At 52.1% G+C, this 242,977-nt stretch overlaps 9 protein-coding genes and 1 long non-coding RNA gene across 24 annotated transcripts; 8 read left to right on the forward strand and 2 right to left on the reverse strand.

The window, feature by feature from the left end:
• The first annotated feature begins 21,500 nt into the window (after positions 1 to 21,500).
• NOTCH1 (notch receptor 1) lies at positions 21,501 to 61,220 on the forward strand. Of its 2 annotated transcripts, none has more exons than XM_064523860.1 (34): positions 21,501 to 21,780; positions 23,278 to 23,359; positions 35,748 to 36,010; positions 36,316 to 36,654; positions 39,980 to 40,102; positions 40,300 to 40,533; positions 40,718 to 40,873; positions 41,026 to 41,211; positions 41,602 to 41,715; positions 42,430 to 42,543; positions 43,019 to 43,252; positions 43,425 to 43,535; positions 44,288 to 44,480; positions 44,743 to 44,888; positions 45,234 to 45,347; positions 46,543 to 46,662; positions 47,137 to 47,289; positions 47,781 to 48,009; positions 48,266 to 48,467; positions 48,583 to 48,736; positions 49,043 to 49,227; positions 49,678 to 49,810; positions 50,124 to 50,381; positions 50,486 to 50,598; positions 51,233 to 51,804; positions 52,604 to 53,032; positions 53,837 to 53,985; positions 54,594 to 54,810; positions 55,171 to 55,261; positions 55,539 to 55,704; positions 56,472 to 56,767; positions 57,192 to 57,339; positions 57,449 to 57,546; positions 58,006 to 61,220. In XM_064523860.1, the coding sequence occupies exons 1-34, from the start codon at positions 21,723 to 21,725 to the stop codon at positions 59,473 to 59,475; spliced, it is 7,650 nt and encodes a 2,549-aa protein (XP_064379930.1). In that variant the 5' UTR covers positions 21,501 to 21,722; the 3' UTR covers positions 59,476 to 61,220. The 2 variants fall into 2 exon arrangements, with proteins under 2 accessions (XP_064379930.1, XP_064379931.1); XM_064523861.1 differs by having other exon boundaries at positions 50,262 to 50,381.
• A 3,495-nt stretch (positions 61,221 to 64,715) lies between these two features.
• SEC16A (SEC16 homolog A, endoplasmic reticulum export factor) lies at positions 64,716 to 97,073 on the forward strand. Of its 6 annotated transcripts, XM_064523868.1 has the most exons (33): positions 64,716 to 64,878; positions 67,977 to 68,100; positions 68,873 to 71,455; positions 72,224 to 72,751; positions 73,528 to 73,673; positions 76,745 to 76,830; positions 77,746 to 77,881; positions 78,673 to 78,871; positions 80,056 to 80,233; positions 80,973 to 81,115; positions 81,924 to 81,985; positions 82,218 to 82,356; positions 82,638 to 82,880; positions 83,207 to 83,304; positions 84,007 to 84,088; positions 84,282 to 84,399; positions 84,637 to 84,748; positions 85,031 to 85,136; positions 85,623 to 85,763; positions 85,887 to 86,000; positions 86,612 to 86,816; positions 87,025 to 87,273; positions 87,909 to 87,997; positions 89,286 to 89,444; positions 90,130 to 90,207; positions 90,436 to 90,492; positions 91,196 to 91,307; positions 91,629 to 91,766; positions 92,400 to 92,500; positions 92,857 to 92,931; positions 93,554 to 93,613; positions 94,507 to 94,581; positions 95,429 to 97,073. In XM_064523868.1, exons 3-33 carry the CDS (start codon positions 68,948 to 68,950, stop codon positions 95,495 to 95,497), a joined length of 6,606 nt encoding a protein of 2,201 aa, XP_064379938.1. In that variant the 5' UTR covers positions 64,716 to 64,878; positions 67,977 to 68,100; positions 68,873 to 68,947; the 3' UTR covers positions 95,498 to 97,073. The 6 variants fall into 6 exon arrangements, with proteins under 6 accessions (XP_064379938.1, XP_064379932.1, XP_064379935.1 ...); XM_064523862.1 differs by having other exon boundaries at positions 68,873 to 72,751; XM_064523865.1 differs by having other exon boundaries at positions 68,873 to 72,751; positions 80,116 to 80,233.
• Positions 97,074 to 97,387: 314 nt separating this feature from the next.
• On the forward strand, positions 97,388 to 108,385 carry INPP5E (inositol polyphosphate-5-phosphatase E). The gene is made up of 11 exons (XM_064523869.1): positions 97,388 to 97,516; positions 97,640 to 98,822; positions 101,027 to 101,150; positions 101,977 to 102,074; positions 102,796 to 102,920; positions 103,076 to 103,195; positions 103,578 to 103,685; positions 104,643 to 104,804; positions 105,158 to 105,273; positions 105,710 to 105,846; positions 106,969 to 108,385. Exons 2-11 carry the CDS (start codon positions 97,966 to 97,968, stop codon positions 107,099 to 107,101), a joined length of 1,980 nt encoding a protein of 659 aa, XP_064379939.1. The 5' UTR covers positions 97,388 to 97,516; positions 97,640 to 97,965; the 3' UTR covers positions 107,102 to 108,385.
• Positions 108,386 to 108,588: 203 nt separating this feature from the next.
• PMPCA (peptidase, mitochondrial processing subunit alpha) lies at positions 108,589 to 115,599 on the reverse strand. Its single transcript, XM_026094464.2, has 13 exons — positions 115,486 to 115,599; positions 115,200 to 115,375; positions 115,032 to 115,111; positions 114,547 to 114,629; positions 114,131 to 114,225; positions 113,861 to 113,961; positions 113,197 to 113,460; positions 112,970 to 113,062; positions 112,482 to 112,600; positions 111,926 to 112,016; positions 111,439 to 111,501; positions 110,847 to 110,991; positions 108,589 to 110,490 (listed from the first exon to the last, which is right to left on the reverse strand). Exons 1-13 carry the CDS (start codon positions 115,536 to 115,538, stop codon positions 110,321 to 110,323), a joined length of 1,533 nt encoding a protein of 510 aa, XP_025950249.1. The 5' UTR covers positions 115,539 to 115,599; the 3' UTR covers positions 108,589 to 110,320.
• A 132-nt stretch (positions 115,600 to 115,731) lies between these two features.
• Positions 115,732 to 119,419, forward strand: ENTR1 (endosome associated trafficking regulator 1). The gene is made up of 7 exons (XM_064523879.1): positions 115,732 to 115,934; positions 116,029 to 116,181; positions 116,366 to 116,439; positions 117,216 to 117,327; positions 117,908 to 117,970; positions 118,690 to 118,829; positions 119,247 to 119,419. Exons 1-7 carry the CDS (start codon positions 115,812 to 115,814, stop codon positions 119,338 to 119,340), a joined length of 759 nt encoding a protein of 252 aa, XP_064379949.1. The 5' UTR covers positions 115,732 to 115,811; the 3' UTR covers positions 119,341 to 119,419.
• A 135-nt stretch (positions 119,420 to 119,554) lies between these two features.
• SNAPC4 (small nuclear RNA activating complex polypeptide 4) lies at positions 119,555 to 139,308 on the forward strand. Its single transcript, XM_064523870.1, has 23 exons — positions 119,555 to 120,079; positions 121,054 to 121,097; positions 122,064 to 122,222; positions 122,793 to 122,918; positions 123,891 to 123,969; positions 124,610 to 124,691; positions 125,651 to 125,755; positions 126,426 to 126,498; positions 126,797 to 126,961; positions 127,299 to 127,446; positions 128,578 to 128,684; positions 128,971 to 129,065; positions 129,543 to 129,637; positions 130,837 to 130,922; positions 131,731 to 132,126; positions 133,217 to 133,306; positions 133,543 to 133,786; positions 133,892 to 133,962; positions 134,284 to 134,382; positions 134,638 to 134,665; positions 135,356 to 137,475; positions 137,852 to 137,982; positions 138,769 to 139,308. Exons 1-22 carry the CDS (start codon positions 119,896 to 119,898, stop codon positions 137,969 to 137,971), a joined length of 4,716 nt encoding a protein of 1,571 aa, XP_064379940.1. The 5' UTR covers positions 119,555 to 119,895; the 3' UTR covers positions 137,972 to 137,982; positions 138,769 to 139,308.
• Positions 139,309 to 139,380: 72 nt separating this feature from the next.
• Positions 139,381 to 152,174, forward strand: CARD9 (caspase recruitment domain family member 9). 5 transcript variants are annotated; one of them, XM_026094509.2, is made up of 13 exons: positions 139,381 to 139,594; positions 142,820 to 143,043; positions 144,178 to 144,315; positions 144,801 to 145,126; positions 145,579 to 145,758; positions 145,957 to 146,109; positions 146,593 to 146,718; positions 146,833 to 147,024; positions 147,598 to 147,639; positions 148,269 to 148,317; positions 149,757 to 149,827; positions 150,563 to 150,645; positions 151,513 to 152,174. In XM_026094509.2, the coding sequence occupies exons 2-13, from the start codon at positions 142,860 to 142,862 to the stop codon at positions 151,607 to 151,609; spliced, it is 1,641 nt and encodes a 546-aa protein (XP_025950294.2). In that variant the 5' UTR covers positions 139,381 to 139,594; positions 142,820 to 142,859; the 3' UTR covers positions 151,610 to 152,174. The 5 variants fall into 5 exon arrangements, with proteins under 5 accessions (XP_025950294.2, XP_064379947.1, XP_064379948.1 ...); XM_064523877.1 differs by lacking the exon at positions 139,381 to 139,594 and adding an exon at positions 141,089 to 141,300 and having other exon boundaries at positions 149,760 to 149,827; XM_064523878.1 differs by lacking the exon at positions 139,381 to 139,594 and adding an exon at positions 141,089 to 141,300 and having other exon boundaries at positions 145,960 to 146,109; positions 149,760 to 149,827.
• Positions 152,175 to 152,248: 74 nt separating this feature from the next.
• Positions 152,249 to 154,483, forward strand: DNLZ (DNL-type zinc finger). The gene is made up of 3 exons (XM_026094399.2): positions 152,249 to 152,523; positions 153,378 to 153,517; positions 154,198 to 154,483. Exons 1-3 carry the CDS (start codon positions 152,326 to 152,328, stop codon positions 154,367 to 154,369), a joined length of 510 nt encoding a protein of 169 aa, XP_025950184.2. The 5' UTR covers positions 152,249 to 152,325; the 3' UTR covers positions 154,370 to 154,483.
• Positions 154,484 to 159,990: 5,507 nt separating this feature from the next.
• GPSM1 (G protein signaling modulator 1) lies at positions 159,991 to 230,324 on the reverse strand. Of its 5 annotated transcripts, XM_064523872.1 has the most exons (15): positions 230,174 to 230,324; positions 208,245 to 208,466; positions 207,587 to 207,722; positions 207,157 to 207,299; positions 205,067 to 205,190; positions 203,896 to 204,011; positions 203,419 to 203,574; positions 201,446 to 201,554; positions 198,590 to 198,716; positions 185,407 to 185,477; positions 181,940 to 182,119; positions 166,319 to 166,478; positions 162,734 to 162,942; positions 162,151 to 162,361; positions 159,991 to 161,933 (listed from the first exon to the last, which is right to left on the reverse strand). In XM_064523872.1, the coding sequence occupies exons 1-14, from the start codon at positions 230,227 to 230,229 to the stop codon at positions 162,173 to 162,175; spliced, it is 1,998 nt and encodes a 665-aa protein (XP_064379942.1). In that variant the 5' UTR covers positions 230,230 to 230,324; the 3' UTR covers positions 159,991 to 161,933; positions 162,151 to 162,172. The 5 variants fall into 5 exon arrangements, with proteins under 5 accessions (XP_064379942.1, XP_064379943.1, XP_064379941.1 ...); XM_064523873.1 differs by having other exon boundaries at positions 159,991 to 162,361; positions 181,952 to 182,119; XM_064523871.1 differs by having other exon boundaries at positions 159,991 to 162,361.
• On the forward strand, positions 230,319 to 231,344 carry LOC112979937 (uncharacterized). Its single transcript, XR_003258294.2, has 2 exons — positions 230,319 to 230,584; positions 230,941 to 231,344. It is a non-coding gene; the product is annotated as an uncharacterized LOC112979937 (long non-coding RNA).
• The last annotated feature ends 11,633 nt before the right edge of the window (positions 231,345 to 242,977 follow it).

Consider the following 242,977-nt stretch of genomic DNA (forward strand, 5'->3'; position numbering starts at 1 on the left):
AGCCTGACTTCTGTTTGAATTGCTTTATTGCAAAGACTTTTAAATCACCCTTTTTATTTGAGATGAGGTAAAAGCTAAACAGAAAAAAAAAAAAAAACCAGGGAAAGGAGGCCGGGATGGGCGGCTGCCAGGGCTCGGCCCTATCTCTGCCGTTCTCATAGGAAACCCCCGTAAACCTGCTGCACCCGCAGCATCGCCTGCTCCCTGCTCCTATCGCTAACCAAACATGGTGGAAGGTGGAGGTAAACAGTTCCTTCAGTCCGAGCAAATCGCCAGATGTCAAATTAGCAAACTCAGTTCAGCCTCGGCCCTAATTGCACCGTCGTCGGCAGTGCCGGAGCCCCAGCCCTCAGGGGAGCCGGGGTGCAGAGAGATGCCGGATTTCTTGCCATCGAAACCGCCCTTTCTGGGTTTTTCCTTTTCTTCTCTCCCCGCACCGGGGCGAGGAGGTGAGCGGGGAGGCCCGGGCTCCTCGGCCGCCACTGCTGCGCGGTGCAGCCCCGCGGTCCAACGCGCCGCGCGCCGCTTCCCGCCCCGGCCCGCCAGGAAATGACCCACACGGGAAAGCGACGGGGGAAATAAACACTTGCAGCTTTGCTATTTTTCGCCGCTCAACGTTTTTTTGGCACGGCTCCGGCGCTTTCCAAGGCGGCGAAGCCCGGCCCGGGAGCCGGCCCACGGGGAGACCTTGGCCCAGGAGAGCAGGAGGATCCTGGCGATGCCTTTTTGAACGAAACTATTTTTTTCTGTTAAAAAAGGAAGTACTCAGCTGGCCAAAGACAAATATTGCGAGTGTTGGCTTTTAACACTTTCCACACCAAGCACCTGCAGCTTCCTGCTCTACAAGGGCTTCTCGCTTTGAAACACCTTGTTTGTTTTTTAAATTAACTTGAAATCGAACAAAAAATGGCTTGATTGGGCCCCAAGAACGCATTCCCATGCCTGCCTTTGCAAAGAGACGCTTCATCCGGCAGTGGGGCTTTGCACGACCCAAGCGAGGGGCATTTTGCTCTCCCCGCCTCCCGGCACGGCCCCACTCGGACGCAGGCTCTCGGATGCAGGTTCCCGCGTCCGAGCGGCCCCCGCAGCCCGCGAGTGCCCCCGCCACGTGCCCGATGCAGCCGCAGCAGCTCCGTCTGCGTCCAGCCGCCGCCTGCAGCAGGAGCTCAGCCCTCTTATTAGACAGCAGAGCACCGCGCAGGAGAGCGCTTTGACTCAGAAGCACGGAGGAAACCAGCGTGGTTTCCTGCCCCGGCTCCGCTGCTGCTGCGGGCGGGCAGCTCACCGAGGCCGCCGTGCCACGGTGCCCATGGCTGCATAGTGCCGGTGGCAGCCGCTGCAGAGCGAGATCAGGGTTTGCTGAGCTCTCGCTTCCGCTGTTGATAAGAGCGTTCCCGGCCCGCGCCCGGGGAAACGGGCTCCTTCGCTGCGCGAGGCCCTGGGACGACGACGCAGGCTTTGCCGGGGCGAGGGCTGGGACATCGCCCTGCCCTGGGGCACGGCGAGAGGTGGGAAGGGTGAGGGAGACGGGGCTGCTGGTCCTGGTGGCACTGCCGTGCCGTGCGATGCCGTGCGATGCCATGCAACACCATGCCATGCAACGCCGTGCCATGCCGTGCAATGCCGTGCCGTGCAACGCCGTGCCGTGCCATGTCGTGCAGCCGGCCAAGCCTTGCTGTGCCGTGCAGCCGGCCAAGCCCTGGCACAAGCAGAGAGCTCGAGTCACAAGGAGGTGAAGGGCCCGGCTCGGGCTCTGCAGGCTGGCGCTCGCTGGGGCTGGGGCTTGGAGGGGGACTCCGGTCTGAAGGGGGGGGCCGGGAGCCGCCGTGGCAGGAGGTGCGGAGCAGGCTGGCCAGGTTTCCAAACCCATCCGTTCGTAGGGGAGCAGGTGAGGGAAGGGCGAGGGAGCAGCCTGCCTGTTAATTGCTTTAATTAACGAGGCTTGCTCTGGGCAGGATCCCACACTGAGCACGCCGCACTCGGGGTGTGCCATGCACACCGAGGGCAGGTGCCCCAGGCCCACCCCCTCCTGTCCCACCGCCCCATCCGGAGCAACCAGACAGGCCTGGGCATTGCTCTGCTCCGAAGGTGACTCCCAGGTGGTTCCCCCGCCCCCAGACACCAAGGGTCACATCCAGGAGACACCCTGGCTGTGCAGCACCTGGGCACGGTGGCTTTGGGGACAGCCCAGAGCGGTCACACCTCGGTTCCTTGCCAGCTCCGGGGAAGGGAGGGCTCCCCGCAGCGCCCGGGGTCACGGCAGAGCCCTGGTGTCCTGATAACCAGGGTGGCTGCACGGGGCTGCCAGGACGCTGCTGGGCCATGCAGGACCGGGCAAGGCGGTGTGTGTGGGATCTGGCCCTCGGGCGGTCGCTCAGCCCGTGCTCGAGTGACGCAATGGAAAGCGGCAAGCAGGAGCGCGCCTTGCCCCTACTTGCAGCTCTTCCAGCTCTAGGGCTCGATGGGGGAGATAAACGGCCTTGATGGGACGGCAGGACAAGTTCCAACACTGCTTCCCAGCGCCTGCTGCCAGCTCCGGAGCGTGAGAAAATACCAGGCAAGGAGGGAAGGATCAGCATCACACGGATGTTTAGAGATGATTGATATTTTTACAGCGAAGTTGGGTTTTTTGGGTTCCTCCATCCCTCCAAGTGGCAAGTTTTTAGGCTCGGGCTTGCAAGCACGTGTTCGGCACGGTGCCGCCCATGGGTGCTCAGGGACAGGCCAGGCTGCACCGGGACGTCTTAGCTGCGTGCTCCTGGCTCGGTGCAGATGCCTGCAGAGGCCGTGCAAGCTGCCGGCACAGCCCAGCAGCGCCGCTGGTTGAGCAGACTGTCCGGCTGAGATGGGTCCTCAAGACTAACGAGTTTAAAAGCAAATTGAACAAAGCACAAGTCGCCCTGACGGCTTCTACCCGTCTCCATGCCGGGGGTCCACGTGGTGTCCAAGACCCCCTGCCAGCTCGTGCAGGGAGCAGTCGCCTCTCCTGCCCGCGGTGCAGCCCCGGCTGAAGAGGGCTCTAACACACGCAGCAGTAGACACAACCTCATGCTCGATGCTTCTTAAACCGGCAATAAATGGTAATAAACTGCTCTTCTCGTGCCCAGGCAGCGGGGACCAGAGAGCGGCAGAGCAACCCCCGTGCTGCCCTCGGCTACCTGCCGCTGCTGCAGCTTAGCGGGCGCAGGGCTGAGCCCGGGGGAGCCGCGTCCCCGCCGGTCCAGGGAGCGGACCCTTCCCCGGGGCGGCATGTTCGGCCCCGTTCACCTGCGCCCAGCTCACGCCGCTGGGATGGGAGCACGCACGGGAGTGCAGCCCGGCACGCAGCCGGTCGCGGGACATGTCCGGGCAGAAGCCGGCTCCCCGCCGCGCCAAGGAACCACCGTGGGCCGGAGATGCCGGGCGGGAGCGCGGGTCCAGCCCACCCCTCGGTGCTCCCGGGAGAAGCAGGAGCGGCTCTGGGGAAGGCCCCGGCTGCCGTTCCCGGCTGCAGTGGCGGCTGGCTGCAGCGAGCGCTACTTGGCCCTGGGGTAGGTGCCTTCCCCAGTGCCGAGCAGAGCCGCAGCGGCACGAAGAGGAGGTTTCCCAGCTGAGCATGAGGCTGAGCCGGGCAGCAGGACCCAAAGCAAAAGGGCACGAGCGGCTTGGGAAGTGCAGGACAGCTGCTCGGGGCCTCTGGAGAGCCAGCCCCGGAGCGCCGCTGGCGCTTCTACCACGCCGCGCTCGTGCTCCAGGAGAGGGGCAGGTAAATCCCCCCGGGAACCGGTTGCTCTCCCAATTAACCGAGCGCCCACACATGTTTCCTGTCGGTATTTATGTCTGAGTGTGCAAAAGCAGCCGCCGCACATCTTGGAAGCAAAACACACGCTCTTCGCCTGCAGCGCTCCCGGCAGAGGCGAGCTTCCGCCCGGTCCCGGCGGCTCGCTCCCGCCTCTCCGCAGTGCTAGGACACGTGCTGTTTGGATTGGGAATGGTGCCCCCGGGCGCTCCACCTGCCGTCCCCCCCGCCGCGGAGGAGGCTCCGCACCGTGGGATTTCTCAGCCCTCGCCGCGGCGGCACGGGAAGCGGGTTGTGCCCAGGCATGTTCCGCGGCACGTGGGGCTGCAGCGGGGCCTTTGCAGCCTTTGCAGCCTTTGCAGCCCTTGAAGTCTTTGCAGCCCTTTGCAGCCCTTGTGGCTTCTCCCCTCCGGCAGCTGCTGCAGGGCTCACGCACCTCGCTGGGCCACGCAGAGCCACCCCTGCGCGTTCACTTGCCACCGAGCAGCCGCCCGCCCAGCCGTGCCAAGGAGAGCTGGATGCTGCCCGGGTGCAACGGGCATGGACAACTGCCGGCTCCGCAGGGCCGGGGCCCGGAGCGGCCCACGGCGCTGCTCGGCTCCCCATGGCACTGCTCGGCTCCCCGCGGCGCAGCTGGGCTGGGCGATGCCTTGGAGCAAAAGCCCCGCGCTGGGTAGCGCAGCCGGGGAAATCAGCTCGCTGGAAAGCTGCCACCATTCGTAAATAAACAGAGGACGAGCCCCGACAAGCCGGGCTCCCAGCTCCGGTGACACGGCCGTGGTCCTGTCCCCGCGCCCTCGGGAAGAGCCACCAGTGCTGCCGCTCTCCCGGGGCCGCGGGGAGGAAACCCGCTGGGGGACAGAGCAGCCTGGCCCCGGGGCGCGCTCGGCCCCGGCAGGCAGTGATTGACAGCTGTCAATCACCCAGCGATGCCGAGGCAATGGGGCACGCGGCACGGGTGCTGCCCCCCGGCCCCGGCCCGGCCGAGCGCCTGCCAGGCCGGCGGCGGGTGCAGAGCGGCGTTTGCACGGCAGCGTGACTGGGGGGCCCTGCCCGGCCGAGCTCCTCGCGCAGGAACAGCAATCATTTTTATCAGCTTCTGGCAGGCGACCAGATTTCAAACGGCCTTTCAGGGCCGAAACAGAGCTCCCGCTTGTTTCCTGGGCATCCACGTTCCCAGGCTGTGACAGAAAGGACGATTTCCCCCCGCCTCCTTTTCTTCCAAATGCCGACACAGGAGTCGAACACCACCTTTCGCTGCCGGCGCGGCACGGGGAGGAAGGTGCTGCTTTGCGGGAGGGGAGGCTGGGCCGTGCCCGCTCTGCCCGTCCCGTCCCGAAAGCAGGCGAGGGGGAGCTGCCCGCGGCCCCCCGGGTGGGCGCTCCTGCCCCGGGGAAGCAGCGGGAGAGCAGCATCCTCCGGCCGGGAGGCGCAGAGGGAGGCCGAGCCAGGGGCAACCTCCAGCTTCCCGGAGGCACGGAAGGGCCTGGAGCGGAGCAGTGCTCCACGCCCGAGCGAGTCAGCAGATGGCAATGTTTCTGTGCGCTGCTTATCTCCCGCATTGCCCTTTTTTTTTAGGCAGCGATCCGGTACCAAGCGCCGGCAGCACCGGCAGCACCCCCGGCCACGGGCCAGCCCAGGGCGCCGAGTCCCGGCACGGGAACCGGCTGCCAGCCCGGCCCCGGGGCCTCGCCTGCGCCCCTCCGCGGCATTCCCGTGGCATTCCCGCGGCATTCCCGCAGCATTCCCGCTCCCGGCCCAGGCAGAGAGAGGCAGCGCGATGTCAGCTGGCGCGCTCGTCGACGCCGGGGTGGCTTTTTCCACCTGATCACGAAAGTCAGGGAGAGAACGGAGCTGGCCGGAGCACCGCGCGCGGTGAAAGCGCCCTCGCAGCCGAGCCCGCCCGCGCAGCTCCCATCGCGGAGGCACCGGGAAGGCTCGTGCGGAGCCCGGCGCGGGCAGAGCAAAGGTGTCTGCTGAAGGCAGGCGGCCGCCGCGGGCTCGCGACGTGCCCTTCCTCCGCGCACGCTAAAAGCAGCTGGCAGCGCGCAAGGCGCTGGGCGCACCGCCGCGGGAACCGGGCCCGGCGGGGGGAAGAGCTCGCCGCGGCTCCTGGGCAGATGTTGCAAGAACAGCTTATTGCGATGCAGCGTGGGCGCCGCTTCGGGGACTCCTTTTGTTTTCGCAGGAGATTTGCACTTGAAAAGCCAGTGTCAAATTTGCATGTGCAAACATACATGTAGCCGGTCTAGAGACAGAAATGATGCCGCCGGTTTTCGGAGCAATCCCAGCTTCCGACTGCTCACCTAGCATGCAAATCCGCAGGGTGTTACCCGGCTGGTCTCCGACCGGCCCGGAGCACTCCGTGAAAGCCGCGTGGCAAATCCACCGTTATCCCCGGCGCTAAAGCCGTGCCCCACCGTGGAGCACATACCTCTGTCCCGCCTTGTGATTAATGATCCTCTGCTGAGATTTCCCAGGGAGAGAAAAGCGTCTTTCCAGGGGAAGGAGCTCGTTTCTGGCGGCCCGGCGCAAACAGCTCACGCCGCGCTTTGCAAAGGGGCTTTGACCGTGAACTCCCGCCGCGGGGCCGACTTTGCGGTCCCGGCGCAGGCGGAGCGGCGATGCCCGCGCGAGGAGCCCGGCCCTGCAGCTCCCACCGCTGCTGCCTGCGGAGGGGGCAGCGGGGCTCATACGGATGGACAGACCCCACTGAAGCGACGTGTCTTGGGGTTTTGCATCAACGTGCATCACCCAGAGCACGAGCAGAGGCTCTTTAGTGATTTTTTGACTTACCCTGGAGTGAAGTTATCTGCCCGGCTCTATCGCCCACCCCCACCCCTCCCTGTCCGGTAGCCGGGGGCTGCGGGGGCAGGAGGGGATGCTGCTGCCCGCTGCCTCCCGTTGCAGCCAGCCCCGGCACGGGCTGGGGATGGGGAGCACTGCTGGGTCCCGAGGGCACCGTCGGCACCACGGACGCCCCTCGAGCACCCCAGCTCGGCCCCTGCACCCACCGGGCGCTTCGCATCCGCCCCCCTGGCATCCCCCGGCTCTGCAAGGGCAGCAAGGTCGGGCGCGTGTTCAAAAGCCGCGAGCAGGTTTTCTGCTCTTGCAAAACTTCCCCTCCCTCCGCTGACGAAAGCCCCCGCGCCTTGCGAAAGCCCCGGGGTTTCGGCAGCACGCAAAGCCTAAATTGCGAGAAAGAGAGTCCCGCATGTCGTGTCGGGCTTGCAGCCGGGGCCGAGCGCCTGGCTCTGGTGTCACCTGCCTCAGTTTCCCCTCTGGGGACGCGGGGGCTCGCGGTGGGAGGGAGCCCGAGGGGCGCGTGGAGCCCTGGGCTCAGGGGAGCGGGCGTTTTTCCTCCCGTTCGCTCCTATCGCCCAGAGCCAGCTGCTCTGCACATGGGAAACTCTGAGCGCGAGGGGGAAGATAGCAGCAACGGGCAGCGCTATCTGCCCGGCTTCCTTGGGCGGCACGTGACCGCCAGCGCGGGGAAGTCCTCCTGCAGCCGCCGCCGTGCTTCGGCTCGAGCAGGAAAGCGGGGGCTTTCCAGGCAGCGCCCCACGGCTCCTCTGCCCACCCCGGGAAAGCTTCCCGGCTGCCCGGGCGCCTCCGAGTCCCGCAAACCTCCACTCCCGAGCCACCGCGACCAGCACTGATTGCTGCTTCCCCCCAGCAGCACCTGGGTGTCCTGCCCCGAGCTGCTCTTTTAGGGACCTGCTCAGGGCCCAGCCTCCTGCCCGGCAGCAATTAGCCTGATTAGCAGCATGTCTTTGCGTGGTGATTAGGCAGGAGAGCGTGAGGCTGCTGGAGCAAGGTGCCTCCCCCGTCCCTGTGCACCGGGATGCTCCTCCCGGGCTGACGTTAACCCAAAAAAAGTGGTGTGCATGTGGCTCCTTCTCTTTTTGGTGGCAACATCCCCCTCGCATCCTCCAAGGAGGCTTAACCGGGTGGCCAGGAGTGCGGGTCCGGGGAGCACGGGGCTGCGAGCGCGGGGGGGACACGCTTGCCATGCATGGGGCACGCTTCCCTGCCCCGTTTTTTTGGCTGGGTTTTGTCTCTGGAGCCAGCCAAGCTGCAAAGAGAAAAAAGCAGCGATGCAGACACGTGTGTGCATGCGTGTGCCTGTGTGTGCATGCATGTGCACGCGTGTGCACGTGTGTGCATGGGGCTCAGGGAGGGCCGACGCCGTTTGCAGCACCGGGCGGCTGGGGAGGGGGCCGGGGCTGGACGCTGGCGTCGTCCCCGGGGACGGAGCCGGGCCCTGGGAACAATCGGTGGCAGCTCCGCGCGGAGCCCATGAATTATGGACACCTCCTCGCCGCCCGTCCCGCTGGCAGAAGGCTTTGCGTGGGTCCAGCCCCCCCATCTGCCCCTCGCGGCCCCCCGGGACCCCAGGCATGGGAACGGCACCGGGGCTGCCGCGGGGAGAGGGGACCGTCCCGGATTGCCCGTGTGGCAGCGGCGGAGCTCAGGGACCGGCTGGGCACGGCGCTGCGCGGAGCTGGCCTTGGGGCCGCGGGGAGCCGCGCAGCTGGGAAAGGGCAGCCCGCGGCGTAAATCCGTCAGCCCTCGGCTTTCCGCAGCCCTCCGCGAGGAGCCTGGGGAGGGGATGGAGCTGCCGGAGTAATCCGAGCGCTCGGCACAGCTGGGGAGAGGCGAGGGGCTCTGGCGTGAGCGGGAAGCTAGGATTGCTCCCCAAAGTGCCAACAGCAGAGAAAAAATCTCCATTTCTGCATGCAGAATTGATCCCCGGAGGGTTTTTCCCACGGGGAAGCAGGGCCACGGCGTGGGCTCGCCCAGAGCTCGAGCTGGTGGTCATGGCCCTTTCCAGCCTGTCCGCTGCCCGGCCGTTTCCCGCGGTGGCCGGAGCAGGCGCCTCCGGCGTGGAGCCGTGTGGGCTCCCGCGGGATGCGACGGTGGATGCCTCGGAGAGCCCCGCTGCAGCCGGCCGGGGAGATGCACAGGGGCAGGAAAGCACGAGGCGGGGACACACGGCAGCGCTGGGAAAAAGTCTGCTCGAGCGCTTTTTTCCTTCTTTTATTGTTGGGTTTTTGTGTGCGTGTGTGGTGGCTTTTTTTTTTTTTTTTTTTTTTTTGGAAGGTGCCTGGGAAAGGAAGCGATTGTTTGGAGCAGATCTTGATGGCTCCAGGCCCCTCGCTGCGGAGATAACAGCCGCAGCCCCTCGCCGCGGCCGGCCCAGCTCCCGGTGGGAAACGCCGCGCGGAGGCCTGGCAGGGTGGGGGACGCCGGGGCCCCAGCTGTCCTGCCCCGGGCCGGCCCCGCGCGGGAAACTGAGGCAGCCCGGCCCCGGGGCGCGAGGGGCCGAACCCCCCCGAGATACCACCTCCGACCGCCGCCGCCCCCGGCGCGGCTCCCGGCCGCTTTCCCACTTAAGTCATGTCTGTTTGGAGCTATTTTGGGGGTAAGCGGGAATTGGGCGTATTTCGCTCCTTTCTGATGCCGTTGCCAAACGTCTCGGCTAAACGTACGTGATTAGGGACGCCGAGGTCTTTGGAGTCGTTATCCCTCCTAATCTGCGCTGATTTGCAGCGAGCTCGCCTGAACGACGGGGGTCCTGGGGCTCTGATCCACCTCCCGGCCACCGCTCACGCCGCGAGCTGCAGATTGGGGACGGCGGGGACCCCGGGGCCGCGCTGTCGGCCGGGAGATACGGCAGGGTTTGCTTTAAAGAGGGAATTATTCTGGGTGACGGATTATGTCATTTTCCTCTCCGGAAACAGCTCATGCTCCCAGCACGGCCGTGCTTCCAGCGCGGGTGTCGCGGCTGGAGGAGCGGAGGGAGGAGCTGTGCGTCAGCCTGGGCCTGTCCCAACTCCCCACCGCGTCCCAGGGCCGCGCCGTGACTCTGGGTCCAGGTCCCGAGTGCCTCTCAGGTCCCCTCCACGGCCAAGGTCTCTGCTGTGTCCCAGGTCTCTGCCCCAAATCAGGTCCTCAGCGTGTTCAGGTTCTCCCCCATCCCAGGCACCCCCATAGGCCAGGTCCCCCCCATGCCTCAAGTCCCATCATGTCCCAGGTCCCCACCATGGCCCAGGTCCCCCCCATGCCTTGGTCCCCACTGTGACCCAGGTTCTCCCCCATCTCAGGTACCTCCAGGTCCCAGGTCCCCATCATGTCCCAGATCCCCATCTCATCCCAGGTGCCCCCCAGCCTCAGGGACCCCCATGTGCCAGGGAAAGCCAAAAACAAGCCTTCTGGGGCTGCTCCATCCTTAAACCCTGGCCACGTGTCCCTGGGCACCCGGCTGTCCCCATTGCGGAGGTGCAAGGAGACCGATGAGCAGCCGCAGGAGAACACGGGGCCCGTTTTCCCCTCCCTTGCCAGGATGCCGGGGGGCCGGGATGCCGGGAGGCCGGGAGGCCGGGATGCCGGGGGGGCCGGGGGGCTGGGATGCCGGGGCCGCGTGCCGGCGGGAGCCGGGCGGCAGCTGCCGGGTGGCACAGCTGTGCGGGCGGGCGAGCCGGGGCCACGAGCTGGGCGAGCAACTGCGGGGCAGCGCAGGGCGGATCAAAGGCTCCTCCGGCCCCCGGGAACGCCGGGCCGCCCCGAGCATCCCAGGAATGGGAGCAAATGGCCCGGGGGGGCGCGGGATGCCGCATCCCCCTGCCCGTGGCAGGTTAAAGATAGCAACCGGGAGCGAAGCCCTGCCGCTGGCATCTCGCCGCAGCCCGGGCGCTCCGGGCCGGCTGCGCCGAGGCAGCGTGCCCGCGCGCCGTCAAAGGCAGCATCCCGGCCAGCTGCCGCCGCTGGCTCCGGAGCCGGCACGCGGGGCCGGCGGGGCAGGTGGAGGGCTGGCGCCGCGCGCCCGCACAAAGGCTCCCCTTTCTCTGGGCAGGACCGCACCAGGAGCCATCTGCCTGATTTATTTGCTGCCGCTTCCTCGAGCGGCTTTTCCGCCGGGGCGCCGGCTCCCGCCGCGGGCCGGGCGCCTGCGGAGCAGCTCTCGCTCCCTCCCGAAGCGTTTGCGGCAGCCGGCTCCGCTCCGGCCGCAGGACCTTCCTCTGTGGACACCGGAGGAAGGGGAGACCCACGGCGTTTTGGGGCCAGCGGCTGCCAGAGCCCGAGAACGATGCTCAGCACAGAGCGTCTGCAAGGACTGAGCAGGGCAGGCTGCTGCAACCTGCTCCGGAGGCTCAAGTTCACCCCAAAATAGCCTGAAGATGCAACGTGCACACCCACATCCTCCGCTCGTGCAGGGTCAGGCTCCGAGCAGGCGAAGTGCGGCGTTCCCGGGACCGCCAGCCTCCGCCAGCCCGGCCTCGGGGGCCCGGGAACGCCAGGCTGCCCCAGGACCTGGCGTCTGCAGGAGACCGAGGCCCAGACATGAAACGGCCTCTATGGTTTTCCCTCTTTGCATTATTCCAGCGCTATATCAATTTAAAAACTCTATTTAAAGATGCAAATGAGCTGCGGCGTGCCGGTGCAGACGGAGGGAGCCGGCCCCGTCTCTGCAGGCGGAGGCTCAGGTGTGCTCGTCTCGCTATCTCACTCCGTCGGAAATCTTAATTAAATTCCCTCTCTGCTCCGGGCGTGCTCCCGGCTCCTGCCCAGGCGTGCGGGCCTCGCCGAAGCCCGGCCCGGCAGCACGAGCGCCCAGACCCCAGCTGGGGCCCGGCCAAAACCAGCCCATTCGTTCTGCTCGGGATGGGGCTTCGCGGCCGCCCCGGGGCGGGGGGAGCCGTGGGCATCCCCCCCACCGAGGCACCCGGCGCTGCCGCCCGCTCTCGAAAGCCTCGCTGCAGCCCAGGAAGGATTTTTCTCCCCCCCCCCCCGGGGTCAACCTCCCTTTTTGGAGCGCGGGCTCACCCCCGCCTGCGGACCTGGACGCCCGCACGTTGGCATGCAGCGAGCCTCCACTTTCCCTACGGCACTCTCCGATAGTGTCCGCTGCAATAAAAAAAAAGCGAGGCCCCCCCCGAAAAAAAAAAGTTTTATTTCCTCCGCCCCCCCCGGCCGCTCGCGGCGCGCGAGCTGCATTTAATGATGCGGCCAGCCGGCGCGGGCTGCCTGCGCCGCTCGCAAGCTGATGGGGAGAGCGATTGAGGGCGAAACCGCGGCAAACAATCGTCCTTTTGTGCCGGTCCCCGGGGTCCGTCTGCCAAGGCCGCGCGCTGAATGCCGCTCGCTCGAGCTGCGGCGCGCACCACATACCAACGCGTCGCCGCCCGGGGCCGACGGCGGGGGGGGGGGGACGGGGCGCCGGGACCCCCCGCAGCCCCCCGAAAGGCGGGACGCCCCGCGGAGCGCACGGCCAGCGATGCCCGCGCCGCGGCAAGAGCTGCGCGCTTGTTTGCTTTCCCGAGCGCGAGGATGTGGCCCGGGGACGGCGCGTCGCCGGAGAGCCCCCGGGACCCAGCTCCCCCAGCTGACTCGCGGCATTCTCCGAGTTATTCTTTGCATCCTTTTTTTAGCTCCTCTATGGGCGAAGGAAAAAGAAAAGCACTTTTTTTTTTTTTTCCATCAATCTGGCTTTGTTGCTGGAAGCCGATGCCTGAAAAGAACTTCTGTGTTTTCATGAGTAATGAGCACTTCTGTTCCCGCTGCCCGAACATGTATGTGTTTTCCCAGGGGGATCCCCCGCGCTTCCTCTCCCCCTTCTTTCCCAAAGGTTTGTCCTGGGCGATTTCTTCTCTGCGATACCTGTTCCAGCAAGGACGGAGCAACTGCTCCCTTCCTGCTATATTGCTTCTCGTTAAGCATCTCCTCGCCGGGCGCCGCTTCCCGTTTTCGCCATGCGGCTCGACGCCCGGGTGATGGGCTGGCGGTCCCCGGGGCCCGGCCAGGGGAGGCTTCGTGCCGCGTGCCCTGCTGCGGGCTCCCACTGCCCATCGCGGGCACAGGGCCGCCTCGGGAAGAGCCGCGGCGTGCGGGAGAAATGGCCGAGGATGCCAATGGGGTGCTGGCCGCTTCGCTCTTGCTGTTCGCGGATCCGTTTGCGAAGCCGCGCTGGGCAAAACCCCGGCCGGGTCAGGGCTCACCGGGGGCCAGATTCCTCACCCGCCCGGGAACGGCAGCCGGGCACGGCTTCCTCCCTCCTCCTCCTCCTCCTCCTCCTCTGCTGGCTTGCCCAGCTGCCTGAGCGCAGCTGCAGGACCCCCAGCCCCGGGGACCCCGCGGACCCCACGGGCAGGAGAAGGCGGCCGGGGCCGCATGTCCCGATCCCGCCGTGGCAGCCCGGGGCGACCCGAGGCCACGGTGAGCGCCAGCTTCCCGGGCCGGCTCAGTCCGGCTTTGCCGGCCCCGGGGCACCGGGCCACCACGGGAGCTCGCCAGCGGCACACGCCGGCCGGGGCGCTGATCTGACCCGGGGCAGTTTTAGTGATTTACAGTTGCCAAAGACCAAGGGGAAAAAGAAAAAAAAAAAGCTCGTGGTGTTTCAGCCCCGTTTTGGCAAGTTTTGCTCCGACAACCCCGCGAGTGTCGCGATATCGCTGCCCTTTTCCCAAGCCGGGGCTTCTCCGCGTGCCGGGCCGCGGCGCGGGGCAGCGGCGGGCTGCTTCCAGGTCGTGGTCCCGAGCTTTCCTCTGCAAGAGCGAGAGCCGGGAGCGTGTTTAAACCCCGGCACAAAAGCAGAACAAGCATCAGAAGGACCAGCCCAACAAAACCGCCGCTAACCCCCCGTCCCTGCATTCCTTTTTCCAGGGAGAGCAGATTGTTTTCTATTTAGGCGGTTAAATATAGCTGTTCCCCTGCAGCACGGCGAGCCCCGGCTTCCGACATCTGTGCGCGGCGTGAGAACGGGGCCGGGGCGGCGCGGCGGCGGGGGCCAGGGCGCGGGAAAGCGTGTCGCCCCGCGCCCACGGCTCTGCTCCAAGCGTCCCCGGTGAGCTGGTTTCTCATCCCCGCCACGATTTACGGTTGCGGTGACGGAGCCGGTGAGGGTGTATATAAACGGCAGCGCTGGAAACCCCCCGGGTACCCCGTCCCCGTCTTGCTGATGCCACCGGCTGTGCAAATACCGGCGGCCGGTAGAGCCGGGGACCCGTCTCCCAGTCGACAGCGCACGGCGGCTTTCTCCCGTCCCGGCCGGCCGCGGGACCCCATCGCCCCGTCCCGGAGGAAATCCTTTTATTTTTCGCTCGTGGAACGAAACAAACAGCGGCTCCTGTGTGTTTCCTGGCCGATTGTGCCGGGGAGGCCGCGGAGGCCCGTTAACCCCCGCCGCGCCGCACCGCGCCGGCCCGGCCGCCCCGCTTCCCGCGGGCCAGGAGCGCTTTTCCCGCGGCCTCCCCGCCGCGCGCGCCCGCTCCCACGGCTGCCGCTCGCAGGCGCTTGGCTCCCGGCCCCGCGGCCCGGTGCCGGGGTGGAAACGGCCTCCAGATGGATCTATTTGTCCCGTCTCCTCAGGGGGATGGGGAGGGAGCGCTGGAAAACCACCGGCGGGGCCGGGAGAGGCGAGGGAGGGGCAGGTCGCGGCTCCCCAGCTCCCGAGGGCCGGAGCGGGGCAGGACGAGCCCCCCCACGCCCTTCACCTTGCAACACGTATATACGAAGGCTGCAAAAAGCACCGTTGTGTCAGAGGAGAAGCATTTATTGAATATTTCCTGTTTGGCACAAATACGCTCCGGCTTCTCTACGCTCTGCTCCTCCGCGTGTTTTTAAAGCAGAATTATCCGAGCCGAAAGCAGAGGAGCAGCAGCCCAGGATGTGGTGGAGGGGGCCGGCGTGGGTGCCCTGCCCGCGCGCCCTCGGCTATTAACTCCCGTCTCCGAGATCTGCCACGAGCAAGGCGTCACGCCGGGGGCATGGGAATATTTCGGCCGCTGCATCCCGGGAGAGCTACGGCTTCGGCTGTGCTGGGTTTGGGGGGCTAAACGCCGCCGGGGTCCGGCAGACCCCCCCGGGGCACCCGGCTCGCCCCGCTGCCTCGGCCGCCGGCGTTTCTGAGAGCTAAATTTGGGAGAGAGGCGACGGGGCTTGGTCCGCAGGCGGTCTAATTCTGGAGCAGGCGTAATCCGAAGGGATTTATTTTTAGGCTCCAGGCTATCGCAGCTTTGAGGACCTCAATGGAAAATATATATTTAGCCTCCTTGAGTATCTTGGCGGTTTGCTTAGAAAAATAGAGGCCTGTCATCGCTGCGGGCAGGGATTTGGGCCGGGCCAGCCCCCGCCAGCACCGGCTCGGCCCCCGCGAGGCCGGCAGGGCCCGTCCCTCGCCCGGCGGCCGTTTGCGGCCACCAACGTGCCCCTGCGGAGCCCGGCTCCGGGACAGCATCCTTCCTCCGCGGGCCGGAGCCACGCGGTCCTTCCGTGGGGCCGCGGGAAGCGGGTGCGAAGCTGCTGCCTGTCGCACACCGGAGGGGAAGGGAAAGGGCAGAGCTGGGCGCGCGGGCAGGGCAGCAGCATCGCCGGGGCCGTCCTGCAACAGCGAGGCAGATCGGGCTGTTTGGCCCCAAAACGGATGCATCAGGCTTTTATTTCCTCTGCTGCTTTTTCTGAGTTGAAATCTCCTTGCTTTCCTCCCGCAGCCTAAACGCCGAGACCCTGAGCGCGGCCAGAGCCCCCCGGCCCTCGCCATGGATGTGACTTTTTCCATGCCTCCCACTCGCAGAGCCCTGAAGTGCTGGATAAGATAAAGCGATGCCGAAAGGAAAATCGCGGGGCTGCGCGCCGGGCCGGGGCGGCACTGCCCAGAGCCGCGCTGCCAAGGGGAAAACGCCCTGCCTCCTCCGGGACCGGCACCGGCCCGGCACCCTGCAGCCTGGGAACAGCATCGGCTTCCCCGGCGCAGGATCGGGCCCGCGAAGAGCGCGCGGCCCTCGTGCAAGGCGATAGCGAGCTACCAAGCGTCTTTCCTCGCCGTTGCTGGCTGCGCTTAAAACGGCCCCTGTTAAGGCAGAGTCCTCTCCCTGCCGGGGGCTTGCTCGGTGCCCGGGAGCACGGGCACGGGTGCTTGCACGCGCGTGCGTGTGTGCGTGCACACATCTGCAAAGAAAGCACATTTTGCAGCCAGCAAATGCAAATAAAATATTTCAGGAATGTCTCCTGAAGGAAGTAATCTTTGGGAATTCGGTGGCCAAGGTCACCGATAACTTCTGCTTCTCGTCCGCCCCGCGAGCGCAGCCCCGCAGAGGAGCTGGCGGCAGGGCCGGGCCCCGCGGGCAGGACCCGAAAGGCAAGAACCAGGCAGGAAAAAAGCCAGTTACTCACGACGCAGCCTCGTAATTACCTGTTATTCTCATATCGAGGTAATTAACAATTAGGCAGCTGTCTGAATCACATGCAGAGGAACAATTATTTCGTTATTAGTGGACTCTGTTTAACAGGTCCTATTTTCCCAGATGCTTTTTTTTTTTCCTAGCGCTCTCATGAACTATCCCAGCAATTAAACCTGCACCAGAACGAGGGAGGAGCAGTGCTGATATTTACTGAACCTTGCAGAGCACCGCGTTTCTCAGCTTATGAACCCGTCACAAGTCATCGGGGGGCTCCGGCTGTGACGGGGAGCCCGTAACCGAACACCCTCCGCCGTCACCTGCGCCGGTTCGCCTGTGCTGCCCCGCCGCCGCCGGCAGCTCGCTCCTTCCGCGGGCACCGCGGCAGATAAAAGCCATTATTTACAGTCGGTTACATATTTCCGTTGGCAAACCTCCTCCCTCGAGCGCAGGTTTGAAAAACATCCCGCTCAGCAAAGCTCCCGAGCCGAGCGCGCGCAGAGCAGCCCATCCTGCCGCGCTGCTCTGGCGAAAAAACCCTAAATTGGGGATTGCTGGGGGGGACGGGGCCAGCAGCGATGCCCCAGGGATGCGGGAGGCAGCAGCGATGCCCCAGGGATACAGGAGGCAGCAGGCACAGGGGAGCATCGCTCCCCGGGGAAAGTTTCCCTCTGATTTCCCCAGCTTTTGCATGTGGCTCGTGCTCTAAAGCAGGAGGTTTCGACCCCATTCCAATCCTTGATTTTTGCTTTTTTAGGGGGGATTTGGGGGAGTTTGGCTTGGCTGCCCTGGGGATATGGGCAATTCCCACTCGGGAGCTCTTGTTTGCAGCAGGAACGGCAGCGCGAGCAGGGCCGGGCCCCCGCAGCCGCCCCGCGCCAGGCCAGGCGCCCGCTCTGCCCTCCCTGGTTTTTCCCAACTTGGGGATTTCGCGGAAAAACAGCAACTTTGCAGGACAGCAGCTGCTCGGCAGCGGTGAATCTGTGCATCTGGCCGGCCCCGCTCCCGCAACGCCGTGCGAGCCAGGAGCCACTGCCGGGACCACCCGCACCGCCCCGCCGGGTCCACGGCGTCCTGTCCCGGCCCCCGGGGCCTTTGTCCCGGCCTGACTTTTCCCCTCCCGGCGGGATTAGGCCGGGATGAGCAGGCGACGAGGCCCCTAATCCTATTAGCAGACCCTGCCCCAGCGCGGCGCTGGGGAGGCGGCCGGCGGCGGGGACGAGCCGCGGGGCGCCGGCGCGGGAACCTCCTCGACGCGGCCGCTGCGAGCGGAGCACCGGCCCGGCCCGGGGGCATCGCGGCGGGACAGCGCCGGGGCCCCCCGAGCCCTTTTGGCCCTTTTGGCCCATTTGGCTCATTTGCCGCGTGAGTCCCCCGGGTCGCGGCCGAGAGGGCAGCAGACCCCCTCCGGCCCGGGGAGCGGGCTGCTTTGCTCCTCCGGCGGTTGCGAGGAGCCGTGTTTGTCTTTCCGTCCCTTCCTGTTTACTCGCTGCCGCCGCAGCGGCTTTGATGTATTTTCGCTCCCGGGAGCGGAGGCGCTTTCCCCGCGGGCCCCCGGCGCGGGGCCTCGGCGGCTGCGAGGCGACGCTCCGGTCTCGGTGCCTCCACGTCGGGAGGGGACGGGGACCCCCGGACCCCGCACGCCGGTGCAGGGGGGCAGCGCCGGGGGCTGCAGGGGAGGGAGGGGGGTGCCGACCGCAGCCCTCCGCTGCCGGACCGAACCCGGCGACGCCAGCGCCAGCCAGACGCGCTCGGCATCGCTCGGCAGTCCCGAAACACAGTATCGGCGTCGTGCCCGGGCTTGCACGCAGGCAGTCGCGCCCGGGCTTTCGCCGCTGCGAGCGATGGTTTGCAATCGTTCAACGCAAATAGCCCGGGCGGCCTGATCCTGCGCTCTCGGCACGCGCCGAAAGCAGTCGCCTTGCTGAGGAGGCGAGAAGTCCCCCGGGCCCGAGCAGGAAGGCGAAAGCGGGAGCGCAGGAAAAAGCAAAGATCTGGAAGCGTTTGATGGAAAACGCCCCGGCACGGGGGGCTTGGGCACGGGGTGTCCGGGGCTGGCCGGCGCCGAGGGTCCCGCTACGGAGGGGGACAAGAGCAGTGCACGGAGCAGGGTGGCCCGAGGGACGCCTGTGCGACGCCTGCTCCCCCGCCACGTCCCGCGAAGGCGCTTTATTTCGATTTTTATTTTCGCAGGTTTTATGGAGCGATAGCAGCACCTTGCACCCGGCTGCACGCAGCACGGGGAAACCGGCTCCCCTGCCAGCTCTCCAGCCTCCGGAGCCCCTTTTCCATTGGGAAAGTGTTTCGGAGCTCGTTTTGCACCGCGAGAAGCAAGGGCCAGGAGCGGCTGTGCTGTTCAAGCCAGTGCAGCCCCAGGCGCCCGGCACGCGCCCTCCCTCCTCTGCCTCCACCCAACCCGCCACTCGCCTCTTTGGGGGGAAAAAAGGAAAAAAGAAAGTCGGGGCTGAGACCGTTCTTGCAAATCCAGCCTCATTTCACCGCCGCCCCTGGGAATCGCAACCCAAGCCCATCCCGGGGCAGCAGTGCCTCGGGCAGCTTCACATCGCCGGCACCGCAGCCAGCTGCAGCTTTATCCGCTCGGGCTTTCCAGGGAGATCTGCCCACTTTGGTCCCATTTAATCGCAACCGCGCTCGCTTTTTCTGCAAGCGAGAGGCAGCGGGCGAAGCCGCGGCTCCCGCACCCGGCGCCCAGCGGTGCCCAGCCGCACGCCGCCTCATCGGCCCCGCTTTACTGCCCCGAACGCGCAGGAGCAAATATCGATCGCGATGATAAAGAGATGAAAGTGTCGTGAAGGAGCAGGCATATGAGTTACTCAGGCGATTGGAAGCTGGGGTGGTTGCGTTTAGCAGGCATTTGCCATTAAAAAAAAAAAAACGCCTGTTTTTATTTAAATAGCCTCGGGCAAATTTCTCACTAAACCAACTTTCCCACGCCAGCCCAGCGCTCTAACTCTGGTTTTTGGCAAATTTTTTCCTGAGCTGTCAAGGCAAAATATATATAAGAATGCTGGTCTCACTTAGGTTTTTTTCCAGCCCCTGGAGACATGAAAATAATTTACAGATGTGCGTTACCTGTTTATATTTGTATTAAGTTTTGCTTAACGGACATAATTTTCTTAGCTTGCAGTAACAAAAAAATATTCCCAGAGTTTCACTCTTTTAATTTCGACTTATTAAAACTTTCAAACATGTGTGGAGGTTTTATGTTTTTAAATCGCTAATCGCATGGACGGGTGCCAAGGTTTCTATTAGCAGCGTTTCATGAGCACTATTTTTAAAAGTACCTAAAATCCCATTATTTTTAACCCCTGAAGACCACTCAAAATGGAAAGTTTCTCTGGATTTATGTCGTTTTTACCGCTTATTGAAAAAAGATTTATGCCGTCCACTGACTTTCGCCTCCCTCCGTATTTTTTCCCCCCTTTGCGCTGGCGGTAGCAGCGTGCGCGGGAGCATCTGGGAGGAGAAGGCGGCGGATGCTCCTCGCGGAAAAGGGCCGTAACGGATTAACGGGAGGCGTTTCCACGCCGGCTCGCCGGAGGTGTCATCCTCGTGCCGAGACACTCGTGCCCCATCCAGCACCTGGAGAAACCGGGGAGGGTTTTTCTCCGGAGGCTCCCGCTGCACTGACACCCCCGCGAGCAGCCGGAGCGGGGAGCGGGACCAGCCGGCCTGGCGCGGGATCGGGAGCGGGAGTGGGAGCGGGAGCGGGAGCGCACGGGCAGGGGAGGGAAGCGCCCGAGCGCGGCTCGGCCGAGCACGCGGTGCTCTCGGCGCCCGGGAACAAGCCCGGGCAAAGCCAACGCACGTCGCCCCGGCAGGCCGGGCAGGGATGCTCCCTGCTCGCTGGGCTCGGCCGTGCACGGAGGAAGGGATAGGATGGAGGGAAGGGAGCGGACGCCTCCGTCTCCCAACCATCCAGAGCAGTGCGAACGCCAGGTTTTCTCCCCCGGGAGCCAGGGCCCCAGCCATGGCACCGCAACGCGAGCCCGAGGCCGGGCTGGTCCGGGGCAGAGCGAGTGCGACGCGGGGAAGGAGCAGAGCAGGGCAGCGCCTGCCCCGAGCGCTAAACCAGAACGCACGGGCTATTTTGCATGTTATCCGCTCTTGAAATGCTCTAGAGGGGCGAGGGCCCGGCCTCCCCCCCGGCTTGCAGGGAGGCAGCAAAGCCAGCGGCATCTCGCTGGGATGCTCCAAAGCCTCACAGCCTGGCTGGAAGCCCCGGCACGGCCCGGACACGGAGCGGCACCGCGGCCCGTGCAGAGCCCCGGGTCCGGGCGGCCGAGGGCCGAGCGGTGGTTTGGGAGCACGAGCAGCCGGGAGAGCGAGCGCCAGCGCTGCAGGGCTCGTCGCTTTGATCTAACGAGCAGACTCTGCCCCTCGGTTCGTTTAATTGCTTCACACTTGCTCTGGAAATGATTTACAGCAGGAAGCGGTGGGATAACACCAGGCCCGGCGTGGGACGGCGGGATGAGCCCCGGGGGAGCCGGGGGTGCCCTGTGATGAGAGACACAGATGACGGGTGTCACCTCCCTCCCCTTAACCCTTTGCTGGCCCCGGCGCCTCTTTTTCCCATGCTTTGCACCAAACGCAGGCCACCTGGTCCCCCCCCCCCGCCCCCCCGAGCTGTAAAAGAGCCGTTTGATGGCTCCGTCCCGGGGTCTGCGGCCGGGGGGGACACCACCGCCCCGAGCACCCGTCCTGGCGCCCCAGAGCGAGCAGGCGTGCAGAGCCCCCCGCACCCGCGTGCGCAGCCCCCCCGAGCCGGCTGTGCAGCCCCCGGCTCTGCGCCCCGGGGCTGTGTGGGGCCCAGACCCGGACCCTGCGTGGGGTGTGCGGGGGCTGCACTGGGGTCATACGGGGCTGGTGGGGGGTCCACTGGGGGGGTGCGGGGGCTGCCCCGGGACTGCGTGAGGAGTGCCTGGGGGGCTGCACTGGGGCTGGGGAGGGGGGCTGCACCGGAGGGGTGCAAGGGCTGTGCGGGGGCTGCACGGGGGGCTGCACTGGGGCTGTGCGGGGGCTGCATGGGGGGGCTGCACTGGTGCTGGGGGCTGCCCCAGAGCTCTGCAGGGGCTGCACGGGGGGCTGCCCCGGGGTGGGGGGCTGCCCGGGGGGCTGCACTGGGGCTGTGCAGGGGCTGCCCGGGGGGCTGCAGTGGTGCTGGGGGGCTGCACTGGGACGGCCCTGGTGCTGGGGGGCTGCCCCGGGGCTGTGCAGGGGCTTCACGGGGGGCTGCCCCGGGGCGGGGGGGCTGCAGCAGGGGTGTGCGGGGGCTGCCCGGGGGGCTGCAGTGGTGCTGGGGGGCTGCACTGGGACGGCCCTGGTGCTGGGGGGCTGCCCCGGAGCTGTGCGGGGGCTGCCCGGGGGGCTGCCCCGGGGCGGGGGGGCTGCGCGGGAGCGGCCGGGCCCCCGTCCCGGGCGGGCAGGTGCCGTCGGGGGTCCCGGCGCTGGCGGCGGGGCGGGGCGGGGCGGGGCGGCGGCGCCGAGCGGAGCGGAGCCGAGCGGAGCCGAGCGCCGCGTCCCGCCCCCGGCGTCGCCGCCCCCTCGCGCGGCGCGGCCCGGCCCGGCGGGGCAGAGCAGCGGCGGGAGGCGCCGGGCGCTGGAGTCGCTGCGCTCTCGGCGCTGGGGCGCGGTGTGTCCGGGGCTCCCGGAGCGGGGCGGCGCGCACCGGGCTCGGCTCGGCTCGGCCCGGCCGGTGCCGCGCGGATCTATGCGGCTGTGAGCGGGCGGGAGCCCCCAGAGCAGGGATGCGGCGGCTCCTGGTGCCCGGGCTCCTGCTGGCGCTGCTGCCCGCCCTGACGCGAGGTGAGGGCCGCCGGGACGCGCCGGGCCCTGCCGCCCCCCGGAGCGGGGCCGGCGGCGGCGGGGAGCGGGGCTCGGCCGGGAGGAAGTTTGCAGCGGGCGCGGGAGGAGGAGGAGGAGGAGGAGGAGCGGCGGCGGCGGCGGCGGCGGGAGAGCGGCTGCCGCCCCGCGGGGAGCCGCCGGCAGCCGCGGCGGGGCGGGACGGGACGGGACGGGCCGCGCTCGGCGGCCCCGCGGGGACCGGGGCTCGGCGCCGGGGGGACCGGGGCTCGGTGGCCCGGCGGGACCGGAGCTCGGAGCCGCGCGGGGCGGGGGGAGCCGGGCTCGGGGGCGCGGAGGGCTGCGCGGGACGCGCCGAGCCGCGCTCCCCGCTGTTGTTCCGCGAGAGCTTTTGAGCCTTTTGCAAGTTTTTTTTCTTTTCTTTTTTTTTTTTTTTTTTTTTTTTTGCTCGGTTTCCTGTTTCTTGAAAGTCCCCCGGGCGCCTCCCGGCCCCCCGAGGCCCCCCCAGCGGGTGGTGCGGGCAGAAGTGCGGGGGCGCCTTCGGGGGCGGCTCGTCGGGTCCGCGCGGAAGGGCCCGGAAAGGGGCGAGAGCCGCGGCCGGTGCCCCGCCGAGCCCCGCGGCCCCCTGCGCCGGGGCCGGGCGGTGCGGGCGCCTCCGGCAAGGGGGAGGCAGCGGGGCCGGTTCCGCTCCGCTCCGCTCGGCTCCGGGGCGGCCCGGCCGGGGGTCCCGTCCCGCAGCGCCGACGGCGGGGGAAGCTGCGGGGCCGGGGCAGCCGCGGGGGGACCCGGCGTTGCGGGGGGGGGGGTCCGGGGGGGCCGCGTGGCGCTCGCAGCCCGTCGGGGAGCGGGCCGGGGTCTCGGCCGTCGGGGCCGCAGTTGCTGCGGTCTGAAGCCGCGGCGGCGGCGCGCGGGGCCGGTGACCGGGAGGCGCCGGCGGGGCGAGGGGGGCAACCGCGAGCCCGGGGGAAATCGGAAGCGGTTCTGGTGCTCGCAGCGAGCTGCTGCGGTGGCTGCGCAGGATCGGGCTGGCGGGGCCAGACGGCGAAACCTTTACTCATAGCGAGTGGGGACAGCGACTCATTTTGTTACCGAGCTGATGGTAACTCACGGGCCCTCGGGCGGGTGGTTTTCCCCCAGCGGCATTTGTCACTCGAGGGCCTGACCCGGTGCTCTGCTCTGTGGGCGCCCCGCTCGGCCCTGGGGAGGCTGCTGGGGAGGCAGAGGCCGCTCTCAACCCCCCCACGAGGTTATTTTTAGGCGAGCCTTTCCCCGCCGGGAGCCGGGGCCCTACGGCTGCTGCCTGCTTTTTGCACCCTCCTCTGCCTAGAGAGCAGCCGCGGGGCCCCGCTTCTCGCCCCGGCGGCCACCAGCCTTCGTGGTGGCACCAGGCTTCGTGGGGGCCTCCAGCCGCGGCGGGTGCTGCCGGCGGCCCGGTGGGGCGAGGGGACCCCCGTGCCGCCCGGCGCTGCCCCGGTGCTGACGCTCTGCTCCTCTCTGCAGGTTTACGGTGCACGCAGCTTGCCGAGTCCTGCCTCAACGGGGGCAAGTGCGAAACTTTCCTCAACGGGACTGAGGTGTGCCAGTAAGTATGGAGGAGCCGGAGGGTTTCCATCTCCCTAGACCAGAGTATTGACATGCGTGTTGACTTTGCTTTGAAGGCTCCGGATTTAATAGGGCAAGATGCATTTTCTTTCCTTGAGTGGCAAGAATAACCTGCTTGTGTAGGAGTCGCCGCGACTTGGGCAGGATTGGGCTTTGTTCCTGGCTGGGTGGAAAAACATGGGCAAAGGGCCACGTTTTGCTGGTGTTGCCTCTCCAGACTGCCCTGCCGACGCCGATGGAGCAGGAGCGGGGCCCGGCCTGCGGTGCCGTGGGAGGGTGCCAGGGTGGTCTGTCCCCGCGTTGCTCCAGGCCCGGCTCCCTCCTACCCCGAAGCGTCGCCTCTCGGTCCCTTGCACCCCGGCAACTGGCAGCACGGCGCTCGGGACATCTCCGTACGCGTCTGAGACGTCGTCTCTGGCGCGGCTCGACCTGGGCCGCGCTCCGTGCGGGCCGTCGGAAGGGCAGGAAAGCAGGGCCACCTTCTCCCCGCAGCTCCGCCGACGCTGGCGCCAAGCTGGGGATCCAGCCCGGGGCTCCGTGCGGGATCTGGCACGCATGCAGCGGCTTTCTCCGAGCTGAGTGTGGGGAAACGGATGCGTAAAACGTTGGGACTCTTTGAAGGCCCAACCGACCCACCGCAGCGATGGCCGATTCACTGCAGGCTCCCAGGGAACAATAACCGAGAGAAATGAATAAGACTCCAGCTCCCTTTTTAAAACTATTCCATAAAAGAAATCTGAATGGGCAAGGCTCTGTTTTCCGGCCAGATTTCCCCTCCGCCTGTTAGACGTGCCCTAAGCCGAGAGCAGGCAGCGAGATGTTCCCACCCACCCCGCATTTCCAAATAGGAAGTTCTTCTCTGCGGAGAAACCTGAAGGCATTTCCAATCCCAACCTGTTGAATGGCCGTTTTCCTTGACAATGCGTGTTGCTTTTTGCAAATCTGCCTGGGCGCCGTTGCTCCGCGCAGCGGCTGGGCACCTCCCACCCCCTTCCTCCGAGCTGAGCCCCCCAACCCTTTGGTGAAAATAAATCAGCAAATCAATCAGGCACATGAGCAATTTAATGGACAAAGGCTGGGTCCCTTTGTGAGCTACTAATGAATGCACGCCACTTTTTTTTGCACAGAAGCCCTTACCAACGCTTGACGCTCTAAATCTTGTTTTCTTTCATTCAAAGAGCGACAGCTGGGATTCGGTCGAAATTCGGCAGCTATTGTTAAGGGAGGCAGATTAATGCTGTGTGACTAATCATGTATGGCTTCCCAGAATGCCCAACCCTCCATCCCCCTCCCCAACCTTACACCCCTCCTTTTCCTTGTGGTCATTCTTTCCTTTTTTTCTTAAGTCTCTGCAACTCCTGATTTACATTTCATGTGCAGATGGTGATGGAATCTAATTAGATGTGATGTGTGAGAGCTCTGTGCAGAGGAAAAGCTCCCAAAGTAGGGTTGGGGGGGGTTAAGAGAAAAAGTTAACTTTAAAGAACTTCATCGATAGCTGTAAATAAGTGACTCTCATGACTGCAGGCACCATCATGGCTTTGCAAGTAGGTGTGAGTCATTTTTGCAGGAAGCTAAGGTGCACGCTCGCGTTATGTCGAAACACTTGTCCCGTACGGCGTCCATGTCGCGGGCAACGAAGGCAGGTATTGGAGGTATCGACAGCCTAGATGAGATGCAACTTTCTGAGGTATCTGATAGCAGCTAGCAAAATCCTGGTTTTCACTTGTTTGAATATCTCCTTACGAGGAGTTTTGCTTCCAAGGTTCTTAAACAAAGCAGAGCCAAGAGCACAGATACCAGACGCAGAAAAGCTGGCACTGCCCTTTGGCGCCTGCGTGAAATGCACCATTTTGGCTGCTGGCCACATCTCCCTTCGGCCTGGCACTTAACAAAGTTTGCCCATAAAGCTCCATTGTGCTTCCCCGCAAATCCAATTAGAAAGTGGAGTGAAATAAATAGCGTACGAAGGAGAAGCTGCTCCGACGGACGAGCGTCCGGGCGTTTGTCGCGGGAGAGAGCTAGTTGGGTTACTCAAAGACGACTCCGATAACTCGGTTTTGGAGTTATCAGTCCTGTTACGGAAGGGAAATCACCGGTGTGAAATGAGGAGCTCTCTCTGCCTTTATTATTTTACGGTGCTGGTTTGCAGGACTGCAGGTCCCTTATCTTGTTTGTCCCCTTGCCAGGCAGGCCGGGGCGCACAGAGCTTTAACTGAACGGGGAGGACCGGGCATTTGATCGGCGAGAGGGCTTGCAACAGAGGCGGCCTAATTAAACAGCCTCTAGAGCTGCTTTCCGTCTTGGCAGGAGTAGCAGGCTCGCCGAGCGCTCCACGGGCGGCAGTGACGTTTCGTGCACCTTGTAAGACCCCAGCCGAAGGCGTGGGGTGTTTCTGTTCCACACACAGCACTTGAGCCAGACCTGCGGCTTTGAAAAGCCTGGTTTAGGGGTGGCTTGGCACGGCAGATGGTGGCTGGCTGCAGCGGAGGTTGGGAGCGTGGTTTCATGGTGCTGGTGAGCTGTGGCTTTCCAGAAAAGGCTCCTCTTTGACTGAGACATTTTCCCAGACAGAATGAGGTTTTCCGAAAGATCCTTTGGGCTTGTAGTGATAGCTCCTAGTTAGACTCTTGGATAACTATGATTTTGACTGGCATCGCTGCAAATGAGTGGGGCTGATTTTAGGTCGCTGTGCCACGTGACTCTTATTCCCAGGACCTCCCTTGTTCCACTAGTTAGAAGCAGATGGCATGAAAAAGGGCCGAGTTTTGAACCCTGCTCCACCAGCGTTTTGCTATTAAAGTCGGGAGGGCCGTGGCTCTGTTGTCGTAATCTCGCCCAGAGAAGCAAAATAGACCGCAGAGGAAAGGAGTAAGTTAAATTAATCACCAGGCTTGCGCTGAGAAGGGGGAAAAGTCAGTTTGCTAAAGTACTTCCTCTGTTTACGAATCAGTGCAGCGCTGCAGCTCGGTCGGGATGCGGCCCCGGAGCTCGCGTGCGTCACCGCTGCCAGCTGCCATGGGCCATGGCTGCGCTGGGAAGAGGCGTTCAAGGAGGGACCGCAGCAGCATGAGATGGTTATTTTAGCTTAAAACTCTTTCTGGAGACGGCCAGGAAGACGGAGGAGGGATCCGAATTTTGCAGCTCGCTGTACCCTTCGAGTTATTCAACTGCTCAGTCATTGTTATCTCATTGCAAAGGGCGGAAGTTTCCTTTTGGTCTGACTTTTCTCATGTGCTTTAACCCAATGTTATTTCCATGAAATAATAACAAAGAAAAAATGCAGCCTCGGTGCTGGAGAGGAAGAGGGTGGAGTGTTGAACAATCAACCAGAGGAAGCTCTTAAAGACCGAGCCGAGTGGTGATTCAGCCATGTTGAGAACTCTTGCTGGTCGTTTCAAGTCTGATCTCATTCTCGGAAAGAGCGAGGTGGAAATGGGGTAAGAGGGTAGATTAGGAGTACAAAAGCGTCACCTGTTGCCGATTCCAGTGGAGGAGAAACTTTGCTGAGAACTTCAGCTGGTGAAGCCACTGGAACAGCAGCGGGATTTTTAGCTCTTTTCTAGAAAAATCTCTAAGTCCCTCCTCTCTGCAAGGTGTCTTCATGGTTATTAGTTGTTTGAAGTGGTCCCGCTTACCCCTACTAACTCGCCTTTGGATTTGGTTGGTTGGTCTGTGGTTTTTTGCCTTCCCCCCCCATCGCCTGGATAACTGTGCTGGACTTCTCCCAGGCAGCCGCGTTGTGCTGTGGTTGGGTTGGGGCCAGCACTGGTTCTGCTCCAGAGAAGGTATCTCAGTAGGTTCTTTGGTGGCACCTGTGGCACCGAGATGAGCAGGAGAGGTGGGGTAATGGCTGCGGAGAGGAGCTCGCTCTGCAGATCCCAAGATCCGGAGGGGATGAGCTGCTTGTGCTGGCTGTAATCACCCGAGGCTGGGGGGTTCCTGGCCCGAGCAAAGCCTGGAGGACGGGTGCTGGGTCCTGCACGGATGGGTGCTCGGGAACCCCGGTGAGGCAGGAGCTCTGCTCCTCGCACGGCTGCTGCAGAGCACTGGTTTTGGCGCATGGCCTACGGTTTTATTTCACTTAACTCCATTCCCTCTTATGACCCCCCCGCGAAGGGCTGCGTCTCCACCGTGCAAGCCCTGGTAGGTCCATTCGTTCCAGCTGACGCTACACGTCCCGGTCTCCGCTCCGAGGCTGTTGCAGTTTATAGTGTGTTGCACGAGGGAAACACGGATAAGGCATTCCACGACCGAGCCGTTCGCCAATTAAGGAGCTGGATAACATAATCAGCAGCAGTTAGCAAGTTTTAAAATAACATTGTTTGGAAAGTGACTTGCTGTTTCCAGCCCTGGAGGTGTGGTGGCTCTTGCTTTGCTCGTGTTCGAGGTGTCCTGAGTGGTAACAGCCCGTGTGCATGAGCGGAATGTGCAATTTATGGAGCAGAAGTGTGTTTAACTAGGGAGTAGCCGCAGGGAGCGAGAGCTGGTACGCTCTGGATCTGGACGGAGCGTTCTCCGCGGTTAAAGTATCCCCAGGCTCCGGGTGACAACTTTGGACCGTGCGTTGGGACTCCACAGGCCATCCGTTTCCGCGCCGAAGTGCCGCTTTTATGGTCCTCTCCTTCGGTTCTTGCTGTGCAGCCAAGTTGTAACTGCGAAGCGGCGGCGGTGTTTGGTGCTGATGTCGGACGGTTGGTTTTGCAGCCCGTGGAAGCACGTGCGCGTGCAAGGGGCGAGCGAGCATCCCTGCCGGGATGCGGAGCGGCTGCATCCCACCGCGCGGCTCCCCAGGGATCACCCCCATGGGCCCGGATGGGAGATGTTTGGGGGCATCCGGGGGTTCAGAAGCCGACGCCAGCACCGCGTGCCTGAACCGGGCCGTTCGGAGCGCAACCCCCGGGAGACCCGAGCCGGGCTGCGCTCCCCTCGCGCGGTGCTTAGTGCCTAGTTTCGGCGTTCGCCCGGCACCTCCTGCCCTTCCCCCACGGCGCTCTGGGGTTAATATTGGAAAAGTCGGTTAAACGGTTAATGTTTAGGCCTCGGCCGTTTAGGTCCTTGCACGTTTCCAGCAAGGAGAGCGGAGTCGCATGTTAATGGGAAACTTTCACGCTCGGTCAAGTTGCAAAAATTTATTTGTGCGTAAATCATTTTCTTTTAACAAGTTTTCACCCTAATTCCCTTCCGAAAAACTGGATTTAATGGTATTTATAGGGAAATGGATTTATTAAGTTTTAATGATGCTGTAACATTGGCCTTATTTAATAGACGGGGCGCGCCGCAGGCGAACGGCCGCGGCAGTGGGCTGGGAGGGCTGAGCTGCCGGAGAGGAGCATCCGCGCCGGGGATCTGCATTGCTTTGGGCCTGATCTGAAGTCGGCGTAGCCAGGAGTTGCCCTTCTTGCAGTGCCAGGCTTTGCTTGGGCCTCCCAGGACTGTGCAGGATCCGTCCCAGGCTTGGAGACTTGCCTGGGTTGCAGAGCTGAGCTTTGCCTTGCTGGTCCCTCCTCCTCCTCCTCCTCCTCCTCCTGGGCTTTTATGGCACTGCCGGGTGGCCAAACCGCCCCGCCAGCCACTGCCTTGGGGCTTTGAGTTTTGGGGGAGCAACCGGCTGCTCCACCGCGTCCCCCGTGGGCTGTGATGTGGAGCTCCGGGTGTCCACCAAGGACGGTTCCCAGGAGGAATGAGAAGGAGCTTTGGGCGCTTGTGCCCGCTGCTCCATGCGTGCTGGCCCAGGAGCCGTGTCTCCGCAGGTCGCTGGCTCCAGGACCCCGCGGGGGCCTGAGGCACCCCGAGCATCCCGCTGCCGTCGGCGGCTGAGCGTTTCCGAACGTGCCGTGATTTATTTCCAGGCAGAAGCCACGTGCTGCCGCTGAGCAGAGGTGCGCGTGCATCCCGGGAGCGGGGGGAAGAGCCGCTCCTCACCCCCGCGCCGGGTGCGGCGCTGAGCATCCTTGTGCAGAAAGCTAGAAAAGACCCTCCAAAGGCGTCCGGAGGCAGTTACACCAGTAAATACCCTCTCCTGGGGCTCGCAGAGGCATGCAGCCGTCGGCGGTGGATCACTGCATCCCGCCGAGCGTACCGAGCTCGCCCGGCGCAGCCGCATCCCCTGGCTGGCGAGGGACCGGCGCGGGGGGCCCCTCGCTCCTATTAAAATGTTAGACGCGGCCCCAAAGTCAAAAGGCCGGGCGGCAGACGGCCCTCGGCGGGGTTTCCAAGGAGCGCGGCGGAAGAATGCGGCCTTTGTCCGCCCGGGCTGCGGGTCGGCGCGGGGAGCTGGGCCGGCGCGAGGTGCCGGAGGCGGCGTCTCCCCTCCGCTGCTTGCCGTTGCCTTGGTTAAACCCGGCGGCGGGAGAAGCATCAGCCCCGGGGACCTCGCCGTCCGCGCCGATGTCTTTCCAGGCGCTCGTTGCGTTGGCGGGGTTGCTCGCAGCTGGTTTTAGGGTTTTTTTCATTGCTTTGGAGGAAAAGGCAGCAATTTGCTGCATCCCTGGGGAGCTGGAGCTGCCTTGCCCGGTTGTCCTCTCCTGGCTGTCTTCTCCTGCCCGTCCGGCTCGTCCCACCAACACGTCCCCAGCGCCAGTTGCTCTGACCCGCGGTGGGGCTCTGTAAAATCCCCCTCCTCCTATTTCTAAATATCGGAGCTAAATATAGGTTGTTTAAACTCGTGGTAGCTGTTCAGATCTTAATCTCAGGTTTTATTTTCAGGATTAGGAGAGAAGGGTATAGGGGCCACACATGTTCCTGGTGGGAGTTTTCCTTATAAGGGGATCAGGCAGCTCAGTGTTTAGCCAAAACTCGGTTTGGGGGAAAAAAGGAGTTTGTCACGGCGTGGTGACATGGTGACACTGGTGCTGCAGCACATGCCGGCGCCCCGGGCGCTGTCGAGCCGAGCTCGGGAGACCGGCCCGAAAGCTGGGCAGAGCAGCCAGGTCTTTCCAAAATGAGCTTTCACTTCAGAGAGGGGTTCGTTTTCTCTGTTTTCCAGGGGTGTCACCAGCGTAGGCACCTCTGGAAGCGTTTCCTTCCAAATAGTGCTCAAAAATGAACCCTTCGTTTGAAGGGAGCTGGAGAACGGCATCAACGTGGGAGCGTGCGTGGGGAGACCAGCCCCGTCCCACAAACAATAGAGCCGTGCGGATTTACACCAGCAGAGGATATATTTAAAAAAAAAAACAACTGGGAAAAAAAAAATCCGTAGTACCCATTGTTGAGGGTGGGAATGAAGCAAGTTTTGTCTTGGTCTCTTCCTTAGACATCTTTCATGTTTATTGTGAATGAACCTCCATTGAAAAGCAGCTCCTTCCCAGGTAGTTGGTTGCTATTGCTGGTGAATAGCCCGGCCACTTTGCTTAGTAATGGGATTATATTGTTTTTCATTACAATGGGAACTTTGACTCCAGCACTGTCCTGACTAATGTCTACTTAAGAAACAAAGCAATTTTTTTTTCCTCCCCACCACGCTAGTGAGAAGAAGAGTGGCTCAAGCACGTTTTTCCCTCGCCCCTGACCATGAGCACATCCCGCCTTGGGAATTCCTTTACTTTCTTTCCAGATGAAAGTCTGGGTCTTAAAAATCTCAATTAGATGGCTCGGGCTAGGTCAGAAACGAAATGGAACAAAAAAACACATCAAAGACTTGGGATTGCAGTCTGCTTTTTTTAATTAAACAAGACCGTAGACCTGCTCTTGCTTTATTAACCTGATGTCGCTCAGAGTAACCTGCTGCTTTGCCAACCAGCCTCCCTACGTGAAAGTGTTTTTGCTTCCCAGGCTAGTGTCCCGGCGTGTTTAATAAAGCGAGACCTAGATGGGGCTTTATGAAGTACCCTGCCAGTTCGGTCCAGCAGCGGTTTGGGGCGATAAGAGTGCTGCTGTTGCTGCAGGAGGTCTTGGTGGGGCCATGGTTGTCCCTCCGCGCCGGAGGTCCCCTGCTCCGTGCCGTCCGGTGAGGCCATGGACGCCCCGCGAGAGGATGCTGCGGGCTGGGGATGAAGGCGGCAGAGCAGGGAACAAATCCTTTCTGCTGTGATGCTGCACCGGGCCCTGGAGGAACGTGCGTTGGGGGAGAAGGTGCAACCTCAGGAGAAAGCTGGGGCGCCGGTTCCAGGCTGCGCCAGGCCAGGAGCCACTGGAGCAACTGGAAAAGTGACTCCCGTGGGTGGAGGCCTAATAGCGGGGAAAACCCTGCGCGCGCGGGGTCTGGTGACTGCTGGGCTTGCGCTGCGGGCGTGAACGACGTGTGGGAGCAGGCGGCTGCGGTCGCTGCCGGCGACGGCCGCGGAGAGGTGCGGGCAGCGCTGTGCAGTCGCGCTGGCGCTCGACGGCTGGGAGCGGAGGGAGCTTCTCCTTTCGGCTGTTTCCTCTTTCCTTCGCTATCGCTAGCAAATAGATGAGATCCAAACCGTCGGTGATGTTTGGCGGTGACTGGTTTCGCGTCGCCCCTGGAGCGAGCGTCCTCTGGGCGTTGCGCAAGAGCGCGGCGTCTCCGTAGCTCCGGATACGACGATGCCGGGGTGGCGGCCGGCTGGAAACCGCTGGTCCGCACGAGGTCACGGGCGCGATTTCCAAACTCCTTCCTTCTCCATGATGCTGGAGACGGTGCCCGGGGGTAGGATGCGCTGCGATGGGGCAGCTCCCGGCTGCAGGCGGGCGGCCGAAGCCCCTCACCGGGACTCAGGGCCGGCTCGCGGGGCGCTTGCTCGTCACCCGCGGTGGCAGATGGCAGCTTAGCTCCGAAAGGAAAACGGCAAAACCCTTGAATTAGTCCTGGGTTAAAGGTCAGGGGAACATCTGCCTCGGGATGCTTTCAGTGGCGCATTGCTGCGGAGGGCGAGCGCCGGAGCCGCACAACCTGTTGCCGGCAGGTCGGAGCGGAGGCTCGTGCCGCAGCGGGGAGCGAGCGGACAAAACGGCAGCAGCGAAGCCCTGGGCCGCCGCGTGCCGGGGCAGCGAGCACCTCTGGTGTTTTTAGCTGTTCCTGCCCGTGTCACGTGGGAGGCCCGTGTCGCCGTCACAGCGGGCGTTTTGGGGAGGGTCCTTTGGACCCCGGTGGCGCGGGGAGCTCGGTGACCCTTCGCCGCGTGGAAGCTGGTTTCTGGTGGCCTTTCTGGGATGCTTTGATCCCGAGGCACCCGCCCTGTCCTGCCAAAATACATATTTGCATTAAAAATATATGTGTCTATAATTAAAGTGCAGCTTTAGCGTCTTTTGTGTTCGTTTCCGTCAGCTGCTTTGGGTTTTGGTCGCTTGGGAAATGCCAAAGGGAAAACCACCGTGGGACCTCGCATCCAAGCGCGCGCTGAGCCGGGCCCGGTGCCCGCTGATGGGCTGCGGCGGGAGCGGGACGAGCCCCCGAGACCGCTCGCTTGGGAGCAATAACCCCCTGCCCGGGCGTTTTTTGCAGAAATAGTGCCGTGGTCCCTGGGCAAGCTTTCGGGGTGATCCGGGCTCCTGCAGCCCCGTGCTGAGGTTTGCAGCTCGGCCGCGTTCCCGCGCGAGGCCGACGGCTCTTGTTAGGCGGTCGCCCGCCGCGCGTGATGGAGAGATTCGTGCCAGCAGCAGGGCGATAAGAGCTTTTGCATCAAAAAGAGGAGAAAACGCGATTACTCAGGAGCAGCGAGGGGGAGTTTGGTGGGCGTTTGCCCGGAGCAGCGTGGCGCTGGGTGCAGCAGGCGTAACAGGGGCGATGCTGGATTTTAAGGGTGGCTGTTTCTGCTTGTGTTGGGTTTTTTTTTGGTTTTGTTCCTTCCTGAAAAGTTGCTTTACTGATGCTTTTTGGTTTGCATCTGGAAATAGCCCCCCAAGGGCAGCACAGCTGGGGGCACCTGCCCAGTCCCCCGAGCCCGGGAGCTCCCTCCCGCAGCCTGGGCGAGCAGCGGCCGTGCCCTCACCTCTATCGCGCCCACCCGCCAGCTTTTCCAATGGATAAGTGGAAAGAAAAAAAAAATCTGTGCATTCCCGGGAAACTTCAGGCATTTCTCGAAGCAGAAGCTCGGGAAGCCCCTGGGCGCCTCGGCGAAGCCCCGGGTGAGTCTGAATTAACCTCTCTGCTGCAGACGATGCCGGGCGCCCGCTCGTCCCATGCAGCACTGCCTTTCCCGCGGGTTTTTTTCCGCCTTTTCCCTCCATGCCGGGGGATTGCTTTAAGAAAAAAAGCGTGTGTGTGGTGCAGGGAAGCGGGGGGAGGCGGACGGGGGGGGGTTAACAGCTGACCGCGCAGCGGCGCGGTTTGCAGGCGGCGTGCCTTCGCGCTGCCCGGCGCGGGGGGGCCGCACAAAGACCCCTCTCTCCCTCCGGCGCGGGGCCGGGCTGGACCGCGGCACCCCGCGCGGCAGCGGGCCGGGCGCGCAGCAGCTGCTCGGCCCTCATTAGCATGCACACCTGCTCCCCGCCGCCCTTTGTGCGCCCAGCAGATGCCCTGATTTATTATTATCCGCATTTTCTTTTTCATTGGGCCCGGATAATGCCGTCTCATTAACTCAAAATGTCGCCGAATCCGGACAAATTCTCACACAATCCACAACAATGAAATCAGAATTGGGTTAAAAAAAAAAAAAAAAAAAAAAAAAAAGGCGGCAGGGCAGAGGAGCGGGGAGCAGCCGGAGGCGCCGGCCCTGCCGCCTGTTGCTCCGGGGCGGCCGCGGGTTTGGGTTTCGCCGGCTGTGCGACGCCGGTGCCGTGCGGGGGGCTGGCAGAGCCGGTGCTCCCCGCGTGCTTGCAGGGCTCTCGTGGCCATGCCGGGCTCCGCGTGGCCCCACGGGGTCTCCAAGATCCCCTCTGCTCATGCACCGCGAAAAGGCTGCTTGCGTGCCCCGGACCGGTGACCGGGCAGTGCCCACCGCAGGGAGCCCCTGTCCCCCTCCGGGGCCACCACGACACGCTGGAGCAGGGCAGGGAAGCAGAAGCCTTGCTGCCGCTTGCAGAGCCCCAGCGAGCCTCGCTGGTGCTTCCGCGCTGTGCCGGCTCGGATCGGACGCTTGCAACCAGATGCAGCTCGCTGTCCTCCTCCCTCTCACCAGTTTGTTGCTGACATGCCGAGGTCACGTCCAAGGAGAACGCTGTTTTCCATGGGCACGCGAGTGTTGGAGGTTGCATGCATGGTTCAGGGCAGCTGAGGTCCCACCAGCTCTGGTGGGAATGGGCATGAGTACGGGTGGGCAGCAGAAGGGCTGCAAGGCCCCATCCTGCTCCCGTGCACAGCCGAGGGGAAAGCGTCGCGTGGCCGAGGCTGCTGCCCATCGTCTGCGACAGCTGGAAGCTTTGGGGAACATCTAGGCGTGTAAAATAGCAGTCAGAAAGAGGAAGGAGAGAGGCAAGGGCAGGACCGGGGCTGTGTGGATTGGTGCACCATCCAAGCCGTCCAGGGTCTGCTGCACGCGGTGGCCTCGGCCTCACGGCGTGGGACACGGCATGCCGCAGCTGCCGTCCTCCCGTCCCTGACCCTGCGGAGCCGTCCTGCAGAGCCACTTGTTGCAGGGCAGCGAAAGCCTGGCTGGCACCGTAAATCTCCCTTTTGAGGCCGCGTAATGTGAGCAGACCAGCTCAGAGGGAGAAGCGCACAGCACCTCGCGTTGAAAGCACCCAACAAAAGACTCCGAGCGGGGGGATTTGCGCCAGAGAGGTGTTGAAGGGCCTCGTCTCCAGGATCTTTTGATGTTCAGGTGCCCTCGGGCTCGCCTCGCCACGGCCCCCCGAGCCGCGGGAGCCACCGGTGCTGCAGCGTTGCTCGGGGCTGTTGCACCAGCGTGCGGGTGGCATTTTGTGCTGGGCACCGGGGCCCTTGCTTCTCTACATCTGACCGATTTTGCAGGATGGAGCCGTGTAAAAAGTGACCCAGCGGAGGAGGGAGCCTGGTGGCAGGGCACGTGCTGCAGGGGACAGGGCATGGTGCAATGGCCAAGTGGTTCCTCTTCCATTTGGCTCTGTAGATGCCGCCGGGGGGGCTCGGGGACCGTGGGGGCCGTCCCCGGCTCTGCCACTCTCCTCGCATCCACCTTGTGCCTTGGTTTCCTCTTCAGCAAGAGGGAGAAAAAAAAAGCACTTGGTGATGAAAAGCAGGATGTCGGTGCTGGAGGTTGTGGTTTTGCAAGTCTGAGCAGGCCCCTTGATGGGGGAAGCCTTTGTTACAGGCTCCTCTTTCATCTTCCTCTTCTCCCAAGGTGCAGCTCAGCCCAGAGCCGGCGGGACGGAGCCTTTCCGCCGCCGCGGCAGACGTGCCGTGGGTCCCGCGCAGGAGGGCCCGTCCGGCCGCAGAGCTCCCCTGTGCATTCCCATTGCCCCAAGCTGGTGGCGGGGCGTCCCAGGGAAGGCCTTTCCTGCGGAGAGGCTCTGCGTTTGCTCTGAGCGCCTCTCCGGCTCTCCCCCAGGTGTAACGGTGCCCACGTGGGCGACCGGTGCCAGCTGCCCAACCCCTGCCTGAGCTCCCCGTGCAAGAACGCCGGCACCTGCGTCCCCGTGGTGCGCGGCGGCACCGCCGACTACACCTGCGCCTGCCGCCTGGGCTTCACCGACGAGCTCTGCCTGACGCCCCGCGAGAACGCCTGCCTCAACAACCCCTGCCGCAACGGCGGCACCTGCGACCTGCTGACGCTCAGCGAGTACAAGTGCCGCTGCCCGCCCGGCTGGTCAGGTGAGGCCGGGCCACGGGGACCCCCCCGCGCGCTGCTTGGGGGGGTTACGAACCTGAGCAACCAGCCTGGGAGGTGCGTGGTCCTGCAAGGCCCCAGCTCTGCTAGTGTCCTGCACGGATGAAGTTTTGGGGTGGGCAGGGGGGAGGAATTAATTGCACCACCTACAACACGCTGGGCTCCAGCACAGTCCCCAGCAGAGCTGGTTTGTGCTCCAGGTTTTGGGATTCCCCAGCGCAAAGATCTCCCTGCTTGCATGGGCTGCGGTCTGCATCCTCATCCTTCCTCTTATCCTCCTGCTCCCTAGGTAAAACGTGCCAGCAGGCCGACCCCTGTGCCTCCAACCCCTGCGCCAACGGAGGGCAGTGCGTCCCGTTCGAGGCCCACTACATCTGCCGCTGCACGGACGGCTTCCACGGGGCCAGCTGCAAGCAGGACGTGAACGAGTGCAAGATCCTGCCTCCCGTCTGCAAGAACGGCGGGAGCTGCACCAACGAGGTCGGCACCTACCAGTGCTCGTGCAGGCCGGCGTACACGGGGCAGAACTGCGAGCACCTCTACGTGCCCTGCAACCCCTCGCCCTGCCAGAACGGGGGGACCTGCCGCCAGACCGGCGACACCACCTACGACTGCACGTGTCTGCCAGGTAGGGGCTGCTTTTCCATCGTCAGGCTCGCTCTGGTGATGTGGTTGCTAGCACCGAGGAGACGGTGAGGGGCTGGAGCAAGCCGCGGTGGCCTGGGCTGTTTAGGATGTGCAGGTACCTGGCCCCAGCAAGAGTTTTGTGCCCAAAGAGCGTTCAGAGAAAGCTGCCTTTGCCTGCTCTGGACCTGCTCCCTCCGCATAACGCGGGGGTGAAACGCTGCCCGGCTTTGCTGCCGCTCCGCTGGGAGCGGGATGCTCGGGCGCGGGCATGGAGTAAAGCAGAGCAACGCTTCGGGCCAGTTATTTTGTTGGAGTTGACATTTTTCTTAGGAAGTGGGTGTTCATCCTGCTTTCTGCGGGCTGTCGTGATGCGGGAAGTTCAGCAAATCTGCAAAGCTTTGCCCAAACAAGCGGTGCCAAATCTTTGCTCCAGTTGCCGCCCTGGGGATGACAGAAAAGAGCTGCCCCGGGCGTGTTGGGGACGACGCTGGGCAGCTGTCCCTGCAGAAGAGAGGTCATCTGGGGGCTTTTTATACTTGGTGATTCACCAAAATAGCTCTTCCAGCACAACTGTTTCAATAGAGGCCCCTGTGCGGATGCTCATATTCCAGAATAAGAGTGCCTTTTTCCGCTCTAGCTTAATCCACTTCCAGCGTGGAATAATGAGCCAGGAATAGCTATTTGGGTGAGTTTCCAAGCGCGAGCGGAGCCGGGGAAGGGAGACCCTCTCCGTGCGAGCGCCGGAGCGGAGCAGAGCGGGGCGCAGCCGAGGCGCTCGGCGGGGAAGAGGTTGTGAAAATGCCCCCGGCGAGTCCTTTCGCTTCTGCCCCGGGGTTTGCAGCGGTTTGCAGCGCGGCGGGGGCCGAGGGAGGGGACGCGAGAGACGACCTCGGCGAGCTTCCTGCCGGGGAGCAGCCGGCCGAGAGCACCGCCGCCGCGGCCCCGCTCGGCGCCCGGGCTTTGTTTGCGGGGGGATTAATCTCGCCGCTGGCCCGAGCCGGCTCCTCCACCTGTCTGCGGCAGACGCGGAGAGGAAGCATCTGGCCTCCCCCTCGGAAAGATGCTATCGGCGGCGTTAAGCTGCCTGAGAAATCTTTGCGCGGCGGAGCAGCTTTTATCTCCTCTGGTCACCCGTAACCCCGCCGTGGTGGGTCCTTAGGTCCCGCACGGCAGCGGGCAGACTGGCCCCGTGGGAGATCTCCTCTTGGTCTCCTGGTTAGGCCCAGGAGCCGGAGGTTTAATCCCCTTCCCAAAGCTTGGGCTGTCGTAATTAGGAGACTCTTGATAGCCATCAGAACCCCCCAGGGCTCCTCTTTAGGATGCCGACCTCTGCGCCGTGCCTGCTCGCCCGGGCTGGGGCGAAGCTCCTCTCCTCGGGGCCAGCCCGGCGCCGGGCTCGCCGCGGCGCGTGGTCCTGGGGGAGGAAGCGTTTCCTCCCAGGCCAGGCGATGCACGACGGTCCGGCCCCGGGAGCCGCGCGCGTGCACGTGAGCGAGGGGTTCCCGTAAGCGATGCCCCGCAGTCAGAAACACCCCAGCGAAGGCAGCACCGGGTGTGCCGCTGCCGAGGCGCTTTCCCCAGAGCAACCAAAGCATCTTGCACCTCGGTGTGAGGTATCGCCCGGGGGGGAAATCCTGCCGCGGCGGGGGGGTCGGCGCTTCCGCACCCGGCTGCGGCTTCGCGGGCTGCTTCCCGGAGATTTGCATGCTGCATTAACCGGTTTGCCTCCCGCCGGGCGGCCCGGCCCCGGGCGGCTCTGCAGCACCCACGGGCTCCCGCAGGACCGGCTGCTGCCGGCATGCCTCGCTGCACGGGCTGTACTGGCTTCTGGCAGAGGCACAGGGGACTGGGGGCTCTTTCACGTGATAAGCGAGTGATTGATATCCTGGTATGCGGGGCAGCAGATCAGAAAACAATGTCCCCTTTTCATTTCCAGAGAGGCCTGACTGTACCGGGTTTCTTAAAGTTAAACTAATCTCGTCTGCTTTATCGTGCCATCGCTGCAGAATGCAACCCTGAGTTTAACGTAATTGCAGTACTAATTACTCATTCGGATGGTTCAAAATGAGTTAATCCTGGTATCTAAGACATTGCCAGTTATTGCTGTTCGGTCTCGGCCCAGCTGCTTAAAAACGAGGCGCAACTCCACGTTATCTGCTTTGGACTCCTACCAGCGGTCATAAATAACTGTTATTGCTTTTCATGCGATGGGGCTGACGCTAGCGAGAGGGAAACACAGTCCTCAGAGAGAGATAGAGGGCAAACCCCCACCGGGAGCCAGGGCCTTGGTCCCGCGCCGGGCGCGGGGCTCCTCCCGTTTGGCCCGGGACGGGTACGTAACCCTGTGCACCTTGATCCCTTCGCCTGTAAACCAGGCGAGCACCCTAGGCTGTTCCTGCCGGTGTAAACAGCCCGATCCTGATTTTCAGAAGGCCTTTGAACGCCTGCGAGCGCAGGGGGAATTGGGGGCGTTTGCAGGTTTGCGCTGGGGTGAAGATGCACCCGGGTGCTCAGCTGAGCCGTGGCAGCCCCTGGCACCAGCATGGCCCGTCCTGGGAAAAGCTTTCCCGGGAAAGGCACCATCAGGAAAGCCGGCACCGTGCCTGGGCTGGCTTCAGAGGGGTCGGCTGTGCGTCCATCCCGCTCCGGCTGCAGGGGCTCCAGCCTCGCTCCGCTCCAGCCGTTGGGTCTCCTGCCTCGCCGCGGAGCCGTTTGGCTGGTGCCCGTCCCGTTTGGCCGGTGCCCATCCCGAGGTGCAGCCGGGCGAGCGAGTTGCCAGCCAGCAGCGTGGCCGGCCCGACGGGTGGCTGGCGGAGGGGCCGCGCGTGCCAGCACATCTGCCCGACCCGGCGGCGGGCACGGCGGCAGCTCCGGCCCCGCGGGGTCCCGTCCCGTCCCGGCGTCCCGCTGGCAGCCCTGCCCGGTGCCGGGCTGTGTTTACAGTAAATACAGCGCTTAGCCTGGAACAAGGACAAGTGGCAGTTCAAAATGCTGACAAGTGCCGGGGAGGGGGGGGGGAACGGGGTTGCTTGACAGATTTGCCGATAAGGGCCTGGCGGTGCGCGCCGTGGGGAGAGGTCAGGGCTGCTCACGTTCGTGCGTGCCGCGCCGTCGGATGGCGGCAATAAAGCCGGGCTGCGGGGAGAGGAGGGCTGGGAGCCGCGATGGAGCCGGGGACGCCCGCGCGGAGGAAGCCGGTGGCCGGCTGCAGGGAGGCTGCGCGCTCGCGGCCCCGCGCCGTCCCCTCTCGCCCAGGCTAGGGGAGACGTCCCGGCTGTGCCGGCGCCTGGCAGCCAGCGACAGATCCGGCTCTTTCCTCCGCTCAGGCTTTGCGGGGCAGAACTGCGAGGAGAACATCGACGACTGCCCGGGCAACAACTGCAAGAACGGAGGCACCTGCGTGGACGGCGTCAACACCTACAACTGCCAGTGCCCGCCGGAGTGGACAGGTAGGACTGCCATGGGGAGCGAGGGCGGAGCGGGTCCGAGCCAGGTCCTGCTCCGGGGATGCAGGGTGGATCAAGCAGCGCCGCTGCACCGAGCGCAGGATCGCTCGCGTTGGGTGCAAGGAGCGTTTCTCCCTGACCCTCGGGGCGGGAGCTGCGTCCGCGCCGAGCCTCACGCCGGTGTCTCCTTGCCCTCGCAGGCCAGTACTGCACGGAGGATGTGGACGAGTGTCAGCTCATGCCCAACGCCTGCCAAAACGGAGGCACCTGCCACAACAACCACGGCGGCTACAACTGCGTCTGCGTCAACGGCTGGACCGGCGAGGACTGCAGCGAGAACATCGACGACTGCGCCATGGCGGCCTGCTTCCAGGGGGCCACCTGCCACGACCGCGTGGCCTCCTTCTACTGCGAGTGTCCCCACGGCCGCACGGGTGAGGCCCCCGTCCCGCGTCGTCCCATGCCGGGGATGCGTGGAGGGTGCGTTGGGGTGGCCGGGAAGGACATGGGCAGATGGGTCCCCGTGCACGCCCTGGGCTCTTCTCCTGGGCTGCTGGCTGCTAGGCGATGACGGCGGAGGTCTCAGTGTGAGACACGGGCGTGCCTCTCGCTCCCCAGGTTTGCTGTGCCACCTCGATGACGCCTGCATCAGCAACCCCTGCAATGAAGGCTCCAACTGCGACACCAATCCCGTCAACGGCAAGGCCATCTGCACCTGCCCCTCGGGCTACATGGGGCCAGCCTGCAACCAGGACGTGGACGAGTGCTCGCTGGGTGAGTGCGGGGCTGGCCCTGGCCCTGGCGGTGAGGAGCTGCTCCAAGCACAAGAGGAGCTGGAGGAAGCACAAGCGGAAACCTCGTGCGCGGCGGGGTGACCGTGAGCAGCTCCCTAGCTGCGTCCTGTGAACGACACTGATGTTTTTCAGGAGCCAACCCTTGTGAGCACGCGGGGAAGTGCATCAACACCCAAGGGTCCTTCCAGTGCCAGTGCCTGCAGGGCTACTCGGGGCCCCGCTGCGAGATAGACGTCAACGAGTGCCTCTCCAATCCCTGCCAGAACGATGCCACCTGCCTGGACCAAATCGGGGAATTCCAGTGCATCTGCATGCCCGGTGGGTGCAGGGGCTCTCGCGGCCTTGCTGCGTGCGCGGGAGAGAGCTCTGCTCCCGGAGCTGCGTGCGGGCGGGGGGAAGGCTCCCGGCATCAGGATCCATTTGGGCTAGTAGCCGCGAGAGGCTTGTTTGCTTGGGGATAAAAGCGAGAAGAAAGATCTCTCTGTCTGGTGAAGATCCCGCAGTCTCCCGCAGCGATGGGGATACGGGCAGCGGAGAGCTGGGCACCAGGATCAGGCTTTTGCAAACCTCGCGGGGCTGGGTCAGGCCAAGGGCAGGGTGGAGAACGGCAGATGGACCCGCGCACGAGGTCCGGCGGTGGCGGCCGGGCTCCGGGGGAGGCCGCGGGTCGCGGGGCGCTGACGTGCCGCCGGGCTCTGCCGCCCGCAGGCTACGAGGGCGTTTACTGCGAGATCAACACGGACGAGTGCGCCAGCAGCCCCTGCCTGCACAACGGCAACTGCGTCGATAAGATCAACGAGTTCCACTGCGAGTGTCCCACAGGTACGCGGGCACCGGCCGCCCCGGCCTTCGGGGTGGACAGCAAGCCAGGGCGAAGCGCGGCGGAGCGCAGCCGCTCGGGGAGATCAGGCTTCGCTTCGGAGCTGCCTGGCTTCCTTGCAGCCCGCGTTTTTGGGCTGCAAACTTTGCACGCTGGTCCGGGGAAGAGGGGGTGGCTGCATGCACCCCCAGGCACTTTTGGGGAGACTTTGCTCCCCGTCCGCGGGGCGATGCCGTGCGGCGCCGGAGCAAACAGCCGTTCCCGGCCCGCGGGAGCGCGGAGGGGGGATTAAACCCCCTCGGCTTTGCACTTGAAAAGGTCCCTCCTTGGGAAGGAGGGCCGGCGGGGCGCGGGGGGCCTCGCCAGCCGCTTTGAATGAGGTGTCAAAGTCACGGGGCGGAGCGGAGAACGGGGAGACGGTTAATCTGTGAAAGGCGGTTTTGAAGTTCAGAGACTTTGCTCCTCTAGAGATGTAAATAAGACGTTGTCAGCGCCGGGTCACAGCCCCTCATTCAGGGCCCCGCGGAGCCGTCCCCATGGAAACCCGGCGCCCGCCCTGGGAAACCGAACGCGGGTCCCCGGTGCCGGAGGGACCCGCCGGGGAATCCATTAGCGGGATTTGTCCCTTAGCGGGATTTGCACCGTTTTGGGGAGGAAGGGGGGGGCGGCTTCGCGGATGCCGCGGCCGGGGGGTGCGACCCTTCGCTCTCGCCCAGGCTTCAACGGGCACCTGTGCCAGTTCGACGTGGACGAGTGCGCCAGCACCCCCTGCAAGAACGGCGCCAAGTGCCTGGACGGCCCCAACACCTACAGCTGCGAGTGCGCCGAGGGTGAGGCCCAAAACGCCGCCCCGGGCAGCGCTCGCGGGCTCTTATATTTTTTAAATGAGGGAAATTCCCCGCCTGTGTGTCCCCCCCTCCCCGCACCGCCAGGGAGGGGTTTCGAGCCCTCGCCGCCTCTCCGGGGCCGCGGGGCGAAACCCGAGGCGCGGCGGTGCGCAGCGTCGGCCCCGGCGAACAGTGGCTCTTTTGTGGAGCGGCTCCCGCCAGAAATCTTCCGGCTGAATGGCCTCTAATTAGTGTCTCGCTAATGCCAAGCCCCCGATGAAAAGCGGCTATGTGGGCTCGGCGGGGCCCGCTCAAAGCCGCACTTTGTCCTCGCCCCTCGGCCCGCGGAGGGGGGGTTCGGGGTGCCCGGCTCCCCCCCCCGGCATTGTGCGCCGCGGGACAAAGCCCCGCGGAGGCGGCGGCCGGGGGGAGGCGGCGGCCGGTGGCCCCGGGCTGACGCCGGTCTGCTTGCCGCCAGGCTTCTCCGGCGCCCACTGCGAGGTGGACGTGGACGAGTGCGACCCCGACCCCTGCCACTACGGCACCTGCAAGGACGGCGTCGCCGCCTTCACCTGCCTCTGCCAGCCGGGCTACACGGGCCACCGCTGCGACGTCAACATCAACGAGTGCCAGAGCCAGCCCTGCAAGAACGGCGGCACCTGCCAGGACAGGAACAACGCCTACAACTGCCTCTGCCTCAAGGGCACCACGGGTGAGGAGCCGCCGCGGCCATCCGTCCATCCCCCCCCAGAAAGGCCAGCGGGGCCGGGACGGCTTTCCCCGTTCGGGGCGGAGGCGGCTCCTCGTGTCCAGGCTCACTTTTGCCTCGTAAACCCCTCGCTAACCGCCCCCCACCTCCCCCCTGCCCCGTTTTCCTCTCGCAGGGCCCAACTGCGAGATCAACCTGGACGACTGCGCCAGCAACCCCTGCGACTACGGCAAGTGCATCGACAGGATCAACGGCTACGAGTGCACCTGCGAGCCGGGCTACGCAGGTGAGCACAGGCCCGCCTGCCCCTGCCTCTTCTCCGGCCTCCCGGGGCTGCGCTCGGGGCCCCTCGGCGCGATGGCGACCATGGAGGGGGGACACGGCTGCCGTTCCCGCTGCGGGAGGTTTTGTGGCCTCCCCGGGGCCTGCACAGGCCAAACAGGGCGCCATGAGCTGCTCCAGAGCGGCGAAGCTCCTCGGAGGCATCCCCGCTCCCCGCCCGGGACCTCCCGCTCGTTCAAAGCCAGTGATTTCACCCCAGGCCACAAAAAAAAACAAAATCAAAGGGGTTCGGGTGGCGTTAATTCGACTCCCGGCGCATCCACTCCCATGGGTATCGGGTTGCTGCCTCGTCTAACTGGTTCGTGTGATGGCCGCCGGCGAGCGCGCGGGGCAGCGATAGGCGCAGACCCCGCTGGCGGGTGGCAGGGCCGCCGGGCTGCACGGCCCCCTCGTCCTCCCGCCCGGAGCCGCGGACAAGGCCGCCTTTGTCGCCGTGGCAGGTAGGGTTACGGGCTGAGCGCGGGCCTCTGCGCTCTTCCCTCCCGGCCCGGGGCACGGCCTCCTCCTGGTTGCATTTAATGAAGCGATGGGGACCGTGCGGCAGCTCGAAGCCACCTCACGCTGCGGCCAGCCGGGCTGGCACGCGTCCCCGCGGGAGACCCTTGCTGCCGCCGCGGTCGGGGGGGATTTGTCCCCGGGAAGCCGCGTGCACCTGCGGTGCTGCGTGTCGTGTCTCATCGCCCTTCCCTTTCCCAGGGCGGATGTGCAACATCAACATCGACGAGTGCTCCAGCAACCCCTGCCACAACGGGGGCACCTGCAAGGACGGCATCAACGGCTTCACGTGCGTCTGCCCCGAGGGCTTCCACGACCCCAAGTGCCTGTCCGAAGTGAACGAGTGCAACAGCAACCCTTGCATCCACGGGAAGTGCCACGACGGGCTCAACGGGTAGGCTGCAGGGCACGCGTAGAGGCTGCTTGGGCCCAAGGGCAGCCCCAGGAAACCGGGGCTCGCGGTGGGTTAGATACAGGACAGCATCCATCCCCAGTGCCGGTGCTATTCCGTGCTCTCTGCTAGAGCTGGAGATGTTTCTCTGTATAAACTTGATCTGGGGCTTGGCTTTGCTACAGTAATTACATGAAAGCTGATGGCGGTGTGGGGGCAAGGTCAGACCAGATCCTGCGCCTTATGCTCCAAATTTCCCCCAAAGCTACAGGTGTGATTGTGACCCAGGCTGGAGTGGGACGAACTGTGACATTAACAATAACGAGTGTGAATCCAATCCCTGCATGAACGGTGGCACCTGCAAGGACATGACCAGTGGCTACATCTGTACCTGCAGGGAAGGGTTCAGTGGTAAGGACAAAGCCAAGGTTGCTGCCCCATCCCTTCCATGGAGCGGCCTGGGTGGGAGCTTTGGGTGGACGTCTCCATGATGCTGGGTGTACTGGAGGCTTCACAGTGTAGATAAGAGATGTCTGGCCTTGATGGGAGAGGTGGTAATGCAAATTATCTTAAGGTCCTTCAACAGAGCACAGGCTCCCACAGCTTGAGCTAAGAGTGGAAGGTGCTTCAAGGGCGATGGGTGGGCCGCTGCTGTCATCGCCACATCCCCAGCGTACCCTTGGTCCCCTTCCACGATGACACCTCCAGCAGAGCCGGTGTCTCACATACGTTTGTGTTTCTTTTTTTTTAACGCAGGACCCAACTGCCAGACCAACATCAACGAATGCGCTTCCAACCCGTGTCTGAATCAGGGGACGTGCATCGACGACGTCGCGGGCTACACATGCAACTGCCTCCTGCCCTACACAGGTGAGACGGCAGGCAGCTCCCCCCGCCAGCAGCAGCACTCGGTGCCCCGGGCTCCTGCAGGGCCGATGCTTCGCGTGCGGTTGCAAAGCAGCCTCTGACGCACGTGCAGCGAACCTGCTCTTCAGCAGGCACAAATCCGTAGCGCTGACCGGCTGCAGCGGCCACAGGGTTTGGGGCTGCCCGCGGTGTGCACGGCCGTGCGCAGGGTGCCAGCGGCGGCTCCACCTCCCCGTGCCACGGCCCAGTCCGGCCTCGCTGGAGGAAACGTGAAGGAGCTTTCGGAAGCAGTCGGCCAGGGCTTCCTCCCTTTCCTCCTCCTCGAGGGGACCGAGCACGGAGAGGCGAGGGCTGCTTGGCGGAGCCCAGCCACGAGCCGTCCAGGGAGCGGCAGGGGAAAACGCGCAGCAGCTGCTCCGGCTCGGCCCCGTTGCCCTTGCGGGTCTGTGCAGCCCTGGTTACCCGCTCCGACCTGCTGGAAAAACAGGGCTCAGCCTGGCCGCTGAGGGCCCGTGGCCGGGGGGGATTCTGCTGACCCGATTCCTGTTTGCCGGCCTCCCGCTTCCTCTTGCACAAATCGGCAACCTCTGCACAATTGTAGGAAGTCGTGACCCATTTCCCGTCTTCGGCAGTAGCCATAGAAACCCCTGGGGGGATGGGGAAGGGGTGAGGCAGGGAGTGGAAGGCTCTGGAAAATAGCAAGGGCCAGTTTGGGAGATACTGGCTGACAGGGAAGATAAGGGCTTGCAGGGAACGTGTCCCTTGGCTGGGCGTAAACAGGAAAAGCGGCTGAGTGGGGGAGCGCGAGGGGGGAAAGGACACCCCAAGCTGCACTTCCCTTCCCAGTGAAACATGCAGCTTTTCAGGGGACCCCAGGCTGTGACAGCTTAAAGGAATCGAGGGGAGCTGGGGTCACAGAGGACCTGGGGGTGGTGGAGAGTCCCGGCCCTCCCAACTCCCCAGCAGTGCTGGAAGGGGCCCAGGAGGTCGGTCCCATGGCCCTGCAGCCTCCATCTGCTGCGCTCGGCCCCTGGGGCTGCAGGGGAAGCCCGAGCCCCTGCCCGAGGGCTGGAAGCAGCTCAGGGCATCTGGGGAAGGTGCTGGGCATCGTGAGAAGCTCGTGGGCCCTGCCGCCTTTCGCTCCCGGGGGATGAGGGTGTTGGCGGGCCTTCAGCCCTCCGTGTGTGTCCCGTCACAGGAGCCACGTGCGAGGACGTGCTGGCCCCTTGCGCAGACGGCCCCTGCAAGAACGGCGGCGAGTGCAGGGAGTCCGAGGACTACGAGAGCTTCTCCTGCAGTTGCCCGTCCGGCTGGCAAGGTATCAGGGCACGGTCAGCGCTTGGCCTGGCGTTTCCGCACCAGGAGAGCCCGGGCCAGCGGGGTTAATCGTAACTAGCCCCTCGGGCGCTTTTCTTTCCTCAGCTACTTGGGGAATGAGAGAACAAATTGGGGAGGATGTGTTGCCTGGGAGTGAGAACAGGGGTGTGCAAACCAGGCGTGCGGCTGCCTGCGTGACCTGTCACCAGGGAGCAGCCTGCACGATGCCCGTCCTTGCAGGAGCTTCAGACCTCCCTATAGCTCAGCAGGGGTGAATCGGACATGGCCCATTGCCTGCCGCCGTTCACAAGGGCTGTTTGCTGCGAGGGCGCTGGCCCCTGGTTTGAACCGGGCAGTAGTGGGACACTTCCAGGGGCCGAGGCAGCAGCGTCCCTGGGGCTCGAGGCAATGGCATCCCTGGGGCTTTTGCCAGTGCTTCCCAGCCCCTTAGCATCCGTGCCGCTCTGTCTCGCAGGTCAGACGTGCGAGATCGACATCAACGAGTGCGTGAAGAGCCCGTGCCGAAACAGTGCCACTTGCCAGAACACCAACGGGAGCTACCGCTGCCTCTGCAAGGCGGGCTTCACCGGCCGCAACTGCGACACCGATATCGATGACTGCAAGCCAAGTAAGAGCCCGGGCCGCTCTGGGGAGCACCCTCAGCCCTGCCCCGAGCCATCGGCTTCTCTGCCGCTCCTGGGCCTGAGACGAGCCCCCGCTGTGCAGAGGAGGGCTGCTGCCTCTGTTCGGGTCCAGGCCATGGCACAGGGAGAGGGCTCCCATGGGGCCAAGCCCTGCTCAGAGGCGTTTTGAATGTCTCGAGTGTGCCTCGATTAATCTGCGTCAGTCCAAGGCAAAGCGGTAGCTGACAGGAAGGAGGTTATGGGGGGAAGTGATGCGCAGGCAGTGAGCAAGTGTGTCCTGTGCACCCTCCTTGCTCTGGGGTCCCAGGTGGCTCTTTGCTGAGCCGGCCTCTGCCTGTCTGCTGGCTCTGTCCCTGCCCTCTGCGCCGCGGAGGGACCTGTGCTCTGGGGCAGTGCTGCAGGGCAGCTTCCAGGCAGGACCGTTGTGCTGGGGCTGGACCCATTACATTTTAATGTGCCTGTCTCTTCTGAGCAGATCCGTGCCACAACGGTGGCTCCTGCTCTGATGGTGTTGGCACCTTCTTCTGCGAGTGCCTGGCTGGTTTCCGTGGGCCCAAGTGTGAAGAAGACATCAACGAGTGTGCGAGCAATCCCTGCAAGAATGGTGCCAACTGCACTGACTGCGTCAACAGCTACACCTGCACTTGCCCCTCCGGCTTCAGTGGGATCCACTGCGAGAACAACACGCCTGACTGCACGGAGAGGTACTGACCACGAGGTGCCAGCCACTGTCCTCGCTGCGGGCTCAGCCTTTATCTGGGCTGCCCGTGCTGATTCGGGGTTCAAATGAGGGACTAAAGTCCCTGTACTGCCCCGTAACCTTGGGCAAAGCCTTGCAAAGGGCCAGTTGCTCGAGCTCCGCGCTCGCAGGGCCGTGCTGCTGCTGGGGCCTTAGCACGGAGCACATCAGCTGAGGGCAAACCATGGTGACTCACGGGAGTGTGGTGTTTGTGTTCCCAGCTCCTGCTTCAACGGAGGGACCTGCGTGGATGGCATCAACACCTTCACCTGCCTGTGTCCGCCTGGCTTCACGGGCAGTTACTGTGAGCACGACATCAATGAGTGCGACTCAAAGCCATGCCTGAATGGGGGCACTTGCCAGGACAGCTACGGGACATACAAGTGCACTTGTCCCCAGGGTTACACTGGGCTCAACTGCCAGGTACAGAGCGCTTGGCCTGTCGGTTACCCCAGCATCTCTCATGCTGCTGATCCCAGTGGCTGTCAATATGCGCTGGCTGTATCTGACCCTCCATCCCTTGCTCTCCTCTCCCTAGAACCTGGTGCGCTGGTGCGACTCCTCTCCCTGCAAAAATGGAGGCAAGTGCTGGCAGACCAACAACCTGTACCGCTGCGAGTGCAACAGCGGGTGGACAGGGCTCTACTGTGACGTCCCCAGTGTCTCCTGCGAGGTGGCTGCTAAACAGCAAGGTAACTCCCTGCCATCACTGTTGGCTTCCCTGCAGCCATGTGCAGCCTCAACAGGGCTGGGGTTGTGTCCCCAGGAAGTGTCACCCGTGCCGCTGGGCTCTGCAGCTGAATTCTGTTTTGGGGGATCTTTGGCACAATGCAGAATGATCCCAAGGGCTACTGCAATGTGCACCCACCACCCCAGGGGCTGCCGTCCTGGCTGCACATCTCTGGTGGGACACGTGGGAGGAAGCGTGGCCGGGATGCGGCTCTGTGGAGCTTGACTATTGCTGAGGTCCCCGTGTCTCACTGTGCTCTCCCTGGCAGGCGTCGACGTAGCACATCTCTGCAGGAACTCGGGGCTCTGCGTGGACACTGGCAACACTCACTTCTGCCGCTGCCAGGCCGGCTACACTGGCAGCTACTGCGAGGAGCAGGTGGACGAATGCTCCCCCAACCCCTGCCAAAATGGAGCCACGTGCACCGACTACCTGGGAGGCTATTCCTGTGAGGTGGGTGCCGTGGTGGAGGCTGTGCCCCCAGCAGAGAGAGGCAGGGCTTTGCAGTGCTTCCCTGCAGGAAACTGTTCTGTCGTTGATGGAGTGGGATCACAGCCTGCTCTGTGCTTTGCGATCCACTGGAGGAAAGTGCCTGTTACTGCCTTTCTTCTGCAAAACGAGCTGCCCAAACTTCAGACTGGCATAATGCTCTTTGCCAAATTAAAGGCTGAGGGTGTTTCCTGGGTTTCTTTTGCAGCTGCTCTCCCATGCAGTGCTGTGGCACGGGGTGAGGGCAGCAAAGGCTGCGTTTGGCCTTTTCAGTGGGGTTATGATAGCTCCCAAGGGCAGGGGCTGGAATAGATCAGGCATTCCTATATCCCAGGAACCATTTGGGAACTCAGGTTGAGTGGGACTGTTACTGGAGCGAACATCTCTAATAGTTCCCCTCTCCCCTCCTTGCAGTGTGTGGCTGGTTATCATGGAGTTAACTGCTCAGAAGAGATCAATGAATGCTTGTCCCACCCATGCCAGAATGGAGGAACCTGCATCGATCTCATCAATACCTACAAATGCTCCTGCCCCAGAGGGACTCAAGGTAAATTAATTCCCCAGGCTGGGGCATTAGCGGGCTGAGTACTGATATCCTTAGTAGCTGCTCATTAGCTGCTCAGGCTAGCAGAAGCAAATGCAGCGGTAGAGGTTTGTGTTGGCTCGCTAGCTTAGCCTTCAAGGCCGCGTAACCTTGGACTCGAGCTGCGCGGTGCTGCGTGCTTCCTGCCAGAGCAGTGGCTCAGACTGCCATTGAGCTGGTCAGGCTCGGCCCCTGTGCAGGGGGGTTCACTCAAGGGACCACCGGGCACCCCGATACTGTTTGACGAGCTGTGTGGGTTGTTCCCCCATTTCTCTAGGGGTGCACTGTGAAATCAATGTGGATGACTGCAGCCCTTTCTTTGATCCTGTCACCCTGGGGCCCAAGTGCTTTAACAATGGCAAGTGCACGGATCGGGTAGGTGGCTACAGCTGCATCTGCCCCCCTGGCTTTGTAGGGGAGCGCTGCGAGGGAGACGTCAACGAGTGCCTGTCCAACCCCTGCGACGCGCGCGGCACCCAGAACTGCGTGCAGCGTGTCAATGACTACAAATGCGAGTGCCGGCCTGGCTATACCGGTGAGCACCGCGTCCTTCCCGCTCCCGGAGCGCCTGGCCCTGCCGCCCCCAGCCATCTCCCGGGCCTTCCTCTGTGTCTCACGCACGTTCCTCTCGCTTTGCAGGGCGCCGCTGTGACACGGTGGTAGATGGTTGTAAGGGCAAACCCTGCCGCAACGGCGGAACGTGTGCGGTTGCCAGCAATACCGGCCGCGGCTTCATCTGTAAATGCCCCCCGGTACGTATCCGCTTCTCTAGTGGTGGGCAGTGCACGAGCCTGAGATATTGCATGAGCCCTGCAAATCAGCCCCTTGCAGAGAGCTAAGATATCACCGGTTTGGGGGATCCTTTCTTTCCAGCAGTAGGTAGGGGCTCCCGCAACAGCTGGAGAGTAAAGGGTCCAGTGTAGCCCCAGAGGCTATAGCCCCCGGGGGTAGCTAGGTGCAAGAGGAGAGGGTTCATTGCGGGTGTTCACTACAGGGGGGTGTATCCATATCCTCCTCACCAGTAACGAGGCTGGGTCACTGTCAGAGAGCAGGAGGTGGCTGAGCCCTGAGGGTACGGTGGGCAGCTCCGTAGGACAGACTCCCTTCCGCCTTGCCTGATGGACCATTTTTTGCACCATGTGAAGTTGGACCGGCCAGCTTTGGAGAAGAGCCCCCTTTCATTTCGAGGAGGATGGTGTAACAGGGCTTACGCTCTGGACTGTTTTGTCCATCACTAGTTTCAGGGGAAGCCCCAGGGCTATGCCCTGCTTACGTCTGTCTGATTCACTAGGTCTGTGCCTGGTTTCCCAGAACACGCGCGTGTCCTGTGCTACTCACAGGACTGCATCAGTGATCCTAACTCCCTCCTTGCTGTCACCTCCCCAGGGTTTCGTTGGTGCCACTTGCGAGAATGACTCCCGCACCTGCGGGAACTTGCACTGCCTGAACGGTGGCACCTGCATCTCCATCCACAAGAGCTCCAAGTGCATGTGCACGCCAGCCTTCACGGGTCCCGAGTGCCAGTACCCAGCCAGCAGCCCCTGCAATTCCAACCCCTGCTACAACGGGGGCACCTGCGAGTTCTTCAGCGATGCCTCCCCCTATTACCGGTGCAACTGCCCTGCCAACTTCAACGGCCTCAACTGCCACATCCTTGACTTTGATTTCCAAGGTGGGATCGGGCAGGATATCATCCCACCCAAAATCGAGGAGAAGTGTGAGATTGCAGTTTGCGCAGGGTACGCTGGCAACAAGATCTGTGACGGGAAGTGCAACAACCACGCGTGCGGCTGGGATGGAGGTGACTGCTCCCTCAATTTCAATGACCCCTGGAAGAACTGCTCCCAGTCACTGCAGTGCTGGAAGTACTTCAACGATGGCAAGTGCGACTCTCAGTGCAACAACGCTGGCTGTCTGTACGATGGCTTTGACTGCCAGAAGTATGAAGGGCAGTGCAAGTAAGTGACTTGCTCCTTGGCCCTCTTGCTTTAAAGCCGTGACCTTTATGTTGATCATCTGGGGATATTGTCTGGTTTTATCTTCAGGTCCGAAGTTCAGACCTGTTATTTTATAGCTTATTTTGCTTTCCACGTGCTGTTCTGCTACATATGGGGCTGCGTCTCAAGCCACCATGCTTCCCTGTGGTGTTACTGAGTTTTACATCCACTTAGAAGCTTTCTGTATTCGCCTCTTTCTGGATCGCTTCCCTGTCCTCTCCTGTATCATGCCACAGTGAATTTCCTCCATGCTATCCTTGCTTGATCCATCATCCCCCGAAGGCATTCACCACTAAATTCAGTAACACACTGTAGTAACACAGTGAGTTTTAGTGTAACGAGGGCTCAGATGGAAGACCAGCCAGAAAACACGATGATGTTAGCATCCAGGCATTTACCAAACATTGTCTTTGGCAAGAGCAGGAACTCAGTCCCAGAATCCTGGACAAACTCTGGTTTGAGTAACCAATCTGTGTCCCCGTATCTTCTCTGAGTCACAGTAATTTGTCCTTGCTTTCTGGCGCCTAAAATGCTGCTTATAATTTAACAGCTGCTATCCTTCACCCCCAGAGGTGTACAGTTTGCAGCGCTGCATGAAACAATTCCCTTTTATGTAAATCCGTTTAGTGTCCATCAGGATGAGCAGAACTTACATGAAAGAGATATCCTTGTGAAACACAGATTATTTTCTCAGCAGGTAGGTAATCTGAGCAGTACTTAGTCTAATATATCCTTCTGCCTTTCTTTTTCTTCCGTCCAGCCCTCTGTATGATCAGTACTGTAAAGATCACTTCTCCGATGGTCACTGTGACCAGGGCTGCAATAATTTTGAGTGCGAATGGGATGGTCTGGACTGTGCAAACAATATGCCAGAGAAGCTTGCGGACGGCACCCTGGTCGTGGTGGTCCTGATCACTCCGGAGAACCTGAAGAACAATTCCTTCAATTTCCTCCGGGAGCTGAGCCGCGTGCTGCACACCAACGTGGTCTTCAAGAAGAACGCCAAGGGAGAGTATATGATCTTTCCATACTATGGCAATGAGGAAGAGCTGAAAAAGCATTACATAAAGAGGTCGACAGAGGACTGGTCAGATATGTCTAGTGCTGTCATCAACAAAGTAAAGACAAGCCTCTACTCCAGAGCTGGCAGAAGGCAGAAGAGAGAGCTGGATCAGATGGACATCAGAGGGTAAGCGGGATCAATGAGTTCTCTTTTTTTGCTGAGCACGCTTTGTTTTCTATGTTGATAATAGTAACATGCTATGAAGAAAAGGATGTAGGCCAGATAATTGTATTTAGATGTTGCTTTCTGTATGAATAGAAACCGGATTTTGCTCTTATGTGGGAAAACTGAGCGATTGCTCGGGAGTCCCTGATACAATGCTGCAACAACTCTCACGATTAAAGGAGTCTTGTGTATTGTTAGGAGCCGGGACTGGGCTGGGTGGGGCCTGGAAGCAGAGGCTGGTCTGACCATCTGTCTGACTTGAGGAAGTCATTAAGTTAAGCCTCAGTTTCTCCCTGGGAAATGCTTTCTGTAGCTTTGTTGTAAAGCTCAATTACTGCCTGCTGTAACTGTTTGGAGATCTGTGCTATAAACATATAGATCCAACCTTCTCTCTCTCTGTGGACTCGATCAAAAGTCTTGAAACCAAAGGAGTTACAGCAACGAAACTGATGTGAAGAGATCTTAAAGGCTCCCGTGTAGCATTCTTATTTAAGATGCTGTAGTGTCTGGGTAATTTTAAAGCATTGTTAAGCAGAGACTCCCATGCATTCCTGTAGCCAAGGAGTTAGACTTCACTTCATTCAGATGAATCCAATAGACCATTGGTGTGAGCTGCAGGGCTTGGGCCACAGAGAAGCAAAGAAATGGGTTCCCACCTTCTAACAGCCACTGATGTAGGGTTAAGGAGGGAAAGGAGACAGGTCTTAGCTGTCTTTTCAGTGTGATCATCCCTCCTTATTTTTCATTGACTCTTCTCTCACGCAGATCCATTGTTTACTTGGAAATTGATAACCGCCAATGCATCCAGTCCTCTTCCCAATGCTTCCAGAGCGCAACCGATGTGGCGGCTTTCCTGGGTGCCTTGGCCTCCCTCGGCAACCTGAACATCCCCTACAAAATAGAAGCTGTTAAAAGTAAGTGCAGTTGGCCGGATGGAGATGAGAGACAACTGAAACTTTCCAGTCCTATCCATGTCTAGTTATTTGTCAGCTGGCTCAGATAACATATCTGGGCACAGTCTGGTTTTGATAACCTTGCATTTATTTTTTCCTTAATTCTGTCTTTAAAAAAAAAATACAAAAATAGGTTATTATTTTTGCTTATTCCAGGTTTACTTCAAAATCATTATGCTATAAAAGTTTAAAAAAAAAAGAAAAAGAAAAAATCAACCAGCTCCAATCAATCAGTGACATGCAAGGAGTTGAAGTTTGTATCTTGAAAATCCCCCCTAAATCCTTTTGTCTTAACAGCTCAATGCAAGCGCAATGATTTGAAGTTTGCTAATCCTTTTCCTTAAAGGAGAAAAAAGTAAAGCTGTCTCCTGATGCAGCTGGCTTGTGCAGTGGAGAATTTGCCGATAGTTTGCAATTCTGATTAATAGCATATAAAATGACCTTATTGGGGGGTGGGGGGGCTGATTTGGATCAGCCTTAGGTACCTTTATTAACTAATTTTGCTTCATTTCCACTCTGTCACTGGTTTGCTATGCAGCTTAATGTCTCAGCGTCTCTTTGTTTTTTAGGTGAAACAGCTAAGCCCCCAGGGAACTCCCAACTGTATCCTATGTATGTGGTGGTGGCTGCACTGGTCTTGCTTGCCTTCATTGGAGTGGGGGTCCTGGTATCTCGTAAGCGGCGCAGGGAGCATGGGCAGCTTTGGTTCCCAGAAGGCTTCAAAGTGACAGAGTCGAGCAAGAAGAAGCGACGAGAACCACTTGGGGAGGATTCTGTTGGACTGAAGTGAGTAACCTGCTTGTTAACCCGTTAGACACAGCGGACTGGGGCTGTTCGGGAGCTCTTCTCAACCTCTTCGAGTTTTGTTCTTTAGTGCATCTTATCGGTGTAATGGGGAGGAGGAAAATAAGGTTTCTTAGGGTCCTGCATGGGGGAACCAGTGTTCCAGTTTGGAGGAGGATTTAAAAGCTTCATGGTCCATTTGCACTTGGTTAAAGAAAAAGAAATCAAAGGCAGCTTGAGGGGAGCTTTCGGGAAATTGCCTTGTTCGTTTCTTGTTTCATTTTTTGCATGTAGATAAGCACAGTCTATCACACACAAGTTCTTGCAGAGGAGTTAATTTCTTGCATGGTTTTATTTTTATAGACCCCTGAAAAATGCTTCAGATGGCACACTGATGGATGACAACCAAAATGAATGGGGTGATGAGGAGACCTTGGACACCAAGAAGTTCAGGGTAGGTTAACTGCAAGATTTCCTTTTTGTGTTGCCTAACAGTCATTCGCTCGGTTTCGACATGAGAGGAGCAGAGTGCTGTGAGAAGCAGCGGAATGGAGTACCCTTGGGGCCCAGCCTGTGCTGCTCACCACTTCTGAAGGCTCCTGTTCAAACCTGTGTGTGACAAATGCAGCTTTGTGACTTGCAGAACTTTCCAAGTGACAGCTCTGTTTCCGTCCTCCCACCCCCCTCTTTTGCATTTTTCTTGGTGTTCATTTCCCTTTGTCCTTCCTCAGTTTGAGGAGCAGGCAATGCTGCCTGATACAGATGATCAGACAGATCACAGGCAGTGGACTCAGCAGCACCTGGATGCAGCTGACCTTCGCATATCCTCTATGGCACCTACTCCACCGCAAGGTGAAATCGATGCAGACTGTATGGATGTCAACGTTAGAGGTCCTGGTAAGGCGAACTCCTTTCTTTTGCTGTGCTACTTGTCAGTAATTTAAAATTCTCCCTTATTCCCTTGCAGATGAGCAGCCCCAGACAGACCTCCCTATTTCTATTTCTGCTCTGCCTGTCTCTACCCTCTCAGCCAAATGTAAAGGAGTCAGTGCTAGCTGTTCTTCTACATCGCGTGGTTGCTGTTCTGCATGACTTAAAGAGATAGACCCTATCACATTTTGCTTTCCATAAGATCTCTTTGTTTAATCACAGAGATGGAAATCAGAGGACCCAGAAAAAGTACCTATTAAATCATCCAGCTTCTCTCTCTGCCAATCCAAGATTCCTCTCCTTCCACCAAACTGCACATTTCAAGATCGTCTTTCGCTTTAACTGTTTTAATAGTAAATAGATTTTTAACTATTCAAAACACTTGATCTTCCCCCACCTTTGTGAATTTGTCTTCTGAAATAATTAAAATATTTGAGGCTATGCTGTACTGTACCAAAGTTTGCTTTGAGCAACCTTCCCTGTAGACTGCACCTTGCATGTTGCAATGTCCAAGCTTCCAGACAAAATAGGAAAACCAGTGAGTGATGAGATGCCACTAAGGCATTTCAGATCCATATCAGAGGAAGGATATTCATGTTTCATGTTTAGAAGCAGCCAGGAACTCAGTCTTTATGCACCCATGAGAACAAGCAGCTACTGCAAACAGAACATCTTGCTGAGCCTCACAGACGGGTAAAAAGCTTTTTTTCACTGAGTTCCTCTGTGTTTCCCAGATGGCTTCACCCCCCTCATGATCGCCTCGTGCAGCGGTGGAGGGCTAGAGACTGGCAACAGCGAAGAGGAGGACGATGCCCCTGCGGTCATCTCGGATTTCATTTACCAAGGCGCCAGCTTACACAACCAGACGGACCGCACCGGCGAGACGGCGCTCCACCTCGCTGCCAGGTACTCTCGCTCCGACGCTGCCAAGCGCCTGCTGGAGGCTAGTGCCGACGCGAACATTCAGGACAACATGGGCAGGACTCCTCTCCATGCAGCGGTCTCTGCCGATGCCCAAGGAGTCTTCCAGGTACCTCAGCCTTCAGCCGCCAGACTTGGGGTGTTCTGCTGTCCTCCTCTATCTGTAGAGGAAAGCACTTGTGCTATGTGTTGAGTCAGTCATACAACTGGTCCTGCCCTTGCTTGAGGAAGTCATAACTTCAATGAGAATTTATTCTATAGAGTCAGTTTTGCCCTAGTAATTACTGCCCTGCAAGGTACAGGGGTGCAGCCTTGAAGAGTGAAGCCTCTTCTGTCTCAGCAAAGCATCAGCGCAAGCTTTCCCTTAGTTGCTCTGCTGATGCACACCTGCCCTGGGCAGGGAGGGGTGGCTCCAGGGACCCTGCCCCTGGAAAGGGCTTGGTAAGCTCTGAGACGCGGGTATCTCTCTAGAGTCTCTGCCGTCTGTCTCTCCTAATGGTTGCGTTTCCTGTGCTTTGATCTCGTTGCGGCAGATTCTTATTAGAAACAGAGCAACCGATCTTGACGCCCGAATGCATGATGGGACCACTCCTCTGATCTTGGCTGCTCGCTTGGCTGTGGAGGGCATGCTGGAGGATCTGATCAACTGCCACGCAGATGTCAACGCTGTGGATGATCTAGGTACTGCAGGCAACTAAAACACAGTCCTCCTCGGAGGCAGAAGGAAGGGGCTGCTTGCTGTTCTTACCACTTGCTAATGCATCTCGTATTTTATGGTCTACCTTCACAGGCAAGTCAGCACTGCACTGGGCAGCTGCTGTGAATAACGTTGAAGCCGCAGTAGTCCTCCTGAAGAATGGTGCCAATAAGGATATGCAGAACAATAAGGTAGGGGTCTTCTAGGCTGGCAAATACACAGGAAGAAGAGAACTGTCTTGTGAGTACATTAAAGGGTAATTTTTGCCCAAACTACAAGACTGCCTGGCACTGAGGTTCTTATTTGTTCTGCTGTGATTGAAGCTGTTGGATTTAACTTGAAGTAGTAGTGTGGGATCTGGTCTTATGGGTGATGTTGATGGCCTGTGCAGTGCTTGGTGAGGGGCAGCGTACAGTGTTAGTGTGGCCATGTCCCCGCATGTTCTGGGTCACTCATAGGGTTCTTGGTTTGATATCGGTACAAAGAGATGGCTCAGCAGGATTAGAGCAGGCAGCAGCAAAACCTCAGCAGAGGAGGGACAGTTACAAGTCTCTCCTGCCCAGTTCCATGGTTTTGGGCATGGAGCTCAGGATAGTGTTAGCCAGGAGAATCTCTGAACACGAAGCCAACCATCTTTTCTGGGTTTCTAGGAGGAGACCCCACTGTTCCTCGCAGCCAGAGAAGGGAGTTACGAAACTGCCAAAATCCTCCTGGACCACTTTGCGAACCGCGACATCACAGACCACATGGACCGGCTCCCGCGGGACATCGCCCAGGAACGCATGCACCACGACATCGTGAGGCTGCTGGACGAGTACAACCTGGTGCGGAGCCCACCACTGCACAACGGCCCGCTGGGGGCTCCCACGCTGTCCCCCCCGCTCTGCTCTCCCAACAGCTACATCGGCAACCTGAAACCCGCCGTCCAGGGCAAGAAGGCCAGGAAGCCGAGCACCAAGGGCCTGAGCTGCAGCGGAAAGGATTCCAAAGACCTCAAAGCCAGGAGGAAAAAATCACAAGATGGGAAAGGATGCCTGCTCGACAATTCCAGTGTATTGTCACCGGTAGACTCCCTGGAGTCGCCTCATGGGTACCTGTCAGATGTTGCCTCTCCTCCGCTGATGACCTCTCCCTTTCAGCAGTCCCCTTCCATGCCTCTGAATCACCTGCCAGGCATGCCTGATGCCCATATGAGCATCAACCACCTCAACATGGCTGGGAAGCAGGATATGGCCATGGGAAACTCCAGCAGGATGGCCTTTGATTCGGTGCCACCACGTCTCTCTCACCTGCCGGTCTCCAGCCCCAGCACCGTCATGAGCAGCGCCCCGATGAATTTCTCCGTTGGTGGAGCCGCCGGCCTGAACGGGCAGTGCGAGTGGCTCACGAGGCTGCAGAACGGCATGGTCCCGAGTCAGTATAATCCCATGAGAGGCAACATGCAGCCGGGGACGCATCAGCAGACGCAAAGCCTCCCGCATGGCATGATGACCTCCCTGCACAACGGCTTGCCCACCACAAGCTTGTCGCAGATGATGAGCTACCAGGCCATGCCGAACACCCGGCTGGCTTCCCAGCCTCACCTGATGCAGAGCCAGCAGCTGCAACAGCTGCAGCAGCAACAGCTGCAGCAGCAGAACATGCAGCAGCAGCAGCAGCCCCAACCACCCCAGCAGCAGCCACCGCAGCAGCAGCCACAACAGCATCACAACCCCGGCTCCAACGCTGGGGGCCACATCGGCCAAAATTTCCTTGGTACCGAGCTGAGCCAGCCCGACATGCAGCCGGTGAGCAGCAGTACCATGGCGGTCCACACCATCCTGCCTCAAGATTCCCAGATGCTGCCCACGTCTCTGCCATCCTCCCTCGCGCAGCCCATGACCACCATGCAGTTTTTAACTCCACCCTCCCAGCACAGTTATTCCTCCCCCTTGGACAACACTCCCAGCCACCAGCTCCAGGTGCCCGATCACCCGTTCCTAACACCGTCTCCGGAGTCACCGGACCAGTGGTCGAGCTCCTCGCCTCACTCCAACGTGTCCGACTGGTCCGAGGGGATCTCCAGCCCTCCCACGAGTATGCAGTCGCAGATGGGACACATCCCCGAAGCCTTCAAGTGAAAGACCACGTTTCAGAGACGCTGATGCTCAGTGGGAGTTAGAAGCTCAAGGGAGATCTTTTTTAAAAGGACGCTGGATGCTTTTATTAAAGGATCCTTTTTAAATATGTTTTTATACAAAAATAAAAAGACAAATTAATTTTTTTTTAGTATTTATTTATGTACTTTTTATTTTACATGAAACACTGCCTTTTTTATTTATATGTTCTATTGTTAAGAACTCAATGTGGGACACATCAGTTGTGTTCCAAGGAATCAAAAAATGAGATTTTTACAGAACATTCTCTTTTGGTTTTTGGGGGTTTTTTCATTGTGTTAATTTGAGAGGAAATGTTTGTCTAAAGCTATAAGCAATGATTCATGATTCTAAAATGCCATTAATTTATTTTTTTCTCTTACAACCCAGAAAAAGATGCGAGAAAGAAAAGGGAAATGGAGAATTAATTACAACTACCATTCTTTAGGGGAAAAAAAATTAAGTATGAACTGATTTTTGAAATGTACTTTAAAATGTTTCCTTGACTATTTTATCGGAGAGGACATTTTATGGTACCAGTCATGAATCTTTGTTTAAAGTTTCAGTATTATATAGTTGTACATTTGCCTTGATAATAGAAATTCTTGTTCTCTCTCTTTTTATATATATATAAAATATATATTTAAATGATTTTTATGATCAAGAAACCCAAGATTATAGACCTGTAACGACAGGTTCTAAGCTAAACAAAAACCTACAAAACATGAATGCTGCCCAAAAACAAAGAGTATTCGTCAAACTTTTTTAAAAAGCAAGCCCATAACTGGAGTTTATACACACAGGAAACTTCGTTTTACTTTAAATACCTTTACAGGCAATTTTTTTTGGTTTTGTTTTTTGCAGTTGAGTAACTGTTTAAGAAATAAATGCTGAGATGGGAACGGTTGGAACCGCATCCTTATTTTAAGGATGGCCTTACCTGTGTTAAAGAAGGGGTGTCTCCTGATGCAGACAGCCTGGGAAAGTACAAAGCATTACAAGGTGCCACCGGCACGCGTTCGCCCGCGGCCGCCGGTCCTGCGGCGGTGCCGGCTGCCGGGGGGATGCCGGGACGCTGCCGTTCTGCTCGCGTTGGTCTGGAGCGATGCATCTTTTTTTATATTGATGTACGCTTTCGTCGAGGTGTGGGGAACACACAAAAAGAAAAATATGTAAAATACAGTATACGCCTGTGGCAGATTTAATGTTTGTAAATATGTTTTTTTTTAAAGAAAAGGTGGATTTTGTTTCAAAAATCTAAATGATCAAGTCTTAAATATATCATAAATATATCACCTTATAGAGGTGTTGGAATATCCCTCACTTGGCTGCACAGTTAAGGAGATAGACTATGATTAGATGTGCATATGAGACATGCAGATAGACAGCAGTTAATCAAGAAAACCTAAGAAAAGGGAAACGTTCCTTGTTCCTTTTTATTAGAACACCAAATACAATGGATATTTCTCAAAGCACAGAGCTTTGTTGAGCACTCATCTTAGTTAACATTTCAGAGCGTTGTTATTGTGACATCCTTAACACGAGCGATTTAAACATCCCGTGGTGTTAAATCCTCCTATGTTTTATAAACTAGAGCGTAGTTTAAGAAAAGATATCTTCTGTAATAAAGTTATCTACATGCAAAGTTGTAGTTTGCAAAAATGATGTATTTTTTTTGGTTAACTGATTTGCAATAAATGATGCTTCTGGGCATCTAGATTTTACTAAAACTGGACCTTGGTGCTTTTGTCGCGGGTCGGGCGAAATGCTTCGGCTCGGCAGCCGCCGTCCGTCGGCAGCGGGGGGCTGTTTCTTGGGGCTGCGTGCTGGCACTTTCCCAGCGCGTTGCTCCGTGATGCAGGGCTCGGGGGGGCTTTTGGATGTGAAACTCCCTCCTGAACTTGTGCAAAACCCTCGGCGACCTCAGGAGCTTGGTCTGAGGAGGCAGGAGGGCTCCAAGAGGCTCTAGCCTGGACGGGAGCCGACGCAAGCAGCCTCTCACCTGGGCTGCGGACGCTCCCACGGCAGCCGGTGCCTCTGCCGTTACATTGGGATCTCAAATGGGGAGCAGCGAAAATATGTTTTAAACAACCTTTTTTCACAGATGTTCCAAATACTTTATTCTTAAAAGTCTTTAAGTGGCTTTTAAGAATAGGATGCCTACTTAGGATGCCCAAAAGTCCCTTAAAAGCACTGTCTCCTCATCAGTACCATTAGTTTTTTAGGAGGATTCTCGGCTGATGAGACAGGCGAGGGTGAATAATGGCCACGTGCTTTTAACTACACCGGGTCTGTGGAAGCAGAACCCTCTGAGAGTGGTGTGATGTATGGAGCTTCCCATATCACACACACCCCAGCATATGGCAGAGCTCCCGAGTGTGGTCGCTTGCACAGATATCAAACAAATTCAGAAGACACCTGAAGACACTGCCGCGGGAGAAGCCGCACTGAAGTGAAGGTACCGCTCGTGTCACTGGGTGGACAGACCTTGCCACGCGGTAACACTCTGTATTTGCTACACTCAGAGTTGTAAGGTAATTTATTTTAAATGTTCCTTTTTCCCCATGAGGACTCTACAAAGCAGCTGCAAAGTCCTCAAATACCTGGCTATAAATAGCCAGCCACGGACCTCCTCCCGTATCAGATAAGCCTGGCAGCTGCTGCAACGCCGGTATTTCTGCTCCGCGGCCGGGGAGGGCGAGGGCACGTGCGCACAGGCACCAAGCATCCAGCTCCAGACGGGTTCGGGGCCTCCAGACGTTGGCAGTGTGGCTGGCTGGGAGCCAGTGCCACAGCAGTGCTCGTTTTGCATCGAGTCCTCTGCCAGACTCAAAGCTGCAGCAGTTACCACAGCAAACGCTTGTGCCCTCATCATCCACCCTTCGCATTCAGTGCAAGCCCAAGGGAACCGTCCTCTCCCCAGGCCGTGCCTCCCTGCGTCCCATCCGGGATGTGCTGGATGAGCTCTGTCTGCCTTCACCGCGATTTGCACATGTGCAGGCCGTGGAGCACGGCTGGGACCATGCAGCTTACCGGTCCCGTGCAGCTCATCCCTCCAGGCTTATCCCGCCGGCCACGCTCGGCACGGTGCTCGTGCCCGTGTCTGTCTGCAAATGCCGCATGCCTATGTGCTTCCAGTGAGACCGGGATATACGCGTGCTAACAGGAGCCATTGGAAAGACCTCCTCCTCCTCCTCACCCCTACGCTATCTGGTCTCGGATGTAATACTGGTCACCCAGGGTCAAGACGGGAATTTGGTCTGGAAGAGGCGCAGAAAGGGGCTACGAGGCTGCGCAGAACACACGACGTGAAGAGAGGCAAATAACACATTTGGCTCATTTAACGCAATGAGGAGTTGCAAAGCATGTAATTTCCTGGGTCGGAGGGACCAGAGGACTAAACGCCCAGGGTGGAGGCAGAACGAAAAGGTCTGCATTGGCACGTGGCTAAACAGCAACGAACTGGCCACAGAATAACTCAGGCTGGACATCAGAGCAGGACGCCCAAGCCCTGGAGGAGTGAGGATATGTAGTATTTGGCTGGTGGGAGGTAAGTTTATAGCACCCAACGAGTCTTTGGTTTATGAAGGAGTCTGGTGCCCCACGGACTCCTGCCAGTCCCCCATCCCTGCCTTTCGGCGTCCCTGGTGGCTGCAGGAGACGACCCTGCGGACGCAGAGCCCCAGGTGCGATAGAGGCAAAGTCGAATGAGAAAAAAGAAAAACGGTCCCATTTTCAACCCTGCCGTCCAAACTCGTGGCTTTCCCACAAACTCTGCAGCCGTCTCCTCCCAGCCCCTTCCAGCTGACGCGTGTCGTCGGCTGCAAGCGCAAGCCCTCACGTCTGCAAAAGATGCCGGGAGACGAAAGGCTCCCGACAGCCACAGCTGTTCGGGGATTCCAGGTGAAAACGGCTGGGAAGTGCGGAAATGGCATTCCCGGCCAGGGAAGAGTTCGGAAGTGTTTGCACAAAACAAGCGCAGCACTGGCTGCTCCGACGCTGCCTCTGAACCAGTTGTTTACATGCTGGAGGGCTCGTTTTTTTTATTCTTTGTTTTCATTACTCCTGCTCAATTAGATGGGACGTTCAGAAACTGCTACTCCGTATTGCTTTTACCTCCAGGCTATCCCTGCTTGCTTGGAAAGCTGCTAACAGCTGCTCGAACCCTGACTGCTGAATTCCTGCCGCCGTTCAAACCACCCCCCGGAGAATGTGCGCAGGAGCCAAAGGCAGCCGCGCTCCCATTACACCTGGGTTAGTGCGGCCGGGGCAGTCCGATGTGAGTAAATAAATAAAGCTCGGCTCGGCTGAGCTGGCTAGCTTGATACGGAGTACCAATACCCATAAGAGAAACCCTCCTTTAGCTATTATTGCTCCCATTTCTGAACGCGGAGAGCAACGTTTTAAGCGTAGGCTCGCTGCGTTCGCGCTTGCCTGCAGCGCGGCTGGAGCACTTAGCAGAGCTTTAATGGCAGCGATGGGCATCATCGCCTGGCACCCGGCGAGCGGATGGGCAGGGAGCGACGGGGAGCGACGCTTCCCCCAGCGTGCCGTTTCATTTGGGATGCATCGCTCGCAAGTCTAAAACTGGTTTCATCAGATCAGTGCACAAAGCAGTTAGAAAGCTGCATGATAGAAAGGGACCCAATGTCGTAATACAACAATTGTTTATAATTTCATATGGAACAGGGAAGCGGCAGAGCTGAGATCCCGTCACGACGCGGCGCCCGGACGCGCCCGTACCACAGGCTAGGCACAGCACGGCAACACGCAGCCCGGGGCCCTCGCTGAAGGCGCTGGTTGAGGCGGCGGCGCTGCCCGCGGCGCTTTACCCCACCCTGGCGGCTCCCTCCGCCGCTGCAGCCGCCGCCTTCGCCCTAACGGAGAGCGGCGCTACGGAAGCTGGGGGGCCCGGGGGGGCACCGCGGCGGGTGCCGGGCCCGAGGGGCTGCGCGCTGGCGGAGGGGGCGCCGGGGACCCCCCACCCCCGCGGCCTTCCCGAGGCGGGACTCGAACCCGCGGCTCCCGCTGGCGCGGCCGCACTGCGCACGCGCCAGGCCGCGGCGCTGCGAGCCGGCCGCTTCCGCTTTCCTGTTTTTTTTAATCCTCCGACTCTTCCGCTTTGCTGCCTTCTCCTTTAAGACCTTTCGCCAGCGAAGGCGGAAGGGGCGGAGCGGGAGGGGGCGGCAGGAGCGAAACACAAACAAGCGCGCCCCGCGCGGGGCCCCGCACGCGCCGTGACGTCACCGCGCGCGCAGCGTGACACGTCGGCGGCGCTCGGAGCCGGATGTCCCAAGATGGCGGCGGAGGGGGCCGGTGCCGCGGCGGCGGCCGCGACGGGGGGCGGCGCCCGGTGCTGAGGGGCCTCCGCTGGCGGCGGGCTGCCAGGTACCGGCGGGGGGCGGTGGAGGCACGGGACGGAGCGCGCCGGGGGGGGCGAGCGGCCCGCGGGGCCACTGGCCGTGAGGGGCGGTGGGGCTCCCGGCGGCCTCTCGGTGCGGCCGGGGCTGCTCGGTGCGACCTGGGCCTCCGCCCCGGGGCTCGGCCCGGTGGTGGTGCCGCGGGTGGGGGAGCGCCGCTGCGGGCGGCGGGACCCGGCGCGCTCGGGGGGGCGGCAGCAACCGGGGTGCCGCGGCGGGACGGGCGCACGCACGGCGGGGCCGCTGAATCCAGCCTCACGGGGCGGGGGGGGGGGAAGAGCTGCGCTTAAAAGTGTTGCACGTTTGCTTTAGCCAGATGCTTAAAATTCTCACAAATCAGGTTTTTCTTTCCCCCTCAAGTTGTGCAGTGTCATAGGTGTGTGCTTTATTTGAATACCAATTGGTACCGATCTAGTCCCGTCTCCCGAAAATTACCGGTGTAATAGACTAGTGCTCTGCGCCATGACTGCTGTGACGGGCTGGTAATCCACTAGCGTTAGAATTGCTAGTAAACTGGTGCTGGTGTGATGGACTGGTAGCCCTTTACAAGCAAATGGAAGTGGGTTTTGTTGCCTCTGTCAGTGATTCGTATTAAGCTCTGTGCTTTTGATTCCAGCAGAGCCCTTTGCACTGTGTAACATTTGTACTTGATGGTTGCCATTTGTGGGAAAGCCGGTAGGAAACTTTCAACAGTAGTAAAGATGTAACAATAGATAAATGGGTTCAATCTGAGTGTCATCCATGTGCGCATAGGTATGTAGCTGTCTGCAACTGAAAAACATCTGAAAAAAGAGTGTATTAGGTATCGCTTAAGTTTTTAAGGGTGCAAGTCCATTTTTCAGTTCTTCCTGTCTTTGGGATTGCATGATTTTGTTTTATGCATGTTGCTCTCAGTTAGGAGATTGTGCACATGAACATATTATTTAGTGTTTCACATGTACACACATAAGAGTTAATGTTATTGCCCTGTAACCTGCTTTGTGGACGTACTTACACTAAATAAGTTACTCTTAGACAAGAATATGTCCCGTGCAGATAAGGTTAAATTAATCCCCACAAATAAACTATTTCTTCATGCTGGTAGATTTTCACAGAGGAATTTAAATCAGTCATGCTTATACAGTTCATCAGATATAATTCATTGATAGTCTTGTCTAGAGTGTTTTAAATAGTTTTAATCTTTTTTTTTTCTTTTCCTCTTTGGTAATGTTTTCTTGGCGTATTTGGAGACAACTTCTGCAATTGTTATTTCTGGTGACAAATGCTTAGCAGGCTGCTCTGCATTATTCATCTGAAAGTTAAGAATTTCCAGGCTAGGGAAAACAAAGAATTGATTGACTCTTAGGTTATGTAGTTATTTCTCATTCATGATATTCTTCAAATCAGTATTTCTGTTAACACTAGATTAGGGGCAGCGGGAGGGAAGGGTCAGTATCCTGAAACTGTATTTCACATTTAAATTAGCTGACATGATCATGTTCATTTTATTTGGACTTAAATCATTAAATCTTGTGTGCTTTTACTGCTGTGTGCAGTCTGTTAATATTAACTTTTCTTCTGTAAGGAACCTGATACCCTTGTATTGAACCTTTGTAATATAACATTAGAGATCTTGTAGTACTGTCATGACAGCAGTTAAAAGTAGAACTGTATGCTTATTTTAATTAGCGAAGTACTGGTACTGGTTGTTATAAGATTGGGATAAAACACTAGGATTTTGCTCTTTGTGTACATCTGATAAGACACTGTAAGGAACAAAGTCCTTGTTAGAAATTTGGAAGTGAGTATCTGAGTTATAAACCAGTTGACTTTTGTGCTTTGAGATATTTCACAAATAACTGTTCAATTAATGACAGAACTGTTAGCTAGATATCAACGTTCTGTTCAGTTAAGTTAGTGCTTTCCAGCAGGTAACTGTCTTGGCAGATATTTTTATTAGCTTTTTTCCCCTCTTAATTGCAATGTATTGTGTAAAAATACCAGTTTATTTTGGGGGGATTTTTGCAGTTAATACAATAAAGAACACGATGAAAAATAAATGGGGATGTTCAAACAGTCTTGGAGAAATGTCTGGGAGTTTTTGAGCATGTGGAAGCTGAAGCAGATGATTGGGCAGGGTTTCCTGGTAACATCCTGGTTGGCAGTGATCATGCCCTGCTGGAAAACCTGCAGCTTGGTATCAGTGTCGGAGAAATGATTGCAATGCACTAAAACCCTTTTGTAAGTAAGTATTCCTTGGTATGAGTTCAAGGTGCAGCTGTGTTTTAAAAAGAAATTTAAAGGCAAGTGCAACTAATTCATGAAGCTAAGCTTTTTATTTAATGCTTTTCTGTTGAAGTCTGTTTCTGGCCCCCTTTTACACTTTAACTAAGCAAAAATGTTAAAAATTAAGACTTAGCATTGTTTGGCTACTTCCTATTCTGTAAAATACATGGATATGTGGGAAAAATTGAGACACTTCAGTTCTGTTGACTGGCACTTCAGGCCCTCTGAAAGAGGGGCCCGGCTTATGCATAGGAGTTTTGGATTCTGCAGTGATGAGTAGAAGAGAATTTTCCTTAGGGTAAGTTGTACCAACGTCTGATAAAGTCTATATAGATCATCCTGCATATTGGTCAGTATGCTCTTTCTTGGATTTTTTTTTTTTTTTAGTTATAAAGCTTCATAAAGCAAATAGCTATGCAGTGCTCACTCAAAGTGCGTATTTGTTAAGGCAGTAACCAAGTGTTTTGCATTTGAGCTTTTCTACACCTATTAAAATTTTGACTTGGTTACAAACATCTGACTCCTCTGGTTTTCCATCTTATTACTCTTACTGACAAGATGTTGAATGATAAAAATTAAAGACTGTACGGCTTTTGTCTGTCTTCTGTAAGCAGAAGTGTCTAGTGTGACACAACTGGCATGAGTACTTTACTCTACGTGATGTACTATTAGAAAACAAGTCTACCATACATTGCTAAACTTGTCAAGTCCCCTTCTCCCCAAACTGGTCAGCAGTGATAAAATTGAAAAATACATGTTCCTAATTAGTTTCAACTTCATGTGCACCAAATTCCTCACTAGTATTGAAGTTCCTGCTGGCAGAGTCGGAATACTTCTGTGTCTGTCCATTCCGCGCTGCAGTATAACACCGCAACACCGTCTATGCCAAATTCCTACTGAAGTGAGGCCATTGATGAAATAACAGGTGGGGAGAATGAATTGTGTTTTATATTTTTAAATACAATTTTACTATTATGCAGCACTCTTCTAGAAGAAAGAATATTTGTGACGAAGACACAGTGGCCTTTCTCAAGATAGATAACACTACTCTCCTAAACAATATTTTTTTATTAAAAAAAAAATGGATTTGTGTTCTGTCAAGAGGAATAGCATCTGATGAGTTCTTTCTTGAGAAGCTTGCTTCTCATTTTACCTGTCAGAAGGTCTGTTCACACTGAGCAACAATTCAAGAAAGCTGAAGGAATATAGTCTCTAACAGAATTTAAGCTCTAGATAGTATTTTCTCAACTTTTTTTTTAATTATGTTGAGCTTGCCATACTGTTTGCAGGTGCTAGTATAGACTGGCTGCTGCTGCGTTTGCTCTATGATGTATCCTGCCTCAAACATTTAGGGAATGTAACAATATAATCCCATTGGTGCTATAATAGTCTTGGATTTTAAAATGTGTATGGGACCAAACTATGTTTAATTATTCTTACGTGGAGCTCTTTGTTAAAATTGTTGTTAAATAACGTGCACTGTTATCAAGCAGCATTAAACTGTGTTAATACTGGACTTGGATTTAGAAATGCGATGTTAGGTATGATTTTCTTATGAGTTCTGGAGAACATAGAGACATCTTTCGTTTAGTTTCAAGTTTTTCCAGTAAGTTTGTTTCTAAACTAAATATGCTTTAAGTACTGCATTTATTTAATGTGAGATGGGAAACTGACATGTCATCTTTTTTATTTTATAGTGTGGAAGAAAGAATCTGTCTACAGCATTCACTAATAGTTCCTCATCTAGTATTTGACTCTGCCAGAAGTCTGTCATGCAGCAGCCTCCACAGACTGTTTCAGCAGGAGCAGCAGCTCCTCCTCCTGCAGGCGTTGCTCGGAACATGTACTGGCGAAACAGCTCGCTCAGTAAACGAGCAAATGCAACAGCTGTCCCAGTGCAACCTGTGACAGACCCTTTTGCATTTGGCAGACAGACGCCACAGAGTTCCCCTTTAGGTAATCCATCCAAGGGCAATGCATTGGCTATGCAAAGTCCTTCTCCAGCGGTGTTTCCACAACCAGCTGTTATGCATACTTCACCTTCACATGCAGGAGACAATCCTCATGGACTGCCTGCATCTTTATCAGCTCCTGTATCTCAAGCAGGAATAAATACCAGTATGTTTTCTAATATTCCAGCTTCTTCACTGCCCCCAGGATATGTTATAAACAGTACTGCAGAAGGGCATCCAAATGCAGATCTTGGACTCCATGGACCTCCAGTATCATTGCATTATAATACAGGAGCAGCACTTGAAAACTCTTTCAGTGGACATCCTGGAATGGTGTCTACATCAAACAAACTTGGAGGTAGACAAGATGTTACTAGAGAACCAAGTGATGTTCCTTCAGGATCCACTGCAACAGCACCCTTCCCTTCACCTCCTCAGCAGCCCATATCTCAGTGGAGACCTGTTCAAGGTAACCTGCAGTCTCCAGTTCGAAATTTTGTGCCGTATCCTGAGCCATCTTCTCAAATTGATGTTCATAACATTTCTCAGTCTTCTGTTAGTACTTCTCATCCTTCTCCACAGACAAATTTGTCGCAGGGTCCTGCACACCAAGCTATTCCACAAAATATCATGCAAGCACCTTTGTTAGTTGGTTGTGAAAAAAATGGGAAAAACAGGTCTGCAGGTAGCAGTCATGACATGAACAGCATCCAGCCTGGAAATGTGTTTAGACAGAACATGGCAATGACTAACGCTTGGTTAAATCAACCCTACCAAGAGCAGTTTTACCCACAGCCGCCATTGCAAGACTCTAGTTTTGTTATTCCCACAGCTCAGGAAAATAACCCCAGAAAACAGTCTCTAGATATGTCTGAAGCATCAAATAGACCCACCCCCACAGATCGAGATTCAGGAACTCTCTCCATGTTTTTCAAAGGGGATGAAGCAGAGAATGAGGAAATACTTTCATCTGAAAAAAATCACATGGTTGAGAAAACTGAGTTTGCTTGTCAACCAAATTCGGGACCCTTGTATCACCAGCCAGTGCATCCTCAGCGGGTTGCAGCTAATGTTCTCTCTCAGGTGCAGACTGGTACAGGCTCAGCCAATGAGATGGTACAAAAAGGAATGGATGTCCAATATTTTCCTAAAGCTGTAAGTAGTCAACAGGAGACACAGACTAGTAAGCATTCTATGTTTGTTAATGATGACAAAACGCATGCTAGTGACACATCTGGGAACAGTGGGGCACAATATGAAAATGTTGAGAACCTGGAGTGCATTCAGAATCAAGAAGTGCTGCCAAGCGAACCACAGAACATGAATGCTTCGTCCCCAGCTGCCAGTACTGATCCGTACAGATACGGATCCTTACCGGGTCAGATGCTTCCAAAGAACACTGTTGTGAGCCATGCTGAAGGAGGACCAAATCTGGAGGCACCTGATTCATTACCTCATCCTGTCCGACCTGATAGCGTGTCTTCAAACTATAGCAACATTAGCCATAGGAGTGCTTCTAGCTCAACAAGACCTCAAGAGCAAGTTGGTACGTTCATTCAGCAAGAAAGTGGGAAGCCTGATGAATCTTCTGCGAGCTTCTTTAAACAGATTGACTCCTCTCCTCTGGGAGGTGATTCAAGTGAGCTAAACATGAGCAAGAACTACCATGGTAATCTCTCCCAGCCTCCAACTCCAAGTCCTCCTAAACCTACAGGAATATTTCAGACAAGTGCAAATAGTTCTTTTGAACCTGTGAGATCCCATGGAATTGGGATAAAACCTGCAGAGATTGACCAAGCAAAGATGGTGGTTGAATTAAGAGAGAACCACCCCAACCAAAAGAATACCAAGAAAAATACAGCTGTGCCAGCTGCCTCCCCAGGTAATCTTGAACAGCCACCAGATAATCTGGAGACCATTTTCATGCCTCAGGTACACCTGCTGCCTCATGCAGTCACTGTTGAAGCTGGAAATATGTTGCACTCTGGATCTGGTACGGAAAACATGCAATCAGTGTCTGAGAAAAGGTCCTCAACAAGAGCTCAGGGAGCAGTTAAGAAGTGTGACAGCCCAGCAACAACTTTGTGGGCTCATAATGAGTTACCTAATTTTGGGGGAAATGTTCTTCTAGCTCCTGCTGCCCCTGCAGTGTATGTACCTGCCAAACAAACAATAGAAGTCATTCAACCACCAGAAGAAGGCCTGTCTAATCAGCAGCCAAATAAACCAGGAGCTATTGCTGTGCAGCTTTCCCAAGATGGAAATATATCTTCTGAAAATCTTGAGAATCCTCCCAAAATGGGAGAAGAGGAGGCACTGCAGTCTCAGGCAAGTTCTGGTTATGCAAGTTTATTGTCTTCTCCACCTACAGAGTCTTTGCAAAATCAGCCAATCCTGATTGCTCAGCCTAATCAAAACTATAACTTAGCTCAGCCAGTTAATTTTTCAATTTCTTTATCTAATCAGCTAAGCAGAAATGAAAACAATCAGCCAATGAAGGATTCTGGGGTTGGGGACAAGCCTGCAATGGGTCCCCAAACTTCGCATGCTGGTGGGATCATCTCTGGGGAAAATGTGCCATTACCTGCGATGCAAGTTGGATCTCTGTTAGTTAATGCACTTCCAAATACTAATCTCTTAAACCATAATTTATTGCAAAGCCCTGTTAATTCCTCTGATATTGCCTCTAATCAGCCGGCAAACTTGCTGATGCAAACTTCACTTAATTTGGCTCCAGACAGTCAAATGAATGTTAATTTGGAAGGTTTTGTTCCTGAATTTGCTAGCAAACCAGGGGCTAACTCATCTGTTTCTCCAGGGACAAATCTCCCCAGTGGAAGTGCAAGTGCACTAGTCCCACCTGTTAATTCTGTAGTACAGGCTAATAATTCCACAAATAATTCAAATAGCAAAGAAGAAGCTGCTGGAGTGCTTGATTTCACAGTATCACGGACGTTGGAGAAAAGCAGTGCAAGTAGTTCTGTACAGGTGCATAATCAGTTGCTTTCTGGTGGTCCAGTATATCCTCAACAGCCAGTTGGCAGTGCTGGTCAGGTGGGTCCCGAAATGCATGACAAACGACGTTTCTATCAACAGGTAACAAAAGATATACAGTATCAGGCTGTATCAGACAGAGCTGTACAGGGAGCAATGCCATCTCAACCGCAAATGCAAGCAACTCAGATGCAGCAGCCAACATCATCTGGGCAGTCTTCAGCTCCTCCAAGCTACCAGATGGCTGCAGGGACTAAAGCCATGCAGGAGTCACAGCAGTGTGAGAGCCAGGTGCTGAGTAATCATCCTCATCCTGTGGGTCCCAAAGAGGGAAGTTCAGCTCAGCTCACAACAGGGTATGATCAGATGAGCCCTGATAAGCAGCCAGTGCCTGGACAGTCATCAGGTGTTCCGACTTCCACAGCTGCTTCTACCAGCAGTCATTCAGTCATGCCAAGTGTGCAACAAGACCTGCAGCGTCCACCCCTGCCTCAGACTCCTCAGGATGCCTTTGGTCCACCACAGAATCCTTATTACTACTATAGACATCCATATGATGCTTACCAGCCTCCGTATCCACCACCTTATCCTCCTGCAGACCCCAGAACAGCAGCTCATCTTTATTATCTGGTAAATAATTTATTTCCCTCTTCTTCTCCCCTCAGTATGTATTAGTAATTTTAATCTTTGAATTACAGGTTTAAACAGTGGTGTTATGATCAGCATTCGGTATAGCATTCGTATTTAGATTTTCCATAAAATTAAATACTTAAGTAACAGGAAAAGGTGTGGATGGCTCTTTGTTAATGGTTCTTGTGCTGCCACTTGGTGAATCCAGTAACTTATATGTACCATGTATCATAAAGCAGAACCAGGAATGTGATAACCCTCAGTCATAAAGATTGACCTGAAAGGTGTGAGGAGGGTCTTAAATTTACTTTACAAAGATATTTAAAATGTAATGTGGTTGCCAGTATCAATTCCAATTGGCACAGTTGTCAACCAATAGCACTTTTATTGGCTGTTTTGGAAAAAGTTGGCAGTTATAGCTATCTTAGCTGCGCAGGTGTCCAAACTTGGTTCCCACCTGCTGGCTGAGTTATTTGCAGTTTAGTAGAGTGGCCAACATAGTGGCTGAATTGCCTTTAATTCAGAAGTAGTAAATATATATTTTTTTTCTTAAGTTTTGGATATTGATGGACTTGAATATATCTTGCCACAAGAGGTACCAAAAGCTGTGCTGTAGTCTATAAATCTTCATCTCTTCAGGTATCAGGGTTTGTTTGTGTTAAGGGGGAAAAAGAAGTCTAGAATTGGTCTTGAAAGAAAAAGCTTTATTGCTTGTTTTCTTTTTATTTTTGGAGGTAGGAAGCCTCTTACCTTACATGTCGATCTCTTTTCCTTAGGAGGATAGCTATGGACCGTATGACCCACGGTACAGACACTATGATAGCAGCGGTGCTGCTTATACGGAGCCTGGGAGCTATCGGTATCCTGAGCCTGAACGTCCTAGTTCCAGAGCCAGTCACTGCTCTGACAGGCCGCCTTCTAGGTATGCAGTTCTTGCACTGAGTAGATTTGAAGTACTGCATGTAATTATGCCTGATGAAGCTTTATAGCATAAGCCACAGCGAGGAAGCTCAAGAACTCATTGTATGCCACTGTAGGAACATAGAGTATCGAATGCCATGCCAGAAAGGATACTGATACAATTCCAGCCATCTTTTCTGTTGCTGAAGCCCTCTACTCCTTTCATTGAGTTGTCTGGGTGGTTGTTAGCTTTTCTTCCAGGCAGAAAATCACTGCAACAGAGTCAATGTTGAGGTTATCTCTTCTGCATGTGTGTGGTGAAAGAGCAATGTAGGCCATGGTTTTGTTAGTCAATACTAACTTAGTTTCTAGCTAGCACTTAAGCAGCAGTCCCTAGCTGTGTTAATAAATGGCGCTTTTGTACATTGGTCTGGGATTTGCTTTGCAAGCCTAGCAGTGCATGTGGCCTACTAATATATAATGTTTTAGATTCTCAGAAGACAGGAACAACGAATCGAATGAAATGGTACCTGGTGCTGTGTTAGGTTGATCTGTTTGATGATTGCTTTAACTACGTGAATAAGATTTTTTCACAGAATTCCCAAACTGTGGTCCATATACTATAGGCATTATGTGAACATGCCTCGTTCACTGACTTCACTTACAGTTTTTAATATAGGTAGCACATGAATTAGGAAAACTTGAGATGAATTAGGGAAACTTGAGAGCCTTACTGTCCAGTTATATGAAATAAGAAATTTGAGAGAGAAACGGTTTGTCTAGATACTATGTGCAAATACTAAATAAGAAGCACAAATGAAATCTCTAGTATTTTTCAGGCAAGAAACAACAAACTGCCTTCCAGGGTTTATTGATTATTACATAGATGATTTGTATGGATTTCAAATTAATGACAAAATGTTACTGTTGCATTATCTTGTGGAAAGGTTTGTAGGTCTCCAAGAGAACCCCAGCTGTGCGTTTGGAAACAAAACTCTTTACAGTATTTGTCTGTTGTTTTTTGATATTTCGCTTGTGGAGTACTCTTCAAAATACAAGAATAAAATTCTGCTTACTGCTCCCAGAAAGATTATTGGAAGTTTTGGCCTTGAGGAGGAGTACAAAACAAGGACTCCCTGTGGCAACTTTATCATCATCTTAAGTGAATCTAAACGCGCTGTGATGTCTTGTAATGAGATGAGTTAATGACCTCTAGTAGCACTAAGATAGCACTCTACTTGGTGAATACTATGCTTTATGAGTTTAAAATTCCTGTAGATGGCTTTGGGCAGATCAAAGCCTGTTATGAGCAGCTCAGTCGGTGTTGGTTTATGGTATGACGGTACAGTCAGATGTGGGCTGTGGCATGGTGCTGCAGGGCAGCAGAGCCCAAGGGTGACAGAGTCAGTGTGATAGTGTTTGTCTGAAACCTTCACATATTTCAGGATTGGTGATGCAGCTTGATAAATTTTATTTGGGGTAGTTAGGGGGGTGGGGAGAGGAATAACATCTTTCTGAAGGGGACTGAGAAATGAGTGGACAAACTTGACCTGATAAGATCAAGTCTCCTCCTCCACAAAAGTAGGTGCTGTGTCAGCAAGCTTTCTACATGTTGTTCCGGTGAAGAATATCGTCTGCCTTGCTTGGCCACTTTGGGGTTTGTGCTGTTGTATGTTTAGTTTGTTGTAGAAGACGCTGGAAGTTCCCATCATTCAACACTGTCATTAAATCTTTCCCTCCTATGCATATGCACATGGGTGTATATGTGCCTGCACTTGCACTACATTTTACTATGTTCTTACCTAACATTCTTCTTCAAGCGTTCTTTCAGAAATTGTAGGATGGTTTCCTGAAAATGACATGTAATAAAAGCACATAATTTCTAAAGTAACAGCAACATCTTTCCATCAAAAGTACATCAACTCCAGCTACTACAAGTGTTGTAATTCTTTTGTATGTGCAGTGTCTCTTACTCTGATGTACTTAGTCTGGTTCTTGAGCTTGTTTTCTTCATCTGGACAATCCATATTCTAACATGGGCTCTGTAAAACAATATTTTTACTCTATTCAGTCTTCTTTGCTCAATGTAAGAAATGAGCCTCTCCTGGTGCAACATGACTATTCATCCAAGACTACTGAGAAGGGTAATAACCTAGAAGATGCTCAGAATTAGTTGTGTAGTGATGCATTCTGTTACTTAACACTATTGAGATGGCAATTATATCTCATCTTTTCACTGAGGTACTAAATATGAATGTACTAACACTCAAAACATTGCCGCATTTACTGAAGAGTTGAGATTGAAAGACAGATCGAGTGCAGAATGAGAATAAACCATTGGGATTGTGGTAGTGCTAGCCCTACACTGTTAGCATTCTGTGCGCTTGCCAGGCACAGATTAGCATTAGCCTTAAGGAGAATAAGAAAATGATATAATATTGAGTTCTTTGATAACCAGGTAGCAGAAGAAAGGTGAAAATAACTTTGTAGTGCATTTTGGTTTTGTTTCACTCCTGACTAATGCTGATGAAAGATGCCACAATAGCAGCCCCAGAGACCACAATAGCAGCCCCAGAGACTGAAACCCTCTGTTTGTTCAGAATTATCCACAACAGTGCTAGTACATTGTCCTGATCTATTTTCCTGACCTTTTCTCCAGACTCTAGGCCTCTTTCCATCTCCACAAGAAATATAAAGACACTTCTAAAGTTGAGGGGGCAATTATTTCGTTACCCATTAAGTGACTCACTTCTCTTTTGAGACCATTCAAAGGATGCTAGTTATAGCAGTAGTTTTTGTGATTAATTGTCCATAAGTAATGGGACTTGTCACTGAAGCAATTTGCAAAAGCTGCTAAACTATTGTATAGTAACAACTGTCAGCTTCTGATGTCACTGAGCAATTTAATGATGTGTTGGTTTGTAAGCTCTGATTTTATGATTCCTTGATTTCCTGTAAATGCTTTAGTTTAAATTTGATACTCTAGCTGTCTAGTTGTGGCATTATAGTTCAGCATATCCCCTGCTGGCTTAAGGAGAGAAAATTCTGGGATTGCAGGAGGAATAACAGCTCTGTCTGTGAACTTTCTTTCAGGCAGGGCTATACTGAAGATTACTATACAAAAGGTGGATGGAGTGATTATTATTCAGGCTATTACCCAAACTCGTATGATTATGGAGGTAAGGTGTCAAAGTGCTCTGCATTTTTATATAATGAAGTGCTGGTTTAGAAAAATATTTATGGGAAGATTAACTTTGATATCAAACATTATTACATTTTTTCCTGTATTAATAAAATTGTTATCTCTTCCACAGCTAATGAGAATAAAGTTGTACTTGCTGAAAATTGGCCTTGGGACTACTCTAGTTCTGAATACTGTGCTGTCCATCCTGTGGTGGTTTTCTTGTTTGTTTTTGTTCAGCACAAGTAATAAATAGAAAATAAATTGAGCCATTTTCCTTACTGCTAGACTTCTATTTTTATCTTTCCTAATCCTGATGGAAGCATACCACAGCTAGTGTACGGAAGGGTTTTCTTCAGTGTGTTGCGAGTCTTGTCATTTACTGGCTTCTATCCTTAGCATGTAACCTATGGCCAGACTTGTAAAGTAAAATTTAGGTGGGTGGTGTAGACAAATTGACTCATGCCCAGAATTTGGCCCTGTCCATGGTTATCTGAGCGCTCACAGAGACATACCAGCTGGTAATTTGAAGATAATTGCTTGGATAGTGCCAGGGAGGGTTTTGAACAAAATTTGTCCACTCTAAAGACTGACAGCAAAGATGCTATAAATTTTTTGTTCTGACTTAAACTTAAAAGTTGTTAGAGAAGGTCTGTCTGGTGGACTGTCCCCTTAAAGAGTGTTTAGCTGAGTATATAATAACAATGTTTATCTGACAGATGTGAAATAGATATTTTTTTAAACTCATAAGTAAAAATGAATGGACTTATAAAGCTTTAAGTATGTTATTTTGGTTTTGTTATATGCTTTAGGGCTGCTGACAAGATCAGCACGTAACTAAAGAGAAAGGAGTTGAGAAAATGTATGAGTAATGTCTTCAAATAGCTAAACCATTTCTTTTCATCTTTCAAAGATCCAAGTCGTTGGGAACGTTATTCCTCAGCATATGACCCCAGATACAGAGATCCTAGAAGTTATGATCAGAGGTATTGGTATGATGCTGAGCACAACCCTTACCAAAAGAGAGAAGCGTATCCATACGGTAACAGGTTTGTCCATTCAGTCTGCGTCCTGCCAATGCTCTTTCCAGATCTAGGGCAGAGTGGAGCTTGGGTGCTAATAATGTTCAGAAGAACAGGGATTAAGTGTGTGTGAAGGGGGAGGATCTGGCATTACTTTCTTCAGAGCTGTCGTAGTCAAATATGCCACCAGGCAATTGGGTTATGGTGGTAAGTGTTAAGGCAAGGACTGAGGCTTCACTTGCGTGCCAACAGAAACATTTCTTTATTTGCTGAAGATCTGACCCAAAGCTTTCAGAATTTATGGACTTCTGTGATAGTTGCACCACGCTTCAGAGTTTCAGGATATTATGCAGCTTTGTAAGCAAAATCCTTCCAATAATATATCGTAGGAAGGCAGATACAGCCTGAGACAGACTAGTAAAATGTATTATTACAAATATTTCACAGATGAGTGTTGCCAGTTCTTCCTTTTCCTTTGACAGAGGGCATTGAGGGAAAAAAACTGACCTGACATGTCACTCTTAGGAAAAGGATTTAAGGCAAATAGGACTTTTTTTTTCAGATAGGTTAAACATGCTTTGGGTTTTCTTAGAACAGGCTTGGAGAATGATGGCCTTGATTTGGAATATTCTGGATGAACTTCTTGAGGCAATGTCAATTGGTTTACTGTAATAAAAACCTCAATGTAGGAAATAATCTAAAAGCCATTCTAAGGTTAAGTACAGTTTTCTCCTTAATAGGCACGCAGCAAAGTTGCTTTCCTCTAGGATATTGGTGGCTACATTTATTTTTGCTTTGAATATTTCTTTGTTCTTCAGACATGACCGATATGAAGATCACTGGCGGTATGATCCTCGTTTTGCTGGAAGTTTTGATGATGAAGCTGAACCTCAGAGAGATCCATATGGTGATGAATTTGACAGACGCAGTGTCCACAGTGAACGTTCTGCTCATAGTCTCCATAGCTCCCGTAGTGTTCACAGTCACCAGAGCAGTTTTAGCTCTCGTTCTCAACAAGTGAGTTTCAAAAGGACGCATCAGGTGTTTTCTTTTAGCTGAGTTGGTCTTAGGCACAGGACTGATAACTAATCTTTATGATCCTTAGTCCTCTGTTAGGGGTGGGTGAGAAATTAGAAATATACAAAAATATTTCTGTTTTTAGCTTGGGAAAGATGCGTTTTGAAAACTCTTATTCTGTAAGTTAAGACTGCTTTCTAGTACAGTTTTGAACTTAATATTTATCATAGTTGTCAAGAGAATTTTAACTAAAATCAGCACTTGGTTGTGCAAGTTGCCACATGTACAGAAATGGAAAATTTCCTCTACTGAATCCATTTGCTGTTTGTGAGAACCTTGCCCTTACTGTGCTTGGCTGTAGCTGATACTGTGTCTGGCTTTCAGTGTTGCATCATTTTTCTCATCACAAGCTTGAAAGCTAATACTGAACTTGCACTCTGTTAGAAGACTAACTCAACATTTGTATGACACTATCTTGTATTTAAAAGCAAAACCAAATCTAACTTCTGATTATTCATATATCTATGCCCTAAATACAAATACCTGAAAAATACAGAGAATGTTCAGGTAAATTGTCTTTGCTAATCAAATGCATCTTTAACTGTAGTCTTATGTGTTAGTACATCAGGTCTATTGGAAGATTAGGTGGTTTTCCAGTCTGAACTCCATTTTTTAATAATATTGGAAGTAGTATTGGAGGTCATTTAGGCATTAATCTTTAGGCACCTTAAATCAGCTGGGTGTTCATTAGGTTTACTTGGGTCAGATTTTCTCTGTCAAGAAAGGTGATGAACACTCTTGCTTCTGATCTGTAGTTGCTGATACAGCAACACTTCACCCTGAAAGTCATAGCACTGTTCTTCACACAAGGCGCACGGATATTCTGTGGTGAGAGAACTGAATGCATTTGGATGTGAACAGATCAAATGCTAATTAAAACACTGAGAGGGAGAACACTAAGAGATACTAGTTATCTTCTGTAGCCTGTTGCACCAGGTGACTTGCTGGGCAGCTTTCCCAAGTGTTTCCCAAGTCCTTGCAGTGATATGGTAAGCCTGTTTTAAGAACCAGGTGGGAGAAAGTGGGAGAAAAAAATGCTTGCAGCCTCTTGAATCATGTTTGCTGTATTGCTGGCTTTGTGCAACTTCACTCTCTGCTAACAATTACTAATATGATCTGTTTAGAGCCAGCTGTATAGAAGTAATCATGATCTAACGGCTAATGCATATGAAACTACTGCGCAGGCAGTGTCGCTCCACACAGATTACCCATATGGCGGATATGCTGCTAACTTTGATGGCCAACAGCCTTTTACAGATTATGGCTACCCAACCGAAAATGGATGGTCGGCTGTAGAACAAGGTATTTGCACCAATGGGGGAGGCAGAGGGAAGGTAACTGCGGTTGTGAGGTTGTCTACCAATAGTAGTTTGCCCTTCTCTTAGTATTTTGTTATGTATAAGATTCTTTTATGTATTCATTGAGCCTGTTAAGAAGAAAAACATTGTTCATAGTAGTTTTGAGCAAAGTTTTTTGTTTATTTTCAGCATGCCTTGCTTGCTGAAATCTGGGTATATCACAGAACTGCAGTAGTTGGATAGTGCTTGCTACTAAGTATTGCGTACTTGCATTTGTAAATGTCTCTTTAAAATAAGCAGCGAGGTTCAGAATCTGTTTGTACTTCATGGGGAATGATTTTTCCATAATATTTCCTACCCTTTCTGCGCAGAATGAAACACTGTTCCTAAGGAAAAGGTTTTCCAGAGTATGTTGAAATATATCATTAGCTCTTTGAAGATGTATCGTGTATATGTACAGAGATCACAGAAATGTGTTTGAGATAAACAAGTAAAGCCACTGCATTAAAAAAAAGTGGATTTTAAGATTCTTTAATTTTGTCTTTGCAATTACAGATCTTTGAAAGATCTTTGGGGGTATAATGAAATTGATTAGCTTTTGCTTAAAAAGTTTAGCCAAATAAAATGTCAGGGATTTTTTTGCTAGTACCACAAGATTACTGAATTGGATAAATACATCAGTAAGTTCAAGAAGTTGCAAGTCAGGTTGCTGCTTCTTATTTTATCTTTTCTCCCCACTTCAGCACCTCTAAGGCCCTCAACACCTGAGAAATTTTCAGTGCCTCACATCTGTGCTAGGTTTGGTCCTGGGGGATACTTAATAAAAGTGTTGCCAAACCTGCCTTCGGAAGGACAGCCAGCTCTGGTTGAAGTACACAGTATGGAGGTAAAGTTTAAAAAAAAGAGTTTGGAATACAAGCCTTTCTTTTGGAAGGGAGCTTAGTGATAAATAGTTTCCTGTCTTTTCTGTGTGTCAGTGGACATTTTTTTTCTGTATTGACCTGTTGGTGTTTGGGTTGTAACTGTGTAAGTAAAATGGTAACTTTAAAAACTGATGTGGCCATGGTTAGATCACCCACCTCCTCATAATTTCATTCAGATAAGATCTTTGCATCCTAGAAAGGCCAGAGTTCAGTTGTTTTCTTTCTAATGTGTTGCTGTTTGTAGAGACGATGCTGTCTCCACACATTCTCTGCAGGGCTAGAGGCAGCTCGTCCTCTTAATCGGGGGGGGGGGAGATTAAATATCATGGGTATATTTTTCACTCTTCTTGTGCATCTACAAAGAAATACAATACATTTTAACCACGTAAAAGATGAGAAAGGACTGGCTTACATGAGAAGGCTAGAATTCATTGCTAAAATATCACTAGAAGGAAGCAGAATTGTGCACAGGTACTAGAACAGCATCAGGAGAATTATTTAAGGAGATGTGAGGAGGGTTTTCATAGTAAACTTGAATTTATTTTTCAGATAAGTGATGCTACAGAATGACTTCCCATGTAAAGTAGATTTTGCCATTTGTTATCCATCTGCAGTTTGCAGGTTACCATATGTATTTTGTTCAAGAGCAATAGCGTTGATTACACTATAGATTAGGTCCAGGTTTGTGGGGTTTTGTTTGTTTTTTTTCTCTCTGTTGTTAGAGTGTAATTCATAGTTACAAGAATTTCTTATGTTTTATATTTGTTTCAGACTATGTTACAACATTCTCCAGAGCAAGAAGAGATGAGAGCATTTCCTGGTCCTCTTGCTAAGTAAGTTCTTACAGATTTTGAAAGTGACTTATGCTTTCAGATTTCATTTCTTTATGAAACTTTTAAATGGCTATAAATTAGAGGATTTAAAGTGACTCAAATATTTGTTGTTTTTTACTTGCTTAAACAATACATGAGCTTTAAATGGGTTCCTCATGCTATTTGCAATGATGATCTGAATGTTTTGTATTTGTCTCATTAAACGCCTCTTTTTTTGTTCTCTCCCGCCCAGGGATGACACCCATAAAGTGGATGTTATTAATTTTGCACAAAATAAAGCTACACAGTGCTTTCAGAATGAAAATCTAATTGATAAAGAATCTGCAAGTCTGCTTTGGGACTTTATTGTACTGTTGTGCAGGCAGAATGGGGTATGTCTTACTGCTTGAATTTTTATCTTTCCTAAAATATTTTATACATAAAATGGTGTTTATGTAAAAGGTAGAAATATGTGTATAGTGAATTATCTTGGGGTAGTTCACTGATTGGCAGAACAAGGGAACAGGTCACTTGCCTTTAGGTACTCAGAGGACTGGTATTCACTCATTGTTGAAGTGACAAAATGAAGACAGTGCTGAATAATAGAATTGCAATATCCTTAATATGATCAGGGTTTTCTTGTTTTGTTTTTGTTTTTCTTTTCCATGTATAGACTGTGGTGGGAACAGATCTGGCTGAACTTTTGCTACGAGATCATAAAACAGTGTGGCTTCCTGGGAAGTCGCCTAATGAAGCAAATTTGATTGATTTCACTAATGAGGCTTTGGAACAAGTCGAAGAGGAGTCTGGTGAAGCCCAGCTCTCATTTCTTACAGATAGTCTTATAACCACGATTGACAGTCTTGAGAAAGAGACAGAGAGATTCAGAGAGTTGCTGCTTTACGGCCGTAAGAAGGTAAATGCTTATGCTATTATTTCAAATACTACATGGGTTTTATTTTGATTACTTAATTTTTAGGCATAAATCTTAAAGCTCTCATCAGTGAAAAATATTTTTGCAACTTGCCATATGTATAATATTTCATGGCACTGTACTAATTGAAAAATGTCCTGCCCTAGAGCTTATAAATTAAAACAAACTTGTATTAACACGCTAGCATTTGACCCAAACATTTTTTCATTCAGTCACAAGGTACTAACATAAAACAATCACTGTCTGATTAAGCTGATTTAAGCTGTGTGCTAAGCTTTCCCCAGTAAACTGATTTCTGTATTAATTAGGATGCTTTGGAGTCAGCCATGAAGCATGGTTTATGGGGTCATGCGCTGCTACTTGCCAGTAAAATGGACAGCAGAACACATGCAAGAGTTATGACCAGGTACAGTGTTTTTCTTCTTGATTAGTACAGTGTGAACTACCTATTCTGCTAATGAGGTAGAGACCCGCTGCTCAGAAATCTTGATGTCAAAATTATGAGTTGTCCTTAATAGTTCATGCAAGAATTCTGTTTTACCTGTATATTTAGTTGACTTAGGTCATCTGTTGTTTTGGGTCTGTCTGGCCATTAACTTGAGCCTGAAGAGTTATTCAATGCTACTCGTTCCTTCAAGGGGTATTTAAACAGTGTCGTCAGTGGGCTTGCCAGGTGGGTGCTGTTGGTCAGGCTTTGAGTAAACTGCAAGAACTGACTGTCACCTTGGCTAAAGCAAAGTAACTCTGTGGTGCCCTTCATTCTCCCTGCCTGAAAGAAGCAATGTGTTCATGTATGTTTTGTTTGTAGACAGCTAAACTTTTGTCTTCCCCAGCTTGTGAAATCATGTACTGAGCCTAGTCAGCTGGCACAGGGAGAATCGTGAGGTTTCCTTCTAGCTTGGATTGACATATGTCAGAGTGGCAGGTCGACTTAGTTAATTATGTTTTGCTTTTGAACATTATCCACTGGTTAATTGCATATTGGGTATAGTATTTTCAAATTGCATTTCCTTCTCAAAACTAAGCTAGATGAATTGAATGTTCAAGTACATTTTAACTGCTTACCAGCAGTGTTTGTTTTTTGTTTTTCTGTATAATGTCTCTGTAGATTTGCCAACAGTCTCCCAATTAATGACCCTCTGCAAACTGTTTACCAGCTCATGTCTGGAAGGATGCCAGCTGCATCCACGGTAAGATTCAAGTCGAAGCTGCAGTTGAGCCTTAAGTAGGTGCTGTGGTGAGTAGTGTAGTTCACAATAGTAATCTTTTCATGTACTTTTCCTAGAATGCCAGATAAGTTGGTTTTAGTCCTTTTTAGGTTGAAACACTTACCTGTGCAGAGCTCCAGTCACTGCCGTGACTAAGTAATTCTTCTAATTTTAGTGCTGTGGAGATGAGAAATGGGGAGATTGGAGGCCGCATCTAGCAATGGTGTTATCCAACTTGACCAATAACATGGACTTGGAATCCAGGACTATTGCTACAATGGGAGACACTCTTGGTAACTCTTGGGGAATGACCAGGGTGATGATTGAACTTCTGAAAATTTTAATTGCTCAGCTTGCTTTTTTTGAAAACAAACAACTGCTGCTTAAAATATAAAATGGAACACTTCTATGTGGGCTTGTCTGTATTGTGAAGGTATATTTGAATGCAAAGGCAAAACAATGTGGGACACTGAATTGTGATGTGCCACTGAGAGAGAATATCCTGAGTTCTGTCTCTTGCTTTTCTGCAGCTTCTAAAGGCCTTCTGGATGCTGCTCATTTTTGTTACCTTATGGCCCAGGTCGGATTTGGAGTTTATACAAGGAAAACAACAAAGCTTGTCTTAATTGGATCAAATCATAGGTTTGGCTTTTCTTTTTCCTCTTTTTTTTTTTTTTTAAATGACTTTTAAAAAATGAAAATAAAAGCTTAATGGTTTGAGAGACTGAGTTGCAGTGCTCCTGCTATCGTCACTAAGCCACAGTTGTTTGAGAACACTCTGACCTCTCCTGATTTTAAGAGCAGAAGTTATGCTGTGTGTCTAATAGTGCTGCCTCTCATTTTATTTCAAATTTACAGATCTGTATTTGTTGACAGTATATATAATCTCAAAGTCAATTATTTCCTTCTCTCATTTTCCAATAGCTTGCCTTTTTTTAAGTTTGCCACCAATGAAGCCATTCAAAGAACAGAAGCCTATGAATATGCTCAGTCACTAGGAACTCAGCCTGGCTGCTTACACAATTTCCAGGTGAAGAGCTGTTTCTTCTTTTATTTTGGCAGGTTTTGTCAGGTGTTTGTGTCTCACATGTGCTTTATCCAGCATAGAAAACTTTTTATCCATTCCAAACTGAAATTCTCATACGTAATGTTGTGCAGAGTAGCTTTTCCCTGTTGTTTGTCACTGCATCAGCCTTTTTTCCATTTTCATCTGTGCATTCTGAACTTGTGAATGTTTAATTCCACTGCTATCATAAATCTGTATCCCAAAAGAAAAATCCAGCAGGATTTGTTTGCACCAGATAGATTACTCCCATGGGAATGTTGGTGGAAGAGGACGTATGAATGTCAGGGGAGGCTGTGGTGGTGGGGTAGAGCCAGGAGGTGGCAGCTTTTTTTAAACCTCGTTATGGATATAATGGTGTATCTGAACTTTGGACTGAAATGACAAATGCTCTCATTTGATATTTCTAAGAATGTTCTAATTGCTTGGTTTTGACCTGCTTGCATTCTGTAGGTTTTCAAATTCATCTATGCTTGCCGCCTAGCTGAAATGGGACTTGCTGCTCAGGCTTTCCATTATTGTGAAGTAATTTCCAGAACTGTCCTTAAAGATCCACATTACTATTCACCTGTACTTATTGGCCAGCTAATCCAGGTAACACATGGATGAATGTGTTTCAGAATTAAGTATTTGTGGCTTCATATTGTAGGCTGTAAGTCGTGGCTAAAGTTGCCTTCTTTTTGGCCTGTTAACCTTTACAATGATTCTTTCTTCTAGATATCATCACAACTACGCCTATTTGACCCACAGATAAAAGAGAAACCAGAACAAGAATCCTTTATTGAACCTTCATGGTTAGTAAGGCTTCGGCACGTGGATGGACAGATCAAGGTACAGAATGTATTTGCTGAGATAAAGTATTCCCTTTTAAGGTTTAATGTAAATCCAATTTTTAAAATGTTTTTGTTTATATTACTAACTATAGAAACATGAGATGAATATATCATAAGGTCACTTTGTAAAACACCAATGCTATGATTTAAACCAAGTGGATGTACCGTATTTTAGTGCCCTAAGATTCATTGTAGAATAGTTAAAGAATGGCGTATGTTGTGTGAGGGAGACTTTTTTTAGCCCTTAGTGCAAGGAGAATTGGAAGGCTTATTAAGTTATAATAATTCCAGTTAAAAGTAAAGGATATGCTTGCCGGGGGAAAAAATTGTGGATTAGTGTATCTAAATTGCAAAAAAAAGTGGAAGGGAAGGTATATCCTTTCTTTATGAAGATCCATTAGAAACTTGAAAGCTTGATCTATTTAACTTCTGTAAAAACTCTTCATAAAGTGTTTTGGTTGAACTTGACAAATAGCTTAAAATTTTTTTTGACTAAACACTAACAAATTATCTGCGCTATTTTCACTCTAAGATTTCCCTTGCTATATGTTCCCCTGGTTATGAGCTTAACATCTGAAAGTGTTAACAAGATCTTGCTTTCTTGTGCAGGAGGGTGCAATAGCTTATAATGCAGACAGATCTACCCCACAACAGTATGCGTGTAGCACACCAAGCTCTGAATTAGACCATGCCAGTCAGTGTGATGGAGCAGGAGTCGGCCATGACATGGGTCCTGGTACTGAAAATGCTTTGTTAGCATCATTATTGCCCAGTATGGCACAACAGATGCAAAGTGTGCAGCTGATGCCTTCAGGTTAGTGTTTCATATCCTTCTTCATGACAAAGAGAAGAAAATGAACCCAAATGAATTGGGTTTCTAGTATAAGAAACCTCTTAAGAGGGTCATGGAAACAGTGAGATTTTACTTCTGTGTTGTATCACATTATTGGCAAAGGCAAAAGGTTCATGCACTGGAACTTCCATTTAATTAATTAAAACTCTTTAACTTTTTTGTGCTGCAGCACCTCAGACTATCCTTGATGGGTCCGCTGCTGTGATTCCTTCTGCTGACCAGGAAGCTGTTCGAAGTGTCCCTTTCTATTCAGTGGGTCCTCCACCCGTTGGTCCAGGACCTGGCTTTGCACCTCCAGGATTTCCAAGCCAGTATGGAGCTGAACCATCACCACTCTATCTAGGGTCGACAGTACCACCAGGAGGGCCGCCACAAGAAACTGAACCACAGTCAGAAGAACCTGCAAACCAGGAAACAGGTTTGGCATCTCTGTAAATCCCTTTCCTTCCTTTTTAAAGGAAATAAAGTATTTTGGGGAATAATGCAAAATATCTTAGTATTTTAAAAATAATGAATCAAGTCTTGGATAATGAAGCTTAAAGAAAATGTAAAGTTAAAGAAATTTCTAAGAAAAACTTCAGTATTAATCCTGCATATTGGTCATAGCTTAAAAGAGAGGTCAGAATCGCCAAATTATGGTTTAGCCCCAGCAGGTAATTTCCTGTTTTATGGAGTCGCTGAATAAACTGGGATTGGCAGTTCTATCTGCAAGATCTGTGACTGGAGTCTCAGGGGGTTCTGCCTCTGGATATCAGCTTCAAGGATCCTGACAAGTTTTAATTCTCACACATAAAGGCAGGCATACACAACTTGGGAGAGCTGTGTAAGAGATGTGAAGAAACTTTACTACTCCATACTAGTGGTTGCATCCCTCGGCCTCCTCTGACCTGTATTTAGAACAAACCTTGTACCATCCAGTAAAAAAAAAATCACAGCAACTTCAGTACATGTTCTTTAAAAGCTCAAGTTCTTTACAGCACAAGACTCATAACTAGTGAAAAATTTTGCATTAAAAAGTGTTTTAATTAACATCATCTAATTTTACTTTTTAAGGAATGCAGAGAATTGCCCCGGAGTCTCCATCACGAAATACTTTCACAGATCAAAGAGAGGAGGATTTCTATGGCAGAATGGCTAGCATGGTATCCTTATTTCATACATTTCTTCAGCAAGTGTTAGCATCGTTGTTGGTCTTTGCAAGCACAAAGAGTATTGGGGCATTCTGAAATAGTCTTCAGCAGCAATATTCAAAGCTTAATTTCCCCTCTCCCCACCCCACCCCACCCCCCCAGTGGAATAAATAAAGAACTACTAGATAAATTTTAACCCTCATTTTCTTCCTTTAAGACAATTATTAAAAAAAAAAGTGGAAAAGTAGTAGAGGGTGGAAAATCAAGCTTGTTGTTTGGATTGTCTGGAGCATTTCATTTTCTTTCTCTGCCCTGCCTTCCCACCTCCTAGAATGATCCTCTGTAGTCAGGAGGATCCATAGCATACACCAGTGAGAGAGATGACCAGGCCGTATTGACCAGTTCTGTGGCTGACTTTTTAAAAAGCACAATACTGACTTGTGTTTAGTCATGACTGGTAAAGTGCAGAGTGTTTATCAGAATACCAAAACCTTTAAGTGTATAATGTTCTCACTATTTAAATATCACTGAAGTTTTTATCTCCTTGAGAGTTCGTTTAGTCTCTTGAAGTGACAAATCTTTGAAAGTAGTAAAATGTTTTTAATTGGGATTTTTTTTTTTAAAAACTCCTCACCCTTTACTAGTTGCTAAATTAGATGTTAACTCTTCCAATTAAAAGAGACGATGAAATTCTTAATGCTAGAGTTGCTATGTGAACATTAGAAGAACAACCTGCTGTTGAAAAATAAAATGCAGCAGTCACTCTCCAGTGGCACAGCATTTTCATACCTTTCCTCTTACAGACTGATAAGCCTGCATAGCAGTGCCTTGATTTAACTTTTTTTTTTTTTTAAATGGACTGGTTACATGATAGAGCAGTTACTTAACCAAACTTCAGTTCTTTTTCTCTACCTCCTACTTGTCAGAGGACACAGAAGTACTCAAATACTCAAATAATCGGCTTGAATGTCTTGTGTAGTATGGGAAATGGTAATAGAAAATGAATGCTGTGTCAGATGCTTAGCTGCTTGCTTATTAAGCCTGTGCTGGCTTTATATCTAACTAGGCACCGGGATGAAGATCCAGATCTGCATCTCAGTCCTCAGCACCTAGGGTATGCCACGAGCAGGCTGTTTCTTTCACTAAATCTTTGTTCTTATCTATGTTTTTACTTTCTACTGGTGCCTTTGTGTCTCCTCCTATTACTAAGTTTTCAAAGGAATTTGTTTAGCCACATGAAGTGTAATCCATTCACTCCAGCAGTGAAGACTTTGTACTCTTCTGTGTATTTGTAATATAGGGCTACGGGCGAAGATCTCGGACCACTTCAGAGTCCTCTGTCCATTCTGTGGGACGAGAGAGATCTAACTCTGCAGCAAAACAGCCCTCTCCTCCTCCATCCATTCCTGAAAGGAAAGAGGCTAAAAAAGAAGCAAAGAATGAGCCAGCACCTAGAAAGGTAAACTTGATAAGGTATCTATAACTAGATGGGGTTATTAGCATATGTGATTAATTGATGCCCTGGCCTGGGAGGTAAAAGCCCCTGACTAAAATGTCAAGTCCTACTTTACTTTCTGCTATTGCAACCTCTAAAGATTGTTTTTATGAACCTAAATTCTAGATTGTGCAGAGTGCTACCACTTACTGCCTTGTACATGCACTGAAATGTGACTTGCATTGCTCTGCTGGCTGCTTTTCTACATTGGGAACCAATTCGAAGTCACTTTCCTTGGCTAAAAACAGTAAAACCCCTTCTCTTCTTTTCCCCACCCCCTTCATCCACCACAGTGGATTTACTCCTAGGATCACAGTACTTGCTTTATTCCCCTCCTTATTTCACATCTACGGACTGGCTCTTGTTTCCTATTCTCTCAGGCTGCCATCTCTAAGGACTAGTTTTTCATTTGTGGTGTATCAGCTCTGATCTGCCTTTCCTGTCTCCCTATGTCAAAAAAGTATGACTTGGATTAGCTGAGAGCATCTTTCTCCTGTTTGTTTTTTTTTGTTTTTGTTTTTTCCTTAACTGCAAGTCCATGGAGTTGCAACCAAAGACTCTAAAAGGAAATGAATTGTTACATATTTTTTTCTTTGAATCTGCTGTAAACAGAGTATTGAGAGAATTAACTAGACATATTTATTCTTAGACTGGTGCAAACTGGTTTCGCTGGCTGATGGGAAAAGGAAAGAATGAAGCTTACCTTCCAGATGACAAGAACAAATCAGTAAGGCCCCTAAATCAAAAGACCTCTGTACATTTTAATTTGTTCAAATTGTTTTTCTGGATGATGGATAAATGCTGTTTTGACAACAAGTAAGCAAATGTTGTTATGTGCAAAATTTTCAAAATTATGCTTATTCTGAGATGACTTTTTTGAAAAAGACCTTTATAAATTTTTTTGCTTAACCAGCTTTAGATGAACACCTAACCTTTAACTGTGATTTCCTTGTAGATTGTGTGGGATGAAAAGAAACAACGCTGGGTTAATTTGGATGAACCAGAAGAAGAGGTAAAAACCTGAGGACTCTATATTTGCCTAAGTGGAAAACTGTGAAATCCATACTTGCATACAATTTTCTTTAACTTGTTATTGGCTCTTAAGAGCTGCATCTGAATTTGGATTAAAATGTGCAACACTGGAAACTAATAAGCAGGTTTCACATTTTTACATGCTACATCTTTATGGAACCGTTTCTGTCTTTAGTTACTTGTGTAGCTGGATCCAGTAACTATGATAAAATTTAAAAATGAATTTACTCGAAGTTTTAGTCCAGTGTATCTCTTCATAGAAGCTGACATCACCTAGACAATTGCTTGTCAGTTGATTTGCTGCACCCAGAATAGAGGAGAAGGGAGGAAAGAGTAATTTTGGAAAGGCAATACATTCTGAAGCAAAGAAAGTCAACCATCCTGTCCATCCTTGTCCTTCAAGGTCAAGTATTCCAGATCTGTCTCAAAATACAAATAAATAATAAGAACTGCTGGTGTTGATACTCCTTTTATTGAGAGTGTAGATGAGTTGAAGTTTCTTGAGGTTAGATAAGGAATTAGGTGGAAAAAGTTGAGAAGTTGATCCACGCTACAAGATGTATATCTGTATATCCAATTTAGCATACTCTGAAATAGGTAAGAAAGAGGAGAATTCAGCTGAAGACTTGGTTAAAATTATTAGTCAAATGTGGTTGGATTTTTTCTTTTTGTTCTCCTTGCAGAGTAAACCACCACCGCCACCTCCAGCAGGATTTCCTAAAGTTCCTCAGACTGCGCCGCCTGGGCCCGGTGGCCCACCTAGTGCTCCTGTCAACATGTTCTCCAGAAGAGCAGGTAACAGACAGCTTTGCTGCTTGAAGTGTGGAAGACTTCAGACTTTCTCTTGCATGAAATCTTAAAACAGAAGTTTTGGCTCTTCTAAAGTGTTTCAGAACAATTGGCAACTGATACTGTGGAGCTGTGGCCAGTGTTGACTTAGCTGGTGCCCAGCTTTTGCATTGTGACTGCTGTCACAATTGTTTTGTGATACAGGTGTTACTGTTTGTATCCCCTGGGCATTTACTGCTTCTGAAAGATGGTATAACCAGCTGACTGTTCAAAATAGGCACGGAGGTGAATAATACAGTGGCTTATTTCTGGATTTTTCTGTTTTAGCGGGAAGCAGAGCTCGTTATGTTGATGTCCTGAATCCAGGTGGAACAAAGTCAAGTGCTGCTGTTCCTGCCCCATCAGAGTTATTTGCTCCATTGGCACCAATGCCAATCCCTGCAAATCTCTTTGTACCAAACTCAGGTGTGTCATGAGTGGATAAACTTGTGAGGAGGATATTTTAGAGTCCCTTTTGCCAGTCTGTGTTATGTAGCCTTTAATGAACACTTGTTAACTCAATGCACTCTTGTTAACTCTAGTTTCTTTTAGTAGTGGGATTGGTCTAGAAACTGCATTAAAACAAATGAATTAATAAAGCCTAAGTCTGCACTACCCAAAGTTGGTGGTTGTTGCAGAGCAGCTGGGCCATCTAAATGGCAAAATCTGAACTGTGAAGTATTCCTACCTTGCCAAGTATCTATTACTCACTTCTGGCACTTATTTCTAGTTCTAGGATTGCTATTTGGGGAAAGGAAGGAAAGGAAATGTCTTACCTGCACATTTGCTTGCCACTCTGGTTTTTGCTTTCACTGCATGCTGTATTGCATGTAGTGATACTGCATACAGATAGCCAAGGTTTGTGCTGTATGCATCTCCTGCTTCTGTAGCAAGACAGAAGCATCTGGAGACATTAACATTGTCCTCTTTAAATTATCTTTTTTCCCGGGAGAAGATTGGTATTGCAGAAGTTCATTTCTGCTGATGACCTTCCTTCTCATCCTGTTAAGTCAAATACTCTGATAGAGTGCGTTTGGTTATATCCTGTTTCCTTTGTAGTCCCAGGGGAACCCCAGCCTGGGGAAGGCAATGGAGCAGCAGAGCATGCACCAGCTGCAAATCAAACCAGCACAGATCCTGCTGCAGCTGCTGATCCAGAGGTGGGTTAGAATGTCTTGTATATGCAGTTCGAAATTTTGTTTGGGGGGGAGGGAAATCCCGAAATCTTAGTTGAAAAACCAGGGAGGGGAAACACAAGTGAAAACAGAAGTGGGAAGCTTGCTAAAAAGTGCATTGCCAAGCTTGGCAGTGCTCCAAGTTCCATGTACAGAGCGTGTCAGATAAGGGACCAGGCATGTAGGAAGTAGCCATGTTGGGCATGTTTCATCTGGGATTGATATATTGCAGCATCTTTTTGCTTCAGTGGGATCAATACAGCAGAAACGTGAACTAGCATCATAATGGATCTTTGAGATGCAGTAACAAAGATAAACAAAAGTGCATTGTTTTTCTTTAGTATTTAAACTCTACAATCCTTCCACCTGGATCTGGGCTTCCTGTTTCCAACCCTGATGGCTCTCAGTCAGGCGAGGTAAGGCTTGATTCAGAGTAGCTAGCTAATGACTTGTGCGGCATATTTTAACCATTAATTTGTAGTGGACTTAACCTGGGCCATCTAAAACTGCAAGTAACTCATTCAATTGAGGATGATTAGCTGAGGTGGAAACATATGACTGCCTCCAAAATTGTACAGAAAAGACCTCAAAGTCTATATGAAAAGTTCAATCTCCATGTCTTTCTTTGTGTTGTGATCTCCTTGTTTTATATAAGTAGATTTTTACAAGCCTTTTTCAGAGTGAAATGTCAAGTTAGCAGTTTGAGGGTCTCTTCTTGCCTCCATGCATGCATTTAATTTCACTAATATTAAATGCGAGACACAAAGGAGAGTAGATTGCTATGTGCCAGGCAGAGTAACATTACCTTTGTTCCTACTAAATGTTTTCTGTATCTACATAATTTTGTGCTTTAAGAAGTCCTTTCGATTTAAACTAACTTCTGGCTCTACGATTTTTTTAACTTGAAGTTGGTTTAACCTTTGGCAGAGTGAGACTTTTAAAATTAAATAAAACAACTGAAAGCTTGGGGCAGTGACATGCATGACGACTTTTTTTATTTGTGTTTTTTTGTATTTGTGTGTTCTTGCTGTTTTGTAGCTTTCGCGCTCTAGTTCAATGAGTTCATTATCACGTGAAGTAAGCCAGCATTTTAATCAGGTACATGTGGCTGGCCATTCTCATTTATGTTAACTTATTTATTTTCCCTTATTTGTTTTGCATTTGCTCAAATACTTACTAATGCTACTTGTAGTCATTTTCCTCTCTCCTCATTTCACAGAAATAACATTAAAAGTGACTAATGATGCAGTGTTCCTTTTAATGCTCAAACAGGGTCTTCAAAGCTTTTTGTATTTATGAGAATGCATGTAATCCAGGCATGCTTTTTGTTATGTTTAAGTTTCTAAGTGATTCACTCAGTAATTGTGATCAGCTCTTTCCTGGGATACCAGAGGTCAGTTGATTTTAAAACAAACAAACAAAACAAAAAACAAGCAAACACAAAGAAAACAAACAAAAAAACCCCAACTGCTGCTGCCAGTTTCAAATCGGCAATGATACCATTGCCTATTTCATCTGCAAAAGCCCCTGTAGGAATTAAAGGAATGCTTCATCTCTGCTATAAGTTCAAGTGTTCTAGGGTCACCATAAAGGGGTGACACAAAACTCTTTCTGATACTTCATAGTAAAGCAAAACTTGACACAGACTGTTTATTTTGGGGCAAGTCCTAAGGTCTACTAACAAAAGCAGAAGATACTAATTCAGTGAAATCGCACTGGTGTCTTGTTTTGGTTTTGCATGCCTTGGATTTTCAGCGCTATCTACAGTTTATGCATGTGACATTGTTTTGCCAGTTCCTACATTAAGCAAGTAATATTAAAGATATGGATGCAAACTGTACCAGCACTTCTTGCAGTTGTTACAATATGCTGCTCTGTACATATTGTTGGCATTATTACTGTGAATATTTTCTTTGTGTGCCTAAGCAAACCAAGTTTGAGACGCAGTGAAACTCTGCAGTTCTGTAACGTTAATATAATCTATTTTCTAGCCTCCCGCTGTACCACCTTCAGGGGGACCTTCAGCAGGAACAGTACAGTTCTACAATCCTTCTCAATTTGCACAAGTGAGTAAAAGCCTTGTTTTTGAACAAAACTATAGACTTCTTTGCCCTGAGAGTTAAGCGAAGTGAAGTGTTGCTTGGGTAAATCAGTTATGCAGCTATTCTTGCTTAAACTGATTTCAGTTGCCATCTACCCTTAGAAAGTAATTTGATGTGTCTTTAAATATCAGTACAAATTCTGCTTTTTCTTTTCCCAGCTATCTTATCTCTTAGTGTTTTGAACATGTTTTGTTTTTTTTCCTGGTTACATCTCACCCCCTACAGCTCTTACATATGCTTACTAAAATAATCCAGTCTGTCACCTGGTTTGCCTCCATGCTTTCCCTGCCTTTGTAGCATTTGGGAATTCTGCAAGATAAAGTAATGGAATTAGCAACAGGTACCCTGTGGTCTTTCATTCTTCTCAAACCAAGTGTGCGGAGTTAAAAAGTAGCATGACACGAGGCAATCTCATTGTAGGCTAGGTATCTAGTACAGCAGCACTTGCTGTACATAAAACAAGGCTCTTGCTACCATGGAATGAGTTTCTTGTGCTGTGGTAGAACCGTAGAAATGAAAATTGTTTAAAGATACACTGCTGTGAAAATCTAGTGCTTCGACAGACCTCTGAAATGTTCATCATCACCTGACAAGCAGAATGTCACCCCTCTTAATCTTTGATGCATTTTGATTTTGCTTTACTAGCTGAATCTGGACTGTTGCATGCAGAACGTTAAACATGTGCATAGACCAGTCTAGTTCCTGTCTAAGATAACAGATCAAAAACTTTCTGCCAACTTTTATTTGTATTTTGTCTCCAGTATGAAATTTTTGCAGAGTGGCTTTTTTTATTTCTATTCTCCTTTTTCAGTCTCCTGCAGTCACTGGAAGTTCAAGGCTGGGAAGAATTGGACAGAGAAAATATCCAACATTGAAGTAGAATACAAAGGCTTTGTATTTGAATTCACACTCTTGTTCTGATTATACAAAGAACTCTTCAATCTTCTGGCACATGCATCAGTACAAGCTTGCAATTGACATGACAGTAATTTAGTGATGGGTGATTTTTTTCATGAGTCTCGCTACTCACACCTCATCTATACAAATAATTACCAAACATGAAATATATGTAACTTTTCCTTTTAAAAGCTGGCTAGAAATAGCTTTGTTGTGGTAAAGAATAGACATAAGGGAGGAAATAGCTGCTGTCTGTTACAAAAACTATTTGTAAATTGCATAGGCAATTGATTCCTTAAGTTTATTTTAAACCTACTAGTGTGACTTTCAGAGACATAGGTTTCAGGGATTCCTTAATTTCTGAAGGATGCTCCCCGCCCAATGGGGGACATACATGTCCACATTGTAATATAACACTCTGTGGCCTTAAGAGGACCATGCACAATTTTAATGCTTATAAACAAGACTTGGTTTGTCAACATATGAAGTTCGAGATGTGCTCCTATGTTTTTTGAAAGGGGGAAGGGGAAGAGGGGGCCACAGCTCATCCAAATAAATTGACCTTTATTGAATGAAAACTGTGACTGTAATCTAATACTAATTTGATTTGGATCTTATCTAGTATGTATGTAGTTCGTGGTTTAGACTACTTGTAAAGCAAATTGTATAGTCCGAAAGAAGCTCTCTGTATAATAGCCAATGCTGTACTATTTGACGAGTGAGTGTTCTTTTAAGTGCAATATGGTTACTTGCTTTCTCTCAAACTGCTGGCACTACGTAATTAAGGTGGTAACAGCTTGGAAGTTGTTTAAATTTTTTCCTGTTGGGTGCCAGAATCTGTTCGTAATACTCTGTTCTTGAATTTCTATTACTAAAATAACCAAGGTCTTAAATAGCTAACGGCTGAATTTTGAACATGTAAAAGTAGGTGGATTAGACCTCTACCAATGGACTTTAAGAGCTTTAGGTTTAATGTAGGAAATCTTGAAAACCATGATATGCAACATTCATATTCACTGAAGAATCTGAATCATCCACAAAGAGAGAAAATAAACTTTAAATATTTATTAAATCATAGACCATATTTTATTTAGAATTTGCCACCAAAACTATTTGATTTTTACTTGAATTTCTGCCCATTACCGTGAATGTGAAATTACCAGCGTTGGCCCCTGATTGTTTGTCCCTTCTTGAATAATGCCACGTTTGAGATCTGGATAGCCTTACGTATGTCCTAAAAGGTTTATATGTAATTGGGGGGGGGGGGAATGCTGTGTGGGAAATGGGAAACCGGTGCATAATCGTCCATGCTTGATTCCCAGACATGGCCAGCAGCAGTCGGTATGGTTTTCTTTTGTACCTAAGACCTGGACAGACACTTGGCTCCCTCGAGGACACCCTGCTGCTGCTCCTTCTCTCCTTGCAGTAGAGACTGCCAAACATCCGGATCCACGAAGGCTTCCTTTGAGCTGGGAGCGGCTGTCTTTCCTAAGTGTGAGATTTGACACTGTAAATTCTTAAATAAAATATTTTGCGCTCTGGAGCACTTTGAAATTTTACTACTTCTCGTGGTTATTGCTTTAGCCTGTGACAGGGGCACGAAGGAGCCTCCCCCGAGCCCTTGGGAAGCAGGGTGAGCACTGAAAGAAGCAGTTGATGATGATGATGATGATGATGCCCTGTAGGTCTGATGCTCTTGATCGTCTGTGCCGGGGCTCTTTTGGAGCCCTGGGTTACGAGTGTCGTGGTTGGAATGTGCAAAATGTGAGTTTTTAGAAATTTGGGGGGGTGGGGGGGGAAACGGTGCGGTGCTGCGCGCCCTCCGGCCGCCAGGCGACGCTGCAGGGGGCAGGCGGCGCGCTGGCGTGCGGCCGGCGGCGCCTCACTGGCGGGGCGGGGCGGTGCCGCCGCCGTTGCTAGGGCCGGGCCGGTGCCGGGGGCGGCTGCGGCCTGGCGGCGGGGCTGGGCTGCCCCGGGCGGCGGGGCCGGGAGCGCCGCGGAGGTGGGTTGTGTGGCCGGGGGGGGGGCGGCGAGGCGCGGGCGTCTGCGGTGCCCCTGGCAGTGGGGATTCACCTCGCTGTCCGCGCTTGGGAAGAGTGGAAGTAACGGTGGTGATTCCCGACAGGGCCCCGCTGCGGTTCCAGCGGTTCGTCCCGCGGAGAGCTCGCTGCTCGGCCGAGGGTTCACCGGGGAGAGCGCCGCGCCTTTGGCCTCCTGTGCTTCTCCTGCGGAAATCCAGGTGTTCCAGCTCGTGACGTTTTGCAGACGATGCCTCTGCAACGACATACACCCTCCCTTCCGTCCCAGCTAGAGACTGGGCTGTCTTCAAGTGACATGCCTTTCTGGCTTGGTTAAAGCTCTGCGAACCTACGGAGTGAGCAAGGGGAGAAAACGCCTCTCTGAGGACCTTCCCGCATGGAGCAGCATCCATAGGCAGTACCCGGGAGGAGAATGAGTACTTTAAATGGATTTGCTCAGCACTCCGGGGCATGTGTTGCTCAGAGCGCAGAGGGCAGAGCAGTACAGGACCTGCAAGCTAAAAAAGCTGGCAAAGCAGTGAGGAAGGGCACTGGTGACAGTGGGGAACTTACCTTTGAAGATCCCCTAAGTGCGGGCACCTCCTTAAATGAAGCATTAAAGCTTCCGCTAGATCAAGTCAAAGCCAACATGAGAATCAAATCAATCACCCCACGGCCTCCGAGGAAGCCCCGGCTGGAGCGCGCGGCCTCTCTGGATGAGAAAAGCTGGAGGAGATGGAGGCGATTAAGAACAAGTCAGGAAAGCCTGACCGATCCCAACGAGTCGAGTTCCTCGAACGGTTCTCTGCAGGACGCATCCCTCAGCCCTGCCGTCAGGGGTAGGGCAGCCCCCCGTGACGAGTGCTGCGAGCAGAGCTCCTCGCGCAGTTCACCGGAGGCCTTGGAAGCGAGTCCCGCGGGGAAGAGCAGGGGCAGCACTGCCGACCTGGGGAAACGAGCCTCTGAGATCTCCAGTGCCTTCGGTGGGCTCCTGCGGGGAAAAGCGTTCTCAGGCAGCAAACCCCGGCTGGCCCAAGTAACGCCCACTCGACCTCTGCCGCCTGTGGAGTTCAATGTGGCCTCTCACGCGCTGAGGACAACTAATAGGATTGACTCAGATTGCATGGATTATCGACATTATTCTCAGCGCAAGTTTGGGAGGGTGAGCAGCAGCTTGAGCGATACCAGGCTCCATGGCAGCGGGATGGTCTACAATAATGGCTCCACAGACTCCATGAAATCTACGTTCAGCCTGCTCGCTCCCATTCGTGCCAAGGATGTTCGAAACAGGTACGTTCCCCAGCTTCTCTTGGCAGGGACAGTTTGGTATCTATTACGAGGTAGCCAGCTGCCTGGAGAATCCTGTTGGTCTGAGGCAGAGAACTTCTGACTGATGAATAAATGACAAAATTGTTTTCTGTTGTTTAACTCACTGTGAAGACTTCAGTTTGAAACAGTTTGAAGATAAAAAGTTTGGTACAAATACTCTATTTTGTGTTCTCCTTTGTGCTTTGCATTGCTTTTCATGAAAAAAAAACCCTTTAGATTGCTGTCGGCTTTCTTGTAAATATCTCAGTAAGCTGTTTTGGACATTAAAGGGTAGCTGCGGGTGCTGGTGGTTGGGAATAACCCTTTTTTTAACCTGAAAGTACATTGGGCTGGAACTGAGGTGTTAACTGGTGGGGAGGGAAGAAAAAAAACTAGCTTCAAGCTATCACGCGGTAGTTGCACACATGTGCCTGCCACAGTCCTGTGGGTTGCTGAGCGTCTCTGCAAGTGCAGAGCTTGTTTGGCTTCTGACAGGATCGGATCATATGTTGTAAAGTGCTTCAGTGGACCACGGGAGATCCTCTGCCCCAGCTGCCCTGGGAGTCTCTCGAGGAAGATTGTGATTCCGCTCAGATCTGAGTACAGCAGTTTCTCCTGCAGTGGGCCTGACCTCCCTCCTCCTTTAGCTCTAGTTGCTCATTTGCCTTCGTTATTAGTTAAGCTTAAATTATTGATTGGCGGGAACTGACACGGATAGTCTCATCTGCTTGCTAGTGAATTGAATCCTCTTCTCGTAATTGGCTGCAGAAACTCTTTTTGTAAAGACCTCCCAGCACACAGCTCAAATACTCCAGCAAGTATTATTGACAATACCGTGGGGTAGGAACCATGTTAGAAGGTAAAGTATACCACGTCCTCAGTTAGAAGTTGGATGTTATAGATACATAATAATCTGCAAGATATTGAGGAGTAAGTCTGATCATTGATCCAAAATCAGTGGGAGTCAGTGATACAGGAAAAATAATTGGGAGAGAGATAAATTGAGGTGTTACTAACTGGTAAAAAAACCCAAAAAACAAAAAAACCCAGATTGTTACTTGTTTGTCAGTGAGGAGTTTTCAAGTGCTTTCTTCAGAACAGCTGTAGGAGTCAGATGAGGGTCTGAGTAGACCAGTAGATTGCCCAGCATTCCCTGACACTGTGCTGTAATCATTATTTGCAGAGCTTAAGCCAGATTAAAAGTGCTTATTCAACCTGCTCTCCTTTTGCTGATGCCCCTTGCTTTTATAAGCAGCGCGTTCTCTGCAGAGGCAGGTGCTGTGTGGCAAGTCTAGCCATTTGGAACGTGAAATGCTTTTAGATGTAGGACTCAAGAAATCTTTTACTTGAGAACTAATTTGCCAAGCTGAAACGAAGGAAGAATGTGAGTTTGAATCCTTGATGAGGAGCCCCTTAGTGCCAGAACATGGGGCATGTTGGTGCTGTTTTCATGTTTGGAAAGTAAACTGAGCTGCTTCGAGATACTCAGATGTCAAGCCAGTCTCTTTTCTTTGTGTCTGAGGTGGGTGCCAGGGGAACTGAGACCTTTGGAAGACTTGCGTCCTCCGATCACGTAACCTGTGTGGTATCACTCGGTGTCATACCTGTGTCCGGGCTTTGAAAAGCCGGGTTTGTGGCGGTATTTCTGCTCTCCTGCGTATGAGCCATGAACGCTCCGTGAGGATCGCTTGCAGTTGAGGAACGTTTGGGAGATGTGCACTGAAGACAAGCGCTGGCACATGGCTGGAGCAACCTCTGAGTTCATAACCTGGGGGCATGTTACATCCACTTTCAGTCCTAGCTCTTCTGAGCCAAGGGGATAGCAAGGGATTGGGCTGATAGCATCAGCGTAAACCAAACATGACTGCTGGGAGTGTGGCAGGCCATGGAGCACTTTTCACAAAAGATGATGCATCACATCCTGGTGCCTTTGTCAAATTCTTTTTTGAGTTGTCTTGTGTTTCCCTGGGAGTCATTTACATTTTAACTTTGAGTTGCTGAAAGTTGTAAAAATTGGTAATGTTCTAAGGAACTCAAGGCAAGCAAAACTATATATATGTAATAAATATTCTTTTCTTGAACTGAAGGTATGTTCTTGATTAACACAAGATTCAAGTGTTACAAATCAGTATTCCAGTAGTCATACCATTTGCTTAGATGCTCTTTTGTGGGTCTTCTGTTTACAGAAGCTACTTGGAAGGCAGCCTTCTGGCAAACGGTGCCTTGCTGGGAGCAGAAGAACTTAGTCGGTATTTCCCTGACCGGAATATTGGAATTTTTGTGGCTACCTGGAACATGCAGGGTCAGAAGGTATGTGTACATAAGTCTCTAGAGTTTCCCCATGTTTATTAGAGGGACTGGTGCAATATTTTTTTCTGTTCATGAGTACATTCCCCGTCAACCTGAGTTTGTCTTCTTTATCGAGTCGCAGGACCCTCTCGCGCATGTTCAGCTTCGTGAGAGTTGTCATAACGGGATTCCTCAGACCTTAGGTACGAAAGCAGTGAGAAGCTTACTAGAGCCACTCCAGCTTTTTGTGGCAGCTCCCTAACGCTCCAGCGCAGTTAGGGTCATATGAAGATGATGATTTAGTGCTTATGAAGAGAACATCTCTAATAAAGAACATAACCTCCTGCCTACATCTTTGCATAGCAGAGGAATTCAAGATTGCTTCAACCAGCTGGTTTATGAGCTATGCTTGGAAGAACACAAGCAGCCCCTTGTGGGGCTGAATAAATTTGTAGGTGTCCAGCCCCACAAAGATCAGACTTTTGTCTGTCCATAGCCACCTTTTCCAGCTATAGCAGCCACTTTTCTGCATGAGCCCAAAATGTAACAGCAGCATTCAACTTAAGGTGGATACTAATCATTTTCCTCATTAACAAAACTTGTGTTTGGTTATTTCTCACTTTCTCCGTTTTTCACATGTATTTTCTCCTTTTCCACTTGTGCAAAAATTTATTTCCTGTCTGTGTGTCTTCATACTGTTATGACTTAATAACCTATTTTTTGAAGCCTGAATTGTTGTCATATGCTGTGAAGCTTGTAGCTTTGCCTGAGCTTTTCCTCTGCTTCTGTAGTAAATTGTTGCATAATTAATATTGCTAATTTCTTCTTCCCCACCCTTTCTTGACAGGAACTTCCAGTGAATCTGGATGACTTCCTGTTACCAACGGATCCTGACTATGCCCAGGATATGTATGTCATTGGAGTCCAAGAAGGCTGTCCAGACAGGTAGCAACAACAATGTAATGAACCGTCCTCCTTTCTTGTTAACTGGTAGCTTTTTTTTTTAATTAGTCTGGAAATATTCTTAGTCATATTTTCAATATTCCTAATAAGCCATCCATTCAGTAAGTCTGTGAATTCCACTGCATAAGCACCAGGGGAAGTGGGTTTTAGAGGAAAATGTCACAAAGTCTGTAAATACAGGATTTGGTCCTGTTCTCATTGAAGCTGATAGCAAAACTCCTGTTTGATTTCAGTTGGCATCTTACCACAGATCCAAAACAGAGTTTGCCTGTAGTGAGCTAGCTCCCTAGCAGCCTGTTAGTTAGCAACCTTGCACTCATCATCAGCACATGGCTCTAAAATTTCTAGTCTATCTGATAGTGACTGACACAAGAAGAGCAAGTTGACACCTCATGTCAGTCCTTGCTGTTTCCAGATATCTTCTCACTGGGACAAGCTTTTTCTCAGACTCGTAAGCTGCTTGGGGCAGTGACAGCGACCCTCTAATTCTCGCCAATGTGCAGATCCTGTTGCATGGCACATGGGCTTGCATGTCAGGCTGATCAGCCTTTAACACAGCATCACTTTGGCAGTGGAGGTTCTGTTTGTGCTTGCTTGCCTTTCTTCATCAGAGGGACTGCCGTCTTCTCACAGTGCTCATTTCCCTTCTTGGTTATTGTCTCTGGTCCTGTTCTTGTGATCCAGCTGTTGTTCTCTCCTGTAGAAGAGAGTGGGAGATCCGCCTCCAAGAGACGCTAGGCCCCCACTACGTCATGCTCTACTCTGCTGCACACGGAGTGCTCTACATGTCAGTCTTCATTCGAAGGGACCTGATCTGGTTTTGCTCAGGTGTGTGGTCCAGTACGAGCTGGAGAATGGGGAGGTGAAAGGACTGCTGCCATCAGGTGTCTTGTCCTTTTCCCCAGGACTGTCTATATCCTGACTTCCCTGCTCCCTGTCTCCAGAGGCTTTTCTGTAACAGCTGCTTCTCTTTCTCCTTGCAGAAGTGGAATATGCCACAGTGACAACTCGAATTGTGTCTCAAATCAAAACCAAGGGAGCTCTGGGGATCTGCTTCACGTTTTTTGGGACCTCCTTTCTCTTCATTACCTCCCACTTCACATGTGAGACATTTACGAGCTTGGTAGAAATGCCCTGACTGAGGGAGGAGTGGGACTGCTTTACAAGAGCAGAAAGCTGCAGAGGGCTGCGGGAATAAGACTGCTGAAGTTAAAGCTCAAGGTTGCTGAGCTTAGAATGATCAGAGTGGGGGATTTTTTTGTAGCAGACTTAACAAAACAAATACAAAAATGAACTCAGTGCATTTGTGTGCCTTTCTGCTTGCTTTCTGTCATTGTCTTTTAGTCCCTATGCTCCCCAGGTCAGGGAATTACATTTTACATGTGCAGAATGTCTAATATCCTTTGGACGTTGCTGTTATAACCAAAAATGGCTATTGAATGAAAATGGTGCATCCTTGGCAGCACTGGGATTTCTGTCTTTCAGCTGGGGACAGTAAAGTGAACGACAGGAAGCTGGACTACAGTAAAACCATTCAAGCACTTGCACTCCCCAAGAATGTTCCGGACACAAATCCGTATCGATCCAGTTCTAGTAAGCATGAAACCTTGGTTGTGTGTGAGTGCAAGTGAACAGAGTTTGTGCTTTGTCTTTTGCCCTACACTAAGGAGAGAGAATGGGTCTGCTTATTTGAGACAGTTGGTCTGAAAAGAGGCCACAAGTCTTTGTGTGTGAGGATGCCGCCTGATTCTTTTTGAGCTGGAGCATTTTTTTTGTGAGATTTGAGAGACAAAGTTGAAATGGAGGGGGAAGGAGGAAATTGAAAATGTGATATATTTTCTCTCAGAATGATAATGAGATAATTTTGAGGGTTCTTTTTTAAATATTATGGATGCCTTTCAATTTTGCTAAGTGTTTTCTAGAATTAGGAGAAGTGACTATTTAAAAACTTGCAAAAAGAACATTTTGATATATATATATATATATGTAGGTGAAAATATATGTAGTATGTATATATATATATGAGTTCAACATAGTTGACTAAATTTTACTGTTGTCTCAATACTCTGTTGTTAACATGACATCTAGATACATAACTAAACGATTTTTCTAGAAAGATGAATTTATTCATCTGCAGTATAACATTAGGTTTCTGTGCTCAAACTATTTTTAGGTCTTACGGGTAAATTTTGGTTTGTTTCTCAAACCAAAACTTTATTTTTAATTTCTACTATTTTTCTATTATCGCATTCTATGATGGTTGTAGGCAGAAACATATATAGTACTTTATCTCTTGGTAGTAAAAAGAAATAATTTATGCCTGTTCCTTAAACATAGCTAGTAGTATTCTCAGTAAACTATGCATGATATAGCTGTTATTTTGAAAGAATTAAGTGAATTTCATTTTAATGAGCATGTAACTACATCAGATATTTTAATTTTCCTCAAAACTCAGAGAATCAGGGAAGAAAAGTTTTGGGGGGGGGTTCTGCCTGCAGAACTTTTCAGAATGTTTATTTCTACACAGACACTTCTGGCTTGAATTTGCAGGTGATGTCACAACTCGGTTTGATGAAGTATTCTGGTTTGGTGACTTCAACTTCCGACTAAATAAGGATCGTGAGACCGTGGATTCCATCTTGAAGCAGAACCTGGAAAAGGACATGTCCAAGCTACTGGAGTACGACCAGCTTATTAGTGAAATGATTAGGGGTGAGGGACAGCTGTTTTTCTCCCTAGCCTCCAAGAACAAAGATTTCTAGGGACAAGAATATTTACAGCCAATTTCCGAAAGACCTCCACTACTTTCTGTTGTTAAGCTCCCTGAAAAAGAGAAGTCAGCAGTTGTCAAGTCCGGTGATAGTAGGAGGAACTTTTTCATTTTGCTGTGTCCGTTGTGTAATCTCCCAAGCGATGTATTGCTCTTTCTTTCATTTGACTGCTATGTAAACGGGGCTGCAGTTTCTAGCCAGCAATAGTTAAGTAGTGTTAAATAAATGCACAGTGTGCCGGGTCCTTGGGAAGGAGGCATTTGTTGTTCATGCTGTTCTCCCCCTTCCCTGCAGGGTCTATTTTTAAAGGATTCCAAGAGGCTGACATTCATTTCCGTCCTTCCTACAAGTTTGACATAGGAAAGGACAGCTATGACACCACTTCCAAACAAAGGACTCCTTCCTACACGGTAAGAGATGATTTCATAGCAGCATTCTCAGAAAGGCTCTTCAGCCACATACACGCCTCCGAAGGGGATTCCCACCTGCGTTAAAAAGCTTTCTTGGATATTCCCCCTGCCACAGTTGATTTGCATAAGATACAGTCATGCTGAGAATTAACGTTGCTCGAGGGCAACATGCCTGTGGAGCTGGTTTGGGAGAAAGCTTTGTTGAGTGCGTGAGTACAGGGAAACTTTGACACAGCTGTTATTGAGACTGTATGTCCCCTCAGTGAGTTTGGTGGGGACTAGACACACATTATTCATGAATTTATCATTATCGAAGTCACTTAATTCCACTAAGTGGTGTGATAAATGAACACATTTGTCTCTTGTGAACCAGCGTTTCTCCCCAAGGTGAGCAAGGGGAGTTACCATGAGTTTCCCATCTCTCTCTGCCTCCCAGGATCGAGTTGTATACCGGAGTCGGCACAAAGATGACATCCATGCTGTCAAGTACTCTTCTTGTCCTGTGATCAAAACTTCGGACCATCGGCCTGTATTTGCCTTGTTCCGTGTCAAAGTCAGGCCTGGCAGAGACAAGTAAGTACCCTGCTTATGCCATTCCGTGTGACAGCGCATGGCTGCAGTGATCCCGAGGATATGCTCCTGCTCAGACTTTGTACTCTCACAAGAGTCTCTGAGGTGGAGTCAATCCTCTGTGGCTCTTTGCAGCCTGTTTTGTGTTTTATACAACATACTGTCAGTGGTCAGAGCAATAAGAGCACTTAAACCATGCAGCTGAGATCTGAAATCCCTGCTGCCAGGTCCCTTAATCCATTTGAGGGAGAAAATTGAGTCTACTGCAGTTTGTTATGAATCTGTGTTTTATGTGAGATACAGCTCTCATTGCTTTTCCTGTTGGCATGGACAATTTTCCTCTTCTGTTCCTCTTCCCCCTTTCAGGATCAATTCTGTTTTCCCTTCCCAGTGATGATTGCATTTCAACACAGCTGTATGCCTGCAGAGTACTTTCAGATCCTCCAGGTGTCTTAATGTCCCAGCTGTGGGCTGTTATGCTAGTAGGACTCCTTAGAAAAGTTGATTAAGTCACTGAAATTTAGTTAACATCTCTTTTCTGTGAGTAGCATGCTCAAGGAATTCAAGACCCAGGTATCTAGAAAATGGTAATTTCTCAAAGCACTTGATCAACAGTGCAATTAGAATTAGGATTTTTTTTTTTTTTGGCTTATGGGTATTAAATATCCATTAACTAGAAGTATTGCAGAGTCACTGCAGTTGGGCTGCTAGGATTTTCTTTTGGCCTGTGCAGAAGACTAAGGTAAGAACTGCTGAAGGTGAACTGTTCCTGCCTGATATTTCTGGAGATGGGAAGGCCCGTGAATACACCAAATTAAGAGTAAGCTAGATTTTAACAGTTTAGTTTCTAAACTGTCAGTTGTGGTAAGGCTAAAGGCCAATATCCCTCATGTATATTCCTTACGATTGCAGGCATTTTCATGCTTAAATTGAAGGTACATTTCCATATTACTATCCATATAGTCTTCCTTAAAATGTATTGTGAAAAACCTTAACTTGTTGCTGTGGAAAAGAAATTTCAGAATGATTTTTCTGGCCTTTGTTGTATAGACTAGTTGGGAAGTTTTGAGCCAGCAAGAAGAATTAATTTGTGCCCTGATGTTATTGCTTGTGTTTATGTTGTAGCATTCCACTTGCTGCGGGGCAGTTTGACAGAGAGCTGTATTTAATCGGAATAAAGAGACGGATTACAAGGGAACTTAAGAAACGGCAAGAGCAAAAGGACCAAAAATCCAGCAGCGTGTGTAGCATTTCCTGAGCTGAGAACTCTGCAATGCTCATGTTAGAGGTGCCCTGAAAGAGGATTTCAGGCCATGGCAAAGTCTGCAGGGAATTGTTGTCTGGTTAAGCATCTCTGGCAGTTGCTGGGGCTTTGAAGAATGTCTTAAACCTCACCCTGGATTCATTTACATGAGCTAATCCACGCAGCTCAGGTGCTTTTGCTGAAGAAAAGGGAGTCAGTTATCTAGGACAGCCATATGAACAGACTCGGTTGATTTATTTTTAACCCTATTATCTTTGGAAGCAGCCCAGTGCAGTCTCTTTGTTCTAAGATGACTCTACACAGGGCGTGCAGCCCTTGGAATTGGCATGACTGGGGGCAGATGACATAAAATTCTGCAGAAAGGTGAAAATGTTGGTTTGTCTGTTTGATTTGATCTACTTTGTGGTTTTTTTTCCTTATCTGTAACCAAATGTATGGTATTCTGTAAAATGCTTAACAGGGACCAGTTAAGGAACTTGAGCAGTTTTGTCTGAGGACAGTGTTCCTGTGTTGGGCTTTTTGGCCCTCTAGAGCAAGACCTGTATGAATGTACTACTGTGCATTCCAAGTGTACAAACATTGCATTTGATTAATTATTTTATAGGCCTTCTGTTACTAAGGGGGTAAATATTAATTTATCAAACCAGTAAGTTTCTTTGGTTGTTGAAACTTGTTGAAACTTGTTGAAACAATCTCTTTCTCAATTCATTTGTCCTCCCCCAAGGGTGATAAAATGCTGCCAGGCCTCCAGCAGCAGGACACCATAGTTGAAAACAATGTTCTAAGTACAGCTATTACATAATGCTCCACCAAAGTGATTAAGATATCAAGTGAGTACTAAGGAAGTATCCAGAGAAATTGCAGTAAGTCAAATCAGCTTAATTCCATTCCCTCTGGTTCTGTGATTTAAATCCCATTTGTTTTTATTTTCCAAATTCAGTAAACTGCAAATAACTTGCTGTTTTTGAAGTAGTGTCATCTTAAATGTAAAGATACTACAGGGACCAGTATGGTGCTGGTAAAATGTAACTACAGTTAATAGTGAAAAACTCTTTTTGGGCACAGGGCACAGATTGGATGGATTAGTCATCTTACTACACAAAAACAGAGCAAACTATTTGGAGGAAGTGCTGCTAACTATGCAACCTGTCCAAGACAGAGCTTCTGTTCTGCGGTACAAATATTTACAGCACTGGCCTGTCAGTAGCCATCAGGTATTTGGATTTCCTTTCTTTTTAAAGGAATAAAAATAAATTAATACTGTACCTTAAATGAGAACTGTCTCTTGTTGCAGAGCTGTGAGAACTCAATTTGACTGTGTCATGCAAATGGTTAACATGCACTACAACATGCATCATTTTTCTTCACCTGCTGGTGGAGAGGTTTCTTTGGGGCTATTAATGAAGTGCATTTCATCTGCCAGTTCAGGAAACCCAGCCCTCAGCTGATGAACTTCAGAACTCTTGCTACTTACTGCTTGCTCTAGTCATTTAAAAGTCTCTTTATTTTCTTTACAAACATACACAACAACTGAATAGGACAGAGGCATATACAGACTTCCATACTGTGGGTTTCATAAGAAGCAATGCAACATCTTCTCTTCCAGTTGCATGAGAGAAGTTACAGGGATAAAGCAGACAGTAGCTGCCTCATAGTGTTCTGCTCCCAGTTTTATTGCTCCTTAAAATACATACCAAGCCAGTGAAATGCTGCAAGGCAGCAGTCTACATCTTTAAGCCTGTATGGTAGGGGATTATGTAAATCAAATCTTGCCTCCTCTCTTATGGGCCACAGTTTCTCCAGTATGTCAAATGTGTTTCACTTAGCTTCATGTCTCTTTCTGTAATGTGATAGCATCCTGTTTTTTCACAAGAGTCAATCACTTTAAAGATCATGATCTTTCCCTCCTCACTTTGTTGACTCCTAACTTAGCTCCATCTTTGCTGTGAGACTGACAGTTGCATCTTTTGTTTACAAGGCCTTAAATTCATCTGAATAACAACTTGAAGACAGTAGAGTATGAATTTAAGGGGCAGCAGCAGCTCCTTTAGCAAATTCTTGTTTGGATACCAATTCTGGAGTAAAAGCACTTTATTCTTTAGCATAATCCACTTGCAAGTGAAATAATCTAAAGAATAGGATTGCTTTCATTCTACAATAAATGTCCACATAGAGTTATGCAAACTATCTCCATATATGGATTTCCCAGAAACTATATATGCTTTAGGTCTACTTTCCTTTGAGTTCTTTCTAGCTAAATTATCAAGCTATTTTCCAAACATATGATTTCAAAGAGTATTACAGAAGATAAGTTACACTGACAAAACTATCCATGATTCTTCTAACAAAAAACTAGAATGCAGGAAACTTGCTGCCTAAGCGCACAGAGATAATAACTAATATTTTTCCCAATTCATTCTGACCAAATATTTGTCCACCTTGATAAGAGCTTTAAATATTCTTTGAATTCACACATGTAAGCCAAACCCTTCAACAGCATTTTCAGTCTTCCTATGCCCACATAAGGCTGCAGGCTCACAGTGTGCATCACTGGAGGCCAACTGACTCGTTAAACTGAACTTACCTAAATCAATGTTTTAACTAACAAATGTGGTAGATGTGGATTGTAACCAGCCTTGTGAAGGAGAGCTAATGTGAACAGTCTGTGCCTTCAGCAGAGCAGTCCAGCCTGAAGCCTCCTGTGGTTTAATCCCATGTGGCCTGTTGCCAACCACCATGGCCAAGTGCCTGCCCTGCAAGGGTGCTGTGGCCACAGGGGAGGGAAGCGCGGGCTGCACACATGGGTGCCTCCAAAGTGGCAGCCCTGCCTATACCACCAGAAAGGCCTGCAATATGATTAAGTGGTAACACACACATTTCTTCTGAGATACATGCTTCCACCTACTGATAAATATTCTGGCTTGCTGTGTTCTCCCCAGTGCCAAGAGAAGGCTGCATACAGCCATCTTCTGCCATAAATCTACTCAGAAGCTGAAAAATACTCATCCAGAGCCAGGATGGTTTATAAGACCACAACAAAATGAGCTCTTCACAGTCCAATATTCCAGAACAGTTTTGTTCAGCTGTAGCATAATCCCATGTTTGCACGGTATGCCAGGAAAGGTATGGGGTGGGGGGGGTTGCAGCAATGTTACAGTCCAACAAGTGTTTAAAAAAGCAAGTCTGTTGTAGACATCTGCAGTGTGCACGGATTTATCGAAAGAGCCGATACATCCGAGGGAGCCGCCCATCCTTACTAGAAAGTGCTGCCTGGATGTGTTCATAGGTGGGCAAATCTGTTAAGTCACCCAGTGCAGCCACAGCTGGTTTGTTACGAAGCATCTTGGTGACCACTCTCTTGATGTCAGCAGATTTCACATCACCTGCGGATGAAAGCCAGAGCTGTTACAACCACATTTTAAATAGCAAGCAGCAGCTTTGCTACGGTGCTGAGACCTGTGAAAAAAGGTCTTTGACTTTTCTTTTGACTTTAGAAGAGCAATCACTAGCTCTGGCCCTTCTCTACCGTGCCTCTGTTTTTCCCTTCCTTCTGTCAAACAAGAGCATTGTGCTAGCTTGCAAGCAGTTGAGAAGGTCAGTTTGAAATATGCATCTGTGATATTTATGCCACTCTGCTTTCTAAGGCAATTCATCTGCGCTGCAAGAATCGGCTCTAAGTTGCCACTCCCACAATGTGACTACAGTTCCGTCTAGGCAAGGGAAAGTACTGTTTACTCACCGATGAGCGTGCAGAGCTCGTGAGGTAGTTTCCTTGTGTTTGTTGCCAACACTTGCCTTCCCACATCTTCAAAGATAACTGGCCGAGACTCGAGGTTCATCATGAGCATGGATTTCAGTTGCGTCTTTGCTCGCTCAAGCTCTACCTGCAAAGCAACAACAAATACAAATAAATGTTCAAACAAGTGTGACCACTGCTCTCTAGTACAAGATACCATCACTCAGGAAAAAAAACAGAGGTTGGTTTTAGTGCCACATTCTGCTCCATGAAGGAGATGGATCTGAGCTTTATCCTAGATGTACTGCTTCAGAGAAGGAAAAAAAAGGCACCGGAACAATTAATAGGTAGACTTTTCTTAGCACACATCAGACATTAAGAATGAGCAATAGGTCTTTCTTTTGCAGTAAAGATTTGCTATGAAGGGATATAGAGCGTTTAAGAACTGTGTAAACACCGTCCTCTTTGTGGATGTGTTGCTAAAATGACTATATTCTTTTACAGACACATGTGAAATACTTCTGTACAGAAATACATTAGCTTAGCAAGTTCAGCTCAAAGACCATCTGGATAGATTGCAAGCCAGGCTGCTAACCTCTCCCACTGCTCCTGCCATTAGAATGAATTCTCTTGTAATGATTTCCACCATCTCTCGAACCTAGGAAAAACAGATATTTGAAAGAAAATTAGAACAACGCTTAATTGTTCTCTTAATGTAGCATAAAGCATTCAACAGCTAGTATGAGTGGACACTTCTTCCCTTTGGAGATGTGGCCTAGAACAACTGAATGAATTGGAGAAGAATATTCTGTTGGATTCCCACAGTTTTGCAATGTTATAAAAACCCCTCCGCTGGAGTAAACCAAAAAAAAAATCCTTCTCAGACTACAATTATGCATAAGGGACAGAGTATGTGTATGCTATGTTGCAAAGTGACAGGTCCAACTGACTTTTCTATATAGACACATGCTACCACTAATTTATCTCAGAGTACAAAAATTCTTATCACATTACAATTTGATAATAAGCAGTGCAGTCACTTTTTAAGGACATCCATCTTTGAACACAGGAGGGTTACATACCTGTTTTGGATCTGCACTGGCATGAATACACAGGAGACCTGTATCTTCATAACTGTGATGGTAAGAGGTTGCGTTATACATCCAGTGGTGCCTGTGAGTACACAAACATACTTACTTAAATGTCATAGAACTAGAAAGCAGACAGTGAGTCCCCGTAGCCCATTTTCAGGATTCTCAGCAGTGCTTATGGGGATCATCAGTGCCTGCCTCTGACATTTCTGCATGTCTCATCTACTTCCTTTTCTCTACTTGCATCCTTGAAACCAGGAGAACAGTACAGAGCAGAATTACTGGTACCTATTGCCAATTTTGCTGATATTCCCTGGTTGAGAGGATGGGTTAGACTGGTGGAGGAAGACAGGATTCCTGGTTACTTCTGCCCTGTTATTTTCACCCCCTCAAAATGCTCACTGACATATTGGTCCCATGTGTTTCAAGCAGAATAAGCTGATATAAAACCTAGGTGTTTTGGCTTTCAGAAGATGAAGCCTTTCATGTGAGCATGCTATGAGAAGGCTGTCTTTCTGCTATCCCTTAAAGAGAAAGGCAAACAAACCTGTTGAGTACGTTGAGATACAGTCGGGTGAACATGCCCTTGCCAGGCCCTCCAGCTGAAAAAGAGCCGCCGCCTCCCATCATCATGTTTAATACTGCAAAGGGAATGAAATCTTCCTCCTGAATTGCAATAAGAAATTCAGTCAACTAATAGCAGAGACCTAGTAGTGCTCTCAAGGGCCAGGGATCAGTAAAGAAAAAAAAGAAGAAAGAGTCAGGAAAAAAAAAATGCTTAAGAGGAGTGTAAAAATCAGTGCCTTTATCAAAGATGCATCTGGCTAATGATACGCATGACAGCAAATTCTGGCATTTGTGTCCAGTTTTGCCACATTTCCCATCTTCCCCAAAAACCTGTTATGTGAAAAAGCTGCCTGTGTATACTCGCACCATAAGCAGCAGAACAGTGCCAGTGTTTACAGGATGAGATAGTAGCGTGGAATCCCTCAAGCACAGGGCACATGAAACAACAGATTTGGGGTTGATACTTACTAAAAATGAGCAGCTTTCTAGCCCGATCATGATGTGGGTAAGCTCTGGGATTGGAGTAGGGCCCAGGCTCACATCTGACATATCTTTTTCAACCTGTGGGAAGGGAAGACAAATTATTAGGACTGATTTTCACCCCTGTATGCAGCTTGATAAATGCCAGATTATTAACCTGTTGCCCAAATGATGGCTGCGATGGTCAGTTTGGCTACAGGTATGCAGTCTTTTACCTTAACAATGCCTCCTGTGTACTGAGCCACAGATCTGTCAACATCCTTGGTCTTTCCGCTACCCCACACTGGCTCCACTCCAAGCAGATACTTCTTGGCGCACTCCACTAGCTGCTCGTGCTCAATCCCCACCCCAGCCAGCACCATCCTGTCTGGCGTATAGTAGTTGCGCAGGTACGAATGGAGGACTTCCCGATCAATTTTGTCAGTGTTTTCTACTGGACAGAACCTGTTCAGTCCAACTGTATTTTCCCTGTAGGCTGCCTAAAAGGAAACAGATACATTAAACTAACAAACGTTACTTTGCCCCTTCAATCTAAGCCTTTCTTTGTTTTTCAGAATTAGGCCTACCTGACTGAGACATGTAAGAGAGGACAGGCTGAGCATCATTTCACTTATGTAAGCATAAGTCAACAACATATTGTCACCCATGTCAATAAAGATAAGTTACAGTTAGTTTTAGCCTAGATTAGAAACCTTTTATATGTACAGAATCTGGGATTTCCAAATGAAGGGACAGCAAAACTCTCCTCTCTCCCACTGAAATCTATTTGAATTTCAGAAAAATCTGTTTGCAGAGCAGTCTAAGATAAACCCTGAAGCTGAGGAAGAGAAGGCAGCAGGTACCACACAGAGTGCTGTGTGCTAGATAACTTTGTTTTACCGCATGGATCATTTCTGTGAGTAGAGGCTCTGGATCAGGTCTCATATTCAAATCTTCAAGCTCAAATCGTATAGCCATTCGAGTCATCTCAATTTCTTCATCTATAATAAGAGAGAAAGCAAGACATAACGACCACCGCACAAAATATGCAATTGCTAAATAAGAACTCTTAAGCTTCTTGATGAGCACAATCTAATGAAGAATCCCGAAATCCACTTAGCAAGTCATGCTTCGGGACTCCTTTTTTGAGGCAGACTTGTGTTCCCAGACCTGATAACCTGGGCTGTAGCACTACATCAGCCAGCAGATTGACCACCGTGTCCAGGCCTTTGGCATCAGCAGAAACGGCGTACATTATTGTGTCCCTGCAACACAAGCAGATGGGTTTTGCATTCAGTTCAGAAGTCACATGCCTGAGCACTCAGCAAACACGCTACAGGAAATCGCAGATAGCGCTGCTAGATCACTATTCACTACATGCTCTGAACGTGAGATAGCGCTGACATCAGCCTGTCAGCTTCGCTCCTGTGGCTTCTTAGCACTTGCCACAAATAGCAGATTTCTCCTCCTCAGAAGCAGAAAGCGGCTTTTACTCTCTCACGCCAGGAAAACAGGGGTTCCATCATCTCACACTACTGTCAACGCTACAACCGTTCAGGTAACAGAGTACAGAAGAACTATCGTACCTCGATGCCTGGCAGTCACAGATGCCCCCGTGCTTTTCCAAGGTGAGCAGAATTTCATCTTTGCTAGCAAACCGAGCTGTGGACTAAGGAAAAGAGACCAGCGTTACGAGCTAGAAAAGCAATAACTGTTCATGTTTAGTCAGCGGGGCTGGGAACAAGGAAGCACATCTTCCGCACGCACAAAGCCTTCTGCATTTTTTAAGCCAAACGGTTCACCGAACTCTCAGTTAGTTTTGAGGTGACAGCGCGCCCAACTTTGAGGCTCTAATCATAGCTGTGACAATACCAGCGCCACTGGTTTAGACCCGCATTGCTGCTACGAGGAGCGGCCTGCCCACAGCTGGGCCTTCTTGCCTCATCCCAGCACCATCACTCGTGCTGACATGCGGTTTGGGGGTTGCTTTTTGGGGGGTTTGGGGTTTTTTTTTTTGTTTTTTTCCCCCACAGTTTCTGCAGAGGGGCTGCAGAGGGCGGCCGTCACTTACAGAAAAGGCCAGCTTCTCCAAGAAGTGAGCAATGCCGCTGAGGTACTTCGCTTCGTGCCTGGAGCCCGAATTCACGAGAACTAGGGCGAAGAAGACACGGCGTTGAGCGGCGCCGGGCCGCGGAGCCGCGGGCCCGCCCGGGAGCGCGTCGGGGCGGCCGGTACTCACGGCCCAGGGTGCAGAACTGCCCGAACTTGTTCTGCGAGGCGACGCGCAGCCCGTTCTCCAGCGTCGTCACCCGCGTCTCGAAGCGCTCCCGGCCGCCGGCCGCCGCGAAGACGGGCTGGGGGGCGCCGGGCAGCGGGCGCGTCAGCGGCACGCCGCCGCTGTAGCTCCGGCCGCACCTGCGGGGCACCGGCAGCTCCATGAGGGGGGGGCGGGCGGAGCGGGCCCCCCCCCCGGGGCCGTTATCCCCCCCTCTTCCCCCCCCCGGGGCGGGGAGGGCCGCGCTCACCGCCGCGCCGAGCCCCACGCGCCCCGCCGCAGCCACACCATGGCGGCCGCCATCTTGCCGTCACCCGGCGAGCCTCGCTTCCGCCCGGCGCGGCGGCGGGAGGGAGGGGCCGTGCGGGCGGGGCTTCCGGCAGAGCTCGTCCGATTGGGCCGGCGGCGGGAGAGGGGCGGGGCGACGGAAAGAAGCGCCCGATTGGAGGAGGGACGGGCCGGCCTCGCGCGCCGGTTGGCCCCGCTCCGAAGAGGGGGCGGGGACTGCCCTGAGGGGAGGCCCCGCCCCTCGCAGCGCGGAGCGGAGCCGCGGCGGTGGCGGCGGCGGCGGCGCCCATGGCGGCGGCGGGCGGGGAGGCGGCGCCGGCGGGGGGCCCGGCCGAGCCCAACCCCTTCTCCTTCCGCGAGTTCGTGCGCAGCAAGGCCCGCAGCGGCGGGGAGGCGGCGGCCGCCCGCCAGGTACGGCCCGAGCCCGGACCCGGGGCCGGGAGGGGGCGCGGCCTGGCGCGGCGCGGCCCCGCCTCAGCCGCTGTGCGCCGCTCTCGCCCCGCAGGCCGCGCCGCGCCCCGAGCCCTTCCCGGCGCCGCCCGGCGGCGAGGCGCAGGACGAGGAGGAGGATGAGGAGTGGAGCGGGAGCTACCGGCCCTCGGCCGTGGAGCGGGCGCATCTGGCCGCCCCGCCGCCGCGGCAGCCCAGCTACGAGGAGGTAGGTGGCGGCCGCCCGGCGCCTCCCGTCTGCCGTGTAAGCTGGCGCGCAGTGGTGCGAGGCTTTTCAGAGCTGGAACTGGGAAAGCCGAATGCTTCTGTGCTTCTTCGGGTTGTGCAGCTCCAGAAGTGCTGTGAAACCACGCCCTCACTTCTAACGAGATTGTGTTTTATTTATTTTTTAGCTGAAAGAAGAGAATGCCAGTTTGAGAAACAGGATCAATAAGCTTCAGATTTTCTCCGAAACTCAAGCAGACAAGTGCGTAAGCTGCAGTGCAGGAGAAAGTAGCCATGTAAACAAGTTCTCTTAGAAGAGGTGCTCACTGGAAAGAGCCAACAGCTTTAAAGAAGGAAAACGTAGTTGAAATCTATTCTATTTATTTAGAAGCTTGATTCTAATAAACCTGATTTTCTTATTGAAAAATAGTTGAGGAATAAGTAGCAAGCTGATGAGCGTGTTTGGGTGGCTTATACTTCATCAGTTTAAGTGGTTGGTGTGAATGAGGGTAGGGCTTGAGAGGAAGCACTTCATAAAGCTTCAGATTAACAAAATAATGAATCTTTAGCTCTCTCCTTTGAAGCAAGAAAGTATTTTGTTGCTGTTGTTGTTGAGCAACTTGATATCGGGTGGTTTGAATTTCCTGAGGTTAAACAATCCGGAGACTGATCTGAGGTAGGACTTAATCTTAAGTTCCCATCTGAACCCTCTGCATCGTGTTGCTGTTAGTAGTGAGGCAGCCGGTACTTTCATGGTGATGGGGTAACTTTGATTCAGAACGCAACCTCATCTAGACTGATTGTGAATGGATATGTTTTCTGTACAGCCTTTCTGGGTTCAGCTGTGTAATCCTCATTAATGCAAATGGATGTTGAACAAACAAATCCCCTGAGCCACAGCCTAGAAATTTAGTTCTATGTGAAGACTTCATTTTCGTATAATGCGGAGGAAAGAGTTATTTGATCCCTTTCTAGAATTCTTACCAAGGAATTTAGTGTTACCAGTGCTCACTGCACATTGTCTCTTGTTTTTTTAAGGATGAGAAAACTTGAAAGAAAACTTGAGGAAAACAAAATTAAAGAAGAAAAAGAAGCTCAAGATCTAGAAGCAATGGTGCAGCACGTGGAACAAAATCTGCAGCTGATGACTGTAGGTGTTTGTGTGTGCGGTACTAGCAGAAGAGTGTTCATAGCTTGAACTGTGCAGTTCCTTCTGCCTCCAGTTAATTCAGGAAGCTTAAATGATTGGTTCAGCAATGCTAACACTGAAAAGCTCTGACATGGGTTCAGCTTTTTCTGTTATAACAAGACTGAGTATCAGTCTAGAAATCTCTTACCTAGAATAAGGAAGATCTTTGCAGAAGTATCATCTGTATGTTCAACGCCTTCAAATGCTTTTTTGCAGCCTTCTGAAAACATCTCATGTATGAGCTAAGAGCTGTTTTTCCTGCTTGGTTATATGTACTAATTACCTTTTCCTCTAGTCCAAGAAAAATGGCAGGTGGTAACGGACTCTGTAGCTGTAGGTGAAAATACTGGAAGGGAAAAGTTGGGAGAGGAGGAGTGGGTTCACTGTCCCCATCTGATAAAGTTTTCAGAGCAAGAGGTGTTATAACACAAATCATGTCACTTCAAGCTATGTGCTGGAATTGTCCATTCCTATATTCCTTGCATTGCCTCAAACCTCAATCAGTGCTATGATATAAATATGGTTTTTTTTTCTGTTTCAGAAACGGGCTGTTAAAGCAGAGAACAATGCTACAAAACTGAAACAGGAAAATGCATTACTTCAGGTGTGAAGCAGTATTCTTAAGGCCTTACTAAATGTACTGTAGCTGAGAACATCTATCTTGAAATGTAGCCCAAAAAAAGGATATTGAAAATGCTTAATTATGCCTCACTTTTCCTAGAGAATACTATAGAAAATGTTCTAGATTAGAGTTATCGTGTCTGTGCAAACTGTAAGCTTCATCTCTGTGAGATGTGGTATTTGTTTTGTGGTGAGATCTTGCAGCTTGATATTCTGCTAAAGGTTCACATCATGGTCAAATGCTGTTTGATATCTAGAAACTATGAATACCTGTAATACAGCAAGGCAAATGGGTATTTAGCTGTAGGAAAATGCCCTAGAGGGAAGGGAAAGAAGTTTGAGAGAAATCGTAGGTATCTTGGTACAGCCTGTGTAGTACTGAATGATAATGCCGGTGTCAAGTAACTGCTTCCTTCCCCACCATCAGAACTGAAATACTCCAGCGTTGAGTTGGGTGTATAAAACAAGCAGAATTCAGGGCTGCTGGATAGCAGTGTATCATGAAAACGGTGCACGTCTTCAGTAGTTCTATATCTGAGATTGCCTAGAAAGAGTCTCTTCCCAGCTCTGGAGAGTAATTTTGTTAAGTGTCTGTCCAGTAGTTGCTGTACCGTGCTCAAAATTGTAAAGTATGTACTGGAAGGGTTTTTTGTTGTTATTTTCATGTAAAGTGTGTTTTGTCTTATTTTTTTCCTTGTCAAGGTTCAACTGAAAAATTACAAGACAGAGAATGAAGCCTTGAGGTCGGGCCAATCAGCTAGTCTGACTATAATGAAACAAAATGCAGATATTGCCTTACAGAATCTTCTCACAGTTATAACAAACTCTCGGTCTTCAATAAAGTAAGAAGTTTTAAAAAGGCTCCTCCAACACTATCCCAGATGCTTGTCTAAGTACTAATGCAAAGGGCAATACTGAACTTTCCCAGTGATTTTTGTAGGACTGAAATTTAGGTTCTTATATTCTGCATGCCAGATCAGTTAGTCCATGTTCTTGTTCCTTATCTGCATATTATTTGTCTTGCAGTTTAACTCTTTTAGAAGTATTTGAGATGTCTAGGTCTTAGGGTTTTTTTACTTAATGTAAAAACTTTATAATTTCTGTATTTTTTTTTCTCCCTTTAAGAAGTCAGGTTTGCAGTCCAAATAGACTGCTGCTTGAAAAGTGAAATTGCATGGATAAACGCTATCAAAACAGTGCCTGCGTACTTTATCCTCTCCTAGACTTGAGACTAATACTGTGTTTCTTCCAAATTGCAGGCAGCTCGTCTCTGGAGCAGAATCATTGCAGCTTGTTGCTGATCTCCTTAAATCAATAGACCGAATTTCTGAAATGCCAGAGGATGGACAGTAAAACTACAAACATGGATTCAAAGGGAGAGCTCTGTTCTCTTACAGAAGTCACTAGTTAAAGATTATTTTCTCATATTGAACCTCATTGTGTTGTGCAAAGGTGTTGCACACTGCTGCAGAACTGGCCCTTCCAGCTGTACTGACAGTGCAGACAGCCACGGGACCACCAAGACCTCGGTGACCAAGGACTACGTCTGTTTTTTGGCTATGCTGGGACCAGGGACCCTCTTCCCTTTGCGCAGGGGTGTCCTGCGAGCACCACGGGCGTTTTGACTGGTGGACTTCGGCTTGCGTCTTTCTCCTCCCTGGAGCAAACGGACTGCGGGAGCCAAGGCGTTTAGTGCTGCGGAACCGCGTTCGGGGCCGCCGCCACGTGGGGGGGGCGCGCCGGCGGGAAACGGGCCCGGCCGGCCCCACCGCTCCATTGGCTGCGCCGCGTCACGTGCGGGGGGAGCTCACGTGAGCGAGGCGCCCGGCGGTGATTGGGCGGAGGGCAGGGGGCGGGGCCGCGCGGCGACGGTGCAGGCCGGGAGCTGGCGGCGGCGGCGGGGCCGCCATGTCCCGCTGGCCGGGCCCGGCCGGGGCCCAGGGGCCCCGCGGCGCCGAAGCCGCGCCGCTCCCCGGCGGCCGCGACCTGGAGGCGGAGCGGGAGAAGATCCGCAGGGAGATCGAGGAGCTGGAGCGCAGCCTGGAGCCCGGCGGGGCGGCGGGGTCCGAGTGCAGCCTCAGCTCCGGCACGGGTACGGGCGGCCGCGCTCCCCCCCGGTTAGGCCCGTGGGTCGGCGCCTGGCGTTGCACCGGGGACGGGCCTGGTGACAGCGCCGCGAGCTCTGTCGCGCGGGTAACCACCAATAAAAGGTACTTGGGAATGCTCGTGGAAGCTTTGAGGCGAGTTGTTCCCCGAGGGCTTCCCCAAACCGCTGCCCGCAGGGGAGAAGCCTCGTGCGCCGGCGTTTGGCGTGGTTTTGCGTGGAGCCGATGGCAAGGGAGTGAACAGAGCTGCTCAAGCACCTGCCTGGAGTTGCTTCGTCAGGGCAGGTGGTAACGAGCTGAATTAGGAAATACAACAACCGCGCAGATACTGCTAAGGGCTAAATCATAATTCTTTCCATGCTGTTGATAGTATAATTTGTCCCCTCCATTTAGACAGCCCCTTCTTGTGAGCCAACCTATTCGTCATCCTGCGTGGTCCTCTTAAAATTCAGTTTTCTTAGCAAAGCGGGGGGGTTAGAAGTTCTGGCGTCTGTGCTTCTGGTGTCTGTCACAACCACTGCATCCACCCGTGTTTTCATCTTGCAAGTCCAAGGAGTGTGTCAGGACTCAGTAGCCACACTGAAGACAAAACCAAACATTGCTGAAGAGAGTGGAAGGGCTGCTAGGTACTTTCAAAGTTTAAGTTTTACTGGGTTGACACGTTCACTCAGCTCTACACTGTGGAGTCTTTATTTTACCATTGAGCTGTAAGACCAAGGTGCAGCCTGATTATTGTCACAGTTATCAGGAGCTGTTCTTTTGCCTGCCATAGAACAGCAAAGTGAATATGTAGAGTATCATTTTTGTTCAACAATATTCATAGTACCTGAAAACCCTAGTGGTCATATCTGAGATACTATGTGGTGCTTTATTCCGCATGTGTTAACTGAAAAGTCTTTGTTTTTAAAGCTCTCTGTTTTTCACTGCAATCAGCATATGTGTGTTTTTGTTGTCTTAACAGATGATGATGTTGAAGATGATGACTCAGAATCCCATGCTGAAATGGTAACCATTTTCTTTTTAACCATATCCTTTTATCTGCCCAGTGAAGGGAGCAGGAGGCAAGGGAACGTGTATTTTCTTGCTGTTTTGGGGAAATCTAGGCAGTTGGCTTGTCTCTGTAGCTGAGGAAGGACTAATAATAGACCTGGAAGCTTAGTTATCCCTGCTCAGCTCTTTGCTATTCACATGTAGTACAGAGACTTCATTTTAAAACAAATGGCAGGGCTCAGAAGCCTTGCTGCTCTGTGTTGATAGCTGTCACTGGAAACACACCAGTGTCTGGGGAGGTAGCAGAGCAATTGCACATGAGAAGAAGATCTCTTGATCACAGGCCAAGGATTTTTTTGCTTCTTTGTACCTGAAGAAGGCTTGGTTTGTAGATTAGGGGACTTTAATACTAAGACTTTTTACAAATCCTGTTACTTTTGGTATTATGTTAAACATTGTAGTTTGTGAGACTCCATACAAGAACATTTTGCACAGAAATACCTTAACATCTGTACAGCAGAGTAAAGGAGACACTAGTTTGTGAAGACAGATCTACTGGTTGTTTGTACAAGATTTCTTGTCTTTTTGTATCTGATAGAGCACTTTCATGAAACTTGGAGCCATGCTTTATTGTGTCTGAAGCATGTGGTAATAAAACCTACTTCAGCAGAAGTCCAAATGAGGTGGAAATTTGGAAGGATGGTACTGCCTCAGCAGATAGGAGGACTCCCGTGTGCAGTACTAGTTTTTTGCAGTTTACTTACAGTTTTGCAGTTGATGGCACAAGATCAGCTGTTGGCAAGGTTTGGAGTCAGTTTCTGTGGCTCAGGTATCAGACTGAGCACCAAAATGAGCAGGAAGAAGGGAGCTAGACAAGGTTGACAACTCAGGCTCTGGAAACTCAGGCTCTCTCACTTTTTTTTTTTTTTTTTTTTTTTTTTTTTTTTTTTTGACCCTCTAAAATGCCTCACTCACCTTAAGGAAGTGGAAAGGGAAGAGGACAGTAGCGACGATGATATCGAAAATAGTCTCCCAGAGGATCCAGAAACATGTCTGCAGATGAACCATGTGTACCAGGAAGTTATCCAGGAGAAGATTGAGGAAGTTGAACTTCTGATTGCACAAAACAAAGAACAGCAGGTAAGTGAAACAGGAGTAAGATGTTCCTCCTTGTGCTTTTCTGGATTGCCGTTTGCCTCTTCCTTTGCCCATCAAGCGCAGTAAAACTTCCCAGAACATGCCTAATGCATCACGGGTACCACTGGAATCAGCTGCAGCAGCTGTAGTCTCCTGTGTGTATGCTGGTGCGGTGACCAGCTTGTTTGGCCAGGAACTGGGAGACTTGAGTTCATTTTCTTCGTGGCAGTTCAAACCCTGTCACCTGACTGTTGGTCCTTCAAATGGCTTATACTCCTACTCCAATTTTCTTGGTTTCTTGTCACCAAAAATGCTACAACTAGACTATTTTATATCTTACATTTAGCTTGTTATAGCAAGGTAGTAGTTTTCTTTTTTTAATGTTCTTTATTGTATTATACAAACTTGTTAAGTTCTAAAGCCTGTGCGTAAAACATGCGCTAATTTACAGTCTAGTGCTGCAAACTGCTTGAACCCAGCCTGAAATGTTTGTGATGGCTCAGCCACTGCTCTGTGAAATGAGAGAATTTCATGGAGAGACTCATGTACACTTCACTCTCTCTTGTATTGTAGAAAGAAATCACGTGGGACCTTGGTGGTGCAAAACCAGCAAAAGGAGGAGATGGTAGAAGTTTACCAGGAAATACATTTTTGGGTCATTTTATGAAGCCATACTTCAAGGATAAAACAACAGGAATCGTAAGTGAATATAATTATGTTACATATTACTCTATGTACTTATTATGTTACATATTACTCTACATATTTCAGTGATAGACTTAAATTATGCCTTGTGTTCTCTTCTGAGTGTTACTGAACTGAAAATTCATTATGTTGTGTGAGTTCACAATCTTCTTCTGACTGCAAAAATCTCACTTACCGCTTACTTTTCCCCATCTTGTCAAGATGATACAATCAAGAAGAGTTGAAGAGAAGTAGATCTGGATAATTTTTACATGCAATACAAGCAGAATGCAAACATACCATTTTGAAATGTTTATTCAACCCATGTCTTCCTATAAAATCTCGAAGCGAGTTCTGAGTAGCAGCATTCCAACCATAAAGCAGTTGAATGTTCTTGTTTTCAACTTTAACTTTGTTTATCTTCATCTGCATGACTGATTCTACATTGTTGTTTAATATACTTGTTGAAACCTGGCTGTCTTTGAAATTGAGTTTTTTGAGGCAAATGCCACTTCCCCCCTGCCCCCATGTGTTTTTAAAGGGTTCCTAGCAAAAGGGGATCCTCATTCCTGGTTGTAGCTAAGATATCAACCATCACTATACATATGAATATAATATTCAAGGATTAACTGATAATTGTAGTGTTTTTTCCTGCCTATGGTGGTACCATAGACTAAGTTGTTACAAACATGGATGATATGTGTACTCACATTCAAAGGGCTTCTTCAGTCAACTGTCAGCTAATGCAAGCAGGCCACTTGCTCACCTGAAGTACCTGTCAGTATTTGTTTTTGTTTGTAATGTCTTCTGGATTATCTGTGAGCTAGTGTTAATAAAGGCGACTGATCAGTTTTAGTGTGACAGTTTGCACAAGTTTGACCTACGAGTCTTTTTTGTAGCAGTTCATGCTACAGTTCTAAGAAGCAAGGACCCTTTTGCAGTGTATTTGACTCTTCCAATGTATTTAACTCTTTTAATCTTTACTAGGGCCCTCCTTCCAATGAAGATGCCAGGGAAAAGGCAGCTCAAGGCATAAAATCCTTCGAACAACTACTTGTAACAAAATGTAAGAAACTGTATGCGCTGCTCAGTGTTCTAAAAGAGCTGTAGCAAATGGATATATTCATATCGTTAGCTTCCCCGCTTCCATCTGTGGTGCAACATCAACACTTCTGATATTCCATGCTTGGACCCACAGAAAAAATGGTTAAGAGTAAATGGAATGTTCTATGAATTGTTTCACTGATCCCGATTAATGACCTACGTCCTGCTTTCATTTGCATTTGTTGTGCTGCATAACACCCCTTGTCCTGTGAATGTTCAAACAAATGAGATGAGGCAAGGATAGTGCTCAGATGAGAGAAGTTCAAGAGGTGCTTACAATACTAGGTGGTTACATGCACCTAGGTGGTTACTTAGATGATGATCCCTAGCAAGACCTCTTGTGAATTAAGTTAAGAGGTTGTGACTTGCCCAAGTCAGACATGACATTAGTGATTTAGATGGGGAGGAGAGTCTGTTTATCTAGCCTCCTATAGCACCTCTGCCCTTATGGTTAGCAAGAAAAATGTATAGCTAATGAAGATGAACTTCTGGTGAAAATGTGGGGGTTACTTTAAAAGGGATGTTGAAAGCAATGGATCTCCGCCTTTCTTGGAAATGGTGTTGCACTAATGACTCTGCTCAGATTGTCTTGTTCTTTTTAGGGAAAACCAGAGAGAAGACATTGTTGCAGCAATCGGTAGTAAGTGACCGCTTGCAGCGCCTGCTTCAGCCAAAGTTACTGAAGTAAGTACCATGGAAAAACCATCTCTCTCCTGAGGAGAACATTGCATCTGAAGGAAGGAGAGTGAATATGAGGAGATTTAACCTTCCTTCAGCATGTGCTTGGGTTGTCAGTAACTTCGCAATTCAGTAAGGTTACAAGCATAGCAGGGATACTTCCGCTGTCGCCCTTTGGCCTGGGAGAGTCATTCTGTGAATTACAGCAGTGAACCCGAAACTCCCCTGTGCTGTGGACACCACTGCAGAGAGTGACACTGCTGCAGGGCAGCAGCCTCTTCTGATCTCTGTTGACATCTGTATTATCTTTGTGTGTTGGCACACAGTACTGAAGGGTCATGGAGTGTAATGTTCTGACTGTAAGCAACAGGCTGAGTGGGCTGCATAGTGCAGGCCAGGTTGTAAACACTTGGTGGTAATTTTGCAGGTAATTGTCAGATGGAGAGTTTTTATATTCTGAAGGTATCGTAGCATTTCATAGCCATTTAGTTCTTCCCGTTAACACAGCGGTATGACTTAATATAGCCTACAGGACCTGGAGCTGGAATTGTGATGTATACCAAGCAAGTCCTAACAGTGCGTCCCAGAATAAGTTTATTGTAGAGACAAGGTTCTGTTCCTAGTCAGTATTCTGTGTGTGGCTCCCAGCTGAGGAGAGATTTCTGTGCCTGGACCTGCTACAGCCTTCGTTAGTTGCTGTTGCAGCCCTTGTCGGTTCTCTGTAAATATCCAAATGATTAATCTGAAACTTGTTTTGGGTCAACGGCTTGCACCGAAGAGGCAAAAGTAGGGCAATGAGTCTGCTATGTGGGAAAACCTGGCAGAAAAAGTTGTGTATTGTGGAAATAAACTTTATGGAAATAGTGACACTAGTGGGGAAACCATCTCTTCCCTGCCTTTTCTGTTGCCATTGACCTTGTTCTCGTCTACCTGTGCTAAGTAATGATGAGAATGTCTTTGCGCAGGTTGAGTTACTGGAATCAGAAGCTGGAAAAAGTCAAGACAGAAATGGAGAAACAGATCTTGGAAAAGCAAATCAAAGAAGCGGAGCGAGAAATAGAGGCAATTAAGTGAGAAGTCTTTTTGTTATTTGTGAAAATGAAAGTCTGTTCTTTGGAGGTTACCTCTTAAAGTTCCTTTCTTCCTTGAGCACTTCAGGATATGGCATTTGGAGAAAGCTTTCTTTGTGTTGGCTTGTAAGAGGTTAATAAATGTTATTCAAACTCTTCAGAGCTCTCATCTCCACAACTCTTCACTAAAGAATAATGTGTTTTAGATCTTGATACACAAATGTAATATCTATAGCTGTTGCAGAGATGCTGCTCAAAACAGTTCTTGATTTAGCAAGAAAGAGGCAGAGGGCTCTGAGAATTCTAGTAGTTCTGAGCTTTACTCCTTAATGTACTTCTGGAGCAATGTATTTTGATCTTGTGTTAATAGTAAGTTTCTCCTGCCAAACCAAGTATCATCTTACAGGAAACGGTTTTTGAATGGTACATTGCTTATACTCAACTAAAAGCACTTGAACAAACCCAGTAAGGAAGAAACCTTGTTTTGAGCAAAGTTACTGATGTTAAAGAGCCTGATGCTGAGGTAGTAAGTCTTCAGTTCTCATGAAAATCAGTAAGAGTTGAGAGGAATAAGATGGAACAAGATCAGGTAGAGAAATTAATTGTTTAATTAACTGTTTAATGTGATTTGTTCTTTCTCTTTGTGCCTTTTGTACCTGATTTGCTTTAGCCAACTCCCAGAAAGCGACTTGTTAGGAAACAGATTTGATGAGCATGACTGGGAGAAAATTTCAAACATCCATGTAAGTTGGGAGATCTGCTGTTTTATTACCTCTGACATCTGTCTCTCTTGTCTGGAGAGCTACCTGCCTGGTTTTCTTTGCATCCACTGTTTTCATCACAAGTTTCTAGAATTTGACTGTTGCATGATTTCAACTTGGCAAGAACAGAAGTACTTCAAATGTGATATTATTACTTAAATTTGGTGTTTTAATTCTATATTAGCAATTAAGACACATAGAAAGTCTACAAAACGTATTCCCTGTATCAGTGTTTCAGTCCCAGTTACAAGACGAAGCTGATTCTTGCTGTTTTTCTTAGTTTGATGGACATCGTAGTTCAGAAGAATTGAGGAAGTTTTGGCAAAATTGGGAGCATCCAAGCATCAACAAAAAGGAATGGACTGAGGAGGAAATAGAGAAGCTACAGGAAATAGCTGCTAATCACAATTATCTGGACTGGCAGACTATAGCCCAGGAACTGGGGGTAAGGTGTTCTGAGCTCAGAAGCAACAGGTGAAAAGTCAGTTCTGGCTTAAATGTGCCTCATGTCAACTTTTTAGAAAACCAAAGTTAATGCTAATTCATTGTTAATGAATACTTTTCTGAGAAGCCTTCAAATACAGTACCAAAAAAAAATTGATATTCTACATGCTGAAGCAGCTTATAAACATGTTTTTCTTTTTAGTCTGAGTAAGTAGAGGTTTTATAAACATCGAAGTTTGAGAGCTTTTCAGTAGCACCAAAAATTAGGCTTGGCCTCTTATTTTTATCATCATGAAGATCCACAGTTATCTGAGGAGCTTTGTTTTGCTTGTATTAAGACAAACAGGACTGCGTTCCAGTGCCTGCAGAAGTATCAAGCCTATAACAAAGACTTGAAAAGGAAAGAATGGACCAAAGAAGAAGACCGGATGCTTGCAGATCTCGTTCAAGAGATGAGGGTTGGAAATCATATCCCATACAAGAAAAGTAAGTGACCTACAAGTGAGAACTTCTTCCATTTGCCTGTGATGATCTTTTTTTTGTTTTTTTCCATTCTCCCAAGCTTATGTCTGTTAATGCTTTTGCCTGCTAGAACACCCAGTCTGCTCTCTTTCAAAGAATTAATGAAGTCACATTTCCTGCAGATGCTTCCATTGCCAGAATAGTCCCAGTTCTTTCTGCATTCTCCACCTACCTTTCTAGCCTGTAGTTAGGGCAAGGCATGACAGTGCTGTTGGCTAGTCTGAAACTATATACCTACTGATCGCTAGAAAGCCTGTATTGGTGAGAGGAATGAAAGACAATTGTTGAATTTTCCATCTCTTTCCCTTGGTGGGAGCAGCGATACAGTACCTTTCCTTTACCTACAGGGAAGTCTCATTATATCTGCAAGAATTTAATATATCTTGTAATCTTTATCCATATTCCAAATTTGTTTGAAACTGGCTGAGAGTTATTAGGAAGTACTGATGTCTGTGTGAACTTTGCTTTTTTTGTAGAGAGATTATCAGGGTTCTTTAGGTAGTCAGAGTTCATTTACAGTCAGCTGTTACACCAGTTTTCACTGCTATGCCCAAAAGCCTTTTCTAGGTGGTCAGTAATACCTGACTTGCTTTAGCCACCTCCCAGAAAGCAACTTGTTAGGAAACAGATTTGATGAACATAACTGGGAGAAAATTTCAAACATCTGTGGTTCTCAATAAGAAATTCTGTCCAAATTTGTCCCACAGAAGTGTGGAAGGTGGTATGACTATTGAGGAGTAGAGTTGAGAATTGTAACCAAGTGTCTAAAGTCCTAAATCCACACCTATAAGTAGAACACTTAATGCCTTGAACCTGTCAGATCTGTACTGGAGCTGAAACCTTTCTTGGTTCTGAGGTGTTGCAAGATTGATTGTTGTGGTCGCTGGGTGTCTAATATGGATAATGCCATTATAAATGGTAACATTTTGTGCTGCCATGCTCTTTTGATTCTTATATATCATCATTTAAGTATTTACACTGAGATTTAAATACTACTTATGGCAATCCACTGTTTGAAAATATTGCAGCTACAATGTAAGTAAATGAAGAAACACTGTCTGCAACAGACTTTGATATATACTTTTAAATTTCTAGTTGCTTATTACATGGAAGGAAGAGATTCTGCCCAGCTGATTTACCGATGGACAAAGAGCGTGGATCCCAGTTTGAAGAAAGGACCCTGGACACCAGAGGAAGATGCTGTAAGCTCCTTTCTCTGATATCTAGAATTGCATGGTGCGAAATGTGGGAAGGTTAGACTGTTGCAATGCTGCCTATCTGTATACATCTAAGCTTTAATAGTGACACAAAAGAATGTAAGATGGACCAAGACAGGCAGTTTACAAGTCAGGAGGACTTATAAGCTCCCAAACCCTTCTGTTTTCAGATTTACTACACAGAGGAAATAGATACAACTGTTTCTGTCTCAGGTCTGTTAGTATTATTACTGGTGAAAATTTCAACTCTTGCTTTGTCTGATTAACACAGATGTTGTTGACTGCAGTTAAGAAGTATGGAGCCCGTGATTGGTATAAAATTCGGACAGAAGTACCAGGAAGAAGCGATGCTCAGTGCAGAGATCGGTCAGTATACTAAATGTAGCAGCTGTGCTTTCAAATTTGTTATTGAGAGCCAAGATGCAATTTATTTTACAAACCTGGTTGATTTGCTTACACGAAACAAACAAAGGGGTCATCAACCTTGAGTGAGAGCAGGTAGGGAGAGAAGGTTGCATGTTGTCTGTTTCTGTGAAACTGGTCTAGTCCATGACTGCCTGTAACTGAACACCAATGGTAGGAGAGGTGCTAAATGATTTTCAGCATTGGACCTGACTTTAGGAGAGTATTAGAGTGCAGTTTGTCCTAATTCCGGCGGCCTGTTTTACAGCTGCTTGTTGGGGACTGTAGAGGTGCTGTATTAAGGGAGTAGGAGTGGAACCTGTAGCAAGAGGACAGACCTGATAAGGATGTTTTCTTTGTTCGGCCTTAGATTATGCACTGATGATCAGAACTATACAAGCAGGGCTGAATGATCCTTGCTTTAATGCTTTCATTTTGAAGGTACTTAAAAGCATTGCACTGTGATGTAAAGAAAGGCAAGTGGAGTTTAGAGGAAGAGGAGCAGCTAATTGAACTGGTGCAAAAGCATGGCCTGGGTAAGTGTTACTGTGGTTTAATCTTTAAAATCTTAAAGTATTTTTGAGTTGCCTTCATTTCAATTAAAATCCTGTGGCTGACATTAGCAGTCTCTACATCCTACCGACGATTGCAACCTTCCTTATATTACGTAGTCTGTTTCTGGAAAATCATAGAAGGAACACAGCCTGGAAAGAGTTCTGTTCTGTTATTTTCTCTAAGGCTATTTTCCTTAACAAATAGAAACTTTCCAGTATGCAGTCTTAGCTGTCTTCGAAAAGTTCTCTCCCTTCTGCGAGGGAATGTATAGTGCTTTTTAGGATTTTCATCATTGGGTCATTTGTTGCAGTTTCTAGCTCTGGCAGAGTGTACAGTAGTGAAAAGTCTGATGGAAGACTCCACGTGAGCACTAGGGATTTACAATACATTCATATAGTAACTCTGTCTCTTATACAAGGTAGTGTATAGTACTCTGCACTGGAAAGGCCTATCACTTTTGGAATAACGTAAGGTTTTTTTTACATATTGCTACAAGTAAGCCCTCAATTTATTTCAAATAAAAGAAATTTTCTTAATCTCTTTTTCACAATCCCTGTTCTTACACTCTGGATTTCACAGACCTTCTCTCTTTGCGTATGGTCATTTTAAGTGTCTCAGTGTAGATGAACAGGTTCCTCTACCTGATCCTTTTAGGTACCACCAAAAGAAAGATGGACACTTTTAACAGCTGAATAGAAGCATGATTTTAAGCTAGCAATAGGCTTGTTTTGAGATAAGTCTCTATTATATGATGTCGCACTTGCACTACTCCATCAGACTGTTATTTTCACTTAGATTGGCATGGCACTGAAGTGCAGGGATCTTGTTCAAATGCTTCCATGAAGCCATGTATATAAGTTCTATTACATGAAAATCAAATACTTCCCAAAGCCAGGTGGCTTAAGTTTCCTAAATGACACATAGCATGACAACTCGATGCCAGCCTGAGGAGATCAGTCACTGTCTGGCTCTCTTGATTTGAGAAGATGCAACATTTCACTGAGCAGCTTGGGAGGAATATACTTTTCATTTGTTTTAAACATCTTTAAAAGATTATTCAGTGAAAAACCTCTCACCTGCGTCTGTGTATTAATGTCCAGCAGATTTCGTGGAAAAGGAATAATGTTTTCATCAGTTTGTTTAGTGTTACTAGGTCTGCTCTACTTTGCATCCTTTTTAGGTCACTGGAGTAAAATAGCTTCTGAACTGCCACATCGGACTGGCTCCCAATGTCTAAGCAAGTGGAAAATCATGATTGGGTCTAAGGTATTGTCAAAATCTTGCTAGGTCAAAGGTCCATCCCTTTTAAATAAGGTTCTCTGAACTAGAAGCAAGATCCTGTGAGAATGATAGCAGAACTGACATTGATTTCTCACAATCAAGATTTTGTCGTGGATGTTTAGGGTCTAATTCTTTGATGCATTAAGGCAGCCTTTGCTCAGATCTCCAGCAGTAAAAGTATTAAAATTATTTGCTCTCCATCCAGAATTTATTTATTGCCCTGAAATGTTCATAAGGATGTGGTATATCTAGGTTTTCATGTATGGTAGGTACCTCATGAATTTCCTGTTTTGGTATAAGGCACTCCAGAACTGTAGCTGCTTGTTTAGAGGCCTTGTTAGGATATCATCCTGCTTCTATTGGCAAAGCACCCACAGGTGTCTCTTCTGCAATACTGGATCTCAGGTGTAGCGCTGCTGTATGTGCAGTTTCTAAAAACTGGCTCCTGGCCCGGGGAAGGGTTCCTGGATGCCTGAATGTGTGGAGATGGGGAAGCTGTACTTGGCTTTTTCTTACATGTGTACCAGATCTGAACACTAGCTTGTCTCCACTAGTAGCTTTTTCTGTGCATACAAGAGTCTGAACCAATGAAAATCTGGGTCCAAAAGCAATTGTGAATTGTACTGGATTTGTTTAATCTTAGAAGTAAAGCAGAACCATCCGTTTGGAAACCACAGCTTCCTGATAGGATATTACACCTCAAAACTTTCTAACTTAATACTTTCAGTACTAATTTGAGAGATTTGCAAGTCAGGGCATTGACTAAGGCTTGTCTGTGCTCTCTTTAACTAAGGGAAAAGGATCTAGGTTAAGGAGACGCTGGTTCGGACGCAGAGAGAGTTCCAGCTCTTCAGAGAGTAGCAGTGAAGACATAGAACTGGAGATGACGGACAGTTCAGAGGAGGAGACAAGCAAGGAGGAGCGCGCTTTTCCTAGCATTGATTTGTGGATACCGACACGGACAAATCCACAGGAGTCGAATAAAGGAAGATGCCAAACTTCCTCCCTTTTCTCTTCTACGAGTGCTAATGCAAAGTTCGGTAGCAGTGAAGTTCCATATGCAGCATCCGATGGAGGCGAGGACGGAGTAGCTGATAAATCGGCAGAGTTGAACACCATCCTGAGGGGCATTGCGCATGCACATTCAACAGACATCAGTGTGAAGAATCCCATAGAAGAAGTGACCAAGGTGAATATGGGGATCCTCAGTCTGTTGTTGATGGGGTTGGAGCTTAGATCAAAAGCCACCAGGAAGTGCAGTTGCTGTAGTATGCGGAGCAAGTGATGAGCAGACTGCAAAATCTTTGTACTTCTGTTAGCTGCTTTCTCAGTATGCTGTTGCGGGGTGCTGTTGGAAACTGAGTTGTGGGATTAAAAAGAAACGTCTAGCACTGGCCCTCTTCAGCCTCCCTCGTTCTCTAGAAGATACCTGTCTTCTTACCCATAGTGTAACAGAAACAAAACCTTTTCGATATCTTCATAGAAGCAGAATTGTCTGGTGAATTGTGGTCAGTCTCTACCCTCATGACTAGGGTGTATCACCTTAGAGTTTGGAAGAATTAAGATTGCTATACATATAAATCTGATTTTGAGCTGGGTTTTAATCCCAGATCAAGCACTAAGTAAGTACCAAACTTGCCTAGCACATTTTGCAGAAAGGTGCTGCTCAGCACAATACTTCAATGTCAAAATTGCTATTTAAGTTCACATTTGCAAAAATTTTGTGGTGTTTTTTTTTGTTTGTTTGTTTTTTGTTTTGTTTTGGGCTTTTTTTCCTTGTTAAGAACTGCATGCGTGGCCACAGACTGCAGGGCCAATTGCACTGATGACAACTTTGTTGGCTGCAGAAGTAGTGTGTGATGGGGGTTGTGGTATGCAAGGGTTGTGAATGCCTACCTGGGGTAAAGACTCTTTGGTTTTGATTATAGATGCAGCATTATTTTACTAGTGGACATTTAGGGAAATGTGTGTGTCTTTTTCTTTCTTCCTTCTCTTGTACTGTTAAGCTAAAAAATGTGAAGAGAATCATCTAATAAATATTGACACTCAATGTGTGGGTTTTGTAGATACCTCACAGGAGGGCTTTTATAAAAGACATTTAGTATTGTGATAGTGCACAAGGACTAAATAATAAGATAAACATCTGCACTTCAGGGCCAGTTTAGTATAATAAGATACTTCCAATAGTAGGAATGTTGAAAACCTTCTTTGTCTAATGTCAGCGTAAGTCATTTTCTATGGGATACTTTCCTTTTTATCTCTTTTTGTACACTTTCTAGGCTTCCAGATGTGGAAAGCAAGTGCTACGGGTTACCCTGGAGAACGTGAGAAGAGTATTAAGAAAAAACACATACTTTCAGAGGAGACGTGTAAGTATTTTCTGTCTTGTCTACTCTTGCAGTGGGAGCACTGCCTGTCTGTTTATAATGGGAAGTGTTATTTGATAGAATAACAAATCTTGTGCTTTGGTCCAAGAGGAAAAGCTCATAGCTTTTTTTCGTAATCATTGTGCACTCTGTGGAGTCCTGTGACTAGTCTGTTCCAGGAGTAATTATAGTAGAACTTTCCTAATTGGAACCCTAATTATTTATTTATTCATGCACAGCAATCAAAGATAGTAAAACCTTCTGCCACCACTTCAACAAAATTATCTGGAGTTAGTACACCTGTTGGCCAGAGGCCTCAGGGGCTGCAGAACAGCATGGAGAAAACTTATCGTCAAGAGAGAGCGCGTTTGAAAAAAATAAACCTTGACAGAAGGCTTATGATGGCTGTGACACCTTGGGTAGGCAACGTACTGCTGCCTTGCACCTTGCAAACTGGGAAGATGGCTTTTCATCACACTAAAGGTAGAGGTGACCTATCAAGGGTAGGGCACTCCTACTTCTTGCCCCTGCTTTCTGACATCTTGTAAGTGAATGCCCAGCTAATTTTCATGTTGGACTTTTTTCTAGCTGATGCCATTCAAGAGAAGATTAGGTCCATCAGTCTCACCAGCACTCCCCTGTTCACGCTTTTCATTCAGGTAGGTTTTACTGTCTTAATGGCGTTCTCTGCTTCAGAGCAGTGGTGATCTTTATTTCTGTATTTGATGCTTAAACAAATAGTTTATCTTTGACTTAATCTAGTAATTACATGAACAGTTTAGTCTGTCCTCTTGGCTTATGTATGATGTTTCTTAAATCCTATATCCAAAATCCAATACTGTCAGGAATATTTCTGTAAGTATAAGAATGTCCCCAGAATCTTTCATGTGAAGCCTTCTCCCATCCATCCTGTCTTATCTCCAGCTCCATCAGAACATCTTTGTTCTGAATCAGACTTTAATACAACTCTCATCTTACAGCTCTTTCAGATTGATACCAATGGCTGCATGAAGGTTATTCGTGAGAGAAGGCTAAGGCAGTTGGAGCTCCTTAAGGCTAATGCGAGAACGCCTCAGCAGGTATTGCACACGCTCTGTTTCTAATCCTTTTCCTGCTTAAGCCTTGATTCAAGTAGATGTTTTTAACTACCTGTAGCAAGTGGTGCTGTTCATGTGCGTGTGTTACCAGCTTGCTTTAGTTCAAAAGTGCAAAAAAAATGCTGACTGTGTGGTCATTTGTATAGGATGTTGGCAGGTGTGGGTTTGATTCATGTCTATGTTGTTTTAATGATCTTTAGTTATCTCAGAGTATAATTTATTATAATTTTTTGGCAGGCTTCCCAAAACGTGGAGACTTCTTCAGGTACCTATCAGAACACTTATTTTTATGATGTACAAGGACTTTTACTTAATTCATCACCATTATGTTAAGCACTAGTTTAACTGAAGGAGAGCTTTTGGAACAAAACCGCATTGTCTTGCTGATTTTTGCTAGCTCTTAATTTGTCAGATATTGGCTAAGTATGTTAACCCCTTTGATAAGGAGTAGCAAAAATATTGAAGGGAAAGGGGGAATTAGTGGCACTGTGGCACCAGTTCTGCAGACTGTCACTGTGATGCTTTCCTCCAGCGAGGTGCTGGCTGTGTGCTGTAGTGACCATGCTGGCACAGACCAAAACCCCAGTTCACTGTTGTCATCCTGGCTGGCGTGGAGTGCCCGTGTCATGCTGTGACAGTACACTTTCTCATGTGCAGTGTTAAGGCCCATTCCTAGCCTGTATGTGATTTCTGGGAAAACCATTGTGTCAATACTGAAGGATTGCTGAGCTTGCTGTATCAGCGTTCTGTGAAGGACCTCAGAAGAGGGCTTGATTAAATCTATGCTGTAGTATTGCAGGAACTCCCCGTTTCTCTCAAGTGGGAATTCCGCTGCTGCTTGTGCAGAGTATTTGCTATTTAGTAAGTGAGGAATGGCTTCTAAAGCCTTTTTGTTCTTTGAAAACACTGCTCAAACTCTTTTTTTTTCTTCCCTGCTTCCCCCCACCCTCTATAGGCAATTCATCACACCCTTGCACTCAGAGGAACTCCCAGAGGGGCGTACCAAAGAACACTGTCAGGAGACCTGCCGTCTTAAAAGCAAAGGAGACTTCCATGGCTGTCCCAGAGAGCAGCACTCCTGCTCTTGCCATGCAGGCAACTCTTCCAACCCAAGTTCAAAGGCAAAAGCCTAAAACCGTCTCAGAATTGCTGAGGGAGAAGCGGCTAAGGGAATCCAGGGCTAAGAAACCAATGCAGAGAACAGTATTCGTTGCCCCACAGTTGTTGGTTTCCGGGCCAATGATAATCCAGCATCCACCACACCAAATCATTCCTTCTGCACAAGTAGGGAGCAAACTTACAGCAGCTGGTTGTACCAGTAGCCAAGTGCAGCATGCACCAGTTCCTTTGCCAGCATTCACTCCTATTGCAGGTTCAACTTCTAGTCCCATTCTGCTTGAAAACCATTCCTCACCAGTACCAGAAGCTGCGGAAAGCCCTGGTTCCTCCCAAGAGACAAAAGCACAACCCAATAAGGAACTGAATGAGCAAACTTTTGGAAGTAGCCCTGAAGGAGGGGGGTTTCCAGATGCGAATCCAGCTACAGTGCAACAGGCCCCAAATCCAGAAGGGAGGAGTGGTCAGGTCACAGCTGGTAGCTCAGCTCCAGTAGTGTTGCAAAACCAAGCTCTTGTGCCACATCAAATTACAGTGGTGCCTGTTGGCATAGAGTCTGGCAACAAAAAATTGTCTCTGTCCACATCAGCTAGCTGTGAGCTGAATGGCGATGGGCCACAGCAGAGGCCAGTCAGTCTATTGCCTGCTCTTGTAACTCCACAGACTGGTTCCCATTTGATTACCAACAGCATTTTGCCTATCACATGGGTTGTAACACCACAGGCTTTGCTTCCCGCCTCTGTGCAGACTGTTGTGGGTGTTCAAGGACTGTCGGCTGCTGCTGTGAGCAGTCAAAGTCAGGCAGGTGTGACTTTCAATAGCATTGGTTCCAGTGGTTTAGGAATGCCTCCTGTACCAGCTGGAGCAAGCGTCTCCCCCGCTAGCAGTACAGGGACAAAAGCACCAAGTCCTCAGTTAGCTGAAGGGGTACCATCGGGAAAGACGGTTGATTTAAACCATTCCACACTGCTCTTACCGACAACCTCAGCCAATCCTGGATGCAGCTCATTGAAGACTTCTGCAACACCTGCATGTTCAAATGGGTTCTCCAAAATTTCTGACTCTTCTGCGACTCAGGCTGCTTTTCCAGTTGATACACCAACCCTGCACACTGTGTTGCTGCCACAGACACAGCCACCTGCAAGCACTCAAGGGTCCGATTCCCACGCTGTGCCAAGTCCCACGAGTTTGGGAAAGAGCCATGACTCCATTCCAATAGATGGATCACCTTCCAATCCAAATGTCACCATGAAAGCGATTGTGCTGCAGCCAAGAGATCCAGTTCCTCATAGCAATGTTACAAATAACTCTGATTGCTTTGCTGCCCAAGTGTTGAAAAATAGGCCTATTGCCTCCAAACCTCCAACAGTGCAGCCTGCTGACAGTCCGCCACAGCCAGCGACTTCCAGTGCGGAAAAGAATCTGCTTGACTTTAGCCTGATTTCCCTTGAAGATGAGGTGCTAGTGAAGGAGTGGCTGAACGGGAAGCAAGGTGTCCAGGTACCATCACTGCAGACCAGGCTGCCTTATTTGCCACCTTTTCTGTGCAATTTAAAAACCCTTTCAAAGCTCCTTCTGCAGAAGGCAGCTCTAGAAGAGCAGGCAGCATGTCTTCTGCCTGCTGATGCAAGTCAGGATGAGGAGGCTGGGGATGACTTGCATGCTATCGCAGAACTGGTGCAGCAGAAACTCGGTGATAACCCTGCTTATCTCCTATTGAAAGCCAGATTCCTAGCAGCATTTACACTTCCAGCTGTGCTAGCAACTCTGTCTCCTCCAAAAGTGACAACAACCCTGTCGGCTACCAGGAAGGAATACGGAGAGAGTGACGAAGAGGAGTGGCAGAGTGAGGAGGAAGTGGTAGATGAAGAAAGCTGTGGGAAAGACTTAACGGGTGTACAGTTGGATGGGACCGCTGGTGCTGAGCCTGGAGACAATGATGCTGACTTATCAAATCAGGTAAAACAGTTGTTGGATACTAAAAGCAGAAAGTTACTGCTAACTAAGCATTGCTCCCACTGGAATCCAAGAAGAAAGCCCTCTTGATCTTAGTGGAACAGAAATTTGGCCCTTAATGGTTCTTTTGAATAAGTATAGTTTTGCAGCTGATAAAAGAATAAGCCTAAAAATTGGAGTTTTCCCATAGTAGAAACCAGCAGTAGTTGTTCCGTTGTGGCTCTGACTTTTGCATCTGAGTGAAGTTTGGTTTAGTTTGAACTGTGAGCAGCTGGTCCAAAAGTCACCCTCAAATAAAAATATGGCTGAAGGGGTTTTCTTGCTAACTGTACCAGGTGTTGCGTTATTGTGAAGACAGTGTCTTCTGTTTATGTTGCAGGACATGGAAGCTGAAGAGATGGATTCACAGTCCGCCTTGGGCTCCTGCACTGATGTGACTGATGCCAGTGCTCCTCAAATCAGGAGAAGTGCCCGCTTCAGGAAAAGGAAGAGGACATGAGAAGGGAATGTGTTAGTAACTGCTCTGTGAATCTTGTATTTTTTGCCTAAGAGAAGAGAACCAGAGATGCATTTGTCTGTGGCACAGCTTAGCCAATGAATCGTGACCTAGAAGGGGACTGAAATGGTCTTGACTGTTGTTCCCTTGGGATGCAGAGTTCTGTAATCACCAGTTAATCATAGATTAAGTACTTTGATTGTGTATGGGGGGCATGGTTTAGGTCTGCATGATTAAATTATGTGTATGTAAGCCATTAAGTTCAAACACTTAACAGCCTTTTAGTCCCTGCAACTGCCAAAGTAAATCTCTCATGCAGGTTCCGGCAGGCTGGTTGTGGAGCTCCTTGCTCTGTGTCATCCGCTAGTCCTGTTGGTCCTGTGCAGGTAGCAGCAGCTCTCTGTGTAGTTTGATATCTTCCATAGTCTGATTCACAGTCCTTTCAAAGGAAGTGAAGAATAGTGTCTATTGGTTGGTGGGAAACTGGGGCTTGAGACCATTGGGTGCTTTTTTTGTTTAACGCTTCATCTTTGAACAATTTTGTGGGTTTTCTTTGGGCTTCATTTTTCTACATGTATAACAGGACAGCCTCTGTAGCGCACAAGCTTGCAGTGTCTTAACGTATGTTGAAGCCTTTGGAACGGACCGAAAAAGCCTGTAGTGTGGTTGATTTGCTTGCTTGTAGGATGCGATTGTTTGAGTTTAATATTTTTCTTCAGAATTGGTTTTAGAAACTCCGAAGTGATGACTTTCCTGTAAAAGTCCTGTGACTAATTGGAGTTTTTTGTGCTCTGTTACAGGAGTCTCTTGAATGAAATGAGGTCTGCCTTCGTACGTGGCAGTAGCAGCTATTCTTTGCACTATTCACTTTTAACACTTCCAACAAGCCGGCCAGACAGACCTGGGGAGGAAAGGAAAATGGCTGCACTGAATTTTTTTCTTTTTTTTTCTCCATCGCCTAACCAAGTCTGTGTGTTTAAACAAGTTGCAAATAATGAAACAATCTCGTGAGGGAAGTCTTTCCGGCACAGACCAATTTCGTTCTCATTCAAACTAACGCCTGCCATAGATGATGTTGGGAAAGGTTGCTGAAGATCAGGGGAAGCCAGCAATGCTTGTTATTTATTTTCTTTTTGTTAGCTACTATTTATATGAATGTTTGTCCACATTCAGAATATGTGGTTCACTGAGGGTTTTTTCAATGCTGTGACAATGTTTTTGTTTGACAAGTAACTGACTGAAATAATACTGCCGAATAAGCAGTAGATTAATTTTGTATCAAAATGTGTTTTGAGTATTTGTTGAAATACAGATATTTTATTTTTCTCACTTAAAAATTATTTCTCTTCTGTGTGTGTTTTTTTGGTTTTTTTTTTTCCTCCTGGTAGATCGTGCTTTCCTGTGTGTCTGAGTTTGATTACTAACAAACGAAGTTTTCAGGATACATGAACAAAAGCAAGGGAGGATGTGGAGAATGAATGTGTGTGTGGCTAAAAGTGCAGGATTGAGCTAGGCTTAGATTCTTTCTTGATTCCTCCACAGACTGCCCTGTGCAGCCATCAGCAACTCGCTTAGCAGAAGTTATTTCCTCATTGAGAAAGCAGGGATTTCTGCCTTACAGAGAAGGTAAGGTATTGCCAAGCTGAGTCAAAGCTGGGAAAGCACAGTGGGCAAGAGCTGTGGAGCGCTCCGCTGCACTGCACTGGCTAAGCCTCCCAGGAGTGTAGCGGTGAGCGTAGCGCAGCGCGCTGTGCAGTGCAGTTCTGCTCTGGCCTCTTAGGCAGAGCTGTGCGTGCGGGTGGGGGAAACGATGTGCACCAAGGCTGCTGTAACTGGGTGCCATGGCACTATGGAGTGGGAGGAAGGATTTAGAAATAGCTTACCTCTCTCAGTGTATGCTCTATCTTGCACAGGCCAGTATGAATCACCTTTTTTTTTTTTCCCCAAGAAACTCATGTGTGGCAGAAGGTCTGCCATACGGTTCTGTGCTCCATTCACCACAGGGTTGTTCCTGTGAGGCATTGGTAGTACCTGGGATCTGTGCTCTAAATGAGTCTTGTCCTTTGCAAATGCCACTCAAGAGAGACCCTTATTGTAATCCTACTGCTTGTGGAAAAAATTTATATAATTATCAGAAAACGCTGCCCTTATTTTCAATCTTTTTCTGTATTAAACTGGTCTTACTATAGAACAAGAACTCTTGAACCTGCCTAGATTGATCAATTAGCAGACTTTCAGTTTACCCTCCCTTTAGTGAGGGCATAGCTAATAGAGGCATTGCGTCTTTTTTTAGTATAAAGCTAATTTAATGACTAATAAGAAGCACAGGGTTGTAGGATCTGAGCATCTCTGCCCCATTCCTAATGACAGCCATGGAGAGAACTAAAAAAACTTAGAAACTAGAACAAAGAGTGGAGTGGGAAGCTAATGGGAAGATGTGTCATGCTGCCATGGTATCAGCATGTTCATTCTCCAGACTTTTTTAAAGCAGGCTGTTAGTGAGTTCTTGTTGCAGCTACAATTCTAGGATTGTGGGAAGGGGTGGAGGCAGTCAAAGGTATGTTGATGCTTAAGATTGTCACAATGCTGCTTTCTGTATTGCTCCTTCAATTACTCTTGGAGCCATAGCCTGTAATTTGGGAATCGTGGGTTATGTTCTTTGCTTTGCCAAGACTTGACTCCCTTGCTTTCAAAATACTGAGTTGTCATAATTATGCTTGAAGCCTAAGGACATCCAAAGTTAGAGGCATCACTGCAGAAGTTATCCCTTCCAGCTGAACTCTAAACCAAGAGAGTTCTTACTGCCACTTGCTTTCCTGTTCGAGATGTTGTATTAACTGCTGAAAGACTGATCTTGAAGGGCTACTTCTAAGTCTCAGGGACTTGTTTTGTCCCCTGAAATCAGCTGGACAGAGCTGTGCCTGTGACTTTAACTCATGTTAGTCTTTCTAACTGCTATGGGAAGAAGCTTTCCTAGCTGATAGTTCAGTGGTATGGAGTTGAAACCAAGGCAGAGTGAAAGATGACTGCATATGTAATGCTGCTGAGTTGCAGTGATAACAACTAGGGTTTTTTCTCCTCCCTCATCACTCCTGGCTTCCTCTTTTTTTTTTTTTTTTTCTCCCCTCCTCTCCCTGTCTCAGAGTATAGCTGAGTAGCTTCCCCTTTTCTCTTTCTCTTAACTGGCTTTGCTCCTGGAATGATCTTTCATCTAGCCAGAATATAAAGGGAAACTGCAGGAAAGACAAAGGTTTTTCTCCGAGACAGGACATGAACGAGTGTTGCTGTATGAGGACAGCGAGACAAGAAGGCTTTTGACTGCACAGGCCCAGGTTGGTCCACGTAATGCAGAACAGCTTGTATTTACAGAGATAAACTTTTGATTTTACAGTTCTGAGGGAAGAATGTGGTATTTATCGGCAGAGGAATGCACTTCTACTTGCAATCTGCTGGAGTTGGTTTGCTGTCAGGCAGAGCAAGCTAATTTTCCCATGATAAGTACAAGTAGTTTTGTGTCACTCCAGCCCATTGAACCTATCTGACAAGGTAAAGTGTAGCAAGTATGTGCTGAAGATGTTGGGAATTTTTGCCTGTTCAGGAGCAGAGAAACAAGTTTGAGATGACCTTGGAGAGATGCAGTGAGGTGTGTGTGTAAAATCCCAGCCCCTGTATAGCTGCTGATAGGCAGTGTGGGGGTTTTTTCCCAGCAAACAAACTGAGCAAAAACATGAATGTTAAGGTTACCAGCAGCCTTCCTGAGCCACTGGAAATGGCTGTGGCAGTCAACTAATATGCATGATATGAGCCTGGTAATTAATGACTGGGATTTCAGAAGTTACTTGTTATGAAAGAGTCTGGCCGCACAGGGACAAAGAAGTAAAAATTATTCTGATAGACAAACTCACTTCAGACTAAGAAGCTTGAGTAAAGAAGCATTGGGTTTTGTGCATTTCTTTTTAATTCTGTGCTTTTCGGCCAAGAAGGAGTAGCTTTTCTGACTGTGATTAATAGGGGACTCTTGGGAGGCAGGTATGTGGCAACCCGTAACCCCGAGGTGTAGCTGCTGCTGGGGAGCACCGCAGTAAGGTCCCACCAGATAAATATGCAGAAGCACTCTCCATCAATGGGGATGCTCTGCACGGCTTCTCCGTGCATCTGTGTTTTACAGTCAGGCATGTGGTATTCCTGAGCACAGGCTGCTGTAGCTGCGCATGCAAAACCTTATGTGGGTATGAGGCAGCTGACCTCATGGTTGCCTGATTAAGTAACAGTGCGTGATTTACACCACTGTGTTTAAAATGAAAGCTGTATGCCATTGTGTTCCCCTTTTCACACATGAGCAAAGGACAGCATTTAGAAAAACAGCTTTTGTATGATCACAGCTGAATGCAGTTAAGGCTATTGCCACTGGGGGTTTTCCCTGAACCTTGTGAATACATGGCTGTTATGTTTAGTGACTGTGTGGCTGGACCGAACACACGACACTCCCAGGTCCTGTGAGATGGAGGAGGAAGAGTGTGAACCTTTTGGAAGGTGGAGGCAACAGCTAATGAGAATTTTATGCTCATTCTCCCTCAAGCATGTGTCAGTAACACTGGTGATAGCCCCACAGGTGCTAGTATCTCCAGTTCAGTAGTACACTGCTCTTGAAGATAGGACTGCAGTTCATCGTATCACCGTGTTCCACAAGTGATTTGCAAGTGCTGAGTTAGAGACCACATGAGAGATCTATATCTATATCCTATATCTAAAAGACACTTTACCATTCTCAGTGAGTTAACATACTTGGTTTCCCTTCCAGCACCATGCTACTCCGGGAGGCTTAAAGTCTGTTTTTGATTTGTTTTCAAGGAAGGACAACACAGCTTGCTAATATTTGTCACTCACCAACATGTTAGAAGAAGATAATGATGAAGCATGTTGGAATAACCTGGAGAACTTCCGTGTGAAGCTGATCTCTGTGATAGATCCTTCCCATATAACACCATATCTTCGCCAGTGCCAGGTGATTAGCCACGATGATGAGGAACAAATTCTTAATGACCCCAGCCTGGTCATGCGCAAACGGAAAGCAGGTGGGTGAAGTGCAACCTTTGACTCCCTAGACAACATGGTCTGTTGGCTCTGGGCAGTGGATTGGAATACAAATGCTGATGTACTGGGCCTGAAGGAAACAGTCATTTCTAATTTACTATCTGCCTGTATTTAAACTGTTGTAGGTAGCGCTGTGCAGCTTCTTTCCCCAGCACGTTGTTGCGGGGGAGAGGAGGAATGGAGATGGCTCTATTGATGCATTTCTGAGCTACGTAAGGGTGATGGGAGCGCAGAGGATGAGTAGCCTTTCAATGTCCTCGAACTCTAGATTAGCGTAAGGGAGTTGCTTTGGTCTGACCCACTGGGCTATTCTTATATAATAATCTGGAGGGGGTGGAAATTCCACTATTTCCAAGATTAATTCACCATTTATTGTCCCTTGTTTTGTTCTTCTGGTGTTTTGAATGCTGGCAAAAAATGTAAGTGAATTCTTCATGACTGTTTCTGTAGAGTCCTGGCCTTGTTTTAACCAGAGAGAATGACGACATTCACTATGCCATTAGCACATTGTTGCATTGTTAACACGTATTGATAAATTACTGAAGGCCATAGGAAAAGATTTATTTTTCCTATTTACAGCCTGGGAAACTGCGGAAAACAAAAGAGAAGCACTCTGTGTTTGATTTGGGACAGAATATTTCTGAACAGAATAGGGAATTGAGTTCAAAATCTTTAGTTCAGGCTCTCTTCTGCCTGTCTCTGCTGCCCGTTTAGTCATGTGTGGTGTTCTAATGATAGTGGCTCTTTTTTTCCCCATATTTACCTCTGATATTTGGGAGCAGACCCTTGAGCTTCAGAAACTGTTGTGGTGTATCATTTTAACACACCTTTTCTGAAGCCTTTGGCAGGATAACGTAAAGCGGCCTTCTGAAATCTGCTTTTTGCACCTATTGCACCTAACAGAAGCTAGATACAAGCATTAATTTATACCTGTTCCTCCACAGTGACAATACTCTTGTATAGTTACTTGGCAGTTGGCTTAGGATTTGCTTGGGAATTTGATTGCAGAAACTTTAACCTGCATGTGGGGGGAAGGTGAAGCAATTTCTTATTTTCTTAGAAATAGGTAAAGAGAGAAACAGGTGACTAGAAAAAGCTTGTTGCTATTATTTCAGGTGTTCTTCTGGACATTCTTCAGCGGACAGGACACAAGGGCTTTGAGGCATTTCTTGAGAGTCTTGAGCTTTATTACCCACAACTGTATAAGAAAATAACCGGCAAGGACCCCAGCAGGGTTTTCTCTATGATTATAGGTAATGCTCGAGTTATGAAAAACAACTATTCATTTGATGTTGTTTTGCAGCTTGAGGGGGAATTCACCTCTGCTCCTCCCTCCCCCCTGCTCAGGCGAGCGGAGTCGGGAGCCTTCCCTGGCTGTTCCCTGTGCGTTTGTGAAGGGTTCGGGTTAACTGGCAAGAATAGCCCTGATGGTATCACAGGCTGGACCTGGGAGGAGGACCTGGAGGAGGAAGTAGGAAGGATTATTTCTTCCTTGTGCCTGTTGTTCTGTCAGTGATGTTGTTAACAGGGGAAGAGAGGGGAAGGGCAGGGGCAAGACAGCACGGATGGTTTGATCATGTGTCCTAAGGGTTTTGCGTGCTTGTGCATGGCCCGAGAGGAGCCTGTGATGGTCCCCAGCTGCAGGGATAAGCATGTGTGTGTGGGAGGGGGTGTCTGTGCTGTGTGTGTCTGGGGGAGCAGGCAGGGCAGCACCGGCTGACGCCTGCCCACCCAATAGACACCGCTGGGGAATCCGGCCTGAGCCAACTCCTGATGAACGAGATCACGAAGCTGCAGAGCGCCGTGCAGGAGGAGCGGCGGAAGGCCCAGGAGCTCACCAAGTGGCTGCGCGCCAAAGAGGACACGATTAGAGAGATGTGGGTGAGGGACAGCTTGCTCTGCAAGCACCAGGAGCGGGCACAGAAGATGAAGGAGGAGAGGGACAGCCTGAGCAAAGAGCTGCGGAAGTGCAAGGATGAGAACTACAGCCTGGCAATGAGCTACGCCAAGCAAAGCGAGGAGAAGAGTGCTGCCCTCATGAAGAACCGGGACCTGCTCCTAGAGGTCACTTACTCTTTTCTCGAGCTCCCCCCTTACACGATCCCAGGGAGGCTGTGCTGTGCACCTGACTTAGCTTTGCCCCGGGATGGTCTGAGCCAGTCCAGCGTGGGGTAGTGTATGTATTCTCTAGCAGGTGGCATCTCTCGGTGGTGCTTAGCTCAGCCCTCTAGGCCTGTGTATTATAAGCCTGCTGCGAAGAGTTAACAAACTTCCCCCCATTCAGGACTGGGCCCCCTCGCCGGGGTAGTTCAGGAGCAGCACGCTGTTGTACCTGTTCAGCGCACAGACAGGGCTGCGGTCCCCAGAGCACCAAACTTCCTGCGGAGAGCAGAGTGGGGCGGGAACCTGCCCCTGTGTCTGCCCGGGGAGTGGAGTGAGATTTCTGCCACAAGAAAACTGCCTTTGCAGGCTAGAATTTTCTCCCTGTTACTGATTAGCTCTGAACCTTCTTGTAGATTGATCGTTTGAAGCACAGCCTCATGAAGGCTGAAGATGACTGCAAACTGGAGAGGAAGCACACAATGAAACTGAAGCATGCCATAGAGCAGCGCCCGAGCCACGAGGTGGTGTGGGAGATCCAGCAGGAGAAGGAGTTGCTTTTGGCCAAGAATCAGGAGCTAGAGAACACTCTCCAGGTTGGTGGGGGATGGCTGGATATGGGCTCCTGAGATGCGATCATCTGGAGCGGTCAGGGCAGTGAGGGGGCTGCAGTGAAGGTCGTGTGGGTCAGCTATGGCCCTGTTCTCCCAAGTCAAATGGAGCGTGTAGGACTGCGGGGAGAAAGTTAATATGGAATTAGCTGGTTGCTTTATGTCCGTTTCTTCTTTGTCCAGCAGGTTGCCAGGGAACAGAATTTGGAGAACAACCTCTCCAAGGAGGCTCTGGAGAATGACTGTAGCCAGATACTAGGAAAATGCCAGGAGCTGATGAACACCATTTACAGCCTTCGTAAGGAGCTGCAGCAAGCCGAGGTGCTCCAAGACAAAGTACGTGGTGCGGGAAAAAATCCTGCTGGGGGGCAAGGGGCAAGAATAGGCAGATTCTTCATCTGCAATAAAACCTGTTGTCTTGCCTATGGAGCAGAGGAGCTGCTCAGCAGCAGTCCCTGCTACTCCTACTCTATTGCCTGTGGTATAGTTTCAGGAGAAAGGCACACTAGTATTTTAGTATTCTTTCTCTGCAGCATTAGCAGTATTACCTGTTGATGCTGTGCCTGTCAATAGTCCATGCCTCAGCCTGGAGGAGGATGGGAGCTTATGTTATGATTAACTGTTCGGGTACATGTAAATCCATCATGTCAGTAGTCCTCTTAGTCATCTTGACCAGCCTTCCGACTGGCCTCGCTCCTGGCTGAACTTTGGCCTTGCGTGGAGGTCTGGCTGTAGCAATCTCCAGCACAGAACAGAGGTGGGGAGAGTGTAGCCCCGACTTGCCCCACGCACAGGGTATTTTTGATCTTGTCTCAACAGCATGCGGAGGAAAAAGAGATGCTTGAGCTACAGTGCATGTCTCTGAGGAAGGACTCTCAGATGTACAAGAAGCGGATTGAAGCTGTCTTGCAACAGATGGAGGAAGTGGCTTCAGAAAGAGACCAGGTGATAAAACATTCTTCTTGGAGCTGCTCCTTCCTGCACTGCTGCTTGAAGTGGGCAGATACTGTATCCTGACATGCCATGTGACATGCCATGATGTATTGCCCCTTACGCCAGGCCCTCCTGACCCGAGAGCAGTTCTACGTGCAGTACTCCAAGAGCTTGGTTGAGAGGGATGCTTACCGGAAGCAGATTCGGGAGCTGGGGGAGCGATGTGATGAAATGCAACTGCAGTTGTTCCAAAAGGAGAGTCAGTTACTGGCTACTGAAGCCAAGCTGAAAAGGTTGCAACTGGAGCTGCCGACGCCGGTATGTCTGTGTGAATATGTGTACAAAGGGTTAAAAAGCTGAGCGTAGGCTCAGAATGTGACTCTTTGCAGGCCTTCAAACCTAACATTGTCCAGAACAAGTTTGAATTCAGCAAGCAGTGGCCAGCTGCTTGGGAAGCTATTTGCATGGAAATGCTGACTTCAAAAAAATGAAAGACACAGTGGTTCCTATTGGCTCACCCTGGTTTCAGGCGGGGATAGGCTGGACTGATGCTAGCTGAGGCCTTTCCTGGTTGTGTTTGGAGTGTGTCCAGTGTGGATGATGAGGGGATGCTCAATCACCAAACAGTGAACTCAAAATAGTGACCACGTACGAGCCATTTGGATTAAACTGGAGCAGGGCGGGAGGGTGCGAAAGTTTCTGGAACAAAACTGGATGTACAGGGTCTTTTAATTACCATGGCATTGTGTGTGCTTTCTCCAAGTGGTCAGACAGTATTGTAGGAGAGAGGAAGTCCACACTTCTGTTTCTAGCTTTCAGTCTCCTGTATATCCCTTATTGCCACTTCCTTGCTTGTAAGAAATGATTAACTTACTGGTTTTCTTATTTTAGACTTCTGACTTGGATGACACCTCCTCCAGAGACTCCCAGGAGGTGAGTAGGGTGCCTTGCTTACCTTGAACTCCCTTGTGGGGTGATTTTGGATTCCTCGGTTGTGCTGAGTTTTCCAAATAATAGCAATTCTCAGTTCATGGCTCAGACTCTTTTCAGTGGCATCAAAAAGTACTGAGGCAGCAAAACAGACCAGTGATAGATTCTCCCAGTGTTCTGAGATCTCTCAGTGCAAGGACACAGTTATGGCATTTCTCAGCAAAACTGACGAAATGTCAGTTCTAAGCTAACTGGGGGAATTGAATGATTTTGAGTTCTTTCTAATTGTATCTCTTGAGGGAGGACAGGCAAAAATAACTATTGCTATTACCCAGGGGAGATCTGTAGTAAAGACTTTTCACTTAGTGTATAACTTCATTGTGGAAGTGATTGTCACATTGTCTGAAGGCCAAAAGGAACTGGATGCATTCATGGAGGATAAATCCATGAATAGTTGCATAACTTCTGACTTGAGAAGTCCCCTATTTTTCTGGCAGCAAGACATACTAGTGAAAGGTTTGTTCTGCACATGTCCTGTTTCTTACACTCCTGCCTAAACATCTGTTCCTATTTACTAACTGAGACAGGATATAGGGCAGTTCTCATGTTCTTGCTTTGTTTCTGTCCCATAGCTTACTCTTCATGGTCATCTAGATGAAGATATGCAGCCGAATAATAAACGTAAGGCTTTTGCTGGGAAAGCATGAGGTAGAGTTCCTGAGAGGATGGTCCAGTGTTTCCAAAAGGATGGGAACAGTCATCCCTGCATTTCATTTTTAGTGAAGAATAAGTCTCTGTGGTCTAAGTTTGGGAGGTAACTTGTCTGGGGACTCAGCTTGTGAGAGATGCTTCTCAGTGGGGTGGGCCTGGCACTCTCTGAACCAGGTCTTCTTGAGATGGCTCAGAACAGATACCCACAAATTAAGGCTTCTAGATTCCCAAGGTATGATTGGCTTACCACCATCCTTCTCCTTTGTAAAAAGGAGAACATATCCCCAGGTGCCAGGAATACCAAATGCTTGTAAAGCTTTTTGGAGAGAGAAAGCTCCAAATGCTTTCTCTTTACTACATCAATTCTGAAAGGGTCTTCATGTAGCTGAACTCTGGAATGACCTCATAAAACCAGTATCATTAGATCCTTCTAGATTCTTAAGCCTTTTTTTGAGGTGATCTGTCTACTGAATTTTTCCAGGAAGAATCGTCTGGTACATAGTGAAAAACAGCTCCTGGATACTTTGGGGCATGCTTTGTGTTTGTGGCAGAGCTGAGAACAGAATAAATGTCCTTCCACTTCCACTAGACCACATGGCTTTCTCCAGGGTTTTTTCTTTCCCCTCCTCCCTTAAATGTTGCAGGTTATTTTCACAAAAGCAGAACCATGTAATTAACACTGTCATTGGTTCTGTTTTTGTGGCATCCCCAGTGGAAATGATTCAGCAGTGAGGAGGAATTAACAGGCTCCTCTAAGAGCTTGAAATTCTCTTTCAAAACATCTTGAGAAAAGAAGGAAACTAGCACAGTAAAAGAAACTCTTTCTGTTCTGATCTTCTGGAAGATCTGTTGAGATGGGAGATTTGTTACAAAGGTTAAATGACATTTCATTATTCTAGTTCCACTTGGTTCAAAATCAAGCATCCACAGTACCTGATCACTAGGTGATGAGTTCCACTAAAATATGGTCTGATGTTACATATCTTGACAGGCATAACTTAGTTGTGGGGTAATGGGGACAAATTGTGGTTAGAATCATGATTAACATGAATTTTCCTGGTCATCTTTAACATGATTGGCTCTCTAATGATGCTAAGCAGAGGTGCTGCTTTGCAAAGGTTCATTTTGCTCACAGTTAAGCAGAAACCAGAAAGTTGATGTCTCTAAGCCTGGTGGAACTCCATCATCCTAAGCAAGATTTGGAGGTCAAGTAAAATAAGCAGGGACTCTTGTGCATTGATTGCAGGACTGAATCCTGAACACTTTGAGGTTTGGTTTCAGTTCTGCCATTGACGCTGTGTAGCATTGGATAGCTGCTCTATTATAGCTGTTGCTATTTGACAAACTGGTGGAGGCAGAAGTTACACAAGGATAATTGTAACTAAAGCTGTGATTTTTATTTCTCTTAGAAGATTGCACTGAAGAACAAAACCAGCAATTTAGCACTCAAGAGAGCAGTCGGCCTCCAGAGTCACCCAGTGTAAGAGAATATTTGTGGGCTTTTCTTTATTTTGACTGGAGTTCGTGATCTTTAAAGCTCTTGTTAGTGACTGACTTACCAGGTTTGAGAAACATGGAAGCAGATACTGCTTTTCCAGCAAAGCAGAGAGTTTCATGCAAAATTCTCCCTCCAAAAAGGGTGAGCTCTAAACAGCAGAACACTCATCTGCTGGTTATTTCTCCTCCTGTCCTTGGAAACTTGTTGTAATTACTTTTTGGCCTTTATTGCTGAGTATGAATTTTTTCAGTTTAACAGTCTGCAGTATTACTGCTGGTATAGGAAATAAATTTCAGATTTACAAATTGGAGAGAATGCAGAATGGTGATACTTAATGTGTGAAACAGGGATGTATTACCATCCTGCACGCATAATAGTGGACAACTCAGAAATGTACACATTGAACTTCATTTTGCAGGCCCAGGTAGATGTAAGAAGCCAGCAATACATACAGTCGTGCTTTCCTAGATGAGGGTTTTGGCTGTAAACAGCTCTTTGTCCTTTGAAGGCACAAGTCTTCTTTATTTATTTTAAATATAAAATAATTCAGGGCACAAAGAAGTCTTACCCTGCAGAGACTGGGTACAGTGGACCAGCCTCAATGCCTGTTTAGTGCCTGTAAAGTGCTCTTTACAGAACAGACTTGCACTACATGATGCTACTGTTGATTCTGATCTTCATGTGAATTTGGTTCATAGTTGTTTGGATTTGTTCCAGTTCAAAGAGCGTGGCTCAGCCAGCGAGGACCTGGCAGAAAAGGAGCGGAGGAGGATGAAGGACTGCTTTGAGCGTAACCGAAGGTCTTGTCTTTAATAAGCAGAACTACTATAGACATATCTTTGTGACTTAATTGATGAGTTTGTTGAATGTATTTCCTCTTTCTGTCCTCCTCCTGTCCCTAAGCTTGATTCATGAAGGACATAAATTTGTTACAGTTCTTATCATCAGAGGCTCACACTTCTAGCTGAAGTGGTTGAGACTCCTCTGTTTTAGTACCAGCAGTGGCCAAGATGGAAACCATCACATTTGCACTGAACCATGCAGATGGTTCCACAGCATTGCAATATGTGGGCTGCAAAGCATTGTTAGTGTAATAAATTTGGTAAGTTTCTCTTACGCAAGTGAAATCCCTCTGACATGGTCTTGGATGTCAGCAGCATGCTCCTGTTACTGCGAATGGGGACAGATTTTCACCCTCAGTCCTCTTCAAACGCTCTTGTTTCAGGGCTCGTTTTCCAGATGTCTAGTGTCTTCACTGAGTGCTGGCTTTATGGAGATTGAGAGCAATAACCTTGTAAGACAGAGACCTGAGTTTTCATATTAGCTAGAAATGCTCTTAATGCTACTGTAAACAGGTCTTTGATTCTGACAATACTAATTTTATTAAATAAGGAACTTTGGTTAGGATTTCTTACCTTCTTCAACTGAACAAAAACCAAGAAATAAAAGAATGTCTTCATCAGTTTAGACTAATTATATTTACCCTATACTTGCTTCCCGTCACAGCTTATGTTGGATGTGTGGGTAAACGGTCATGTTTGATTAACCCTTAAGTGGCTTGATACTTTTATTGGAGTTTACTGGGGAGGTTCGATGTGTAATTCAAATGCCACTTGTTTGTGGGGAAAACAGTCTTCTGAAAATGAAACGTCTAATCTTGCTTTCAGAAAAAGGGCAGTGCGAAGGGTACCGAAGTACAGACCCCACGAAGCGGACTGGGAAAACACCACTGGCAGTGACAACACGGACACTGAAGGCTCCTAAGAGCAGGACTTGACCTGGAAAGGGGAACGTGGGGGCACACTGGGGGCTGCAACACACCTGTCTCTATTTCCGTCACTTCACGTGGACTGCTTGGATTTTAAAGCCATCTAAACAACCATCACTTTTAAAAAGCTGAAGATGCTAGACTGGACTGTATTATTATTATTTTTTTTTTTTTTAATCTCTTCCATGGCTATGTGCTGCATGTCCTCGGTGAACTTGATTGACAGGTTTGCACCTCCTATCCGGAACTTTATTCCCATTTAGAAAGAGGCCTGCAGCACATAAATCAAAGAAACATGATTAAATATTTAAGGACCCAAAGAGTGCGAGACTGAGTGCATAGTACTAGTTCTGTTTCAGGAAAAAAGTCCAGGTATGAGCTATTTTATTTATAAGTTGTCTTGGAATACAAGCTAGTGTTTTGCAAAAGGAAAAGGGGGGAGGTTAGTGTAGAGAATTTTAAGGAGCCTTTATTTGTGCCAGGAAAAGGGGCTTCAAATCCATTTCAGAGATTGTATTCGTGAGTCCCAATAAATAAGGAGCGTGCAGCTCCGTTCTTCGCGCTTGTTTCAGCAGTTGTTGACAGGGGCAAAGCGAGCGGCAGCGGAAACGCGCAGGCGCGCTAACAACATGGCGGGGGGGCGGGGCTGTGACGAAGCCGAGGGAGGGCTGTGCCTGCCCTCACCTAACATGGCTGCCGCCGCCTCAGCGCCATGCAGCGCGCGGCACGTGAAGCGGCCCGGGCCCTGCTGCGCGCCGCCGCGGGCCGCCGCTGCTTCGCGCCGCCGCGAGGCCGGGCTGCGGCTCCGGCGCTCGGGGGGCCGCCGCGCCGCGCGGTCTGCAGCTCCGCCGCGCCGGGCCCCGTGGGGCGGGTGGAGGCCACGCACTACCAGCTGGTCTATACCTGCAAGGTGCGGGGCCGCGCGCGCTGGGGGGGGCCGCGGCCGTTGCGAGGGGTCGGCGCGCGCGCTGTGAGGGGCCGCGGCCGTTGCGAGGGGCCACGGGCGGCTCCGGGCACCGCGGGCACAAAGAAAACGGTTCTTTCCCCAGAAAAAAATCCCCTCTGGCCCGTGACGCCAGCGGCGCCCCTTTCCGCAGCCGCCTCTGTCGCAATGGGCTGGTTTCCGCTGAAATCATTTCCCCCTTTCCTTCCTTTCAATGTGTGCCTATGTGTAGAAGTGTGTTAAATTAAGCTTAGCCCACTGGCTGCCTTGTGCAGTTGTAGTTTTTGATCAACAGGTCTCAATTTTTTTTAAATTCGAAGTTACGATATTTCTCATTCAAATTAATGATAAATTCTCAGTGCAGTAAATTAAAGCTTTTAGAATAAACTCAAAGCAGGTGAAGATGTGGGTTTAATTTCTGAGGTTTAATATTCCAGCTATACGGATCAGTGGTACCCGAACTGCCCAAAGCATCAGTATTTTAATTTCATCTTGCAGTTGTGTGTTCTCATAACATAAAGCTATGAAAACGTTTAAAAACTGATTTGCACAAGGAAACAAGGGATAAACTGGGCAGCCTTAGGTGACCATGTTGTGAGGCTGCATCTTCTTCTGTAGACCAAAATGGGATATACGCATGTAGCATGTTACTGAGTATGAAGCTACAAATCATCACAACGTGATCAACCTGTCTTCCAAAAGCTAGAGATGAGGGGGGAAAAAAATCTTTTAATCAGGTGAATTAAATATTTTTCTCTCTTTTAAAAGATCCAGCAGCTGTGATCATCTTGGTCATAAAATCTCATTTGTTTGCTTTGTAGGTCTGCCAGACCCGATCAGCCAAAACAATTTCCAAGTTAGCCTACCATAAAGGGGTGGTGATAGCGAAGTGCCCCGGCTGCAAGAATCACCATGTCATAGCAGATAACTTGGGATGGTTTTCTGATCTGGAAGGAAAAAGGTAGGTGTGTCAGCAACAGTATCTCTTATTTAACAAGGAGAAAGGTGGTTGAGATATAACCACATACTCCTGAGCTGATAAGCTATTTCTTTTATGCTTTTTAAATGTGATGTAGATAAAAGCAAAATTTTTGTTGGGTATAAGTCTGTTTCATCCAGCTTCTTAAAGTGCACAAACTGAGCTATGTAACCTGCTATAAACTGAACATAAGTCATTACCTAGGATCCAAATATATGGTTTAAAGCAGAACTGGAAGCTGTGTGATACACAGACATCCTTGTTGGTGTTGGCAGATGAATCATGTGTAGTGTTCTTTTGGTCTCCCTTAGGCCTTATTAAATCACTACTAGTTTTCCCTGTGTTTCAAACGTGTGGACCCAAATGCTGTTGATTCTATGATTTCAATGATTTCTAATTCCCTTAGCTACCTTTAAAAAAATTTTTGCTCAACTGTAATTGCTAGGTTATTGATCCTAGTAGATGAAAATACTCCCTGGGGGGTTGCATAGTTTTATCTGCTTCCAAAACACCTCATGGAGAAATACTGTGGTAATGCTTACGTGCTGATTCACTGCACATTGTTAGCACTGAGAGCGAAGTACAAAAGAGAGAGCCTACACTTGAGTCTTACATCCAGCCTTTGCTGAGGTGTCACTGTTGATTTTCAAATTGCTGTTAAGGAATGTCGAGGAAATCCTGGCAGCCAAAGGGGAGAAGGTGAGACGTGTGGTTGGTGAGGAAGACCTGGAACTGCTGCTGGAAAGCACTGCAGATACCGAGTCACAAAGTCATCCTACGGAGGGAGAAGGTGGGGAAGCCCCCCCAGAGACTGGCGGCAAGGGACCAACCTGATGAACTGCATTTGTGTCGTTCTGCTTATGGCAGGGAGAGACTTAGCATTTCTTTCCTGATTTCCGTTGTCTTTGTTTAAAATAAATGCAGGGAGGCACTGGCCTTCTTATTTTGTGTCTTTGTCCCGTATAGTTTTGCCTTTAACCAAGCCAATGTTTTTAGAGATGGAGTGTGGCTATTTCCCCTGTTACTTGTTTTGTTGACTTTAAAGCTAACCTGATTGCTTAAACAGTGTCAGGAATCCTGCATCGCTCTCTTTTGAGAATAGAAACAGTAGTTCTTCATCACTGTGTCTTGGCCTGAGGAGGTGCAGCTCTAAATGGAGGTTTTAGTGACCTTTTCTGGTCTTGTGCAAGTGTTGTATAGCAGCAGCTGAAAGCAATGTTCATGGGTAGTGTGTCAGGTGGCAGAGCAGCTGAGCAGAAAGAGCAGCAGGAACAAACTGAGGAGATGGGCCCTGAGTGTATGTGAGTTTGCAAAGCCAAAATGACCGTGCATGAGGATCCCAACTTCACTTAACTAGCTCTTATTGCAGTCGCTTATGTGCTGCTTTTTTCTTTGCCTTGGCATCTTCCAGAGTTAAGGTTCTGTCCCTCTAGTGTCACAGGGTTGGAAGTCTTCTGTATTTGTGGGTTGCAGCCATAACCTGTCCTGCACCAGCCTGGGGGAGCTTGAACCCACACAGTTGTGAACTCCAGTTGTGCTATGACGCAGGGAGAGAGACTGTGGTGTTGGGGTTATGCAACTTCCCTGTTGGTGTGGGGGAGGACACGCGTGAAGGCAAAATTAATATTTGTAAAGCACATTGGAGATAAATAGAGCATCTAGAAAGTTGTCTTAGAGTTATCTGACAGATATTGAGGTGCTTATTAATGCTACTGCTGCATGTTAAAATTAGCTCGAAGAAAAAATAACTTCATAAATGAAAAATGTAGGTGTTTACCAGGCACATAATACTTGAGTAGTGATGAATCAGGCAGCAAGGTGATCATACTGCACTTTCTTAGGGCTTACTCCCCCTGGCTGCAAAAAAATTTACCTTACCTTGACCTCCACTAGCCTGAGGGATAGTAAAGTATCTGCTTTCTTATGTTTTTAAACTCAGAAATAAAGAATAATTTAGGTTGGAAAAGACCTCTGGAGGTCTCTAGCCCAGGCTCCTTTCTCAAAGGTGGATCCAATTAGATAAGGGTGCTGAGGGTCTTGCCTTGAATATATCCAAGGAGGGAGATCTCACTGCCTCTTTGGGCCCCAGTTCTGATATTTGACCATCCCCATTATAAAAATGAATAAATAAATCCTAATAGCTAATTGGAATTTCCTATGTTCCAACCTGTGCCCATGATTTCCTGGCGTAACACTGTGCACTTCTGAGAAGAGCCTGGCTCCATATTTTCTACGCCCTCCTATTAGATTGCTGTAGAAAGCAGTAAAATCCTCCTTAGCCTTTTCTTCTCCAGGCTGAGCAATCCCAGTTCTTTCAGGCAAACATATCTAGGTGCTTGTGGTCTTTAATCAGCCAAATATTCAGTGAGGGCATTGCATGTATTAATTAATTTATTTCATTCATCTGAAGAGTTCATAGTAATTTTATTTGTGTTATAGTAATTTTATGTGTTAAATTATAAGCATGGTTCTGGGAGACAGGAAGGTAGTCATATTTTCCCGTTGCTGTGTATTTTCAGAGTGATTAAACAGCTTTGAGGGGTAGGACAGGAACTTAAGTCATCAGTTTGTTTTTTTGTATGTTCAGATCCTAGTATTACACAGGTCTCTTGCTCTCTCATGCTGAGACCGCTAGATAATAGAGCAATCCATGTATTAATTAAGAGACAGGAGTCTTAAGTCTTGGAGCACTGCTGTACATTCACCCTGTTGTAAGTTGTTGGCATGTATTAGCACTGTGCTAGAAGAGTGGTTGAGTTTAATTATCCTCAACCTGAGAATCAGCATTCTGCTTCCATCGTGCTAATACCTTTGATGGGGCAGAATAGCACAGCTATTACAGGATTCATGCTGTCTTGGGAATGGTTCATTTATATTTTTCTTTAATGCTGTTTTCCTTACCTTTCTTACTTGTTGCTGTGCCCCTAGCTACAGAAAGTTTATTTTTTGCTCTGTTACTGTAAAAATTAGCAAAATTTCTCTGTTACACATTTTACTACTGTTTCAGTCCGGTGTCCTCTAGTAGTCGATGCTGTATCAAGACGGAACAGTGAGCCGGTCCAGATCCCTTAGAGCTGGCAGCCAGAGTGCTTGTTTAGGAGGTTGTCATGCTGTCACCTGGGCCTATAGTACACAGTTCCATGGATGGAGGCTTGCATATTTTTTTGCTGCTGCTTCTGCTGCTGAATGCAGCGCTCTGAAGAGTCAGGACAGCAGCTCAGCCAAAGCTGAAGTTGCAGAGTGGATGGAGCTGACAAATCTTCAGGCTAAGGGCATGGCGTGGAGTGCGGAGAACTCACTGCTAACCACTGCCTGTGCAAGCTCTGCAGCAGCCAGGTTGTTTATAGAGCATAGCCCTCAGGGACTCATTAGCACCAAACACTGAGGCTGCAGTATACAACAGTGCAGGAAATTGCTGCTTTTCCTGAGAAAATACTCTGGGGCTTTCAGCTGGAAGGAGGGAGGGAGGGAGGGTTATGTTAAGGGTACTTATGTGAGGGAATTTGCATATAATACAGAAAGGTTTGTTGCTTAATAGATTGCATTAAAAAAAAAATGTGCTCACTTTTGAGGATTTTTTTTTTTTTTTCTGAAAAACAGTGTGTCACAGGCAAGCTTTTCTGTTCATTAAAAGGGAGCCAGATAAGCACACTTTTTCTAGGGAGAGCTCAGCAGATCTTGCTTTAGCCAAAGACTTGGGAGAGTGAGACGAAAGGCCTTTCTCCTGAACTGGAGGTGTGTCAGGATGGGGAAAACTGAAGTGAAGGCCTGGTGCAACAGAGCAGACGACATGAGAGTGCTTAAAGGTGCAGAAAACAAGGTAAGTGTTTTTTTTTGAGGTGTGGATGAGAGGTGGCAATTGCAAAGGGTGGCAAAACAGCAGTCTCAGGCTATGCTGCAAATACAAAGCCTTTTGCACATTCCTAGAAGCAGCTGATAGTGTCTACTATGGGAGTCGTTCTGTTCCTGCAGCTGCGGGTTCCCTCCTGGCCCTGTGTTGGCTAAATCTGCCCAGGGCACGGCTTTGGGGGCATGGGGTCAGGACTTGCTGAGGGACTGCCTTTGCGCAGGCCCAGACAGTGAGGGAGGCTGCCCCTGCTGCTGTTTGCTACCAGTGTGTGTGACTGTGTTGGTGTGCCCGGGGCAGGGCTGTGCCTCCTGCTGCCTTAAGCAGAAGATGGTGCTTTTAAAGGCTGCCACACTTATCTGTTGTGTAGGGCTCAGCTGCACAGAGGCACCACTCGAGAGACCCTCCAGAGGGATTTGCCTTCCTCGCTGAAGTGGCGGTTGGGCAGGTATGTTTCTTTTCCTGTAGCATCACTGCAAATGGAGGGGAGCACCGCTGGGGTTGGGAAGTGAATCATTGCTTAGTTATGCTGCTTGCACAGTGTCTAATGTAGGTGGGTTTTGGGCCTCCAGGTGCTACTACAGTGTAGACAGAGAGGCACAGTTGGCCGGGGGGAGGGGGGGGGGGGGGAGTGTAAGCGAGCCCTCCACTGCTCACTCCTTCCAGGAGGCTACAACCAAGTCAGAGGGTGACTCCAAGCCCTGTGTGTACCTCTCTGCTCTGTAGGCAGGTCCTGTTCTGGGCTGTTCAGCGCTAGGAGGGCCCTCTTCTCACACCAAAGCCCTGCAGGAGTTAACTTAGCCCATGGCTGTGTCCTGGCCTGGACAGGTCCCAGGAGATTGCTGTGAAGAGCCTGGAAAGCTGTCCAGCTCCACACTGGAATTTACAGTGCCTGGATGCTCAGGGCCAGCGTCTCCCTTACCACAGGCTGAGAGCCTTTCCAGCCAGATGAAGATCGATTGCTGGAGCAGTAACAGCATGAGGCTCTGGGGAGGGATGAGGTAAGTGCCGAGACTCAGCCCTGACGTGACTTGGCAGATGAGAAGTACACAAATCCTAACAAGCCCGGCATCAGAACGGCCTCTCAACTACCTCACTGGGCATCTGTGCAGCTGAGTAGGACAGACAAGTATCTTGTGTTTCCGCTGTCTGTTTTTCAGACTCGCTCTTCACCTCCAAACCTGCCTCAGGGGAGGCACCCTGCTCTGTGGCACTTTGTGATCCAAAGCAGAGCAGTGCTAGGCAAGAGCGAGTCTGCCTGCATTACTGCCGCGCAGCTCCGGCAATCCTGGGTCTGTCTGGCGGGTGTCAGCGTTGGAGAGCAGTTCCCTACAGACGACCAAGCACTGCCGGACGAGGTGGCTTGGAGGAGTGGGAAGGGCTGTGTGCCTCCCCGAGCACTCCCCGCTGCACGTTTCCTGTGTAACCAAAGCTGGGAACTGATGCACTGTAGCTGCTCTGGAGTCCAGTTGTAGCCTTTGACCCTGTTCACACTGGAGATCTCTCAGTTTTGTAGATGCTATGAGAGAGAGAGAGAGAGAGACACGCATCTACTGGAGAATATGTGCTCCCTTCCCCAGCAGCTAAGGACAGAGAGAGACAGCAGGTGAGACTCCATCACTTACAGGGATTTCATGTGTTCCCAGGAATCTAAACCTCTGTCCTTCGTGTCCCTGGGGGCATGGTTCTCTCCTCCAGTCAGACACAGAGGCCTCTAGCACAGAGCTTCTTGTGTCCAGGAACAGAGAAGAGTGAAACTGCCTGAGGAGAATGAACTGATGGTGCTTCATTAATCTTTGACTGGGCCTGGCAGTGGCCAGCGCAAGCTAGCCAGGCGTGGGAAGACCAGCTGTGACTTGGCTTTGTCCTCACAGGGCTCAGGATCCAGAATCCGCTGCTCTCAGGCCCACTTTCTAGCGGAGTCTAACAGGCTGCTCGGGCCTGCTGCGCTGGAACGAGCTAGCACTGCTGCCCGCTGCTTTGTGAGTATCTCTCTTCCCTGAGGGCCCATGCCAGGGCTTTGCACAGCACTCGCTGCCCTTTTCCTCTGCTAGCTGCAGCCAGGGAAACAAGACACAGCTTTTGGGCCAGGTGCCGAGAATGCATGGAGATAGATGAGGGCTGGGCTGAAAACCCCAGCCAGGGCAGCACTGCCTTTGTCCTGAAAGGAAAGGTTAAGCCACACTCCTAAAGGAGGGCTCAAGCTCACTGAGAAAAGCAGGTCTTTTCTGGGGCTGGGCTACAGGGCTGCTTTTTAATGCTCTGTTGTCCTGGTAACTTCTGGGCTTTGGCTGTTGCTCAGAGGCAGGGAATGCTCAGGGCTTTGTATCCTTCCTCCATAACCAGTAAGTACAGCAAGATAGATACTGTGCATTTAAGGCAGGCAGAGCTGGGGCTGGTGACTGCTCCCTAAGAGAAATGTGTACTATTCATGTAGAGGGATGTGTAGGTGGGGGCATACACCCTTTTTTTAGCATTCTGCGATTGGTGATGTCTCCCACAAAAAAGCATCGTGCTTTCCCACCCCGTTCCAAAAGGCCAGTGTTGCTTCTGCTTTTGGCACAGCAGGCACATTGGCCAGAAAATAATGGAAATGAATTTTTGTCACTGAAGCTTAGACACAAATATTTATTAAGCACAACCCCCCCCCTACCCACTGAGCTGTATTTGTTTCTAATATATTAATTCATTTGGCAGATTATTTTTTAGAAAAAAAAAGTACCTGGGGGTTGGAAATTCCCCATTAAAATGACATTAGCAAATGCACATGTAAAAAATAAATAAGCTCATACATTCAAGTATATGGCAAATAATTAACACCTCTGAAAGCTTAACGGTCAGATTCCAGTTCACCACCTGGCTGAGAGCTGCATAGAGCCACACCTGCAGCTGGTCAAGTCCTCTTCATCTTCAACGTTTTCCTCCCCTTTAGAAACGTAAGCTAGCTCAGTACGTACGTGGCTGGGCAGGTCCACTTATCTGGTTCTCCAGCACAGCATCTCCAGCGCTTTGACCTGCCACAGGAAGGAGGCTGGGTCTCTTGCTGAGCGATCCGTGCAGCAGCGTAGCAGGTGAGTGCTCCCCGGTGGCAGGTAAAACGCAGCTACCCCTCCAAATGGTCAGTGCAGGCAGGTTAAATGCCCGATGAGCAGCATCACTGGTCTAAAAATCTTACTGCTGGTTGGAAATGTTTTCATTAAATGCATTTCAGTTAGAAAGTGCTGATTTGTTCAAAATCTGTTTCTCTATAGGAACATATCTACTTTGGCAGAACTCATTGCTGGAGTTTCTAAAGTCCAAGATAGCCTCTCCGCTCAAATCAAGAAAAAAGATACTCCACCTCCTGAAGTTAGATCCCTGCTCCCCTCCTCTCTGGCCTTGCGTTTCCCACTTTTCCAAAAAAAGGAGGAATGAAAATAAGTGTAGACCCTTGCACCTGTGTGCGGGGTGGAACTGACTTCCCAGCTAACACCCCATCTCGGGGCTCTCGGGGGCTCCATTTCTTGCTGAAATGGTACCAGGCAGATTGGGCAAAACAGGAGTGCCTTGCCAAGAGCAGCTTTACCAGGGCGTGCAGGGCATGGCAGCAGCACAGGACTGTTTCCAGGAGAAACAAGGGGAGGAAGGGGCTGTTATCCCCCACTGGCGTTGGGCACAAAGGGAGGGGGGTGGTGGTGCTTCTGCTTATTTTGTGACAAGCCATGGCCAGAAAATACTTCTGGCTCTCAAAGAGGGTCAATGCCAAATGCAGGCTTCTGCCTTGGGTGCACTCACCTGCTGTGCCCTGCACAGCAGGGACCAACCCTGTAGGAGACCTCTGGCTGCAGCTGCACCAGAAGCGATGAGTTGCCTAAGTCTGGTTGGTGTGCTAGACAGATGGACAGAGACTTCCTTCTTTTCCAGATGCAGACCCCCTATCCTGGGCCTGCAGTTTGGGCTGCACAGCTGGCAGTTACTTTTCAGGCTTTGTTCCACACTAAACCAGGGGCTCTGCTGCACGCCTGTTCTCTAGAGGTCTCCAAATGCCCCAGGCACTAGAAGCTAAGAGCAGGAGAGCCTTGGCTCCTGGTCAGAAGGTCCTGGTACAACTCTGTACAGGAATGTGGCTGGGGAAGCGGAGGGGATAGCACAGGGCTCTTATTCCAGAGTCCTCAGCAACCCAAGAACCAACTTAATTGTTCAGCGGAACATGACTGCAGCTGGGGCTGGGATAAGGTTTTAAAAGAGCCTGTGTAGCCTCTGACCTGGACTCATTTCCTCCTGTAGAAAGAGCAAAGTCGAGCAAGATGTTCCAGGGAGGGATCCAAAGCAACTTGTGTCACCTCATGATGCAGGCAAGACAGGAGGACTCCAAAATGAGAAGGTGCTCTTCCCTTTCCCCATTAAATTAAAAGTGTTGTGGAAATAAAAGACATCAAGGCTGGAGTTTACCCACTCTGGGCTCCTCCTTTGGCTGACAGCACAAGTTCCTGGTTTTTTAGGTGACAAGCAAAGGGGCTGCCAAAGTCTCCTTCCCTCGTGCTCTGCCCGGTGTTACAGTGGCCACATTACCTAAAATAAAACCCATGTTTAAAAACCATCCCCCGGCTGGTGGACCTTCATGTAACACTGCCTCCGCCGAACAGCCAGGTGCAAAACGATGGAGGTACGGCTCCCCACGTCCCTGGGGCGGCTCCCAGGAGAAGTCCGTGGTAGAGCAGGAGCGCTCAGGTTTGAAACCGCCTACGCTTACTTTCTTTTTAAAAAACAAAATGAAACCAAAACATACCCCCCAAACCAAACCCGAGTTCTTAGCTGGAACTGGGCCTCTGCTGCTCCTCTGCTGCCTCTTCCTGGGCTGAGGCCAAATCTACCCGCTGCTCGTCCATGCGTTTGGCCTGGATGCGCTGGATGAGGCTGAAGAAGTCTTCGTCAGGCATGGTGGGGCCACGGGGGATGGAGTCGGGTGGTGCGCAGCGCTGGTCGTCTATCCTGGAGGACTGCACGGTGGGAGAACAGGCAGTGAGAGCGGGCAGTGACAAGACAGTGCTGTCGTGGAAGGAGAGGCCTGGGAGCAGGCGCCCGGGAGGTGGCCAGAGCACACGCTCCCTGTTTGTGGGGTGCAGGGCGGTGGCACCAGCAGTGCTGCAACCCAACCGTGGGCACCAGTGAAAAGGAGGAGCAGTGACCCAGCCCAGGGCACTCCCTGCTTGTAGAGCGGTGCCAAGGCACAGCCCTGGGTGCAGGGCAAAAGCAAACACCGGTACCCACTGGGGTGTCCGGGGCAGGGACAGGATCACAGGATGGGGTTTGCCTGTGTGGAAGAAGCTAGCGCCCCTTCCTCAAGCTCTGTGGCCCAGCCCTGCTGGTACCTGACACTTCATGAGCATGTTGAAGAACTCGTCCCCCGGCTCCTGGGCGTCCCCCTCCACGCGCAGGTGCCCCAGGTTGTTGTGTGTGATCCGGAGGCCTGGCAGGTTGCCCACGTTGGCACGCTGGTCATCGAGCCGTCTGCTCTGGGAGCTGGCGATGAGATCAAAGAACTCCTCTGTCTGCGGAGACGCCATTAGCGAGGACTGCGCTGTGAGCGGGGAGAGGAGAGGAGAGCAAACCAGGGTCAGCGCGTTCACAGCTCTGCCTCTTCCTGCCTGAGCGGCAGCTCTGCTTTCAGCAATAAGCCCGAGTCCTTCTCATTGCCAAAATGCTGTTCAACCAAGCAGGCTGCAGCTGAGCCTTACACCACCCCCCGAGGCACAGCGGCTCTCCGTGCAGCCAGTCCTCCCGGGGGCTGAGCTGGGGAGGGACCCAGGCGTGCTCGGTGACCGAGGGCCTCTCCTTCCACCCTGCGAGGGGTGGAGGGCTGCTCCCTGCCCAGCAAAGCCTTGTGAGAGCCACAGGTGGAGGAATGTGAAGTTCCTCAGCAGGAAACAACCCCAGTGCTGGCAACGCCAGAGAGCAGAGAGGAACCTGGCATGAAAGCAGCAAACTGTTACGGGGGAACAAAACCCACTGCAGACTTGGCCCCAGCACGCAACCACTCGTAGTCTTTTCTGCAGGCCGGTGCTGTGGCCTGACTTGGCTGCAGGCACCGCTGATCTACAGCAGCCGCCTCCCAGGGCAGCATCCCCTGAGGTGTCCTGCACAAAGGGTGAGCAGGACCGCTGCGAGGAGCTTGCTTACACCCAGGTCCTGGCCCAGCCGGCCAAACCCGAGCGGGACACTGCTCTGCCTTCCATAGGGGAAGGAGAACTGCTTAGGTTCAGCAGAGCTGCAGTTCCCACTCCCAGCTGGAGCGCAGCGAGGGCTGCGCATGCTGCCTCCAGCACGTTCCCTGGGCCGTCAAGCTTCTCTTAGATCGAACGCATCCAGCTTTATAGGGCTGGGCTGTCAAAACACCGGTACACACTGGTATCATCCTCCCTCACAAGCCTTTGATGTACCCACAAACCCATCGGGCAGCAAAGGGAGAAAGTAAGTGCCTTAATAGGGTAAAGAGCAGAAACCTGGTATATAAATCTCCCGCTTTTCGCGCTCCCAGGACAGGCTTGCTGCCAGGCTCTTCACTGCACTTCAGGCAGTTCCTAGAGGAGCCCAAAGATGCCACCTCAGCCTAGGCTGTCGAGAAGATCCACTGCCCCAACATTAACTGCTGCCTGTGAGAAATCCCTGTTGTTTCAAACGCAACGACAGGCAGCATCCGCTGCTGCTTCCACTTTGGTTTCCACCTAGAGCCGAGAGACACCGCTGCGCAAGGGCCGGCCCGTACCTGGCTCGGGGCACAGGGCCGGGCCCGGAGGGGACAATCACAGCAGCGATTGCAGGTGAACGCAGAGTCCGGATGCTCTTATGGGGCTTGGTAAGAGACACCCCGCGCGATCCGCAGGGCTGGGTGTAACTACAGGCCGGGCAATCAGCAAAGCGAGGGCCTGGCTAAGCCGCTCCTCAGGCGGCACACGCTTCCCAAGCCCCCCAGCCACCCTGCCCTTTCGGGGCGAGCTCGAACAGAGGCTGTGCCGAGGTGAGAGCTGCAGACGCTCTGGCCGTCACGAGCTGCAGGACGCGCATCACGCGGCACACGTTAGGAAAACACTCCGGGGCCTGGTTCTTCTCAGCTTGCACGGAGCAGAGGCAGCCCGGGCTCGGGAGCCGGGGGAGGCTGGTGTCGGGGTGGGTTCCAGCCCTGAACCTGCACATGCACGTACATGTATCTACGTGGGCCAGTTGAGCACTGGAGGAGCCACAGCACGCCTGCTCGGAGGACATCGCCTGGACCTCGTGGGGACGAGCAGCAACAGGGACAGAGGGAAGCCCTGCAAACAGCCCGTCAGCGACACCGAGGCCCCGGCAGGACAAGCGAGTCAGCCCCAGCCCTGCAACACCGGCCCCTGGGCCAGCACACAGCCATCGGAAAGAGCCCGTCGGCTCCTCCGGGCTGCTGCCTGGGAGGGAGGCGTCCCCCAACAACGGACACTGCGCTTCTGACGGGGACAAGCCAAACCATCCCTAAGAAAACCAGCCCAGTCGCTTTTACTGTCTCAGCGAACGCAGAGCATTCAAGCAGAGCGTGCCCCAAGCCTCACGACGCTGCGTGCTCTTCCCAGAGCCCCTGCCTGTGGGGATGCAGGAACGCATGCAAAATAGCAGCACTCATTTTAAGGGAGGAAGGCAGCCGGTACCCTGCAGCTCGCACCGAGTAACATGTCCAAAATGCATCTTTCAGACCAGACAACCACCAAACAGGACTTCAGCCTGCTTGCACGCTCTTTAGAAAGCTTAGTATTTTAGAATCAGTCCCCTAAATTACACAGCAGGTAAAGTCAAGCACACTTCTGCATCAGAAATGCATACCTTTAAAAAACAATGCTCATTTCCACTCTATTTTTAGGCCAGAAAAAAACGCTCAACTCGCAGCCAGCCTGCGTTTCTTGTGACACCACCTGACCTTTCCAGTGCTGCCCGGTGACCTTTCCAGCGCTGCCCGGCCGCTGCTTCAGCCCCCGGCACCGGCAGCGCCTTCGCCGAGTGGTTTCGTTCTGCAGCTCTCATAGCTGCACTCAGAGGGACGTCAGGGGTCTTTACTTTTGCCTGCACTTCGTGGTTTTTTGGAAACTGATAAACAAATTCATCAGTTTAAATAAAAGGCTTTGAGCCCTTCTGGATGGTGCTTAAGCACGCAAGAGGGACTTGCATGTTTTAGTGCTTCTTTCCAACATGGTTTAAACTAAGGACCTCAACATAGGTTCATTTAAAAAAAGACACGAAACTAAAGTGCAAACACAGACCTGAGCTGCCTTTCCCATGCGATCTAGCTGTCAGACAGCTTCCTCACTTTATCCCGCTCTTCCTTGGAGCTAGACAGCCGTCGGCATGCTCCGAGCTTCCTATTGCTTATCCGTCCTCCTGGCTTCCCTCTGCTTTTACACAGCACCTTTCACCCCAGCATCCAAGATCTGTACAAGATCCAGAAGTTTTCACTCTGTGGTGACACTACGTGAAAAAATGACGACGCTTTAACTTGCCTGGGAAAGCCCAGCCCGACCCTCCGCCGGCCCCTGGTCTGCAGGGTCTCACACGGCTCCTCGGCTGCAACCACCAGCACCTTCCACCTGCGGATGTTGGCAGGGGCAAAGGTGCCGGTGCCGACCTCAGCGCTCGGAGACTTCCAAAAGATCCACAAGGAAAAAAAACCCACGTACGGTTTGCAGGTCTCCTGCCAGCATACTCTCCAAGCCTTAAGTCCGCATTCTCCAGCCTTTCCCTCAGCAACCATTAACATAAGAATATTGCTTTCCTATTGCCTTAAATAACGACGGAGATTCCCGCAGAATCACTAGGTTCAGGGAGCTGCAGCTTGGGAAAAACGCGATGACGCTCGCACTAAAACCATGACAGCTGGCAACACCACGGGAGCAGCATCACCCTCTAGTAACAGGGACTTAACACACATCGGCACTTACATATTCGTTCTTCCAGGGCGGGGACCGGCGTGGCGGCGGCCTGGGCAGCCTCCGCGGGGCCTTCCTCCAGCGGGCACCGCTGGTCGTCCATCCGGTTGCTCTGGAACTTGCTCAGCAGGTCAAAGAAGCATTCCTCGTCCGAAGGCGTCCGGCTGATCTTCTGCAACGACAATAAAACATGAAGAGTCCAACGTCTGACCCCTCGGCTTGCCCTGGCCCGGTCCGTTCGGAGCCGGTGGCTCGCGGCAGCCTGGAGCCGGCCGGGGGGTCCCTGCTATTTGATTCGGAGCCTGGCTCCACCCCGGAGCAGGATAGGGCAGAGCTGCGGGGAGGCTGCTCCGACCTGCGCCAGCGCCAAGGGCCGTCGCGCCGGAGACCCCGCCGTGCACACGCACGCGCCACGCACGCTTTGGGGGGCAAAAGGGCGTTTTTGCATCCCTTTTTCCTCAGTCCAGCAGTACTGTATCACGGCAGCTTCTGGCGGCGCGGGTGCCCCGGGTCCCTCCATGCTCCTCTCCGAACCAGCCTCCCCTTTTCCTCTTGAACCCTTTAACCCGGGCACGGCAAAACGCCTGCAGACGGGAGCGACGACCCCAGCATCGGCGGGGACCCTCCTCCCGCAGGCTCAGCCGGGTCAGGCTCAGCCGGGTCGCGCTCAGCCCCGGCACGCCAGCCCCCAGCCTTCCCTTCCAGCTAAACTTCACCTCTGCAGGCCGCTGCCCCGGCGCTGCCAGCGCTTCCTTCCTCTGCCTCCGCATCCGAGCGGCGCCGCTCGGGACAGCAGCCCGCGAGCTGCAAATGCCGCAAAATTACAGTTCTTCGGGAAAACTGCTCTTGCACAAGCGCCCCAAATAAGCACCCTGCGCTAGACGGTGATATATTTAAGCCGCGCTGCCCAAGGGCTGGCGTCGGGCAGCCCCTCGCGAGCCCTGCGCGGTGCCGGGCTCCAGGCGGAGAGCGAACCCGGGGCTGGCGCCGGCACGGGCAGCAGATACCTCTCAAGAGCCACCGAGAACAGGCTGTAAAATTAGACAGCGATAAGGGAGGCATCTGCCAGGCTCCGGCCGAGCCCCCGAGCGCCAAGCTGCTGCGCTCGCCCGGGTGCCAGCAAAGGAACCGCGTCGGAAATGGGCCAAAAAATTGTAAATTGGGGTTTGCCCACACAAAGCTACCGTGCAGCGGTAAAGAGGGGCCCCGGGGCAGCTGGCAGCCCCCCGTCCTGCCGGGCTCGTCCCGGGGGAGGGTGAAGCCCTTTGGGGCAGCTTGGTGCTAGGCAGAGACTTGTGCCGACGGGGTTAAAGCCACGAGCTGGATTCGGTAAACGAAGGAAAACAAATTTCCCCATGTGCTAAGCGCAGCAGATGAGATGCACTCAGCTTCTATTTAGGGCAGCGTCAAAATTAGCAGCGGGCCAGAGCACAACGCGAGCAACGTGGGAGCTGCTCGGGGAGGGGAGAAACCCCTCTCGCCTTCCCCACCCTCGGAGCCGTCCCGTCGCCCCTTGAAAATCAGCCTTGCCGGGGCTTCGCGGGAGGCAGCGCCGCATCCCTCGCGGCTCCGCATCCCTCGCGGCTCCGCATCGCCGGCCTGGAGACCCGAATTCCCGGCGAGAGGGGCAAGCCGGCTCGTTGGCCCCGAGCCTCTGTCCCTCCTGCTTCCCCGCAGCCGCCCCCGTGAAGCTCGGCGGCGGCAGGCCCCGAGGAGGAGCTTCGCCCCGTGCGGGCAGCGCGGCCAGGCTGCAGCTCGCTGCGTCGGGTCTCAGCTCCGAATGCACCCGGGGTGAGGGAAGGATGCTGGATCGCGGCGAGAGCAGCGACCGGAGCGTGCACACGCCGCTGCGTGGTTCCGCTCTAATTAAAACGCCAAGCGTGACGACGCGTGGAGCGCTTGGCTCCCTCCCTGCCGGCTGCCTCCTGGCCCCGAGACGCGAACGGCGAGGGCAGATGGACCCGCAGCCGCAGCCGGGGGCTGCCGTCTGCTGCCGAGCTGCGCTGGCCCGGGCTCGGCACGGCCGCACCGACCCGCCGGCGGCTTCCCGGGGGTCCCCCAGCACGGTTTCCAGCCCCGTGGCCGCTTCTCACCCCACGGCCGGTCTCCAGACCCGGTCCCGGGTCCCCTGGGCGCAGGGGAGCAGCGCAGAGAGCAGCGTTGGTGCAGAAACCCCTCAAATCGGCCCCCGTGCACCGGCGGGCTGAAGCAATCCCAGGCAAAGGCTCAATGGAAAGTCCGAGGAGATGGATGTGCCAAAACCCCCTGGGCCATTTTCACCCCGATTCAGGAAAACAAGTGCAGCAGCTAAACACCTCCTGCCTCCCGTGCGGAGCTGCTGAGCGCTGCCGCCGGTCCCGGTGCCCGGCAGGCGCCGAGGAGCAGCTTCACCCTGCGCGGGCAGCTTCCCTCCGCCCCTGGCGTCACCTCCTCCCGTCGCCCGGCACAATAACGGCACCGGCCCTTCCCACGGATCCTGCTGCCCCAGCTCGGAGGGAAGGCGCCACAAAACACCCCTCCAACTCAACTCTTTACTAAAAACCAAGAGATTCATCACTGAAAAACTACAACCAACCAACCAACCCCCAAAAACGTATCCTGCGATTTGCACTCAGCTTTTTTAGCAGAAGCAGCGTTGCTTAGCAAAAGACCCCCCCAAAAGTTAACCTAACGCGGCAGCCCCGCGACGAGAGCAGCCCGGCCGGCGGCACTGCCTGCTGCCTCCGCCACGCGGCGAGGGGACCGGGCCGGGTCACCCGGCAGCGCAGGGGCAGCGCCGGCTCCATGGCTGAGCTCCCCGCGGGAGCCCCGCGAGCGCCGAGGCGAGCAGGGAGCCTCCGCTCGGCTCCCCCAGCCCCGGCCGCAGCCTCCGCTCGGCTCCCCGCGGGTACCGTCGCCTTCGGACTCGGAGAAGCCGCTGCTGAGGATGGAGCTCCTGCGTGAGGATGCTGCTGCTGCACTGCTGCCGCCTCCCTCCAAAAGGGCCGGGGGGGCCCCTCTGCTCCTGACCCCCCGCGCGGAGAAGGTGCCCCGAGCAGCCCTGTGCCCCGCTCTCCTTCCTTTCCCCCAAACTTGCAGCAATTTTAATAAAAAGAAGTTCGAGCCAAGGAGAGCTGCAAACTTCCAAACGCAGCCGCTGCCCGGAGCAAACGCAGGCGGCAGCGAGCCCCGGCCCGAGGACGCCCCTCCGCTCTGTCCCTGCACCCGCCGCCTCCTCCGGCCTCCGCTCGCAGGGGACGAGGGGGAAACGCAAGAAAAGCCGAGTTTTACTCACCGGCCCTGGCAGCCAGCTCTGCCCGCAGCTCCGGTTTGCAGGCGCTGCAGCCCCGCGGGACGCGGCCGCCGATGCCGGGAGCGATGCGTGGGAGCGGGATGCGGCTCAAGGCTCCGGCCGGGCTCCCGCGGCGGGGCTCGGCCCGTCCTCACCCCACCACCGCCAGCCCGGCGCGCGCCGATGATGCTCTCCAACACGCAGCGCAGCTATGGGAATATTTAGCTCTCCTTCCACCTCCTCCCCTCCCACCCGCCGCGCACACTTCACCTTAAAAATAGATCGGGATCAGCGTTGCCGAACTACAGCCGCACGCGGGCGCCGGGCACAGGCGCGCAGCACCATCACCCGGCTCCCGAGCACCGACGCACCGGAGGGCTGTTGCGGCTCCCGACCGCCCTCCGCTCCCCTGCCGCTCGCGCTGTTAGAGACGCGATCTTTTTGCACGATTGCAAAAGCCGAAGAGGCTCAGCCGTTTTCGACCTCCCCCAGTCATCTCTTGATTTAAACGCGCCACTGCTTAACGGAGGGGCGTTTCTGATTGCAGCAAGATCAAGGGAAGGATGGAAAGGCTACGCGGCAGCTGAAGAGCTCTGCTTCCCCTCCGCCCCCCGACCCGGCCCGCAGCACCGCCGCTTTGGGGGTGCCCGTGTCTCTCCACGGCAGCAAACTCCTTGCAAGGAGCTGCCAAGCTGCAATTTAGTCCGTGATTTCATTTAAAAACCTCCTGCAGCAACGGAGGAGGGAAGAAGGGGCAAGGACGGGAAAGAGCCGAGTGGACTTGGGACAGCTATAAAAAAGGGCGTCTGAAGCCGGTATCTAGGGCAAAACGCAGGAGGCAGGGAAGATGCAACAGCAGAGCCCCCACGCAAGAGTTGGGGTGCTCGGAGCAGAAGCAGAAAGCGACTCTTTGCGTCTGGGTATCGGATGGAGCAAACGGGAGCAGGCGAAAAGTCTGATCTGCAAAGACTCGGCCACCGGCTGCTCCAGCCCCCGGGCCGGGGAGGTGCAAGCGCCCGCTGCAGCGTGTGCCAGGGCAGCCCAACGCGCGCGGTGCAAACGCAGGACACGCACACGGTGCAAACGCAGACGCGCACGCCGCTCTCCCCTCGCGGGATGAAGTTATCCCCCTTCTCTTGGACTGTTGTCAAAGATTGTTTTTCTCCCCTTTAAGCAACTCGCCCACTCATCCCCACAGACGCGGGTGCTAAAAGCTGGCTCTGTTGTGGAGATCTCAAATAACTCCAGTATTATTGTTTCAAACAAAACCAAAATAACTCACCCACGCTCCCCCTTTCCCTGCCGGCCCGTCGGGTGGGACGCGGCCGCCCGCCCCGCGCCGCTGAAGCCCGGCTCTCCCGCGGGTCCGGCTGAAGCATCACTCACAAGCATCAAAGCATCACTTTGCTGCCTGCAGTGCTGCTCCAGCAGCCTGCAAGCTTTCACCAACCTGCTCCAATTTAGCCACTTTGGGCAACAGCCCCGTTCATGCTGGTGTTGCACTTTTCCCCATCACACCGTAATCTGCCCCGAAATCGCAGCTCAGGGCACCAGCTCCCGCGACAGAGACCTGCGTGTTCGTGGCACAGAAATTACTCCTGCTTTCTCTTTGGGAGGCAACGTGTAAGTCAGCGTATGCAAACAGCCCTTACAGAGCCACAGCAATATTCTGCAGTTAACGAAGCTGCTTTTCCATGCGGCGAGGCAAAGCGGTTCAGCTGGAGCGAGTTGCAGCAATCGACTTTGCAGCTGGAGGGGGTGGAACTGGGGCCACACTCACGTCAGCTGCTGAGCCTCAGCTGAGCAGGAGTAATTTGTGAAACCTAAATAACTGTGTTGCTTTAAATGACATAACCCATATTCTCGATTAATTAGCCCCAAAGCCAAGGTTAATATATAGCGCTCGACTCCTCCTCGCCGGGGACACGCTCCAGCGCTGCCCAGGCAGCAGCTCTGCCCTCCTCCCCGCAGCACCTCGGGTTGGAGCCTCCTGACAATTTGCAAGAAAGCCTGCTTGTCTCTGGATTGCCCAAACCGCGCCGCTTTCTTGAAATGTGCTTTTATTTAGACACCTACTTGCTCTCAGCACAGCGCTGTTTCAAAAAGCATCTGAACAGATGCAGCACCTTCAGCAGCGGTGACGCCGGTGGGGTGAAGTTACCTGCTGCATCTGCACACACGCCCTAACGCGCATCCAGCCTCCGCACAAACACGCTTGGCTGCAGCAAACGCCCAGCTCTTAATTACTATTTACGCGTATTCCAGTGATGCCCGAAGGCCTCGCTCGGGATCAAGGCCCCGTTACGCAAGGCACCCACGAAACCGGCCCTGCCGGAGGCTGGGGGACACTGGGGCTGACACCAGCGGGTTCGCAATTTCGGCGATGGGCAGGAGGGCTCGAACGCCGGGACGAAAATCGTATGGAAACACAGAAACAGCTTCTGCCACCAGCAAAAGCAGCTCTTGCTCTGGCGGATGCTGTTTAAGGAGGACAGGATGAAACGACACCGCATTTTGGGAAGGCAAAGACAGGAAGGCTGGTTTGCTCCGTGGGATGGTACCCAGATACCAAGATCCAGGATGGAAAAGTTGGATCTACGGGGCCGTTTGGGGCCTGACCCTAATTACGAGTCTCCGCAGGCGGCTCCCCAGCGGTCCCCGCGCGCGGCACCGAACCGGGCTCAGCTCTCTGCGAGCGCCGGGCCGCGCTCCCCCGGGGCCGCACGGGGAATGGATAGGGCCGGGGGCTCTGAAAAAACATCATTTAGGTTTTTTTAGATTAATTGGTGTTAATTGCCTTTGGGAGGCTCAGAAGTAGCACTGCTAATGGGAAACGCGGATGCAGGGTGGAGGTGAGGCGTGAAGGGCGGCTCGTGATCCCCCGCTAACCCCGGATGCAGGGTTTCTCCTGCAGCCGAAACCTCCGCTCGCCCCTAGGCTGGCCTAAATCCAGAAGAGGGACTGGACATCGGATGGGACCACATCCATCCATAAGCAGCGGGTCAGAGAACAACATACGACCAGGCTATATTGACCAGGTCGTTAAACCCTCCGGTCTGATTGCACCGACCACACGGATGCTCGGGAGCGGGATGCTCCCGGGAAGGACGCGCGAGCGGCCGCGCAGGACAAGCTGCCGCGGGAGCAGTCGTGTCTCTGGCCTTGCCAAAAGCTGGGCAATAGCAGATTAAAGCCAAATTTGCCCCAGGGTTGTATTTCCGCACTCCGGGCCGGCCTCCGGTGCCGCGGCCCCATCCAGCAGCTGCTACCAGCCACTACCAGAGATACGGTACAGGACAAAACTGCTCCACAAAACTCCCACGCTGCCACACTTGTGTCCATAAATGTCACCCAATAAATGCATTAATAGCAACACATTGCCTGGTTTTTAAATGCACTTTGTATAAAGACCTATGAGAAATACAAGCTATTGGCACAGAACAGATTATGTATTTAGACACACCAGCAGCAGAAAGGCACTCGGTACCTCTCCGCAAGCACGGCCAAAGCACCCGCCCTTCTCCGCCTCAGAGCCTGGATCCCTCCGGTATTTGCCCGCGTACCTGATCCCCTCCGGTCCCAGCGGCGAGCGCAGCATCCCGGCACCTGCGCAGACACAGCCGCTGCCAGCGCCCGGCTGAGCACAGTGCAGCCAGGCCACTTCTTGCACAGCACAAAAGATGTTCGTGCAAGAAAACCAACCAAAACTCCCAATAACTGCAGGCCCATGTCATCTGGTGCCATTGCAGCTCCAGTGATTTAAGCAGGGTTCTGCTTATTTACAACCCAAGAGGACCTGGACTATGATTTTTTAAGCTCTTCTGCACATGCAGTTTATTAAACATGAGCAGCCGGAACTGCAGATGTACAGAGTGCCCCAGGCATGGCACCGACCCTCGAAATGAGTGAGGAGTTCCAGATTTTGAGAGAAGTCAAACATTTGGAGTTTTATTGCTCTGGCTCCAATTCACCACTTTTTTTTTCTTTAGTACTGTTCTCTTTAAAGTAACAGTTTCTAGGAAATGATGACTGTAACCTCTCTTTTACTGCCTCGTACCACACGACGGGTGACAATTTAACGGGAGAAAAGGCTGCGCAAAGAGGAGGGCAGACCTCAATTATGGCTTCAAAGCACCGATAACTGCAAACCCAGTTACAGCAAGTCAGCGAGAAGGAGAACGTGTTTGCTGGGCTGGTTAGCCAGCCCCGGCCCGGGCCACCGCGCGAGCCACCCCGCAGACCTGCTGCTGCAGCCCTTGACAAGGACCCGCCTGGACCTTTCGTCTCCTTCCCAGACCAGGTCCCTCAAGCGAGAGACCCTTCCCTGCGGTTCCTAGCTCCAGACCAGGCCTCCACACGTCGCCGGTTCTGCTGGAATAGAGGGTCCCAGACCTGCTTTCCTACCACCCCCTGATCCTGAGGGATCCGGGAAGCATCCCCACCGCGGGGACTTGGCCTAGCTGCACCCGCCCGGCAGCTGGGGCGGCCGGGATGATCTGCTCCCCACGCGTGGCTGAAGCACAAGCACAGACCTGTTTTCAATCCTGCCTCCCGTCTCCTCTCTCCAGCGCACAGCTTCGATTCCCAACCTGACCTCAGCTTGGGAGGAGGAAAAACAAGCGACCGGCACAGCGGGAAGCAGCAGAAAGAGGGTGTCCCAGCAACAAGAACATCCTCCGGACGGGAAGATAAGGGACTGAGCTTTATCTCCGGGACCTTGAGCATGCGGAGGACAAGGCCTGGGGCTGGCAGCAAGGCGCGGAGGCAGCGATGGGCTCGGCACAGAGCACGGCCGGGCGGCTGCGATCAGCCCTGAGCAACCAGCTCCCAGCCCATCTCCTCCCTGGAGAAAGGACGCGATCAGTCTGGCCCACACAGATACCATCTGCCCTGCCAACGTCAGTCCCACGGAGCGCGTAGGAGCTGCTGTCTGCCGCTGAAGCGGTGACAAGGTCTCTCTCCTGCTTAGCTTTTGCCCTCCACGCTGTCTGCAGCACATGGAGAGGAGAAGAGTGACCTTCATCCCGCGCTGCGCAGCGCATCGCGCAGGGATCGTTGCTCCCGCTTCTGCACCCAGGAGGGTCGAATATCCACCGGGGACCCAGACCTCACGGCTTGGCCCTTCCCTGGCTTAAATTAAGAAACAGCAAACCTATTTGCAGCACCTTCAGGGGCTTCATGGCAGCGCAGCTGCTTCCCAGAACTAAACTAGGATCAACTGAGAGTCTCCCTGGCACTGAGAAGCCCATCGCGCCGGGCAGCCACCCGAGAGCGGCTGGTTAGAGCAGCCAGCGGTGGAAAGGAGGACTCGTGCTTCTCACATCAAGCCACGCAGCCCACACGGCACCCGCGGCAGGTCCTCGGGGCTCCCGTTTTTGGGCTCTGCAGGGCTGATTTAAGGAAGCCTCCTGCCTGCCCCGCAGGGGACCAAGGCAGAGGATGGAAAGGAAAAGCCTTGGCCCGGCCATACGCTCTGCGGCACGCCGACCAGCCCGGCGAGTAATTCTGGCTTTGCTCCAGCTGCGTGCGCTGATCTACCTCCCCAATCCACCCCCCGCTTGGGAAAGAGCAACTTGCTGAAGGACCTCAAAACCATGAGCTTGACCTAACTGCACGTACTGCGAGGTCTTGAGGAGGCAAGTCCCAGCTCTGCCGTGCCTCTCTCTGTCACATGCTCTCATTGGATAATTACAGATAAAACCGAGGCAAATCCCAATTTTAGTGCCATTATAATACGGAGAGGGGGAATTCATTACCTGGCAGCTGCTAATATTTAAGAAAGAAACTGATAATTTACCTTGGAGGCAACGAATGCAGCAGAGGCAGCGCAAGCCAGAAAATGCTGCTGCCTCCCCCCACGATCTCCGTGCAGTTATTTTGCAGAGATTTTCTACCTTCTCATTTTCCTCCCTCCCAAGCTTCAGGGAGGAACAGCATGTGTCAGGGCTCTGCACTGCACAACGCACAAGCATCTCCCCTCTGGCCCTGCTCTGCGCTGCCCCTCTGAATTTGGGAGTGTTTTTCACTCCTCTCCCAGCTCGTGCAGCCTCTGCGCAACCAGCCCACCTGAAAGGGAAAAGCAGAGCGAAAGGAGATAAGGCCCCTGGTGCTTCACAAGAAACTCATACACACGTACAGAAAGACAGGTCAGACAGCGTAAGACGACTCTGGGGAGGCGACCAGACCACTGCCTGCTTCTCTGAACAGCCTGAACCTCCGCAGGAGTCTCCAGACATCTGGCAGGCTCAAGCTCTCCAGAAAGCCTTCCAGTGCCTCCTGCCTCTGGCGAGGAAATATCTCACCGCTCAGCGTCTGCATGAAGCACTGAAGATCCCACAAACTCAACAGGAGGATAAAGCATTACAGAACTCAGCCACGCTTCCCTGTGTACCTGCACGGTCCCAGGACGACCGACGCCAGCAGAATATTCGGTGCATGTGCACGGCCCTGGCATTGGGGTAGTTTATGCCTCAGCGGGGGACGAGGAGGTTGCCTCATCCCACCAGTGAGGGAAGATGCTTGCACAGGCACACAGAGCAGCCAAGGGGGCCTGGCCCGAGCCCTCACGCGCAGGCTCCGGAGGGACTGCAAGTATTAGCTTAATCTTCTCCCAGATGACATAAGACCATCAGCCTGCAATGACGTCGCGGGGATGGACGGGGGCACCTGACATCGCGGCACTGCCTAGATGACCCATTAGTCAGCAGAGGCAGCCAGGACCCGTCTGTCCGACTCTGCCACTGCCACCAGCTCTGTCCCTGCCCAGCGACACCAGGAACTGGACTCTTGTAGAGGGTCAGCCAAGAGCATTGCTCTGTGCATCGCTGTTCATGCAACCCAACAACCCCCTAGTGACTCACGAGAGATAAGACCATTACAGGGCTCTGGCAACCCGCCTTTGGGGGCATAACCTACAACATTTTCCCTTCTTTTATGGTTGCTTTTCACTGTAATCATAAAAAAAAGCCTCATGAAATCATTTGTCACAGGGAATGTCTGGAGATAGAGCATGCTTGAAAATTGCTCAGTGTCTAAACACACCAACAACCCATCTCTGCAAGCCTTCATCGCATCCAAACGAGGCTCCTCTTCCTCTTGCCTATAAATGGCCTCTGCAGAGGGCAGGTTTCAAGAGCGAGGAAGGGCTCCTGCAAGCCGATGCGCTCCACCGGGAAGAGGTGGAAGACCAACAGGACCATTCCTACAGCACTGATCCCCGCGAAGCGGAGAAGAGCGGGTTATTCTCCTCCACAAAAAAGAGCACGTCCAGCACGAGCTGGCCTCCCACAGCCTCTCTTCTCCTCTGCTGGAGCCCTTCTGCCCCGGACACCAGCCCTGCTGCCAGGCGAGCCCCTCCGGTGCCATCCCGGCGAGGACAGAAATAACCCGGGGGATAAGGCGCCGGGCAGGAACGCAGACACACGGCTTCAGCGCTCGTTTCTGACGCTGGTGACATCGCCGAGGCGCTTTGCCACCTTCTCCCCTGCTGCAGGAGGGGCCTGGGGTGAGGCTCTGCCCAGCGCTGCCGTGCCGGCCTTGGACACCTGCCCATCACGGACACTTCGGGGCACGAGTACACGAGAGGACAGCCTTGCAGATCTGCGGTCCTCCGATATTTCTAAAGCATTGGAGAAATCCCATCCATCTAATAACCCTCTGCAAAATGCAGCGGTTAACGAGTCAGTCAAGAGCCGGAGCATTATGGCCTGCCACAAAGAGGAGGAGGAGGAGGAGGAGGAGGAGGAGGGTTAACTCTGTGACCAAGCCTTTGATGCCTGCCAGTTTCATGTGGTACAAAACCCTTCGCTTTGATGTTACTTTAAAAAGAGAGAAAGCTCAGCAGGAGCACGGCGCACGCGTCCCGGGAGCGCTCGCAGCCAGCCCGTCCCGACCGCACACGGCAAGCGAGCTCTGGCAAGGGCACTTTGCTCAGGGGTCTGCCGTTGCGGAAGGAAAACGCGACCCAACGCGTCTCAGCCCCACCAGCGTCTCCCGGACCAGATCCAGCCTTTGCTCTGCCTGCGGAGACCCAGGGACTCGCAGCCCTGAATTTTCTTGTGGGAGCGTCGCAGGCCTGAGCGAGAAGGGCGAAGAGGAGCCGGCTCTTCCCCATCTCGTGCAGCTCCTCTCGGTCCCTGACCCGCAGCCTCCGCGAGGCAATGACCCCCGGGCAGCTGGGCCACGCAAGGGAGAGCCAAGCCCGTCTCCCTGCCCCACAAGCCAAGAAACACTCCCGCAGCGAGTTCTCGTCGCGTGCAACACCCGTGTTTTAAACAGCCACAGCAGGCAGCCCTGAGCCCCGCTTAGAGCCCCGGCCCTCTCCTACCTTACGCAGCACCTGAGCCATGGCTTCGCCTATCCAGCCCAGCATCCCCACGGCCTCGGCACCGCCGAGCGCCCTTCTCCCAGGGCCCGAGAGAGCTCCCAGCCGGGCCAGGCTCCTCTCCATCCCCAGCTCCTCGCCTCGCTCTGCCTTTCCCTGCCTCCCCTCCCCTCGGCCGCCTCCTCCCACGGGGAGTTTCCCAGCCGCTCCGTAATTAGCATCCGTAATTAGCATCATCATCGCCAGTGCTAATGACAACAACACAGCTCCTGCCGTCCAAAGCTCAAGCAGCTTCGCAGCCACCACCTCGCCTCCGTAACCTCCGGGGCGGGCGGGCAGCTGGGGAGCCCGGAGGCAAGCAGCAGCCAGCCTGCGGCAGAGACGGGCAGAGGGCCCAGGAGTCCTGACTCCCGCAGGATCGTCCCTTCCCCGGGCCATGCTCATGGCAGCAAAGCCCGTCTGGAAGAAAGTCAGTGCTTGCGTCGATGGCAGGACTATCCAGGGACTAAGTCACTCGCCTCGGAGGCTCTGTCGCTGCCATCCTTGCGCCCAGCCTCGGGTCCTCTCTAAAAACAGCCGCAGCGGCTCTTTCCCACGGTGGGAGAGCAGCGCCGGGACCGCGTGCGCAGCGGTTTCCAGCTCAGACCTCCGGCAGGGCCAGCAAGGATCGCGGCATCCCAGAAAAGCACCTCAGAGCAACCCTCAGAGCTCACCTCTAGTTAAGGACCTGCCGTTCACTGATGGATTGAAGAGGATTTTGTCCTCAAGCTTCCACAAAATGAGAAGTTTGGGGGGAATCCTGCCTAAGCAGCCTGATCAGAGCGGGAAGAGCCTGCATGTGCAGAGCCCAGCTGGGAGCACCAGCCGCTCTCCCCATCCTGGGTGGCATCTGCAACGTCCAATTTCAAAGGGCTCCCACGAACGGGAATTACAGCTTTCCAGAAAAGCCCACTCGCGCTCCCGTGCAGCGAAGCGACGCTGCTCTGGCAGCCCTTCGACGGGGACAGGGGAGCACGCGGGAAGGGCTCGATCGCTCCCGCCAAGCGCCCGCAGGACAACATTGAATTTAACCACCCTGAGGTCCAGCCTGTGCTACCAAGGCAGGTTGGTGCTGCCGTCAGTTGGGAACACGGAAACGGAACAAAACTCACCCGAAGGGACCCGGCCTTGCCCACCGGAACGCACCGCCGAGGCGGGCTCCTGCCAAAGCAGCCCTTCCCGCAGGGCAGGCTCCCGGGATGCCCGAGTCCTGGCTGCTGGGTTCCTGCCCGCGCCGGGCACACGGGCCCCTTTCCACGCTCACACACACGCACGCTGCCCCTGCAGCCCTCATCCTTCTGGATTTCTGAGGGGGGTCTCGGGAACTGTTAGAAAAAGAGGGATAAATACACCACGGGGTGCACAGGCAGGGGCAAACCCTAGCGAGGGGCTCCAGCCTCCTCTGCAGGAAGGACGGTGGGATGCCCCATGGAGAGCACCGCCGGGAAGCTCTGGTGTCCCACCTGCATCCCGCTGCGCAAACTCACCGCTGCCATTAAGAGCATCTGCCTACAGCGAGCGCAGCCTGGATCCCACCGCGTAACTCTGTACGCAGTGCTGCTGCCTGGGAACAAACCCAATCAAACACCCCTCACCGGCAGTTTTACAGGCTGTGGGCCATTAGTTACCAAATAAGGGACAAATTTTAAAAGGTAAGACAGGCTGTCACGCTTCTCCTCCAGCCAGGAGCCCTGACGAGTGCATGATCTAGTCCCTCTTGGGGTGAAACGGGACATGGTTAGTGCCTGCAAGGAGGCAGATGTCACTTTTTTCCACGCGCTGCTGTCTGCGCGTCCTGTTGAGTTCACGCTACGCCGCTTCGCTGTCACATGCACCAGGAATGCCCGGGAACCGACTTAAAAATGGGCTCTCGGGGCTCAGCTCACAAATCCAGAGCGAGCGGGGAGCTAACACACACACTGCAAAAGGAGGGCGGACGGGGGGAGACCCTGGGAGAGCAGGGTGAAAGGAGCAGACTGCAGCAGCCAGGCCGAGCCTGAGCCACCCCCGTGCAAGAGCAAGGCCCGGCTTTGCGTGCTTGCTGCGTGGACATGGGCACACCGTGGTTGGTCACCAGTGGTTGGCAACGTCCCGTGGGTGATTTTCTACGGACGCAGCCCGTTTGCTCACCGCTACGTTCCTGAGGAACGCTCTTTGCCTTGCTCTCGTTGGAGCACGGCTTTTGTTTGCCTTCTGGCTGAATGTCTGAGTCAAAAATACAAGGCTATTTCTGGCAGAAGTGGTTTTTTTCTGCCTTTGTATTCCCTCAGATGCCCCCACGCCGCTGCCTCCTCTCTGGCTCAGCTGAACTTTGTTTTCCTTCTCAGTGATCCTGTTTGCACCGGTGAGCAGCAGGAAATGCTTTTCCTGTTAGACTATTTCCATGGGCACTGTTGGGAATGAAGAACCGGCTCAGAGAAGTCTGGAGAAACAGTCGGGGCAAAAATCCTGTCTCTAGCGGTCAGAGAACAGAACCGAAAATCAGGACTTGTCTGTGGTCAAAAAGGGATGCACGTGTGCAAATATGTGTACGTACGCGCGCGCACACACACACACACACACACCCCAGAGCAGGACATGCTCTGTCTGCAAGCAGCAGACCAGAAACAGAAGACTCTGCTAGAAACACTTCCAAGCACCCCAGTCTCTGCAAGCAGACTTCATCCAAGCTCTGCAGCTCAGATGCTTTCTTACCCAACCTGAAAATATTTTAGTTTCTATTGCTTTTCTTAAATACCAAGAAAAAACAGGGCTTATCTTTCCTGGCTTGGATTTATTCCATCTGGATTCACTGCAAGATTACAGGACTGTGATAGCATGTTACAGCCTCAGCATAAAGCAAAAGCCCAAATACTTCAGAGCGCCAGTGTGATCAATAAATCTTTGCTGTTATGTTTCATCTCCTGGCAACAGCAAGCTGAGGGCTTGGGGCTTCTCGCTGGAGCTCACCGAGTTCAAGTCTCTCTTAGCCCCCTCCCACGATCCAGAAACATGCAGTCGTTCGTGGGTGTGATCCGGGTCTCCAGGGCTGAGAACAAAACCAGCACAGCTGCAGGAAATCTCCCCAGCACATCGTATTTGCCACATGTCACAACGGAAACATCGACACGACCAGGAGACAACGGCATAACAAACAGCTCAATTGTTCAGGCCAGGGACGCAAAAAGGGGCATGCAGAGCTTTCCAGGACCCAGATCCCTGCCGCCTTTCGGGGGGCCAAGCACAGCCTGAGGCAGAGCTGCTCAGCACCCAACGACAGACCTGCCACATGCCGTAGCCCGTAAATCACCGACCTCTCGCCAGCTCCTGCCCTTTAGGAAGCGTGCTCTGCCGTCCCTAGCTTGCCGTCAAAGAGAAGCTCCTGCACAACGCTTTGCCATCCTCCCTGCTTGACGATCAACTAATTCAGAGAAAACACTCTGCGCATTGCTCCTCTGGAGACCATGAGTGAGGTGAGATGAGAGGGAAGAAGACATAAGCCCCCAGATCTTGCAAAAGCAACCAGCATTTTTGGCTGCTCGTCTTCAAAAACCTGAAAAGGGCTCTGTTTCCTGGAGGCAACAAGCACCGCTCCCCGGGAACACGAGGAGGCTGATCGAGCTGGGTTGCACAAAGCACAGGCTCCAAATCGCTGTGTTCTTCGGGAAACCAGGGCGTCACATCCTGACAGTCCCAAACTCAGGAAAGCTCAGGTCTAAACTCTCCCCCCTCTGCAGTAGGCTACAAATAGGACTGTTCACCACTGAACACCAACCTCATACACCAGTTCATGACGGAGATTGATACCATGGCTCTGCTTAATGCATGGCGAAACCGAGGCACAGAAAGGTAAAAAGACCTGCCTACAGCTGCCCGAACAGTCAGCAGCAGAGCTAGACGCAGGCCCTGTGCTCCAGCCAACACGCCACACCGCCACCCCCGTATCAGCCTATAAACGAGGTAGGAACGAACACGCTAGAAAAAGCTCCCAGATCAGTGCTGGGAAAGCACATCTTCCTACCGACTGCGACACCTGGACTCGGACTTCGCTCGTATCCAGCGGTGACGTACTGGACCCTTGGGACCTCCTCTCCGAGTTGGACTGGTGCTCCCGGTACTTCTTCGACCGCACGGGTAAAGACAAGAACTCTTTTCCCGAGATCTTCAGGTCTCCCACGTGATGGCTGTCACCATTCTGGTCCTGGGGAAAGCGAGAAACAGTCACCGCACACATTGCTGGTCTCAGGCGCACGTGGAGAACTGCTGGCGCAGTTCAGCAGAGCAGGAGAGGCACAGAAGCAGCAAGACGTTAACGCTGAGCTTAGAAGATGTGAGCAGAAGCTCGTGATGTGGAGGGCTGAACAAGGCCATTTAGCATATCTCTGTAGCGGATGTTTTAATAATTGGAAAAGAAGCATCACCCAAACAACATACAACGCCAGTCAACTTCTCCATAGCTAGGGAGAAACATCCTCCTCCTAAAAAACCCAGGTGTGGAGGGAGAGGCATGACTGGTTTATTTACAGACAGGGGGAATGCTAGATGAAAGCTCCAAAACAGTCACTGCTGCTAGTGATTTTTGGCAACTGAACCCATTAAAACCTCTTCCAAACACAGTGGCAAACTCGTCTTGCCCGGGATACCAAACTCTTGGCACAAGGCCCTTCCACTTGCTGCATCTTCACTTCCTCCAGTGCCCAGCCATGCTGCAGCCCACATTGATCCAGATAACGCAGCCGTGCCCTGGGGACCACAGCCCTGATGCTCCGCGGCACTGCCCACCCCACGGCCCTGGCTCCCTGCATCCGTGTCTCCCGCTGCCTTCGGCGGGAGGAAGGCCCCTACCCAACAGCTTCCCAAAGAGCAGGCTAAGGTGAAAGGCTGGAGTCCCATTCAGCTCTTTGGCCAACCCTCGTGCTACGAGAAGCGTGTGGGGACTGCAGGTAACGTGACTAATGACGGCAGATGGTTACAGCCAGCTCCCCCTTCCCTCACTGCTGCCCTCCTTTGCTCTCTTCAGCGCTCGTTGTGCTCAGTGCTCCCAGAGCTGTATGAAAAACAGCATTAACACCCCCGTTATGCATGGAGAAACCGAGATGATGGAGATCACACGTCTCTCAAATTCCAGTTTTTATCCCTTCTCACCATTTGTCCCTCCCCACCCCGCTTTTCCAACCTCATGCGTGGCTTCTCCACTCGCACCCCTTCCCGTAAGACTCACACAGCCCATCTCCTTCTCTGCCACAGGCTCGTGGTAACAGCTCTGCCTGTATTGTCATAACAACCCCGTTCCTGCTGTCACGCGGATGAGGCCCTAATGAAGGAGCACTCGTCAGCACGGAGCTCCAACGGCACGTCTTGCAGGCACGGGGCGGTGAACGGGTAACCGGCGGGAACCGAGCGCCTAAACCTGCTTGGCACTTTGGGCCTTGGTGTTTCCAGTCTGCAAAACACCTTGCTACCACGTGCAAAGCCCGGAGAGGACTGTCCAGGGTGTCCTCACCACAGCGAGCACGCGAGGGTGAAAGCAGCCCTAGCCCAGCTCGGGGGACAACCCAAGGGCTCGCGCGGTTGGGACTCCAAGGCACGTACGCTGGAAAGCCAAGGATCTGAACGCGATCCCAAATCGCAGCACACCGACAGCTGCCATGGTGGGATGCTGCAGCCAGAACAACTTCCCATTCCCTTCAGGGCGACTTCCCATTCCCTTCAGGGCAAACGGGAACAGTGAGCGTGGGTGGGGAGAGCTTCCTTTCCTTACGTGCTATTGGCACAATGAACACTGTATTAGTGCAGCCACATTTTAAAAAGCAACTTCAAAAGCTGATTTCAGAACTGGAAAGAAACTGCCTTACCATGCCTTAGTGCCTTAGTTAGAGCCCTCAAACTGTTCAGTTTGTCACCAAAAGAATAGGTGACGTAACTATGACATGTAAGCACTTTAAGGGTAAAAAACCAGCATGTGATGCAGTCTTTTAGTCTGGCAGAGAGAGGAATAAACGGGAGCTACAAGCAGAGAAGCTCAAAGCAAGGAGTAAGGTGCAGGCTGGCGACGGCAGAACGCAGAGGGGAGCAGCTCACTCCTGACCCCAAGGTAACAACCGACCCACGGCTCCCGTCTCCTCCGGCCGCCCCGTGAAATCCTGGAAATCCCGGAAATCCCGTAACCCCGCCTGAGCTGTCGAACGAGGCTCGGCTTTTGCAGCAGAGAGCAGCAAGCCAGCGGCATCGGCAGCAAGTCGCACATCAGCGAAACGCGCCCCGCCGGAGCACCGTGGCCGGGACACGCGACCCAACACCTCCCGGCCGCCGCGGCTCTCAGCACGCTCGCGTTCGCCCTGCGCGGCCGGTCCTGCAGCTCAGGGCCCGGGGGCAGGGGGGGCTGGGACAACCCACGCTGGTGCAGACAGGGCTCAGTGGCACGGGAAGCGGATAGGTGATTTACTGCGGCAACCCCTGTGCCTGGAACGAATGCGGCTCTGGGACGAAGAGGGATGGAGCTGCACTTGCTAAAGCAGGTAGGAGCCAAAATCGCCAGTGGGCAGTTTGCTCACAAGCGTGTTTAGCATTTAACACCCAAACAGAGCAACCTAACTCGTGGCGGAGCTTTTGCCAGCCCCTCCGAGCGCCTGCTGGGACGTTTAGGGACCCAAACGCTTTTGCAAACTGGATGTTATTTCCCACTGACCCCCTGCGCCTGTCTGCAACGCAGGTGAGCTTTGCTCTTCTCCCCGTGACTCAGTTCTCACTTCTGCAACATGGGAAATGCTCTCGGGGACGCTTGGGAGAGCTGTAAATGGAAAGCGATGGATGAAGGTGAATTATTTGCGCAAATGACGTTTCCAACAGGCAGAGCACAGCTGCCTGCCTGGCAGCTCCTCGGGGACCAGGCGCGACAAGTCCCCTGGCCACACCAGCGCCTGCCCGCGGGGTCCCCACGAAGAGACCCAGGGAGCTGGTGGAGCATTTTCTGAGAAGCTTAAACGTTTGCCATGGGCGGAAAGTGCCTCCCGGCTGGCTGCGGAGACAGCCATTGCCCTGGGGAGACCGGGAGAGCGCTGATCCGCTCGGATGCGACGCTGGGGCACGGCGGTCCCGGGAGGCCCTCGACGCCAGCTCCCGCGCCGTGCTGCCGCCCCTCCTGCCCCCTCCTCGCCCGCCTGTGCTCCGTGAAGCACTGCTGGGCTAACGAGGGACTAACATTTGCCACCAGCCACTAAAGGGGCTCAAACACTAACAATCATCCTCCCAGTAAAGGGCTATTTTTTCAAAAAAGCCTAGAAGTGGCTTTTTCAGCTTTCAGTTGTTAAGCATCTCTTTAGCCAGAGCAGCTGTTCCTCTCCTCCAAGCTCCCTCGAAACCCTCTTTGGTTAATCCCACTGACTCCAGCGATATCTGCTAATTGCCTGCTCCCCCGCAAGCACGACGAGCCATTACAGCTTCCCGCCGACGCTTCATCGCCGAGGCCGGCCGGACACCTCTGCTTACCTTTTCGGAAGGGAACTTCAGGAGGTCTAAGCTGTCCATGCTGTTTCGCTGGATCCTCTTTGGCCTGGCCCCTGCAAGACAACGCGCTCTCGCATCAGGAGGGTGTCGCTCCCCGGCAGCACTCACGTCACGCAGACAAAACTCCAGCCGCGGCAGAGCCCCGGCTCCGCTAGCGCGGTGCTACGAAGTCAACGGCACAGGATGCTGCAGCTGCGCCGTCCTTGGGGCTCCGTACGCTTTGTTCCCTATTGTTTGGGGTTTTTTTCAAAACCACTATCGCAGCGCGGTCAGGGACAGCTTGGGCTACGCGAGGCTCTTGATGCTGAACCAGTGGCGGGGTGACGCCGTGACCCTGGGTTTGAAAGGAGGCCTCGGGAACTCGAGAGGAGCAAACCCTGCTCCTTCGCACAGCGGCGCGGTCAGGGGACCGGCACTGAAAACAGCATAACAAAAACACAGTTTAATGACTCTGTGGGTTTGCTGTTTATCTTCGTGTTTTTAACTTAAAGAATGTATTTGAGACACATCCGTGAGTTTTTCTCCAGTCACAAGGGCTGGAAAACTAAGTGAAAGAGCAAATATTCTCAGCCTGACGGAGGGCTGGCTTTGAGGGTGCAGAAACCTTACCCTGAAACCTGCAATGAAAACCAAGATTTAGCAGCACTGGTGATGCTTGCCTGAGATCTCAGAAAACTCATTTTGATGCAGCATTGTAGAAATAGCAGACGAGGTGGAAACCAACCCAGGTTCTGCCAAACTCTCCTTATCCGCAGGTCCCTTTCCGACCTGCTCCCGGCTGTTACCGCCTCGCTCGCTGACACACAGGGCTTTTCCCAAACGGCCCTGGGACGCCTTTACCACGCCTGGGAAAACCGCTGCCCTTTCCCCCCCCCGGCTCCCCTCCCTCGCTCCCTGCCCACGGCTCGGTTTAGCCGAGCGCCGCGTGACATCCCGCACCGGCAACGCCGAGCCGGGCACAAGCAGCAGCCTGGGACTCGGGGTCCCACGACGACTTCCAAGCCCCAGGGGAGGCTCCCGGGGGAGCGCGAATGGATGTGTGAACCGAGAACCCTCCCCACGGCGAGCCTGAGAACGGAAACCACGAAGCGCCGTGCTTCCTGCAACGACGGGCTCGCCAGACCTAGCGATCCCCCGGCTTTCCCCCCGCCACCTGATCGCGCCGCTGCTCGCAGCACGGTGACTCCCGCGGACCCGGGTGCTGCACAGGCTTAACGAGAGAAAAGGCCCCAAACTCGCAAACTGGTTCAAGACGACTCAACGCGCACCGGCCGCACCGGGACTCCGGACGAGACCGCTGCGTCTCTCACTGCACCAACTCCAGAGACAGAGCCCACGTCAACCAGGGCTTTACTAAAGGCCACCCATATATCACAGCTTAGTTATAAATGACCTACAGTTAATTTCACCACCCCTCGCTTCTCCTTCGCTACCTAAAGCGATTTACCTTTCGCAGTCAAAGAGCCAAATCAGCAAATCACTTCTGCACGTTTCTGTCTCTCTACTCCAGAAAGCACACCAGCACCAGCTTAATTTTAAGGTGATTTCAGTACGTGGCTTTGAGTTCAGAAAAAAACGACGGGGTTAGCAAATAGATGCTGAGTGGATGTTCATTTGCCTAGGATAAAAAGATCTGCAGCGAGGCCAGAGAGGAAGCAAAGCATGCAACGATACACGCAGGCACCATCGCTACCAACCTCCACCCTCTTTCACGCAGCAAAGCCAGTTCCTCGCTTGGCAGCAGCTCAGCAAAAACAGGATTTGCTCCCGGAAGGTCGGCGCTTGCTGCTGACATTGGCCGGGGTTCAGACACGGGGCCGGCCTCCCTTCGGAGCCGGCAGGGAAAAGGACCGGGCCACCCTCGGCAAGGCGGGGTGAACTCCCCTTTTACCGCTTTGTTTCGGGCTTTGCTGACGCGGGCTGAGCTTCTCGCAGCATCGCCTTCAGAAGGCTGCGAAAGGCTCGTGCTGCTGGATACCAAAGAAAATATCCACATGGTTATTCGCTGCCTGAACACACTTATTACCAAAGGCTGGACGTGCACTCGGCCACGAGGACGCCTGAAATGGTCCTGCCACAAAACGGAGACGGCCGCCCTGCTCCGGGGGTGGGCAAAGAGGCTGCTCCACGCTACAGGGCTCTTCCTCCACGTGCCAGATCCTCCAGAGCCTCACGCGCCCCTGGGGCATCGGGGACCCCAGTTTTGGGGGTTTTTTTCCTCCCCAGCGAGCAGCGGGCACCAGCGCAGGGCCAGGGCTGCTGCCGCGGCCTCGGCCGCTTGCACACACAACCCCGAGGCACCAGGCAACGATGCTTCGGACATCGCTGCAGCTGTGCACAACTCCCGGCTTTCCTCAAAATCAGCCACAGCCTTATACATCCAACAGCAAGACGGGGCTGCACCAAGAGAGACCTATAGACTTCTACTCCGTTTGCACGTTTGGCTTTCAGAGCGATGCCCGAGAGGGGAGGCAGCGCCTGGAAGCGAGCGTGCGTCACGGCAGCTTTCAACGGGCGCTTCCAGGAAAGCAAGGAAGAAGCGAAGTGTGCCTGATTAGATAAACAGATCATTTCTAACAGTCCAAAGAGTCCTTAATTATACACCTCCATCCTCAGGTGCTTTTGTACCTCTGCAATAGCATTAAACCGCCGGTCAGAAACCATTAATCTCTGATCTGAGAAAACCTGCCTTCCCCTTAGTTAATTTAATATACGTAGCCAGCTGAGACGAGCCCCGCAATTAGGGCATGCGGAACAATTTGTTTTTTCAGTTGTTTTGATGCTGATGTTCCTCTGTTACCGCTTAGATCTCACACTCGGTTGAGCTGAGAGAGGGAGAAGGGAGGAATTACAAATCCAACTCCAGAACAGCCCAGCTTAGCTATTTTCTCCCACAATAAAGCAACCAGCTCTAGGGCCAAACTGGCTTCAGGCACAAAGATGCCAGCGCTAACTCTGCCATCCTCGCTTGTACAGAGCCGCACCGCGGGTAAAGCAAGCAGTGACATTAAAACGAGCAGCTGGAAGGAGTGAAAGGCTGCCTATGAGTTAGGGCTATCCGCCAGGCACCAGATTGAAGCAGGCAGCTATTTCCAGCAAGCTCACAGCAGCATCTCCCTTTCCTCCGCAGCGGACGCGCTCGCCAGCCCGCGCGGGACCCCTGCCCGGCAGCAGAGAGGTTTCCGTACTCACGAGCACCCGGCGGCAGCAAGGTCCCGCTAACGTCCCATCTCCGAGCGGGACGTGCCCGCGGCGGGCTCCACGCGTAACTCCCAGCCTCCTCGAAGTAGTTTCTCCCAGAAATACTTGCAACTCCGCCTAATCGTCGGCAAAAGTTCGGCTCTGTCCCTGCCTCTCTCCCCAGTGCCGACCGACAGCAGCAGCGGCGGCAGATGCAGAAGGTTGAGCAGCTGAAAACCTGGGTCTGTTCCTCTGGAGGGTTTTTTTTTTTCCCCTCCTCTCTCCAGTATTTATTGGCATGTTTACGAAACCTACTGCAGAGTAACGGAAAACCTCAGGGGCATTTCTAAATGCTCTCTCTGTCTTTAAGGTTTGCTGAGGACTCTAATCAAGCAAGTTGAAACCTTCTTGTGAACATCACCTGAGCGCCGCTCCTGACTGGCTGCATTCATGCCTTGTTTTTCTGGAGCTCCTCAGATGTTGCTCTTCTCAGTGCTCAGCGTTGTTGTTTCTTTTTAAAATATTTTTTTTCCAAAATCTCTCCCCCCCCTCCCCTTATGATCTCAACACCACCATTAACCAAGTTTTTTCTTTTTTTTCTGGACTTTGCAATTCGGTTCCTTGGGCGAGGTTAACGGTTTTCGCATTCCGGTATTTTCAAATGTGCTGAAGCAGTCGCCTCCCAACCTGGAAGGGTGCGACGAGCCTTGGGAAGGGAGGAAATTTACTGGAGCAGAGCAGGGGGAGAGCACGCGTGTGCGTGCATGCATGCACCTGAAACAGCCTTGCTCCCCCTAGCTCCCAAATAGTCCCTGTTCTTCTGCCTCTGGGGCACTACCCCAACATATCCATGGGAGATGCCCATCTTTCTTCCTCCCTCACATGGGACAGTCCCTCTGCGCACAGCAAGCACTGCATCCTCCCTGCAGGTTTTCTCCTCTCCCTTTGGTGTCCATCACCAGCTCCAGCCTGCCCGGAGGTGCAAACTTGGTACCGACGCCGAAGGGAAGGACGCGGCTCCTGCGCTGGGGGAGGCCCTCCAACAGGCACGGCTTCAGTTTTTGGGGTGCAACTAGAGGGGAAATGTGCAGTAGCAAAATCCTCTATCAGCACTTTGCTACAAAGCAATACGTAATCTCGGAAAACACAGGAAAGGAAGTGTTTTATCATAGGATGGCGATGAGGTCACCCCACCTAAGTCTGCAGTAGGGCAAAGCTGGGTAGCAAGAGCATGGGCAGAGGTTTGTTTCTCTATGGATGTTCTCCATATCCAGCTGGGGCTCCTGAGATGTCAGAGCTGATGAGATCGAGCAGAACGTGTGCAGCAGCGACTCAGGGAGCCCTGCCAGGAGCTCTCATCAACTTGACATGCGCTTTGATGAGTCCAAGGCTCTCCCTTATCTCCAGCTTGGAGAGCTGCCCACTCCCACCCGGCTCAGACAGAGCGAAAGCCCCAGGCACGGACCAAGCGACAGTGCCAGGAGCAGGCCAGGAACCGCCGCAGCCCTCAGGGGCGGCTGCACCACCGGCAGCAGGATTAAACCCGACGGTGAACGGGGACAGGGCCAGCACCGACCACCCGCTCCCGCAGCGAGCCTGGCTGGGCAGCGCGCACGAGAGCTCGGCGTCTTGCCCCACGCCGCCTCGGCCCCACGGGTTGTCCCACAGGGAAGCAGCTTTGCACCTCCCGGAAAGAGAGCGGACAAATCTTGGTGTAAGCACTCGCTGCATTTTCCCCGTTTCACGTCTCTGCATCTGTATTAACTGAGACACCAGCCTGGCCCTTGGGTGACTTCTTCCAGCCCAGGACAGTGCCTTCCCGGGGTTTGTACAGACCCCAGCATCTCAGGGCCTCGATTTTGGCAGACACCTCCAAGCATTGCTGGAATACAATTAAATTAGACCAACCAGGCAGTTTTTTCAGGGGGAAAACAGGCTCGTAAACCCTGCTGAGCTCAGAAGTGACCATAGAGATAGGGTCCAGCAATCGGAAAGCATGCAGAGCATCTCAAATCATACGCTGCTGACATCTAATCAGGAAATCTCTGTCAAGCTAGTGCTCCATTATCATAGCAAGCTCTTCAAAGAGGAAGGGGGGGGGAAGCACAGCAGCAAGAAAATAGGAGGAAAAAAGCCTCCAGTAGGACAAGCATCTCATTTAGGGCTTTAATTACTCTTCAAACAGATAATGGGCTCTGGCACCATAAATCCACTTGACCTCTATTATTGCCTGCACTCGCATGATAAATGCTGGCATTTGTTTTCCCAGTTGATGTTACTGGGGTAGAACAGTACTTCTCTCTAGATAGAGAAAGCAAATGATATCGGTTATTTACAATGACTGAGTCATAAAATGCTGGCACCAAGCTGCTGTGTGTCAATCTACGGCAAGGACCATTCTGCTTATGCACCTGTCCTTTACAGGGGAAGAGGATTAGGGGAATCCTGGCTTCTCTGGCCCTTTCCGTGTCTGAGGATGCAGCCAGACAGCCGGACCGGTGCGCGGGCTCTCCTGGCTGCCCACAGCACCATCCATGGTCCAGAGAAAAGCCAAGAGCAGGTATGGCTTAGAAGTGAAAGGCTAGGGCAGGACACATGGAAAGGATACAGCCTAGCCGTAGCTAAGGGCCAGGGAAGCGGTGGGGAGGCTGCCGGCGGTGTGTTGTCACGTCAGACTTCCTCGGCAATGCTTTGGTCCCACGCGAGGCCATGCATTCCCAACCTCCGTTATCAGAGCTGGGAGCCAAAGGACAGGCATGAAACCTCTTCTGGTGGGAAGATCAGGCTCCATGTGCTTGCTCTGACTGGCTCTGAAGTGCTGTATTTGTTGGCACACGGAACAGCACACAGCTGAGCAAATAACAGCTTTCCAGACAGACCCTGAACACTACAAAAACCTTTTCCAGAATAACAATTTTGCAGAGTTTTTTTTTCCATGGCAAAACTGTTCCAAGAAAAAAAAAAAGTATATACAATATGCAGTAAAAAAGTCAGTCACTTTTGAATCGAGATGCTCTTGTCTGCCTGATTTGGCAGGAGACGCTTTGTGTATGCATCACCCAAGCTTTGCATCCTCCGAAATCCACTCTGACAGCTGAACAACTGGCTGAAACAACAGCGATACTGCACAGCTACATGGCACCCAGGAGCCCCTAGACAGGGTGGGCAGCTAGCACAGGAGGCTCCTCGAGCCGGGACCGTAAGGAGACGCGCTGGACAACATGCCAGGAGGGCCTTCACATCCATGTGGAACAGATGGGACTTGGAGCAAAATCCCACCTTGGAGGCAGAGGTGGCACAAGGCTGTCACTTCCCCAAGCAGCGACAAAACTGATGCAGCTCAGGAAAGCTGCAGTCTTTGGGTGCAAGGTGATCCTGTGTCTCACAGCCTGACAAACCATTACTGACTGCTGTGGTTTTGGGCATGACCGATTCCAGTTTTCCCATCTGCAAGGGGCACTAGCTTCTCCCTAGCTGAGTGAGGCTTATTTGCAAATACATCCTTGGCAAATACAGGCCAAAAATGAATATAGTGGCTCATATTTGCAGGATCTACAAAGTACAGTCCGCCCAAGCCGTGCACCCAACCCCTTGCCACCTAACGAAGACAGTCGAGTACAAGCCTTGGAGCTTGTGGGGGGCTTGGAGCCACGTTAGAGGACTTCCATGGCCATAACCTCCCCCAGGCAATGCTCTGCTTAACAGATTAACGGTTGGGGGGACAGGAGGATTTTCTGAGAGACAAACCAAACCGAGTGGAGCAGACTGGGAAGAGGTGTGTAACCTCAGGGCTAATCCAAGAACAGCAGTGAAAGGCTTGGCAGGAACACCTGGTTTTCTTCTCAAAAAGCAGCATCTTCTCTGCCAGGCGACAGCAGAGCCTCATCACCTCCGATCTTCCATTATCAGCTTGTGTTGAACAAGCTGAGATCAAAAAGAAGCCGAGTTTGAACTAGAAAGCGACACACAGTAATTAATTCAGGCAACATCCCCAACAGCTAAACAAGCCCAATTAAGGCAGCTGTGTCCTACAGACGGATTCAGGGAGGGCAGGAGAAACAGTGACACTCCTGCACTTGTCAGAGGCTTGCAGCGGATCAAACGCCCACAGTAAAAGCCTCTGAAGAGAGGGACAAGGCACTTGACCCTCCTGGATGCTGCTGTGAATCGGAGTCGGCTGCCGGCAGCAGCCAGGCGCTTGCCAGCTCCTCAGAGGCGGCTGCCCACACCGGACTTTGGACCCATGCCTTCTGATCGTCCCAGGAGTGCCAGAAATCCTGCCATACAGAATCCTTTAAATGATAAAAAGTAGTTCTACCTGGATGAGAGAGAAAACTTTTCTTGCTGGTCCCTCTCTGGCTCTGCTCACCGATTCACTTGCAGCACAGAGGCACCTTGTTCCTACTGTACCGCTGAACAGAAGAGCATCATGACCGTAGGCATTTCCTGCACCTTGGCCACCAAAGAAAACTGCCCAGAGAAAGCGCGGCTGGGAAGCAGACAGCACCCGCCAAAGCTGGGACGCTGCAGGAGCCTGGAACACCGGCCAAAGCGCTCCAGGCCTCCCCGCGCAGAGCGGGAGTTTGTGCGAGGAACTGACCGTCCCCAAAGCTTGCTCTCCCCCCGACAAGAGGTCCCTTGAATCGACGGAAGGCTTTGCCAAAAGCCACGCTGTGCCTTCTCTGCTGCAGGATTCAAGAACCGGCCTCTTCCTCGCTCTTCCCTTCCAGCACTCGCCATCTGCCCTGACGACATGGTAAAACCTGAGCTTCACGAGCACAACGTCATCTCCTCCGGTCCTGGAGCACTGCCTCTCCCGCGAGGCAGAAACGCCTTGCTCTACTTTGCATTTACACTAGGAAGGAGGCTTGCTTATACACCAAGATGAGAGACTAACCTTAAATAGTTCTTAACACTTTGGTAAGAATACTTTTAAACTTCACAAAGGCAAAGCTGGGGCAGTCTAAGCTGAGTGCTAAATAATTCAATTTAAATCCAAATGACTCAGAGGTTCATTCCCCCCTCAGTTCAGTGCTGCTGAAGTCATTTAACAGCTGTAACAGCAGAGGTTACTCAAATTTAGAAAGGTCTCATCACAAAGACAACAAAAAGGCATCCTTTGTACATCTTTGCACATCCTAAACCTTCACCTAGAAACAACCCTGTGCAAGCAGCGCTCCTGCCCTTCCAGCCCTGCTCCCTTCAGTGTCACAGCAAGGGCCACCGCAGCTCCCGGGCCTCCCTGGAGGCTGCCTGCGGGTGGGGGAGGCAGCGAGGAGCGCTCGCCCAGGTGCACCCTGAGCACACATCACTGCTCACGAGCTACGGCTGCCCTGAACCTCGCTGAGCACAGAAAGCCATCGGGCCACCCTGCGTCCTGCCTTCTGCTCGGGCACAGGCTGCTCTGCTGGAGTCAACGCCGCGTCCCTCGAATCCCTGCACGTGCAGGGCACAACTGACCTGCGCAGCCCCGGCTTTCCTCTTCAGGATGAACCAAGGCAGAGCTGGAGCTGATCAGCCGAATTAAGCATGGTTGGAGATGCTTAATACTAAACAATTTCAATTGCTACAAGCCATTAGCATCGTTACCCCCACACTTGTCTGTGGGGAAGGCAAATGCCACCTCCTTGCTGCCTGGGGAGGCTCTCCCGGCTCGGCCAGGGCATCTCCCGGGCCTGCAGGGACTGCGGTCCCTCCCCGGGGCCGCTGCTCACACCTGACTCACGGCTCCCGTCAGCCGAGCCAGGCAGAGCACCCACCAGCTCCGTCAATAAATACTTCCCCCAACACATGCTCCTTTCTGCACACTCAACTGCGGCCCCAGCGAGCAGGGCTGCCCGCTGCCAGAGAGGAGCCAAGGCTTCAAAGATCCCTGTGAAGGAGACAAGCTCAAACCTGCACTGAGGGCACAAAAAAGACCCCTCTCCAGGCGGGAGAGGGGCTTCCCGCACGCCCGGGCACGGCTGCCCACCGCTTCCCCACGGGCAAACGCAACCGGAGCAGGGCTTCTCTCACCGGGGACGAGCGGTGCCAGCGCGGGGGCTCCCGAACGCCGACGACACGCAAGCAAGCGGAGCACTGACATCCCGGGTCAGCTTTTGCTTTGGAGAGGCGCCGAGGATGCACGAGGAAGGACGGAGGAGAGGAGCTGCACGGCCGCGCTGTTCGGCACGCGCGGGAGACCCGAGCTAACCCGCGCCAAGCGCGTGGGCACCAGCGGGCTCCAAGCCGCTGCGGCTCCCTGCAGCCGCGCCGGGATGCGGCAACGCCGAAAACTCGCTCTGGAAAAGCGGGGCCAGCGCGGGCGGCCAGCGCTTCCCGGCAGGGGCGAGGGCAGAGCCGGCGGTCTGCACCCGGGACATCTCCCGGCTCGAGCCTGTGCTTCTCGCCACTTGTAGCTGCCTGCAAAACAGCTCCTTACGGGCATCACTGCATGCCAAACAAATGCCTACCAGCACCGGAGCCTAACCTGGGCTGTGCAAAAGGAGGCAAGACCATTTGGCCATTTTCAGGGTCGCATTTCTGGGTGTTTGCAGGAGCAGATACCGCCTGTTTATTTGTTTTGTGTCTGAGCTACTTTCCCTTTTCCTTCAGTTTGTTGCTTTAAGCTCTGTGTTTGCATTTCTGCACAAGGTCGCTGCTTTCACAGGACTCTCGCAGCACCGCCCCCCCCCATCCCGGCGTCCAGCTTTGCCTTCTGACATCCCGTTGCTCTCAGCATATTAATTAGCTCAGCAAGAGCAGCCAAGGCAGCAGAGGAAGCATCAGACAGGCCCTCCTCCTCCTCCTCCTCCGTGGCAGGCGATGCCCCAGGCTTCGAAGCAAGGGCAACCGGGAAAGGACATCGGAGCTCGATGGTCCAGCTCAGGGGTTTTCAGCTAAATAGCTTTTCCCACAACTGGTGGAATAAGGTATTCCATAACGTGCCTGCCCCCTCAGCCATTTTATAAGCTTGAGCAGGGAAAATAACCTGAAGGGAAAGAAGAAGGTGAAAGCTCTCCTCTCCAAGAGGCTTGTTGACATCGAGAGGCAGGACTGGTTCAGAAGGCAGCTTGAATCGCAACCATCTCACCTGCTTCCTATCACAGAAACAGATGTTCCTCTCGCTGCAAACTGCTGCTATTAATAACATAAATCATTATGCTGCTTCTAGTCATTTAACGGGTGCACAGGAGGGCACCAAACTGCCTTGCAGCCATTAAACAAGCCTCCCTCTCCTCGAGGGCTCAGAGCACCGGCAGCCTCGGCCTCCAGCGAGGTTCAGGACCACAGGGCTGATACCAGACAAAGCTGGGGAGAAACCAGGGACACCAGACTCCTCTCCCCACATCTCCGTGCAGCAGAGCACAGCCACGGCCCAGAAACACAGATACCTCCGGGCTGGAGTGCCACCGCTTCCCAGTCTGATTCCAGGTTCAAAAAGCAGCAGAACAGCTCTATTTAGTGCAGAAAGTTGCAACTACTGTAAAAACAAAGATCTGGCCAACTGTTTGGTACTCTCCTGCGAAACAAAGCGCTGGGGCAAAGCTGCTGAGAAGCTGTGTCCAGTCCCCAGGCTTTGGCCTCAGGTGACAAAATCACGGGATATTTTCCCTGCAGAAAGCTGCTACCAGAAGACACAAGTCAGCAACCCCCGAGTAGTGGGTAAACCCCTTCGAAGCACCCCTCGCTGCTTCCGACCCTGCTGCTGGGGACGTACCCTACGCCCTTTTCGCCTGTCTTGCCACAGGTCAGGAGAGCCTCCATCACCAAGGGCTGGCTTTTACCTCCCGGCAGGCTCCTGGGACACGGCGAGGAGCAGCATGTCCTGTCAACTAGGAAAGCCCTGCTCTGTCAAGTGCTGTTTTCCCCCCAGAGAACATTTGTCCTTGTGTTCACAAGAGCCCCAACCTTGGACACCTGAGCAATGGCACCGCGGATGAAAAAGGTTGCTGTAACCTCCAAAAGCCTCTAATTACTGCAGCACAGCCCCTTTCCCTCCCCCTCCAGCCATCACACACCGACTGGCACAGCTTTGGCTCACCAGAGGAGAGGAAAAGCACAAGATCCAGATGTTAACATGGCACGGGCACATCTGGATCACTGAAGGGCAGGGAACAGCCCATGCGCCCTGCACTGGCTCTGCCTTTCCCTGCCTCGTCCATCTTCGTCATGTCCAGCGACTCAACACGTCTGCCCACGTGCCTTAAGCAAAGTCCTAACCTCCAAGTGCTCCCCAAGCTCAGGCGGTGAGAGGGGCTGGGCCAGGGAGGCGGTGGGACACCCAGCTCGGCGCACGATGCCCCACCAGTCCACAGCAGGTTTCACTCAAGCCCAGACTACAAAAGCACACACCTCTGTGCTCCTGTTCTTATTTTTCCCAGCTGGAAGTCTGTGCACTCCCGGCTACACCATACGGCTACAGCTGCAGAGCCCCTCTCCCAGAGCCACGGGGCAGATGAACATGGGCCAGCTCCTCCCGCTGCAGCTCTTCCACAAATATGCATGCACATCTGGTCAAACATGTGTCTCTGCATGCAGCAGTCATGCCCACAGTGTCCTCAGTGGTGGACTCATCCCATACCCCTCCATTCCCCAACTGAGAGGCCTGGCATCCACACCAGCTCCTTTCCGCCGCGCTTCACTTTGTCCCAAGAACAGCAGCATCAAGGTTAATTCCCTGTCCCCCATGCACAAAAAAAATCATTTGCCAAAGGGAAGGACCTAATGAGGTGTCAGAAGTCAATGGAAGGCCCTAGCTGTTAAATTCACCAGCAGTCATGAGGATGGAGCTGACCTGGGAGAAGAGGCTGGCGTAGCTGTTATGCCCTGCACGGCCTTCGAGGCGGCTCTGCTCAGCTCCCACCGCAGCTCCTGATGGGGCACGGCAGGGCACGCTGGCCACGTCCACAGCTCGACTTCCCTGGAAAAGCTTTAGCACTGCCGTAGCAGGCTGCACCTCCAAGGTCAACACGCAGAGCAAACACTCGCGCCCAGCCCTTCTGCACCCCAGAGCGCCAGGGCCCCAAAGCACGAGCTCTGAGCCAGCGCTACCAACAGCAGAAAGCACACGGACGTTTTCCGAGGCAGCGCGAACAAGGTCACATTTAATCAGCAAGCACCTCCTGGGATGCTGTTTCATTTGTGTGAATTAACGAGCCTGCACACAGCCACGGAGCGGCCAGCTGGAAGCACCCCACGCCCGGCACCCACGAGCATCCGCGGCGGCGGCTCCAGACGGCCCCGAGCCGGCGAGGCACCAGCCCGGCGGGGACCCAGCCGCGTGCTCTGCACCCCAGGGAGGGGAGGTACAACCAGGGCAGTGACAATGCCATTTTGTCTGCTGCGACCAAGTCTCGTCACACCTCTGTTTCTGACTCTGGCATCGCCGTGGGGGCTGCAGGGGTGAGACAGCACCCAGCGTGTTGGTGCTCACCACCTGCCTTCAGCAAGGGCCGCAGGCTCTTTCCGCGGGTACTAATCAGAACTGAAGCATCCAAAACTGCCAGTCACCTTCTGAAAACCTGCTCTATCAGTCAAAACAGTTAAAAGGGGACTGCAGAGCTTTAAAAAAGAGAAAAGAAGGCTTTTGCTGCTTGGCACAATTTCATTCCCAGTGCATGTTATTTCTGTTAACCCACTCCGTGCTCTTTGCAGGGCTGGATCCTTCCCTGTCCCTGCAGCTCATGGAGAGGGGAATCGGAACCTGCTCACGGGCTGTTTGTCGGAGGAAGCGTTTCATGTCTGCCTTGCACAATAACAACTCGGCTGCAGAAAGACGGGGAGGATGGGCCACAGGGCTGCACTACAAGTGTGTGCCACAAAAAACTCTCTCATCCTCATGCTCTCCTTGCAAATGTTTTGCAGTCTGCCTTTCTGGCAAAGGGGCTCGATAGCCTCGTTTCGCTCCAGCATTCACATTTCCTCCCCAGACACTTGCAAACACCTCCCGCCCCCCACGCACCTCCCCACGTCTTTTATAAGCCCTCCAGGGCCAAAGGCTCACCTTGTGCTTCGTAGCCAGAGTAACGGTGGGCCACGCCGCCGTCCTCATCCCCGGGGCCCAGGCCGAGCGCTGACCTGAGCTGGGCCACGTTCACCTGCGCTGTCAGCTCACCGCTCCTGTCCCCGATCTACAGGGTGACAACAAAAGGCTGCTGTTTAAAAGGCAACGTGCTCTAAGCAAGCAGCCCCTGACAAAGATTCCCAGCCCCACACCAGGGCAAACACGGCCATCGTGTTTGCTCGGTCCGTCCCGCAGTGCGCATACGGGCTGGCAGAGCGCCCCGATGCTCTCAGCCCTCTTCTCCGAGCATTTCCGCGGCTGCTGAGCACCAGACAGCCACACCGCGACCGGCCACACGGGCAGTGTCACATTCACGGCTCGGATACTCCAAACCCCCTTCCCTCCTGGCGCGGATTCAAGTTGTTCCTAGGGATCTGCCCACACAAGACTCCAAAAAGACGACACGTTCATGCAATGCCGCACTGGAAAACGCCCTTCTGAACCGACCCTGCGGGTTCCACCTGCTAGGAAGGGCAGGAGGAGGGAAGGAAGAGAACTGGGGACATCAAGGGATGCTAATTTGAGAATTTCCATTCCACTTGTGGCTTATTTGACAATGAAGTTTTGAGACAGTCCAAGCTCCTATTCTTCTCTTCTGAATTGTTTCCAAACTCCCGTCTCCCACCATGTTCAAGAAGGGATCTTTCCAGTGGCTCCTGCTACTTAAAATGGGGACTCGTATGACACGCTGCTGGGAGCTCCTCGAAGGTTAATCAAATATGAAAATTACTGTGCCACGTGTCACCAGGGAGCACAGAAAGGTCTCATCTTTAGAGAAATAACAGCCTCTGTGACAGAAGGAGACCTTGGCTGTTCCCTTGCAGTAGCCTGACTCCTTATTAAATGCCTCGCAACAGCTCTTCTCTGGTCCTTTGAGATAGACTCTGCAGTATGAGCCATCCTAGAACAAAATCATTAATCCTCATGTTATTTATGACAAAGCCCCAAACACCACTAAAGGGAGCCAGATCAAGCGGCTTATCAGCCATAAATCCCCTGCCAATTACAAGAGATTTGCTGTTGACACCATCTCCAGAGAAATTACCATGTCCTGATTAGGTCTTACAGTCCTTGATGCGCTCTGTTAAATGCTCCCCTCCTTTCCACTCATTCCAGGTTATTTCTGAGGCCCCATTAACACCAGAAGACGACTGGCAGGAGAGCAACGAGGGCATCTACCGCACACGCTGTAGCAGAGCCCTGGGTTTTCTGCCTTCAGCCTGGCTCTCTCCGTTTCCCAAAAGCACCCAGCACACGCAGAGATGGGAAAGGCACTCCCGAGCAGCGGCCGAGAGCTGGGGCAGGCTCCAGGATGTTCAGGAATACATCCTTTAACCCAGCTGCTTCAGAGGAAATCCTGCAGCAACCTTTGATCGCATCTGAAGCGGCTTCTGGTGTAGTCACTCCTGGCAGATTTCGTTTTAGATTCAAACGTCACCATCGGATTTATGTCGGTGGGGGAGGGCAATAGGAGATGAGTTGTAAAGATTGGCGTGCAAAGGTTTAGCTTCGTTACGTTTTCCTGGGCGAAATGCTGGTGCCTGCTCTCCACCGACTACGAAGGATTGAGCCGCGGCAGCACAAGTAACTAACTTTGTTCCCAAAGGTAAAATAAAACATCGGCTTTGCAGCAGAATCACTGGATGCTGCCACGGGCCCCCCAACAAACAGACACAGCCCTGCGCCAGAATTAGCGACGTGGGGGAGCTCATTAGCCGCCTGCCACGAGCAACCTACTCCTGACATGCCCTGTAATCAGAGCCGTCACCCCAGGATGAGAACAGCACTGTGACCCCCCCCCCCAAGGCTCCCCCCACCCCAGAAGTCACCAGGACCGTCACCGCTCCTGTCCCCCGTCACCTCTCGCTGCACCGCACGCAGCCGAGCTGCCATCTGGCTCTGAGTAATCGGCCCCCCGCTACAGCACTCCTAGAAGACGAGCTGGAGAAGTTAATTTGTCCTAAAATGCACAGGGCCAAGGAACAGCATTTCTTCTGCATGTCTGATAAGTATAATTAAGTGCATAATTAGGCTGGTATGTCAGTCCTATTTCAGGATTTAGCCAGTTTAATAGACAGGCAGAAGAACACACAAAGCACTCGCACACGATGATTTCAATTAGTGCTTCAAAAGGGCAATTTCTCCATCTGGGGAACGCTAAAGAGGCCATGGCTGATTTCCTCGTAACACGCTGGAAGAGTAAACACCCCTGTTCTTGCTTTCTGTACTTCCGAGGCACCTAAAAAGGCCTCCTGGTCTCGTAGCAGGAAAGCTGCAGCTAGCTGGGCAAGCAAACCTGAAAGCCTGTGCAGCTGCACGAGCGGATGCCCCAGCAGTGCTGCTCCGGCACGGCGTCAGCTCGAGGCTGTGCTCACATCCTCGCCGGCACCCGATTGCATCAGGATCAGGATCTCGGCCAGGATCTCACGGCTTTGCTCTCGGGGAGGGGGCCTTGCTAAAGGACTGGACACCGGCAGGTATCTGAGCTCCTAGGTGCAGGACAACTCGGGCAGCAGACTGGAGAACTGGCCCCAGGTCTTCTCTCACCCAGGAATATCAGTTAACAGCAACGCATAGCAAATACTGCAGCCACAGTTAGGTGGATGCCTGGGATCCTCCTAAGACAGGGTGTTTTCCAGCCAAGCTCTGCAGTTCCCAAAGACAGCACTGAAACAGCACATGGACAGGGGCTTTCAAGAACATTAATAGCCAGAGAACTACATCAGCGTATCTTACGGGCATAAGAAGAAATGTCTGATGGACCGATTCCCTCTAACCTGAACCAGTTTCTCTTACCTCTTGGGAGATTTCAAGATGTTTCCTTGCAAAGTGCAGGGCTTGTTCGTGGCTCCCCAGGGAGACGTAGGCATTTCCGAGACTCCAGCAGGCTCTGCCTTCTCCCACCCTGCAAAGCAGGAAATTGTCAACCACAGAAATGCTGGGCAAGACACAGCCCAGCAGCCCTTTCAGGGCCTCCCTCTCGACAGCCAGGTCTCCTAGCTAAGCTTTCACCTACGGAAAGGTTCTGCAAAGGGAAGTGAAATGCACTTTACATCTCAAGCTCTTATTCTGCTGAGGCCAACAAGATCAGGGGATGAGCAAAAGCCTCGGAAATGGGCCTGTACCCAAAGTGACAACAAGCTAAGCAGTCCAGCAACGGTCCAGATGGTTTGGTTTCATTTGTGAGCACCAGCCTGGGAGCAGAAGCCAGAACCTCCCTCCAGCTTCCACCTTGCACAAAGATTTCTCTCCAAAGACGCACAATGCACCTTTTCACCTTCAGCCTGCATCTGCCCTCGAAGCCCTCACCTCATCCGGGGGGTGAAGGGTGGACAACAAGCACGGGGGTGTCACCAGTCAGCAGAACCGATTCAGCATGATTATCTTTCAGACAGAGCCAGACGTTCAGCACCCTCCCACTGAGGTCCACAGGAGGAAAACAGCTGCTCCATCACGGACACACACTCACGGGTGCCCCCAGCAGCAGGGCACGTAACGCCCAGCCCTGCTCTTCAACAACAGCCCAGAGCTAAGTTAGCAAGCACACGGCAAGGAGGAAACATTGCAGGCGTGCAACGCTCTCCTGCTAAATACCAGGACGGCATCACCCAGGACGCGTGCACAGACTGAAGCTGCACAAATAGCTGAGCAAACACCGTCCTGTTCCCACAAGGCCTCCAGCGTGCAGCCCCTTATATTGAGAAGCTAGAAAAATAGGTGAACACAGGACCCTGCCCCGAGCAGCCCTCGCCCACCAGCCGCACCGGGCACACGGGTGGCCCTGGAGCAGCTACCGGCCCTGTCTGTACAGGCAGGTAGAGCCGCCCTGCTCAGCTGAGCCTGCTCAGCTCTGCAAACCAGCAGATGTGGGGGGCGACGGGATAAAAAAAGCACATGGGGGGGCGAGGGGAGGTTCAGCGTGACTGCAACTCCCTTTTCAGAGGTTTGGGCGGGTTGATCAGCATTTAAACATTTTTCTTGTCATCCTGTTCAATACCTTCTGCTCATGGGGTGTGTTCCCAGAATTCAGGAGCCCACAGCCTGCACCCCCACAGCGTGATTCACCCTTGGGTGGGATTACACCTTCCCGCAGCAGATCCTGCCGGCACAGTACCGGAGCTCCCATTTTAATGTCCCTGCTCCATCTAGTGGAGGATACAGCGAGTCATTAGCAGCAAGACACTTAACGAGCTGTAGCAAGACGCCAGGACAACAGGCAGAGCATCCAGGAAAAAGGAGCCACCTCCCAAAAGGCTGAGGCCAAGTCTCCTAACGGAGGAGCAGAACTTACTGCCTCCCCACCGCCGCTTGTTTCAGCGTGGAAGCTCCCAGCACTATCTCGGAGCAACGAGGACAAGGTGGTGTGCATGTCCACCGGCACGGTTTCTAAGGAACAGGTGATTATTGTGAACGCGAAGAGCTTCAGAAGGTCCCACTGGGAGAAAAACAGCAGTAGCTGCAGGGAGAAGCGCTGAAAACAATGGTTTTCTTGAAGTACCTCTTACCAGGAATCTAATTCAACCCACGCTGACACAGCTTTAAGGGCATGATCTCTGAAAAAAGGCTTGAGTGACACGATAAAGTCTTAATCACGTTGCTTTCTTAACAAATGACTGCACTAAGGCACAGGTTCTGAGAGATTTCTAAACACCTTTTGAGAATACAAGTCACTGCTCTTCAGCCCCAGCTGCAGAGAAAAATAAATCAACAGGGAAGGGCCAGTGCTCTGCGCCCCGAGTGCAAACTGCGTCTCCTGAGGTCTCCCTTACCTGTCCCCCAGCTCCTGTGCTATCACCAGGTGCTTTAGATGGTACTCGATTGCTCTTTCATAGTCTTGAAGCAGCGTATATGTGTTTCCAAGACTGTAGCAAGCCTGGGCTTCCACCGCTTGGTCTTTGAGTTGTCTGGAGAGCTGGAGAGTTTTCCTGCATGGAGGAGGTAGAAGTGAAGAGACCTAGTCATTGCGGGACACCTCTGCAAAGTGGCAGGAAAGTCACTGCTTTGGTGTGGCATCAGTTGATGTCGATGCCTGTCACATGCTGCCAGGCAGGTGACAGCATTACCTGAACACCAGATCCCTGCTGCAGGATGGCAAGACCTCCTTGCCCTTAACCTCCCTGCTGAGCACCACACATGCAATTTTCCGAGTCCTTTGTCGCATCCCCCCGAGCCTATGGATTCACTGCAACAGGTCAGGATTTCCAGGGAACGCCTGCCCTGAGCCTGCCTTAGCAACCAGCACTTACTTGTAGTACTCAGCAGAGATGTCGAACCTCCCGAGGAAGATGTGCGCGTTGCCCAGGTTGCTGTACGCTCTCCGCTCAGCTGCCTTGTCCCCAAACTCCTTAGCAATAGCGAGGCGCTGCAACAGACACAGAGCAGTGAGCACAGGCTGGACACTGGCAGGTTTCTGTTAAACAGGAAGATTAATCTCTTGTTTTGCAAAACTCTCATGCAGGAAGGTAGTGGTACACGTGCCTATCGGGGCTGGATACCACCGGAAATCTCTCCCTCTTTTGCAATTCAGCATCAGGAAGGACCTTTGGAAAAGTGGAAGTAAAGCCACATCCTGCTTTAACTCCCACTCCAGCCTGGTCAGAGCACATCTGCTCAGCTTGAAGTGCCTAAGGAGTTACGCACACACTCCGGTAGCTGAATGAATGGGAGAACGGAGAGCTTCAAGTCAGGGAGCGGATGGATGAGGCTGATGGACTGCAGCGTCCAGGAACACGTCTGTCACGTCGCACGGTGCTGCGGCACAGCATGAACGTGCACGTGTGTGCGCACTTCATCTCACCGTCTGCACCGCAGCTGCTCCCCAGATCCCGGACCCTGCTTGCACACCTCGGTCCTGCCTCTCCCGTCACTGCTACCAGCTCCCTGCACTTCCCCACCTCTCGCTCTCAGCTTTGCACAGTGCTGAGCGCTCCCCGCCATCCAGCAACTGAACGAGACTCTGCACTGGAAACTGAATTGCATTTGAATGCCGACAGGGACTGTGTCACCTCACCCCTCTGTAAAGCTTTATAGAAGCTTATTATGTTCTGCAAACAACATTTATTCCTGCTTGGCGGCTCTTTCAGCAGCTTAATTAAATTCATGGTTTGCATTTATTAAAATTTATACTGACATAAATTAAGAGCAGAAAAGCCTTGCTAGGTCCAGCTGCAAATTTGCCCTTGGAAATCTCCTGTGTGTTTCCAAGCCAACAGCAGCCTTTCCTGCAGCCAGGCGTTAGGTGCTGAGGGGGAACGGGGCAAAGCGTTGCTCAGCACGAGTTAGCACAGCAGGGTCAGACCCCGACGTGCACCCAGGAGAGAGCAGCAGCTCAGGGCAAACGGCTCCCTGTATTCGCTGGGAAGAAAGGCTGTTCCCTCAATCCCTGGCCCCGGGAAGAGCGTCGAGGCCATTTCCTACCTCCTTGTGGAAGGCTATAGCCTCACTGAAGTTGCCAAGTAAGTACTGGGTGTTGCCGAGGTTGCCGTAAGCACGGCCCTGGGCAGCTCTGTCCCCCAGCTCCTTCACCAGAGACAAGTTCCTCCTGGAAGAAAGCAGAGCAGCACATCTGGTTACGCACAGCTGGACCCCACATTAAATAAGAAATGGTCAGCCCAGCGCATAGGCGGGACCAGAAGCGTAGGAGAACAGAGCTTCCCCCGGCAGGACAGGGACAAAACTGGCCACAGGAGCAAGATCCACGCTCGCAAGCCAGGGCTCTGTCCTCTGGGCTTCCCAGCCTCTTTCCCCTTCACACACACAGGCAAGCGCAGAGCTCCCAGACGGCACAAAAATTTCCCCACTGGCTGTGCAACATGCGTCTTTTTTTGGCAAAAGGATGGACAGCAATACACAGGCACCATCGCATCCTCAGAGATGAAGAGACCAGTGAGAGACATCATCTCTTCATACAGAAAGGCTATTAAAAAAATCCATTATAGAAGCAAAACTCTTCAGCAGGAGAAGATGTCAGCCCCAAAGTTAAGCCTTGTGAAAACCTTCCTGCGTGGGACGTCAGCAGGAACTTTGCAGCCATTTAGGAAAGGGAAGGGTGTTACAGCAGGACAAACTACGGATCCATCCCAGGGACAAGCAGGACCCCAAGGAAAAGCCTTTTGCCTTGGGTGGAGCAGAATCCCTGTTCCCGGCCCAGCAGGGCCACGCACACGGATCCATTCCCAGCACAGCCAGCAGAGAGCAGCAGGGGCTGCAGTAGTTTTCCTTCCAAAAATAGCTAAAAGCAGGAGCAGACTGTTGACCTTAATTGCATAGATCATACTTCGATCTACACTGAATTTTATCAAGACAATACCAGGGGGAACTTTAGCTCTAATTTTTAAAAGCTTGCAGTTCCTTTCTTGCCTTCCTCGAATAGAATTTGCTCTCACACCTGGACCCCTCCAGGGAATATTCCTTATTCATTGCAACATGCAAAACATCATTCTTGAGAAAACGAGAGTGCGAAAATAGCAGCCTGCAGCTCTGGCCTCGGAGATGAAACAGAGGCCCAGCTCTGCCTCTGCAAAGCATAACATTTCTGTGCCTGCCTGTCCTCCCTCCCACAGCTGCTCCTCCCGGAGCACCCAACCGCCCGGTGCCTCCGAGCAGGTGAGTATCAGTCTGCAAAGCATCGGGGTCTAATTCTCATCTCAGCTGCTGAGCCAGACACAGCTGGTTGCACCCACAGAACAGTTTTCCCTCTTCATTCTTACACAGAAAGGGAAAATTACAAACCAGGTACAAAAATGTGCCAGGTGCTTCCTTTTAAAAGCTCCCTGGTGCTTCGTCTGTGCCATGGGAGAGTAACCAGCAAAAACGAATCCTTCACTTTCATCTATCAAGTTTAATGGGCACAAAATCCAGAGGCTGAAACACATCTCTTGACTAAAGCTTCCTCCTCGGCAGGTTCAGTGCTAACCATCCCTTCGCAGGCTCCCCAACCCCCTGTGCTCTGCGGACAGCACAGCCTCCATGAAATACCGTCCGGCATTACATTACTTCAACCCCTGTACGTTTAAGCTAATACAGTATACCGAGGCACATACGAAAGCAGGCAAGCTACGCCACGTCCAGCAAGTTTCAGCTGGCAGGATTTCCAAGCAGGATTTAGAGACGTGCAGAGTCTATACGTGTGGGAACTCAGAGCAGGACAGCCGGTGGCCTGATTGTTAAAGATGCTGCTCCCAGTCTCATTCTTTATAGCGAGCATCTTGCAGAGCTCACACATCCTCAACAGCTCAGGAAATGCCTAAGAAAAATGCTTCCAATGGGACTCAGTAAAACTGTCATCTTGCACGCTGATAACTATTAGGCTGATGACAGCTGCCTCGAGTGCATCTAGCCTGCAGATCCCGAGAGCTGTCAGCAAAACAGGAACACCACAGATGCGGATTACGTTCTGAGCAGGATGAGCCCAGCAAAGGTGCACCTGCAGGCATTTTATCAGCCACCGATGCCCGACCAGCCCCGCTCCCGGCAGGAGGAAGGGGTAGCCAAGCCTGGATACTTACTCATAATACTCTGAAGCTTTCTGTAGCGTTTCCTTGACTTCTTGAGGCAGGTAGCCAGGGTCTTGTGCCATGTTCCAAGATAAGTGCTTTCCCTTTGCATGGTAAACATTGCCTATGTTGTAGAGTGCTCTGGCTTCACCTACCTAAAAGGTGGGAAAACGGGGAGCAAGGTGTTACACTTCATACTGCAAAAGGGACCTTTCCACTGCTAGGCAGAGATGTTCAGCCAAAGCCAGGAGGCCCACACTTTCCTTCCCCACCTTCAGCGTCACATCAGCTGTTACTGTCAGAGCTGCAGCGCAGCCAGAAAGGAGTCTTGCACTGCATCTCTTTCCAGAGCCAGCTTCCACCAGGTCACATTTGCTGGCTCGCAAACAGATTATTCTTAAAGACAGGAAATATTTCCTGTCAGCTGCCAGGAACCAAATACCTTGTCTCCCTGCTCCTGAGAGATGTCCAAGTGTCTCTGGCAACAAACGACAGCTTCATCAAACTGCCCGAGTATTTTCAGTGTATTCCCGAGGTTGCCGCTTGCCTTTGCTTCTCCAATGCGGTCCCCAATGGTTCTGCAAGACGACCAGAGGAAGACAAGGGGCTGTTAAAGAGCTCGCGTACGTTTAATCACCAGCTTTTGGAGGCAGAGCTGCAGTGAGCCAAGCAGCTGCGTGGTGCGGGCACCACAGTCAGCAGCGCGCAAGCCCGCGGGCCCGGAGCGCTTCGTACGGGCTCGCTCCGTGTTGGAGGTGGATCCTTACTCACTGCTCTGCTTTCCCGGGTGATCTGCGTCAGGCTGCTCCAACGGCTTAAGGTGTGCTACAAAGAGGAGCTGGGGGTGGGAGAGCTGGACACGACCCTGCTCTTACTCCTCGCGCCCTCCTCTGCCTCCCTGCCCCGAAGGCGGCTGGCCCAGTCTCGTTGCCTCCCGAGTTTCCCACAGGACAGCCATCCCCCGTCTCAGGGCTCGCTTGGATACTCGTTTCTGGGGAAGGTTCCCTCCGGCTGTTGGACTCAAACCCTGCAGATCTTTCCTTCACTCGAGCCCTGACAGATCGCGTCTGATCAAGCCGAACCACAGCCAACGCACTTACCTAGCCAGGGTAAGGTCGTGTTTATGGTACTCCAGAGCCTTGGAGTACTCCTTCAGGTAGAAATAGGCATTGCCCAGCTGGCTGTAGATGGCACTGAGCGTCTTCAGGTCCTCCGTCCCCACCTGCACCGCTGCTTCGAAGAAGGCTGCCCCAGCTTTGAAGTCCCCAGCCTTGCACAGGCGCTCTCCCTCCAGGGCCAGCTCCAGGCAGGATGCCTCCATCCTGCCGAAAGCAAGGCAGCCAGGGCTAGGGCTTGCGCTGCAGCTACCCGCGCTGCCACGCAACGGTTAAAACGTTCACGTCGGCGTACACCTCTGCTCACCGCGCCTGGCACAACCGACCGACGCAGCGTGCCTGCGCTTCCACGGCCGAGGCCAAAGCCCCAAACAGGCTTTAAAAGCTACAGGTAACATTTGTGAGAAGTCATCTAGGAGTAAGTCTCGCTTTCCAAGAGGTGCAAGCAGGTAAGAGACACAGCGTGGCAGGGAGACAAAGTCCGTGTTGTCCCAGCAGAGCAGTTTCCAAACCACGAGGCCCCCCGGCCCCTGCCAGCCCCCCGGCACGCGGCGCAGGGCTTATGCCCTCCAAAAAGCGAAACCCCCCGAGTACCGGGCACGGGAGCACCAGACACACTGATGGTGTTTGCAAGGGGCAGGAGACGGCCCCGAGCCGTCACGGTAGGAGCCGGGACAGGGAACTCGGGCCTCCTGACTCCCCGGCCTCCCGTTCGCACCAGCAGCATCTGCTTCTCCCGTGGTGGTGCAGGAGCCAAGCACCCGGGCTACCCGGGCCAGAGCTGCTCTCCGCGGGGTAACAGGGAGGGTAGCCAAACCGTAACACGTTTTTATTGGATACCAGGGAAAACTCTGGACAGTGCAGAATTCCTTGGCTGAGCAGCCTGCAGCGCTCGGCGTCTGCTTTCCATTAACTCGCCCGCTGTCACTTTTTCCACAGCCGCTCTCCGCACATCAGCCTCCCAGCTCGCTCCTCGCCCTGACACCACGGGGATGGGCACACGCAGTGCCGGCCGGGCCGGCACCCCACCAGGGCTCGGAGGGAAGGGAAGCATGCAAGTCCCCAAGTCACCGTCCCCCAGGCTCGCTGGGGACAAGGCAGGTGTTTGGAGACATCCCGCCTGTTGCCGAGTCTGCCCTTACACGAGGTGGATGGACGCAGCATGTTGCAGAGCAGACACATGCTGCTTCTCCGTTCCCAGACTTCTTTGATCTTTTTTGCTCTCTTCTTTATCTATTTAAAAAGTCAAAGCGATCCATAGGCCAGAGGTAGAGATCTTCTACTCATGCACAGGAGGAAAACAAAAAAGCTAACTTCTCCAGTCAGAAAAGTAAGGGTCGGACAAAAGCAGGACTTGTTTTATTCTATAACAAATACCCCAAAGAGGTTTCTACTCTAGTCTCAACGAACAAGTACTTGCAAGGAGCTGGACAGGAGTACGCAGACCAAAACAGCTTGCTGAACACCACTGCCGCGACAGCAGGGCGACTGCCACCTCCTGCAGCCGGTCCCTGCCGGACCCCAGGAGATGTCCCCACGCTGCAGCCGCCCTCGCGGTGGCTCCAGGCCTGGCACCGGGTCTCTGCGCCTTGCCGGGGCCCCGCGTGGCACCCGGCACCCAGCAGGGAACATCGTGCTCCAGCGCGGGACAGGTCACCAGGATGCCCAGGGACAGCAGGGAGAGCTGGTCTCAGGTTCTCCCTCCCAGCACCCTTGGGACTGCTGTCTGTCCCCAGAGCCGCTGAACAACAAGGAAAAGGGGATTGTGAAACAGCCCAAACTCCCACACAAATACTTGATTCCAAGCTCACTGCAAAGCCTGCATTCGAGCGGCTATTTTACCCGGGGAAGAAAGCTGCTCGGAGCACCACTGCGACGTCAGCCCCTGCCTCGGGGGCTCCCTGGTAGCAGGAACAAGAAAAAAACGTTAAGACTATCATTACTAAAAACGTTTAGCTCCTCTCTACCGATCCCGCTGCCAGGCCACATGAAAACTGGCAAGAATGAGCTCACGCTACAGCACGCTGCATCGGAAGGGCCCATTCCCGCGTCGTGGGAGGCACCAAACTCCCACCAGCTCCAAAGCACGTTTGCAGCTTCTGGATCACTAGAAGGGATGTCTGGTGTCACCGTCATGCACTGGCACGTATCTGCCCATACTTCCCAACGAGCTGGAGCCAAGCTCCAGGCTGGGCTCCTGGAGAAAGACAAAGACCTTACACTCAAATCAGCAAGACTCAATCCAAGCAGCTTAGCAAAGATGAACTTTAAGAGTACTTGAAACGTGGGAATGAGCCGCTACCGAGGAGCAATGGTGGGTTCCAGGCAGACGACTGCAGAGAGAAGCAGACTTCAGAGCTCCCGTCCAAGTTTCAACGTAAACAAAGCTCCTCCCAACATCCAGGGCGTCTTTGAGACTGAGCTTAGCAAGTGTAAACAGTCTAAAAACTGAGCTGGAGACCAGGTTCCCTAACTCACGGCATCAGTCAAGTACAGATCAAACTTTCTACGCAATTTAAATCGCTTTAAATCATGGATCCCTTCCCCGCAGTACAGACAGCCCTACAGCAGCAAAACTCACGCTGTAGGATGCTAAGAGCAGCATCTTGCTCAGGCTATATTTGCCAGTGAAAACATGAGCAGAAGTGAAAATTGTGCCTCAGGGCCTATATTCCGACACGCACACACGCTCTGGGCGCTTTCCTGGTGTTCCCATAGTAACTACTCAGGCATAACGCAGTGACATGACCCTCCAATACACACAGCCTTTAATTAAAATCTGTTTGTCCTTGAGCAGGCTGCTCTGCAGTGTCTGACTTGTCTAATTAATGTCACTGCTCAGTTTGGGACCTAAGCAAACCCAGGAAAGGGAGAGGAGGCTTTTTCTCTGCATCGCCCTCAGCCAAGCCTCGTCTGCCACGGGAAGGGACGAGAGCTGAGAACAGCAATTAAGGGAAATTATATATATGTATATATATAAAAAATACATATATTACACACCCACACACAGATACACATACATCTCTGAACCAACCTTGACAGACTCTGGCAAAGGAAAGGGAAAGCACTGACAGACTCAAGTTAGAGCCTGGTTCCCCCAGGAGATCACGCCTGAGCCCTCCTCTACCTCCTTTCCTGCAGGTCACGCATTGCCTGAACATAAACCCAAGCCCCAAGCCCGCCGGCAGCAGCAAGCGGCACGGCCAAGGTCTGCTGGGGAGAATTTTGCAGAACATTAAGTTCACAGGTGGGAGCTGGTGTTTGAAGATGCCGAGGGCACCGTCGTGTCCATACGACACACAGGGCTCTCCAGTTTTCGCCCCATCTGCTAGGGTGACGTTCCTGGTGAGCTGCTGGAATCTCAAACTGGGTTGATGTGGGACACTTCTCCCCCATATGCTGCCCTTGCAAAGGGAAGAGGAAAGCGTGTTACTCCTGTTTCCAAAGACCTAGAGAAGGTAACATCCTCTTCCCTCTAAAAAGAGGAATATCCTTTGTCCTCCTTTGGTTTTAGGCATCAGGCAGATGAGTTCACACCGTGACAACCGATATTCCTAAATGACCTAAAGTCTTTGCCCATTCACGTCTCTTCAGTGCTGCACAGAGAAGCAGAAGGTCCAAACACAGCCCACGAGCTTGCCAGCGATGAAGGCAAGCAGCTCCCTCCTCTCTGAGCTGGTCCCTTCCCAGGGCGCTCTGCCTCCAGGCCCAGCTCTTCCCGCTGGTGCCGCATGCTCCACCCAGGGCAGACCAGCTTCTGCTGCTGTGAACTTCTCTTCTCACCTGGTGAGGAGCTCAGCTCCTCCAAAAAGGGTCTCTTTGGGCAGGAGCACACCTTAGTTTGGCAGGCTCCGGAGAGGCCTCACCCATCCGGCACCCGGGAAGCGTTGCAGGGTGCAAAAAGGACCTGGGCACTTCTTAAAGACCAGGCAAAGGCAGGAGGAGGAGGATCCCGCAGAGCACACACCTGCCCATTCAAACGGGCTCCGAACATCCCCACCCGAGGAGGCACAGCCCAGCCCACCCTCCGCGGCACTACGTTCCTCCTCTGCTGGCACGCAGGCAACACGCCAGGGCCCATCCCACCGCAGCAGGCACTTAATACCCGTGACTTCATGCCAGACAAGAAGATTCGGTCCCTCCTGAGCGAGCAAACTACTGCTGAGAAGCGGAGGGTGCTGGGCTTGGCCATATGGTGCGGTGCAAGAGGGAGATGCTGCAGAACTTTAGCTGCTTCTTACTTCCCAGCTAAGGCACCGAAGCTTGTGAATGCATTTCCCCCAACACACACTCAACCTTACAGCTAACAGCATGGTACGTCCCCGACTGTGGGTTTGGACAAAGATACCGGGGGGGCGGCAAGCTCCCTTGGAGGAGCCCCCGTTCATAAGCCTGGCTCTAAACGGGTGCAGACTGCTCAGATTTGCAGGTCCCTCCAGGCAGGCAGGATCTCCAGGTAGTGGTGAAAGTCACATCCACCCCAGACCCCAGGTCCGCCACGAGCAGCAGGGAAGGTCCGACAACACCTTCCCAGAAGACACATCAAGTCCCAGAGCAAAACAGCACTACACCACGTGTAGCAAAATGTCTTCTTTTGAACCCGTGGAGATGACAGACCGCATCTATTCTGGCCAGGGAGGAATAAAGGTGTAGAGAGGCCAATGACAGGCTCAACCGCAGAGAGCCGCAACCGAGGAATGAGCAGCACTGCACGCGGAGCAGCGGGTGAGACGAGCGCTCCCAGCCCGGCTCCCGGGGGCACAAGCGGGTCCCACGGCTCCGCAGCCCCTGCGATTACACACACGCCACGGGACAGCAGCGAACCCGGCTGCCGGAGCACTTGGAGTCCCTTTTGGGAAAGGTGCTGAAGAGGGAAAGGGCGATACGTTGGTTGAGAAGCAACAACAAAAAGAACAAACTTATTAAAAGCAGTAAGAGGCCAAATATAAACCCAGTGTTTGGCCACACGCGAGTCAGGCAATCTGCGCAGCATCCTGCCACGGGAGCGAGCGAGTGGCACAGCGCTGGCAGACTGCTTGGCGCCCATCAACGTGACAGCTGTGAGTCTCACAGTCGGGAACGGGTGTTGCTTCCCGACGCTTCCCCAAGGCAGCAGAGGGATGACCTTCCGCCATACGGTGACAGGCACCAAGTTGTCCCTTCCTCGAGCCAGTGCAGAGCTGGGAACCCCGAGTGTCACCTTCCAAGGCAGCAACTTACTTGCCCACCCACCCTCCCTCCTCCTCAGCAGCTTCTTTGAAGGATAACGGAGCTGAAGGCAGAAAGAACAGAGAGAAACAGGAAGAATAGATATTGCCTTTAACAAGTTTTCCCAGGGTCATCCATCACTGTCAGATAACAGCTAACGATGAGATATCACACGCGTTGCTTTTTGCCTGCCTCGCAAGCTAGCTGGAAGAGCTGCAGAGCAAAAACATTCCCTAACAGAAGGTACACAGGCCACACGCAAGGACTCTAAAGCAGCAAATGTTTTCATGCAACACAGCAATATACAGAAGGCAATAAGGGTCCCAGGAGTGCCGGGATGCTGCGAACGCTGCCAAGAGAGAAACGCAGCAAGCAGCTCAAGGTGTTATCAATGCCATTAACAATGATTACCATGACTGCTGTCAAAACAGCACTATAATTAGGACTTCTGTGATGCTATAGGTCCCCGGGGGGATGCTGCTCACAGCGTGTGCTCGAGCGCTTGGAGCTACAGTCAGATCTCCCAGACCTCACCCCCCTCCCCATGTCTGTGGCTCCCTGGCCAAACGTACCGAGCACGTAGCATGGTATGGACATTGCCGCCTTTTTCGCTCCCTGCTAGCCCGGGAAACAACAGCGCAGGCTTCCTCCGGCCAAGAACTACTCGGCAAGGTCTTGGGCCGCGGCCTGGCCTGAAGCCCGGGGCCGCAGCAGCACGTGCAGCCGAGGGGACACGGCCGGACGCCGGAGATGCACGAAGCTACGTCCCCCTCGCAGGTCGGCTCGTCAGCCCCGCATCCACGCCAAGCAGGCTCGCTGGCAGAAACAGAGACCACTGGACAGCGTTCGGCAATAAACCCTTCTTATTTGAGCCCTCCCTTTCCCCCGTGCCTTGCTTGGACCGTCTCGTTCCCAGCACTTACCCTGCAGCCGGCTACGCAGAAAATGTCACGTCTCGAGAGAGGGTCTGCTTAAAACACTGTAGCAGCTCTTCCAGGAGGGAAGAAAACTCACGTACCGAGGACACGGCCAAGCTCACACGCCAAGAGAACCTCTTCTCGCCCGCGAGGGGAAACTGCCCCATTTTAACAACGCATTTAGAAGTATTTGGTTGGTACCCGGGGCTCCGTTGCAAAACTCATTCCAGACCAGAGCTGCTGCAGGTCTAAGTCACAAATAAAATAAATGAACTGGTAGATGGATAGTCAGGAGGAAAAAAAGTGACAGTAGTAAAGAGTCTTAGTCTGAAATTTGCTTCTATTAGTATGAATTAATGATGCAACAGATTTTAGCACCATACTTGCAGTCTGATTGAATTTTATATGAAAATAAATGTAATTTCAGAGCACTGGCAATGGGGGCAATGAAACATTCTTTTCTAATCAAAAAGAGATCAGATTTACCAGGTACTCAGCATAAATGCATATTCACTGGCTTAACTAATTAAACATGAATTAAAAAAAATTAACTGTCAGCACATCCTTAAAATCAGGCTGGGAAAGGGAATTACACCCCCTCAGTAATTTCCTTTCCCAGCCTTTGCACAGCTCCTGCGCATGCAAAAAAAACAAGGAATCTGAGCCACGAGTGGGACACGACAGCCGGAGCTCAGGTTTTGCTCAGCGCGGGCTGGAGGCTCCCGTCCTCTTGGCAAACCCACCCGTGCCTCCCCCCGTCTCGCTTGCTCCCATCTCGGAGAAGAAAGACTTATTGCTAGCTCCTAAGTGTACGAGCTTGCAACTTGGTGAGGGCACTAATGAAAACACTCAGTCAGACGACTCCCCAGACGAGTTGCCATCCCCAGGCAACGGAGAGCAGCACCCCCGGGCCAGGCTCACCTATGCTCCACCTTCGCGGTGAGGGCAAGGAAACAAAACCTATTTTATTTGGGGAGAAACGGCCAAAGATGAAACAACGGATGCTGCACCCAGTCCCTCCTAGCTCCAAAACGGGCTCCAGCTGCCTGGGCCTGTTGCTTTCCCATCTTGTGAAGCACATGAGATAGCGGTGATAGAAAAGTGATTTTCACTGCAGTCTTTTGATAAGGGCACGAAACAGAGAACCCAGAGGGGAAAATTACAGGGGGGTCTGGAAGCCGCTGGCTCTGCGCGGGCTCCAAATCTCCTCCTCTTCTCACTGCTGGCAGCGTCAGCGCTCGACAGTACTCATTTCAGTTAATTGCTATCTACCATTAGCTGCAGAGCACTTACAAGGGATTCAATTCGACTGCATATTTGCTAATAAATACCAAATGACAGCGAGGACAACAGCTGTATTTAGCTGCATTTACCCTCTTATTAGCAGAGCTGAGTAAGACCCCGTTTCAATTCAGAGTGGCTCCAGCGGCTGCGTCATTGTCAGAAACCCAAACGCAAACTCCCCACGTTTTGCCTGGAGGCAGAAGTCGCCCAGCAGCCCCTGCTCGCACAGCCGGCGCGCGACCCTCCCCTCGGCCTCGGGCCACGCGGGATGACCTCCTCCGCGGCTTCGGCTCATGGGGACGGGCAGAGCTGAGGGCGGACGGGAGCTACGCGCTGGTTTAGCGGCATTTTGTGAAGCTGCGCTGGCGTGTGCAGAGCCGCATCAACCTGGGACCACAGAATACCTTGCAGCGGTGCGAGGGTAGCTGTTCTCCACACCTTGCAAAAAGGAAGCTAAAATTCATCAGGACCCAACTTGCCTGTAGGGAACGGAAAAGCAGCCAGGAGCCCGGGCTCCTGGAGCCTCTGTCGGACCCTCCCCGGGCAAGTGCTGAGCGAACTGCTCACGACAGAGGGGGATCACGACAAAAAAGGGAAAGAATAAAGATGAGGAGGCCCGGCAAAGAGCGGGATGCAACTCCTCGGAGTGGCAAGGCACACGGCAGCACGGCCGCGGCGAGCTCTCCCGAGGCGGTGGCGGAGCGGTGGCATCACGGGAAGAGCGCAGCAGCAGCAGCTTCGCTGGAAAACCGCTGCGGTGGGAACAGCCCCGGCTCCTGCCCGGGTTCACGGCAGCCTCGGGAGGGGGAGGCAGCGCCCGGCCGCGGGCACGCACGCAGACACGGCTCCAGAGGACCTACCTCGCCTCTCCCCGGCTGGCACCGACGAGCAGCAGCTTCCCCAGGGATGCCTCCACGGAGCAGAGGAGTCTCAACAGCCTGGCGTGAACAGCAGCACTGTGCACGGGAAGGGGCGCAGGGCACGCAACAGCCGCGTGTCGGATGAGAGCTCAGCACCTTCAAAGTCCCGGTCTCTGCAGACTTGGGCACTCGGCAACGTTGCCGCTTTTCTACAGAAACGCAGATCTTAGAGCAAACCGACCAGCCTCCAGCGATGCTGTCGCTGAAGATCAAACCCTGCCCAGAGAGACATCCCCAGTGCCACAAGCTTAAGATACTCACGATCTCTAGGACCCTGCTCTACACCTGCAAGGTCTGAGCCCTCAATAAAATTATACACTGGTAATTATCAACCTGAATCCACGTACCGAATCCTTCCCACAAACACAGCTCACTCCACGGCAAGAACAGCGAATACAGCATAACTGGTCTGTGCTGTCTGAGGAGCTAAACTTTTAAAAGACTGTGAGCACAAGCTCAAGCTTTTGTGCTCCAAAATTATTCAAATATCGAAGGACCGTGACGCAAAGTAATTAACTTGCAGTGGTTCAGAAAGCCAAGATCAGATTAAGGTGCAAACGCGAATTCCAGCAGGTCCTGGTTAGCACTTCCAAAGCGCTTAAATTATGAGGTGTAAACGCTTCCCGGAGTCAGAGAAAACGATGATTAAGGACATACCAATTTGAAAATTAATTCATTAAACCATGTTCTGACTCTCAGATTTTCTAAATCTGTTAAAACGCGTGAACTGATCAGGATGCCTAGGAACAAGCCTGTGCAGGAGAGCTGACTTTCAAGAGCGAGAATCAAAGCTTCTGAAGAGCAGGAGCAACCACCTCTTCGCACGGATCATCAGCAGGGTATAACACTGACAACAGCTGCCCTTGGAGCCAAAGGAACATAGCAGCAGGGCTAACTCGCCAAATGCTGGTGGATTAACAGTACTCACAGGCGAGGACGCTCTCCTCCTCCGGAGACACGAAGGAGGATGCCCAGCCTCTGTGCTGCAAGAGCCTGTCCCACTCCCTACCCTCAGACCACGGTCAGCAGAGCACTTCCAACATTGGAAACCCGCTGCACAGAGAAGCCAGCCCTGCGTTTGCAACGGGCCAAGTTTTGAAGCATTTGTATTTTGCCACCGAGGATACTTAAAGTGAACTCAGTGATGATTTCAGCCCAAGGGGGAAAACTCCCCGACGTCTAGGAGAGATCTGCTCTCTTGCGCAACGCAAGTGCCTTCAATGAAATCAATCTGTCGCGTTGTACTGAAACGGCGCTCTTGGGATGATTTCACCAGAAGTGAAGTACTATTTCCTTCAGTCGCTTCCAGAACCCAGAGGGCAACAGAGGACACGCAGTCTGAACGGCTTTTCATTATAACGTTAGTCTGGCGATTAGGTCAACACGTCCTTTCACTAAAATATATGCTGTGATTTAAATCAGCGCATCGCTCCTGCTATAAAACACAGCGTGTTATAATTATGATACACAGCAGAAAAACAAATAAGTTTATGAGCAGTTGGCTCCTCAGCAGCCATACAACGAAGACAGCTGATTTACTTATTACCTGTTTTACTTACTGCTTTCACCCACCAGCACACAAGGCTGCATTCACACCAGATCTGTCACGGGAAGTGGCTGGATTCTAGTTTGGGGTTTATGTCTCGCTTCCTCACTTCAAAGGAGGGAGATGCTCAAACTCAGGCCCCTCTTCTCCACTGCAGCCCAGCTGCGGTCCCACACGCCCGCCCCTGCAGACCCACCACGGGCCGATCGGCCAGCACCCACGGGGCCCAGCTGCCCCCCTGCACGCCCCGGACGGGACGAGGCACCGCCCATCCTCTTCATCGCACCCAGGGATGAGGCCTCAAGGACCACAGGGGAACGGCAACACAAGCGGTGCTAGTGAGGGCTTGAGAGAGTCCGCGTGCAGGCTGGGAACCCAGCTGCAAGGCGGTTTTGGCAGCAGAGCAAGCCCCGACTCCTGCCCTGGTCGAGCCCAGCTTGACAAACTCCACCCAGCAAAGCTGCTCCAGTTGTGCTGCGCAACTGCACGGGCTGAGGGCCCTGATGAGATTTCCTTTCCTCCACCCCCAGATTGCTTTTCTGAAGCCAAGTTAAGTCTTGTTTTCCCAGAAACACAGACGCCTGAGGCCCAAGCCTTTTCTCATTTCGAGCTGCCTGGAAACCCCTTCAGCTGCAGCCCCCCTTCTCCTTCCTCTCTCAGGCTGCCAAGCTGCTCTCGCCTCGCAGCGGGGACCTGCAGCAGGAAAACCACCGCACGCTGCAGAGATGCCGCCAAGTCGCACCGACGCGGGGAGCCGCGGTACGGCTAACGCCGGCGGGACGGAGGAAGCCCCCTCCGCCTGTCCCAGCCACCCGCCCCGCTGCCCGGTCCCCCTCCACGTGGACGGTCTCATCCTGAACCTCTCTTGCATCGGCCCGACTGCAGCGGTCGGGGGGCCGTGCGCACTCCCCGTCCGGGCTCGGGAACCACCAGCTCCCATCGCCGCCCCACGGGGCGAAAGGCAGCGACGGCACCGCTCACGCCAAGGTTCTTCCACCGACTTCTCAGCAACCCGCAGCCAATTCGGTTCTGCTCCCTTCTTGTCTCACCTGCTTCCCTTCAGCCCCAGGCCAAGAACTTCACACCAGGAGAGGCTGCGGGATCTACTCGATCACCCGCCCCGCGGATCCCCACTTCTGCACCACCTCGGCTGCGGTTCAGGGAAACGGCGAGTGATGAGCACAGCTCACCCCGGGGCATCCGCAGCCCTCAGCAGCACCAACGCTCGCACTTCAACGGGGTCTGGACGAGATATCAGTGTCAAAAAGAGCACGAACCCGACCCTCCTTCACGCTCCTACAGTATTCGCCAAAGAGCAACTGGTAGGAACTGATCAAGCCCCAGCGAATCCCCCCAAAGCAGCAATTTCCTTTTTCAGGCTTTACGTCCGAAGCAGGAAAGCCACGAGGGCAAGCTGATGGCGTGGTGCCTGAAAGCAGGGGGCAGGGCTGGTGGCCGGGCTGAAGGAGAAAAGATATTCCACATCTTAAAAACAAAGTCCACATACATCTTAAACATCCGAACGAGAACATCTGAAACAAAAATCCATGTCTTAAAAAAGAAGAAAAAACCCAATGGGAAACAGGGGACCCCGAGAGCTCCGAGATCAGCCAGGGCACCTCGGCAGCCTGAGCCGGCTTCTCTAAATGCAGCTCTGCAGCTCCTCTGTGCAAAACCGGACTCGACAGAAAGGCAGCAAACCTGCCTGAGACTTGCGCGGTTCCTTGTCCACCTCCATCCCACCAGGACCGCGGCAGCGCGAGGCACCGAGGGGATCCGGGCACGGACATCCCCACGCAGAGGCAGAGCCGCTCCAAGTCACACCTCCAGCCCAGCCCAGCCGGCACGCAGCGGCCGCGCAGGGGCTCCTGGCCTTCACCAGCAACCCTCCACCAACCGCGAGCACTCGGGTTTCCCCCACTAAATCAGAGCAACACGGGACCCAAGTAAGGTTTGCGAGGGTGCTTAGAAAGCAGCTTTTTGTTTCTTTATGGCATTATGGAAAAATCTATACGTGCCATATGCTTAATCTGCAAGCCCATAAATCAAAGTGTGGCAGGACTCCCAGGAGCAGGCGAGGCCACCACCGCGCAGCAACACCGTTTGCACGCAAGGTTGGAATTACACCGTCTCGCTAATCCCAGGAGAACAGACCCGCTGTCTAGCACCGTCTGCATCGGGTGTCTGCTAGCTCCGCGGAAAACCGTGGAGCTCCAGCATCCTGCAAGCTGGTTTCACGCCTTCCAGAGGATCACGAAAGCTTCGTCCTCCACCGCATTTTCCAGAGTTTTTAGCACTTCTGTCCTAGCTTAGCTCCATCGGTAACACCTGCTCTGGAAACGCTTGGCACCGCTGCTCTGAACTTCTGTATCAAGCGTGCAAGTGCTTGGAGACAAGTTCTCCCTCACCCTGGGGCACAGCACCGGACGAGGCTTTGCTCCAGCGCCACAACGTCAGCACAACTCAACCGTGGTGCAAACAGCTGGCCGACGGCCGTACCTCCCCCATAGCCGTGCCTGCTAGGTTAGACCCAGAACCTGCTTTCCTTCGGGAAGGGTTTCCCCTTTCCAAATTGAGCTCCTTGAAGCCATGTCCTCCATGGCTTTAAGTTCCAGTTCCTGTTCCACCCCCATGTTTCCTTCTCCTCCTCGTCTTTTCTGCTGCCACCCCCATGGCAGATATTTGTCACCGTGCATGTTGAGAGGATGATGCCAAAGGTTTAATGCCCTGTCGTTTATCACTGCCCGATGGAAACACACAGGTAGGATGGCAGAAGGATGAGGAACGGATCATGGAGACTTCTCCACCCACCTATTTTACATTAGTCCCTTGTTTGCAGCCTCGGTGCAAGAGCTTCATATAGAAACGCAGGCTGTCGTGCAGCACGGAGGGGATTCACGGCTCCCCCTTCCCCTCAGCCGGGGGAAGGAGAAGGGAGGACGTAGCATCAGGGCCGCACACAAGCCCACATCACAGCTCATCGTGTACCGGCTCCTGAATAACGCACGTCTCCAGGAGGTCGCGGCTCCCGCGCAGAGACGTCTTCCTCGAGCAGAGAGCAGCCGCGGAAGGAGAGCAGCCTGCGCCGAGCACCGAGCGCTTCGGGAGCCCGAGAGCAGCGACTGCGGGGACGAGACGAGACAGCTCCTTACCTGAACGCGTGGCGGGCTGCGGAGGGGGCAACACACAGGGAAGACACCGCTTCCACGCGGATTTTGCGTGCCGGAGAAGCCTGTCTGTGCCAACCCGGGGCATCGCGGAGCGGCTGCGTTTGCACGGCACAAACAGCCCTGCAAGAGCCTCTCGGGAGCAGTCACACCCTCCGCAACACAGCTCCACTGCTGCGTGTTTTAATTCCAATCACATGTTGTGACCTGCTACTTTTCTCTCCTGTATATGTGTGTATATATATGTATTTATGTCTTCTCTCCGCGTGCCGCACTAGCCTCGGGCAACCCCTGCCCAAAGCCACGGGTGCCAAAGAATCGCTCACTGAAGGAAGCGTGCACTTTGCAACTTGAGTTTTCGCTTTCTTCCAGAACAGCGGAGAAAAACACGGGTATTTCCAAGGATCTCAGTCCAACGTTAACTCCTTACAGGCACCAGGCCGTGCTTTCCGCGTCCCCGTTGAACGGCCCGTGGCTTCCTGACCGAGCTGCTCCTCTCCTGGACCAGGAGGGCTCGTTAGAAAGGAAAGAGAAGCACGGGCTGCTTCTGGTGCTGGGTGTTTTTGTTTTAGTCACTGGTGGGTTATGCTCCTGCCTTCGTGTTGCAGACAGCTCCTCTTCCCCAAAGCACTGCACCCAACCCCAAGGCGTCCTGCCTGGGCGGCAGGGGAGAGGAGTCGGACAGGCATTTCCCCCCTCTCCATCTTCCCTACGGCCAAGACAACCGCTCATCCAGGGCGCCAGAGCAAGGGAATTCGGTTCCCGCATGTTCACTTTGGACGTAGCCAGCAACCCGCACTTAAGCTCACGTGGGGACCGCGCCTGGCAGCCGCCCCGTGAGAGAGAAAGGTTCGGGATACGCAGCGACGGACACGAGCGTTTTGTTGGGACCGCCGGACACAGCCTCATCCCGTGTTTCTCTCCGGCCATCTAACTCCAGAAATAACTCAGGCTGGAGTCAACCCTCACTGCTCTCCAAACCCTGCCCTCAAGCAGCTGCCAGGGCCGAGCGGCCAACCCCACCGCGACGCGCACCCGAGAAGCCACCGCCGTGGCCAAAACCGGCACGTCACGCCGGGGAGGAGACACGGGCTGGTCTGCAGCATCGCAGGGGCTGGAGGACGCCACGGAAACAAGAACCTCAAAAAGTAACTGGGCACAGCAAGCCCCTCCACTTTACCCGCAATCTCTCACAGACCAGGGCAGCTCTTTTAAAACCAACACGTGGAGGACCTCCGCTGAACACCGGGACCTCCTGGCCATCCGTCGTGGAGCAGGACAACCCTGTTGGAGCTGCCGCAAGCCTTGCAAGCCCCCCCGGCTGCAGCGAGCACCACGTGGCCCCGGGACGGGGCTTCCCCGGCACCCGGTCGCAGGAGGGAAATGGGGCTGGGTCCAGCACAACACGGGCTCCGAGATGCTCCCAGGAGCACGGCCAGACCCCGACTCACCACGGCTCAGAGTGACCGGCACGTGCACCAGCGGATGGGCCAGGGTCTGCCCGCGCGTTGTCAGAGGGAGCTTCCAAGGCAAAACGCCAGGGCTCAGCGCGAAACGGCTGCTACGCTGAGCTGTTACATGGACTAGTCTGAGCATCAGTGCTTTCCCCCATTTTTAGCCCATTTTCTTAAACTTCCTCCTGCAGCACCTGAAGCTGAAACATCCCAAACGTCTACAGAAGAGCCACACCACCAACGCGGCTGCCACCGAGGACCCGAACGCAAAGGTAGCAGAAGAGCAGGAGCGGAGACGAGGCGAGGAGGAGTGTGAAGTTCCTTCAGGTTCGGCAGCCGCAGAGCTACCGACCCATGAGAGCAGATCGAGCTCCTGTCAAAACATCATTTGTAACCTCAGAGCCGGGGAGGAAAGGCCCACGGTTCCCGTGCCCGGCGTCTTTGGGCAAAATCCTCTCAGGGAGGGAAAACATGGAACGGCAAGAAGATGTGAGCTATTTATTTCTGCTCCGAAGGTGGAAGACGGTGCTACTATCTGATCACCAAACCATCCTCCCAGGGTCTGCGTTACTGCTCCGAAGTCCAGGGTGCCGTAGAGGACTATTTATTGCTTCCACTGAAATAAGGAAGAACTACTGGACATCAAGGATCTGCCTTGGCAAACACTTCTCCTTCTTTCCCAGGTTCTCACGGGACTGATGAGCACGAGGCACTTGCAGGATCAGGCCGTTACACTGGGTATCGGGGTACGGCCACCCACCCCGCGCCCCAAAGGCTCAGCCCCGGGAAGAGCCCGCGTCTGCCCCACTCTCGGCACGAGCAGTGGCCACCACCGCTGCCGGGCCTCCCCCAGCCCTGGCGTCTCATCCTGGGAGACATTGGTTAAGCACGGGTTGCAATGCAACTTGCTTATTTAATACTGCCCTTGAAACTGCACCGTAATGGTGATTTTTCACTTCCTTCCCTAGCCAGTTGCATAACTTTGCTGTGCATCGTTCGAGGAGCTGCCGCGCGCGCGAGCCCCGCGCCGGGGTCCCCTTCCACCTCTGTGCACCAGGGACTAACACCGACCGGGGAGGGGGGTATTTTTCTGGTTGTAGGTTTTTTTTTGTATACATTCTTCTGACTTACTACGTTAAACAACAGACAGATGTGACTTAAAATGCAAGCAGCCTTCCAACGAGAGCATGTCTCCTTTCTTCAGCTTGCAGCAGGGAAAAGGAGCCCATGCATACAAGTTGAACCTAAGCCAGTTAGCAAATCAGATCTGTCAAATAAGATTTTAATTAAAAGTATCTTAAAGGACAGAAAACCTCAGTCGATGGAAAGCTTTCCCACCAGTAATACATAAATAGCCCCGGCCCAGGGCTCCACAGCCCCGCGCTGCGGTCGGGCTCCGTGGCCAGGACGCCCCGAGGCGGGAGGTATTTTTGTCTCGTTTTTGCTCAGTGTGGGTTTTTTTTTAATCAGGGAAGTGGCTTTGACTTCTGGCAGCAGGGCTGCCTGGGGAAGGGGGAAACGAGGTATACTCGGGCAGCAATTTTGAGACAAATTTGCTCTTAGAGCAAAACAGCATCAAGGGTTAAATAAAATGCATCCTTCCCCTCCGGGAAACCCACTGCTGCCAGCTTCTTGCAGCAGAAAACCTGGCGGAGCTGAAACCTGCTCCTAGAGCAGGGCTGAACGCGAGTTGGGCATCACCTAAAGTGCGAATGCGCAAAACAAACAGCAGAAAGCTCACTACACCAGGACAAGAAAAACAGCGAGTTTATGTTCCCTGGTGACTGGAGGCCAGACCTGCCGGAGAGGAGGCGGGAGCACTGGAAGGGGTCCCCGGTGACCAGAGCCCGAGACGGACCCGGACCCCCGGCCAGCAAGACGTGCGGCCGCGAGCAAGCGAGAAACACGGGACAGGCTGGGGGCTGCGGTCTGTGCTGGGAGCCCGGCACCAGGACAAGGCACCGGGGCTGCTGGAGGGCCGAAGCGGCAAGATCATCTGGGATGCTCCTCACCGACCGGGAGGAAGGGAGCACAAAGCTGTGCCACCAGTTCCCATCCCTTCACCCAGGTGTTTCCAGTCTCCCATCACCTCCCGAGTCTCTGCTGTCATCACCAGCGCAGTCACAGTTCAGCTATGGAGAGCTGAAGAGAGGAATGACCACAGAGGAATTTTTAAATAAATCCACTTCTGAGCCTTCTTACATGGTTTTCCTTCCTTGATGCAAGAGGCACTGCTCCCTAATTCCCTTCAAAAATAAAAGGAACAGATCCCTAGTGACCTGCATCCGCCAGGACGGCAGAAATTCATTACACACAAGACAACTCTCGTGGCACAAGGCAGCACCGGCCAGCGAGGCTGCGACAGGACCCGGCCCAGCAGCAGCCAGGCTGGGTCACTCGGAGGCAACCAAACCACCGCTCCTGGGCACCAGCACCCAACCGCGACCCCGGGGAAGGGGCTCCTCGGTGCGGGGCCACCACAGACTCCGAGGACACCAAAACCTCCTCTGCCCTCAAGCCTGTTCCAGCCCAGGTCCCATCTCCTGATTTTAGGAGCCCTTTCCAGACCGGGACCCTTCTGCCTTGCTGGCTACGAGCTCTTCCCCAGGGGAGAAGGTATCTAGCAGCCGATGCAACAGGAGAGCAGCTAGCAAAAGGCACCGAGTTCCCCTCCTCGTCTGTTTGGCATGAACCCCTTGTACCACGGGAAGCATTTGAGGATAAAGACTCCGGCGGGACAGCTCCCGCCCCGGGGGACGAGACGCACCGAGCAGGATGTCGGCCCTACCTTGAGTTACCTAAGTGCAAACCAGCTAAGCCAGCACAGGCAAAAAAAACAGTTTATCACATTAATTGGACTTACACGCGCACAAACATACAACTCCCAAGACAACCGTTTGCATTGCAGCCGCACCTAGAGGTCCGAGCTAAGATGAAGCTCACGCTGCGCTAGGCGCTGCACAGGGGCAAGATAAACCCCCTCCCCAAAACGCACGACGGCCAGTTGACAGCAGAGACCGGGGGAGAAGGGAAAGAGCTGCGCTCCCCACGTGCCCCCCCGTGAGACCCAGAAGAACTCAGTGGGATGCCCGAGGTCCTGGGGAACCTGGAATAAAGCCAGAAACTGATTCCCAGGCCAAAGCTTGAGCTTTGGTCCCCTCGCCCACCGCGGCGGTGATGAAGCGTTCTGCTTGGCTTGCTCTGGGGATGACCACATTACTCACAAATGTCGAGACTACGAGCAAGTTATTCAAAATGTCCCAAAACAGATGTCAACAAAACCAACACTGCATGCTAAGCTCTCATATAATTCTTGCTTAGGCCACCTATTATGCAGCACAGCTATTTTAGAGATGTTTGTCCCGTTTTTTCACATCCTTCTGCCTAAAGGAGATAGATCGCGTAGGCCTACAGAAGAAAGATTTCAATTTTTTTAAGAAACATCTAAAATAATATTCTCAAATGTAATAATCAAACAGCTTCAAGTACAACCTATAGAGAGGCAAAAAAGGGGTCACTGCTAGCTTTCTGCTGGCACAAGAGACATCTTCCCCGCGATGCTTCAACCAGCCCACACTTTGCAAAGCCGCTCATCCAGGACGGCCGCGTTCAATCACACCTCTCGTAACGCTGCTATTTTCAGCGGGGAAGATCCTTACCTGGAGGAGAGAAGGGAAGAGCTGTGCCAGTTTGGAAGATCAGAATAGGGGGACAGTGGGAAACCTGCCAGGATTCAAAGACGCAAACAGCAGGTAAAATAGCCTGCAAGCTTGAACAGCTTCAACCCACGCAAACACCGTATTCTCCACGGAGGTCCTGCTCACACAACAGCTTTCATCTGCTCCAGCGTCATGTGTTTTTATAAGGCAGAAGCATGCAAGTAGCTGCTTCCCGTTCACCCACCCGGCCCTCCCGCGGGAATCGGCGCCCAGGCAGCCGCGCGAGCTCCCGGCGCAGCCTCGCTCCCCGCCAGCCCGGCTGCGGCACGGCCTCGGGCGCTTTGCAGCGCGGCTGCAGCAGCCTGGACGGCCTCCGGGCAGAGGAACCAGCCGCGCGCTCAGCCAGCTGCTCGGATGAGCTGCGGAGCCTCTCCTGAGCCACGTAGCTGCAGCACAGCAACCAAACGGGCTAGCACAAAGCTATTTCCAGAGCCTGCAATAGCTCCCGTCACAGTAGATCAGAGGTATTTCTGGAAATTCAAAGGATTCCCATCACCTGAGCCTCTTCCCGGTTCTACGGGACAAAGTAATCGGGCCTCCTGCGAGCCACCAGCTCTCCCACCTTTAGGCTCGGCAGATTTGTAGACACAAAAAGCCCCTTGTCACCATGCTGCTGCGCAAATCGAGCCCAAGGTAGCACAGAGCCGGCAGTTATCAGCAGAAGGCTCATACACCGGCTCTTCCCGTGAAATTCCCAATGAACAACACGAACTAGATCTGCTGGCGGTGCTGATTTTCACCTCTGTGGTAGGCAGAGAGAAAATATTTGTCTTCTTTCTAAGAGGTGGTATTTAATTGTATCTTAATAGAAAGTAATACTGCCACACACGACATCCCTTTTCTCTTGATTAAAGAAAACACAACACTCCTTTCAACATAATATAAAGTCCATTCTTTTCAAGTTTTGCAAGTTTACTTTACAACTACCAGTATCTGGAAAATGATCAGACTATTTCATGGTGAGCAATTGCACTAAACCAACGCGAGCCACTCCAGAAGGCAGACCACCCCCGTGACGAATACCCTGCTATCCGTATCACTCCTTCCCATCTCGCCTTGCAGCTCCAGGTTTATCCTGTCTCGACCCCCGTGCTCAATTACACCCCCTCTCACTGCCTTCTGCACGAGAAGGCCAACAATTCCTGCATCTCAGTTTGCCATCGGAGGGTGGAAAAGTTGCCTTCCCCACAAAAGCCCACGGTGCTCCGAGCGCGCGCTGTAATTACCCGACCCTCATTCAGGTCAGGCACCCGCTACAGCGGCATTAATGAGCAAGCCTGAGACTGTTTATGCCACAATCAGGAGAAGTTAGTAAACACTATAAAAGCCAACTGATCTATTGAAAATACGTAGCGCTGCCAGAGGAGACAAAGAAAGGAAAGAGAAACAGAGGCCAAGGGACAGGAGGAACAAGATGTGCTCTCGGAGGAGTTTCCATGGCTGATTGACGCAATTCTGGTCCGACTGACGCATTATCTACTGTCCTTTCTGCGGGGGATCAATCAGACCCGTGATGTCAAGGCAGCGCTGCGATGCTCTCCCAGAACGTGCCCATTCCTCGCTCCCAGGCTTAGCGATCTCCAGAGTCGCCTTTTAAAAGCAAAGGGCAAATCCAGCGGAGGTCCGTGGACACCGGTGGACTTGCCCCCACCACGAGTTTGCTGCACACGCTTGCAGGAACCGCGGCCCGGGGCAATCGTTCGATGGACCCGGTGCCGGGCAGCGCAAGAGCACGAGCGCTGTGCAGCAGTGCAGAAGAGCAGGGCACCCGCTGCAAGCCAGGATCACACGGGCCTTGCAGCCCAGATGCTGTCAACCCAAAGCCCTCAGATGCCTCACACAGCTGAGCTGAACGTATTTAAATCAGTACCAGATCAAAAACCCCATGGAAAGAAAAATAGAGCTCTGCCTGCCAGCACAGGCTTGTGCGATACTTGCTCAGCTCGAGCTTGTGGATGCAATCACGGAGCTTGACCTTTCCGACGAGCTCTGCCAGAGAGCCCAAGCGCAACACCAGGCGCTGGCAACGCGGACCGGCCAGCCCTGGAGACAGGCACGGCTGCGCAGACACCTCCCAAGCCCTGTACTTCCAGCCTGTCTCCCCTGGATTAATGCTCGTGCCGCACCAAAAGCGATGATACAAATGGCACCAGCAAGGTTAGTGAGGGCCAAAGAGCTGCGCAGAAACCTTTGCGAGAACGCATACCACGTACTGTTGCTATAGCAGAGTCACTCCCGACTTGGGTGTCTGTGAAACAAAAGGGTTTGGCGAAGTCAGCACCCAGGGCATCTTCTGGCAGCCCAACAGCAGCACAGATGCCTCTGCTTAGGGTCGGTTGGATACAGGGAAATACCAAGGGATGCAGTCAAGTGAGCAGACACTTCTGCTTCACTGCATCTTTGAGACACGCTTTCTTCCACTCCATCTCCTTCCTTGAGGCAGTTTATCTCCCCTCCCTCCCCAGAGAAGAGGTCCGGGGCTGCCCGCCCACCCAGCGAGCCACAGGGCTCCTTTCCGCAGTCCTTACACCTCTGCTGCTGCAATAAACCACACCAAGGAAGACTTCGCTGCTGGTCACCACGGGCTTTAGCACCCGAAGGGCCAGAAGCGCCTGAGCTTCTGCAAGTGCCCCGGCTGGGCCTGCTGCCTGGGCTTGACCGCCAATTGCCTCGAGCTGGAGGTTTCTACATAGGGATACAAGTGAGGTTCAAGGAGAAACTTAAGCTCCAGTGCAGTAAAGACAGGGAGGCTCCATTTCCACGTATTTTCGAGGCCTGTAGAGCAAATCTGAAAAGCAACGCTGGAAATTTTAGCAGCCGGCCAGCCTCAGCTGGACCTTCACCCTTTCCCTTCCAGCCTGCCTTCACGTAGCAGCTGTTAGCAGGGCACACGTTAGAGGTATGAAGCCCCCCAGTAGGATTTATTTTATAAGAAGGACCAAAGTTTATTCCCCAGAAAGTTTTCAAGGAAAAGGAAAAAGAAAAGAAAAGGATTAAATCTGCTCAAAAGCCCGTGTACTTCTCCGCAGCTCTGCCAGGGTGGGCAGACCAACCCTTTTAACTGTGCGTCCTCTCTCCGTTTTCCCAGGAGCTGCTATACAGCACGACAAAAACGAGAAACACCTGCTGTCCTAATGAACCAATACCCACTAGAACTAGACAACCTGCTAGCTGCCGTTCACGGATTACTGCGAGGCACGCAGAGCCGACGAAAAGCCACCATGCTGCAGGCAGTTCAGACGTCCCCCCTTCACTCCAGACACCGCATTGCCCCCACATCTCATTACCAGGAGGAAAATAAAACGTGACAAGGAGAAGCGGTGTAAATACGACTGCTCCAAGCGACGCCGCAAGGCCTCAGACTGACTCCACTTCACCAGAGTTTTTCTTAAAACAGGAGAAGAGGCAAGAGAGCCCGAAGCTCCTGCACCCGGTGGCGGTGTAGACGTTTTCCCCAGCCTTCCCGAATTCGTGCAGCGCCCGGGTTGGAAGCTGAGACTTAGAGTCTCTGCAGTGCGGCCAAGAGCCGCCCGTGCGACTGCCCAGCGCGGCCCCAGCCCCAGCCCCGGCCCCCCGGACCGCAGCAGCCGGGCGCCGGCGCGGCCGCGGGGAGCCGCCGCCTCCCTCCCTCCCTCCCTCCCCGCCGGCCGCCGCGCCCGGGGCTCCGCGGCTCCGCTCCCCCCCCCCGGCCCCGCTCACCTCGAGTGGAGCCGGCGGGCGGCGCGGGGGCTGTGGGCGGCGGGCGGGCGCGCCATGGGCGGCAGCCCGGCCCCGGGCACCGGACGACGGCAGCGGCGAGGAAGTGATGCGCCGAGCCAAGAAACTCGCGGGCAGGCCCCTCCCCGCGGCTGATGTCAGCCGCGGCCGGCAGCGGCCCTGCCTCCTCCTCCTCCTCCTCCTCCTCTTCCTCCCGGCCCGCGGTGCTCGGCGCTGCAGCCGCACCGCAGCCGGGGAGGGGCCCCGGGCCGGTCCCCCGACACGGCGCTCGCCCGTTAACGCGACAGGAGCCAGCACAGCGCTGCCGCTCTCCGACCCACCCCCAGCAAAGGCGTCTGGTTCCACAATAAGAAACCTCTGCTCTGGCTCCCTGAAGCCCTTTTGCCCTGGGGAGTAAGTGCCCACACCTGGAGGCGGTGGGATGGGCGGGCAGGGCCCCGCGCAGCTGCTCCCGTTAGGTGAGCGGGAGGGCAATGCCCTGCTGGGGCATCGGTACCAGGTGAGGCTCCTCGGCGCCGTGCGCTGACAGCCAGGCCCCAGGGTCGAAGAGCCAAGAGCGGGGAGCCAGGCCCTGCGGGAGCGAGGGGTCTGCGAGGAGAGATGGGTCGCTGTGGCCCGCAGCAGCTTCTTTCCATGGTTAGTGCCTCATGTTGAACCTCGGGGCCTTGGCTGCCTGCTGTTAACCAGGTATCTAGAGATGGAGGCAGGTCATCTTCAAGCATTGCACCCGGCTTCTCCTGTTTCCCCAGGCCTGCAGCGCCGCTGTGAAAGCCCGTGAGCTGGGCACTCAGCCTGGCTCTGCGTAGCGCTGCTTATCCAGCAGCACCACGTTAACCACCGTTATCCTCACCGACAGCCCAGGGAAGCGCGAGCCTAAGTCACGGCTTTCAGCAGACTCCAGCAGCTCGGTCTCCATTCGCGTCCGCCGCGGGACCCCGCGTTCGGAGGGACCGAGAGCCGTGCCCTGCTTGTTAGCGCGTTTCCCTCTGGGGACCTGCACAAAAGCCCCTCTCGAGAGCAAGCAGAGACGCTGCGCAGTGACAAGCCCCATCAATAACACCCGGGGAGCTAACCACAAAAGCCTCTCTCCCGAGAGCTAATTGATTGGGCATTTAAATCCAAAACAAAACCAATAAACAAGGCTGTATCCGTGTCCTCGTGTAGGAATACACTCAATGCTCTAGCTAAAGCAGCACAGCAAAGGCTGAGACCGCCGTGCTGAGAGCTGCCTCCCGGCCGGGGCGATGCACCGGTGGCCTGGCCACACTCCATCCCACTCAGCCCCCTGCGTCCCCCGACAGCCCGCTGAGGTAGCCGTGCTGGGGGGACGGCGGCAAGCCCCCGGGCCAGGCTGCCATGCCGTGCCACCCACTAGCCAGCCCTCACCCAGGCTCGAGGTTTCGCCGGGAGCAGCAAACATCCCGGCCCGAGCAGCAGTTTGGGATGCGGGAAGCGACTCTCGGTTCAGCCCTGAGAGAGTCTGGTAGATCCGTGGTGTGCGTCTGCCCTCCCCCCCCAGCCTCTCCTCGAGTCAGGAATGCTACTGCGGAAAATGAAAACCAGCTGCTGCTGCCTCTGGCTACGGCCCTTCCTTAACCGCAGGAGACAGAGGCTGCTTTGCTGCCCCAGGCCCGCAGCGCTCGGTCGGGTTTAATGAATGTGGGCAGCTGGAGTAATTGCCTTTTAGAGAAACAACGCTGGAGAGGGGAGCACGAGAAAGGAGGGGGGAGGCCAGCTTCCAGCCTGGGCTCAGGCCAGGGTAAATGGCATTGCACAGAGCCCTGAGCAAATGGGTCACCCACACGTTACTGCCACAGGAATCGGTGGGTCAAATGCCCTGGCCTGGGTTACGCAGGAGGTCAGACTAAGATGAGCCTGATGGTCCCCTTTGGCCTGAAAATGCATGAATTTGCAATGGATAATTTATCATCTGACAAACTCAGCTTCTTTTTCTTCTTGTAGAAGTGGCAAACAGGTCACAATAGACTTGAATTCATTAGATGAAATAATTCAATTACTTTGCTGTGGGTTGGGTTTGGTTAGCCCTACACGTTCATGCCAAGAAGCTCCCTGCAAGTACTTGGACCTTAGCCACAACTCAGATCTGTTGCTCAGCTGCAATGAAATGGGCAAATTACATGACAGCAAAGAGAAAGAAACCCCAGCACCTTAAAAATGCCACTAATCCAGCTGCTGAATTGTGTCCATGTTGCATCGTGTGTTGGGAAGCACATGGAGCAATTAGAGAGACTCCGGATGAGTGTGTCAGGCATGGCCTACGAGGGGAAAGGTATGAGAAACCGATTTCTTCAGTTTAGGTAAGATCAAGAGGAAATGGAGCAACAATCTTTAAATATGAAAAGGGCTGCTGCACTGAGCAGCGAGGAGAAGGGGGTGGATCATGAGGGCATCGGGGACAAAACGGGGGCCAGGCGGCATCGCGGGAGACACGGAGTGCCTGTAGATAGTCCAGCATTACACGCCTCTGTTGACAAGTGGCATCTCCAGTGGCTTTTTGCTCCTTACATCTTAAGGCACCGCTAATTCCAAGAAAAGAGCAAGGCCTATCACACTACTTGCATCATCTTGCTCTTCCCAGTTACTGAATGACTCTCGTCTGAGCACAGACTAGATACAACTTTGCTTCACTGCTAAACACAGGCAGGATCACACCACTAAGCAGTAGCATTGCAGGATCCTTAGAATTTGTTAAGCAGTTTTTAATGTTTCTTTTGAAAATTGATATCCGGAGCTATCACGACACAACACAAACGCGCTCCACTGCCTTGATGTCCTCATCATCCAGACCCTTTAAGGAGCTGGGCGTTCCCTCCAAAGCACCAAGGTCTCTCTCAGCACCGAGGCTGTGGTGCGGCTCCTGCAGTGGGTTGCTGCTGGCCTCTGCTGGGGTTTGTGTGCAAGAAGAGTGATATAATTCAGACTTCAGAGGCTGACAGACCTGAGCTGAAGTCACTGCTGAGCTGGTGCTGTAGCTGTCAACTGTTACTAGCACTAGCTGCAATTAAACACTGTCACCTTCAACTGCCTCCTTGCTTTCTTTTTTCTTTTCTTTTTTTTTTTTAACTGGCAGATTCTGACAGCACCTCGCAATGGTCCAGCCTCCTGGAAAAAGTTTGCTGTATTTTTTTTCAATAACTTCCCTGTCCCCTCCCTTCACATTTTAGGCAACTCAGTGATCTTAGCCTACAAACAGAACAGTACCAATTTGAATAAACCAACCTTAGAGGAATCACACAGTGAAACTGGGGAAACTTTGACCTGGTGTATATACGGCGGTTTTACAGCTGTGAATTTACATGGAGATAAAGAGGTCTGTGAGGAAGTTTGCACCTTTTTTTATACCAAATTACTTCGGTGGATGTAACTTCCTCATGTGAGCAGGCTTATAAATGCTGCCTCACGTCTCAGGAAGCGCACAGAGTGCTCTTAGTAGTGCACATGGATCCAAGTTATAATTAGCAAAATTCCTTTGAGAGTAAGAGTAGTAGCTTAAAGTGAGCAGATGTGAGCAAGCAAGCAAAAAATGGGTATCAAAAGCAGTTTTGTGGTAAGGGAGAAAACTGAAGGGCCAAAAAGTGGTAGAAAGAGACAGGATAAGCCATGCTAGTGCACACGTACTCTTTTGTACCCGACATGCTCTGATACGCATGTTCTGCATTGCTGTTTATATTTTAATATTAAATATAGAGTAAGAAAACCACAGATGTCAACAGACCATGACATAACGAACGAGTGGGTTTTCTTGTTCCAAGCACAGGCTCAGTATCTCCATCACCCCTGCTGCTCCGCACAAGGCTGTGCCATCGCGCGGGTCGTGTAACCTGCCAGGCTTTGAGGAGGTCGGTAAATGGTTAAGGCCGTCCAGTGCTGCTGTTCCTCAACACGGGGCCAGCACAAGAGCTCACACGGCCGCACTGAACCGAATCCGAATTGATCCAGGTGAAAAACAACCCGGCAAACCACCTCTCCACGCACACACACACGCATAGTGGGTGTTTTTCAGCTGGACTGGTTTCCTTCCCAGTTTGCTGGGCAAGTGTCTGCACAGATGCGGGCACAAGACCAGGAGCAGGGGACCGGGAGGGAGGGGACGATGGGCGGTGTAGCCATGGCCAGGGCTGCTTTCTTGAGGAACATCGCCCTTGGTGATGCCATCCGCTGGTTTGTAAAATGGAGATAATGAAACAACAAAGTTCTACCTATCCCTCCTGGGGAAGGAATGAGAATTAATGCCTGAGGATCTTAAATGTATCACTGAGCTGTGAGCAAAGTTGTTTGACTAAGCCTGAAACCAGTGTGAAGATAGCTGAGAGAGGTATTAGACTTGTTAAAGAAAGAGAAGGAAAGAAATGTCCCTGGAGGGTGTGAGGGCTGCTGTGCAAATCGGGGCCACACACAGACTGTCTGAGCCAGGAACGTTTGCTTTGGCTTTGGGATTTTCATAAAATGTAATTACACGAGCTGCAACAACAGCCTGCTCAGAAGAGCCCAGGGCCGTGCGGGGAGCTCTTGAGGGGACACGGGTGGGTTTCAGCAGCAATGCTTAGCCGTTCCTGTTATTTAAAACAACATATTAAGAGGAATCGGTTCAATATCTTTCTTCAGGGAACAGAACCCTGCCTTGATCTGGAAGATCTAACGGGTCTAAATAAAACTGCCGTGCTGCAGAGCTTTGCTCAGGATCTTGAAAGGACTGAGAGCTTTCAAGGGCTTCTGCAGTCCTTCCTCCTGCTGAATTTGGTCCTAAGGCGAAAACTCCTCTGCTCGAAGAGTGGGACTCAGTGAGGAAACATTATTTCCTCTCCAAATAGAAGCAGAAGAGATTATTGCAACTTGCAGATAAGCCGTAATAGAGAGTCACAGCCGGCAATATTATTCATACATGAAATACAGAGGATCGTCTGAGACTGAAGAGCTGCTTTGCTGGCCATGAAAAAAATGGAAGCATGGAAGAGGGCACAGCAGAGCAAAGACCCCCCGCTCCAGGGCTCGCGCTCGCGTGCAGAGCTGCGCTGCCCGGGCAGCTGAGATACCTGTTGGGCAGGAAAGGCAGAGGCAACCCCCTTCCCAGCCCCTCCTGCCCACCCCTCTCTCCTCCTGATATGGCATGAAAACACACGTCAAGACCTCAGCGCTATTCTCAAGTTACGTTCTTCTTTGGTTGGCTGTATGCAGCAGTTCGGGATTTGGCCGTGCCAGCTTTGTGCATATTTATACATCCTGTGCCTCTGATCTCCCCGAATTTCCTTTTCATTAATAGTCCTCTCAGCCTCGGAAGAGGCAGAACTCATCCGCTTCCGATGGCTTTCAGGCTGGATGGAAAATGCTCCATTAAATAAATAGCAAGGGACCCTTAAAATTCCCTTGCCCTCGAGGCCATAGCTTGTTTGATGCAACGGAGAGGATAGAGAAGGGCATGAGACCTGCTTCTTCCTCCCATTCCCACCCACACTGAGGAGCTTTTCTCCCTCTCCAGAAGCTCCAGTCTGCCCTGGCCGAGAGACTGGTGCATCCTGATGGGGACCTGAGACAGGTCCCCACCGTGTCACTCACCGAGCTCTGGTTTCCGTGCTCGTCTCCGGTGGTCTGGCGTTGGCCTGCTTGCTGAAGGGGGGTTTTCTAGGCAAGGCGAGCAGGGGCTGTCCTGACTTCCCCGTGCTAATCTCCCGTATGCCTTGCATGCAAAAAGCCAGTGCTTCCTCTTCAGCATCGTTTCCCTTTTCCTCAGAGCCAACTGACTCTGTACAGAGCACCTGGGGAGGTGCTTGGACTCGGGGGGTTTCAAGCGTTGGCAACTGGTGCGTGTTGCAACACTGGCCTGCTCCTGCGCCAGCCTCCTCCTCGGCTCTGCTCTTCCCGCTCTGGAGGCAGCTTGCAGGGGCGAGAGGCTGCTCCGGGCCATCCCGCCCGGCCCCGCGGCTCAGCGCTCCCAAAGGGTTCGGGTTCGGGTTCGGGTTCGGGTTAGCGTTAGGGTTAGGGTTAGGGTTAGCGTTAGGGTTCGGGTTAGTGTTAGGGTTAGCGTTAGGGTTAGGGTTAGGGTTAGCGTTAGGGTTCGGGTTAGCGTTAGGGCTAGCGTTAGGGTTCGGGTTCGGGTTAGCGTTAGGGTTCGGGTTAGCGTTAGGGTTCGGGTTAGGGTTAGGGTTAGCGTTAGGGTTAGGGTTCGGGTTAGCGTTAGGGTTCGGGTTCGGGTTAGGGTTAGGGTTAGGGTTAGCGTTAGGGTTAGGGTTAGGGTTAGCGTTAGGGTTCGGGTTCTCCTGAGGACTCGGACCAAACTGCCACCGAGGCGATGGGAATCTCTCCAGTGCTTCGTTCGTGCACTGCCTTTTTCCAGGGCTTGGAAGACTTGCACGGCAGCAACAGGAGGCTTTTCTTGGCGGCGTTTTAGCAAGGCTTTATTGCTCGGTCAAACGCCCCAGAGTTTAGCCATGATCAGCTCGTACTTGCCATGATGGCAAAATCTTTTTCTTTACCAAATTCAGATTCCAAAAGTCAACATCTAAATAACCAATTTCTCCTACAGAAAGTCTGGAAAAACCTCCTGTTAGCATTAACTAAAGCAACAAATAATCTTTGTTATACTTGAAGACCCAGGGGAAAAATGTACATTTTTGTGAGAGGCTTTCTTTGCTTTTTAAATTGTACCAGTTGGCAATAAAGTTAATTACAAGCAAGCATGTTTGGGTTTGTTTTAAAACAGACTGTCAATATTTACACTTTAATCGTGTTGCTCAGCTGAGGCTCTCAAAGTACTTTCCAAACACTCACTCTCTTTCGAGGAGGTTATAAATTCAGTCAGCAAAGGTAATTCTGCCGACATAACAGACTTAGGCTTCTGCAGAGCAGTTGACTTAATCTCGCATGACATTCTGTTAAAAATAGTACTTAACAAAATCAATGTAGCTTATATGAAATGGATGGAAAATTGGGTAACATGCATCTAAAAGTGATTATCTGTTGGGGGAATTTCTTGTGTGTCCTACAGGGTTTCCCCTTGGTACAGTGTTACTCGACATCTTTATCACTGATCTGGAGAGTAAGCACAAAGTCATTACTGGTAAAGTTTGTGGAAAATATGAAATTCAGAGGAACAGTAGCAAATAGTGGGTGAGGTGAAGTTGCTTTGGTTGGTAGGGTGGGACTCTGGGAGCTGCATGCATGCAGCACAGCCGAATATCACCACATCTCCGGTTCGGACCGCCCGGACCCGATGAAACTCCACACACCGAAATGCAGCGGCAGTGAAAGGGGGATGTGGGTCAATAGCAGACTAAGTGCCAGACCGCAGGGCAACACTGCAGCAAAGAGCACGGATAGCCTTGCCTGGCGAAGCAGGGCACCCTCAGGTGGAACAGGGAAATGGTGCTGTTTCTGCGGACTGGGAGAACATTCCTGGTGTTTTAATGTCGGCTGGTGTCCCCTTTAGAAAATGCATGCCAAAAAACTGGAAAAGGTTTAGCAAAGAGCTGCAAGACTGGTGCAAAATTTGGAAAACCAAGGAGCTCTTTTGATCTAGTTTTCTGAGAAACTTTTAAGATGTAGCTTAATGATAGGTGACAGTTACCTTATAGACAAGAAAATTTCTGATAATAGAAAGCTTTTTAATCTAGTAGAAAGTGGCACAATGAAACCCTGTATCCAGAACTTAGAGCTAGACAAATTCAGACTAGAAATAAGATGTGATGTTTAAGTGCAGGTAATTAAACATTGGAACAACTAACTTAGGAACCGAGTGCTCCATTACTCGACATGTGAACGAATGGAGCTTAAAGAATATGCGGCAGCTCAAATGGAAGTTCTCAGTTTGATGCAAAATTCACTGAGTGAGAGTATTTACTCTGTGTTATGTCAGAACACTAATTAGACAATCTGGCTCTGACATCTGTAAGGCCACTCTTCTTATTTTACCTATTGATTAGTTATATCTATTGATATTTGATATTTTTTCTGGGTTGGGAAATGTCAACATTACGGTTGATGCGGCACTCATGTTTTTATTATAATATGTACTGAAATATCGATCACACTAAGTGATTAGCAGCCTGTATTGCCTAAGGGAGAAAACGAATATTAGCACTGGCTCCCCAGAGCAGTGTCTACCTCCTGACTGCTGCTTTTGGCTTGCACTGGAGAGCTGCTGAATGATGCTGTCCTAGAAACATAAAAGTGGCATCTGGGAACCTTCCAGGCCTGGCTCTGCTCGGGACAGCACACTTCATTTGTACGTGGCTAGCTCTCTACAGACTTGCTACCTTTCTACCAGACAGCATAATTAAACAAGTCCAGGTCTTCCTACCGAACTCTTGCGTATTGGCGGTACTCCTTGCTCAAGGAGAGAAACTCCTCTAAATAACCATCACTTCCAGGTGTCCAGGATCCACTTTTTCTATCGCTGAACTCAGGCGTAACATGTCCACCAGCTTCGCTGCAAGCAAACAGAAATCCCTCGGAGCTGGTTTCTCTGCTCACATAGAGCGGGATGGTGCTATCTGCAGCAGCAGGGCAGCCCCAGCTTACATCAGCAGAGAACTTGGCCTACAAACCTGCGTTGCATTTATTTTCCATTGGAGATGGGTATGCAGCTAATATCTATTTTCCTTTGCACTCAGCTACATATAGATGCATTTGGTCAATAATAAGGGTTTTTCTTTGCCAGTTTACAGTATTATCTGCAGAGGGGGAAAAAAGCCCAGACAAATAAATGCCAGTCAGAGTCAGAAATGATCCTGGGTTAAAGGATTGTGCTATCTGTCATCCCAGGGGATAGCAGCAGTGAAACAGTGGTAGAGCTGAGGGCAACTTGACTTGACAGAGCATAACAGAGCAAAAGACAATCGCTTTTGTTAGCTCTTATGCTGCTTCTCCATCGACAAAATTTTAGATTGGGACTGGTGGTAAAACAAACATAATCAAAGGGAAATTGGGTGGATTTATGAACAGAGTCAGTGGCCCCAGGACATGACATGTTCTTAATAAGTGAGATAAACACAGCTCCTCTACTCTGATAATCTGCTGTAGTCGCCTGTGCTAGTGTCCTACCTGGGACTGAGCAGTTCAGCTCTGGTACAAGACAGCTGCTGTGTATCAGAGATGAGCTGTCACGGCGCATCCATCCATACCATAATACACCAGCCTGCCCTAGAGTTTCCACCTAGGTAATTAGATAGAGCTTCTCACTACGTCATTTGCAAATCTCTGCGGGTCTCTGATAAGTGGCCTGCAAATAGCTGAGTGGAGATAAAGAACTGCAAGGTAGGATTTGGAAGGACACTGATGGTCCAAAGAAAGCACTTTAGAGAGGAAATTCTGCAAAAGGGAAGTGGAAGGTCCAGCTGGCAGTATCTGCTGCGCAGGCAGGACTTTACAGCAAAGACACAAAGGCGACAGTAGAGGCAGGACAGAAGGACCCAATTCCTCAATTTTGATTTTGATTGGACCATTTGGGTTTTGAATGAAAAACTCCCCCTGAAAGAAGAGACTGAAATCTTGTCACTCTTGATAGCTGTGTTTGATGCTCTGTTGAAAGGCTGAAGCAGAACAAAGTAACGTCTGAACAGAGCGCTGTGAAGCACAGGGTAAAACACGATTTCACCCTGGGATCAGAGCGTAGAGAGGCCGTAAGGCTTTGCAGCCAAGGACGCTGTATTCTCCAGCTCAAAAGGAATTTCCCGTCTTATGTTTGACGTCACCAGTATACCCGCATGCATACTAAACTGCCTATTTAAATCCAGCCGCACTAAGCCCAGGACACAAGGTGAGTAAGGAGATCCTGAGCTCATTCCTGGATAGGAAGCAGGCGACATCCTTAAGCGCATGCAGGTCTGCAGAGCTGATAAACGCAGCAGCCCCATGGTGGTTCCAGGTTCGTTAGAGATATTTAGAGATATTAATCCTGGGAGCAGCATCGGACAGGCACACAGTGTCTGATACAGTAGATAACGTGGCTCTGTCACTCAGCTCAGGGTAATGCATGGTGATGAAGGCAGCCCTGCAAGAATAATAGTGTTGCTGTCTCATGCCGTTCCGTTTATCACTGTGTTTGAGTGTCAATAAATGGGAGAATCTGAAACCAATAAATCATTCCCAACCCATCTGATCCCGTGTTACAGAAGCACTGTTTTTACTTATGGCACACCTTGTCTCAGTTACAGCCCTAACTAGACGTTTTGGGGTTATATCTGAGATATTGCAAAATGAATTCTAGCTGCTCCGGAAAATCTAACCTTTCCATATCTGTTCAGAAATTCCCACTGGCAGCTGAAACACCTAGTGACAGTTAAAGGGTAATAGGTGTTCAGCCCCTCGGAAAGCTCCTCTGACAAGTCTCTGTGCAACAACCGCCCGAAGCATGCCGGTCTGCCCAGGGACAGTCCCGGCCAGACGGACTCTTCCCGAGCTTCCAAAGCAAAAAGCCAAACCAGGCAGAGCCTGAGCTGCAGCGTCCGCCGTCGGCAGGGCTGGGCAAGCAGGGAACGGACCCGGCTTCTCCTCTCCCCTCCGAGCGTGTGGGGCGCGGGCAGGGTACGTCCCTGTGCCTACGGCTCCGTTTTGTTGCACGGGCAACTCACGCCTGCTCCTCGCAGGCCAGGTCCAGCCCCAAGCAAAATCCACACGAGTCTTTGCATCGGCTTCTGCGGGTTTTGGGTCTGGTTCAAAGACGCCTCAGAAAACCTTGTCTCGTGATTCTCCCCACCCACCTTCCCTGCCCGCTTTCCTTTTCCAGCGCATGGAGACAACGTGCAAGGAAATGTGCTGTTTTACCTGCGGATCGCTGATTTAAACTGCCTGGTCCCAGGCCGACGCTATAAATCCTCCCGAGCCGCTGGAGAACCCCGTTTGCTACAGCCGGTTTCCATGGGAACCCGGTGCTCTCCCACATCCGCTCGCTCGCACCGCGCAGGCAGCTCCGCCGGCCGGCCGCTGCTTCCCATTCCCTCCACATGGTCTCCTATCGACAGGGAAAAACCAAATGGGCCACGAATAGTTACTTCCCATCTTAACGCTTTTCCCCAACCACTGGATGATATTCATGTATTTTAGCACATAAAGAGAACACTCTGCCCTTTTCCAGACATCACTTGGCACTCGGCATTAATCCAACACTCTGAAGATCTAGTTCTTTCCTGACACATTATTCTTATCATTTCAGGGCATCAGTAGGAAAATACAAGCTTCATATTTCCTTGTGTTTCTGGCTGAAATCCCTGCAGAAGAGCATCTTCGCTGCAGCACATCGCTCCTCAGGCTTGGGGCAGTGGGGTGGCAGCCTGCTCTCTGCATTTGGGCAGTTCTCTGCGTGTTGATTAGCAAAATGCATTAACTGAGTGTATGACATACACCATGGGGAAAGCATCTGCTTATTCCTAAAAACATGGGAATCCGCATGAGCTGTTAGGATTAAATGAAAAATAAGGAAGATCAGTGGTACCAGCAAAAATTCTGCAGCCAGGTTCAGGCTCATCCTTTGGCTGTGAGGAGTTTAACACCCTTTAAACCACAGGATCAAACGATCCATTCCTTATGTTTGTATCTTAGGGGTTCTTTGTGCAAAACAGCCTGGTCAGCCAGAAAGTGCTAAGAAGGGAAGGGATATTTCCTCTCATTGCTGATGCAGAACTGAGGCACGGGGAGACTAAAGTGCCAGATACAGAAGTGTAGCAGTAAACAGGCAACAAACAGTCCCATGATGTCCCGAAATCCATGGGAATTAAGGACCCAAATACCCGGATCTTTGATGTAGGACTGAGTCCTTGGCTGTCAGACTTCAGAACAGCACACTTTATTTTAATGAGCTGCCTCTTCCCACCATATGCTTGCTACAAAATTCATGTCACATCCAGCTTGCAGCCGAAGTCTAGATTTGTGCTTTGATTGTTTGCTAACTGGGAAATATTGCGAAAAGTGCTTTACAACATAAATTGCCTAGTCAGGCACTGTAAAAAAAAAACAAGCAAGTATTTTCTTTCTTTTTAGCTGGACATGTTTCCCATCAGTAAGGGAACTCATAAGACGCACAAAGCTAAGCACACGGGGCCAACTAACATGAAAAAGCAAGGAGCATCCTACCTACCTGCCGCAGCTGCAGAACAGCGGAGTTGCTGTTTTAAGACCCCTGGAAGATATCCAGAGGGCACAAAACTATAACTGCACGACAGGGAGCTGTTGCAGACCACGCAGACTTAGGAGCAATTTCTTTTGGGGTTCACATATATATGCACTTCCTGAATTTTGCTAGGCATTGTGGGTTATTGCTGTAAGTATTTCCCAAGCGGTGACAGTGCACTATATCAGGAACCAAAGACACTGGGAGGAGAGCCGGCAGCCTCAACAGCGTCAAACCAGCCTCCAGGCTCCCAACAGTCTCCTACAGGGCTGAGCAATTACCAGGTCCCTTTACCTTTGAAACGCGAGAAAACCACCCTGAAGCTGAGGATGCCACGGTGCGGCAGAGCTGGGCACTTTTTGTCCCCCTTCGTCTTGTGCGTGTAAGCGTGCCCTGAAGATCCAGCGGACCCGCACGCTGACACTGTGCAGCCGGGTCAGCGGCATCTCTCTTCCCAGGCTCCGAGCTGCAAGAACCCCTGCAATATCCTTCCCGGAATAACCCTAAAATGGCTTTTGCAGGACGGCCGCTGGGTATGCCATAGCCTGGGGTGCTCTAGTCTGCCAAAACTGGTAGGTGACAGCCTGAGTTCCTCTGCAGGGAAAATTTGGTGTTTGAGGGCTGATGCATCACCGGCTAAAACCCTGGGCCTGCTTCTGTCCTAG

Source organism: Dromaius novaehollandiae, chromosome 20 (genome assembly GCF_036370855.1).
Source record: "Dromaius novaehollandiae isolate bDroNov1 chromosome 20, bDroNov1.hap1, whole genome shotgun sequence".
NCBI classification, from domain to species: Eukaryota; Metazoa; Chordata; class Aves; order Casuariiformes; family Dromaiidae; genus Dromaius; species Dromaius novaehollandiae.

Excerpts from the sequence above, each read along its gene's own strand:
- NOTCH1 (XM_064523860.1), top strand. The coding sequence starts at position 21,723 with ATGCGGCGGCTCCTGGTGCCCGGGCTCCTGCTGGCGCTGCTGCCCGCC. Across the intron at positions 36,011-36,315 it reads CTGCCCGCCCGGCTGGTCAG|GTAAAACGTGCCAGCAGGCC; the intron begins GTGAGGCCGGGC and ends CCTGCTCCCTAG. Across the intron at positions 43,253-43,424 it reads CTGCCTCAAGGGCACCACGG|GGCCCAACTGCGAGATCAAC; the intron begins GTGAGGAGCCGC and ends TTCCTCTCGCAG.
- SEC16A (XM_064523862.1), top strand. The coding sequence starts at position 68,948 with ATGCAGCAGCCTCCACAGACTGTTTCAGCAGGAGCAGCAGCTCCTCCT. Across the intron at positions 76,831-77,745 it reads AAACTCGTATGATTATGGAG|ATCCAAGTCGTTGGGAACGT; the intron begins GTAAGGTGTCAA and ends CATCTTTCAAAG. Across the intron at positions 90,493-91,195 it reads TGGATGAACCAGAAGAAGAG|AGTAAACCACCACCGCCACC; the intron begins GTAAAAACCTGA and ends TTCTCCTTGCAG.
- INPP5E (XM_064523869.1), top strand. The coding sequence starts at position 97,966 with ATGAGTACTTTAAATGGATTTGCTCAGCACTCCGGGGCATGTGTTGCT. Across the intron at positions 102,075-102,795 it reads CAAGAAGGCTGTCCAGACAG|AAGAGAGTGGGAGATCCGCC; the intron begins GTAGCAACAACA and ends TCTCTCCTGTAG. Across the intron at positions 103,686-104,642 it reads TCCGTATCGATCCAGTTCTA|GTGATGTCACAACTCGGTTT; the intron begins GTAAGCATGAAA and ends TTGAATTTGCAG.
- PMPCA (XM_026094464.2), bottom strand. The coding sequence starts at position 115,538 with ATGGCGGCCGCCATGGTGTGGCTGCGGCGGGGCGCGTGGGGCTCGGCG. Across the intron at positions 114,630-115,031 it reads TGGAGAAGCTGGCCTTTTCT|TCCACAGCTCGGTTTGCTAG; the intron begins GTAAGTGACGGC and ends TCTTTTCCTTAG. Across the intron at positions 112,601-112,969 it reads TAGAAAGCTGCTCATTTTTA|GAGGAAGATTTCATTCCCTT; the intron begins GTAAGTATCAAC and ends ATTGCAATTCAG.
- ENTR1 (XM_064523879.1), top strand. The coding sequence starts at position 115,812 with ATGGCGGCGGCGGGCGGGGAGGCGGCGCCGGCGGGGGGCCCGGCCGAG. Across the intron at positions 116,182-116,365 it reads GGCAGCCCAGCTACGAGGAG|CTGAAAGAAGAGAATGCCAG; the intron begins GTAGGTGGCGGC and ends TTTATTTTTTAG. Across the intron at positions 118,830-119,246 it reads AACTCTCGGTCTTCAATAAA|GCAGCTCGTCTCTGGAGCAG; the intron begins GTAAGAAGTTTT and ends TCCAAATTGCAG.
- SNAPC4 (XM_064523870.1), top strand. The coding sequence starts at position 119,896 with ATGTCCCGCTGGCCGGGCCCGGCCGGGGCCCAGGGGCCCCGCGGCGCC. Across the intron at positions 129,066-129,542 it reads GATGCTCAGTGCAGAGATCG|GTACTTAAAAGCATTGCACT; the intron begins GTCAGTATACTA and ends TTCATTTTGAAG. Across the intron at positions 132,127-133,216 it reads CCATAGAAGAAGTGACCAAG|GCTTCCAGATGTGGAAAGCA; the intron begins GTGAATATGGGG and ends TACACTTTCTAG.
- CARD9 (XM_026094509.2), top strand. The coding sequence starts at position 142,860 with ATGTTAGAAGAAGATAATGATGAAGCATGTTGGAATAACCTGGAGAAC. Across the intron at positions 147,025-147,597 it reads AACTGGAGCTGCCGACGCCG|ACTTCTGACTTGGATGACAC; the intron begins GTATGTCTGTGT and ends TTCTTATTTTAG. Across the intron at positions 150,646-151,512 it reads TGCTTTGAGCGTAACCGAAG|AAAAAGGGCAGTGCGAAGGG; the intron begins GTCTTGTCTTTA and ends TCTTGCTTTCAG.
- DNLZ (XM_026094399.2), top strand. The coding sequence starts at position 152,326 with ATGCAGCGCGCGGCACGTGAAGCGGCCCGGGCCCTGCTGCGCGCCGCC. Across the intron at positions 152,524-153,377 it reads AGCTGGTCTATACCTGCAAG|GTCTGCCAGACCCGATCAGC; the intron begins GTGCGGGGCCGC and ends TTTGCTTTGTAG. Across the intron at positions 153,518-154,197 it reads TCTGATCTGGAAGGAAAAAG|GAATGTCGAGGAAATCCTGG; the intron begins GTAGGTGTGTCA and ends ATTGCTGTTAAG.
- GPSM1 (XM_064523872.1), bottom strand. The coding sequence starts at position 230,229 with ATGGCGCGCCCGCCCGCCGCCCACAGCCCCCGCGCCGCCCGCCGGCTC. Across the intron at positions 198,717-201,445 it reads ATCTTGAAATCTCCCAAGAG|ATCGGGGACAGGAGCGGTGA; the intron begins GTAAGAGAAACT and ends GTCACCCTGTAG. Across the intron at positions 162,943-166,318 it reads CGCCCTGGAAGAACGAATAT|CGCAGTCCTCGCTAATGGCG; the intron begins GTAAGTGCCGAT and ends CCCCGCTCACAG.